The sequence below is a fragment of the Bombyx mandarina genome, chromosome 25, assembly GCF_030267445.1.
Source record: "Bombyx mandarina strain Sakado chromosome 25, ASM3026744v2".
Taxonomy (NCBI): domain Eukaryota; kingdom Metazoa; phylum Arthropoda; class Insecta; order Lepidoptera; family Bombycidae; genus Bombyx; species Bombyx mandarina.
In genome coordinates this window covers 8,125,716-8,369,508 of record NC_143231.1, presented here as the reverse complement: position 1 = coordinate 8,369,508, position 243,793 = coordinate 8,125,716, and the positions used below count along the sequence as shown (strand labels likewise).

General features: G+C 36.7%; 20 protein-coding genes across 24 annotated transcripts; 10 read left to right on the top strand and 10 right to left on the bottom strand.

Annotated features, from left to right (window-relative positions):
• Positions 1-1,155: 1,155 nt before the first annotated feature.
• On the top strand, positions 1,156-8,042 carry LOC114249331 (very long chain fatty acid elongase 2). Its single transcript, XM_028182856.2, has 6 exons — positions 1,156-1,827; positions 3,925-4,115; positions 4,939-5,076; positions 5,803-5,908; positions 7,188-7,324; positions 7,765-8,042. The coding sequence occupies exons 1-6, from the start codon at positions 1,767-1,769 to the stop codon at positions 7,927-7,929; spliced, it is 798 nt and encodes a 265-aa protein (XP_028038657.2). The 5' UTR covers positions 1,156-1,766; the 3' UTR covers positions 7,930-8,042.
• A 1,088-nt stretch (positions 8,043-9,130) lies between these two features.
• Positions 9,131-12,503, bottom strand: HSPBAP1 (HSPB1 associated protein 1). The gene is made up of 6 exons (XM_028182857.2): positions 11,960-12,503; positions 11,632-11,768; positions 10,848-10,972; positions 10,597-10,721; positions 10,404-10,514; positions 9,131-9,913 (listed from the first exon to the last, which is right to left on the bottom strand). The coding sequence occupies exons 1-6, from the start codon at positions 12,281-12,283 to the stop codon at positions 9,515-9,517; spliced, it is 1,221 nt and encodes a 406-aa protein (XP_028038658.2). The 5' UTR covers positions 12,284-12,503; the 3' UTR covers positions 9,131-9,514.
• An 80-nt stretch (positions 12,504-12,583) lies between these two features.
• On the top strand, positions 12,584-13,821 carry LOC149499870 (uncharacterized). The gene has a single exon (XM_089738561.1). It carries the CDS (start codon positions 12,697-12,699, stop codon positions 13,819-13,821), a length of 1,125 nt encoding a protein of 374 aa, XP_089594687.1. The 5' UTR covers positions 12,584-12,696.
• A 4,584-nt stretch (positions 13,822-18,405) lies between these two features.
• On the top strand, positions 18,406-24,344 carry Smug (Single-strand-selective monofunctional uracil-DNA glycosylase). 2 transcript variants are annotated; one of them, XM_028182846.2, is made up of 5 exons: positions 18,406-19,238; positions 19,893-20,012; positions 21,631-21,774; positions 22,457-22,612; positions 22,728-24,344. In XM_028182846.2, the coding sequence occupies exons 1-5, from the start codon at positions 18,969-18,971 to the stop codon at positions 22,842-22,844; spliced, it is 807 nt and encodes a 268-aa protein (XP_028038647.2). In that variant the 5' UTR covers positions 18,406-18,968; the 3' UTR covers positions 22,845-24,344. The 2 variants fall into 2 exon arrangements, with proteins under 2 accessions (XP_028038647.2, XP_028038648.2); XM_028182847.2 differs by lacking the exon at positions 22,457-22,612 and having other exon boundaries at positions 18,414-19,238.
• Positions 22,874-24,344, top strand: LOC114249324 (tRNA-specific adenosine-34 deaminase catalytic subunit ADAT2). Its single transcript, XM_028182848.2, has one exon. The coding sequence runs from the start codon at positions 22,874-22,876 to the stop codon at positions 23,363-23,365; it is 492 nt and encodes a 163-aa protein (XP_028038649.2). The 3' UTR covers positions 23,366-24,344.
• Positions 24,345-27,460: 3,116 nt separating this feature from the next.
• On the bottom strand, positions 27,461-29,611 carry Hexim (Hexamethylene bisacetamide inducible). The gene has a single exon (XM_028182837.2). It carries the CDS (start codon positions 29,437-29,439, stop codon positions 28,444-28,446), a length of 996 nt encoding a protein of 331 aa, XP_028038638.2. The 5' UTR covers positions 29,440-29,611; the 3' UTR covers positions 27,461-28,443.
• Positions 29,612-32,827: 3,216 nt separating this feature from the next.
• Trs33 (trafficking protein particle complex subunit Trs33) lies at positions 32,828-33,752 on the top strand. The gene is made up of 3 exons (XM_028182844.2): positions 32,828-33,049; positions 33,149-33,412; positions 33,519-33,752. Exons 1-3 carry the CDS (start codon positions 32,960-32,962, stop codon positions 33,642-33,644), a joined length of 480 nt encoding a protein of 159 aa, XP_028038645.1. The 5' UTR covers positions 32,828-32,959; the 3' UTR covers positions 33,645-33,752.
• Positions 33,753-36,583: 2,831 nt separating this feature from the next.
• DNApol-alpha73 (DNA polymerase alpha subunit B) lies at positions 36,584-48,167 on the top strand. 2 transcript variants are annotated; one of them, XM_028182839.2, is made up of 12 exons: positions 36,584-36,774; positions 36,913-37,138; positions 37,291-37,336; positions 40,473-40,543; positions 40,620-40,787; positions 41,332-41,455; positions 42,535-42,659; positions 44,819-44,955; positions 45,029-45,263; positions 46,055-46,258; positions 47,325-47,502; positions 47,962-48,167. In XM_028182839.2, exons 1-12 carry the CDS (start codon positions 36,699-36,701, stop codon positions 48,091-48,093), a joined length of 1,722 nt encoding a protein of 573 aa, XP_028038640.2. In that variant the 5' UTR covers positions 36,584-36,698; the 3' UTR covers positions 48,094-48,167. The 2 variants fall into 2 exon arrangements, with proteins under 2 accessions (XP_028038640.2, XP_028038639.2); XM_028182838.2 differs by having other exon boundaries at positions 36,641-36,774; positions 36,886-37,138.
• Positions 48,168-49,053: 886 nt separating this feature from the next.
• Marc (Mitochondrial amidoxime reducing component) lies at positions 49,054-59,317 on the bottom strand. The gene is made up of 8 exons (XM_028182861.2): positions 59,005-59,317; positions 54,818-55,052; positions 54,113-54,257; positions 53,822-53,916; positions 52,166-52,277; positions 51,119-51,327; positions 50,378-50,452; positions 49,054-49,413 (listed from the first exon to the last, which is right to left on the bottom strand). Exons 1-8 carry the CDS (start codon positions 59,012-59,014, stop codon positions 49,284-49,286), a joined length of 1,011 nt encoding a protein of 336 aa, XP_028038662.2. The 5' UTR covers positions 59,015-59,317; the 3' UTR covers positions 49,054-49,283.
• A 2,344-nt stretch (positions 59,318-61,661) lies between these two features.
• Positions 61,662-63,220, top strand: Srp14 (signal recognition particle 14). Its single transcript, XM_028182872.2, has 3 exons — positions 61,662-61,849; positions 61,920-61,992; positions 62,065-63,220. Exons 1-3 carry the CDS (start codon positions 61,826-61,828, stop codon positions 62,289-62,291), a joined length of 324 nt encoding a protein of 107 aa, XP_028038673.2. The 5' UTR covers positions 61,662-61,825; the 3' UTR covers positions 62,292-63,220.
• Positions 62,676-86,491, bottom strand: Sptz (zinc finger FYVE-type containing 26 spastizin). Its single transcript, XM_028182870.2, has 17 exons — positions 86,330-86,491; positions 84,482-84,566; positions 82,728-84,375; positions 82,538-82,659; positions 80,337-82,052; positions 79,807-79,905; positions 78,396-79,208; positions 72,645-72,919; positions 71,939-72,073; positions 70,011-70,144; positions 68,571-68,986; positions 67,695-68,165; positions 66,245-66,470; positions 65,412-65,709; positions 65,205-65,339; positions 64,501-64,627; positions 62,676-63,680 (listed from the first exon to the last, which is right to left on the bottom strand). The coding sequence occupies exons 2-17, from the start codon at positions 84,545-84,547 to the stop codon at positions 63,513-63,515; spliced, it is 6,849 nt and encodes a 2,282-aa protein (XP_028038671.2). The 5' UTR covers positions 84,548-84,566; positions 86,330-86,491; the 3' UTR covers positions 62,676-63,512.
• A 6,019-nt stretch (positions 86,492-92,510) lies between these two features.
• Positions 92,511-96,455, top strand: CLS (cardiolipin synthase). Its single transcript, XM_028182826.2, has 5 exons — positions 92,511-93,107; positions 93,633-93,770; positions 94,588-94,803; positions 95,420-95,515; positions 96,156-96,455. Exons 1-5 carry the CDS (start codon positions 92,691-92,693, stop codon positions 96,306-96,308), a joined length of 1,020 nt encoding a protein of 339 aa, XP_028038627.2. The 5' UTR covers positions 92,511-92,690; the 3' UTR covers positions 96,309-96,455.
• Positions 96,456-96,519: 64 nt separating this feature from the next.
• On the bottom strand, positions 96,520-99,582 carry LOC114249307 (transforming acidic coiled-coil-containing protein 3). The gene is made up of 2 exons (XM_028182827.2): positions 99,380-99,582; positions 96,520-99,159 (listed from the first exon to the last, which is right to left on the bottom strand). Exon 2 carries the CDS (start codon positions 99,087-99,089, stop codon positions 98,124-98,126), a length of 966 nt encoding a protein of 321 aa, XP_028038628.1. The 5' UTR covers positions 99,090-99,159; positions 99,380-99,582; the 3' UTR covers positions 96,520-98,123.
• Positions 99,583-101,956: 2,374 nt separating this feature from the next.
• Positions 101,957-112,729, bottom strand: CIA30 (complex I intermediate-associated protein 30). The gene is made up of 5 exons (XM_028182855.2): positions 112,253-112,729; positions 106,988-107,205; positions 105,645-105,830; positions 105,214-105,358; positions 101,957-102,084 (listed from the first exon to the last, which is right to left on the bottom strand). The coding sequence occupies exons 1-5, from the start codon at positions 112,545-112,547 to the stop codon at positions 102,005-102,007; spliced, it is 924 nt and encodes a 307-aa protein (XP_028038656.2). The 5' UTR covers positions 112,548-112,729; the 3' UTR covers positions 101,957-102,004.
• On the bottom strand, positions 108,594-110,820 carry LOC149499869 (uncharacterized). The gene has a single exon (XM_089738465.1). The coding sequence runs from the start codon at positions 110,569-110,571 to the stop codon at positions 109,123-109,125; it is 1,449 nt and encodes a 482-aa protein (XP_089594591.1). The 5' UTR covers positions 110,572-110,820; the 3' UTR covers positions 108,594-109,122.
• A 1,225-nt stretch (positions 112,730-113,954) lies between the features above and the next one.
• Gnpnat (glucosamine 6-phosphate N-acetyltransferase) lies at positions 113,955-125,208 on the top strand. Its single transcript, XM_028182868.2, has 6 exons — positions 113,955-114,343; positions 119,279-119,498; positions 121,476-121,603; positions 122,980-123,041; positions 123,588-123,728; positions 124,298-125,208. The coding sequence occupies exons 1-6, from the start codon at positions 114,317-114,319 to the stop codon at positions 124,314-124,316; spliced, it is 597 nt and encodes a 198-aa protein (XP_028038669.2). The 5' UTR covers positions 113,955-114,316; the 3' UTR covers positions 124,317-125,208.
• Positions 125,209-125,329: 121 nt separating this feature from the next.
• yata (N-terminal kinase-like protein yata) lies at positions 125,330-142,172 on the bottom strand. Its single transcript, XM_089738464.1, has 13 exons — positions 141,489-142,172; positions 140,953-141,182; positions 140,473-140,649; positions 139,751-139,979; positions 139,142-139,285; positions 138,689-138,870; positions 137,162-137,390; positions 135,958-136,045; positions 134,904-135,065; positions 133,395-133,535; positions 132,719-132,828; positions 132,185-132,392; positions 125,330-127,502 (listed from the first exon to the last, which is right to left on the bottom strand). Exons 1-13 carry the CDS (start codon positions 141,864-141,866, stop codon positions 127,351-127,353), a joined length of 2,430 nt encoding a protein of 809 aa, XP_089594590.1. The 5' UTR covers positions 141,867-142,172; the 3' UTR covers positions 125,330-127,350.
• A 4,134-nt stretch (positions 142,173-146,306) lies between these two features.
• mRpL11 (mitochondrial ribosomal protein L11) lies at positions 146,307-149,627 on the top strand. Its single transcript, XM_028182859.2, has 4 exons — positions 146,307-146,578; positions 146,645-146,834; positions 147,506-147,672; positions 148,316-149,627. The coding sequence occupies exons 1-4, from the start codon at positions 146,444-146,446 to the stop codon at positions 148,412-148,414; spliced, it is 591 nt and encodes a 196-aa protein (XP_028038660.2). The 5' UTR covers positions 146,307-146,443; the 3' UTR covers positions 148,415-149,627.
• LOC114249335 (neurochondrin homolog) lies at positions 148,503-158,526 on the bottom strand. 2 transcript variants are annotated; one of them, XM_089738463.1, is made up of 5 exons: positions 158,167-158,519; positions 153,845-154,019; positions 152,116-152,200; positions 150,645-150,867; positions 148,503-149,543 (listed from the first exon to the last, which is right to left on the bottom strand). In XM_089738463.1, exons 1-5 carry the CDS (start codon positions 158,275-158,277, stop codon positions 149,376-149,378), a joined length of 762 nt encoding a protein of 253 aa, XP_089594589.1. In that variant the 5' UTR covers positions 158,278-158,519; the 3' UTR covers positions 148,503-149,375. The 2 variants fall into 2 exon arrangements, with proteins under 2 accessions (XP_089594589.1, XP_028038659.2); XM_028182858.2 differs by lacking the exons at positions 148,503-149,543; positions 150,645-150,867; positions 152,116-152,200; positions 153,845-154,019 and adding an exon at positions 155,329-157,935 and having other exon boundaries at positions 158,167-158,526.
• A 39,578-nt stretch (positions 158,527-198,104) lies between these two features.
• sturkopf (lipid droplet associated hydrolase sturkopf) lies at positions 198,105-200,168 on the bottom strand. Of its 2 annotated transcripts, XM_089738359.1 has the most exons (3): positions 199,909-200,164; positions 198,643-198,903; positions 198,218-198,356 (listed from the first exon to the last, which is right to left on the bottom strand). In XM_089738359.1, the coding sequence occupies exons 1-3, from the start codon at positions 200,090-200,092 to the stop codon at positions 198,352-198,354; spliced, it is 450 nt and encodes a 149-aa protein (XP_089594485.1). In that variant the 5' UTR covers positions 200,093-200,164; the 3' UTR covers positions 198,218-198,351. The 2 variants fall into 2 exon arrangements, with proteins under 2 accessions (XP_028038624.2, XP_089594485.1); XM_028182823.2 differs by having other exon boundaries at positions 198,105-198,903; positions 199,909-200,168.
• Between the last annotated feature and the right edge of the window lie 43,625 nt (positions 200,169-243,793).

The window sequence follows — 243,793 nt, the reverse complement described above, 5'->3', positions numbered from 1 at the left end:
CACACAAGAATTTGAGGCCCTTTTGGAAAGTAAAAAAAGCGAATTATAATAACATTTTTTTACTGAGTATGACCATTTATTATAGGTAATCAAATACAGTATGATATAATAAGTCATTAATGATATTAGAATGCTGCTGGTTTTTTGGTTACGATTTCGATAACGGTTTCTTTCAGGATTTCTGTTGTATAGCATAGTATATGCCTATAATAGAAGATTTTGCTTCTATTATAGAATATATAGATATAAATTAATATATCAAAGGTTCTTGAAGAACCTTTTGATTATTTATTTGTGAAAAAAGTTTAATGTGCACGACAAAAATGTTTTGAGAATAAACGTGTGAGAGAAATTGTCGGTCTTTCGGGGCCCCCTGAGAATGGGAGCCCTGGGCACGGGCCCCGTGTGCCCTTATGGTAAAGACGGTATTGGTTACACTCTAATCGGCGCCTTGGATCGTTATTGGCTTCGAATGGCAGGGCCGGATTTAGAAGTCTGGAGGCCTCGGGGCAACAGAAAAACGGAGGCCCCCTGGCCCCAAATTATTTTCCAAATAAAATCAACAATTTTTTTCAATCGACTTTTCCAATAAATAATTGATTGTGAAACCACGTAGATTCTCTTAGTATTTAAGAAACAAACATAAATATAATCGGAGACAACAATTATTTTAAATTAAATGTAGTGTTAACATTAATGTTAAGTTAAACAGCGAAAAAAATTATATTGAAGGAGAAGGAAGATGTTTACTAGTGTTTACTTGTCGGAATTTGAAACATTTTTTTCCAAAGTCTCTGTTGTCTCCGTTTGTGGAGGCCCCGGTTGCCCTCCCCTAAATCTGGCCCTGTCGAATTACTTCGTTTTTATCGCTTGACGCTTTTTTGTTCAACTTCCGCATTGATTTTGTTTTTTTTTGCCTACCTATTAGGCAATAGCCTCGAGGGACTATTCTGATTTCACCGTGACCTGTGAGTGAGCTCACGGGGTCCAACATGAAATGATTTTCCAATATGTGCCCTAGCAAGAGCAGTGCTTCGCTACCACTAGATCGAAATCACGATCCACTAAGAAGATCAGGAGAGACACTCAGTAGCTGCGCCTGTGAGTTATGTTGCTGTTCGAAGTCCTTTGGACGTGCAAATTCGACGAGAACGGAGACTGATGCTTGATATGTCTAAGAGTACGGAGAGTGGATCGGAAAGATCCGTAGGGACTTAACTAAGACGAAGTGCGTCAGACGCTGTCTTCAGAAACTTACTAATCGGTTCTAATTCTAAATCGTCGTGAAGATCTACATTCCTCGCATACCATGGCACTCCGATGGGTATAAGCGTCGACACGCTCATTCCCGCTTATACGCTCCACCCTATGGTCTGGCTTACAGTTGAACCTTCCAGAACTTCGATACGATGCTTAGTACAGACGCGATCGTTCCATGAACGTTCATTTACTCCTCACCAGTGGCGCTAGTTGCCATTCCCATTGTGTTTGTTTACGCTATTTGTTGGTGATGCTGTTGTCCATAAGGGTGATCCTGCAGTCACTAGGCCCCGTCCGCGAGAAGCGGGAATTGCCCCTTAGACCACCACCGTATAGGTAGACGAAAAAAAAACAGTGGGCGCGATTGTAACAATATGTTAATTAATAAATTATAATTCATTAATGAATAATAATGAAAGCCACTGATTGCGCATTGTTATATAGAGCGTTGGGTGAGCGTATCGTATTTTTCGTCTTTAAGAATAAAAAAACAAAAATAAACACCGATGTCGGTTATATTACGTGGAGCAGTTAAATTATATTATTATCTCAATGAAGAAATTGCTGGTAAGAAACATATTAACACTACTTTCTAGTGAATTAAAATCTTGATTTTTTTTATTTATTATGTTGCTCGTAAGCGACCTCACGGCCCCGATGATGCTAACTGCCGGGGCCCATAGACATCACTCCATGAATGCCGCTATCCAACTTGAGACTTGCGGTCTAGGTCTCAACTCTAACAACTATCCTTCAAACGGCAACACATTACTACTCCGCTACCCGCCAGCTCACAAAACGTTCTATCACATTAGCCTTCACTTTCACAAAGAAAATGTATAATTTAATAACAACAAAAAATAGGCGTATGTACCTACAAAGGCGAGCTCAATTCAATCGTTAGTTTTATCTTCTGAATCTTAAGGAGATGTTCAGTTATTTTATCTCTGCTGTTCAAAGAAATGCATATTTATCTTGTGAGGTGTTGATAGATTATTTATCGAGTATTTGCGATTCGTGACATGTATTGAAAGAACGACAATGTTGTTGCTCCAAAGCACTCTCATTTCAGTATACTGATTTAAAGAGCTGTCAGTGACCATGCATATCTGTCGATAGGTAACCTAGTTTAAAATCTTATATTTAAAAAAAAACTCCGCATCTAACTAACTCCGGAGGTTACTATTAGTGGTTATAAATTTTGAACAAGTGGACTTTAAAATTCTCCAGAACCGTCCAACGCTTATTTTTTATATTCTACGAGCAGGAAGTCTGTAACTATACATAGACATTAACAAAAAACAAGTAGTTAAGGGACAATGACTGTTCATCATAATTATCATCAGTATAGCAGTCCACGGACATACGCCTCTTCAATTACACGCTTAAATTTATGGTACTAACGAGACCAAAGTTACAAAATGTTCCAATATTGAGTCGTGAACACCGCAGTTAAGCAGTAAAAATATGGTATCAGTACAAAAGTTGTAATTAAACTTAAAAATTTTTTTTTTTTTTTATTGCTTAATTGCGTGGACGAGCTCACAGCCCACCTGGTGTTAAGTGGTTACTGGAGCCCATAGACATCTACAGCGTAAATGCGCCACACACCTTGAGATATAAGTTCTAAGGTCTCAGTATAGTTACAACGGCTGCCCCACCCTTCAAACCGAAACGCATAACTGCTTCTCGGCAGAAATAGGCGGGGCGGTGGTACCTACCCGTGCGGACTCACAAGAGGTCCTACCACCAGTAATTACGCAAATTATAATTTTTGCGGGTTTGATTTTTATTACACGATGTTATTCCTTCACCGTGGAAGTTAATCGTGAACATTTGTTAAGTACGTATTTCATTAGAAAAATTGGTACCCGCCTGCGGGATTCGAACACCGTTGCATCGCTAGATACGAATGCACCGGACGTCTTATCCTTTAGGCCACGACGACTTCGAATTAAAATATTTTTTAACTTTTTTGTGCGACAATATGTACAAGGTAATTCTACCGAATACATTGATGTTAGATTAATCTATTATCGAGTTCGAGACGATTCCTCCGATTCTCGCGGACTGGCACTGAACGGTGAACCGTGATCTAAGACGTCTGACCTTCCGGCGACGCAAGTGCTCACGTGTCACGACTGCTTCGGCCATTATCTCTAACATGCCACCGTCGCGATAACGATGACAATACGGCAGAACATATGCTCATCGCCATTCCCGCCAATATGGAACAGTGTTATGTTGGTCCTACCAAACTTTTTACTGCTAATCGTCGCTTCATGGTTACGATTTATTGCACGCATGACTGGTTTATGGTTTATCGCGTTCCGAATCGGCTGTTCCATTATTACCCGTATCATGATTTCCTATGGGCGACGAAATCGTGGTATTAGCTTTATTTTAAGAGAAGCTACCAGGTACAAAAAATTTAACGGTAAATAGGTACGTCTTTTAGCAAATAAATCAACATAATAAATAATATTTTGATATAGTTCTTTTAGAGACATACTCTTTTTATAGGTTCTTGAACCTACTCCTTTTTTACAATAAATACGTAAATAACTGACAACCCTTATTCAAAGCCCTACAATTTAAGGACTAGAAATAGCATGATACCTGCTATATTCAATTTTAAGGTATTACCTACTTTCGATTTCTTAGATTCCAGAACACAAGATTGGTTTCTTATGAGATCACCATGGTTAGGTCTGGGCATACTAGCTATATACCTGATGGCAGTATTGAGATGGTTACCAGACTACATGAAGAATAAGCCTGCCTTCGAACTACGCGAAATTATTGTTGCATTTAATATCCTTCAGATAATTGGCTGCGGATATGTTTTTTATCAGGTATGTATAATCCTTCTAAAAACGTATTGACCCTTATTAAAAAAATCAAATATTTGTCCGATTATAATTATTTATGTTATGTAGTTTGAAAGTCAGGAAATCAAATGTTATTAATGTTTAGAGTTTAGACGCTGGACTAAAGAGTTGTCGTTTTCACAGCGCATTCCTGTAATAATATAGATAGTAATAGATAGATAGTAGATAAATAATAGACAGGTACAAGACGGGACAGATGAAACTGTTATGTAAAACCGGCGTTGTCGATCTAATACCACACCGCTTTGTCATCTATTCCTTCTGAACTCTTAATTCTCTCTCTAAGGTCCTTTTCCTCTCTAAGCCCTGTCCTAAATATAGGTAAAGAACATTGTGAATCTGCACCACTTAGTCCAATTTGTTCTACCGTCCTACTTAACGCCTTGAAGCAATCAGGCGTTCGTGTTGAGTAGGTATATAGTTTAATTAGAATTAATATTTCGATTATATTGAGATTCACACATGAGTCGTCTATTATCAAAGGTGGCAATCTGTGCATTTGGACAAAAAAATTTTATTGATATTTCAATACAGATTGATTTGAATATAATCGTCTCCTTCAAAGAATACGGTTCAAAACCTGCATTAAATAAAGGCTAATACTTAACCTGTTATTTATCTAAGATGTCGTTCAGAAGAGTTTTGTGACTGCCAATGGAATACAAAAACAATAATTCGTTTTTCTGATTTACCAATAATTATCCAAAAGTCACATTGCCGGCTTTGATAATAGTCGACTCACATAAGGTTGATAGTGACGAATACAAACTCAAAAGTTGATTTACAGAGTCTATCATTAGCTTGGCTTAATCACTACAAATTGATATGTCAATCGTCAATAGACGATGGACCATATGGAATCGACATCGCATGGAGAGTCTGCTATGGATATTTTATGTTAAAACTTTTAGATCTTCTCGATACGGTAAGTTACGTCGATAATAATACTGACGGATTTTTCTTTAGTTGCATAGAAGGGTAGTAGAGCTGTCGGTCCACTTGATGCTACGTGGTTTCTTGAACCCATAGATATCACAACGTGAATGCCGCCAGCCCCTTCGGGATGTGAGTTCGAAATCCCATACACAGTGCTTCGGCTATTCTACCTTCGAACCGAAACATGCGATTAGTCCGTGGTATAAAATTAGTGAAAAAATACTATCTGAAGGTTTAATGCTCAGGAATAATTAACAATAAAAGCTATTGTCATTTTCGAATTAGGCAATAAAATAACCAACTCTATTATCTACGAGTATTACTAATATCAACGAGGCCAAGTTTCAACACGCTACAAACAAGTCAGTAAGGTTCATCGAACCATTTTTTTATTGTTTGGATGGGTGGACGAGCTCACAGCCCACCTGGTGTTAAGTGGTTACTGGAGCCCATAGACATCTACGACGTAAATGCGCCACCCACCTTGTGATATAAGTTCTAAGGTCTCAGTATAGTTATAACGGCTGCCCCACCCTTCAAACCGAAACGCATTACTGCTTCACGGCAGAAGCTGTCAAGTACGTATTTCTTTAGAAAAATTGGTACCCACCTGCAAAACAAACATGTTTGTGTTCGAACTTAAGTATTAAGTCCGTATTTTAAAAAACTCGTGTTTTAGCACGCAATGTTAACTATTATAATAATTTCCAAACAGGTATTCTTTGTTTTACGAAAAAAACAAAATCAAGTAACCTTCCTACATGTATACCATCACTTTGGGATGGTAGCTGTATCTTGGGGAATTGTGAAATGGGTACCAGGTACGAAACCAACCAGAAATTCGTAAAATAGAAAAATATGCCTTAAACTTAGAACAACGTTGTCTCCTAACACAAATTGTACATTACAAAACAAACTGATAAATATTTATATCTCGAGCTGTCATTGAGGTGTTGGTATTTAGATATATTTAAGCTGCATTTATTGTGAACTATATTATGTAATTACTACCCCACTTCCCGCCACGGGAAAAGAAATTATCTACGGTGTGCTTAAAGAAATCATTTTTGCCACGCACCGTCGTATTCTGGAATAAGCTCCGGATGTTCCCTACTCCCTGATCACGTAGACGGGTGGACGAGCTCACATCCCACCTAGTGTCAAGTGGTTACTGAAGCCCATACACATCTACAATGTAAATGCGCCACTCACCTTGGGATATAAGTTCTAAGGTCTCAAGTATATTTACAACGGCTGCTCCACCTTTCAAACCGAAACGCATTACTGCTTCACGGCAGAAATAGGCAGGGTGGTGGTACGTCCGCGCGAACTCACAAGAGGTCCTACAACCAGTAATTACGCAAATTATATTTTGCGGGTTTGATTTTTATTACACGGTGTTATTCCGTTACCGTGGAAGTCAATCGTGGACATTTGTTGAATACGTATTCCATTAGAAAAATTGGTACCCGCCTGGGATTCGAACATCGATGCATCGCTCAACACGAATGCACCGGACGTCTTATTCTTTAGGCCACGACGACTTCTAAAAGCCACGACGACTTCTTGTATGTATCTATGTCTTCTTGTATTGTATGTCCGTATTACGAAATTGACAGTTGACAGCATTATTTGCACAATATTTGTCTTCTGCTAATTATCTGCGAAATAAGTGATAGCGCTGCCGATTCTAAACAATATGCAGCGGCTCATCTGTGCCCTTGGTACGGCTCACCAAGATACTGCTCTTTCTATGGGAATAAAAAATACACGCTAGACAATTCATGTTCGCTAACAATGTTAGTAAAACATTATATATAAATTTCTTTTATGCGTGTGTTTATCACTGAACTCCTAAACGGCTGGACCGATTTCAATGATTTTTTTGTATGCGTTTGGGTGGCACCCTGGATGGTTTAGATTCACAGCCCGGCAGATGGCGCTGCAGTCGGTATCTAGGTTATTTATCTATACTACAACTAAACGACTTGAGTGGATTTTTGCAGGACAAATCTGTCGGGTCCGCTAGTGTTTTTATAAATTCATAACATTTTAACAGCTACAGTACCTATTCGGTTAGTATTCATAATCTTTTTACAGGTGGCCATGGCATGATGTTGGTGACACTGAATAGTTTCGTCCATATAATTATGTACTCGTACTACCTACTAACAGTGTGGGATAGTTCTTATAAAAAATCGATGTGGTGGAAGAAGCATGTTACCCAAATACAAATTGTAAGTTCTTAGGTAAACTTTGAAATGAGAAAACAAACTTTTGCAATTTGAATATCGATAAATTCGTACAGAATTGCAAAAGTTCGATTAATCATAACTATTAGTGGTGATAAACCGGATAGCTGTTTCGCCGGATAGTCAACCTTGAAATGTGAATGGTGTGACATGTGAAATGTGAACATTTACAGGCTGCAAGTATGCGTCACATAAGCCGGATATTAGATAGTTTCCGGATATTTTGGTTACTCAAATGCGATATAGACTCAGTACCTGGTAGATACAACCAATTTAAAGTAAAAACACACCTTAAGGCCAAAGTCGCAACTGTATTATTTCGATTTCATAGAGCCCCTTGTATTTGATAAAAACATCGTGCCATTCTAAAACAAACGTACAAAATATTGTTGTGATATCTGTGTTTAATTTCTTTTTCTTTTTAGGCTCAATTCACATTGCTATTGGCATCTTTCCTAGCAACAGTTGTAACACAAGATTGCGCATTTCCACGACAGCCTGCCTACATCCTTATACCACAAAATCTCTTCATGGTTATTCTATTTTTAGATTTTTACTACCGTTCGTACATTAAGTCTAAACAGGAATAATGTTATATGTCTTTTTTATGTAACCACATAAAATTGTAAAATAGTATTTCTATTTTATATATTTAGACTGTTTAAGAAAACATACTTATCAATGTTGTTCGAAAATAAATTATTGGAATACAAAGTATTTCTTTTTTTTTTAACTGCACCGAGATGGGAAAACACTCATGGTTCAACTGATGTTCAGTGATCGCCGGCGTAAAGTAAATATTGATAGAGATCACTTTAAAATTAGATTAGATAACTTTATTCATTTGTCAGTTTCGGGTACCAATTTTTGGAACGAAGTTCCTTACGGCAGGCTTGGAGGGGATAGGGATTTTGCTGCGCGACCGAACTGAAAAAAATGTGATAGTAAAACCGTAAGAAAAAATCCGTGGAAAAAAGTGCGTGGAATAAAACCGTTAAATGAGACGTGCGCAGGCGCGACAGTCGCATACACAAGCGAGTAGTGTATAATACCTTTCTCTTTCTCCCTCTTTCTTTTACTTTTACATACTTTCCTGCACTTAAATAAAAATTAATCAGCAAAATTTAAGAGAAAAATCAAGAAAACCTACATAAAATTGAGCACGATTTTTTTTTTTGCTAATTATGTCGATTCTACATTAGCCGAAGGAACTTCGTTCCTACCTGGTGTCCCACGACACCACATCTTTCATTTTTTTCTAATGAAATACGTACTCAACAAATGTTCACGATTGACTTCCACGGTGAAGGAATAACATCGTGTAATAAAAACCAAACCCGCAAAATTATAATTTGCGTAATCACTGGTGGTAGGACCTCTTGTGAGTCCGCACGGGTAGGTACCACCACCCCACCTATTTCCGCGGTGAAGTAGTAATGCGTTTCGGTTCGAAGAGTGGGGTAGCCGTTGTAACTATACTGAGACCTTAGAATTTATACCTCGAGGTGGGTGGCGCATTTACGTTGTTCACGTCTATGGGGTCTGGTAACGAGATAGGCGTTAAGCTCATTCACCTGTGTCAAGAATAAAAAAGATGGAGTGTCAAAAATAAAAAAGATGGAGATAGCAAGAAGAAGAGAAGAAATGAAGAGAAAAGAGCAATGGTGATACCCACTGATGTACACTTGCAACCTTTTTTCCATGTTATATCGACCTTCGAAAAGGTTATAATGTTTATTAAATAATAGAAACCCGCGTGACTATTTATTTTAGGTAAATGATACGCCTGCAATTTATTAATTTTTTTATTTGATGTAATAATTGTAATGACTGCAAATGAAAATTAACATTTAGAATATTCCAATAAGGCATATTATTACTAGTAACATTCACTACGTCAAAAACTGATACCTATGCTATTTATTTAATCAGAATTGTCATTTTTATTGCAGAAATTTAAAAACTTATTTATACCTACTAATATTAAGTTATTTCTTAGATATTAATATAATTAATAATTTATACGAATAAAGATCTGTTTTAAGCAAATTTAGAATCAACATGATTTGCAGAGTTTAAATAATCAAAACGAATCGAGTAATTTTACTCATTTGAGATCCGTGCTTCTAGCACAACCAGTCTTCCAGACCCTGATATTTCCTAACCGAACCGAGCTTAGCTTAGTCTGGCAAATAGATTCTCTTTTACAATGTCTATGACATTGCTCTGTGTGAACGCGTCTATAAGAGCTTTAGTTAAACAAAGGCTTGAAGTCGATCCATCAATCTCGTCGTCGTGTAAAGGCCGTTCGAAATTAACATATTCGCGCAGATTTTGTCTGATCATGTCCACAAGTTGTTCGCCAGTTATCGGCGGCGGTACCTCCAGCTTATTACACTCGTTTTGTATGAGAGCCTCAATATTGAGTTCTCCGCTTTCGGTTGTCGATTGATTCTCTTCGCAGGTCTTTTGTCGCTTGGCGCGTCGCGTTTTACGTCGGTTATCCAAATAACTTTTGGCGACCATCTCTAGCTGCAGGAACAGCACGACCAAAGGCGTCACCGATATATCATCCTTGAATGAAATTAAAATTTCTATGAAGTGCATCTCATAAAATTAATCTAATTTAAACATTCAGTGAATTGTTTAATCCTTTAATGAGGAGGGGAAATTTTGAACAAGTGTCGCTAGCAAGTACAATCAAAAACTAATTTTATATATGATGATTTATTATTGGACTTTTTCCTGGAATAGGAGGAAACAGCCGGCTACGACATGAGAATTAAGCAGGGTGGTTATGTGGGAATTGAACTAAACTGACTCCCGGTCAATAAACCCGCGTCCGAGCCCTAGACGACATTAAACTCAATGGAGTAGGCAGGAGACAAAGTGACACGCTTTGCGTGGAACGTATCTCTCCCCACCACAAATCTGGGGTGGGGGAGAGCTGAAACGACAATCGTCAGCACTTCGACCACCGGGTCTCTCAATCAGACTTAATAATGAACTTAAGACAGTCATATCAATACGTTGATAAAAATGACTGTAGTATAATATTATTTACCTCGTTCGGATTTATCAACAATTTTGCTGTATCTTCAGGAAGATCCTTACATATCTGTGCTACAAATATTTTGATGAGAGCTTCCGACACCTGAGTTGATGTATCTTTTTCCTGATAAATAAATTGAGATAGTTAACAATAATTAAATCTATCTAAATTAATAAATAAATCTATTATTGATTACACGTCTTACATGAGGTAACCAGGTATTCAGAGATATGTTGAGAGGATCCATATTTTGAACGTAATGCCACCATGCCCTGGGTACCACAAGCGCATCACCTGCAGTCAGATCCACTACTCTAGCTCCAGTCAAGTCTAAAACACAATTAAAGTTTTTGCTGAAACAAAATTAACGAGTCATCTATTTCATAAGAATATTCTCATTATAAAATCTGAGTTAGTGTTATTGTTTACTGTATTAACATAACAATCTTGACTCACGCGTAAATTGCTCCAAATCGCTTGGACAATGGAAATTTAATTCACTGTAAATACTTGACTCTTCATAAGGCACCCTAGTCGGTTTTAATCCACCGGTTTCTGGGGGGAACAGTATCCAACGCTTCCTAAAAATGTGCATCACATAGTAACTAGCATGAATTTTCAGTTAACTTCATGTAAAAAAATTATTGTATTAATTCAGTTAAATGTTATTTTACTTGTATCTTAAGAAATTAAATATCACCCTATTTGTAGGTTGATATTTAATTTTTGGATATTTGTATCCACTGCTAGACAAAGACCTCTCCTAGGCTTGCCACAAAAACGTGTTATCCGTGGCCTGCATCCTGCAGATTTCTGAAATCTTCAACAAATCTTCAGTCAGTCAGAACATGTTTCGGTTATACTAATTTATTCAAAATAAATATTATGCTTCCCAATTTTAGTTTCCAGCAATTGCTACTAAAATTGTTGAACAAAAGGCCTAATCAACTTAATTGCATATTTATATAAGTTAACATAAGGGTATAAAAAGTTACATAAAATAAAATGTATCAGTTTTAATTTAGAATATCAAACGGACTTAGTCTACTTAGGTAAAAAATTTAGAGATTAATCCTAGAACTAGATATATCGATAATAAAAATAATTTAATTGAAATTTTAATAAATAGCTTGTCGGTATTTTTTGCAAAGTTGAAGTACGTTTTCTAAATATAATCATCAATTTATTTTTAATTTTGGCTTTTTTACTCCCTTCAATTATAGAACTGAAAACAACTCACTTTCCATATAATTGTGCCACAATATTAACTCCATATGTGTCTTGGTGTGCTGGTGTGTGAGAGCCCTTACTGCCAATCCACAAAGTAGTATCTGACGCTCCTTTATTTGGAAAACCAAAATCCTTCCATGATATGTCCTAGAAATTGGGATATGCAATTTTATTGAAACAACCTACTTACTGCTAGCTGCTTACAAAGCTCAACAATTCTACTTCCAACCAGAAAGCTGGGTTACAAAAAAATATATCTCCATTTTTTCGGTTCGTTTGAATTCGTCGTAAGACCAATGCTGAATAATGTATTTAGAAAATTAACATTCGATATTCACCTTATAAAGTTCATCCTCGCTTACAAACCATTTATGGACGTATTTGTAGTCGAAGTACATCCACTCTTCGCTGGTGTCCAAATTATCTATAAACTGCTTGAAAGTCATACTTTTGACCTCACATCTACGCTCCCAACAAGGTTCGTCCGATCTGAAGTCTTTTTTCATACAGCGAAACGGTATTTCCTTATTACCGAATATTGTGGTCCATTTCTCAACACTCCAACTGCTTAGTGGCCAAGTATTGACAAATCTTCTAAATACTATTGGTTTGTTGGCTGTTACAACTATGTTGCGAACAATGTCTTCGTTCAAAGTAGACATCTAAAGGCCTTGGTTTAGGTTAGTCACGTTTCACTGAAAGATTTTGTTGAATAGTATATCGCGAAATAGCACCAAGCACCAGTCACATCATAACCACATTGCTTTATGATATAAAGTAATATTAGCCTAATTTTTAATTGAATAATATTATTATTTTTTGTTTGAATATTACACAAGTCAGTCTCCGGTCTCCTTTTTGTTTTGAACTTTTGACACTGACACTTCTTAAGTGTATAATCTATGCTTCAGAGTATTAAAAGGGTGAAAAAAAGGGCGGGAACGTCAAACTAAATAGGCGCTTTTTTCAAGTTAATTTTAATTTATTTGGTTTTAGCCCTTTTTTACGACATTGTTTCCTAATTTTTCACTGTGTTTGAGTTTAAAATTATATTTCATAAGTGTGTTCCGTAATAATGGACGATGACGACGGGGGTGAGGGCTTCAGCTCCGCCCCTGTGTCCGCTCCCATAATAATGGGAAAAAGAAGAATGAAGTCATCTGAATACGACGAAAGCCGCAAAATAAAAATGACTTTCATTAAAAATAAGCGCGGTCTTTTTAAAGACCACCATGCTCTTTACGAAGACCTTACAAAAAAAGAATACCCAGTGCTTCTTCAATCAAGCATCTCACAACCAAATAACAGAGTCCCAATGGACCTGTTAAAAATAAATAAAGCATTAAAAAATATTCAAGGGGTCCAGTATGTCAAAGCTGCTGGGAACTTTTTTGCTAAAATTTACTTTGGCTGTGCTCGGGATGCCAACGCTTTTTTATTAAATGTAAGTTTTATGGAGTTAAACAATTGGACAGCAAAAATACCTTACGATAGCATTGAGAGTCAAGGAATTATTCGAGCTCCTGTGGAATTGAACGAAGAATCTCTTTTAGTAAATTTAAAAGCTTCATGCACAATACTCGGAGTAAAAAGATTTTTCAAAAAACAAGAGAATGGAAGTGACAAGCCACTGCAAACTGTGCTGGTTACATTTTTGGCGTCTAGCCATCCTGATCACGTCACATACGAGCATATTTGGATGCCTGTTTCGGATTATATTAGACCTGTGTTACAGTGCTTCAAATGCTACAAATTCGGACATGGAAGTGGTGCCTGTAAAGCCACTCAAGTTTGCTCTATTTGTTCAGGCAATCATTTTTATAAGGAGTGCAGCACTCCCAACATCTTCAAGTGCTCCAACTGCAGTGGGTCACATTCTGCAGTTTCTTACTCTTGCTCAGTAAAGGCAGCCAAGGTTGCTGAAGTAAAAAATAAGATCATCGGCAAGCAAACATCATATGCAGCCATACTAAAGACTCCTGTTATTAAGAACCCCGTGACCTCTTCTGACATACCTATATCTGCGAAGACCCCTCAAGGTAGGGCTTTAATTTCAGACATTATCAATTCAGAAATTGTCATCAGAACCATTACAAAAACTTTAATAGAATTGTTAAAGAAAAAGGATTCTAAATCCCCTTCTGGACCTATATCTACTCAATTAATTAAAGAAATGCTAGTAACAAATTTTACATCATAAATTATGGATAGTTCTACTCAATCTTATATGCATAATTCTGTTGGTCAGTTTAATATCATTCATTGGAACTCTAGAAGTTTATTTCCTAAATTAGATCAACTTAAAGATTTCCTCAGTAAACTGGACAAGTGTGTTGATATGATTTTATTCAATGAAACCTGGTTAACTTCACATAAAATCATCAAATTACCTGGATTTAATGTTATAAGAAGAGATTCCAACCAACCACATGGTGGGGTTGCTATTGCATTACGCTCTAAGTATAAATTTAAAATAATAGACACAATTTCTCAATATCATTTTCAAAATATTTTAATTACAGTTTACATTAATAATTTTTCTTTTGACATTCTATGTGTTTACATTCCTCCACCACCAAATGGTAAGTTCACTATTAATTTATTGAAAGATTCATGTTCTAAATTTGTTTCAAATAATTATTTAATAATTGGTGACTTCAATGCACATCATGCTTCCTGGAGTTCAAGAGTCAATGATAGAAGAGGTAAAGCCCTTCATGATTATGTGGAAAGTTCTGAGTTGGTTTGTTTAAATGATGACACAATCACGACCTTTGCTCCATTTGGTCAACAAGGTAATGTATTGGATCTAGTATTCGCATCCCCTGCTCTTAGCTCTAGTTGCACAGTTTCTGTCCTTGATGATTTGCTCAGTAGTAATCATTTCCCTCTATTTATTGAAGTCTTTAACGATGCTTTTATTTCTTCCTTTGGCCCGACCACCTTTTCAATAAATCAAGTTGATACACTAGATAATACCTCCTTAGCTAACATAAATTTTAATAAGATTGACTGGTCAAAATTTAATAAGTTATGTGAAAGTGAGTTTTCAAGTTTTAGCTTCGCTGATAACTCTCTTGAAAATTATAATAAGTTTTTGAGTATTTTACATGACATATTAATGACTTTTGACAAAAAGTGTTACTCGCACAAAAAACGGATTTATTCCAAAGCTGTTCCTTGGTGGAATGCTGATTGTGACCGCGTAGTTTTACAAGCCAAAGTTGCTTTATTATCGTACAAGCATTATCCAAATATGGAAAACTATATTATTTTTAAAAAGCTGGACGCTTTGAAGAAAAGAACTTTATATGAAATAAAACGTTCAAGCTGGATGAATCTTTGTTCATCATTCAATCGAATGACTTCGAGTAAAATTATTTGGGATCACATTCGTAGATTTAAGCACGCTAAACTCAATAATATTTCTACGTCTTCAAGTTTTTTTCAAAATTCCGCTAATGCATCTTTGTTTTTGGATTCGATAGCTGGTTCTGAGAATGAAATTTCCGAATCTAAGTTACAAGATTTTTTTAACAGCCACGGAAAACCGGAGGCTCAATGGCTGGTAGACCCATTCTCTATGGGCGAATTTGCGACTGCGTTAGAAAATAAAAAGGAAACCTCCCCTGGTCCTGATTTCATCCCTTATAAAGTAATCAAAAATCTTCCCCAGTATGCCAAGGAAATTTTATGTCAAATATTTAATGATCTTTGGCAAAACAACTGTATTCCTCCGATTTGGAAAACTCAACATGTAGTACCGATTTTAAAGCTTTACAAGGATCCCAACTGTATCAATTCTCACAGACCCATTTCTTTAACTTCTTGTTTTTCGAAAATTTTCGAAACTATGTTAAAAAACAGGTTAGAGTGGTTTACTGAAAATAACAACTTAATACCAAGTACTCAATACGGATTTCGTAAAGGTAAAAGTACAATAGATAACTTAAGCTGTTTGATTGGCGATATTAAAAATAACTTCCATAATAATCAATTTACATTAGCGGTATTTTTGGATATTAAAGGGGCTTTTGATAATATAGATCATTCCTACCTTATTGAAAGTCTACATTCTTTAGGCTTTCCAGGACATGTTCTGTTCTGGCTGTACAATTTCCTGAACAAGCGCTCTATGTTTTTGAAAATTAAATCTAGTTTATTTGGTCCTAAAATTTCTACAAAAGGTACTCCTCAAGGTTGCGTTTTATCACCTCTCATATTCATACTTAGTTTAGTATGTTTCATAAAGAAAATTCCAAATTCTGTTAAACATTTATTCTTTGCTGACGATCTTGTTCTCTATGTAAACTGTAATGATATTAAAAGTGGTGAATCGGTTATGAATAGTTGTTTGCGTAATATTTACGATTTACTTACAAATTCCCTAAAACTTGAGGTCAATATTTCCAAAAGTTCTGCAATTTTATTTTCCCAAAATGGATTGCATTACCCTAAAGTTTTATACAATTATGATATTATTCCTGCTCAATCTTTCGTAAAATATGTTGGTCTTTCTCTAGATTTTGATCTTTCGTGGAAAACTCATATTGATGTTATTTGTAAAAGAGCTGAATTAGGTTTGAATATATTAAAATCGCTAACTGGAATAAAATGGGGAGCTGATCCCAAAGTTTTAAAAACGATTTACATTGCAACAATCCGAAGCCATTTCGATTATGGCTGTATGTTCTTTTCGGACGCAAATTTTTCTATTCTTAAGAAATTAGATATTGTGCAAAATAGAGCATTACGAATAATTACTGGTGCTATGATGTCGTCTCCAATTAATTCCTTGGAAGTTGAGGCTGGTATTGTTCCTTTATTCATACGAAGAAGTTTTATATTAGATAATTATTGCCTTAAGCTTATTAGCCGTGATAATCAAGTAACTTACAGGTATTTGAAGTATGCAAATATTCCAAATTATAATTTAATTCCGCTTCCTAATTCTTCATCCATATCCAGTGCCTTAACGTACTTGAATTTTGAATTTCAGGATGTGGTATTTTGGTCTACTCTATTGCCTTGTTTCGAATATAACTTTTATGACATGTTGAGAGATGTGGCTGTTGATCTAATCAAGTTTAAATCTAAAAATGATTTTCTGGAGTTCCTTGAAGATAGGACTGATTTTGTTAAAGTGTATACAGATGGCTCTAAAACTAAAGATAGAACTAGTTTTGCATTTTTTGATTCGTCCATGAACATAGGATCAGTTTATAAATGTAGCAATTTTTTCTCTGTTTTTTCGGCTGAAGTACTAGGTATTATATATGCTTTAGAGCACATTCGAGTAAATTACTCTGCAGGGGACAAAATTCTAATTCTATCTGATTCAATGAGCGCCTTGCAAGCTCTTAAAAATAAATGTATTAGTGCATCTGTAAATTATTTAATTTATAAGTTAAGAAGTTGTTTGAGTTCTTTGTATTTCAGAAATATATTTATTGAATTTTGCTGGGTGCCAGGTCACTGTGGTATTGTGGGTAATGAATTTGTTGATAAATTAGCCAAATCTACAAAAGATATAAATATTTCCGATTTTAAAGTTCCGTACTCAGATTTAGTTTATTCAATTAAACAAAATATGATGAAACGTTGGTATAATTACTTGTCTAAGTCCAGAGAAACGAAAGGTAAATGGTTAGCTGAAATAGTCCCAGTACCTAGTACTAAATCTTGGTTTGATAGTTTTAGATTCTTCCCGGGAAGAGCCTTTATATCGATTATTTGTAGATTACGTATAGGCCACGGCCATTTTCCTGCGCATCTTTTTAGATTAAAGTTAAGTGAATCAACTGCATGTACTTATTGTAACTCTGGCATGTGTGATCTAGATCATATTTTTTTTAATTGTCCTGAATTCAATCAACAGAGATTATTGTTTAATGCATTATGTAAAGACACAGGCTTAAAATCTATTCCTAATTCCATTCAAGGTATTTTAAAGCTTCCACAACTATTCTCAATAGTGTATAATTTTGTACTTCACACTATAGAACGACTATGAATGTATAATTCATGAATGTATCATAGGTCTCCTGCTTATGTGCAAGTTTAATTATTTTTTATAACGACTCATGTTCTTTTTTTGTTGTTTGTTGAAAGAAAACTTGTAATTTTTTATTTTTTTTTATAGTAAGTTCTTGCAATTCATTTTGTCATTAATTTGTTGTTTTCAATGATTTGTAATTGTTTCTTGGTTTGGTTTGTTTCTTTTATTTGTGTTTTTATTGTAAGTTCTAGTTCATGTACTATTTTTTTGTAAAATTAGTTTAAGCTGATGGCCGTGTTGCCAATGCTTTCAATAAATTAAAAAAAAAAAAAAAAAAATATTAAAAGGGTTGAGAGGGACTTTTGGCGGGAACGCGAGGAGTGAAGTTGTGTGATTTGGTTTATTTTGTCTATTTAGTGATTCTTCAGGTTTAAATGTGTAATAATGGTGGTTTATTAACTGTTTAATATCTATGAAAGTGCACAAATGTGGGAAAATGAAGCAAAGCTGCTGTACGTAGTTTCTCGGGATCCTCCAAAAAGTCCACTGAAAAAATCTTAGTAACTGACCACCATTTTACTGAGATTATATTTCATCCCATATCATCTCATTTCATTTCATTTAATTTCATCCCAGTTGATTAATGTCTCAAATTGATCATCTTCATTTCATTTCACTCCATAATATCATTTTTCATAAACATATGAATATAAATTAAAATAAGACATGACTTAAAGGTCTCAGTTACCAGGTCATAAAATCCCTTAAAAAAAAAGGGTTGAGAGTGTTGAGACTTTTTGGCGGGAACGCGAGGAGTGAAGTTGTGTGATTTGTTTTATTTTGTCTATTTTGTGTTTCTTAAGGTTTAAATGTGTAATAATGGTGGTTTGTTAATTGTTTAGTATCTGTGAAAGTGCACAAATGTGGGAAAATGAAACTTCTCGGGATCCTCCAAAAAGTCCACTGAAAAAATCTTAGTAAATGACCACCATTTTACTGAGATTATATTTCATCTCATATCATCTCATCTCATTTCATTTAATTTCGTCCCAGTTGATTAATGTCTCAAATTAATCATCTTCATTTCATTTCAGTCCATATTATCATTTTTCATAAAAATAAGAATATATAAATTAAAATAAGACATGACCTAAAGGTCTTAGTGACCAGGTTATAAAATCCCTAAATAAAAAATTTAAATCTATAGGGTTGAATTGAAAATGTTAGTGTTTTTAAAAAACCACAGAATCTGTGCACTACTTTGTTATATTCATCATCTCAATATTTTTATGAATTACTTAGGTGAGAATTAAGTGAAATAAATACCGTACTGTTTAACAACACCAAACATGACGGAACCGTGTGTTGTTTCCTCATTCTTTTCGGAACCCAAAACTAACAAACATAGTACTATTGCCGAAGATTTTTTATTTTATATTGATGAATTAAATCAGCAACTAGATGACTTTAAAACACCAGCCTCCGTCCAATGTGTTTATAATCCTACTAAATATGCTCGAGAATGTTTCGAAACGTATGTAAAAAAATATTGCAATACAAAAAAGCGTATTATGTACTTTGGTATGAATCCAGGACCCTGGGGAATGTCACAAACTGGAGTAAGATAAGAATACTGCATTTTAGTAGTGCATGCATGTTTCACTATCTGTAAGTAGATTAAGTAATTTTACATGAGTGTACCAGGCTCATCACAAACCGGGAGTAGTGGCGATTGCTCGTGAGGCGCCTAACGTCTGCAATGGTACTGACTGACGACCACGACCACTGAAAAGGATAGTACAACAAAAAAGTAGATTAAAGTAGAGCTAGGGTAGCATCTGGTTCCTTGCAGGTAATTTGCTCCGCTTGTTGTATCAAGTCATATAAGTCCACACTGAAGCTTGAAATCTAGGCCAGGTACCAATTTTAATAACACATTACTTTTAATAGTTTCAAGGATCTTGATGACAAGTGTGTTTATTTTATTCATCCAGTAAATTTTAACAAAATATTAGCTGTTTTCAAGCTGTTAACAAGATATTAGCCATATATGATATCCACCACTAAAGGTATTTCTATCATTTTTAGTTTCAAACTTAGAAGAGACTTTTAGCCTTTATTAAGACTTACCTCAAATATGCCAAAATGTTCTGAAAACTATAATTTGTATACACTATAATTTAACAGGTTCTTAGCAACTGTTCAAATAATAAAGTAACAAAATAGGTGTAATGTAAAAAAAATTAATTCTAATTTTGATTACTTGTTTTCAGGTTCCATTTGGTGAAATTTCTTCAGTCAGAGATTGGCTGGGTATAAAAGGCTCTGTTGGCAAACCTCCACTAGAAATTAAGTCTAGACCAGTCAATGGATTTGATTGTAAAAGAACTGAAGTAAGTCTATGGCTATGCTCTGAATAATTCATTTCAAACTCAGTCTAAGTATAAGCACTCTTATCTTCACAATACAATTAGGTAAGCTGCTTTTTTTTCAGCTTAACTTCTCCCCAAAGTGAAGTTTTGTTGCTGTTTCTCTTGTTTGGATTACATTACAGTTAAAGAACTATATTTATTTTCATAAAGCATACTGTTGAATTCCTCCAAGTCTCACCATAACTGTATTTAAAATAATGTTCAGATATAGTATAGTAAGCGGCACGTAAGTTGGCAAGGTTTTGGTGTAGTGGGGGTAATGTCGCGCATAGTGCACATTGCAACAAAAAAATGGTCACTTTTATTGCCTGCATATAATTTTATTTTATTTTATTTCATTGTTTATTTGCCATAACTTATTTTTAAGCCTGTGTGTTTTGAAGAAAGTTAAAGAAAAGAGAGGAATTCGTGAAGTGTATTAGGTGTTATAAATAAAATACAATTAAAATTATTTTTTACTGGTGGTAGGACCTCTTGTGAGTCCGCGCGGGTGGGTACCACCACCCTGCCTATTTCTGCCGTGAAGCAGTAATGCGTTTCGGTTTGAAGGGTGGGGCAGCCGTTGTAACTATACTTGAGACCTTAGAACTTGTATCTCAAGGTGGGTGGCGCATTTACGTTGTGGATGTCTATGGGCTCCAGTAACCACTTAACGCCAGGTGGGCTGTGAGCTCGTCCACCCATCCAAGGAATAAAATAAAAAAAAGTTAAGTTTATTTTAAAAAATATACTTTCATTTTCTAATAGTGCTACCCCTTGGATTAAATTTATGGTAGCACCTGAGCTGGTGGAAGGAGTTGGCTCCTCATCGTCGACATAGCGAAGAGTCGCAGTCGTCACTGGCGTAAATAATAAAACGCTCCGTGACTGAATCTACTATATGGTCATTGGTATTTGGTCCTGGCATTGCAAACAAATTTAAAACAATAACACTCGTAGCAAAAACTAAATTTAAAAAATAATAACAACTCCTAACAATAATTTAATATAAATAAAGGGTTCCTACAACTTAGTAGGCGCATGTGTAGCCGGGAGCGAACGGAACGTGGACACAGTGCGGGAGAGGAGCGTCGACTGACTCACCAATCGCGCGCTCGGAACGGTGCTACGTCTTTCCCCGCGTCCCGCTTGACAACCAAAGAGACCTAAAAAACGACTTCTGCGCATCTAACGACTCTTGCCAAGTTACGTGCCGGAGACTATATTAGAGTCATTCAAATTTTATAAAATTTAAAACAAGGCAAATTTTATTAAATACATTATTTTAAACATGACATGCCACGCCACGCCAATCCTAGGTAGGGCGAATGGTTCAATTGTTTAGTTGATGCGATCAATTCAATATATAAATCGCTTCCATGTTTGACTATTTTAGTTCATTTGCTTAATCTTTATTTGGGGATCAGCTGTGGTCCTTGAGGTCTCTTGCACAAGAGCACTAAGAAATTACTACCATTCACTTTGAGAACTTAAGGCTCAATTGTATTTAAAATGAAAAGTTTTTAGATTTTATTTTATTATCATATAATAATACTCTTTATCATAAAGTTGTTAATGAATACTCATACATTTATTCCAGGTAAGTGGGAAACGATTCTGGGGATTGTTCAAGAATTTATGTGGAGAACCAAACAAATTTTTTGAATCTAGTTTTGTATATAATTATTTACCAGAACAATGGATGAAGAATAATGGATGCAATTTGACTCCTGGTGATTTCAAGGTATGTATTTTTTAATTAAAATAATTATTATGGTTTTGTAAAGAATTTTTTTTTTTTTTGAGACATTGGTTGGACGACCTCACATTCCACCTGGTGTTAAGTGGTTACTGGAGCCCATAGACATCTTCAACTTAAATGTGCCACCCACCTTGAGATATAAGTTCTAAGGTCTCAGTATATGTAGTTAGTTACAACGGCTGCCCCACCCTTCAAAACAAAACGTATTACTGCTTCACTGCAGAAATTGGCGGGGTGGTGCTACCTACCCGTGCGGACTCACAAGAGGTCCTACCACCATTAATTACGCTGTCAAAGTTACGCTAATTAATATAAGTATTGTTAAATATAAATTGAACATTATCTTAACGAAAATGATACTGCAGAATATAAATTTGTATAGGAACATAGCAGAACCCAGAGTTTGCTTGTAGTTAATGCAAACGGAAGCTATAAGTTTTATTAATACTAGTTTAAAGTCAGAAACTTGTACCACTATTACCGTGTATTATCTATGACGATAACTTATAGGCTTTCTGATTGACGAGAGCATTTATTCTTAATTTTACCGATATTACTTGATAGGCCGTAAAACAAAAAATTGAGTTGATAATGAAGAGGTGTATAATTTACCACAATTTAACTCATTAATTAACGTATTATTCATTTAAATCGTTTATTTTAGGCTGCAGAAATAGATTCATTATATCACATATGTGATCCAATATTCAAAAAAGTTCTCGAACTTTATGATGTACACATAATAGTGGCGATCGGAAAATTTTGCGAATTACGCGCACAAAAAATTCTGGACAAGTATTCATTTCGAAATAAAATACAGGTAAATAGTTAAATGTATTATATATCTCACTATTTTTATGAGCACCTTTACCACCATATCCTGTGTAAGAATAAAATATAAATTTAACAAGTTTAATTTTTTTGTATATTTACAGGTAATATACATGCCACATCCAAGTCCAAGAGCTGTAAACAATAATAACTGGGACGAAAAAGCACTTCACTGTTTAAAAGAAAACAATTTATTGCACTTTTATCAAGGATTTGCTTGAAATTGTATAGTTAAAAGATTAAGTCGAATATGGTTGATCATATGAGAAGGTGTCTTGAATTAGCAGCTGAAGCTCTGGCTCTTAAAGAGGTGCCTGTTGGTTGTGTATTCACAGTTAACGAACAAATTATTGCAGAATCAAAAAACAGTGTAAACGCCACACACAACCCAACTAGACATGCGGAAATCAACTGCATTGATCAAATTCTAGAATACTGTAGATTAAACAACATTGATTACAAGCTATATTTCAAGAACGTAATTGTGTATGTGACCGTTGAACCGTGCATAATGTGCGCGGCAGCGCTCAACAATCTAAACATCCGTGAGGTGGTATATGGTTGCCCCAATGACAGGTTTGGCGGAAATACTGTTTTAGATGTCAGTAACTTTTATGAACAAAATTATATTTTAAATGGAAACTTGTTGGCAGATGAAGCTATGATGTTGCTCAAAGAGTTTTATAAAGGGATAAACCCTAATGCCCCTGAATCAAAAGTGAAGAAAGATAAGAAAGTTTAATTTAATTAAAATATTGTCGAAGACTTCCTAAAGTGAAGAAAAGTGTAACTTAAACGTAGAGAATTATACAATATTAGTCTATTGAAGATTGTCCACATAAAACTTCAGTTTTATCAACAATATTTTTTTTAAATTGAAGTTGAGATTCCTGTAGTCACCAAACTGAATTTTTTTAGTGTATATGATCTGATTTTTTTAATGTACATGCACAATACAAGTAATTACTGTGAGTTCACTATTTATCAAAAGTATTAAAAAGGCTCATTTGATTTTTGTACGATAAATCCTTATCATGTTGATACATGTTTAAATCCCCATTATCAATTTATATACATAAACCACTGACAGCTTACCATAAGCATTACTATAAGTATGTATAATTAAGATAGGAAGTTTTCTGAGCTCACACAAATAGGCACCATTCTAACTGTTCCTGGCATTAGTCCATTCCAAGTAAATGATGGATAGATCCTCAGTCGAATGGCTCGGTAGTGCAGTAGTTAGCCTATGGTAGCAGCCTAACAGGGTAAAGCTCCGATCAAAAATTGTAACTAGATAAATGAACACTTACAAAATCAAAGCAAAAGCTGTCCGCGTGAATATACACATACATAGCTACATTGGTTTACAACAAACGGAGAAAAAAGTTTTGAAACAGTTTTAAGTTCAAAGTAATTACGACTATGGCACCTGGTAATAAAGTCACAAATCTCCAAAACATCTAATACTTACGATCATTCGTCACAAAGCAATAAATTACTCCTGTCACTTAAAAATTAAAAGACATAATAATATGTTAAATAACCTTTAGTGTTAAATCAACCTTAAGAGGCAACAAATAAAGTAATGTTTCCCGTTATTGCTTTGAAAACTAACATCATTTATTTTTGTTTCTTGAAATTTCGATTTCTATTTACTAAAGGAGGTAAGGGAATCGCGTTGAACACTAAAATAATTTATTAAATGAATAAAAGTAAAAGTTCAGTTGTTTACTTTTTATGTTTTGAGAAATTTGTTTGTTAGTATCTATACATTACTTATTTTATTAGCGTTACGTTTTGTGTAATACATATTTTTATAGTATATTTTTAAGTTTTCGCGACTAGTACAAATAATAAAAGTTTAAACGGTTTTAAGCGCGATATTGACGTGAATACGTCTTTAAAATTACTTCCATAGGGACGCAATCCAAAAAAACGAATGATAACAAAATCGGGGGATACAGTTTAGTGTTGTAGATACATATCTATCATCTCCATCCAAATTTCAGTTACACCATTGGATAGCTAAAGAATCAAAGAATTTATTACGCTAAGTAAGGACTGTAACACATCGCACGCGGGGGAGGGGGCAGCCCCGCCATTTGAAGGTAATTTTGCTGCGTATCGATATTTCCATTTAGTATAACTTTCGACTCTGTGAAGCTACGACTTTCATTCAAGTTTCAATCGTCAGCTCTCGTCAAAATCTATCGATATATATATATAACATTAGTGTAAAATTGTAACTGTGAATATAATGTGTTAAAATAATAAAAAAAACCAAAAAATATGTAATGTCGGCCTATGCGCGTCGAAAAGCCAAATCGAAATACAGAGATCGTATACGGTTGGAAAGGGCATCTCAACAGCAATCGAATGGTACCAATAAAACCATATGATCTAGTCAAGCAGTGCCGGCAACGTAAAGTAATGAATGCGGCCGAGCGGATCAACGACGGTGCCAGTACATCTGCAGCTGGGACGGTTGAAATTACGCAGATGGATGATGAAATCGCTTCTGTAACGACATCTTTTGAATAAACACTGCGGCATTGTGAGACACGTTGACATTGGCTGTCTACAGTGAACTAAACAAAATAAGAGCTCACATTTCAAGTGAGCTGTTATTTGACGAGACGGATTTTTGCGCTGACCCGAAATCTAGTTATAGTAACCGGCAAACTTCTTGAGCAAATGACCTTGACTGCGCAGAACCGAATTTTAGATCACTTTGGTGGTGAGGGTGAGGCGCGAAGGCAGGGGAAATCGTATCGAGCGCGTTATTGGTAGATCAGTCGAACCTTGCGCCCCGCACCGCGCCCTCTTTCCGCTTGCTCCCAAAAGTACGCTTGCGTACAGTGAAAAGTCTATCGTTATTAATCGTTAAGTTATTTGTTATAATTGCTTGTTGACTTTGTTGCCATTGCTATTTGTTGAGTGTTTGTTGATTTTTTATAAAAAATACACTATGCCGCGACAAACTGGTGTAGTATTCAAAAGAAAGGGTAGAAAAATGGTGTACGACGTACATTGCTTCATTATAAAACAGGGGAAGAATGATATGGGAAAAAGTAAAACAGACTTCGGAAGCAACAAAAACATCCGTGAGTACTGTTAGGTGCATTATTAACGAAGCTAAAGGCTCTGGCTTGCTCGCCGTGTTTCGGACTCCGGGTAAGAAAAGATCAGAGAAGAAAAAATTTACCGGAATGGATAGTTTCGCTCAATCTGTAATAAAAAGATGTAATCATAATAACTACATAACAAGCAGCGAAACTCCGTACCGTAGAAAGGCTTCGAAAAATTTAAAGAAGATATAAATTTTAATGGCTCGGTATGAAGTTTACGACGAATTATGAAAGAGCTAGGCTTCAGATGGAAAAAAACAGAAAATAATCGGAAGCTGATAATTGAAAAAAGTTACATTCGATTACTACGAATCGAATATCTTCAAAAAAATAATTAATTATAGACAAAAAAGTAGACCGAACCGACCGAGTTGTAAACTACACCGATGATCCCTATGTCGACTCATCACGATGATAGCAACTCGGGTGATAAAAACAGTGATGATGATGGTCAAGATTATGATAACGAAAAAAAAAATTACAAATACCAGCTTCGCTTCAACTGAACCAAGACCTGGCAACAGCTCTAGTTTTGACTTAATAGAAGGAATATCTATTTTACCCCAAGATTAAATTATTACAATTATTAACCTATATTTTTTGTTGATGTTCTCATAAATATATAAATAAATACATATCTTGATTTTAATAATTTAATTGCATTATGACGCAGAGTAAATAATGTTTTTGCACGTGAGTGTACCATGCGCAAACTTACCCCCACTAGGTCAACAAATGCTCAAGAAGTTTGCCGGCTATTATACTATTGTTGATCGAAGGGGTAAAGGGTCGTGTGTCCGATTCCCACTTTGGGCAAACACCCATGTTATGAACAGGTTTATTTGCTCTTTGTCTGACTTTCCAATATAGTTTGTTTACCATAGAAAAGACAATCTCAGTTTAGAGCCAAATTACTGTTTGATTTATTATTATTAGTTAGAATGTGGCATTTTCCAATTTTTCAACTCGCATGAAAAACTGTTCATAGCAGAATGATGATGTCTATGAGGAACAATATTGATATTATTGTATTTTGTAATGGCTTTCTCTTTTACACAAAAAGGCTCCCCGCGCACTAGGCAGCCAGGCTGCGGCAATTGACATATTTGAGCAGCCAATCGACGCCCATTTATGATCCTATCGTCGAGCTATTTTGACTTTATCACGTAAAAAAGGCAAAGCAAAGAAAAGATACTGGATACATCCTCTTTTTCTAGAACAGCTCTCAAAAGGCCTATTCTAGTAGTATTTTAAAGTTCATAAATACTCAGACCAGTCTTTTTAAATACAAGAGAATGTATACACACGCTGTGTCATATAACCAACATTTGGCAAAACAAATATGCATTGGCTGCTACAGTACTGGAGACTGACAGCAGCCACATACACTCGCTCTGGTTGCTCTGGCTGTGCAACAGGCACATTGTATTGGCTGCCACAGTCAAAATCCGGGCTGCTTATGTGCGCGTCCCCCATGCACCATATTATATTCGTCTGGCTGCCGTAGCCACGCTGCCCAGTGCACGGGGAGTCTAAACCTCTCTTATTCCATATCTGAAGATAGTTGTTGAAATTAATTAATGAAGTGGTTGTATATACAATTTTGTTTCACTTATAAACTATTATAACAATTTTGAAATCATATCTATTATGTCAATTGTAAATAGTTTAACACGGCATCAATATGTTTTGAAATAAGAAAACTATTATTTAGAGCAATAAAATATATTAGTAGCTTTAAAATATATTATTCCCTGTTGCAATAAACTTATCCAGATGTAAACATTCATTTTGGTTAATATTAACAAAAGAAAATATACAGGACTAAAAACTACAAAGTGAACTTCAGGCATAAAGTAATAATTTAATTTAAATATTAATTTAATTTAAATATTATTCTAAACATGGAAGCAAAATCATGGCAATATATTGTGGCATGTCATTTTGTCAATATTCTCTTTTCTTCAAAGCATAAAACATCTTCATCACTGAAACTAAAATGACACAGCAATATGTGCAAATTATTTACTTGTGTTTTCTTGCCTTTCCCCATTAAGCAAGTTTATAAGTATAACACGAATCCATGTTTTAGATCATTTAGCTTGATTCACACATCTGACTGCCTTACATCTCGAAACTGTAGGATGGATTGGCAGAGTAAGAATTAGTCCTAATATTCAATTAAAATTAAGTTTCAAATAATACTACAGGCAGAAATATAAAGCCTTTTATCTTAAATAAGTAAGTTTAAGTTTTTTTAAGTTTCTCAAATACATTTGTCCTAATGCATTGTGTTTCTTTACTTGGATTAATTTGTGTTCCAATTCTCTCAATGCCAAATATTTACTTATTTTTCTCAATATAAATTACATCCACAATCCCTACAATCACATAAAAGTGAGATCAAATAATTAAAAGACAAACATCTACAGAGTTATTGCACACTTGTGTGAAACTAATCTGTCTTGGAATTTAAGGTTTACATTTCCAGTGTTAATTGTGCACTTTTATGATTTGAAAATATAATTAAATGCAAAATTAGTACAAATTTTAAGCATAAAATAACACAATTAAAATTTCAATCAAGTTATAAAGAAATGAATAACATATGCTTATAACATAAAGAGTTTAATCACTTAATATTTACATTTTTAACACACACACACACACTCACACAAATGTGTGGAAACTAATCCTTAGTATGGAACCCATTCACAAGGGGAATTGGATTTTCTAGGATTTCAAATTCTTGGCATCCATTTGGTTGAGCGATATCATTGACAGGTTCATTTTGGACCACTGGTTCATCCACAACTTTTTCACTTCCACTTGAACTATTACTATCACTTGTAGATGAACTGTCACTTTCAGAATCCTCACTAGAGTTATGTTGCCTTTGTCTTAAATGTTCATTTTCCAATAAAAGCTTTTCATTTGAGATTTGCAACTCTCTTATTTGATCTTCTTGGTCTTTAAGGCGTTGCCAGATTTCGTTTGAAGGCGGATCCTCTGCGGTAAATGTTTCAATAGAAGTCTCAGATGTATCTCTGTCAGTCACCATACTATCTTTATCTGCAATCGACGCATCTCTGTCAGTGCTATTGTCTTTATCTTCATCCATTCGTTTCATCTTCGAGCGCTCAGTCCTTTTTACAAGGTTTTCAAACTTTGCCTCTAACAGAAGATATTCTTGTATAAGTTCGGTTTTTGTCATATTTGATAGACGCTCACATTGCGCATCCTCATACACGCTGGAAAATTCTTTTGTCAAATATTCTTCTTCGTCTTCAGGTAGAGCATAAAAATAGTTATCATCTGAATCTACACTAAAACTGGAATCACGAGTGCGTGCTGAAGGCGTCTGAAGTATATTGAACGCATTTTCGGGTTCAGGTTTGTGAATTTCCATCAAAAATTGATTATTGTTGAACGGGGCATGAGTTTTCGTCAAAACAATTTTACGAAAGCGATTATTTCTTTTAGGTTTTTCGTTTCTCCTCCTATCACGCCAAGGAGCTTTTACAAAAGGCGTCATAACTTTACGTTTGGTATTCGCGCGTCTCCTTTTCTTTTTGACGTTTCCGTCAACGCTAGCCGGTTTCTGTTTTTCAACGATGGATGGCGCCCCGACCACTGGTGATTGCGTCGGTTCGCCATCTTCTATGATAAGACTATCCGCGTCCATTAGGAAACAATAATTGATCAATAATACCTTCTTTTCTGTTAATTATAGAAGAACAATCAATACGAATAGTACACTGATTTATATGACCAAAAACTTCAGTTGAACCAACAGTATGAATTTTTTTTATCACGAAGTACTCTTTTCTCGACCGCTAGAACCACCATTTTATTTATTTGTATTTTTTTATTTTAGGGATGCTAGCGGTACCAAATTTCTACTAATTACTACTATTTCTATGCAACATTTTTGTTACAAGTACCGGTAAAAAGGGGCGACTAGGGACAAATTCCAACTTTATGACCAATTTTAAGGTAGTTGTTGATGTATATAATGCTATATTAGGATCAAATAGATTGAGTCTTGGAGGCATCTTTGTTGTCCAATTTAAAACTATGCAACTAGCATTCCAGTTTATGCAAAAAAAGCAAAAATAGGTGTAATCCCTATTTACCCGGAAATTGCGGTTAATGGGGAAGAAATGAGAAATTTGCTAGGGTTGGCACTACTTGGTTTTAATTTATTTATTTATTTAGTTGCACCAACAAAGTGATAATCAATAAAAAACATTAACAAACTGACAAAAGTACATGGCAGATGTCACCTCAATTATAGGTGCAATCGACAGTGCATTAACAACAACATATATATATAACTAAAACTTGATTACATTTATTTGCTTATGATTAATTTATATTTACTTGGGAAATGATCCGCGACAGATTTGTCCTGTAAGTTGTGAGACAATTAAAAAACATATATTTCATCACTTAAAATTAGTTCAGCGCAATCAGACAACTCCGAATGAACATTGACGGACACCACGCTACCGTAGTCATTATTGTAGTCCCAAAGGATTCTGTATATGGGAGAGTAAGCACCTAAATTAGAACGAGCGGGCTTTCTTATAAACGGTTTATATTTCTTCGTTCTTGGTAAGTACTTAGGGGCTGATATTTTTATCTGGGTTAAGAGATTATGTGTGTCGGTTATTCCATGGATTATTCAGATGAATACCCCCACTCTCAACAACTATTAAATATTTTATTATGTATTACTTAGACATTTTTGTCCACCTTGAGATTTCATTGTTCTTGTTACATGTCTGTGCAAAATCGACTTACTTATATTAAATTGCTTAGCTATTTCAACTAAAGACTTATTCCCAATTTCATAGGCTTCTATTGCTGTTTTTAATATTAAGGGATAATATATCTTATAAGGCTTTGCACTCTTTGATACGTACATGCGAGGCATATCTAAAAATAGAAAACAATACGTAACTGATAATATAAATATTTACCAAACAATAAAATAACACATTGATAATTTTGAATAAAAGTTCTAGACAAAAACATCATGAATCAACCAGATTTTTACCAACAAATTTAAAAAATATTGTTATAACCATATAGACAACCCTACAATCCTGGACCAATTTATACTAAGGTAGTTTCCATTTCACTTATTGTCATCCCAATTGACCCCTTTTTGGTTGTTATTTGTACCTAGGACGTCCCCAATATCCCAAAAAACAACAGATTTTTACATGTATTTTTATTTTATCAAATACATTAAAACCAATAACAACTGAGGCCTGACCTTTAATATATATGATGGTTCAAACACTAAATAACGTTTATAAATCACAGTCGTCTTCTATTGTTATCAAATAAATAAAAGAGAGCAAAGTTTCTAGCACTAAAATAATTACCACCACAGAAAGTTAATTTGAAACGCGATTTTCTTATAAGTTAGCAGCTATTATCATGCATATTCAGAGTTGTTTTGTGAACTTTGAACGTTCTACTATTACACCACAAAAAATAGAAAATTTTGGAACGAAAATAACACTAATATTGAGCGTCGAAAGTTTTTCCTGGTTTCTTCCCCAATCACCTCTCGATCCCTAATCGCCTCGTTTTACGGTACATAACCTTCAACAAGACCTTCCTATTAGATAGTAACAATGTATAGATAATAATGGTTGATATTTTGCTTTAATAAATTATTAAATAAAAAAAAAATGAAATTCAATTTTTTAGTACAATTCGGCAATTGGATACTTAAACCCTAATATTTATTGATTTTGTATTTAGTATGGACTAATTCCTTATGCCTGTCCACTTTATTAATCAACAAAATTAATGCTTTATTGTTATGTTTTTGTTTAGCTTGCTGCCTTTCACCTGTAAACTAATCTTTCTGTGCTACTAATTTGTGCATTTTACTGATTTGTGGTTAAGTTGGACTTTTTGGCGGGAACGAGAGGAGTGAGGTTGTGTCATTTGTTTTATTTTGTCTATCTGATGTTTCTTCGGGTTTAAATGTGTAATAACGGTGGTTTATTAACTGTTTAGTATCTGTGAAAGTGCACAAATGTAGGAAAATGAAACAAAGCCGCTGGACGTAACTTCTCGGGATCCTCCAAAAAGTTCACTGAAAAAATCTCAGAAGTAAATGACCACCATTTTACTGAGATTATGTTTCATCCCATATCATCGCATCTCATTTCATTTAATTTCACATTTTTCATAAAAGAATATTAATTAAAAGACATGACTTAAAGATCTTAGTTACCAGGTCATAAAATCCCATTATAAAAAATTGTGGTTAAGTTTGGACTTTTTGGCGGGAACGCGAGGAGTGAAGTTGTGTGAATTGTTTTATTTTGTCTATTTAGTGTTTCTTCAGGTTTAAATGTGTGATAACGTTGGTTTATTAACTGTTTAATATCTGAGAAAGTGCGCAAATGTGGGAAAATGAAACAAAGCCGTTGGACGTAACTTCTCGGGATCCTCCAAAAGTCCACTGAAAAAATCTCAGTAAATGACCATCATTTTACTGAGATTATGCTTCATCTCATCTCATCTCATCTCATTTCATTTAATTTCGTCCCATTTGATCTCAAATTAATCATCTTCATTTCATTTCATTCCATATTATCAGTTTTCATAAAAATAAGAATTTAAATTAAAATAAGATATGACTTAAAAGTCTTAGTTACCAGGTCATAAAGTTCCTTAAAAAATCTTTAAAAGCACAAAAATGTGGGAAAATAAAAAAAAGCCGCTGAACGTAACTTCTCGGGATCCTCTAAAAAGTCCAATGAAAAAGTTTTAGGAAATGGCTACCATTTTACTGAGATTATATTTCATCTCATATCATCGCATCTCGTTTCATTTAATTTCATCCTACTTGATTAATGTCTCAAATTAATCATCTTTATTTAATTTCACTTCATATTATCATTTTTCATAAAACTAAGAATAAAAATTAAAATAAGACATGACTTAAAGGTCTTAGTTACCAGGTCATAAAATCCCTAAAAAAAAGAATTAAACTAAAATTTTCAAAAAGAATTTACTCAATTTACAATACAAAAGTTCCTTTAGCCCCTTTTTTCTTTCCGTGTGTGTTTTCATTTGTAAAGACAGAATATATTACCTACGAAGCGTTATTATTATATATAAATATGCAATGAGTAATAAACCTTAATTAAAAATATCTGGACCCCTCAAGAATGGCCGACGACATCATATTTGAATTATTACATTCTGAAATTATAAATTATTCTATTGAAAAATTCAAGAATAACGATAATGGCGAAAAGGTTTGTTTAATCAATATGTATGTAATGTTAAATACTAAATAATCGTTTGAGATTAGGCAATATTATTACAATAAATACATTTTAATACATCGATTTCAGGAAACTGATTTGTCTGTTGTCGAATACATCGGGTTTGCGGCAGGCTATAAAATCATGGAAAGATTAACGAGGGAATGGCCGCGTTTTAAAGATGAATTAGATACTATGAAATTCATATGTACAGATTTTTGGACTTGTATTTACAAAAAACAGATAGATAATCTTCGTACAAACCACCAAGGAGTTTATGTACTTCAAGATAATGCATTCCGTTTTCTAACAAATTTTTCTAATGGTCATCAGTACCTGGAATATGCACCTAGAGTGAGTAAAAACTACTTTATTTACTATATTTCTTTCGATTGACCTTTGGAATTAATAAAATTTATTATCAAAGTATTGTTCTAAATGAGTTTTTTTACCATTTCAGTATGTTGCTTACACTTGTGGGCTCATTCGAGGTGGATTGGCTAATCTCTGTATTAACAGTATTGTCACAGCAGAAGTTCAGTCTATGCCTTCATGTAAATTTCATATACACGTTCAAAGAACATAATACAAATCTAGATTTGCTTTGTTTACATTGTTTTAATATGTTATAACATGTTATGTTATTGTTTAATGTATTATTTTTTTTTTAATAAAGGAGCAATAATATATTGCATATTCTATTATTTATTATGAACATTTGGGGTCCTGGACATGTCAAGGTCACTAGTGCCATGAGTGTATTAAGCACTTTATTGTTCACTTTGATTATAAGCCTTAAACAGGATTGTAATAACTGTTGTAACTATTATATGTATTCTGAAGTCGTCATGGCCTAAAAGATAAGTCGTCTCGTGCATTTGTATTGAGTGATGCACTGGAATTCAAATCCTGCATGACGGTACCAATTTTTCAAATTTTCAAAAAATGTTCACAATTGACTTTCATAGTGAAGGAATAACATTATGTATTAAAATCAGTGTGAGGGTTGGGCAGCTGTTTGTAACTACTGAGACCTTAGAAATCATATCTCAAGGTGGATGGCGGCTTTTACCTTGAGCCTATGGGCTCTGATAACCACTTAAGGCCACGTGGGCCGTGAGCTTGTCTACCCATCTAAGCAATAAAAAAAAAGTAATTGCTTAATATAAGGACTATTGGATCTCAAAAAACAAGCATAATAAATATCAATAGATTCTTAGATACTTTATAAATCTTGATATCTCAGTTGTAAACCACACAAATTAAATAATTACTAGATAAATAACTAAAGCACCACCAGTTTGATGTATAATTTCTTACCAATTAATTGTGAAAACAATTGTGTAAAATACAAGATGTTCTCACCTTAACCGTACATAATTAAAGGTAAAAAACAAAAGGGGTTTCACTGAGCACTTATTCAGCAATATTAGTGGTTAACAAAGGAACCGGGACACCACACTTCTCCAAATATAGATGGCTCAGCTGTTATTAATGAATATTTTCAATCTGGATGGGAATCGTTGAAAACGTTTTACAAATTTGAAAAACTTTTTCTCCATAAGTCAAGGTTTACCTCTTCACGTAAGTGGGACGTGGCCACCGCAATCTCACCTGTGAGTCATATAGCTATGCTTAGTCCCTGGGTATATACCTGAGCTTACACCTGCCTTTACGGTTCACACAGCTGATAACTCTTCAAACGTTAGGAAGATTTCAGTTTCGATCATTAAAAAAGTGGTAGGTTAGTGAAGGTCACCAGGCGATCTGAACGAGTTGATAAATATGGCGCACTACCAGCACTAGCGGGTCTCCTGGGAGTACATAAGAGCGATCGCACATCAGCGGCACCCCTTGGATGGCCTGACGGACTCGCGTAGTGAGATGGCCGACGTTTCAGAGCTGTCGATTCGCCTCGAAGGTTCCGTCATTCGGGTGTTCTTGGGGTGAGCTGAGCCTATTTGCAGTGTTGACTGCAGTCTAACTGCCTTACCCCACCCAGGTCCTGACCTCAGGGGGGTGAACTAACACTTTGGCGAAAGTGCAGGGGAGTCGTTTAGTGGGTAAATACCATCCTTGGGCCCTCGGTCTAATTTGTGGACCGTCGAAGCCCACATACCCCGCGTGCCCCCTAGACGCCGGGAACTCATACGAGGTTCCGCCATCAGCCAAAAAAAAAGCGCTTCTGATCTCCAGGGTTTAGCTGTTTTTCGTTTTGACTTACCAGTTTTTTACACAGTCCATTCGTATTTACAGTCATTAAGGTGTGTGTACTTAAAGAAGTGAAGAAACCCCATTACTACTGTGGGACCTGGAAAAACCGGCATAAATATGAGTATAAAATAAACAAACAACCCCTATGGTCACTACGGTGCCAAAGAACCGAGAATCGCGGTTTTCGAGGCGACAATGGTTTTTAATTTTTATTGCTTAGACGAATGACCGAGCTCACGGCCGACTTGGTGTTAAACGGTCACCAGAGTCTCTAGACATCAACAACGTAAATGCCGCCTACGTCGAGTTGTGATTTTCAAGTCGGTTCTACTACCTATATTATTGTGCACTATAGTACAATGACTGTCCTTGAAGTCGCTTGCTGCTGCATTGCTGCTTGTGAAGCAGCAGTAGATTGGTGGGGTATAGCAAAATCTTGGATTGTGTGAGGAACTAATGGACACGGTATTGGTCTCTGCGTAAACTCACCACACTTTATAGACACACAAATACGTCTGCCCCGTAAGTTCCAGAAACCACTGAAATACGTCACAAGCATTAAAAAAGGAAACCAGAAAGGGGCAGAAATTCGGCGACCAGATAGTGGAAAATAGACGTTTGATGGCAAACATAATCGGGAGGGTGCGCGCCAGCCAATCCTTTCAAGTCCTACTATCTACTGAATTTTTAACCCGATTTTACACTACGCAAGCTTCAATGATTAATGGCAGGATATTGGATGGAGCTGAAGTGTCGGGAATTGCGAAATGGGAAGCGAGAAGAACCCTTGAGGCGTGAAATCGCATCGAATGTACTTTAGGATGGTTGGAGCTCTTCGTTGACGGTTACCCCTGCACTATCATGACCATTAACTCTGGCGTTCCAGCATGTTATCTGCCCTATTGATGGCTTGCATTACTATACCGGTAAAATCAGAAGGGATTGGTGATGTATCGGCCATCAGTATTTCTCGGAACCTAATTCAGGCGAAATAATCAACAAGTGAGTGAAGAATATAACTCTTTGAAGCGGGTCTTCAACTGGGGTGAATTGAGTTTAATTCGGTTTATGGAAGAATTTTTTTCTAGTAAAAAACAAATAATATCCTAAAGTACTTAGGTACTGTTAAATTTAAACATTGACAACAACTGAACATTGTTTCTTGCTTTTTGATTTTGTTAAGTTAGTTGTTTATTAAACCATTATAAACAAAAACGTAAAACAAATCTTTGCGACGCAGCACTAAGTCACTGATTCGTAAATTAAAAATTTACTTTACAATGACAAGTTACGACTGATTTGACTGTTCTATGGCAGGTTTTAAATTTTTTCGTTTCTGGCAACCTCTTTTTTGACGCAAACTTTCGGATCGGCGTTGGCGCTCTTTTGCTTCCTTTTCTTTCATTTGCTCTTTCAATTACAGAAAATGGCCTCCGAAGAGTTGGTGACTGAGCAATTTAAATTTTTTGGCATAAACGTTGAACAAGATGTTTTAATAAAATGTAAGTAAGCTTGTTTAACGGTTAGAAACGGTTTGTCTTTTCTGTTACCTGTGCTCGATAAGTTCTATCAATGGTGATTGTAATTAAACATTGACAAATAACATGTTCAAGGTTGTTTCACGAACCATTTTTCCAAAGGTGTAAATTTGTGTGAAGAGAACAATATTGATGCTGAAACTTTTATCGAACAATGGATGGCATTCAGTTTGAATTATGTAAACGGTGCTTCACCAAACTTGGAAAACTTAGATTTATTCGTAAGAAAGGAATTTTCCAAGCGCCGAACTAACGCGTCCGCTAAAGAAACCACACGACCAGCTGCCGGTAAAAGTCTTACCGTTTATGGAGCAAAAGCCACTTCGCCGTATCCTTTGACACAAAGTACGTTGAAATTTGCAGTATATTAGAAAATAACTATGAAATGTGCTTCTTATATTCATTATGTTTCTAAAAACACTATTGTGTTAGTAGCGTTATTTCAAAAATTTTGTGCAATCATTTCCTATACTGATATAGTCCAGACAGTGAAGTACTGTCAAGTTATGTTGCCGTAACGCCCAAGGTATGTAACTGGATTTTAATAAACTTCGTGTTAGTTTTGAGTTAACGTTTCAAGGTTATGTACGTAGTTTTTTTTGTTTCTAAATCTCTAAGCGATGAATCTTAATTCTCAGTTAGTACCTTAGCACTGAATTTTGTGTATGTGTTAATAAATCTTTCAGTTGATGAAGAGTATTTGAAGAAAAACGGATCTTTCTCCATTTGTAGTTAATGGGTATAGGTCTAGTATCACCGGGCTGATTCTGTGACTAGATCTACACTCATTGAGTGCTTATGGATTCATCTTCAGAGCATCTGACTTGTATCAAGATTTTAAACATACATTTCACAATCTACCCTACAAATTAAATATACATAAATGCATTTTGAAATCATTATTGCAAACAAAGCATCAAGAAAGGAAGGTGATAAATAACAATAAATAACAACTAATTAAAATGGAATGTGCGTATTAAAAAATCAACCAGTGACTTGATGATATTTGTGGGCGAGTTTGCTTCTGGTTCATGTTTTATATTGATCATGACTAGATCCATACTCGTCTGCAGCCATCAACTCATTCTTCTTATGAGTAAGTTTTGTTAGTCTATTTGTATCACAGACATTTAACATAAAATATTGTTATTGTAAAATTGGAAATACATCACACAGAAGCATTAAAATAATACTACACTAAGTTAAAAAATTTACTTCATGTTAATAGTATATTCTGGTAACCATCAAACAGTCCAGCTATAAGTAAGGCTGAATGTTTGAATCAAACTACTGTAAAATGATGAGTATCTCACAAATGTGAAAATTTGTATTGCAACCAGTCCGGTACAAATATTGTTTATCTTGTTTATAATTTTTTGTAAGTCTTAGTTGCCACAAATATATATCTAATTTTTTATTAAAATTAACGGTGAATGTTTAATCTTTTTTTTTTTTTATAACAACGAGAGGCAAATGAGCAAGACGGGTCACCTGATGGTAAGTGATTCACCGCCGCCCACGGTCACCAGCGTTTACGCCAGTGCGTTGCCTAACCATCTAACCATTGATTTCTTATAAAGGTTATGTTTGAGTTCAGTTTTAAAATTAAAGACAATAACAGTGAAACAGTCTGCTCATTATGTACCAATTGAGACTACACGGTTGTGGTTATATGCTCTTGGTATGCAGTTGCTTCAGAGTACCTACACTTTTTTACTGCCTTTGAGGTAGCTGTGCATATATTCCACCTGATGTTGAGTGTTCATTGTTGCCCAAATATTAGAAAAGTACGGAAAAGTATGGTCTTGGGACTTTTCAAAACATTTTAATACAAAACTATGTCGCTAGCGCTCATAAGAATGCCAAGGAGGGGTACTCACTATAGAGCCAGATTTTAAGTGTCAATAATGATCACTGGAATCGCATTAGGGAGGAATGGAGTGGTTCTAGGTAGGTACATGACCAAACCGTTCCGACGGCGGGTGGTACAGTTAGGGAACGTACCCATACTACGTGACCTATTTTTTTTGTTTTTCGACCTCTACCTCTCCACGGTGATCACTCGTAGTATATGCCAAGACCCCCCCTCTCCCCCTTTAGTTTTCACGTAGTAATTCATTATTATGATTTTTAATCATTACATAGGCAAAAATTGAAAAAAAAAAAAATTGGTTCATACTCGTCTTTATTGCACAAGACTGCATGCACACTTAAATTACTAGTGAATTATGTAGTGTCAGTGTCAGTTTACAAAGCGCTAAGCACTGCGCGCTATATTCAAATATAGGTCGAAAAAATACGAGATTTCTCTCACTAAAATCGACTACGTGACAAAAACCTGAGCCACCCCCCCGCTCCTGTGACTGACCGTAGTATTTTAAAGACTCCGCTCCCCGCCCTAAACGGGACACGTAGTATGGGTACGTTCCCTTACTAAGGAGATGACAGAGCCATCTCAGAATATTCCTTAGACCACTCCACATGGTTCATACGCTACAAATACCGAAAGAATCAAAGTAAAATCATAGATGCAGGGGCTACAAAAGAACTGAGATAGAGCAAACGATCAAAACTGTTCTTTTCTGTATTGGGTTAAACGAAAAAAGTGGATACTTAAAAACCTCGGCACAGATATAGGAGCAAATTATCCGCGGGGCCCCTGTGCTTTTAAAAAAATAAGTATTAGTCCGGGCTTGAACTATCGTTTCTCTCTCTTAAAGACTACCAACATTTTAGAAGCCATCTTAGCTTAACTTTCCAAACTACTAATACTGTACGTCATTCGTAACAAGTATCCCGAGAATTCCAATACGGTCATAAGGTTAAATAAAATAATAAATGAACAATTCAGCATATATCGCAATCATCTAGCCCAAATGAGAGTCAAAGATTGAAATTCATAATTCTTTACGTTTAAATATATACATATTTTATGTATATGGGGAACCGCTAATAACCCTGCAATCTGCTTGGCCGTCGATATCATCGGCAAAAATAAGTGTTTTCGCCACCACGGTCGGTGACCCATTCGAAGAACCAGCCTGTGTCGCTGGTGATCCACGATACCCCGCTGTACCAGAGTCAGCCTGCTAGTTGTGAAGGTGGATCACCACGAACCGGGCGCTCTTTAAGTTAACTTTATGCTGTGCGCTAAAGTGCATAGTGCGTGGCCTTGAACTCCAGTTGTACCGAACCGGATTGTCGAGGGATCCTGGCTCCTACAGGACACCCCAGCCGTAACTTCTACTGGATTGGTGCAGTGAAAGTAGAGTGCTCTCTCGAACGAGTATACGCTTCCAGTTGCGAAATGTTGGTGGACTTCACAGAAGTCGAACATCGCCTTCCAAGAACAAGACTGCTACCAATAATTTTAGACACTATAGTCCTCAACGACAAATCCGGTCCTATTTGAGCGAGGCCACTACTCCCCTGAACCACCCTCCACTAATCCCCCCCTTGATTGATATTTATTAAAATAGTGTAGGAAAACTATGTACATACGAGTACTTGCATAATTTTTTCCTTAACTTCATTATTTGTGTTGAAAAAAAAAATGTTGAAATAATGAAAACCTCAGGCAAAAATATCGTAATACATATATCACAACTCTGTTGTTTTGAAATTAATTTAATGTGCAAATCCTTAAACTTAAATATTCACAGAGAGTCAAAATCGAAAAAGACGCGACGACAAATCCGAATGACATAGTTCCTGCAACTTATTCACCGACCGTGTAAGTTAACGAAGTTAAAATTCCGTGGCGCCATGTGAATATTGAAACAAAGTAAATACTTAACCGAATATTCCAGCGGTTCAGCGAAGTACGCGTCGAGAACAAACGCAGGCACGGTGGTCCATTCTTATGGAGATGAGAAATTACTACAAGAATTAGGTAAAGCGAACAGCTCGAATGATGTGCTCAGTTTGAAAATCACGCAAGTGCCTAATGACGATGACGAAGTTTACACAAAGGCGATGTAAGTTACGTTCATACGATTGTGACGTTGACGAATATTCTTGTAATATTGCATACTGGTTTTATTATGTTACTAGTTCTTCTAATTCTCATTATTTGCATAATGTACTGTCATCTATCACCGTCCCACACACTTGGCGTGGTCTCTTAACAATAGTTTTAATTAAATAATTTATACGGTTTTTAATCTATACGATTTTATTTTTTTTGACCTTTCGAATAATTAATAGTTTTCGTGTTTACGAACGAAGCTTTACTCCATATACGTTAAACCTTAATTCCTTGGAAATTATTAAACCGTATAAATAATTTTAATTGAGTATACGATTCGCGAAATCCGAGAAAAATACATTTTTTGTTGTTATATGGGAATAATTGGACAGTGACTCCAATTTTTGTTGTACGGAAAATGGTAAAAATCGATGTGAGTGATGTAAATCCTTATTACTTACACACATCCGTTATTAATTGACTATTATGAATGAAGGTGTTAATGAAAAAAAAAATACATTCGTAAATAAACTTAAGTCGCAGTTGACTTTTAGGTTGGGTTTTGAACTTCTCCACGAAAAAGCCAGTACGTTTGATAATCACATTCGATACATATCGCAGTACATAATGAAGAAGGCGGGTGTAAAGGAAAGTACCTCAGTTAGACACAAAACACAGGTGGGTTCTAGTAGTGATGTGTTCTGAACCTATTATAATTGATTCGAAGTGTAATTTGTATTATTTTAATTAACAAAAGTATCGCCGACAGATTTTCGGATAAAATACATTTTTATTCGGGCATTACGAAAATTGTGTCAGCCATGTGGGGGGGGGGGTGCCATAATCGCCGCGCTTGACATAAGGTAGACAGCGTGGGTAGTTTTACAAGATGGACTGACAACCTATTGAGATTCACAGGGTTCCGCTGGGTGCAAGCAGCGCAGGACTGATCGTTGTGGCGAAGCTTGGGGGAGGCCTATGTCCAGCAGTGGACGTCCGTGGGCTGATACATAGACAGATTACGAAATAAGAAATTATATATTGGTATCGATATATATTTAATTGCACTCGTATTTTTAACACATATTCTTAAAGAAACAGTATTGTTGCAGCTTTTGAAATTAAACAAAACAATAATACTAGAGTTCAAAAATGTGCATTGAAAGATTACAATACACAGTTATGATTTGTACAATTGAAATTTCGGCTTCATGTTTTAAAATAAGTGCTGTATTTACGTTGTTTCCTTCCATCTACATTGTTGTACCTTAGTTGGGTCTTGGGCTTGGTAACTACTTGACACCAAGTGGGCCGTGAGCTTGTTCACCTATCTAAGCTTGAAACTGTTATGGCATGAGGTATCTTTACGACGAAACTGGTTGCTCGTTTTAACCCTCCGACACTGCCTACTGAGTTTCTCGCCGGATCTTCTCCGCCGGTGGTAGATTCTGCGAAGCACGGCTCTTGCTATGGTTCGTGTTAGCAACGTCGTCAGGTTTGAGCCCCGTGAGCTCACCTGCTAGTTAAGGTTCCGCTGATATAGCCTCTCAAGGCTATCAGCTTAGGTAGGAAAAAAAAATACGGTTGCTCCTTTGAAGAAATTCGCGCGTTCCCTAAAGCTTACAAAGCAAATTAAGATTTCATTGCGAAACACAAATCTTCGTGAACTTCACATCGTTATACGTTCCACTGTAATCGTTGGGAGCTCTCCCGCGTGGTGTCGAAATTTCTGGACGTGACTTAATATTTCGTTGCAGACAAACGTATACGTTGCTGGACGTATAGAATGTGATGCAGATGCGAGGTTAAATGCAAAATGTGTGGTGCTTCAAGGTACGTGGGAGGAGTCACTCAGTCAGTCGGTACCGGTGGACTTTGACAAGTAAGGACTCTTAAAGATATTACACAATGTTTCTGTTAGACATTGAACATTATTTGCAAAGTTCGACGAATACATTTTCTAATACGCTAAAAATATATTATAATTATCGTTGGAAATGAATTGTAAACGATAATAATAGCTTTATGGAATTAATTTAATTACCACCGTTGCCACGGTTTTGATTTGAAATTCGATAAAGCGATATCTAAAACCAGACGTATCTACAGCAGAAAATATTTCCGAACGTTACATTTTTAGAGTGGTTCGTTATCATAAACGTCTTAATGACCTAATTTAAACATATTTTTATAACTGCATAATATAAGAAGACGTTCTGTGCATAATATTCCTTTAGTGAAATTCACTGAGATCAAGCACGACTTTCTATTAGTTCAGTTCCTTTCATGGCTGAACGTAACCCATTACGTGTGACGTCACTTGTGGCCTAAAAGAAACGACAATGCTATCCATGGATCGTATAATAAGAAACAACTATTACCCGCATGTAACATCGTGCACTGTCATTTGTGATTCTCAGATTTTATTTACCGCTTTCAAACTAATATTTGTGTGGTTAATTTATGTGTTAAGTTTGACGAAAAAAATAATATTAATTACAACTCTTCATTTAGCGACTTTAATAATATATTAGTGATTAATTTAATTATTTCCAAACCCAAACCTAACTTTGAGGCCATCAGCGTAAAAGTGGCCTAACCCACAATTTTCCAAAATTGGTGCTTCTAAATTGCAATTTATTTGAAACAAAATAAATTTTGGCGCAAAACCGGCCTATCCCAAGTTTCAGCGATAGATAACAGATGGCTTTGTAAACATGATTTTGCCGCATATTGTTTTTTTTTGTTTATTGTTTAGATAGGTGGACGAGCTCACAGCCCACCCGGTGCCAAGTGGTTACCAGAGCCCATAGACATCCACAACGTAAATGCGCCACCCACCTTGAGATATAAGTTCTAAGGTCTCGAGTATAGTTACAACGACTGCCCCACCCTTCAAACCGAAACGCATACTGCTTCACGGCAGAAATAGGCAGAAATGTTTTTACCTACGAAACAGTGTAAAAGTAAATTCAAACCTCGATATCTCCATACTAACTATGGTAAGCTTTTTTTTTTTTTTTTTACCACAGGAGAAAATCGCCGGATCCCCACCCGCACGGCAGGTGGGGTATGTGGGAGTCGAACCTCACTAAAAACTCCTGCCGCTCACAGCCGGCGCCCTACCCCGGACCGGGCGGAAACCCAGTCGGAGCTATTGAGACGGCGGGACAGGGTTTACGCAGAGCACATTACATCCATCCCGCCGTCCCCCAGACGCCGGACCGGCGGCCGCCAGCAACATGACCGCCGGTTCCCTCGGTCGACGGGCCAAGAGCCCGATTGATAGTGCCGCGCTACACCTTCCCCCGGAGCGGTCGGGGGAACGCAACCTACCACGCCCCCCCACGCCTAGGTTCCTCCCCGCACAAAGCGGGTGGAGCCCGAAGCTCTTAGGGGGCCGGGTTACGGATGGGACCCCGGTCCCGACCCCCTGCTCGGCGGCGGCGGGTTTCTGCATAGTGAGGAGAGCTTTGCCTCACTCGCCCCGCCGCCTCCTTCTGCGAGATGGTGCACTCGCAGAAGTCGAGCATAGCCTTCCAAGACTCGTCGCCGCCAAGCATCGACGCCACGACGCTAGGCAGCGACAAGTCTGGTCCTATCTTCGCGACAAGGACACGGCGTTGCACCTCCCAAGCGGGGCAGACAGCGAGCGTATGCTCCGCCGTGTCCACGCGTGTCCACAATGGTGGCACCTCGTCGTCGGCTCAGCTCCTATCCGGTGCAGGTACTTCCCGAAGCATCCGTGCCTAGTCAGCACCAGACGAAAGGTGAGGCGTCCTCGGCCACGATTCACCCACTCATAAAAGACTGGGTAAACCGCAACTATGTTAAGCTTAGGTCACTTTTGCGCTAACGGCCTCATTTATGTGTTTTGATTATGTTTTATTAATAATGAAAAAAGGGTTGAAACATTAAACTTAGATCAGATTAATACTAGAAATTTTATAAGTAAACACATTGTTAAACTTGCAAAGTTGTTTGCTTTTTTTTATTCAAGCTTTCCTCCTTTTATTTTTTTTATATTTACTTTTATTTCAGTGTAAGACAGTATTCCTTATTCCCTGGTCAAGTGGTGGTGCTGCGCGGAATAAATCCCCGCGGTGATAGGTTCATAGCACAAGAAGTTTATTGTGACGCAATCCAACCATTACCTGACCATAAGTTCGATATAGCCGGTACGTACGATCAATGGTATCATCAAAATCGGTTTTCTGCGGCTATGGTTCACATTAAGTTTGTATATTATAGGTAAATTGTCGATGGTCGCTGTGGCGGGCCCGTACACGACGTCGGACAACATGGCCTACGAACCTCTCAAGGACATGGTGACGTACATAAACACGCACAAACCGCACGTAGTCATAATGACGGGGCCGTTTATTGACAGTGAACACTCCAAAGTCAAAGACAATACGATGGCCGAGACTTTTAGCTCGTTGTTTGGGAAAATTCTCGATAGTCTGGGAGAATTGAGCAACACGAGGTTGGTACATAGCAAATATTTCTAATATAAATTTAATCCTTTTGTAATCACTTATTGTGTTTTTGTTTTGTTTAAAAGTTCTTTCAAACAATGTTATTATTAACTTGGCAACATTTTTCTTTTAAAACATCCAAGACTATCAAAAAGAAGTGTTTTAAAGTATACTTCCTGCTTTTTGCCACCAAAGGCAGACTGCTGCATGGTTCATCTAATGATAAGTGACTATCATTATTGTTAGTGGACATTGACAGGGTTATAACAATCAAATTGCTGCTTGTCGCTTTGAATTTGGCTAAGTTATTAGAATATTATAATAAACTAATAACTATATAATAACTAATAAATTCAATCTATACATATATATACATCTACAGTGGTTTTTACGGATGTTCCGTCATAACTACTGAACCGTGCATCCGATTGACTTGAAACTTGGTATCCATGTAGAAAATACTATATACTGAGACCTTAGAACTTATATCTCAAGGTGTGTGGCGCATTTACGTTGTAGATGTTCCAGTAACCACTTAACACCAGGTGGGCTGTGAGCTCGTCCACACATTTAGGCAATAAATAAAAAAAATACGTGTACTTAATGGATAGGCTAATATTTATATGAGTGTTGGACTCCCCACACCAGTTGCGGGGGCGTTAATGATGAGAATCTTTGTGGGGGTGAGAAATAATAATGTTAATTTTAAATGTCCAGCGAAGCGGACGGGTACAGCTAGTAAGTATGCTTATAAAACTAGTGGTTAGCCTTTATAAAATATTATTTTTTCATTTTTCAGTCCGATCACGAAAATCTATATCGTATCAAATTTGAAGGACGCTTTTCATGTCAATGTCTACCCCACGCCGCCGTACGTGAGCCGAAGGAAACACCCCAACATACATTTTATACCGGATCCCTGCACTCTTACCATTAATGGTATCCACGTGGGAGTCACTAGTACAGATATCCTCATGCACATTAGCCAGGAAGAAATATCACTGTAAGTGTCATGTTGATCTCAAACGGAATCTGATTTAAAAATGAGAGGATAATATGCGGTTCATGTCTCACACACACTTCACACTAGGCAATTGATACTACCTATGTGTGGATGTATCGACGGAAGTTATAAAATGTTAATAGAGCTGTCAGCTAGTGCAGTCGAGTCCAAATTAGAATGGTATGCTTGCTAATGTTCAGTTGGAAATTTTTGTGCATATGCAGGAAGAACACTAACTTCTGACTTTGTGAGCGGCAAGCTTACACGTTAATGCCGCCTTGGTATATCTAATGTGAAATTTTATTGTACAACAGCTGTACTATCCTTCCAAACCGGATGATGATTACTTCTATAATGATTACACCGCTGCGGAACTAGAAAATATGGTATTTTCGGTAGGCAGTGGCTTGGCCCTGCCCCTGGCATTGCTGAAGTTCATTGGCGACGGTAACCACTCATCATCAGGTGGGCCGTATGCTCGTCTATCTACAAGGGCAATAAAAAAAGATAGTTTTAGCTATTCACAGTATCTGCAGACAAGTCAAGTAACCACAAAACGACAGGCCTCATGTTCAATTTCTTATACCTTCTAGTAGAGTACTTAAATCCTTTTAAAGTGTTGATTTTTTTTAAAAGGGATTTTACGACCTGTTAACTAAGACCTTTAGGTCATATCTTATTATAATTTATATTATTTTTATGAAAAATGATAATATGGAGTAAAATGAAATGAAGATGATTAATTTGAGACATTAATCAACTGGGGATGAAATTAAATGAAATGAGATGAGATGATATGAGATGAAATCTTAGTAAAATGGTAATAATTTACTGAGATTTTTTCAGTGAACTTTTTTGGTAGGTCCCGAGAAGTTACTTCCAGCGGCTTTGTTTCATTTTCCCACATTTGTGCACTTTCACAGATATTAAACAGTTAACAAACCACCGTTATTACATATTTAAACCTGAAGAAACACTAAATAGACAAAATAAAACAAATCACTAACTTCACTCCTCGCGTTCCCGCCAAAAAGTCTTAAAGTGTTGAGAATATTTGTGAACACAGAGGCACCGGCGGCGACAAGCTGTCCCGCTTAGCGAGCCACGTGCTGTCGCAGCAGACGTACTACCCGCTGTGTCCGGCGCCCGTCCCGCTGGACACCGCGCTGTGGGACGCGCACACACAGCTTCAGTCATCTCCGCATCTGCTCGTACTGCCCTCCAATTTCAGATATTTTGTTAAGGTAAAAATCTATTACATTAGGAACGTTAAGATCTTCATATGAGCGTCAGTCACCATTGAGAAAATCCGGTCATCGTTTTCGAGTAAATCGAGTAAATTAACCCACAGACAGACACAGCCCACTGAGCTTCTCGGTGGTAGATTCTGTGAAGCACAGCTCTTGCTAGGGTTCGTGTTAGCAACATCGTCAGGTTTGAGCCCCGTGACCTCACCTACTAGCCCGGTGACGCTGATATGGTCTCTCTAAACCATCAGATTAGGTTTAAAAAAAAATAGAGGAAATAGTTCAATTTCGTGCTGATGGATCTTAAATCCATATATTTGGTTATGCTATTAATTATTTACCCTCAAAATATTCTTTTTTATCACTTCATTCTTGGATCAGTTATATTTGAGAATTTACTTTCTAAACGAATTAAATATACGTAGTATTTTCATGATTTTAGTTTTTTTTTTACAGGATGTCAACGGATGTGTAGTTGTCAATCCAGAACATTTAACAAAAGGCACCGGCGGAGGGACCTTCACTCGTGTATTAATCGATAGCGACAACGGCACGAAACGAATTGCAGCACAAATTGTCCGCATTTAATGTAAAAGCATTCCATTGTACCTAACGAACTGACCTAGTGAAATATATTAAAATAAGTTTTATTTTTCGAAAAAGTGTAGTTTGATTTTTATTCACAATTATTTGACACGGTTGTCAAGTAATTCTCTATTTATATATGAATCCACATATATACCATCCGTGTTTCAAGGTGCTGTTAAAATTGCACTAAAGTGGTCCATGGACTTGTAGTTTTTGTTTTTCGTGAGTGGTAGACATAATTAAAACTAATTTAACGGCTTAATGTTTTTGCATTTTTTATTGTCGTTATACATATTATTGCCGACGATAAGAATAATTTATTGTATTGGGGCTTGCTTACGACTAGTATTCGAAATTTCGACATATGAATAATATGTTAACGCAAAATATTGAAATGTGACATAAAACCGTAAAAAAATACTTTCAATTGAAATTTGAATTCACACGTGGTTAGGTAGCCATGTTGCCTATTTCTACTTTGAATCATACTAAAGTATTATTATTTATATTAGATATTAGATTTTAAAATAAAATGCTTTGCAATTGCATGACCAATATCGCTATTCAAACCTCAGTGTTCATCATTCATAATGATTTCGTTACATAAATTTTCAATAACCGAAACGACGCTACCTATATTTCCACGTTAAGACTTTTTTAGCGGCTTGGAGTCTAGTCCTTTTGTCAAATTTCCGTTACTTATGCGATACTTTTACATAAAAAGAGCGAGTTAGAACGGAATGAAATTATTTATCTAAATCTGTTTATTCGACGAAATGAAATAATGCCCCCCTAAAATAATGGGGATTTTTAAATCCATCGATATTATTTCCTTTTCCCAAACTTGTTTACCTACAATGAATAGGTCACCACTATTCACACAACTCCTGTCCTCGTTTACCCCCCGATAAAAAGACAAAAACCATTTGAAAGTTCTCAAAAATAAAAAGCTAGATTAAATTTTTAATCAAAATAATATGTATTTATTAAAAAATAAATATCAATTAATTAATGTAAAATAGATTGAAGAAAAACAGATTACAGAAAGATTCGAGAAAAATGTCAATGTAGGTGTAACGTAACTCGTTTCTTAACATAACAATTATATTTAATTAAGAAAACGAAAATTAATAGAATATTAAAAAGTAAAACACATAAATCGTTTTCAGTGAAATAATTAAATCTGCTATTCATGCTACATAAATAGGATCGTTCAAGGAAACTGTGCCGCCGGGTTTACTTCGCAGCGCCAGTTGTACGCCCATACGCGGAGAACTGCCGGACGACCTGCGCTCTTCTTCGTTCTCTATTTGACGATATCTGTAATGAAATAAATAATAGTTTAAAAAAAAACTAACAAAATACCCTTTTATAGACAATCCGACTAAAAAATAGAAAATAAATTTGAATTAAAAATAGTGTAAGAAAAAATGATTTTATAGTAAAAAAAAGTTGGGTGCTTTTCAGGATATTATCAAAATAACCCTTCTACTCATATCTGTTCATAAAATAAAAATTAAATGCTGTTCGTTAGTCTCGCTAAAACTCGAGAACGGGTGGACCGTATTGGCTAATTTTGGTCTTGAATTATTCGTGGAAGTCCTATTATTTATTTTCAATTTTTTAGTTGAATTTCATTTTTTTCAAATTATTTTCTTTTCAATTTTTTTTTAAATATTGAATTGACATCGGTCCTTCATAAGTATACCAAATTTCGAGTTAATTCGACGTTTTGAAGGGGGTCAAAATTATGTTCAAAGATTCCGTTACAAACATACATACATACGTCTGAAGCTAATAAAAGCGTATTAAAATTATTTGTATTAATTAAGTAATTAGAGATAGCCTATATTGACCCGGGGGTTCAATTTTCGGCGCGAAAAAATAGTGCCAGTTATTTTAGCGTTATTCATATTTGCATGTAAGTAATTTTTACTGACCGTATATAAAATTTAAGTTTGCAAACTTTTATCAACATTTGATTTTAATTAAACGGATTTTTTTATGATTTGCCCCAAATTGTTAGTATTAAGTTGGTTTTTAATTTTAATATGAGAAGAAAACAGATATAACAAATGCAAGCTATTGATATAAAATAAAACTGCTAATGCTCAAGCAAAAAAACGTGCTATAGCTATAGCAATATTAATCATTATGAGGAGTATAAAAATAACAGAACCGTTCATTAGTGTAAGCAATTAATCAAGCTGAAGCAAAAAATAAATTATGATTAATGGTGTACTTTTAGACATCTTGCCTATTTGCATTTGAAGACTTTACTCACTTTTTCAATGTATTCAATGGTTCAGAAGCAGAATTGCGAACGCCAGTTTCTGGGTCGACTGTGGTCATCACGCATCTGAAAAAGTTTAATTTAAAAAAAACGGCCTCAGGTTGAGCTGTCAAATTCAATATTGCCCTTGTAGGCAGACGAGCATACGGCCCACCTGATGGTGAGTGGTTACCGTCACCCATGGACTTAGCAATGCCAGGGGCAGAGCCAAGCCGTTGCCTACCGCTTAATATTCTCCACAAGCCTCGTTTGAAGAAGGACATGTCATAGCGCTCGGGAAACACCGTGGAGGGGAGCTCATTCCATAGCCGGATGGTACGAGGCAAAAAAAGACCTCTGGAAACGTACTGTGGATGACCGCAGTGGCTCCAGGTAGTATGAATGAGCTCTACTCCGGTGGCGGGCGGCGCGATGGTAAAAACGAGATGCCGGTATTATCTCGAACAATTCCTCAGAGCACTCCCCATGTAATATACGGTACAAAATACAGAGGGAACCGAAGTCCCTCCGCAGACCCAGAGGTTCCAAACGATCCGTGAGTGAATTTCTAATTAACTTAAGCGTCATTCCAATAACCATGCCAAATGCCAAAATATAATAACCACAAGGCCCAAAAAGAGTCGGTTCTGAATAGATCCAGCGAAAAAAACGAAAAAAAAATTGGAATATTTTATTTACATTTTCTTAATGATTATGGGCTTTATCGATTAAGTTTTACTACTCTCAAATTACCTCGTGCATGGCTTGATAACTTCGAACACGTTTTCGCCGATCTTCACGAACTTCCATCCGTCTTCAGCGTAAGGCTCAGCGCCTTCCACCACGAAATTCGGTCGGAAATTGCGTGTTGTTACACGACAGTTCTCATTCAAACGTGTGTTCAAGTCGTCTACCGATGCTTCGTTTATCATATTAAACGATAATTCATCCGGAAGAGCACCCTGTAGCACAGAAAAATGATTTTTTTTTTTTTGTTGCTTGGGTGGATGGACGAGCTCATCTACAACGTAAATGCGCCACCCACCTCGAGATATAAGTTCTAAGGTCTCAGTATAGTTACAACGGCTACCCCACCCTTCGAACCGAAACGCATTACTGCCTCACGGCGGAAATAGGCGGGGTGGTGGTACCTACCCGTGCGGACTCCCAAGAGGTCCTACCACCAGTGATTACGCAAATTATAATTTTTGCGGGTTTGGTTTTTATTACACGATGTTATTCCTTCACCGTGGAATGTTATTCTATAGTACAGGTCAACACCCTGTACTATAGAATAACAATAATCATCACGGCAAAGCAGTTAAAGGTTATCTGTGTGTACATTTCGACACAGAGACAGATGTGATTTTAATTTATATTGCTGTAATGCAAATAAGTCATGTTATTCCAATTTAATTTTTTTCTCCTGTCTGTGATATTTAATTATGCGCGACAAAGAATGATATTTAACACGCATTTATTAAACAGACTAATGCTAACTCATTACAGATAATAAGTTTAGGATAAGCCGACTCATTATGTGCAACAGTTCAAAATAAAAGGAGGTTATGGGCTCTGAAACTAGAGGAGTACTTACGTATTTTAAAATTAAAAAAAATACAACCACTCGCAACTTATTTCACTGCGAAACCAAAAAAAGAACAGGATTAGCACTGAGGTCTGACTCGGCGGTGTAGTAATTAACGCCCCTGATTGTGGCGTCACGGGTCGCGGGTTCGATTACCACATCACCACCACCAAAATTAATAAAGATAACGTGTTAATAATTCCAATACGCACCATATCCTTTGGAGTAAAGTTGTAGAATTTGTTTGCTGTAACTCTCTGTTCGCGGCAGGATTGCGAGGCATAGTAGACCAGCCGATAGTTCGCGGCCGAACTATCTAAGAACCTGTTATAGTTACCATTTATAAAAATAAATAAATCGTTTATTTAAAACGACATTTACGGATTACAATTTTCGTGGTCGAAGAGTACTTTTTTTTCAGAAACCATAGGTTCTACTGTTGGACACAGGCCTCCCCCAAGATTAGCCACAATAACCAGTAATAAAAAAGTATTTTAAATTACAAATAATATAATGACAATAAGCGAGATTAAACTGTAAAAGCATTTTCGATTATGTCTACGAATAACGAAATTATTTATATACTTTAATTTATAGTAAGTTTAATTTATAGAGTTTTGCGAGTCATGGTGATCTGATTTATAGCCGAAAAGATTATATCGAGGAGTGAAAGGCGAAAATTGTTTTTAGGCGAAATTTTTTAAATTTTACAAGAGTGCCATTTAAAGTTTAAAATGTTGGAAAAAATATCATAACAAAAAAGCTTCTTCAACTATTTGGATGGAGTAAACTTAATTGAAGTTCGATTAAAAACATCGAACTGTTGATGCTAATACCAAATAAAACGCGCCTTTAATTACAAAGATAAATGTCATTGTAAGTTATGTTTTTACTATTAAACCAATCGTCGCTTAAACCAAAGAACTTTTCACCCTTCGAAATTATTTTTATGATCCCGTGCTGATTCAATCAGCCTTCGCCATTGCAGCAGAGTTGATCTCTAAGTTCTTGTACTACGTTCAAAGTCTATACGCAACCAGAGATTTATTTTGGCCCCAGACGGTATTTCGTAAACGTATATGACATTTATTATTATCCTTAATCAGTGTGCTTAGTGTGAGTTTTTTAACGTTCTCGATAGCGTAAAAGTTAACTCAAATTTGTACGGTGTTGGAACGTTTGCCTACGTTTGCCGCTAGGGCGTTGTTCCAACTGCATACAAATATGAGTTAACTTTTACACTATCGAGAACGTTAAAAAACTCGCACTAAGCACACAGAAGTGATTTAAAAAGCCCTCGGTTGGCATCGGCTCGCCCGTAAAGTTTGGCAGTGAAAATCGAATTTAAGGAACAAATCAATAAATGATCTTCACACGAAAGACAATTCGTATTTTCGTTCGGTTTCGCGACTCTTAGAGATAATTAAAATGGATTTTACGGTGTCACAACAATACAACGCCTTAATTGACCGTGACCACGAAAATTCTATTGTATTCGAAACTTCTTAGATCATAGAATGAAAATAAAAAAGGCGTTATTAAACCGTAAAAGAAATATGATTTTTTTTTATTGCTAGATGGGTTGGCGAGCTCACAGCCCACCTGGTGTTAAGTGGTTACTGGAGCCCATAGACATCTACGACGTAAATGCGCCACCCACATTGAGATAAAAGTTCTAGGGTCTCAAGTGTAGTTACAACGGCTGCCCCACCCTTCAAACCGAAACGCATTACTGCTTCACGGCAGAAATAGGCGGGGTGGGGGTACCTACCCGTGCGGACTCACAAGAGGTCCTACCACCAGTAAAAAATAATTGATTATACAATATACATATATACAATGATTATAATACATGGCTTATGTTTTACCTAGAGAACCATTCGCTGGCCTCGAAGCCGCAGTCATAAACAGGAACTGGTACACCCCAAACGTAGGCCGTTTTACTTTTTTGTAGTGCTGCAACCTAAAATAGTTCGTATCACGCTTAATTTAGGGTTGATTTAGACAAAGAGTATTGGTTTGATTTGGATTAGTATTTCAACTCATAATCTTCTTGTTCACAACCGTTTTACAATTGTAATTTTTTTTTCTTCATTTTCGCTGGGTTGTGTTAAGTTCAAGGGAATTTTCTCGTTTAATGTATACTGTTTATTCATTACCTCGGCTAAATTAACATGCAAAGGTTCCATTTGCGCGTGTTTCACAGTAAGAATGGAACTCCTAATTGTCGGCTGCACAGTCAATAGCTCAGGAAAAGCCCGCGCTGTTACGAAGTTGTTTTTTTCATCTATAACCATTACGACTCTGTAAGAAATTACTGATGTTGTTAAACAATATATTTAGTGCTTGGAGAATGAGTGATATCGAAGAGAAAGCGAGATAGACAAACATCTTGACAAAAGGCTTTTCTCTCTCATTAACTGAATAGATGAAAGTATTGATTAATTGAGCCGTTAGAGATAGTCTACCGTTGCCGCCGTTTGGATAGGTATCCTTAAACTAATTGAATTGAGACTTTAATCTAACGTGAGACGTTGACTGGAATGTATTCATATTGTGATGGATGTCAAGCAATTCTTCAAGTCGACTGAAAAGTTAGTCTGCTGCAAAAAAATAAAAACTTAATAAAATAATTAAAAATAAGGCTGACAATCTAACGTAACCACAACCGTTTGTTTCAATTTACTCAAGCCGCTCTGTAAATGAGGCTTTTCTATTAATAAATTTTCGATTTGTTTTTTTTATCCCTAAATTTCCTACATTCATACATAGGAAGTCTTCTATTAGAGTCGTTCGGTGTCATTCTCTCCCATAGAAATACTCATAGACCTACCAATTCGGAATGACAAATACTTTTTTCTTACCTGTCCCTTAGCCAGCCGTCTTTGAGGCCTAATATTGAGCACTCTGCTTTCTCCAACATTACTGGCGCGCATGATTTAATTGGATAAGCGTTGATAGCTTTGAGCGTTCCGACTTTAGTCCAGTTTTCGGGTATTTTTATCTTCTTGTTTTCTTGACAGTACAGGCGATAAGCGTAGTAAGCACCGCCAATCACACCAACTGCCGTCACAGCGGCAGTTACGTACGGTACTGGACCTATTTTAAGAAGCTAATTTAAAACAAGCCTTTAAATCATATGAGCGATATATAGCAGTAGCGATATTTTCTTCCACAGGCCACGCGATTGTAGCTTCAGTACTTAGTTAATACTGGATTTCTTATGACTTTGTTTACCTAAATCAAGGTTAACGTTACAAGCAGTAACTGTTCCACAGCTTTGACAGATAAAATTGTAAAAAAAAATTTGGCTCGCAAACATTACAATACCTACGGATAAACATATTATTAAGTGGTTTGCATTCCCATGATTTTTAGCAAATGTAATTTGCGGCGTACTCGCCTTTACAACCAAATCTCGGTATTACTTTCAAGGATTGTATAAAACTGTGGATAACATTTCATCGGGTTATTTTATTTGACTTTGATTCTTCTTTTTATTGTGATAAAGGACGATTCCAGAAAAGTCTATTCTTAGTCGTTTGTGTTCATTGTATTGCTTTAAGTACAATACAATGAACACACTTTGCTTAACTGTGTTGTCTTATTTCAGCATTATTCCCAATTACAATGTCACGCTCTCGTTGTCATATGGACGTGGAAACTGCGACAAGGGGCGGTTGTTTTGCTTCAAGAGGGAAATCGCAAAGATCAGTTGCTATTCGCCTTGGTGTGTCACGGTGTGACAAATGTATAGAAACGATTCCAGGAGATAAGCAGTGTGGCTAGAAGACCTGGATCATGAAGAGTTCGAGCCATAATCGCATAAGAAGACCGCTACATCTGATTGACAGCTCGCCGGGACCGCACAATAACCGCCCGGACCTTACAATCTCGGCTGAGGCAATCCACTGGCACATACGTTAGTAATCAGACCATTCGAAATCGACTCCACGAGGACAGGCAACGATCCTGGACACGTGTTATCCGTTAAAAATTGACAGGTTCACCCGGCAGTACGTTTGAGGTCGTGAACATTTGGACTAGACCGTGGCTAATTTGAGGATAGTACTCTTCACAGACGGGTGCAAGGTCAAATTTTTTTAGCAATGACAGACGTGTACCTACGTGTGTATGGAGAAGAGAAGGAGAACGTTTTACTGAATCATGCATGCACGGAACTGATCGTTTTGGGGGCCCAAGTGTAATGATATGGGGCGGCATAAGCTTGTTAGGCGAAACAGATCTTGAACGAAGAGACTGCCACTGCAGCCAGTTACGCCGAGCACGTAATCCGACCTTACATCATCCCATATTCACAAAAGGTGGGTGATAAATTTGTGTTTGTGTAAGATAACGTTGGTGCGCATAAAGCTCGTGTCACTCTGAGGGCACTCTCTGATGCCAATATTTCAGTTTTATCTTGGCCAGTGATGACTCCCGATCTCAACCCGATTGAGCATCTAAGGGATCAATAGAAACGAAGTCTCAAATAAGCCCATAGACAAGTCAGTAGACGATAGGACCTCATTAACGCCCTGTAACTTTGTTGGCCACGAATACCCGACCAAAACACCACTCATCTGATCGAGAATGTTTCACATAAGCCCAGAGAGTGCATACGACGCAGAGGAGGTCCTACTCAATACTAAAGGAAAATTCCCGCCAAATTAGTGAAAAATCAGTGGTAATAAAAGTTTTTATCGACAATCTACTTAGTGCTCATTTCTCTTAAAGTGGGTATTTGTGTATAAAATTATCAAATTAAACAATATAAATGTTATTTTGCGTTTACATACTGTGTAAACCCTAATTTACCGTTGACTAATTGTAAAAACCTATTAAACTTCTATGCATATAATTATGGGACAAAAACATGGTGGGCCCTACGAATAAATAATAAGGGTGGGCCCTATTTTGTTTTGAGTGATTTATATCTGAAGGTTGTAAACAGTTACCGTTAAAAAAAGTAGAATGCGTAAGGACAAAAGACTTATTTAATTATTTACTGACTAACCAAAAGTATGATTGAGCATTCTATGCAGATTTCGGCAACAGTGGTAATTCTTCATCATTAGAACAAGAGTTTGTACTACACTGTTTATTTTATATAAAAGTGTGAATAGTGGAGAGAGCCTTATGGTATAATTGACTTTATAAGTATTAGACATGTTTCTTTACCTACTCTCTAGTCACTAATAGCTGGTAGCCTTAGAGGCTATTCCAGATAATCTTGGACCGGTAGTGAACTCAGTCTCAACATGAATTTTGTAACATTGACCTTAAGAAGAGAGGTGCTGCGCTGAATCTACCACCGGATCGGATTTGTGACCCACTAAAAAGAGCCAGCGAGAAACTCAGTGGGTGGACAACATGGTGATTGTTACACAGGGCTTAAAAACTGAGACCTAATCTCTTACTACAGGGGTATTAATTTGAGGGTCTCTAAGTCTGCTCCTACTGAGATGCAGGCGTCTAATAATACTTAGTGTTAGTGTTCGCGCCGAAATGTTATTCCTCCGAGCTTGTATTGTTTAAGCTTGTCTTGAAAATCTCGTTAGCGAGATTCAGACATCCGTCAAATATCTTGTGTTTTATTATGGCTACCGCCACAGATTATTGGTTCTGTACGATTATCACACAATGCTGGGTAGATTCGTCTGCCCAAGCAGAGATATCTTTTTGTTATAATATTGAGACGTTTCTCGTATGGTTGATGACGAAAACGGTGAAAATTCCCACTCCAGTGTGCTTAGTGCGAGTTTTTTAACATTCTCGACAGTGTATAAGTTAACTCAAATTTTTATGGAGTTGAAACGTTTGCCTACGTTTGCCAATAGGAGCGCTGTACCATCTGCATACAAATTTGAGTTAACTATTACGCTATCGAGAACGTTAAAAAAATGGCAATAAGCTACCCAATCGTTACTGGCTGACGAAAATGAGTTCATTGAGTATAGTAAGTAAACTAGCAAGGTGTGCAGTGGGGAGGTGCGATGTAAGCATTAGACCGGTACCACCATTGAGGCGAAGGCAAAAACGTAGGATACTAGTACTGTGCCGGCTGGTGGATTCGTTCAACTACAGACAGCCCATAGTGTAGAGATTATAAACATATTACATATATAACAAACTAACCAAAAACTCTAGATGTGACAGCCTATGTGTGCTGTGCTCTATAGCGTAATAATATATTGCGTCCAACACTATGTATCTACCTACCTTCTACCAAGATGTGTATAATCAACATCGACTTTGATTATTTTATTGAGAGAAGGGTTCTTCTTTAATCATAAGGATAGAGTTTATTGTTCGTTATGAGAGTCGATAAGGTTTATGCTAAATACGCAATGTACCTCCATAAAATTAGGAAAGTAATTAAAATTGCTCAAATATATAGGCAAGCTCAAACAACGGTATTACCTTTTTTTTTTTTCTTTTTTTCTTAGGTGGGTGGACGAGCTCACAGCCCACCTGGCGTTAAGTGGTAACTGGAGCCCATAGACATCCACAACGTAAATGCGCCACCCACCTTGAGATACAAGTTCTAAGGTCTCAAGTATAGTTACAACGGCTGCCCCACCCTTCAAACCGAAACGCATTACTGCTTTCACGGCAGAAATAGGCAGGGTGGTGGTACCCACCCGCGCGGACTCACAAGAGGTTCTACTACCAGTAAGACCAGTACCAATTATGAAATACCAAACAATTACACAGAGTTAGACCGTATGACAATTTTTAATTTTTAGAACATAAATTCAAAAACTACACCACAAAAGATACACCAGTGCTCCATGTGCAGTTAGTAAAACACTTACCATCATGCGATCTGAAAAACCTATTTATCATAAATAATGTATCGATTAAGTTAATTAAAAATTCGTTTCAGGTGATCTTCAATTATTTTTCAATGATACATGAATAACAGAATAATATTCATAGGCTTCAATGAAAAAAAAACTAAATAAATCCTCATCCATCCACCCGACACAATTACATCTCATCATTTGATGATAGTAAAAAGAAATGAATAAAAAGGATTAACACTTACCATTCGACATTTTAATACGAAGACACTGCTTTTATTCTAAGTCTTACACAAACACCATTGAATGAGAAAAGTAAGTACTGACTTCAACTTTGCTGTTATATTGGCGATCATAAAAACTTATACACTGATAAATGAGTACTTATTACCTACTATTAAAATTAATGTTTTCTAGCGTACAGTTGTAATGAAGAGATATCGTTCAATTAAACTGTTTTGTAAAATCCGGAATAATGTGTGGATCAAAGAGTAAATTAATTAATTATATAGATTGCAGGTAGTTCTGCTTCATATCGTTTTAGGTAATAAACTGGCTTTCGTGTTTCGCTTTCGTTCGTAGTTCACACATCATCCTTATAAGATATCTATGCTATTGTGACACGAAGATAGTAGAGATTATTATTAAATTAATTTTGCTCATGATCTGATATTATTATGATATCATAAAATTTTTGCTTTTTACTTAGCTAGGTTGTTTGAGACAAAAAAGAAACAGGAAATAAACATAATATTATATTATATTATAATTGTTATATTAAATTGACTACGTTTTTAATAAGTTTAAATATCTACATACATACTAGGCGCTAAACAATTTTGCAGTCTTAACATTTAATTAAAGTCTAGTCTAATCAAAGACCAAACAGTCAAATCTCAAAATTTGTTGTCTTTTGTTTGTCAAAAAATTCTTTTCTTTTCTTTTATGTTTTGACAATAAAAAAAAATGGGAATTGTTGTGTTTTCTTCAAAAAACAAAACAGTGAAATAAATACGGTACCAATATTTTTTTTGGTTTTGTGTGGAGAGTAGAGGTGAGCAGAACACTGTTTAGGAAAAAGCGTCTGTTGAGAAACGACCAATTAGGAAGGCGCCACCGAAACAGGTGGTATGGTAAAAGTTATTTTATTAAATTTTTCAACACAGCTTACACAGCAAGCACACTTCAGTTCGTTCAAAATTGTGCTAGTAGTACTATTGTCGATTATAGTACTATACCTAAAGTACTATAACTGTAACTTTCTGCTCACAGATGAGCACTTTTTCTAGTCGCCCAGAGATATTGACGAAACTTTGTGCTAATAACTTAGTGCTAAAACAAATAAAAAAAATCAGTAGTTTATATATTATTTTCTAAATGTTAATGGTGTACCTACTAAAATATTATAATATTAAGATATAAGTCTTCAGCTGTCAATGATTATGGACTAATTAATCATTCGGCCAACAAATATTATTAATTATTGATTTTGTGCCGAGTTTAAACATGTCCAGGGACAAAAGCTTATTTATTTCAATAACGCGTTGGCTAATTGGGCGAAGAAGGCGCAAGTGTAGTCAACATGCACCTATAGTATCTTGTAGTAGGTGCCTAGCTTATACTCAAAACTTTGCAAGATAAACAAAGTACCGTAAAATGGGGCGATTAGGGACAAATTCCAACTTTATGAGCAATTTTAAGGTAGTTGTTGATGTATATAATGCTATATCAGGATCAAAATGATTGAGTCTTGGGGGCATCTTTGTTATCTAATTTAAAATTATGCAACTAGCATTCCAGTTTAAGCAAAAAATGCAAAAATAGGTGTAATCCCTATTTACCCGAAAATTGCGGTTAATTGGGACGAAATGAGAAATTTCCTAGGGTTGGCACTACTTTTATTTTTATATATAGTTTTAATTTATTTATTTATTTAGTTGCACCAACAAAGTGATCAACAATAAAAAAAATTGAAAAACTGACAAAAGTACATGGCAGACATCACCTCAATTATAGGTGCAATCGACAGTGCTGATATTTCTATCTGGGTTAAGAGATTAGGTGTGTCGGTTATTCCATGGATTAATCAGATGAATACCCCCACTCTGAACAAATATTAAATATTTTATTATGTATTACTTACACATTTTTGTCCACCTTGAGATTTCATTGATCTTGTTACATGTCTCTGCAAAATCGACTTACTTATATTAAATTGCTTATCTATTTCAAATAAAGACTTATTCCCAATTTCGCTTCGAATAAACCAGATTTTTACCAACAAATTTAAAAAATATTGTTATAACTACATAGACAACCCTACAAACCTGTACCTATTTATACTTAGGTCGTTTCCATTTCACGTATTTTCATCCCAATTGACCCCTTTTTCGTTGTTATTTGTACCTAAGACGTCCCCAATATCCCCAAAAACAACAGATTTTTACATGTATTTTTATTTAATCAAATACATTAAAACCAATAACAACTGAGACTTACCTTTAATATATATGCTGGTTCAAACACTAAATAACGTTTATAAATCATAGTCGTCTTCTATTATTATCAAATAAATAAAAGAGAGCAAAGTTTCTAGCACTAAAATAATGACCACCACAGGAAGTTAATTTGAAACGCGATTTTTTATAAGTTAGCAGCTAATATCATGCATATTCAGAGTTGTTTTGTGAACTTTCAACATTCTACTATTAAACTACAAAAAATGGAAGATTTTGCAACGAATATAAAACTTATATTGAGCGTCGAAAGATTTTCCCGGTTTTTTCCCGATTCGCCTGTCAATCCCTAATCGCCCCATTTTACCGGTACCTATTTGTGATTGATTTCCTGTAGTTTTTAGATATAGTACTGACATGACTGACATTACAAATGTCAAAAATATTGAGTTGAAATGAGTTGTCAAAATTGTCAAGCAACGTGTCCTAAGTAATCGCATATTTTAGAAATTAGTAACAATTTTCCAAAAATGCTGAAATTTTAACAAATAATATCCACTTACTGCACTGCTTACATATAAATTCCAATTATTGTTGTTAAATTTTAACAATGGTTTTATTGAGCAACGATGAGGTATTATAACATTAAGCATGTTTCTTTGAAATTTTTATAATTTGTAATTACAATAGAAAATTATTTTCAGTTTCTAGCAGAGTTAACAAAACTTTTCCAAAAAGCACGATTAGCAGGATCAATCACAATGACTATGAAGAGATGTAAGTTCTGCACCAATGTTTAAATATTCAGTTTTTGTATTTTTCATTACTAATGAGATTATTACGTTATAGATGACGGCCGTAGCAAACCAGTGCCTCGAGACGGAACTCCTGCAGTTAAAAATCCCGAATACAAATGCCTATTACGGGCACAATCTAAAAGTAAAAAGATATCAACAGTTGTGGAACAGCGTGATGTTGAAAAGTTCTCAACTGCATATTCTAATCTGCTGAAAACGAGTGTTAATGGCTTGAAACGCTTGAAAAAGCCCAAGAAAAAAGCAATGGCGACTCAGTAGTGTGTAACAGTGACTGTGTCATAGACTGATTATGAAGTGCACAACTTAGTGTTAAGTATGTAAAGTGACAAGTGACTTTATGATACCACCATGAGATCCTGGCGTGTGGGATGAGGTCCATTGAACTGTGCTTTTCTCTCCAAGGGAGATTGAAGAGTTGGAGTCTTACCTGCTTTTGCTAGTAAGGCATAATGCAGTCATTGACCAGATGTACAACACTTTTTATACAAAAGATAATATATCTTGTGCTTCTATTAAATATAATATTCAAAACTTTATAAAGAAGTATCAATTTTAAAACAACATCCAAGTTATCAAGGAGTAACACATTATACTTGGTTTATTTTATTTTGAAGTTTTCCAGTTTTAAATAACACAAGTACAGAATAAAAGATTTCATTTATTTTTACCATAATAATGTGTAACAAAGATAGAAATGTCTTATGAAAATATAGATCATGATATTTATCACATTTTTTGAGACCAATTATAATAATAATAAAAAAACTTTCAACTTATAGAAAGCTGTTTAACATACAAAATGAAATTTTAATTACAGTAGGTATGGGCTAATCTAATTATTATTAATTTTGATTTGTGCATTGTGTTTTCGGATTTCGATAGTTTAAAAATAATACTGGGTTTTTATTGTCTATATATTTTTGTTTTTGGTTCCATTGTCACAGGTCAGATAATATGTTTCTAAATTAAAAAGTAGTATTTTTTAATTGGTTTCCACGCTGCATAAACTTAATTCAATTGCAAGAGTATTTGAAATTACATAATATTTACTGGCATCGTATCACACCTAGTCACTTATGTACAATATTAAAATAGTGAGTAAAGATATCACTAAATAGTATAAAATTTTTAACTGGCAAATTTTTATTAAATCAAATAAACAAACATATATAGCACCTATCTCTGTTGGATTTAAAAATGTTTTAATCACACTAACCATATTTATTTGCATAGTAAAGTTCTCTTAAGGCACTAATGACTTATTTTGAAAGCAATATTCCTACAGAAGCTAACACTGAATATTATGTAGAAAATAAAACAGCACTGAAAACTGTCATTGTTATCAGAGATCGATTATAAGCCTAACTTTTATTATAGAAATGATTACACTATACTGTTTAAAATTTTCTGAACACATTCATTCTAACTATACAAAAATCTCTCTTATAATCATCATCTTATTGCATTTTCACTTCTTAATTACAAGACATTCTTAGAAGTTAGACGTTTCAAACAAGCATTCCTGACTTGATCATTTCTTAAGCGCTCGGCTTCATGTAGTACACGTCGAAGGTCGTTCGTACGATCATTACGAGCAGCCAAAATATAAGCATTGCTCACGTTTCGGCACACCAAGTAACAAGATATCTAAAAAAGAAATTTAAGGACATTTTCAATATAATATGCACATTGGACTTTGAACATATTTTGTTTGTTAAGTTTGATTATGTATTTAAACATGCCAACACACCACATATCTTCGTGTATATATATAAATATAAAAATTCCTGTTTTTATTGCTACATGCTACCTGATAGTGAACGGTAAATGTGCTTATGGCCATTGACAATGCCAGAAGAAAACCACTGGCTGGTTCATGACTGATTATCATTGCCAAGATTTTATAACAATAAATTACAAAAAAAAAATAAGAAAATAAAAATATAATCAATATATAAAATTCTCGTGTCACAGTGTGAGTGATTGAACTCCTCCGAAATGGCTCGACCGATTTTCGTGAATCTTAGCGTCCATATCGGCCAGGTTAGAGAATCGGGCAACATCTATTTTTCATCACCCTAAATGTTAAGGGTTATCCACACCAAACATTTTTTATTTATTAATTTTTTTTTTGTTATAATGAGGTATTATGTTGTTGAATGAGGTTTTTTTTCTACACTAGAATTTCCCTAGATATCTTATTTAAGGCAACACAACGTTTGCCGGGTCAGCTAGTTTTAAATAAAATTGTATTTCATAGCATTTAATATTGACTGAATTCTGGGGTAATAAATTACGAGTCAATTATTATACTATTTACGTAAAGAGCTACGCACATGAAGAGATGTGATGGTCAAAAACTAGGTAGAGTAAATTGTCATGGAACTGAACCAAAATAATCATTAGAAAGTATTGCAATAAATACATATATGTTTTTACTACACTCATTTGAGGTATGAAATATTACCTTAATGGTAACACTATGTATATCGGCGATCAATATTTCTGCTTGTTCGTCATGTAACTGACCGCGGGATTCGCATTTCTTCACCACGGCACTAACTCCGGATTCCAAAACTTGATCGCTCATCAAACTAGAAAAGATTTCTTTTAACAATTTTCTAATCGTTTCAAACTTTTATTTATTTGATAGATGACTCTCAATTTCATCCAAACCATTCTAGAGTTTTAGCAGTAGTGCGTTTCGGTTTGAAGGGTGGGGCAGCCGTTGTAACTATACTTGAGACCTTAGAACTTATATCTCAAGGTGGGTGGCGCATTTACGTTGTGGATATCTATGTGCTCCAGTAACCACTTAAAACCAGGTGGACTGTGAGCTCGTCCACCCATCTAATCAAGAAATAAATAAAAATATTTTTCAAAATACAATATATGATTATGTTCATCCTTTTATTATATAGAGGGGTGAAAGACTATTTGGTTTAAGCGACATTTATCTTCGTAAAGTTCCGTTTTATTTGGCATTAGCATCAACATTTCAATGTTTTTAATTGAGCTTCAATTATGTTTACCCCATTCAAATAGCTGAGGAAGTTTTTTTATATATGATATTTTACCAAATTTAAAACTTTACATGGTTTAACTGTAAAGTTGCAAAAATGTCGCATAAATCAAATAGCCTCTATATGTATGTACTCTTTCATTAGTTACCTAGCTGCGGTTTCTTTGGATACTCGTATGCATTTGGCTAACGTTTTGACTTCTATAAATCGATCGACTTGCACCAGATATCTCGCTACATGCGTGTATATATTCATAGAGTCCAGTTTATGTTCGGTAATGATTCTGAAATTCCATTTTTTTCTTTTAATTCTGTAATACTCAAAAACAATGTAAGCATTAAATCGATGAACTCACTTAAAAGCCAGTTCAAATCCGTTTTCTATATTGGGACCAGTAGCGAGGACAGCGGCAACAAGTCTTATTTTATCTGTGGTCGAGCCGAACAGAGTGAGCGGACGGAAGTCAGCACCTCTGGATTCCTGTGCAGTTTGCACGGGGATCACTTCGTTTAACACTTTCTCTGTCAATCTTTCGCTGGCTTCTGCCGCGGCCAAATATTTGGCTAACTCCATTTGCCGAGTTATCGTCGTCATCAGATTATCTATAGTAGCCTTGTCTAAGTTGAAGTGAATTGATTTTGAATCTGTAGGTTCTGAAAATATAAAACAATAATGAAAAAAGAAAAAAAGTATGAGACCCCTCTCAACATCACAATTATGGTGTTGATTTGGCAATACCAATGTACAAAATGAACAGTACGAAGTGTACATACTAGATGGAATATTGACTGATTTCGTCATCAGCAATATGTCAGTTATCTATTATGATAATATAATTATTTGTGGCATTGTGTTTCTGTTTATCACATTTGTACAATTATAAATTGAATGCCCGATTGACTTGAAACTTAATACAACTGTTGTAAGCAGTTGTTTATTTCATGTGTTTTATAGTACTGTCAACGTTCGACAGATGGCGTGTGAATGAACTATACTATATTATTATAATACGCAAAGACAAAACGGTTCAGTATTTTTTCTGTTGTGTTTATCAATCGGCCTTTTTTGCTCTCGCTCTGTTTGTTTCTAGTATGGTAGCGTTAAACGTTTAACGCAACCTTGTTGGAAGTCGCATTAGAAGTTTCACTTAAATAGGACGTCTAGATCAATATGAGTCTTGGTACTGACTGTTCGACAGCGGAACGCATTGCGAGAGGTGATGCAGGGCGGCGGTGAGGTGGTGCTGCCTGGCGAGGAGCGCGGCGAACGCTTGGCGCGTGCGCACGGGACGCGCGTACAGCAGCGCGCACGACGCGGACGCGCGCGCGTGCTGCCCCGACCCGCACTGCACCGCGTATAGTGCCTCTAGCCGCTTGCTCACCTCCAGCGTCCGACATATGTGCATTATGTAATCCTAATAAATAAAACTCACATTTAGCTAACACTAGACCATATCCTTAAACGAAGTGGTTACCGTCGCTCATGGCCATTAGCAGGGCCGGATTTAAACTGAATGCCGCTCCTGGGCATCGGAAAAAAATCCGCCCTAATACTGAAATTTAACTTAAGCTTATAGTTTATATATTTTCTTGTTCAACTTTACTGAAAATTTTATTATTATATGTTATGTATTCCAAAAACATACATAAATATATGTATGTAGTTGTTTTTTTAACAATTATAAATTTGGCACTAAGGCTGACTTACAATTATTAATTATACATGAAAAAAAAATTAAATTTCTTTAATTCTAAATAAATAAAAAATAAATAAATCGATTCTTATTTAAAATCTCCAAGGAAATAAATTGATTAAATCATTTTGATTATAAATTTTACCAAAAGTGCCAAAATTATAATTCACAAATAATGGATGAATTGAATTTCTTGAATTATCAATTAAACAGAAAATGATTAATTATAGAATTAATTACATAGATCAATCTTAATAAGAAAAAAAAAACTTTTCACTTTCAAAATTTTGCACCCTGGGGTACTTGCCCCGACTGCCCTTACTGTAAATTCACCACTGGCCATTAGCAATACTGGAAATGACTCGTTTTAAATCTCGTTTGAAGACGAACATGTCATAGCGCTCAAGAGCACCGAGGGAGAAAGTTTATACCTGAGCCGAATAGTGCGTTGCAAAAACGGGTCGCGCGATGCTTAAAAAGTGTTATAATGTTTTTATAACATTGGCAAACTTTGTTAGTATTTTTTCCAATTATAGAAGTTTACACCGTAATATGACGTCACTGCTCTACTATACTCTGACCCTTCAAAAATCTGTGTCATTATTCTCATATATTATTCTTGATGTATGGCTGTATGGTCATATATTCATCTGATTTTAAAGGCATTAAAAATTATACGTATAAGTCCTAATATGGATAGCCTGCTTCATACCCATAATTTTTCTGTTTATGTTAATTTATATTAGTTGAGTCTCCAGAAGACACTTTATATCTATCACCAATCCAATATATTATGTAGTTCAAAATAGCTCAACCGTACAGCCTCAACACAAGGGTATATAATCAAGAGATTCAATCTCCCATATAGTCTTACAAAATTAGTCTTAACTAAATAAAACTCACATCTATCAATATCTTAAAAATTGTATAAAATACAATACTCACCGACCACATGTTCAAAGAGCTATCTAAGTCGGTCATAGTTTTTAAGAGGTCGTTGACTTTATCTTTTTTTAAGCACTCCATGTACACGGAATCCGTGAAAGTCTCCTTATCGACCATGTTATCGTAACAATATCTCAGTACCTCGGTCAGATCGCTGTGCTTCATGTAAAACGCTATGTTGGCTACTTGAGAGCCGTAATTAGCGAGATAGAACAGGCATTCCTTGTAGAAGAACGGATCTAGTCTTTTTAGGCTGTAGTCAATTTTCGGCTCTGTGCTGTGGTTGTTACGTCTCAAAAGCCCTTGAGCCAAGCTCTTCTTTGGTTGTGCAACAGCTGTTTGGAAATCGCTGTAGTCGCCTTGCTTGATCTTTTTGACGCTAGCTAATGTGTGCATGATATTAAGCGCCGGCTCAGTTAGCTGGATCTTCTTTTTGCTCGTGTTCATTGTGGTTAATTTCTCATTTGTCGCCTGAAATTTAAATATTTCACATCAGATTCAGACGAATTATTCGGTGCTTTTACACTAATCATACCAACACTTAATGGTACCTATTTCTACCGTAGCGGGTAGATAACGGTATACGACAAGTATTACTCAAAATAAAGAAAATAAAACAAAAAAAATGAATTTTTTTTCCCCTACCTATGCTGATAGCCTTGAGAGACTATTTCGGCTTCGCCCTAACGTGTGTAGGTGAGCTCACGGAGCTCTACACTCATATTAACTGTAGATTAATTTGTAAGAAAATGTCATGAAGTCAAATATGCAAAAGCAATAAAATGATACGTGCATTTTCAATGGAAAAGTTTAAAATGGGTCATTTGACCCGTTATGCTATGTTTAGTGTTAAGTGCACTGCTACACCATGCTGACCTTGATTGTTTCCGCTTTATTCAACAGCTGCTGGTTGACTGGATAGTTCATGTCTTCAAGCATACTGATTATCTCATTCAGCAGTGGTGGATTGGTGCGCGGGCGGCCGTCGGACTGTGCACTCGACACTGAGCTCGTTCGTTCTGTATATCTCCTACTCTGGAGTCTTCTATTCACATATTGCGGCTCTGACGCTTCCCGCCCGTATTCACAGTCGTCGGGTAGGTCGCTCGGAATGTTCATGGTGTTCTTGAAACAATGCGCGAACTTCTCTCGCGCCTGTTTGAAGCACCCGGCCTTAAGGCAAGCTTTGCCCCATGCCGCCAAAACGCTGTTCCTGGGTATCCCCGACTTCGTGGCTATCTCTAGGGCCAGTTCCCATTTTTCCGCTTCTAATAACGATCGCACTATTTGACCTGAATCAAAAGTGCGAATGTCATATTTAGAATAGTAGTTAATATAAAAATAAATTGCTGTTCGTTAGTCCCGCTAAAACTCGAGAACGGTTGGACCAATTTGACTAATTTTGGCCTTAAATTGTTTGTGGAAGTCCAGAGAAGGTTTGAAAGGTAAATAAATATGAAAATGCTCGAAATTAAATAAAAATAACAATTTTGTTTTCCCTTTGATGTGTCCCCCGTCGGACAGATTCCTTTTGTTTGTTTTAAGTATATTTTATACAAAAGTTTAGGTCTTGAGACTATCGATTGAGACACTAGGAAGTCTGCCGGGTCAGCTAGTTTAGAATAGTTATAAATTAACCTTTCAATTTGGTTGATTCATGGACTTTCGTAGAAATGCTAGTGAAATTTTTAAAAGTGTTGCGGGAAAATTGTTTAAAACAATCAGTGATTGGAACGATTGTTCCTGCTAAGTCTTCACTTTGTTTCAATTACAATCAAGAAGACCGGATATTCGTCATAAATTTTTTTTCTGTAGCCGGTCAGACTACTAGATCAGGGTTGACACGGTATTATAATTGTGTAACGAAACCATCAGCCACCTTCGAGTTTAAAATTAAGGTTAACCTTAATTATTTTGAAATCTTAACGCATGACCGCTTCAGCAGAAATAGGCAAAATAGTGGTAGTAGTATAAATATTTATCTATTCGTGAAATACATAAATAGTGCAGTTTTTTTTTTTGAATTTTTTTATTGCTTAAATTGGTGGACGAGCTCACAGCCCACCGGGTGTTTAGTGGTTACTGGAGCCCATAGACATCAACAACGTAAATGCACCACCCACCTTGAGATATAAGTTCTAGGTCTCAAATACAGTTACAACCGCTGCTCTACCCTTCAAAGCGAAACGCATTACTGCTACACGGTAGAAATAGGCAGGGTGGTGGTACCCACCCGCGCGAATTCACAAGTGGTCCTACTGCCGGTAAAAATAATGAAAATATTAATGAAAATATCGTTTTATTATAGTTATGTACTCGGATGAGCTCCCTGGTGCGGTATGAGATGGTGCGCCTGGTGCTTGACGAGCGTGGCCATGGCGTCGGCGTGCGCGAGGCAGCGCGCGGCATGCGCGGCGCCCGTCTCCGCCACGACAGAGCGCCCGCCGCCCCTGCATCGCGGGGGACACCATACATTAACACTAATAATACCAACACTTTTTTTTTAAAGTTATACTTCTTTAGGCGCATTATGAAAAATTGATGAGAGTGAAATTTTACGATGCGCGCGCACCGTGACACAAAATTAACAGAAATGAAGTTGCCCACTAAATCGCTCATTACAATACGACCGACGTAATTGGGCGAGTCTGAATATAGCCACAGGTAAACTTTCCGAAACGTACCGAGAATTACCGAATTTATAAGATGTCAAGAAAAGGGATGTCCGATATGCGTGTTTGAGGATGTTGTTTAATCGTTTTTTTTTCAAATTGATTAATTTAATATAAATAAAGTAGGTATAACTTCTTACGCGCGTACATAAGTAAACGCACCCTTTTCTTTTTATAGCTTAGATGGGTGGACGAACTTACAGCCTTGGCTCTTCAGAATTCTTTAGGCAGTGTCAGGTTAACATCACGAGAGGACTGCCAAAACAAATTGTCGCGGTATTTTGATCAGAAGCCCAAAAATTTCTATAGCAATGGGATCATATCCCTACCTACAAGATGACAAAAAGTTATCGAACAAAATGGTACCTAACAATGGTACATACTTTAGTTTAATGTAAATAAACTATATTAAAAAATGTTGTAAATTTTCTTAAAAAATGCGAAGAAACTTTTTCCCCAACCTATTTATTACGTCGTTTTAACAGCTTTACCACAGTATTAACAAAGCCTAATTGAACCGCTTTACAAATTAATAGCTTCTTATTGACATGGTGATGTTTAATTGTATTTTTTTTATTGCTTAGATGGGTGGACGAGGTTACAGCCCACCTGGTGTTAAGTGGTTACTGGATCCCAAAGACATCTAAGACGTAAATGCTCCACCCACCTTGAGATATAAGTTCTAAGGTCTCAGTTTAGTTACAACGGCTGCCCCGCGCTTCAAACCGAAACGCATTACTGCTTCACGGCAGAAATAGTAAGGGTGGTGGTACCTACCCGCGCGGACTTACAAGAGGTCCTACCACCAGTACTGGTACCTATTTCTACAATAGCGGGTAGATAACGGTATACGACAAGTGTTACTCAAAATAAACAAAACAAAAAAAGAGTATAATATCTGTAGATTAATTGGTAAGAAAATGCCATGAAGTCAAATGTGCAAAAGTAATAAGATGTTACGTGCATTTTCAATGCAAAAGTTCAAAATGAGGCATTTGACCCGTTATGGTATGGTTAGTGTTAAAAACCCTTTATTGTTCAGTGTTACCGTACCGAAAACTTGTATAACTAATTAGGAGCATTTGATTTGAATACAGAAACATTTTGGTGCGCTAGCAAATTGTTTGAGATTATCGCGTCATCTCATTTTTACCGTCACGTCGCCTAGATCAGAGTTCGTCCGAACATGTCTAAACTCACTGCGTTTTAAGGCACCATTTGGGTCATTCACTACACAGCTCTCAAATGAAATTCCCTCCATACTGTCCTCCTAGTACTATAACACGTCCTTCTTCATTAGAGAGGAATTCTTAACGGCTTGGTTGTGCCCTTGGCATTGCTTGCACAATTGTTTCGCACAATTTTCGGCGGTACCTTTAAAAGCCATATTTCGGTACAGTAACCCGGTCTCTATTTAATACTTTCAAGGACTTTCACCCATTTATTACCTTTAAAAGCTACATATCGATACAATAACCCCGTATCTATTTAATACTTTCAAGGACCTTTTATTTATCACCTTTCTTCTACTCTATCGTCTAGAAAATTAAGAGTATGATGCTCAGAACATACCCAATCTCGTTCGGTGTTCGCGAGTATATCTCAGCAGCGGCGAGCAGTAAGGATCGTCTCGCTCGCACCAACAAGCGCGAGTCCCCTCCGTTGGACAGTTCACGGGCTACCTCGTCGCTTCGGTCCAGTAGGAACCTGCAATAAACCGAAACAGATACATAGATAAAAATCATAAACAAAACGCACCACTCATCGAATTTTCAAGATAAATAGCATCCTTGGTAATACCATGGTTCCAGGTCGAAGTTTTTTTTTTAAGGGTTAGTTGGGTGCGCGAGCCCACAGCTCTGGTGTTAGGTGGTTAATGGAGCCCATAGATAACTGCAACGTAAATGCGCCAGCCACCTTGAGATATAAGTTCTAAGGTCTCAATATAATTACAGCGGCTGCTCCACCCTTCAAACCGAAACGCATTACTGCTTCACAGCAGAAATAGGCAGGGCGGTGGTACCGACCCGCGCGGACTCACAAGACGTCTTACCACCAGTAATTACGCAAATTATAATCTTGCGGGTTTGATTTTTACTGCACGATGTTTTTCCTTCACCGTGGAAGTCAAGTGAACATTTGTTTAGTACGTAATTCATTAGGAAAATTGGTACCCGCCTGCGGGATTCGAACACCGTTGCATCGCTAGATACGAATGCACCGGACGTCTTATCCTTTGGGCCACTTTTACTTTAGTATCGTTACCACAACTACTTGCCTCGGGTAGTCCAGATTAATTGTGTGCATTTTCATGATCGACAAGCACAAGGTGACGTTGGGCGTGAATTCATAGCTGAACTCAGTCCGGACCGCTTCGTTCTTTTTAGAGTTGACGGAGAGACACCAGTCCATGCAAGTGACTCCGCTGCCCGCCGAATCCGAGTTGCTGCTCATCATCAGGTTATCGTTGTCTGTTCCGCTTCTCTTGTTCATGGTTTGGACGTAGCAATCGTCGCAGACTCTGAACTTCACCCCGCCCGGGTATGTTGGTACCTTGGAATACCCAACAAACCATAATACCCTACTGCAACTCAGTCACTAACGTGAAATATAGAAATATATCATATAACTATTCGAACGCTACCTTTCATACGTTTATGGTTCAATGGCCGTCTGGTGTAGTGGTAAGTGACATGGTCACTACACAAGGAGGTCGCGGGTTCGAATCCCGCCAAGGGAAGATATTTGTATGATAAATATACAATGTCTTTTCCAGGGTTATGGACGTATATTAAATATATGTATGTGTATAATAAAAATCTTACATTTATTTTCATTATCTGATACCTGTAACACAAGTTCTTTACGAACTTAGCACGGGACCAGTTAACGTGGCGTGATTGATTATATAAAAAAATTGTATCTCACTAGAAACTCTCTGAATTGTCAACAGTAACTGCCTTAATATAGAAACGTGAACACAACACAAACAAAAAATACATACAATTATTAATAGAAACTAATATTAATAAAAAAAAACATTTTTGGTAACTTTAACAACAAAAGGTCATCGTTGGAAGGACATTTTTGAAAAACAAGGCTATAAAAATATATATGTTAAGAAGTCAGGTTTCGCGCGAACGTAAACAAGTGATCCGCGTATTTCAAATCATTAAAAATAGTTTTAATGAATAATAAGACACAATTTATAGTAAAATAGAATGTATTAGTGCTAATTCTCGTGGATAAGTGTTATCTCTTCAAAACAATAAGTGTGTGACTTTAAAAGCTATCAAAACCGAGTGCAAAACAGTGACTATAAAATATCATTTAACTATAAGATTTAAGTGATAAATACCAATATAATACCTGGTGAAAATAATCACAAACTAATAAGACGATAATTAGCAATGTTAAATTCTTATAGTGACTTTCATATTAAACATTTAATTTTAGAAAAAAAATTGTAAGCAGTGCGCGCGCAAGTCATTCAAATTCAAAAATTAGAAATACCTAAGCGTCCTAACGAACATTTAAGAGTTTTGCGTAATAGAACCATAATTTCGCTACTATTTTTGTAGTGAATGTAGCTTGTAGTGTATGGTGTCACGGGTTTGTATCCGAGTTTCGTGCATGCTAGTTTGTGACTTTTATGAATTATTACGAAGTTTTTATACAAATAAATACCTCATAAAGGAGAAACCCCATTTTGGGCCTAAGCGTTACACGAATGGGATATGTACCAAAAAATTCGTCTATTTTGCTTGATTAATCTATTGAAATCTTAGCTTCATTGACAATGGCCAAGTGTAGAAAATAAGTTAATTCTATTTTTTGTTTTAAACAATCTTTGTAAACATATGCAACACTTATTTCAATATACGTAACTAGCTCCACTAATGTGCGGTTTAGAATTAGAGCATCCCTAAAATAGGATCGTTTGAGTGGAAATCGAGTGTAAAAAATAATTAATACTCTTTTGTTTTAGGATAAATGATAGTTTTTATAGGTATTTTAATCAATGTAAATAGGGTATGGCCATCAAATCGTGACACAACTACTTGCAATGGCGGCAATTCAAAATATCTACAACTGACAACATTAAATATAGCATGAAAGGGTAGTTTTGCATTTTTATATTAATGTGACTATGCCACAGAAAAACACAAATGTATCAAATTGTGTTATGTTATCTTTAATGTTGCCAACTGAAGATATTTTGGATTGCCGCTATTTAGTTGTGCCATGATTCGCTGGCCAGACTATAAACTTAATCTCATTGAATAACGTAACGTAAAGCACCAAAATCTACTAACAAAAATCATTAAAAGAAATAAATAACTATGCCATTTAGTTATGACACGAAATCATGTCGGCAACTGCGGCAATTCAAAATATTTTTAACTGGCAATCTTAAATATAACATGAAAAACTCGATTTGGTACTTTTTCTATGGTGTAGTTACATTAATAGTTTTACTGGTGGTAGGACCCTCCCGTCCGCCTATTTCTGCCGTGAAGCCGTAATGCGTTTCGGTTTGAAGGGCGGGGTAGCCGTTGTAACTATACTGAGACCTTAGAACTTATATCTCAAGGTGGGTGGCGCATTTACGTCGTGGATGTCTATGGGCTCCAGTAACCACTTAACACCAGGTGGGCTGTGAGCTCGTCCACCCATCTAAGCAATAAAAATAAAATAAAAAAAGCCATGAAATAGAATGAAATGAAATGAGATGAGATAATATGGGAGCACGTAATGATTTATATTTTATATAAAAAAGTTATTAAAATAAGACTGACCTAAAGGTCTTAGTTACCAGGTCATAAAATCCCTTAAAAAAAACGTTTCGTGCGCAGCGCGTTTCGCATTACGATGTTTTTAATTTTTGGCTTTCGTTCGTTTTCGTAAACAACCTAATGCGCGATTTCTCGTAACAGGGACCATTTTTATTTTCAAGCAACCTGTTGCTGCAACAGGTTTCGTAAAAAATTACTCATCTTTAGTAGGAAACAGCCTCAAAAATATGGTTTTTATTAAAATATCTCGAACAATAAACATAACCTAAAATGTAAACCTTGTCTGATTTTACCAATTTGGCCATTGCTGGGAGACCTGAAAATTGGGCTCATGAAACCTTCTAAGGTATTGTAATCTATGCCCAAATTCTAGCACTGTAACGCCAGGCCCAAGTTTGTATGGATTTCGGGTTTCTCCTTTGTGCCGCTTATATTGCATGGCGCTTGTGACATTTTTTTTCGCTAATCTTCTAAGCGCTTTATTGAATTTTTGTTTTTCTTTGTTATTCATTGTTTTATTAATAAATTAACAATAACAATGCCTCTTCAAAGAACACCAACTGCATCTGCAAACGAATGTTACTCTTCGTCGTCACAGGACCCTTACTAATGATTCACTTGATCTTTCCTTTGGATCGACAACTTCGCAAATAGAAAGGCATAGCCCACTAGACCTGGATCTGCAACTGGACTTGTCTACTCGTTATCGATGTGACATAGAAGAGCTCAAGAAAGAAATATTGCAACTAAAAAACGAATTAGTAAATGCCTATGAAGAAATAAACAAATTGAAAGAAAATATGTAGCAAACAAATAACAACGACTCAAAAATATTACATTCAGAAAGAAACCGAAGAAGAAAAAGTCCCGATATATTAGAACGTCATCACCTGTCTCTGCAATAGGTAACTCCAGTTGTTTTGAGGCGTCGATCACAGATGACGACACTGTTATTGAATCTAATAAATCAGCGATTGAAATCGCGAACGAGCGAAATCCACCTGATACGCAAAATAAATTAAAAATCACGCGATCTATGGAAATGATGTGCAACGAACAACTTTTGAGCCTATTAAACAATAAACAAATAAATAAACATACTTTACAGCACTTCTGTAGCTCAGTTACAGGTGGGACCGCTATTTCAACTCAATGTAATATTAATAATAGAACAACCTCTAACGAAATTTGTATTATAAGTGATAATAATGTAAACAACATATTGAACACAGCTGAGTATACCTTCACAAACTCTAAAATAATACATTATTGTCTAAGAAATGCAGGAATAACTGAAGTTTTTGTAAATTTAGAATTAAAACTTGTCAACTATACTTTACAAGATTACTGTATCATTTTCTTAGGTACAAAAGACTTTGAAATGTTTTTCAACTATGAAAAATTAGTAGAATAGATAAAAAATAAATTAGAAAAAATAACTCATACTAATGTTATAATATGTTCCCCAAATTTCAAACTTGGTACCAATGTATATTTATTCAATAAGAAAATCGAGGCCTTTAATTACCATCTATACCTTAGTAACAAAACTTATGAATATGCCTACACCTTTGATACCAACAGATATTTAAAATATAATTATTCTATGTTTTCTAAGTATACGAAAAAAATTAACAATAAAGGCATACATACTGTTTTCAGTAAATTAAAAAACTACATAATAAGCCTAAATAACTGTTATGAACAATCTACCTTACAGCTAAGCTTCATCTCTGCACTCCCCTAAGGTAGACTGTTAGAGAATGCCTATGGCATTAAGTCCGCCTTTATACTTTCCAGTATAAGAAGTTATAAATAAATAAATAAATGAATCTGATTCATATGATAAAGCTGATATTTCCGATACACAGATTAGTTCTAGTAAACAAAAAGAGTTTTTTCGTTTACAATAAGATACGAGTAATGCATCAAAATATTAATGGATTGCTTAGTAAGTCTGACCTATTATGTGTAAATATCCAAGAACTTCATAAATGTGCAAAAAATGTAGATGTAATTTGCTTAACAGAGCACAACATGAACAAATTAGACTATGTGCATGTAACTTTACCAAACTTTAATTTAGGTGCACACTTTGCCAGAGAAAATAGAAATGGTGGATCCTGTATACTCATAAAGAAGTTTCATAAATATAAAGTATTGCAAGAGATATCTAATCTCAGCGTTTGTAATGATGTGGAGTGTTCAGCTATAGAGTTAATTGAACACAACTTGGTTATAATCTGTATATATATAGACCACCAAAATATACACAAGAAAAACTAAATATATTTTTTAACGTTTACAATTCTATAATGTGCTTAGTACGTAAATGGAAATTAACGAAATAACTTATAGCTTTAACATGAAAATAGGTACACGTGAAGTAACTCGCCCAAGTAGTAATACATGTATTGATAACATATTAAATAATGTACAAGGTAGCAAATGTGAAGTAATCGATCTTGGTATGTCAGACCACACGGCTCAGATGTTAACGTGCTTCTTTAACTTTAGACAATAACAAAAGTTTGACAATAAACAACTAGTATGCGTGCGTGCGTGTGTGTGTGTGTGTGTGTGAAATACATGCCAATGTGTGTAATGTGTTTTTTAGGTGATTTAATGTATTTTTATGCATAATTTAAAAAAAAATTAACATTCTGCACCCCTTCTCTATACTCTTTATAAGTGTGGGAAATTTCATAATTCCCAATCCGTGCAATTTTCGTAAAAAGGGGTACAAAGTTTTTGCTTCACGTATTCATATATCGATAATTAAAACATTTAAATGAATTAATTGGGGCAAGTGTCACCGGGAGCGCGGTTAGAATTGAACTGTGTGATCTATCGGCAACCTAACTAAGCTGCATTACGTTGTGCACCTAACGTTGCATTTTTAGGTACATTAAGTATATATATATATAACAGTTCGAGCTGGAAAGATAATTTTTTTATTGCTTAGATGCGTGGACGAGCTCATAGCCCACCTGGTGTTAAGTGGTTACTGAAGCCCATAGACATCCACAACGTAAATGCGCCACCCACCTTGAGATATAAGTTCTAAGGTCTCAAGTATAGTTACAACGGCTGCCCCACCCTTCAATCCGAAACGCATTACTGCTTCACGGCAGAAATAGGCAGGGCGGTGGTACCTACCCGCGCGGACTCACTAGAGGTCCTACCACCAGTAAAAAACTACTCCGCTGCAAAAAAACGCTTGTAAAACTTACCTGCATTCTGTGTCTGGAGCAAGCGTGACACACGAGCCGCCCGCACCGCCGACAGTGGTGCCGGCGTATTATCATCGAAAACATCGACGTACGACACAGCATGCATCGATCCGTCGAGTAGTCCTCGGTCCACTGGTCTCTCGTGGGCACTTGTTCGGGCATCACAAACGGTCTCGTGGCGGCTTCTATGTTTATCGAGTCTATTGATTGGAGTAACGAATCGTCGGACGGCTTCGGGAGTACGGGACAGTTGTTTCTAGGATTCTTTAGGTCGAGGGCCTTCTCGCCGTAAAACCTGAGCAGGGCGTCGACAGCGTTCCGAGATATAACCGTGCCTTCGATTAGTTTAATGTTGTAATACAGATTATCGCCGCTGGGATCCTTTTTCAAACTAGGCGCTATTTTGTTTAATATGTTGGCCAGAATATCGAGTTTCGCATTCATTAGAAACTGTTCGATCATCAGTAAAGGACGATCAATTAGATCCCAGAACATGTGACGCCAGTTCTTGTCGATTTCCAACATTATTTGCAGACCTATTTTGATATTCTCGAAGGCCTTCCAATCGAATGAGCGTTCGGATATGAACTCTACGCAGACTTGCAGGATTTCAACATTCCGGACTTTGGACATTTCTTCCTGAATTAAGTCGATGGCCTGGGAGGCCGAGAGTCTGGAGAGAAGTTCTTTGACTAACGAAGGCGTCGCTTGATTTGTATATTCAAATAATTGACGCAAAAGATTCATAACGATCAGGTTTTTCATATTATCTGATACGTTGTGGACGTCTGCCCATTCCAAACACAGTTTAAACTGAAAGCGATGTGTTATTTATTATTAATAGTTGTAGGTTTAAAAGAAAATAATATATTATAATATGTTCGTGGAGAGTGATATTATATTTGTACCGGAGCCCATAGACATCAACCACGTTAATGCCGCCACGCATCTTGAGACCCGATTTCTAAGTCTCAGTTTTTGCAGTACAACGGCTGCCTCACACTTCAAACCGAAACCCATTACTGCTTCGCGGCAAAAATAGGCAGGGTAGTTAGATTTATTTTTGAAACGATGTTATCCGTTCGCCTTAGGAAATCATTCGTGATCACGTGTCAAGTACGTGATTAATTACAAAAATTGATACCTGCCTGCGGGATTCGAACATCGGCACAGTCGCATCACTCGATACGAATGCACCGGGCAATTTATTCTTTAGGCCACGACGACTTTAAAATACGGGCGTTAAGAGCAGTTCCAAAATAGAATGTGACATTAAAGAGGTTAGCGATCATTAAAAATGATAGTCTCGTGACAGATTCGTATCGGTTTAAAAAAATACTTTCATAAACTATTAATCGTAGGGCGTTAAAAAAATCTTCAATAAATTAAATACAAATTCTTGATCACATACCTGCTGACTGTCCATTAGAGCGTCGATAACACATTCGGGAGTTTCACAGGATTGCTCGTAAATATCGTACCAGTGGTGTACACCCATTATGGGGGCGATCTAAGCAAATATAGAAAATTTCTTTTAAAGTTCTAAAAATATTTAAATATAGTAAAACCTCTTTCTTCGTACAGTATATCTTTCGTAGATATGCCGCGAATATAGAAAACGTGAATAGACATCGGGGCTACGTTTCTAGATGACAAAATAAAAACATACTTAGTTGTAATAAGGTCTACTTCACTTTTTTATTAGTCAATTTGAAAACGCGTTTACAAAGGATATTCTGTTGGATACATAAATATTGGAATCCTTTTTACTAATGTGTATGTACCTATGTACCGATCAGATCCGCGAATAAAGAAATCTTTAGCCACGAATATAGGAATTGGGTAGCACTTTTTTAAACCGCCAATGAAGGAGGCGCGAATAACAAGGTTTTACTGTATATGACAATCAAAATTTATATTTTACTTAAACAAAAAAATTACCTGATCATACAATGGAATTTTTATCATCCACTCAGTGCATCTGTCATAGAGGCTCTCCTCCAAAGATTCTTGATTCAACAAAAACCTTAGATAATCTAAAGCTTCCAAAGCTCCGTCCGCCGGCCAACAATTTATATTATTCAATACGAGATCCACTTTGAGTTCCGAACATCTTAAATATTGACAATAATTCCAGTTATCGGTAATCTTTGGATTTGTAGCGAGCTTAAACAGTATCAAGTCCCTCAAATTCGTCAAATTAGGACTACACATCAACTGGCGTTCTGATAAATTATCTATCAGGTTCAGGCATTTTAATATTTTGCCTGAATCTAACAATTCCGGCATGAATGCGAACAATTTATCGAGATCAACAGTTGTGTGTAGCGAAGCCAAATATTTGTTGGTCCCAAATAAATCTTTGGTGTAGTTAAACCTGTCCAATTCCATATAATTGTTAAGACATCTTGTGCGAACGTCCATGCTCTGTTGCAGGCAGTTTTCATCGGGCGATGTGTGAACCTTCTTGATTATATGAGCTAACACCCAGTTGTTCAAAACGATGTATGTCAAGCACTGCGTGTCAGGTCGACGCGGCAACGGCGCAAAATTAGCAACCGGGTCTAAGAATAAGTTCTCTTCGGGATTTTTAAAGTCATATACAACTTGCAGTAAATTATTAAATATAATTTCGCTGGCCTCTTTGTGTTGACCCGACAAAGTGATGGATGGACAAAAGTTTAGTATCAATTTGGGTATTAGATTCACATTTAGTTTCTTGCAAATCGGTTCTAAATAGGTTACAGGGATGTCTTTGCTATTTATCATTCTGCCAAATATGTCATGAAGTTGTTTTTCAAGCACGAAAAAGTAAGGCATATCCATCGAACCAGAGTCCTGTTTTTTATCGTCTTCTTGTTCTAAATGAGAGACGGTCTTGCAGTACATGTAACACATTCTCAAGTAAGGCGTTCGAGTCTTTTTATTGCTTTGACGAGACACTTCTGCTATATTGCACAAGTCTTTATCGGATGCGGCTACGACATTCATATAAATCTGATGGTACTTTTGTAACAAATTGAAATCAACTGGACTGGATTCATTTGGACTAACAATGCCCGCTAAATCTTCACATGATTGTTTTAGTTCTTTAGATATTTGGTTTAGCTTACAGAACTCTTTGTATTTAATAGGAACGCGGCAGTCACTTAGCAGACCACAAATATTGTCAATGAAGTCAAAGGATTTTTCTGTATACCCAAATATTTCAAACATAACACTAACAATGTCTTCAACGAAACGTATATAATTTGTTTTCTTTACTGCCGATATATCTGTGCAGTTTCTCACTTCGGCGAGTTTCCTTTCAACTACGTTTATGAGACCGTAAGTAATTTCTTTATTCAGCCCGCTACTGATTAATATGTCAACAGAATTAATAAAAGGTACGTTTTGATGGCTGTACAGTTGTAAGTGTGGATGTCTCGCGCCTAGCTCCATAATATCAAAAGAATTCGGAGCTCTATTCGAAGCTAAAAACCCTTCAACTAGACCCATTACTTCTGTGGAAACAACGGATAAAGCAGACAGTTCTTTAGTAGGATAACGCGTGTCATCTCTATAGTAAATGATGTTCTTTATTTTAGCCACTAAATTTCGTAATTGTTCAGTGAATGTGACTTCCGTTGCGATTTCGGAGTCAGCTAAATCGAACATCTGAAAATAATTAATCGTTCAATTTAATTACATCCGAATTACATTAAGGTCCTACGGTTCAATCCATTGCCAACGTATAATCACTAATGAACAAATAAAAAAAACATAACACAGTTTATCATGATTCACAATACATGTTTAATTTTAAAACAAACATGCCAATGACCCATGCGGTGTGCACAGTTGTTGCTAATAATCGAAACTGGATATTTTCGAGATTGTTTAAAAATAAAATCATTGTGAATCATGATTGCAAATAACATCTAAATAAACAAAACGAACAGTATCAAAAGGACGAAGTTGTTACAATGTTGTTCACGATCTGAATATATCTAGTATTTGCTTTAATAGCATTTTTTTATTGCTGTGCTGATTCGACGTACCTACTTACCTGTTCATAGATGATCACCGTCATTAACATCGACAGAACAGCACAGCAAAAGCCGCCGGCTTCTAAACCATAAAATATAATGGTTGAAACTCACCTCCAATATTTGATTGGCTTTGGGAAAATCGTTGTTATAAAGTGCCAAAGCCACCAAGCATGTTGGCTTGGCTAGCATTATTGAAACGAAATCTATAGCGTTCCCCGTAGTAGACATGTAAGCTATAAAAGAAATAAGACATCTATAACAAATGTTGTATATCGTTGAATGTACGCAAGATGCCACTTACATTCATCAGTCGATATTGTGGATGCGAGCATCACTTGCTCTACATCATGTTTACTGCTGTGTTTCCTTCTGACTTTTGGCCTCTTTCTTTGGGGTTTCAATTCTACAAGTCGTGATTCTTCATCACTGCTTTCGTCTACATCCACATAATCTAAACATAGTTTTAGTCTCAAGGGACTAGTGTCGGGCGATAACGTTGAAACAAGCTGCAACTTCCATACGGAATGATTGACAACCTTCACCAATTGCTTGAATCTCACGTTCAGACTTTGCTCTATTTCATCAATGTTATTGTTATCTTCCAAATTCTCTAAACATAATTTTAAAGTGTTCAAAATTATTTGAGTCGTATACGCATTGCACATAAAACCGGCTGCGCCACTATTGATGCTGGTGTTTTTGGCCTGCTTCTTTGAATAAAAGTATGAACATTCCGAATGAGCGCCACACGAGTAGTCCTGATTGTGCTCGGTATAACAAGAAAAGTATTCAAATCTCAAAAAAAGGCAGGCAAATATATTTTCTATGACTTCAATGCAGAACTGTAGTGGTTGGATAGCTAAAATTAGACGTCTTATTTCGTCAACAGATGTTGTGGTGTGCTCCACATTTTCAGATCCTTCCGAAGAATTCACGATTGTATCAATTATTTTGGTTATCGCACAGTAACTATTATAAGTGGAGAAATCCCAGTTGACATTAGATTCGTCTTGCGCCGTTAAGTTCTTCTTGTTGCTTAAAACCAGGAGTTCATTTATGAAGTCATTATTAGTGTTTAAGAGACGCGAAACTTTGTAGCGGTCGACCTTGGAAAGTCTACATACTTGGGATATCACAGCCAGAGCACTTTGTGTCAAAACTTGGGTGAATACGGATGTGCTCATAATTTTGCAATTATTTTCTAAGCAAAATTTTATTATAGTCAATTCTCTTTTTACTTCTGTTATATAGAATTGTAACTGATCATCCGTAGTAGTGTACGTATCCAATATCGAAAATATATTTGTTAATTGATGTACCAGTGATGGGAGATCATAAGTTTCTGGTCCATTTGTAAGGTCTATTAAAACCATGATAAGAATCTGTTTTGTAAAATTATTTATTTTAAATGTGACATTTTTTAAATCGTGCAGTTGATTTTTGTAAACCTGTGCTGCTTTTAAAAGCCAATGAGTTTTATCTTGGTAGCAAAGTTCGAGCATGTACTCCGGGGTCAATTTGAATTCTTTCTGGGGCTCATGTTTATGTATTGAATCAGCTGCGTCGTTCAGAATTTGTGGTACATCAAGTGGTATTAAGCTTAATAATATTTGTTTCCTGTATTGCCTGAAGGCATCTTCTGATATATATTTCAAAACATGATTGACAAACTCTGGTTGAAAATTTTGATTCCACTTTATTAATGACATTAATGTTATCAATCTTTCTATGGATTGAGCTTCTGTCACTTCATTTCTACATACTTGAAGGCAGAGAGTCTGAATTCTTTTGGCATTATTTTCAGAACAATACTGTTGTATAAAACTAAGGACAGTATTTGTTGTCACTGGATTATTCTTAAGATTTTTTGTGAAAAAATCAAATACTTCTTCACTTAACTCTTTCGGTGATTTTGATTCATCGACATCTTCATAGAACTGAAGAATTTCCTGTCAATTTAAAGCACACCTTATTTAGTCAGCTCCAAAATATGTTGCTTTATATGAAACAACTTGAATAATTGAAGTTGAACATTATTCTATTAAAAACCCTTACCTCAAATACTTTTTCACTTCCATTATCCAATAGTTGTAGTACATATTTAAGTTCCTCTTCATTCATGGCTCCAGATTATTGATACCTTAATTTAATTTTTTTAAATTAATTTAATGTACATACATAATGCAGACTTTTAATAGTTTACTATATTAGGATATTTATATTAAGATATTTTTTAAATCAACTTTTTTCTAAAGCTTTCATAATAATAAAACATCTATATTTTTTAGTTAAATTCACTCAAATTGATGTGTGAAACACAACCTGATATTGATGTTTATTTGATAATTGATAAATTAATATTAATTATTTTGTCAATTATAAACAAACTAAATCCTTCATTACATTAACAAACAAATATGTAGATGTTTGTTTACCTTTTAAATGTTACATTTAATAATGTCATGTTATCTATTGTGAACCTCCTGGGTCACAAGTCATTGACATGTGTTACAATTAAATATTCCTGAGAGATAAAATTACATAATACCATGCAAAGGCATTGAGCATCAATTGCTTTGTCTAATTGAAGAAGTGTGTGTGATAATTTGCCTAATATATTAACTATTTGAAATAAATTTTTCATACATAACTTATCTATGTGTTAACAACAATCTACATGATTGTGTTTTAATTTCATTACCTTAGGTAAACTGAAAGTTATTACTAATGAACATGTGGATGGACTGTCTTACATTAAACCTAATTTTATCTAGATTCATTTTATTCTAATCTTGTTATTTTTATACATAAATAAATTATTAGTACTGTTATTATTTAAAAATAGCCTTGTGCTAGCATAAGCCCTCTGCAAAATACTATTGGACCATCAAGTCAGTTACTATGAATCTGGAACCTTCTATTCATTTTATAAAGATAAATAACCCTCACATTACATATTGACTGACCCTGTGATTTGCCAGATTTCAGTATAATCTAATATATGCCACAAATAAGCTAGAGCAATAAAAATAAATAAAAAAAAAACTGTAGATTAAAAGAAAATATTTTTTTTTTTGGTTTATGATTATGTTCAAAATATAAATTAATTTGTATGTTTTATTTAGGATAAGACAAAACTAGATTTTTGTATATTATAATAAATAAAAAGACAACATGAATATATACATACCTTGTTTTACTTTAATAATCTTTAAGAGCTATTGATAAACTAATTAACTGTTTAGAACTTTTTATGAAGTACATTGTGTTAATCAATGATTTTGGTTGAGTGTTCAAATTATGCAATTGTCTATTGTTTATTCTATATTTTTAGTTAGTGATCAATAATAGTTAAGATGCGTAAATTTAAACTACGTCCTTATTCAGTAGGTTTGTATAAAGAAATAGCAACTGCTGTTTCAAAGTTGGTGTAGTAATTTATAGGAAAATAATTGAATAGTTTACGTTATTTAAGTTTCTTAGCTTATTCATACGTTACTCACGGTTTGTCTATATCTATACTAATATTATAAAGAGGAAAGATTTGTTTGTTTGTTTGTTTCGAATAGGCTCCGAAACTACTGGACCGATTTGAAAAATTCTTTTTCCATTAGAAGCCGACATTGTCCCTGATGAACATAGGCTACTTTTTTTTTTTTTTTTTTATTTTTTTTTTTTTGTTTCATGTGTGTTTTAATGTTTCCGAAGCGAAGCGAGGGCGGGTCGCTAGTATTTTATATGATGGGCAACTTCAATACACAATGAAGAAAATACAACAATACCGGACTAGAGTATCCAATAGTATCATTTGTTTTTCAAGAGCTATAATATAAGATTCTTAAATTTTCCAACATTTCTGTATGATTTTACACTAAGGCAACCTTTCCCTTTTTTACTACATACCTGGTCAAGACCTTCATAAATTAAAAGCTTTAATGGCTTTTAAAAACATCACGATCAACACCCACAATTCACGTTCGGAACTAAGTAAAAAATCAAAATATCTTTATTTTATTTATAAAATTATAAATTCTGACATTGAAGAGCTAAATTCTTTGTTTTGTTAAATGTATTGTCAATGTCATTTTCAGTAGCAGTTCTATTTTTCCAACAGGAAAGGCAAAGGTATCGTACCATACACGCTAATCTTTTACATTTTTATCAAGAAAAGTGACAATATCACGTGAAATGAAATGAAGTTGATTAATTTGGAACATTAATCAATTGGCATGAAATTAAATGAAGTGAAATGAGATCTCTCAAATATATTAAGTGTATAATCTATGATGAGATCATATGGGTTGTAATATAATCTCAGTAAAATGGTAGTTATTTACTGAGCCGTTTTCAGTTGACTTTTTAAAGGATCCCGAGAAGGTACGTCCAGTGGCTTTGTTTCTTTTTCCCACATTTGTTTTTTTTTCCTTGTAGGCAGACGAACATACGGCCCACCAGACGGTGAGTGGTTACCGTCGCCCATGGACTATAGCAATGCCATGGGTAGAGTCAAGCCGCTGCTTACCGTAAAGTACTCTCCACAAGCCTCATTTGAAGATGGAGGATATGTCATAACGCTCGGGAAACACCATGGAGGGGAGCTCATTCCAAAGTCGGATGGTACGTGGCAATAAAGATCTCTAGAATCGCACTGTGGATGAACGCAGCGGTTCCAGGTAATATGGATGAACTCTACTCTGATGGCGGGCGATGCGATGGTAAAAAGGAGGTGATGGTATCATCTCAAACAATTGCTCAGAGCACTCCCCATGGAACATACGGTACAAAATACAGAAGGAACCGAAGTCCCTTCGCAGACCCACAGGTTCCAAACGATCCATGAATGGGATTATCGACCATTTTTATTTGTGTTTTTTATGTATCTTTAGCTTGTGATGTGTATTGTGAGCCTAATAAAATAAATAAATCCGAATGGCCCTCTTCTGTAAGGAGTCAAATGGAAGAAGCTGGTATTTGGTAGCCCCGGTCCAGAGATGGGAGTAGTACTACACGCGAGGCTGGACTTATGCTTTAAAAAGCAAGTCTTTGTTCAGGCGTGAAGTAACGCTTTGCTCTGTTCAGGACTCCCAGCATTTGGACGCCAACTTGGCTTTGCCTTCCAAATGACTCCGTAATTGGACATCGCTCGAAATGTCAACCCCAAGTATCCCCAAACTCTTTTTTTTATTGCCTAGATGGTTGACGAGCTCACAGCCCACCTGGTGTTAAGTGGTCACCGGAGCCCATATACATCTACAACGTAAATGCGCCACCCACCTTGAGATTTAGGGGGTTGGTGCTTCCCGCTTTCGTATGTTTAACCCGCGATTCCCTACAAGTGACCCCTGGGTGGTGCTAAACGGGAGCCGAAAACATAACCGGTGGTAGGACTTAGTCCGACTGGCTGGCGACCACCCTCCAACTAGAGTCCGCCGCCAAATAGCCTAGCTGTGTTCCGGCGTGTGGGTTGGAGAGCCAGTTCTATCCCTTCCCTTTTCCCCTTCCTTGTTGGGGGTGAGTCTTGGTTGCGCCTGGAACTTGCGGAGCAGACGTGCGTGCAAACTCGCGGGGCGTGATTGTTTGACGGGGGTATAGGGAGACCCAGTGAAACGGTATCCGCTGCCGCCCGCCGGTCAGTAGGGGACCTGAACCCGGGTGTCTCTACTAAACTCCGCCCCGGGAAGCTGTCCCGCCAACCGGTGTAAAATTCTGTCGTGCGGTCGTCGTGCCGGAGTCGGAGACCGGAGTGGATCCCGGCGATCGCACGCAGAGTGGACTGGGGGCCCTTCCATGCCCTGCGTCAGTCTCTCACGCAACCCGTGGTCGAGCACGTACTATGTTCCGCGCTTCATTCAGGTGTTGCCTCGATCTCACCTCTAACATCCTACCTCTCCTAATCCTACTCTCCCGAAATATAACAACTTAATTAATGAAGTCGAAAAAAAAGAAAAGGGTTTTACAGGCGGCTCCCCATTCCACATTTAATGTGGATTTCAGCAATGTCAGGGGCCTACATAGCAACCTTGACGCCGTACACCACCACCTTGAGACGGCGCAGCCTGCCCTGCTTTTTTTAACGGAGACGCAGATATCTGCTCCGGATGATACCTCATACCTTGAATACCCCGGCTACGTATTGGAGCACAACTTCCTGCGTAAAGCCGGGGTGTGCGTATTCGTCCGGGCTGATGTCTGTTGTCGCCGTCTTCGGGGCCTCGAACAACGGGACCTGTCCCTCTTGTGGCTGCGCGTAGATCACGGGGGCCGTAGCCGAATCTACGCGTGCCTGTACAGGTCCCACAGCAGTGATGCAGGTTCAGCTCTGTTTGAGCATGTGCAAGAGGGGACTAACCGCGTGCTTGAGCAGTACCCATCTGCGGAGGTGGTGGTTCTTGGAGACTTTAACGCTCACCACCAAGAGTGGTTGGGGTCCAGAACCACTGACCTCCCGGGTCGGACTGCCTACGATTTCGCCTTGGCCTACGGCTTCTCCCAGCTGGTGACACAGCCCACCCGTGTCCCAGATATCGAGGGGCACGAGCCTTCTTTGTTGGACCTTCTGCTGACCACAGATCCGGCCGGATACAGTGTGGTGGTCGACGCTCCGCTTGGATCGTCTGATCACTGCCTTATTCGTGCTGCCGTTCCACTCTCTCGTCCTGATCGTCGAACGACGACCGGGTATCGAAGAGTTTGGCGGTATATGTCAGCAGATTGGGATGAATTGCGTGAATTTTACGCATCCTACCCATGGGGGCGGTTCTGCTTTTCCTCTGCTGATCCTGACGTCTGTGCGGACCGTCTTAAAGACGTGGTGCTCCAGGGGATGGAATTGTTTATTCCCTCCTCTGAAGTGCCCGTTGGGGGTCGCAGCAGACCCTGGTATAACAATGCCAGCAGGGATGCTGCACACCTCAAGCGGTCCGCATACGTGGCATGGGATAATGCCAGGAGACGTCAGGACCCTAACATCTCAGAGGAAAGGCGGAAATATAACGCCGCTTCCAGGTCCTACAAGAAGGTTATTGCCAAGGCGAAGTCGGAGCACGTTGCTAGAATTGGCGAGCGACTGAAGAGCTATCCCTCTGGGAGCCGTGCTTTTTGGTCGCTCGCCAAAGCTGCAGAAGGAAACTTTTGCAGGTCTAGTCTCCCACCACTACGCAAGTCCGATGACAGTCTGGCCCATAGTGCGAAAGAGAAGGCTGACCTTCTGGTCAAACTCCTCGCCTCGAACTCGACTGTGGACGACGGGGGTGCCACACCACCGAACATCCTCCGGTGTGATAGTTCCCTGCCAGAGATCTGCTTTACACAGTGTGCAGTCAGGCGGGAACTCAGACTCCTGGACGTCCATAAGTCGAGCGGGCCAGACGGCATCCCTGCAGTGGTTCTGAAAACGTGCGCCCCTGAGCTGACGCCTGCGCTAACGCGTTTGTATCGCCTCTCTTATTGCACTAACAGGGTTCCGTCTTCATGGAAGACTGCCCACGTCCACCCTATCCCCAAGAAGGGTGACCGGTCGGACCCATCGAGCTATAGGCCTATCGCGATAACTTCCTTGCTTTCCAAGGTGATGGAGCGAATAATTAATATACAACTCCTGAAGTATCTGGAGGATCGCCAGCTGATCAGTGACCGACAGTACGGTTTCCGTCACGGTCGCTCAGCTGGCGATCTTCTTGTATACCTCACAGGTGGGCTGAAGCCTTGGAAAGCAAGGGCGAGGCTCTTGCTGTGAGCCTTGATATCGCGAAGGCCTTCGACAGGGTCTGGCATAGGGCACTTCTATCGAAGTTACCATCTTACGGAATCCCCGAGGGTCTCTGCAAGTGGATCGCTAGCTTTTTGGATGGGCGGAGCATCACGGTCGTTGTAGACGGTGACTGTTCTGATACCATACCATTAACGCTGGCGTTCCACAAGGTTCGGTGCTCTCCCCCACGCTTTTCATCCTGTATATCAATGACATGCTGTCTATTGATGGCATGCATTGCTATGCAGATGACAGCACGGGGGATGCGCGATATATCGGCCATCAGAGTCTCTCTCAGAGCGTGGTGCAAGAGAGACGATCAAAACTTGTGTCTGAAGTGGAGAACTCTCTGGGGCGAGTCTCCGAATGGGGTGAATTGAACTTGGTTCAATTCAACCCGATAAAGACACAAGTTTGCGCGTTCACTGCGAAGAAGGACCCCTTTGTCATGGCGCCGCAATCCCAAGGAGTATCCCTGCAACCTTCCGAGAGTATCGGGATACTTGGGGTCGACATTTCGAGCGATGTCCAGTTTCGGAGTCATTTGGAAGGCAAAGCCAAGTTGGCGTCCAAAATGCTGGGAGTCCTCAACAGAGCGAAGCGGTACTTCACGCCTGGACAAAGACTTTTGCTTTATAAAGCACAAGTCCGGCCTCGCATGGCTCCCATCTCTGGGCTGGGGCTCCCAAATACCAGCTTCTTCCATTTGACTCCATACAGAGGAGGGCCGTTCGGATTGTCGATAATCCCATTCTCTCGGATCGTTTGGAGCCTCTGGGTCTGCGGAGGGACTTCGGTTCCCTCTGTATTTTGTACCGTATGTTCCATGGGGAGTGCTCTGAGGAATTGTTCGAGATGATACCAGCATCTCGTTTTTACCATCGCACCGCCCGCCACCGGAGTAGAGTTCATCCATACTACCTGGAGCCACTGCGGTCATCCACAGTGCGTTTCCAGAGATCTTTTTTGCCACGTACCATCCGGCTATGGAATGAGCTCCCCTCCACGGTGTTTCCCGAGCGCTATGACATGTCCTTCTTCAAACGAGGCTTGTGGAGAGTATTAAGCGGTAGGCAGCGGCTTGGCTCTGCCCCTGGCATTGCTGAAGTCCATGGGCGACGGTAACCACTCACCATCAGGTGGGCCGTATGCCCGTCTGCCTACAAAGGCAATAAAAAAAAAAATATATATATAAGTTCTAAGGTCTCAAGTATAGTTACAACGGCTGCCCCGCCCTTCAATCCGAAGCGCATTACTGCTTCACGGCAGAAATAGGCAGGGCGGTGGTACCTACCCATGCGTACTCACAAGAGATCCCACCACCAGTAATTACGCAAATTATAATTTTGCGGGTTTCATTTTTATTACGCGATGATATTCCTTCACTGTGGAAGTCAACCAAGAACATTTGTTAAATACGTATATTATTAGAAAAATTGGTACCCGCCTGCGGGATTCGAACACCGGTGCATCGCTACACAAGAATGCACCGGACGTCTTATCCTTTAGGCCACGACGACTTCTCAGAAGGTTGGAGGGATACTCCTTGGAATTGCGGCGCCATGACAAAGGGGTTTCGCAGTGAACGTGCAATCTTGTGTCTTTAACGGGTTGTGTCGATGCGCCACTTCGATGAAGCGGCACGACACGAGAACCCTCTCATTGTGGCCGCCGGTAACTACCACCGTTCTCGTCAAACCCGTCACTTGCGACGAAGGGCTCGACGAGTAAATTAACTCTCAGACACAGCCCACTGAGTTTCTCGCCGGATCTTCTCAGTGGGTCGCGTTTCCGATCCGGTGGTAGATTCTGCGAAGCACGGCTCTTGCTAGGGTTCGTGTTAGCATCGTCGTCAGGTTTGAGCCGCGTGAGCTCACCTACTAGTTACGGTTACGCTGGAATAGCCTCTCTAGACTACCAGCATAGGTAGGGATAAAAAAAAAAAAAACGTGTTGAATTGAACTTGGTCCAATTTGGCACCCTATTCGGAGACTCGCCCCAGAGATTTCTCCACTTCAGACACAAGCTTTGATCGTCTCTCTTGCACCACTCTCCAAGAGAAACTCTGATGGCCGATATATCATGAATCCCCCGTGCTGTCATCCGCATAGCAATGCATAAATGCATACCATCAATAGAAAGCATGTCATTGATATATACGATGACTTTTTACAGGATGTGCTCTTTCACAGATATTAAACAGTTAATAAACCACCGTTATTACACATTTAAACCTGAAGAAACACTAAATAGATAAAATAAAACAAATCACACAACTTCACTCCTCGCGCTCCCGCCAAAAAATACACAGATCAAGCTTACGCATTCAAAACCACAGATGATTATCAGGTTGCAATGCCACCCGGTCAAAAGCAAAACATCAAACTTCGAAAGTTGTGCGAAATGTTTTGGTTATTTTTATAGTTTGAAATACTTACAAAACATAAAATTATTAATTAAATTTAAACCCAATAACCATTTCAAGATCTATTCCACAGTAAACTGTGTTTCAAAATGGAGTTAACTAGGCCATGGCACAGTATCAAACAAATTTCCAGATTAAAGTTTTGTCTCATTAGTGCTAAAATTCGTGTGCCAGTCAGGCAATATGTAGTGTTATTAACAAACAAAAGATTGCTTCAATGTAGTTGTGCTATGAAGTTTCCCTTTACCTACAATTATTCCTCCGAGAACAAGAAACATTTCATAACCCTAGAAAAAAAAGCTTTGAAAAATGCCTTTGAACACAAAAAAGAGCAACTGAAACATACCGAACACAAATTAAGGCTAAAAGGGAAAGAAATTGTGAGAGACATAAGACACCAAGGCGAAGTAACAGGACAAAAGTTACGTGTTAAAAAGGAACATATCATTAAAGATATTTTAGAAACTAAAGCTAAAGTCAAGGAAAGATTTGAGGAAGTTGTAGAGGTTAGTAAATACAGTTTTGATTCTAAATACAATGATCACAAAAGTTTCTGCCTAATTCTAAACGTCCATTGGATTTAAATTGTTTTAATCTTTGGGACCATAAAAAATCAAGGTATTAAATAGTGATATATAAGAGTTATGAGAGATAAAATTTGTTAAATTGTATGTTGTAAAGTGAGCTGCAAAATTCAAAGTTACCACCGAGGAAGACATACTGTCAAAAGCATCAATGTTTTATATACTTGAACTCAGGACTTGAGACATCAAGCTTGGAATCAATATACTATTTCTATAGTAAACTGACTTCATTTGAAGACTAAAAAGGAAATTTTATGTTTTTTTGCTATGGATTCTTTAGTAGTTAAAGAAACCTATATATATAGACAAATTTTTAAGGAAACTAAAGAGTTAGGATCTAGTGCTATATATTTCTGGTTATACTATGATTTTATGCTATATACATATTTTATAAATGTGCTAGATGATTGCAGTTTTAAATTATATTGAAAGCTTTTTTTTTTTCAGAAAGAAAATGTCTTAACTATCCCAAACATCTTATGTATCACTAGAATAGCAATGTCGCCATATTTAGGTTATGTAATAATCCAGAATAATTACAACCTGGCACTGGGGCTATTAGTATTCGCTGGAATTACAGATTTGGTAAGATAAGACAAAATTAAGAAGTCATTAAATACACAGTGTAAAGGTATTCATTCCCGATGCTGAAGAGGGAATAACACATTATAATTTTAAATATTAACAGTAGATTTACATATGGCTGTCAACTTTTTTTTTAATGGCATAAATCGCTGGACGAACTTACAGCCCACTTGGTGTGAAAAGGTTGCCGGAGCCCATAGACATCTTCAACGTAAATGCCGCCACCCACCTTGAGATATGAAGTCTAAGGTCTCAGTATAGTTACAACAGCTGCCCCCCCTGCAAACCGAAACGCATTACTGCTTCACGGCAGAAATAGTCAGGGTGGTGGTACCTACCTGTGCAGACTCATAAGAGGTCCTACTACCTGTAATAGAGTGAACATAAAACTTTGTATTTGGTAGTGCTTAGTGGATTAAAAAAATGTCAGCCTTGGGTGGTTTATCTCCCTACTTCCACATATTAAAGATGCTGTTACTGAAAATTAAATCAGTTATTTGTCATATTTACCTGTGTATTTACCATTGCATTTCTTGTCAGTTTCTTGAATGAGTATGGACTGCTGGAGCCCACCTGGTATTAAGTGGTTATCGAAGCTCATAGACATCAACATTGTAACTACCGCCCCACCCACTTTGAGAGTTCTAAGTCTCGGTTTAATAATTCAAGTTCTCCCCCGCCCTTCAATTTGAAATGCACTGCATCACAGCAGAAAAAGGTGGCGTGATACCTATCTATGTGGGATAACAAAACACCATTACACAAGTAAAAGACACACTACTACCAGTCAACTATAATTATAACTTTTTTATTTCAGCTAGATGGCTGGATAGCTAGAAATTGGAAAGGTCAATCAACAAAGATGGGTTCTTTCTTGGATCCAATGGCAGATAAAGTTCTCGTAGCAACTCTCTTTATCTCTCTCACTTGGCAAGACCTCATACCTATTTCATTGACACTGCTAATAGTTGGGCGAGATATAGCATTGGTTGTGGCTGGATTTGTCATTCGATATATAAGCTTACCACCACCGGTACGGTCATTTGATTTAAAATTTTCATAGTGTATTAGGTTCCAATGTCATCAATATACAATCTATGTAACTATTTTTAGATTGGTTCAGAGATTAGAAATGCCAAGAAAAAAGTGTTCTTATTAATGTAGATTCTGTCCTTTAGATTTACGAGAGCCACTTAAATAACTACAGTGAAATATCGCTTAGAATAAGCAGAAACAGTTAATGTTTCAGCTACTTAATGTTCTTGAACACATCTTGTGTTTAGTTTTTGGTTGAGTAGTAATGACCCCACTACCTACCATGATATATGAGTTTGATTCTCAGTTACAGACACACTGGTGAAAGATATTTGATATATGGGTTCCGAGTTCATATTTAATGTCATGTTTCGACATAACAACGTAAAGTCCCATCTCGCATGACGAACATCCGTTGCGTTTGTGTAATCCATAACATCAACTCGCTAAGTTTGTCATGGTATGACTTCATATCTGGTCACGATCGACCTGGTCTGGTCACAGCTCACGCAGAAAACAGTCTCAGATCTAGGATCAACAAATTACAAATATATAGAACACAAACGAATTTAGCTTCCAAAATTGTTATTAATGATTAGTGAATTTTTTTACAGCGAACGTTGAGTAGGTATTTCGATGTAACACACGCAACCGCACAACTTGCACCGACTTTTATCAGTAAAGTGAACACAGCTGTTCAACTTCTATTGGTATGAATATATTTTGTTCTTTGATAATAAACAAAAATGTTAACTATTAAGGTTTTTATTGCACCAGATGAGCAGATGCCCTCCTGGGTAACAGCGCTGTGCTGATAGATGCCATATTGTAATTGTTGTTAACTATATAGAATAATAGCTTTTCAACCTTTAAATAAGAACACATGATTTCTATAACGATTATTTGCGTCCCCTGTTTATTCTGAACTACAGGTCTGATGGTTGTGTACTTAGTTATTTTCTCTTCTCTTTGTTCTTTTACCATCAAGTGGGTCGTATACTCGTCTGCCTAAAACGGCAATTAAAGAAAACGTGAATACCGTCATCCAACTTTGAGACTCGAGTTTATTCTTAATTGTATTGTATAACGGCCGTCTCACCCCGTAAAACAATTCGGATGACTGTTTCGCAGTTGAAATATGCAGGATAGTGGTACCCACTCGCACGGATCCCAGTATGCTCTATCACCAGTTAATACTAGTGAGATAGAGAATTGACTCAAACCCGAAAGTTTTAAGCCTTCGTATGACGTTTTGCGACCGTTATTTGAATGATTTTTTTTAACACATACCATAACATTTTCTTAGGGTCTGTTGCTGAATAAAAAAATCATATTCATTAAATTTTTTAGGTAGGCACTACGCTGGCGTCCCCAGTTTTTGGTTATGTTGATCATCCAGCATTGAAGGTCTTGTGTGGAATTACTGCAGCCTCAACTATAGTGTCAGCCGTCAGTTATCTAGTTAGTAAGGACACCTACAAATTACTAAAGAAAAAAATATGAATATTGCGAAATACTCTCTATTCCCATTTCGAGATTATTTTTTTATTGTTTTCAAAATTTTAATAACCATCAAAAGTACTGTTCATTTTATTAATTATACAAAATAATGTAAATAATTAAATTAATTAAAAAATTATGAGACTAAAACCATATTTTAATTTTAAATTTTAAGTCCTTGTTTACGACCAAAATTTTATGTGAAATGATAATGTTTATGTACAAATTGAAACAATTTATTGTTTTTAAATTTTATATATAAACTGCGGGTATGAATGCGAAACATTTAAATTATAAAAATATATTGTCACTAAACTATGCTTAGTAGTCTAGTCATAGTGAATGAAATGCTTACGTTTTCTATATTGAAGAACAGTAACATTTCTACCAGTTTTACATTTTAAACTAATTTTACGAAGATCATCAAAAGCGATAGTTGGAAGCTGATGCTGTAGTGGAATTTTGTGGAGGCCAATATAAAATTACAAAATAAAGATGTGGAATGTCGGTCACTTCTTGTTAGTTATTAGTCTTATTATTTCCGCAATTAGTAAAGTTAACTTCCTGGCAACATTATTGTAAAAGTGGTAAAGTTCTCAATTTACAGTGGACTATAACTGGATGGTGAAGATTAAATTTTGAAAGGCACTAATATAAGAGTCTTTAAACAATGTTATAACATTCAAATTAATCCAAACAATTACAAATACACTATTGATCTTCGTTATATTACACAATTTTATATTCAAATTGGAGTACTCATATAGTTTGAAATACAATAATTAACTCCAATACAATGCCATACTACATCATGGTTTTAAATCATATTGATTAATGCTGTTCACATAACAATATTATTCAAAAAGAGGTGAATCACTCTCACCTTTATTACACTTTTTCTGATTCACGAAAGGTTTATAATATTTTTAGTTAAACTACATAACACAGACCTTTCATAATTGAAAAAGATGTATATTTTCTGCAATTCAAAATAATGTAAACTGTGGGTGCATATTTTCAACTGAGGACTAGAAGTTTCAAAAACAGTTACTGATATTTTAAGATATTAATTTATACTTATGTTATTACTACAGGCTTCAAAATATTAGTATTAAATAATTATAAAAAAACTTCAAATTAAATATGGCAGCTAGCATTTTAACTGAAATACAAATAAAATAATTATGTGCCACATTCTAGAGAGCATCATAAGTGGCACTTACAATCTCATATTGAACGATCATATAACAACAAATAGAACTCTGCTTCGACATAATCTTTGGAAAATAAATATTATTAATATGGATTGCTAATTTTTATTTGGTTTAGTACTCACACGTTTTAGTTGTGAGTAGTTAAACCAGAATTTTTAGGCATACATATTATTTACAATTGTAATTGTATCATATTATCAAATAAGTCAGGCACCAATCTTGAATACTGAAGATTAAACAGTTCAAATTCACAACTTAAACACAACATCAAAACGTCACATTATAAAAATAATACTCTATACAAAAAAAATGTACAAAAGTAAAAAAAAATACATATATTATGATGATTGCACAAAATAATATAATTTATTATTTCTATGTTACTTATAAAAATATGTTCTAATAATTGGTATGTAAAAGGAATCTTCATATAGCTGTTACTGCAAATCTAAAGTAACTCTCAGAGTGAACTGCATAACTATATTATTTATTATAAATATATTAATACCTTATTACAAATATAACTTATTTGCATACAAGTATAAAATGCATGAGAATTCTAATGAAGTTTAGATGATGAGTACATAATTACTATACTATTGTTTTATCCTACTTTATTAATGAGCTCATCACAGATGGCTGTGAGTTCCTCATTGTCTTTTATTTTCTGTGCCAATGACTCCTGCAGTGATGAAGCATGTACCTCACTTTTCTTGAGCATTGCATTTAATTTCAGAATTTCTGCCTGATGAGTCTTTTTAACGGCATCCAATTCGGCATTTGCTTTGTTGAGTTGCTGCATAGCATGTTGCCTCAATGTTTCATACCTCGCTTCTAGTTTTTGTATGGCATCATTATTCTCCTCAACGGTATGTTTGAGTGTCTCTTCATTGCTTTTATAGCCTTGAATGATAACTTTACATCTTTCATATTTGGTATGAACATCATTGAATGCATGCTCCATAGATGCAAGATGTGCTGCCGCTTCATCTCTCTCTCTTACAAGTGTAGTTCTTTCCTCAGTCCATCTTTTACCCTCTATCTCACGCTCACCAATGAGTGAAGAGATTGTGCGCTCATATTCTTCCATTACTACACTCATCTGTTTATTGTTTCTTACTTTTTCTGCAACTCTCTGTGATAAGGCTTTTTCTTTCTCTGCATATTCTTCATTTTGTTCAGTCAATTTCTTTATTTTGTTTTCACATTCTTCAAGCCTCTCTCGTAATTCATGATTAAGATCTCTCAAGCTTTGAGCTTCTTCTTCTTGAGTAGTAAGAAGTTCTTTGACGGCTCGCAATTGTTCTACTGTATGGGGATCCATATCTGAAGTACGAGTAATAACAGGTGGAGGCGGAGGAATGTTAGCACCCAGACTAAGCAATCTATCAATAGTAGCTATAGCAGGTGAAACTGTACTAGCTTTTACTGGTGTTACTTTCGCGGAGGGTTGACTTCGGTTAACTGCAGGAGTAACCACTTGTGTAGGCTTTTCAGTAGAACCACTGCTAGTCTGTGTTACGGATAATTGTTGCATTGAGTTTACTATATTTTGCTCTGTACCTGACATGGTACTATACACAGCTGTATCTGTTCACAAGTTCTTACTGTTATTTGATAAATAATTTACATGGTCTCGTCTGAAAGCAAAGAAAATATTTCATTATGCCTTTGTTATGTATTTCGACATTGTAAGACAAATAAAAACCTAACTACATGAAGCAACCATAAAATTACGTATTATATTTTGTGTATACATTTCTAAAATGCCTCTATGACGAAGTACATAGTCCCACGCAGAGTGGAACTCATATTGAACACTATAAGCTGTTAGAGAATAATTGCGTTGGTTTAACTTACTGCAATGTCCTCGAACCACTTCGAACGCTAGAAACACAGTAAGAATTCACAACCACAAAAATGTTCAGGCTAATTATATTTAAAATCTTTAGTAATGTATGTTATTAACATTTATCATTTATTTAAACTTTTTAATAAATTTAGACGATGATGACGGAAGATTGCACGCACAGATTGAAATTGTTGAAAATGTTTCAGTGACTGAATTGATTGATGACATCAGTCTGACAGTTTTTTTTTAATTATAGGCCGACGGTTCCTACTCTTAGACCAACCTAAATTTGACATTGGAATGAAAATATTCGTAATGTACTGGAAACGTGATTGACCGATAGAAATTTTCGCTTTTATACGATCGATTACATGAGATTTTTTCTTTTTAAATGTATTACTTATATTCGTATAGACTGACATAAAATTATTTCAATTCTAAAAAGTTTTCGGCTTTCCTTATTCCGCATTAAATTCTGAATTTTAATTAATTTGAACGGTCAGCTTGTTACAATGTTATTTTTTATTTTATTTTTTTATTGCTTACATGGGTGGACGAGGTCACGGCTCACCTAGTGTTAAGTGTTTACTGGAGCCCATAGACAACTACAACGTAAATGCCGTCACTCACCTTGAAATAAAAGTTCTGAGTTCTCAGTTGTAACAGTACAACGGCCGCCCCACCCTTCAAACCGAAATGCAATTTACTGCTTCACGGCAGAAATAGGCAAGACAGTGGTATCAAACCGTGCCGACTCACTTGACATTTACGCTACAAACTATATTTTGGCTATACTTTTTTGATAAAATTTAGCCTTATTGATATATCTTTGCTACAGCGAATACTTTGTCAGAAATAACGAACGGCTGAAGAAGAAAACAACTATTTTGTGTTCGTTCTACTAGAAAAGTCCGAATAGAAGAATTTCGTTTTTGTTCAATTCTCATAATGTAATAAAGTTAATCTATAATAATTCTGATTCTGATTTAGGGCACTTTCTCTTTATTTTGTCGAACTGAAAATACTCGATGAACTAAGGGAATCGCTTACTTCCATAGCACGACATAATACTAATTTGAATATTGGAAAAGGCTCTGTATGTTGTTCCACGCTTTTTATTATTAAACATACCTACATAATAAATGTTGAGATGCATGTTATACCAGCTATTTATTTATTTATTTATTTAGACACACCAACAGCAATACACACAAAACATTCAAGCTTAAAATTAACATGTATAAAGTTAAGTACTGGTATGTAAGCCAGTTACAGGCATGTACAGCAATCTCTTATAATCATTAGCGTCTCAAATAAAAGTGCAACAACTCTTTCGGGAGGGACTTACAGGTTTATTCAAGTTTACAAAACTTTCCGTTTCATTTTTATTTTTGTAATGGCGGCAAGATTTTGCCATCTGATATGGGTGAAGATCACGACCCTGCATAAAGCATGAATTGTTGAGTATACGTTCGCTTTTTTATCGCTCTATATGGGCAGACTATCTGACGGCTCAACTGATGTTAAGTAGTTAGCAGGGCCTGCAGAAGTCACAACGTGAATACCATCAACCTCCTTGAGACACGAGGTTAAAGTCTCGACTGTTTTATATAACAGCTGTATTGTCCTTCTACGTTATTTCTTCATCGTAAAAGACGTTCGTGAACACATGCCATGCCATGAATTAAATTTAAAACTTATCTGTTGGCGCGAAAACGATTAGTTATATTATTTTAATGTTTAAAACATTAATGACTTTTTAAGCGCTAATGTCGAGCTGAGTTACACAAAACTAAATTTAAATGACAGAAGAGTTGACAGAAGACTAAGCCTATTAATAATGATTGCCTAGAAATAAGCAAAGCGAGAACACTTTAACGATTTTCAATATGTACATTCTCCGCATCTGCATATCGCACCGATAGAATTAATGTGGCATAACTAAATTTTTTATGAAAATGAGTTTTATATTTCAGACTTTTTTTTTCCTACCTAAGCTGATGGTCTAGAGAAATCATATCAGCGTTACCTTAATTAGTAGGTGAGCGACGGGGCTCAAACATGATGATGTTGCTAACACAACCCGAAGCAATAGCTGGGCTTCGCAGAATCTACCACCGGATCGGAAACGCAAACCACTGAGAAGATCCGACGAGAAACTCAGTGGGCTGTGTCTGTGGGTAAATTTACTCGACGAGCCCTTCGTCGCAAGCAAAAGGTTCGACGAGAACGATGACCGGTTACTTCGGACGATTTATAAATATTTATTCTATCAGTTTATGAAAAGTCTCTTTTACTTCAGAAAAGACAAACATACTCTTTTCATATTTTTTAAATCAAGCGACTACTTTAAAGTAAAACTAAAAACTATACTTAAATTACATTTTTGGTGTTTGCTAAAAACAAGGTTTTTGGATTAAGCCACTTCAATTTTAAGGTTGATGTTAAATACTATTGTTGTTGACATAAAGAGGTAGATGTGACCACCGCTCACAAAATCTAAAGCGGCACCACAACTGCCTCGTTTTCATGACTTGACAGATTTCCAATCATGCGTACTACTTGATCCCAATAAAAAAAAAAGATTTAAATCTTTATTAATTTATTTCAACTAATTATTACAGCGAGATTGTCTAGACAGCAACAATGTATTTATCCGTTTTGTACATTTCGTAGGCAAATTCTTCATCGTGTGTTGGATCGAATTCTAAACCTGAAAAAAAACGCCATAACATAATGAAAATGAGATGATTTAATTATATTTAAATGATTGAAATGATCTTAGTGTTTCAGTCAGCAGCCAGTCTTTGGCACGCTTCATAACCTTGATTTTGATGGGGTTCAATATACTTTAAGTATTGTTATATAGGTCTCAATCCTGAGGGGCGACATAGGGTATATTATTTCAATATATTATTATGGTGCCCTTGAAAAAAAAAACTGAAAATTAGACATAATTTATTGTTTTTTATTGCGTAAACGGAAAAGCGAGTTTCACGACCCACCTAGTTTTAAGAGTTTACTGGAGTTAGTAAACATCACAAAGTGATAGATTGCCGTCACCCCACTTAAGATTAGAGATATGTCTGAATTGTATAGTAATTACACAAACTATTATTAATTTTGTAGGTTTGATTATTTGTTACACGAAGTTAGGTATTCCTTCGTCGTGCAAGTCAATCGTGAACATGAGTTAAGTAGGTATTTCATTAGACAAATTGGTAGGTACTTGCGGAATTTAAATAGCGACATTGACGCATCGCTCGATACGACTATATAATGCCTCCTTTAGGCCATGACGAATTCAGACATTCTAACTGTTTGTTATAATATCTATGTATATAAAAATAAATTGCTGTTCGTTAGTCTCGCTAAAACTCGAGAACGGCTAGACCGATTTGGCTAATTTTGGTCTTGAATTATTTGTAGTTTGTAATTGTCCAGGGAAGGTTTTAAGGGTAGATAAATATGAAAATTCTCGGAATTAAATAAAAATAATAATTTTGTTTTTCCTTAGATGTGTCCTCCGTCGGACGGATTCCTTTTGTTTGTTTTAAGTTTATTTTATACAAAAGTTTAGGTCTTTTATTTATCGATTCAGGCACTGCGAAGTCTGCCGGGTCAGCAAGTTATTTTATACATTTATGGATGAAAAATAAACTATAAGTCATAAATAACAAATAATAATAAAAAAATTTGAAACATGACGATTCGTAAAAATAGGAGGCCGCCGCAGCAGAATTCGTTCCTACTACTTAAAACCACGTATCGAACGTCGTAACGTGGGTAGACAGCCAACGAGGTGGACCGATGACCTGGTCAAAGACAGAGACCGGATGAGAAAGGCAAGAGGCCGAAGAGAATGATGTGCATTCGAGGAGACCTACACTCAGCATTGAGTGGACACGGGTTGAAGAAGAAGAAGGCTTAAAACCACTGCGTTTTGATACAATGTTCTCCAGATATACATATTTCTTGCTAATTACTATTGGGAATGAACTCCCTTGTACCGTATTCTCCTAGCGCTGTGACTTCTTCAAACGAGATTTGAGAAATGATCCTCAGCGGTAGGTAGCTTCTAGGCTCTACTTCTCGGTTCGCTAATATGGGGCCATCCATAAAGTACGTCACACGTTAATGGGGAGGGGGGGGTATCACCGAAGTGTGACATCGTGTGACAAGGGGCATGGGGGGGTCAATACTTTTGTGACGTCACATGTTAAAATTTAAAATACTAAAACGCAAAGTTTGTATGTGAATTAAAAATTTTAAAAATTTACAAACTTGATCTATATTTATTAATAATTTTTTGATATATATTTATTGATCTATATTGCGGCTAGACGTGCCCGAGAAATTCTCTGTTTAATGATTGATGACGATGCTTTATGGATGGAAGAGAATGATGTCGACACTAAGGATATTCCTGACGTTCAAATTCAGAACGAAAATGAAGTGCCTGATTTACCAGTAATAGCTGATATAAAAGAGTGGATCCAAAGTCCATGGACACTCGATAATTAAGTTTTTTATCTTTAATTAATATAATTAATCGTTTATTATTTTCTAACTAGTCGTTTGTTTTTTCGGTTTTATGAAATGTTGGACTTTATGTTGATTTTATTAGATTATTATTTAATAAAAATAAGTAAAAAATGAAAATAGCTGTTTTCTCTCGATTATTTTTAAATACATACATAAATTTAAAAAATGTGTGACGTCACATCAGGAGGGGGGGTTATAAAAATGTGACAACCTGTGACAAGGAGGGGGGGAGGGGTTCAAAAGTCCTAAAATTGGTGTGACGTACTTTATGGATGGCCCCTATCCATGAGCGATGGTAATCGCTCACCATTATTAGGTCTTAAACTCGTTAGCCTTCAAAAGCAATGGAATTTTAATCTCGTATTTATTTGATTACTGTTCTCCTGTTCGTTATTCGCTCTAAGGGACAAATCTGTAGGAGACGTTTTTAAAACAGATAAACTAAATATAACTCAAAATTTCAAGCAGATGGGGAAACGGTGCATTGACCCAATTCGTTGATGATAGCGAGAGAGTAAAACTTTAAATGTGTGAGTGCTGTTTTTAGAATAGTTAAATGTGTATCAGACAAATTTGATATAGCGTGGTGAGCAGATCGCAATACCAACTGAGTGTTCAACCTAATATTTAGCATGTTTTAAATTTATGTGTATTTTGTCAATTGGCCGGTAGTTACGATTAGTTGCTGGAATCGGCGAGACTAGGTGCGTAATAGACGTGGCTAGTAGCCAATACTACCTTAGAAAAACTCACTTTCACACGATATCGTCAGTCCCACGTACCTATTCACCGCGGCAGTACTATTTCTCGTATGTTAAAACAATTTACAAAGAACTTAATTTTTGCAACCAACGAGCTTGGAAAATATTCGTTGCCCAAAGCAAACGTATCGTTACATTGATATTTTCAAAGACTCATCATCAAAGACCCGTCATCTCCATCGCACCGCCCGTCACCGGAGTAGAGTTCATCTATTCTACCTGGAACCACCGCGTTCATCCACAGTGCGTTTCCAGTGGTATTTTTTGCCACGTACCATCCGGCTATGGAATGAGCTCCCCTCCACGGTGTTTCCCGAGCGCTATGACATGTCCTTCTTCAAACGAGGCTTGTGGAGAGTATTAAGCGGTAGGCAGCGGCTTGGCTCTGCCCCTGTCATTGCTGAAGTCCATGGGCGACGGTAACTATTCACCGTCAAGTGGGCCGTGTGCTCGTCTGCCTACAAGGGCAATAAAAAAAAGACTCAAATAATTTGATTAAAAAAGAACCATGTAATTTTGATGACACAGACACGTACCTACATACTCTATTTCTAGATTAAATTTACCAACTATCTTGTCTCCGCAAGATATACCGAAGTGAGTTACTTTGTCGAAACGCATTCTCGTTTGTTTGTCTTGCAAACGGCCTTTTGATCCCAAAACGAACTTCGAGAATGGAATCTGTAAAGAAAATATCATTAATTAAGAAAGTTAATGATAGGGTTCAACTTTCAACTTCGACGATTTTTTTTTGAGTAGACGACCTTAAGGTTTGAATGGTAGGTTTTGAAGGGAAATGGCTTAAAGCGACAGCACGCTTTCTGATATGGTTTTAAAGTCTCATGTAATACCTTTAAATATGAATTCCTTTTGGTCTTGTGTTATGACATAATTCACGTGTTATGACGTAATCAGCGAATGATTCGGTGAATATCTTAACTTGCCAAGTTAGATACATGTTTAGTACCTTCGCAACTTGCCAGTACGGTCCGCCTCTCGTATACAGAATATAATGGTAAATATCGTTCCAAGTTATGTCGTAGTAGCCCTCCGTAGAGATGTTAAGTAAATAAGCTCTCCCGTCGCCTCTGACCTTTAAAACTAAAGTGTTATACAGATGCCAATCAAACGTGGACGCTCTTTTGAATGATTTCTGAAAAAAAAACGCAGAATTAATTAATTAATTACGCTATCTAGGCTCTGGCAAGAAAACAGTTCAATTCTAATTCTTCTTATGGTAGACGTTCACACTGTAGAAATGTTATTATATTTTTGTCGATGTTTTGAATGTCTAAAAGATATGTTTTTAAAGACCCAACTGCCAATGTAATCTTGTACTTTGATACCAGTTTATATGAATATTATGATATTATTATTTTTCGGTGTACAATAAATCATACGGCATAGACAGCGTTCGTGTAAGCCGCTTGTGGTTTGCCAATAAAAAGCATTTGACAAAGTATGTACTTTTTCAGCGTCTGACACAGTTAATATTTTGTTCATAAAATTTCAATGCTTGCTTGATTAACGTAGCTGTTCTGTGTGTAACATTAGAACCTCATCAAAAGAATATTAACGGGCTGCAATTGTAGGTATTGTAGGTACCTATAAGCTCTGTTGCAGCTCTCCTGTGTTGGAAATGTAAATGTGCTTTTAAAGCCGGTAGCGTTATCGAAACTTTTAAAGTATAGAAAAAAATATGGTCATCACTAATAATTGCGATGAGTACACAATTTGTTTATAAATATAATGTTTCTGGGCGTCGTTAGGTCTAATGTCGTTCGAACGTGTTACGCTCCGGCTAATAACGAAATCTGAACTTAGAACTGAATTAGACTTCTTAGAACAGCTTATGCCGTAGGTTCGATAAATATAACTTAGTTTGATAAGATAAAATTCACACAGAGAAATACATAAAACTGATACAAAATCTGAAAAATGTAGTACGTGCCCTGTCTCGAGCATCCTATGCGATTCCGAATCGGTAACAAATTCTGCGAAGCAATGCTCTTGATACGGCTCTTGTTAGCAAATTCTCTCAGGTTGAGCCCGTTAGCTCACATGCGACCGCGCGTTGTTGAAATAGCCTTTTAAGCTACCAGAGAATAGGTAGAGAACAAAAAAATCTTCCTACAAATTAACACAGAGGCAATTCGTCGAACTATCGTCGCTATGACATGTCCTTCTTCAAACGAGGTTTGTGGAGAGTATTAAACGTTAGGCAGCGGCTTGGATCTGGCTTGGTTCTGCTCTTGGCATTGCTGATGTGTAAAAAATACGAGTACATAAGTTTTTTTAATTAACAAATACCCTTTGCATTTTCGATCTCATAGCGCAGTATCCGGCTTTTTTGATGCGACCGTCCTTTGGTACTCTCGTGTCAAGATAACCGTGGAAGAGAGCTCGTCCAGCTGGACTCATTTCCAGGGCACAAGAACTGTAACCTTCGCCATGGTCACTATCGCATGTTGTGACGAATTTTTCTAGAACTGTAGGACTATTGAAACACCACAAAAGATCGATTTCACCTGAAACAATAATGTATTATAACCATTATTTACCCAGTTTAAACCAATTTAACAAAAGTTATCAAGGCGATGGTTTAAAATGTTCTATTTGTGTGTTACCAGAGTTCCAAAGTTACCAGGTTTCCTTGGGGATAAAGGGATGCAAATGGCCCGTAGGCCTTTCCAGCTTTTTCACCAGTACAGATGAGTGAACTCAAGGACTCATTCGGGTGGAAGGTGAGGAGCTGCTACCAGATATCTGAGCGCCTATTATCTCCAGGGTAACTGCTTATCAAGTGCGTATACTACCGGATCGTTAAAGCGACCAACGAGAAAGTGCGAAATAAGGTCAAGTGTCACGTCAAACTCTGAGAATGGTGATCTGTACTTTGGCTATTCCAACGATTTCGTCCAAATACATTGGCAGTGTATCAGGTGGATCCATCGTTTTCATTTTTGCACTCAAACAGCTCATCGCTGAAGAGTTTTAGATTTTTTTGAGCCCTGTTGGCGCTGTGAGTTTGTTGCCATAGAATTCTAAAGGCCCCGATCAAAGCGTTGGCCTTGCCTTGGCGTGCCCCGAGAGGTAACACAATGAAACCTATAGAGCAGTCGTTTCTTTTCCTACCTAAGCTGATAGCCTTGGGAGGCTATTTCAGAGTAACCTTAACTAGTAGGTAAGCTTACGGGGCCACCAGAGTGATGCTAACACTGAGCCTAGCAAGAGCAGTGCAGAATCTACCACCGGATCGGAAACGCGACCCACTGAGGAGATCCGGCGAGAAACTCAGTGGACTGTGTCTATGGGTTAATTCGCTCGTCGAGCCCTTCGTCGCAAGCGCCGGGTTCGACGAGGACGGTGACCGGAGCAGTCGTGCAGGAACAGAAATGTACTATCATAGAAATTTGTTGAAACCGCATTGATCTAGAGACACTCTATTCTATCCAGTGAACAAGAAGCTGGCTGTTTTGGCGTCAGCTGTAAGGTATGCTCGTTAGTGTTAATAATCTGGTGACAATGAGAAATCCAAATGACACGCTCTTGTAATATGACCCTACTTTATGAATAAAATGAAGGAGGAAAGTGGTAGAGTCATGATTCATGGCTAATCGTAAAACAGTATCTTAAGCCGAAGATAGAAATAAATGAATAGTGCAATGGGTGGTCAGAGAACTAGATAAGACCTTCAGAAATGAAGAAACAAAATCAGAACCAGAAGAATCTCATTTTTACTTCATTATTAATCCTGATAGGATGACAGTTATTTCACTTTTATTTTGACCACATTTTTATGAAATAAAACATAGCCTTTATTTTCTACATTTCTTGGAGCAATGTTTAGTGCAAAATAGGTAAACTCTGACATGATGTAATGAAAAATGCCACTCCATAAATAAAACACTTTAAATAATCTCTCAATAATTAATTTATTAAAACAAGAATAATGTTTACAAGTTACAGTGAAGAACATGTTAAATAATGTCTAAAGAGAAATAAGTATATTATAGTAACTAAACCATAGGCATAATCATATTAACAAATTATTTAGGTGGGAGTTAAATTATTACCAAAACCATAAAAAATAGTAATTAAAATAAGAGGTACGATTCATAAATGTTCATGGCACATTCACCACTTCTCTGTTTTCACAACTTCTGGTGACGTAGTTACATAATTTGTAAGTAAACAGTTATTTTATTTGCATCATACTCCATTGGAATTTAATAATTTGAAAAATATATTTTGCGGCTGCCAAACAAAGGGATATTAAATTTAATAAAATTATAAATGATGGAAAAAATCCAACCTTAGAAATTATGAACAAATAATAGTTGAGATTCATTACAGCATGAGTTTTTAGTCTTAGCACCCACAACCTTTTGTTTCATAAGCATACGATACATAGTAATGAAAATGCAAAAAATCTCATTATAGAATCAACGCACTTCATTGATCAACTGGTCACATATTCTTGTCAATTCCTCATTATCTCGATTCTTCTGAGCCAGAGATTCTTGTAAAGACGCAATTGTTATTTCATGCTTTTTAATAATGGCATTCAACTTAGTCACTTCTGCATTATGATTTTTTGTGATACTCTCTAATGTTTCATTTGCCTTGGTGAGGCTTTCAGAAGTAACCTTTTTTAAGTTACTGTACAACTCTTCATACTTCTTCACAGCATCTTCATATTCGTTCATCTTATTCTCATGTACTTTCTCTCTGTCCTTGAATTCCAATATCAAGCTTTTGCATTTTTCATATTTTGTTAGTAAGTCATTGAAGGAGCTTTCCATGCTTGTCAAATGTTCTAAAGCTTGATCTCTCTCGACTGTCAACTTTTCTATTGTTTCATTAGACATATTCTTTTCCCTCTGCTGTTCTCCAATTAATGCTGAAATAGTTTTCTCATATTCTTCCATGACAATACTCATCTGTTTGTTTGCCATATTTTTTTCATTCAACTGCTGAAGTAATTTGTTTTCTCTATCCAAAAACTTTTCTTTTTCTTCAGAGAGTTTTTTAACTTTGTATTCTAGTTCCTCTATGCTTCTCTGACTTTTATGTTCAACTTCCTGTAATTTAGACCTGAGTTCTCTATTTTCCTGCCTTAGTTGCAATACTTCTTCATCTTGCTTTTGTAAAATTATTCGTAGCGATTGAAGTCTGTCAACTTGCTGTGCACCATAGCTACGATTTCTAGGACTTCTCGGAGCAGCAGTAGGGGGAGTGTTGCCTGCAATACTAATGAGTCTTTCTGTGGCAACTTGAGTAGGAGTCAATATAGCAGATACACTACGAACAAGAGCAGGTGTTGAGCGAACTTGATTTATGATTACTTTCGATACTTCCGAATTAACAACAGGTGGCACTACTTGTGTCGGCTTTTCTTTGCAAAGCATTGACTGTACTGATCCAATAGACATTGTTTGTTTCGGTGAACTAATGTGACTGTCGGTAAAAGTCGACACACTGCTTCCAGTTTCGTAGCCAACATCTACCTCGTTGACATCAGATGGTGATTCTGTATGTGAAGATTCAGATTGTTGTCGTATTTGTTTAGCGTACAAAGGGTCAAACTTCACAAACAAGCTTTCTTTGCCTCTATCGATCTGACTATGATGTCGTGTTGATTCCGTACATTTAACTAGGTAGTCTAGACTCGTTGCGTCGATGAATACATTGTCATCGTACAGCGGCACTTCCTGCATTGTAACATCACATATGCTACCGAAATCAGAGCCAGTCAACAAGTCGCTGGTGTCGTTAGGATTAGTGGCGACTTCTTTTTTCGATGGCGACATTGCCATTAGGTCACCAACAGAAGACACAGGAGTCATAAAACACTCATCAGAAACAATCGAAGTACCTTTAGCAGATAACATAACTGTTATGTGTCGTGGTTAGTCTCAATTGAAACGAAAATTCGTCAAGAACTTATAGCGTTAGTTATTTTTAACTAAACAGAAACGGACATTTCCACAATTGGGGACAATCTCGGGAGCACAGTCAATCAAAACAGACGAATGAGAACGTTTATTTTGTTCGGAAATATAACGGGTATTTTTAAAACACAAAACCATAGAAACCGACAGAGTTGACAACTTGTCTAACTTGTGTTGAGCAGAAATTTCATTTTTCAAATTAACAAAAGGCAAAGGCTTGCGACCATACAGCCCAATCTCTAATTTATGAAATTTGCAAAATATTTCAACAAAATTGAATTTTTCAATAAAAAAATGTAATTTACCGAGATTTCAGTAGACTTGAGCACCCTAAGAAGCAACGTCCTGTGATTTTTTTTCATTTTACTGCACTTATTCACTTTCATCGAAGCTAATCAGTATATTCTGCAAAGCACTGCTCTTGCTAGGGCTAGTATTAGCAAATTCTCTCAGGTTGAGCCCGTGAGCTCACCTACCTGTCCGGGCGTAGCTGGAATAGCCTCTTAGGCTACCAGCAAATAGTTAGGGGAATAGAAGAATCAAAACACTCCAAAAAGTTGCATGCCTGGAATTGTGGAGACATGACACATAGTTCACCCTTGCTAGTCAATATGATAAACCTATTTCTTTGATGAACTGAAATGATGTAGCAAAATTTTTAAAAATATATACTCTCTTTTGCACAATGCTAATATAATGATCAGCATCATAAAATATTATATCCTACCTTTTTTTTTGAGAATTGCCTTACCATGAGGTAAGGAATTCTAACAGTTTTTTAATAAATACATAAATCATAAAATAAAAAAGATGAAATTTTTTAATGTTTGTTAATTGTAATCTAGAAGCAGTACTGGTACTGTAAGGCTATTTGTCTTGAATGAAATGCATTTATTTTCCAAGTGGATATATTTTATTATTACGTAGCGCAGATTCTGAAAAAGTTTGTACAACAATGTGCATTTAGGCTATAGCCAGCTTTCCCTCTGAGCACTACATATGCAATCATAATTAAAGCTAAATTGGAATTGGCACTGTCTGGTTTTTGATTTACAATCATGTAGGAGGCCCCAAAAGTAGCAGTCTTAGTCATGAAATTAAAAGGTTGATAACTTTGCAGTAAAGCTTTGAAAGAAAACATTTAGAACCTACATAGGTAAAATAAATAAAAATCAGCAGATGTATAGAATCCATGGCGTCTTCTTTTATGGCCTTCCATATAGGTTAGGAGTATTTTTTCCCAGAATAATAAAAATGTTTTTCTTAATTTACTTTAAGATAGGAGTTTACTGATATTACAATTACAGGAATTGTGCCATTGTACCCTGCATACTGTACATACATACATGTGAATCATTTAACATGTTTAAAATAATTCAATTATTCAGAACAGATACTTTTTTATTTCTTTGTACTTAAGGGTAAAAGGTTCATCGCCTAATAATTTTGTTTTATTCCAAAACATGAACATCTAAATTTCTTCCTAATGTATATATTTTATAAGAACTTGCCAAATGGTTAAAATTCTAAACTCAGGAATTGTTCTGTTTTGTTATATGTTCTACATTACATTTTAATTTATGTATTGTACAATCGTGCTTGTAATGTATTTTTTACTTACCGGGCCTCGCAATCAGAAGAGGATCCATATCATATAATTCTTTGAGTTCTTTAGCAAACAACTTCAATTCATGTTTCAGCTCTACCAAACCATTTTTTAAATGTTCCCAATTCGACGTTTTAATCGTTGTATCGTAGCCTCCTTTTCTATGTCTTTCCCAAAATAGCCATCGTTGGGTATTAAATAGTATAGGACACTTTTTAAGATGATGATCCTGATTACTTTTCCTACACAAAACTGAGAAACTTCTTAGATATTTAACACTGGTTATAACGTTCGTCTTAAGTAACGACATTTTCAATTTATATTATAGCACTAAAGTCATAAAATCATGTTTATTATACGAACTATAGAAAACTTAATCATAACCTATAATTTTATTTGTAGATATTTATTTTTAAGAATAAATAGGTAGGTACATAGGTACCAAGATTTAAATCAGCTGGTTACATCATAGATTAATCGTTGTTCCTCTTGTTGATCTGTGGCTGTGGTCCATAGATAATACATTTAATTATTATTGAGGGTGGTCCATTGATGGCTCACTGAATTTGGCCCCAAATTTTTGATTTTCGGTTTTTTTAAAATTTTTAATTATTTGTTCGTTGTTTGTTCGTTAATATTCGAATGTAAAAATTGTTTTTTCGTCTTTTATTGAAGTGAAAACTTCTTTAGAATCGTTGTGATTTCAAACCGGATGCAACGGAAAAAACGACAGGTAAGAGACACAAATGCAAAAATGTGTAGGATGAAGCCAGCAAAGAATGAGACAGAAATATACATACTATTTAATACAGCGCCATCTGTGAGATTTTTTAATACTAACGTGTGTATGAAAGCTCTTGTAGTGAATTTTAATTTAGGATTATACGTGAAATTAAAATATCAATTCACAGAGGACGCTATCTTACAATTATTTACTAATGACAAAATTTTACATATACTTAAGACGTTTAGGATAATTGTATTTTAATTTTGGAAGGGTTCACTTCTACCACGTGTGAATTGCACACATTTTGTTTTTTATTTATAATTAATTAAACAAATGATCACCCTTAAGTCGGCTCCTTTTACTAGATATCTTTATTTTTATCCCTCAGATTAATTCATTTTGATCAATTATCATTTGTTCGACGACTATTCGTGATTGTTCGATCATAAAAACAATTAAATTCCCAATTATGAATTATTTTATATCTAATAAATAAACCATCACCTCACGCCTACATTGCGCATGCGCCGGTTTTGTTAGTCAACTGGCAATGGCCGTATTTACTAGCGTTTTGTAAACAAGTGCGTTTATACTGTCTAATTATTTCTTATGTAGATCAAAAATTAAACTAATCTCAGTTTACTGAGATTATATTTAATATAAATTAATTTAATTTAATATAAAAATTCTCAAACTGAGATTATATTTATGTAATCATATATAATATTATATATAATCATATATAACTTAGCTTACTGAGATTACATTTGAATGGTGGTTATTTACTGAGATTTTTTCAGTGGACTTTTTGAAAGATCCCGAGAAGCTACGTCCATCGGCTTTGTTTCATTTTCAGACAAAATAAAACAAATCAAACAACTTCACCTTTCGCGTTCCCGCCAAAAAGTCCCGTACCCACTTGTTAGAAGTTTAATCATAGATAGTAAAAAACATAGATAATATTTATTAACCATAGACCTATTTAACACACTTAATGTCAAAAATCAATCAAATGTCAAAGTCTTACGACATTTGAAATGGAAAGTAAACAAGCCATAAATATAATTTTCATCCGAAAATGTCTTCTAGTTTACATGTAATTTCAAAACCTGAACTCATAGAATTACAGTTGAAATCTCTTTGCTCGTGAGGCGAATACATGTGTGACGGAAAGAACACAAGCTGCAAGGTCGTCACCGCTGCCGCTCGTCACTTTCACTTTGCCGAACGATTTATTTCTTCAAAGCCACGTCGTACAGCGACAATCCTGTAATTAAATAGAATCTGTATCGGCAAGTATAAAATAGAAATGTCTGTTTGAATACTCAAATAAATAAATAAAAAACCACAAAATGGGCATGGAAAAGAACCAAAATGCGGTATGTAATATTTTAATTTTTTATGTATTTTTTGAGTACATCTTGGCTATTATCGTAACTAGACCAGTAGTTACTTGGGCAAATAAAACGAGGCCGTCAAGTAATAAGACCAGTATCAAACAGGATAATCTGGGAATATTGTGTGGATTCTATGGTTATGATCTTTAACGGAGTAAAAAGCTATTTTCCACTTAGGAATGAATGGCTCCCCAATTAAGTAATTAATGATAATAAATTATATAATAACAAAAATAATAATAAAATACTTAATACATTTAAAAAAATCTTATTGAAATAGTTGTTACCATTAATAGGATTATAACACTGAATGTTAAATTTGAATTCAAATTTGTTAACAATACATGGGATATTTGTTATGTTTTTATGTAGATTAGTTCAATATTTATTATTTATTTAAAAAATGTATGTAATACATATTACACTGTGCCGCTTATTCCTTTTTTCCATTAAATACACTATTATATGCAAATAATGATCATACACACCATATAATAATTTTTCTTGTGAAGCCATTGTATTTGAAACAAGCTATGTGATTATGTAAAATTGAATACCGTTTCATTGATTTTCTTATGTAATATTTATGAAAATCTAACATCGTTATTGTGATTTTGTAAGGAGTAAGTAGTAGTAAGTATCTTAACCAGTCAATATTGCGAGGCCCTATGCAGTAAAATTGAAACAGTGCATATTCAGAATATGCTTTTTTGCTTAGGTGGATGGACGAGCCCACCTGCCCACCTGGTGTTTAGTGGTTACTGGAGCCCATAAACATCTGCAACGTAAATGCGCCAATCACCTTGAGACATAAGGTCTCAGTATAGTTACAACGGTTGCCCCACCCTTCAAACCGAAACACATTACTGCTTCACGGCAGAAATAGGCAGGGCGGTGGTACCTACCTGCGCGGACTCACAAGAGGTCCTATCACCAGTAAATACTTATAGAATATGTCTCATCAAACTGAAAAAAAAATAAGTTATAAAAAAAACCCTTGTATGTTGAATATCCTCACTGGGATACACCCCTGGGACTTGAAGGCGAAGTTGCTCCATCTTGGAGGCTTGTTCCTGCTGGCTGGTGGACTCATCCACCAGTCTGCAGACCGTTGTGGCTCACTCCTCGTGGACTATGTGTACCATAGCCAATAGCACCTCACCTTCTGACTGTCGGAAGTGCTAACTAAACGATTGTCTCGGTCGGTTTTCGTCCCGAAAAGCCATAAGGACAGATGATGGAGTGCCATTATTGTGGTTCTTACGAAGACACAGTGAAGTATACGCTCGTTGTGTGCAACATCTGGAAGGAGCAGAGTCATGTCTTTATGGGGCAATTGGGACAGTACTTGTTCCGTCGTGCCTATGGTGCTCAGCAACGACGAGTTTTGGAAGCCGATGTTCGACTTCTACAAGTCCATCTCCCACAAAGAGGTAGCTGAGCCCTCTTGAGAAAGAGAGCCTTCTCTCCGTACCTGATTCTGCAACTCAGGCGGCATTAGTGGGGCAGCGTATTTGGTAGATCGCAGTCGCTTCTCCTACCACTCTCAGGCATTGTCTCAGACAGGGATAGAAGGAGAGTTGCTTAGTGGGTGGCTTCAGAAGTCATATTTTAGGGTTTTAAGGCTGGGACAGCCATTAAATTGAGATTTTAACCTTAGATTATAACCACTTAATATTACCATCTATACATGTACTCCATAATTAAACATATATTCAAATGTTACAGTATTCATCTATACTAATATTATAAAGAGGAAAGATTTGTTTGTTTGTTTGTTTCGAATAGGCTCCGAAACTACTGGACCGATTTGAAAAATTCTTTTTCCATTAGAAGCCGACATTGTCCCTGATGAACATAGGCTACTTTTTTTTATTTTTTTATTTTTTTTTTTTGGTTACATGTGTGTTTTAATGTTTCCGAAGCGAAGCGAGGGCGGGTCGCTATATTTAATATTATTGATCAGTGTTGCTGGTAGAAGAAACCTATGGCACAGTAGTTACAGTAGTTACTGTGCCATAGATCAAAATATGGAAATTTCCATATTTTAGTATCTATTTAAAATATGTTTAGTAATTAATTTAATTTTATTAAATGTGTTGCTTAAACATGATAAGCATGTTCTTTAATCTATTATCAATATAAGAACAGGACGTTAATTTAGATTTTCTGTTTGTTCCTATATCAGAAAGAAATATCTATAGAGTTTCAAGATAAGCTATCATTGAATCTAATCGTTTTAATTGTGTCATTATAAATAAAATGAAAATGTTATTGATATTCTCACCGTAAAACTCGAATTGGCCTAAAGGTCATGGCGTCATGACATAGTGGATAATACGTAAGGTGTACTCATGTCAAGTGCAGCGAGTATTCCGATTTTTAAGTCTTGCAGACAGTTATTATTACTTATTCAACGATGCGATATAGCTTAATAAAAATCTGCTTGGGTACCTACAACCCATCTACGACTGGTTCGACGACCAGTGTGCTTAGTGCGAGTTTTTTAACGTTCTCGATAGCGTAAAAGTTAACTCCAATTTGTGTGCCGCTAGGGGCGCTGTTCCAACCGGGTATCGAAGAGTTTGGCGGTATATGTCAAAGATTGGGATGGATTGCGTGAATTTAGTTAAAAGTTGGCCCAACCACGTTGATCTATATTGATGACATTTCGTGTAGGTATGGTGTAGCGGCTTCAGTTGCTTCATCGGAAGTCACTAGTTGATAGCGAATGGCTTCTTCCACCGAAAGGATATTTTTGGGTAGACCAATGATCCGAAGTTGTAGTTTGGTATTTTTATGACTTACTAGCTGACCAGGCAGACTTCGTAGTGCCTCAATCGATAAATAAAAGACCTAAACTTTTGTATAAAATAAACTAAAACAAACAAAAGGAATCCGTCCGACGAGGGACACATCAAAAACAAAATTGTTATTTTTATTTAATTTTGAGCATTTTCATATTTATCTTTTTAAACCTTCTCTGGACTTCCACAAATAATTCAAGACCAAAATTAGCCAAATCGGTCCAGCCTTTCTCGAGTTTTAGCGAGACTAACGAATAGCAATTCATTTTTATATATACTTAGTCTGACCATAAATACTGTTACAATAAAAAAAAAAAAAAAACCATTGCAAATAACATTTATTACTTTTACAGCGTGTTAGTTTAATACATAAATATAAAACAATTTAAAGTCTAAAAAGCTTATCCGAAGTGGTCTCCATTGGCTGCAATACAGTCCTTTAAACATTGAGGCCTGTTATCAATAGAAGCACGCACTCTTTCCATGGGAAAAATTTTCACTGCCAATCGTACGGATTGTTTTAGGGGCTCCAAATTATCATGGCGCTTAGAGCAAGCCGTACTCTCTAAAACTGACCATAAATCATAATCCAGCGGATTAAGATCGGGACTAGACGACGGCCAGTCTTCAGCTCTGATGAAGTCCGAAACGTTCGTTTCCGACCAAGACTGCGTAGACCGAGCTTTGTGATCTGGCGCTGAGTCTTGTTGGAAGGACCATTCTTTATTATTGAACATGGTGTTGTTAAGGGGCTTTACTACCTTCTCAAAAATGGTATCTTGATACACTTGTGCCGATGTTTTGATACCTTTTTCACAAAAGTATGGCTCAGTCACTCCTTCATAGCTAATACCCCACCAAACCATCGCTGATGTATAGTGCCCACGTTGCACTCTGTCGACTAATTGGGAAGCTTCCTTAGAGCTTTGAGCATAAATGCGGTAATTTTTTTTGGTAAAATGTTGCTCAATTGTAAAATATTTCTCATGCGTAAACAAAATTTTTCTATGACCTCCCTTTGCGTACCGCTTCAGTAGTTGTTTCGATTTTACCACCCTATTCTCTTTTAAATGATCAGTTAAGAAATGATCAGTACGTCTCTTATAGGCTGCAAGTCCTAAGTCATCTTTTAAAATACGCGACATGGTTCTAGGTCTTCATCTCCCGAGATAAAATCTTTTGCTTTCGGACAGGATTTCTTCGAATTCTTTCCCTTACTGCTTTGACCACCTTTTTCGTACGAACACTACGTGGACGGGCAGATCTTTTTCTGTCACAAACAGAGGAGGTCTCATTGCACCTATTAATAGCCCGGTACACAAACATTTTACTAATACCAAGCGTATGGAGAGTTTTAAAAATTGCATTTGGCTCCATACCTACTTTGTGTAATGCAATCACAGCGATTCGGTTCTCTTTATCACCCCACTCCATTTTAATATCGTAAAATATTGTACAATGTATTGGCGCCAAAATGAGAAAACTCAATGAGCAATCATATAAAAATGACAGATTCCAAATTCAAATGTAATATTTTGTTAATTTTTAATTGTAACAGTATTTATGGCCAGACTAAGTATATAGATAGATAGAAGATGTAAATGTTGTTAGCGCTATTCAGGTTTTGCCGGATTCTTCCTATTTAATATTATGCTAATTCGATGATCGGAAATGATTGATGAACGGTCGTGTTAATAACGTTATTAAAAGTTGCGATTAGCATCTAGATGCTAGAATTTTGAGATTGTAGATACAAACTTAAAAATAATTTTGAGATTGTGCAAATTCACTATTTCTGTTCAATTCAATCTCATTTTAAAAACACATAGTGTTCAATTAAAACGGAAAAGAGCTTTTTAAGTCAAGATTATATTGTAAACTTCGACTAAAAAATAACTGCCGTAGTGAACGTCAATGGCAAGCATGGGATGTTTCTAACAAGTTTCACAATTTATTGGGATTTTTTTAAGGATCGGAAAGTTTCCGAATACCTTTACCCTACGGAGATATTAAAAAGATTGGATTTTAGTAAAAATCCGGCGAAATTTTATCCTAAGAATGGGATGTTTCTAACAAGTTTGACCATTTATTGGATTTTATTTTTTTCTAGGAAGGGAAACTCTCCGAATACCTTTACCCTCCGGAGATATTAAAAAGACTGGATTTCAGCAAGAGTCCAGCAAAGTTTCATCCTAAAATCAGTGCTGTTGACCCCGGCGAGGATTGGATGGTTGTGAGGCCTTTACAACGTTCTGATTACAATAAGGGTTTCCTGCAGCTCCTCAGTCAACTAACAAGCGTGGGAAATATTACGAGAAAACAGTATGATGGTAAACAAAAATATTACCATTATGTATTGATTTTATGCAAATTATTATACACAGATTCTGATATCATAATATGATAACGCTTGAAAGGCAAACGTGACTAAGCGACAATGCGTGAACTTTACAGTAGACTAATTTAAAGTTGAAATACCTGAAAACAAAATTTATTTTAACGAATCTAGATGTAGTAGAATCTAGCTAGTAGCTGTAGGATTGAAATTATTTTAATAGACCTAGAAATATATATTTTTTGCGCATCGAATATGGTTATTGCCTATCGTTTATATACAAAGCAGTTATTGTCGCTTAGTCACTTTTGCCTTTCAAGCGTCGATATCATGTATCAATAACTGTAAAATGTGATTATACATCTATTAACCGCAACCGCCGTTTTGTTCAATATTAAACGATCTATTATACATGATGAAGGGATATATTTGTCAGACCACTAATGGTTTTTCTTAATACTAAAACAAGAGAATACTCAGTAAATGCGTCTTTTGTTTATATGTATGTGTGTGTGGTAATTTACTCAGAATTTATTGGTTTTAAAAGTTGTTAATAATAATATCATGTCATCGTGGCATCCTTATGATGTGATGTGATCAAAGAGCCCATGGTTTTATGATAGGTTAAACATGGGCCGGCCACATAGCACGAAGAGAGGAGGTCGATGGGGCAGAAAGATCCTGGAGTGGCGACCACGTACTGGCAAGCGCAGTGTGGGACGGCCACCTACTAGATGGACCGACGACCTAGTAAAAAGCGCTGGGTCTCGTTGGATGCAGGTGGCAATGGACCGGTCGCACTGGAAATCTATTGGAGAGGCCTATGTTCAGCAGTGGACGGCGATAGGCTGAAATGATGATGATGATGAAACACGGCCACTTGTGTCTTAGATATTATCTCGCATGAATCGTCTTTGTTTGACATTCGGTTGATCAAATTCATACAGCGTTTGCATGGAAGTTTATGTTCGCACGCATTTTTCTTTTCATTCCTGAGTAACATGCAGTTTGACATTTCTAATTGATATAATCTTTATTAAAATAGTTGGATTCATCATTGTGCACTGAGCACGTACTTTCCATTTCATAAATAGACTCAACGCCAGAGATTCCTAAAAAGAGCAATCAAAGATGCGGACAGGTGGTCTGAAAGAAGTCATAGTAATATTTAGCAGGTTAAATCCGCAAAAAAAAAACAAACTAATTTAACATTCATTACGTGTGCAATACTCAATTTAAAAAAAAAAACTTGTATGAATCTAAATTTTTGCCGACATGATTCGAGACAAATGACAAAAGAAACTAGTTTTGTAATTTGTCTGATTTAACCTTGAAATACCGACAAGAATCCGTCTGATAAGTGACCTTTACGACTGACCGACATGGTGATACCACAGTTAGCTATTTATATAATATAAATGTCGAATTTCCGTGGTAATTATGGAAGTTTAAATGTAGTTTTTTTTTTGTCGAAGGGTATCAAAAGTACATTAAAGTATTTAATATCTGCGTAGTTTTGTCGCCTGTGTAATACAATCTTCTTGACTTTTATGACGTTTTGAATACTTCATAGTTTTCGTAATCGCAGACGACGGTCTATCGAACGCGATTTTAAACCGTAAAGATTGTTTTAATTATGTCTACGCTTCCCGAGAGAAATAAATTTTACTCAGTTAAAAGTATCAAGAATATATGACATTCCTCGTTTAATTGAAGAGAACGGCAAAAAACCTTGATTACTTTAGCAATAATTTCATGTAATTAACATAAAACGCGTATAGAAACTCGAACAGAAATATGTATGTACGAACAGAAATATGTATGTAGTATAAATATATATGTATGTATCCACATTTATCAAGCTAATTTATAATTAGGTGGTACTGTCGAATTTACTTTCTATATTACGCTTGGTGTACGATTTGTTCCCAACTTTCGCTTTTAATTGCATAATGTCATATTTGTCTTTCAGACCGTTTCACTAAGATGAAACACTCGGGCGGTTACTATGTGACCGTAATAGAGGACACGCGCATTAATAAACTCATAGGTGCAGCAACGCTGACCATCGAACAGAAATTCATCCACAACTGCTCTTTGGTGAGAATACCTAAGCAATGGTTTTTCTTTTTAGTTATTTACCCAAACGCTAGACGTTAGTCGTCGTGCCCTAAAAGTTAAGACAGAGTGACCGTATCGAGCGATGTGATGAGCAGTTGTTCGAATCCCGCAGACCAATACCATTTTTTTTTAAATATACTCTTTTAATTAGTGTTAACGAATGATTTCCACGACGCAGGAATTACATCGCGTAATAAAAATCAATTTTATTTTAATTTTTTTATTGCTTAGATTGATGGACGAACTCACGGCCTACCTGATCTTAAGGATGGTGGGGACTCACAAGACGTCTTACCACCTATAATTATGCTAATTATAGTTTTGCGGGTTTGAATTTTATTACACGATGTTATACCTTCACCGTGGAAGTCAATCGTGAACATTAATTAAGTAGGTACGTATTTTATTGGAAAAATTGCATGCGAATGCACCGGACGTCTTACCTTCGGGCCACGACGACTTCAAATTCGCAAAAAGTTGTGCTTTGTGTTGTGTTATTAAACAATTTAGATGTAGATTTCAAGTCTCAAAGTGTGTTGTGGCATTCACGTTGTGACGTGTATGCAAACCAAATATCAAGAGGTAATAAAAATTATCGATCATAATCGCTAGGTACCAGTGATTGTATTTTGTTGCGTTAAAACAATTCAGTTCCATCAGAGTTTAGAAGAAAAACTACCTCAAAATAAACGCGGGATTAAGTAAACAATATAATGATTTTATATTCTATACTTCGAATCTTACGTTTTGTTATTAGCTGGCAAGTATAAATTCCACTACCGTTAACTTCGAGCTCGTGTCTTAAGGAGATTGCGATTTCTCTGGGTTAAGGTTTTTAGGTGTATCGTCAGCTTTTGCTCATCCGTATACAGTAAAAAAAGTCGTCGTGGCCTAACGGATAAGACGTCCGATGCATTCGTGTTGAGCGATGCGCCGGTGTTCGAATCTCAGGCGGGTACCAATTTTTCTAATGAAATACGTAGTCAACAAATGTTCACGATTGACTTCCACGGTGAAGGAATAACATCGTGTAATACAAATGAAACCCGCAAAATTATAATTTGCGTAATTACTGGTGGTAGGACCTCTTGTGAGTTCGCGCGGGTAGGTACCACCACCCTGCCTATTTCTGCTTTGAAACAGTAATGCGTTTCGGTTTGAAGGGTGGGGCAGCCGTTATAACTATACTTGAGACCCTAGAACTTTCTCAAGGTGGGTGGCGCATTTACGTCGTAAATGTCTATGGGCTCCAGTAACCACTTCACACCAGGTGGGCTGTGAGCTCGTCCACTCATATAGCAATAAAAAAAAAACATGTATTCTTTAATTTTAGTGATTTATCTATATAATTTCAGCGCGGCCGTTTAGAAGACGTCGTAGTTAATGACACTTACAGAGGAAAACAACTTGGTAAATTGTAAGTCATTTCAATTTCTCTTTAGTATACACATATTTTTATTGTTATTGGAAAGGTTAACTTTGCTTTGTTTGCGGTAGGCAGCGGCTTGGCTCTGCCCCTGGCATTGCTGAAGTCCATGGGCGACGGTAACCACTCACCATCAGGTGGGCCGTATGCTCGTCTGCCTACAAGGGCAATAAAAAAAACCGTTACCTATATCTAAAAAGATGACATTATAAACTTAATGGGATTCAAAAAGGTGTTTTGTTCTTGATAAAACAAACAAAAATTGCATATTTAAAGTGTTAGTAAATGTTTTGTGGTGAAAAAGTTTTGTAATTTCACATCAAGACTTGCGATTAAATTTGAAAAATTTGCATACACATAAAGGACCGGTGAAAATACATTTTTTTTTTACTTTAGCCTAAATATCTTGACCGGTATAACGGTATAACGGGAATTTATAAAAGTGTTGCTTTAAGTGTTGTTTTTTTTTTTTTGAATTACATACATTACATTTTTAATTAATTCATAATAATTTAATTTTTTTTCTTTCTCCTCCAGAATTGTGGTAACCGTATCGCTTCTCGCTCAAGAGCTGGGATGCTATAAAATGTCTCTCGACTGTAAGGATAAACTAATTAAATTTTACGAGACGCTAGGATATAAGATGGAGCCTGGGAATTCTAACGCTATGAATATGAGGTACGTATTGTTGATATGTCTGCTGATGCTGTTTTTTAATTAATAGTCAAACCGCTTTGCTGATCGATATATGATTTGACTTCAATCCGATCACAATAATCATATTCTTCTAGTCCGCCGTTGGCGTTTATGCATTATTAATACACATTACTTAATGATTACGAGATTAATTTAATTTTTTAGAAAAATAGAGAGTAGTTCGCACAGTATTCAAATATCGACGAAGAACACGTTAATTGTTGGTGCCCCCATTAAAACTGTGAACAGTGTTGCCAGCATTCTGAATTCTCTGCCACTAAGACAGGCAATCCATTCCACTAAAAAACCACTAAATCGCTCTGGTGGATTATATTAAAAATATTATTTAAGAACAAAATTACCATCACTATTTATTATAAAATGAAAATTTTTTATTGCTATTAGTTTTCACAGTCTGTGAAGTATTTGAAACCTCTGAAACAATATAATGACAATAATTATCAATTCAGATTTAACCGTTAATTTTTTTTAATTATATTTACGTTTCGCGATGATACGAAGAAAGTACTAATTTTATCGTTTTGTTTCAGGTTCGATGAACCCTCTTGACAATTAGCCGCTGGGACATCCGACATGCGCTCCAAACTGTAAGTAAACATTAGTGGCCGGGCAGTCTTCACAACTCGTACATCATCATTCCAGCTCGAGAAATAATCAAATTGTATTTTCGGTTATGTAATAATTTTCAAATATAGAAACAGTTAAATAATGTGTTCTATTTTGAGTGTTCCTAGAAATCAAGTCTGGTTTTGAATTTAGAAAATTGGTTTTGATGTTTGTTGGTAGATTAGAAAAAGAAAAAAACACGCTTTTTATGTTAATTGTGTTGCCTGCTTGGTTGTTTGTGTTATTACGGTTGCAGGGTCGATCTTTCTATCCATCAAATCACTGATTCGTATTTTGTCGCAATACAATGCTCAAACAATTTTTGGTATTTTTTTGTATTTAATTTATTGATTTAATGCAATTCTGTAATTTTTTTAGGAATTCAATTATTCTCACAGACAATAATTGTTTTGAAGACTAAAAGCGATGATTTGTGAATTGTTTTTTGATGGGGTGTCCGATCGGCTTTGGATGTCCTAGCACGTAATAAATATTGTATCTAAGCTTTGCTATTTCTTTCAACTAATAAACGATATGGAGATCACAAATCTTTCATGTGTTCAAATTGTAAAAATATATGAAGACTAGTGAGGTACATAATAATAGATACGTACCTGTTAATAATATTACGTATTTTCTTAAAGATTTGTGTTCAGTTTATATGTAAACAATAATTAAATAAATAAATAATAAATAAATAATTTTCTTTTCGAAGCATAAAATGCTTTGTTTGTACTTAAATCGTAACTAACATAAAATACATTACGTAATGAATTATGTACTAATCCTTTTTTTATTAAATGAAATTTAATGCTTATTAAAACAATAAAATATGCTTTTGTAGTTTTGATTCCTTTGCCTTAAGTAAATTAGTAAGAACTTCAGACAGAATAACTAGATTTGGGAGTAAAAAAGTTTTGATATTAAGCAATCTGAATCATTCAAATAAATGAACATTTGTTTTTTGTAAATTTTTATTTACATAAGTGAAAATATTAGCAGACAATAAGTATAATCATCACACATTCAGTACAACATCAATCCATAATATAGCCAGAGCAGGCCCAGATTTGCTTTTTTAGCGAGACGTGGGCAATATTGAGAACGATCAGTTATTTTTTTTATTTCAGGTAATTCGTAACGCTTTTTTATGATTGCAACTTTTTCAGTGATAACCTTTTTAAAGATGGCGGCGAATTAGTTTCCATATTGGCCACGCTAAAATGGAGCCATGTCGGCCAAGGAGTCATATTTATTTTTTAGTACAATGTTCCCTTAATCCAACCAAAAACAATAGACATACTAAAACATTTTGTAACTAGTTCAGCTTGGATTTTGTTAAGATGATCTGTAAAAATTTTACTTGCAGAGCATCAAGGCACTCCGTACATCTGAGGGAAAAATAAACGGCTTTGATTTTTTAAAATACAATTTGCGAATTTACTAGCTCTTTCTAATGTAGACTTTTTCAATTCAACACTTATTCTAGCAGTTTTTTTTTGTAGCAATAATTAAAGAAATTAAGCTTATGTTTACTCTGTATCATAAAATATTGCCATTTCTTAAATATGAATGCGGTTTAAATTCCTGTTTGAAATTAATCACGTGGTTCGAACGTTTTTGGAAATGTTATCTCAGGTTTCTGTCAAATGCACTAAGAAAAAATATTTAACATTTGTAAATGTATGATATGAAACTTATTCTAAGAGCATAATACATCAAATTTCTCACTTGTTCCTTAAAACTAACACTTTAGCGATTGTAAATCTAAAACTGATAATGTTTAAAACACAATTAAAATAATATAACTCTGTTTAAATTTATTACATTACAATTTATATATAAATATATTTCTTGGAAATTTCATTTCTTTTTGTTAACAGTTTTCAATAATTTACGTAGATTATAGTTTGCCACAACTTTGTTAACATATATTTTGGTCGACTGTGTGAAGACTGATGGGTAATGTCTGTACCATATGCAGTGCACGTTTCAAGAATCATATTTGATAAAAACGGAAACTATTCTGTTTTTATCTACATGTATATTATTGTTTATATGTATATATTTTTTGTAAGGAATTTTTGTAAGGGTCTATTTTATATACATATATCCATATTGGAATTCTGTAGAATAAGTTTATTAAGCGAATTCGTACAAAGACCATTTAAAAAAAAAAGACGTACTTGTCTTGTCAAATTCCTTATCGGCTCGTTCATATATGAATTTCTTTAGGAAACAATGTTTAATTTATTAATAATGTATTAAATTTTTATATTGTTTCTCTGCAGCCTGTTTGAATAACTTCATGAAGTTGTTTGTTTTGGAAAATTTTTTTCTTCGAACCGATCACAACCACAAAATATATTCGACCATGGATGATACACTATATATTTATAGAAGCGGATATATATTGACGGTCTAGAACGGCCCAGCAGAACGTATTTAACACGGAGATCAGGGCTATCAACAGCGAGAAATCGATGCAAAAAATTTCGTCAATATTTTGGTATTGAATTGTAACGCTTTTATTAAGAATTGTATTGCTCTGATTGAAAATGTACGATACAGGAAAACCTATAACTTTAAATCTGATGGAAAAATTTATACGAATACAAATAGACGTTACGTGATAAAAAACACCAAATTTTATTATCGATTACGAATTTCAAATACAAATAGGTTTAAATAAAAAATTAATAATTTCACACGAATACAATAGACGTATCAGTCGTATAATATAAAGTATTTCCTTTTAATATAATTAAAAAGGGTTTTCACATTTCACATCATAAGAATCACACGACGCCATTTATATGTATCGATTTTTAACAAAGCTATAATTTCGTTTCCATCAAAAATACGTTCACGCGTTTTACTCGATTTCTCCAGGTATTCATGTTATAATCGAATAATCAAATATCGATTTTTTTAGTTACCGATTGAAATCCATTGTCCGTGTAAGTTCGAGTTCTTTCTAGAAGGGCGGCGGTGCTGTCGCGATCTTGGTGCCCAGTTTCATAGGTCCCTGGGCTCGAGCGGAACGACGCGCTTCCATCTCTCTCTGTCTTTGTAATTTCCTCTCTTCTCGTTTCCTTCGTAACTCGTCCATCTTTGAAGCATTGTTTTCTATAAAAAAAAACAATTTTATTTATATAATTGTCGTTGGGCGAACCTCTTGTAACAATACTGTTAATTTCTGAAACTTATAAGTTCACAGTGTCCCACACTTATAAGTATCACAATCTCATTATAAGGAGACAACCACATATGCCCGTATCTTTAGACGTTTCGTAAAATAGTCCTCCACTCTTAACTCATCCGATGATGCTTGAGAATTCCCTCCAAACTTACTCGAGTTTGGTATTTTTAGTCGACCATTACAATAATCCTCAACTGTCCTCGAGTGAGGTAATAATGATGAAAGAACAATGGCAATTTTTTACCTGAATGTTTTAAAAGGCGTCTTAGATTAAGACATAAACGAAACTTCATCATTTCATTTGCTCGTTTTTTATACGATGTTAGATTTACGTGGCAAAGCCACGAAAAAATGTTAATTTAATAAGCTTTTAATTCGATTTTTGTGTACTTCCGGTATAATACATTTGTAAAGGATGGCATTTATACTATTGGGACAAAAAAGCAATATTTTTTGATAATGAATAATATTCATAAAGTATTTAAAATGAAAATAATAATATTAATTATCCTTTGTTACAATTAGTACTTAATTAACTAAATATGTAATAGTAATGCCAGCACTGCAGATGACAATGATTTGAACAGTATAACAACTGACATAATGCGCATGACTATGCCCGTCCATAAGGCTCGTGAGTGGAAGAGAGAGCGAAATACTCGCTTCACCGCTCCGATTTTTTATGACCCAAACTGCACGGACAAAATAATTCTACAATAGTAAATTAGCTTTGCAAGCCTTCGTTTGTCGCAAATGTGTGACTAATTCGTTCAAAAGGTTAAAAGTACCTATCTCTGACACACATTTTTACACATTTACAAAGAAGAAAGAACAAACGATATAATAGGTATGTATATGTACCTAGGTAGCTCTGCAATTGCTAAGGGTACCTACTCGAGTACTATTATAAGTGTATCCTTGGTTCATCTATGATAAGGAAACTAAAAATGTTATTTAAACATATCATTAACCTATTTTTTCAATTTGTTATAGTACGTGCGTACAAAAATCAGAGACATCTATTTATTGATAGATAACCTCAAATTATAAAGTAAACACGTTGATATCTTTTTTTTGTGACTTTCTAATACCAAAAATATTTCTGATTAAGCTTAAGCTATGTTATTCCTATCGTTTTAGTATTTTTTTGTTTCAAGACGCCGCAAATAGATGTCAGGTAAAATGTTGTATAGAAAGCTGCCATTGTTCTTTGATCAAGCTTGCATCAAACCCATAGAGTTCTGTAGTTCGGTAGGCAGCGGCTTGGCTCTGCCCCTGGCATTGCTGAAGTCCATGGGCGACGGTAACCACTCACCATCAGGTGGGCCGTATGCTCGTCTGCCTACAAGGGCAATAAAAAAAAAAAAAAAAAAAAAAAAAAAAAAAGTCTATGGTCATTGTTTAATGTCAAAGTCAAGCTGCCGCTGTCTGTTTGACACTAGATGAACTTGTTTGATGTTTTGGTTGCTGAGTTATTCGTAAATATCTGTGCATGCGGTAAATCTGAAAGTGTATTATTTATTTTCTAACCTATTATTATTTTAGATTTCGGATCCGGCTTTGTATTTTTATTCGCCGCTTTTGTGTGATTTTGGTTGCATCGTGTTGTTGAAGTGCTTTTCCACAACCACCAGTTTATTATTATATAAATAAAACTTATAATCGCATTGACTTTATTTATCAGGTAGTAAGCAAAATATGAATCTTATGTAGGTAAATAAAATAAAGAGTTTCAAATGTCTAACTTCGAACTATTTACTTTATTAACAAATATTATCAAAATTAAATTATCAAAATATGCGGGAATCATGCACAGATCCAGGCCATTGCACAACAATATCATATATTTCCATTTGCGGTCCACATACTATTTGGACATTGATAGAAAACCAGCCTTGAGGAACGTTCAAGGTACGTCGCGACGTACCTTGACTTGACAGTTCGCTTACTTCACTCCGGTTAGGAAATTTTTCCAAGAACGTTTGAGTGGAGTTTATTTTTACGACTAATCATACCAAAACCCGCGTTGGAGGTTGAGTCGAGTCGAGTTAAGCTCGTGTAAACGACTAAAGATACGGGTGATAGTGTGTCTTTATAATGTATTATTGTTAGCCCTGTGTTAGTTGTGTTAGTAGTGTACAGCCCTACAAGTGAGACTACTGCCCGTATCTTTAGACGTTTCGTAAAATAGTCCTCCACTCTTAACTCATCCGATGATGCTCGAGAATTCCCTCCAAACTTACTCGAATTTGGTATTTTTAGTCGACCATTACAATATTCCTCAACTGTCCTCGAGTGAGGTAATAATGATGAAAATTTGATCAAGCTAGCATCAAACCCATAGAGTTCTGTAGTCTATGGTCATTGTTTAATGTCAAAGTCAAGCTGCCGCTGTCTGTTTGACACTAGATGAACTTGTTTGATGTTTTGGTTGCTGAGTTATTCGTAAATATGTGTGCGTGCGGTAAATCTGAAAGTGTATTATTTATTTTCTAACCTATCATTATTTTAGATTTCGGATCCGGCTTTGTATTTTTATTCGCCGCTTTTATGTGATTTTGGTTGCATCGTGTTGTTGAAGTGCTTTTCCACAACCACCAGTTTATTATTATATAAATAAAACTTATAATCGCATTGACTTTATTTATCAGGTAGTAAGCAAAATATGAATCTTATGTAGGTAAATAAAATAAAGAGTTTCAAATGTCTAACTTCGAACTATTTACTTTATTAACAAATATTATCAAAATTAAATTATCAAAATATGCGGGAATCATGCACAGATCCAGGCCATTGCACAACAATATCATATATTTCCATTTGCGGTCCACATACTATTTGGACATTGATAGAAAACCAGCCTTGAGGAACGTTCAAGGTACGTCGCGACGTACCTTGACTTGACAGTTCGCTTACTTCACTCCGGTTAGGAAATTTTTCCAAGAACGTTTGAGTGGAGTTTATTTTTACGACTAATCATACCAAAACCCGCGTTGGAGGTTGAGTCGAGTCGAGTTAAGCTCGTGTAAACGACTAAAGATACGGGTGATAGTGTGTCTTTATAATGTATTATTGTTAGCCCTGTGTTAGTTGTGTTAGTAGTGTACAGCCCTACAAGTGAGACTACTGCCCGTATCTTTAGACGTTTCGTAAAATAGTCCTCCACTCTTAACTCATCCGATGATGCTCGAGAATTCCCTCCAAACTTACTCGAATTTGGTATTTTTAGTCGACCATTACAATATTCCTCAACTGTCCTCGAGTGAGGTAATAATGATGAAAATTTGATCAAGCTAGCATCAAACCCATAGAGTTCTGTAGTCTATGGTCATTGTTTAATGTCAAAGTCAAGCTGCCGCTGTCTGTTTGACACTAGATGAACTTGTTTGATGTTTTGGTTGCTGAGTTATTCGTAAATATGTGTGCGTGCGGTAAATCTGAAAGTGTATTATTTATTTTCTAACCTATCATTATTTTAGATTTCGGATCCGGCTTTGTATTTTTATTCGCCGCTTTTATGTGATTTTGGTTGCATCGTGTTGTTGAAGTGCTTTTCCACAACCACCAGTTTATTATTATATAAATAAAACTTATAATCGCATTGACTTTATTTATCAGGTAGTAAGCAAAATATGACTCTTATGTAGGTAAATATAATAAAGAGTTTCAAATGTCTAAACTCGAACTATTTACTTTATTAATAAATATTATCAAAATTAAATTATCAAAATATGCGGGAATCATGCACAGATCCAGGCCATTGCACAACAATATCATATATTTCCATTTGCGGTCCACATACTATTTGGACATCGATAGAAAACCAGCCTTGAGGAACGTTCAAGGTACGTCGCGACGTACCTTAACTTGACAGTTCGGTCACTTCACTCCGGTTAGGAAATTTTTCCAAGGACGTTTGAGTGGAGTTTATTTTTACGACTAATCATACCAAAACGCGCGTTGGAGGTTGAGTCGAGTCGAGTTACGCTCGTGTGAACGACTAAAGATACGGGTGTACGAGTACACTTGAAACTTTATTATTTTTGTAAACCTTTTAATTATGACACAGCCTACAACATCCTACAAGTGATGTCGGATAATAGTCATATTAAGATTACAACAAACATTTATTGTACTAGATAATATACCAGTTTTTAACCCGGGAGGTGGGCCCACCAGTCTTTATGTGTGCGTGTCTTTGACAAAATTTTCATTTTAAAATTATTATTATTAAGTGAATAGATGTGCCTGATTGTTCTAAACGTTAAATTTTATGTAAACATTATCAAGGGTATTTCCATAGACCCGTAAACGAACTTTAACGAACGCACAAGGTGTATTACCAAAATATATGACGCTTGGTGCGAAAGGCCACGAGAAACATACGAGTCAATTGGACAAACTTATTATTCTCAAAGCTCGTATTAAAAAAATATTGTGGTCACATACGCGCCGTTTTTTTTCCTACCTAAATATGATATGACTAGATCTATGATATATGGTCTAGAGACCATATCAGCGTCACCTAGTAGGTGAGCTCACAGGGCCCAAACATGACGATTACTCGCTGTAGAACATCAAGCATGCCTTATAGAAACATCAAGCATACCATCAGCGTTTTCTTCTATCGGTTCGAATTCTCCGTCTTCCCAGCCTCCGAGCGAGTCGTTGCTGTTCTGGTGCGCGGCGGGGCGGTGCTCCAGCCTCGAGCTGGCCGTGCTGCGGACGAACGTCGCGTTCGCGCTGTTCACGATCGGATCCGTCCATTGAGAGTTATTCCACGTCTCCGAGGGACTGACCAGATCGGCTTTAGCGGACTGAAAAAAAAAATCACTACATAGTATAAAACAAAGTCGCTTTCTCTATCCCTATATCCCTATGTATACTTAAATCTTTAAAACTAGGTACGCAACGGATTTTGATGCGGTTTTTTTAATAGAGTGATTGAAGAGGAAGGTTTATATGTATAACAACATCCATTAAATAGTGGAGAAATCAATAATAAATCACAGTTTCTGAAGCGAAGCGAGGACGGGTCGCTAGTATTTTATAATGCAAGCGGTTATTGATTTTTATTTTGATGTAAGATGGGTATAGTTAGTTTGAATGTTGAGAGGCAGTGTTGTCCGTTCAGTCCACGCACCGGTTGTTCCTGCAGCGTGCCCCACTCCTCGTTGTCCCAGTCGTCCTCGTCGAGGGCCGCGAGCCCGGGCGCCGCCTGCGCACTGCTGCTGCCCGCACTGCCGCCCGTGCCTACATTCAAATATTACGGACTTTTTTTTATTGCTTACATGGGTAGACGACTTGCTTACTGGTGGTAGGACCTCATGTAAGTCCGCAAGGGTAGGTTCAATCGCCCCGCCTATTTCTGCCGTGAAGCATTAATGCGTTTCGGTTTGAAGGGTGGGGCAGCCGTTGTAACTATTCTGAGACCTTAGAACTTATATCTCAAAGTGTGAGGTGTATTTACGATGTAGATGTCTATGGGCTCCAGTAACCACTTAATACCAGGTGGGCTGTGAGCTTAACTTAGCCCATCTAGGCAATAAAAAAAAAGAGTATCGGGAAAAAAGATTCTAAGGTCTCAGTATAGTCACAACGGCTGCCCCCCCCTTCAAACCGAAACGCGTTACTGCTTCACGGCAGAAACAGGCAGGGTGGTGGTACCTAACCGCGCGGACTCGCAAGAGGTCCTACCACCAGTAAGAAATTTTGGTGAAGAATTATTGGTGTCGATTGGCGGAGGAAGTATAAATTGCAAAACGACAACAAGTATTATAGCAACAAAAATAATTGCTAGGCGACAGAATAATAATAACCTCCACTAGAATCGATTTCTCCCCAAGCCGCCATGTCCCAGTGCTCCGGATCGTAGTCAGAGGCCGACTCGCTGTGCTCCAGTGACGTCATGGAGGTCACCGATGACGTCGTCGTCGACATACTACTCGACGAAGGTTGCTCTGTAATAAATTGTAGAAATTAATATTTTACTATGTATTCTTCTTAAATTACTCAACTTATAAAAAATTGCGAAGGCTATTTTAAGCATATTGTTATAGGTTGATCCTGCAAAATAAATTACAGTACATATACGTAAAGTACAGTAACGTTTTATTTTTATATTATACTAGCTGTACCCGTCCGCTTCGCTGGGCATTTAAAATTAACATTATTATTTCTCACCCCCACAAAGATTCTCATCATTAACGCCCCTGCAACTGGTATAGGGAGTCCAACACTCATATAAATATTAGCCTATCCATTAAGTACATGTATTTTCTAAATGGATACCAAATTTCAAGTCAATCGGATGCATGGTTCAGTAGTTATAACGGAACATCCGTAAAAACCACTGTAGATTTATATATTAGTATAGTAAAACTTTCTTTACATAGAATCAACATTACTATAATAAAGCTAATAGATTGTTTTGTATATATAAAGCAGCAAGAATTGTAGTATAGACACAGCCCACTGAGTTTCTCGTTGGATCTTCTCAGTGGGTCGCGGTTCCGATCCGGTGGTAAATTCAGTGAGGCTTTGCTCTCGCTAGGGCCTGTGTTAGCTAACTTTCTCAGGTTGAGTCTCTCACCTACCAGTCCGAAGTAGCTGGAATAGTTTCTTAAGGTACGCGTCCATTTTATTTTGCTTTGTATGATTTCACATAGTCCTGCGTCCACTACCCACGACGCCGGTACCGAACGCCGGCATTTAAATGAGCAAAAAATACAAAGCAAAATTAAATCAGTTGCGTGTGGTGCGTCCGACGCGGACCAATGAACGCGTACCTTTAGGTTACCAGCGATTAGGTAGAGAAAAATAAATAATAGTTTAAAAAAACTAAAAAAATATGCCTTTATAGAAAATCCCACTAAAAAATAGAAATCTTAATAAATTTCAATTAAAAATAGTGTAAGAAAAAATAATTTTATTGTAAAAAAAAGCGTGGAGTGCTCTTCAGGATATTATCTAAATAACCCTTCTACTCATATCTGTTCATGAAATATTTATAGCTACTGATACCATGCACCCCACGCTTTTTACAATAGAATCAAAGACTTATTTTAAATTTTTTTATTGGATTTTCTAGAAAAGCGTATTTTCTTAGTTTTTTTAAAACTATTATTTATTTTTCATTTTTAGTTGAATTTCAATTTTTTCAATATTTTTTTTAAATATTCAATTGCCATCGGTCCTTAATAACTATACCAAATTTCGAGTTAATCCGACGTTTTGAAGGGGGTCAAAATCATGTTCAAAGATTCCGGTTACATACTAACATACATACGTCTGAAGCTAATAAAAGCGTATTTAAAAAAAGCTGTTACCCAAGGATCCGGGTTTAGAGAGTGCAGATTTAGTGGAGTGTTGCACCCGCGTGGTGTCCGAGTGCGAGCGGTAGAACTTGGCGGTGACGGCGGTGACGGCCCAGCCCGCCCACGTGGCCGCCGCGTTGCTTAGCGACGGAGTGGCCGTGTGGACGTCCGCCTCTGGAGATTTTTTTTAATTTTTTTTATTGGCTCGATGGGTGGACGACCTGGTGTTAAGTGGTTACTGGAGCCCATAGACATCTACAACGTAAATCCGCCACCCACCTTGAGATATAAGTTGTAAGGTCTCAGTATAGCTACAACGGCTGCCTCACCCTTCAAACCGAAACGCATTGCTGCTTCACGGCAGAAATAGGCGGGGTGGTGGTACCTACCCGTGCGGACTCACATGAGGTCCTACCACCAGTAATCATCAAACAAGGAAACTTCCTAACACATTTGTAGCCGCTCGGATCAACGAGCTCGCGGCCCATCTGGCATTAAGTGGTTGCCGCAGCCTACAGAGAAAGTAACGCGAATGCCGACACTCACATATAAGGGTCAACGTGTCAATCACACGGTAATGCATGAGTACTTATTAGCCGAAATAGGATTGTGGCACACACTCTATTGCCTACATAATAAAATTCTGATTCGCTTAAATGATTACAGTGTCATGTAGTTTGATATCGTAATTACTGCATAGTTAAATTCTGATAATACTTGAATGTGGATGTCTATTTAAAAATGCTTGTAAAATTGTTTTATTATTTAAATATGTTCGGATTTTACAACTCTTGTAATTATGTTCAACTTGATATAATTACAATTACAATTATGTTGTTATTGATATTCCCAAAATGGTAATATGCTGAAAGCTTATAAGTGCACTAGCCTTACTGTATACATTAAAATTATATAAAATTACACATAACTATTTGTACGTAAGATGCCTAGAATGTTCATTCGACTTTGAATCTTAATGTAAACTCAATTTATACTGGCAGCTATGAACTTCATTGTAATTATAAATATATTTTTACTTGAACATGTACTATTTGTGATTACATACCCATTCCTTCTTTTAAGCTCGGGTCTTCAGAAACTTTCTCTAGTTTACCGAGAAAGCCTCTAATCGTCCTAAAGGCAGCATCGCGAACCTATGAGATAGTTTATTTGTCTCTTAAATTGATATCAATTTATGTGTTATTGACCTATTATTAGCCGTGAGCGAATTTTAAATATTTAAAAGCGTTTTAAAATTAGTTCACACCAATTTTTTTTTGTCGGGAAACAGCGGTTTCTTATCAAACCAGTTGATATCGCGTTCATTTAAGCAATACGATACGATACAATTACGATAAACCAAAATATACAACTTTGTTTTTAAGGCCTTCGGAGATTTTGCTGCGTAACAGTCAAGATTTAGAAATTATGTGTACTATAGAAACTAGTGGTCCACCAGTAATCGAAATTAGATTTATAATTAATTGAAATTATAAGTTTGTACACTGTTATGCTTCTATTGTCAAAGAATATTTATTATGCTTCTACAATCACAGATTTCGCCGAGACTAACACTTTAGACAAATATTAATAAAGACAAAGAGTATTTAATCTATTCTCAATTTGACTACATACTTTAAGCAATAAGAAAAGTTTGACAATAAACAAATATTATGCATGCGTGTGTGTCAAATACATGCTGGTGTGTGTGTAATGTTTTTTTTATTGATTTATTGTATTTTTTATGCATAATAAAAAAAATATTAACATTCGGCACTCTATATTTTTTATTTATAAGTGTGGGAAATTTTTACTCCTTCGTTCGCGCAATTATAAGGCGCGCCAATAAAGAAACGAATCGAAAATGGCGGTAGCGATCAATCGCTCTCACTCTAAACTATTGCTGTCTTTAGTCGCACACGGGGCGTACTGCATCCAAAAAAAATATCAGTTCTGACTTTGTTCTCAGACGTGCTGTTTTCTCTCAAATTCTGTTGTTATTTGTTGCATTTGTTCGTTATTTCGTGGTTATTTTGTTATTTATTTGACACCTCCCCCTCTGCCAGGGAACCAAAGTACATTCTCATTTGTTTTTTTTATATTTTCTTACAATAAACAACTTTTTCTTCCTATCTTTTTTTTATTTGTTGACCCTACCATCTGTCAGTGCAGGTACATAGACGCCATTTTCGATTCGTTTCTTTTTTGCCGCGGCTTATACAAAGTTTTTGCTTCACGTATTAATATATAGATATACGTTGTTTGTTTACCTGTTTCTCTGGATCAATTGTCAACGGACATAGAGCCGGCAAGACTCTGTTGGCCACTTCTGATAGCAAGAAGTACTGTTGCGTGGCGGCCAGCGCTAGAACTCCGGCCTGTCGCGCCGGTGGGAAGGGATCCCTCGTGGAGCGAACGAACGCAGACACAAGCACCTTCTGCCGTATCTGCGGATGCAGGTGCGCCGCTATCTTACCGAGGCAGACTGTTGTGTTCGTTCTGTAATGAAAGTCATATCGGAGGTTGTAAAGCGATTTGGTTTATGCGACATTATTGAAACGCGCCGCCATTTTTACTAGTGGTAGGACCTCTTGTGAGTCCGCGCGGGTAGGTACCACTACCCTGCCTATTTCTGCCGTGAAGCAGTAATGCGTTTCGGTTTGAAGGATGGGGCAGCCGTTGTAACTATACTTGAGACCTTAGAACTTATATCTCAAGGTGGGTGGCGCATTTACGTTGTAGATGTCTATGGGCTCCAGTAACCACTTAACATCAGGTGGGCTGTGAGCTCGTCCACCCATCTAAGCAATAAAAATAAAAAAAATATTGTATTATTATAATTATGTACTGTCGTTGTTGTTTTTTTGTATTATAGTTTAAACCATGTTTTCGACAATTCGATGTTATTAATTTAACGTCAATTAAGCGTACTCCGTTCAGATAGTTGAAGAAGTTTTTTTTATTATGTAATTTTTTCCAAATTGTAAGCTTTAAATGGCTCTCCTGTAAAGTTTTTTTTATAGCACAGATACCCACGAGCGAACGAGCTCACGGTTCACCTGGTGTTAAGTGGTAACCGGAGCCCATAGACATCTACAATGTAAATGCTTGAGACATGAGTTGTACGGTCTCACTTTTAACAGTGCAACGGCTGCCCCACCCTTCAAACCGAAACGCATTACTACTACACGGCAGAAATAAGCAGGGTGGTGGTACCTATCCGTGCGGACTCAAAAAACGTCCTACCTGTAATTACGCAAATTATAATTTTACGGGTTCGATTTTTATTACAATATGTTATTCCTTCACCATGGAAGTGAATCGTGAACATTTGTTAAGTACGTAAAAAATTGGTACCTGCCAACGGGATTCGAACGCGGTGCATCACTACATACGAATAAACCGGGAGTCTTATTCTTTAGGCCACAACGACTCGACATGATATAAGTCTACGAATTGTTTCCACCATTAATGTATAACATCGTACTCATAATAATACAAACCCATTCCAACTGAAGACACTTCATAGTAAACTATAACATATTGATTAATGTCAAATTGATTACTTTCAATTGACGACGATTAAGCGGTCAGCGATTTTATTGGACTAACAATAATGAGTTGACGAATCAGGACAACTCATATTTCGGACTCATTAATGTCGACATGCAGATCTAAATTTTTATATTGATTTATTTTGGCGATCCGTCTAAAAATATATACCTACTATTTCATAGTCTGTCGAAAATCTTCGAATCCACAATATTTTGTAAAATTAATTGCATTTTATTTCTCACCTTATTCCTCCTTGATCATCTTTAGACTGTAACCTGGCAAAGTGTCGCAATACTTCAACGTTGAGATTGTTGTAATTTAGTTTAGATGCGAGATGAACAATCGATTTCACAGTTTGTTCCCTAATAATAGCATTTGTGTCCAAGAAGCCATTTACAACTTGCGGGAAAATTTGGTCATTAACCTAAATAAATAAACATAGATTAGTACACTCAGGCCTCTCTGATACATTCAATGATAAGGCGCTCTATTGTGGCGCTTTATTAAATAAAACATAATTAATTAACGTAGACCTATGGAGCATAAAACCTGTTCACAAGTTACATGCTCCATGATTACAAAAAAAAAACCTAGGAATAGCTAAGGTAATAGATTGTTTTCATTGATTTTATCAGTTAAGTACTGTATAATATTGCTTTAGGGGTTTACAAGAATTCTAAACTTTTTTAACTTACTGTCGAATTCTGCAGATGCATAATGAACTGGTCTAGTTGTTGCAGAAGCCTTGATCTTGTCGTTCTGTCATTAGAGGCGAATAGTTTAACAACACAGGGCACTATTTGTTTTTGGTAATCGGGATCTTCTAATAATTTGCCTAGCTGTAAACATATTAGGAGTGAACATACATTGAAATTATTATAAGCGAAAAACATTTCTTCATCAGTGGAAAAGTAACCAGTAGTTGATATAGTAATATGGTTTACATGAATTTGCTAATTTGGGAAATTCAAATATATTACAATATGTATGTATTCAAATAAATTCCTTTTTGGGTTGAGGTTTGCATATGCATATTCTGTTGAGATACAGTCTAAATATGTTACAGTAATCTGTTATTTAAAAGGTGGACATTAATTAATATTTCATAATTACCAAAACTACAGTACAACTACATAATATAATAATTATATTTTAATACAACAGTACATCTATTATTACTACAATCATAGTATATAATTATGAAACACAGCAGTTTCCAGAATTCAAATGTGAAGTAAATGTTAGAATTTCGGCTGCAGATAATGCATTATTTTGAATTTAAAATACTATTGTATCTAACGAACCTTAAACATAGGTACCAACACAGCAGAACCAGCGTCTCCATAATGAAAGGCAGTCAATAACTGCGGCAGGATCTTATGAACACATACATTTTCTGGGAAGTTATCTAAATGTGAACTAAGACTTGAGAAAAATTTTCCCTTCTCAGCTTTGTCTTTAATTTGAATTTCTTCTAAGAATAACATTGTATCTATCAAATCGTTTTTAAAATATCCACCAAGTTTACGACATCTAAAATGAAAAAGTAAAATTTTTAATTTTTATTATTGATATATAAAGAAATCAGTACAACTCAAATTCCTTAGCAGCATAAACCTGATTTAGAGAGAATAAGTTTGTATTGTATAAAGCAAATTTTAATTCATGTTTTCTTTTTGAACATCATGTTACATATGAGTCGTCTATTATCAAAGGTGGCAATCTGTGCATTTGGACAAAAAAATGTTATTGATATGTCAATACAGATTGATTTGAATATAATCGTCTCCTTCAAAGAATACGGTTCAAAACCTGCATTAAATAAAGGTTAATACTTAACCTGTTATTTATCTAAGATGTCGTTCAGAAGAGTTTTGTGACTGCCAATGGAATACAAAGTCAATAATTCGTTTTTCTGATTTACCAATAATTGTCCAAAAGTCACATTGCCGGCTTTGATAATAGTCGACTCATATATGTGTGTAAGTTCTTCATAAGAAAATCAGATATTATTTCAAACATTTACCTGGTAATAATATCAGCCGGGTTAGGTCTTGAAGCAGGGTTAGCACTGACCAGCTCACAGTACAGCGTACATAGCTGTTTTGGTATATTATCTACTGTTTTAAGAGCCGGTTGGTTTTTGAGCGGTCCATTAAATGCCTCCCATATGAGACATCCTAGTCCCCACATGTCTGATGAACTATTAAACAATACTTTAGTTTTTATATGTTAAGAATTATGAAAAACCTAGGCCATTAAGTAGTTCATAATTAAATTCCATAATCATATAATTACTATAAGTTTATTGTAAAAATACACTATGCCTCGATAAATTAATGACCAGATTTTTTTTACATAGTATGAAAATAAGTAACTTATGAATACAGTAATAAATGTAAAGTTTAAATCTAATATCATTCATTGTAATATCAATATCAACAGAGATATTAATCTCTTACTAATTAATTAAATTAGTAAATTAGTCATTCAAAATGAAACTTACCATTTAGTTGCACTTTTAAGTTTTACAGAGTCATTCTTCTCTGGTGGATCATATATTTCGAGGGCAGGTAATATCTTTATTGGTATGGGATTCATAGTTTCATGTCCTTGGGTTGTTAGAAATTCAAATCCCCCTAGTTTCCATTCACCAGCCAATGTTACAAATACAGAATAGAGGCATACATTGTTATGTCTCATATTTCCATCATTATTTAAAAATGATAAAGCTCTCTGTAGACAATTTTTAAAATTTAAATGAATAAAAAAAATGTCAATTTCCTCAATCAGTTTTTCATATATTTCAGACTATATCAATTGTAATAAGTTTGTAAACTTTAAATTAAATTTCTTTTGAACATAAAGATTTACTCGCACTCATAGACTATTGGATGCATAATTTCTATCTTTTATTTTATAGCACTCGATATACATAAAAGTATAATTTAGAAAGCTTATTAGAAACGTGTGCAATATTTTTTTTTATCATTATACTTTATTAAATTAATAACGAATTTAAATACTTAAATCAATACTTACAGTTATTTGGAATACGCCCCAGGCAAGAAATAGGTCTTTCTGCTGACCCTCAAGCTTCATACATTCTAAATGAGTTGATAAAGGCTCTACATATTCAGTAGCTATATACAAAAATTTATCAGTTTCACAGCTATCTAAATAATGTAAAAGGCTAGGGTGTCTCGTAGTCTTCAATCTTTTCAGAGAAGCTTTTGCTATGTCAAACAATGTCTCCGAATTCTTTTGAACGTCGAACAAAAATATTGATACTTCATCCTGAGTACCTCTTTTTTTCCCCTTGTGTAATGTCCAAACACTTCTGTCTTCCAGTTCTGGTACGGGTTCACCAACATCGTACGGAAAATCCTTTGTAGGATCTCGAGAGAAAAATGACCACATAATGCTTCGAATTAAATAAATAATTTACACTATATCCGTCTCCACTTGAACTCTTGAAGCATAATCACTAAGACTTTCAAGATATTTCATAATATTCTAAATAGGTTTTGAATACTAAAGCATAAAAAAACGCGTACAGTTTTCCAAAATAATAGATAAATAAAGTGAAATAAAATGATTGACCAATTGACCACACAACATAGATACATAGATTAAACACCTATTAATATTAGCATGCGTAAGCATCTCATAATAGTCTATGAAATTAGCCCTGCATACTTTTTCTGTGCAAATATTAGGTGTACTATCTATGATATTTTTTTCATCATAATGCCGGCCACTGACATGCGCGCAAATATTCGTACATTGTACGAATGTTTGCGCGCATGTGAAGGGCCGTCAAACATTCATTCGCAAACCTAGCGGCTGTGCAAATGGGTTCGCATACTCAATTTGCGATCCCGTTTGCGCTTCCTCCTAGACTTGTTTACGAATGTCTCACGAATTTCTCCTCCTTTTTAATTCGTCAATAGAACATTGAAGAGAAAAAGAGTTTTTAATTCTTTCCCAGACATCATTAACAGCCATGCTGTTTTTATGGGATTTCTTTTGATGAAGATACGCTACACAGTAGACGTCACGAACTATGAAAATGGCTTATAGTATACGTCCGTTACCTTCGCAATCGTCGGCGCAACTGGGCAAGCGAATATGTGGGAGACTACGCGAAGGTTCGAGGTTCGCGCGCTTTGATGTCTGTTAAAAAACCGACACAGCTTGGAAAACCACGAATGTAGCGAAATCTTTGCATAATCATTCGCAAATGTCGTCCTACACTTGTGAGTTTGCGTATTCGTGCGCATGTGAGTGACCGGTGTAACATGAAGTTCCACAGTGACGCAGATTACATTTTCATGAAAAAGATCCCCAGAAACAGAATTTTAAGAAAGACGAACGGTATTTTTGTTATTTCTTCGCGCGAACGTGAGAAACTTTGTTATGTAACTTATTTACTGTTCTCATTTTAGTGTTTCTTGAGGTTTAAATATGTACGGTAGTTATTAACCGCTTAGTGTCTATGAAAGCGCATAAGTGTGCGAAAATGAAACAAATTCACTGGACGTGGTTTTTTATATTACCCTTGTAGGTGTACGACTGTAGGGCCCTGTGAGTAGTTTTGGAAATAACTAGTCAGGTCATAAGTATTGTCACATAGTAAAAACTTTTCTTTTAGAATGCTGGCCACAAAAAAGTTTATTGAATTCGAATTTCGAATTGTTCATGAAAGTAAAAATGTATACATTTAGAATTTTACTCATTTTTAAATATGGAGTGGACGCTTAAAGAAGACTGTGTTGCTGTTATTGCGTTGCATTGTTGCGGTTACGCGCCAATTCAAATTTTTAACATACTGAAAAATTTGAATATAACCAAAACGATTCGTTTATCGTACCATCAAACGATACAATGAAGACTCTAGTGTAGATGACAGGTCAAGAAGTGGTCGCCCTCGGTCTGTTAGGACTCCAGCAGTGATAAAAGCTGTTCTCTACCCGATGATATGTAGGAGAAGTAAAATGTCCCTTAGAAATAAGGTGACACTCTACAAAACTTGCATACGCCCCGTCATGACCTATGCAAGTGTAGTGTTCGCTCACGCGGCCCACTTACACCTAAAATCATTTCAAATTATTCAATCCCGTTTTTGCAGGATAGCCGTCGGAGCCCCGTGGTTCGTCAGGAATGTCGACCTCCATGACGACCTGGACTTAGAGTCCATCAGTAAGTATCTGCAGTCGGCGTCCATGCGCCACTTCGATAAAGCGGCACGACACGAGAACCCTCTCATCGTTGCCGCCGGTAACTACATTCCCGATCCTGCGGACAGAATGGAAAGCAGTCGACGTCGCCCAAAACACGTCATCTCGGATCCTCCCGATCCACTAACGGTGCTTTTAGGTACTTCAAGCACCGGTCACCGTTCTCGTCGAACCCGTCGCTTGCGACGAAGGGCTCGACGAGTAAATTAACTCTCAGACACAGCCCACTGAGTTTCTCGCCGGATCTTCTCAGTGGGTCGCGTTTCCGATCCGGTGGTAGATTCTGCGAAGCACGGCTCTTGCTAGGGTTCGTGTTAGCAACATCGTCAGGTTGAGCCCCGTGAGCTCACCTACTAAAGTTAGGGTTACGCTGACATAGCCTCTCAAGGCTATCAGGTTAGGTAGGAAAAAAAAAAAAAAAAAGCTGTGAAGGCGCGAATTCAAAGAAATCCCAAACGTAAGTAGAAACTGTTGGCCCTTTAGATGGGATTAAGCAGAACCACGGTGAAAAGGGTATTAAATGAAGACTTAGGGCTTCGGGCATATCGAAGAAAAACAGGACATCGTTTGAATGCTCGTCTAATGGACCTGAGACTGAAGAGATGCCGCACTTTGTTGAAGCGGTACGCGGGAAAAAAATATCGGGAAATTCTTTTTTCGGATGAAAAAATTTTTACCGTAGAAGAGAGCTACAACAAACAAAATGATAAGGTGTACGCACACAGTAGTGAAGAAGCGAGCAACCGTATTCCGCGTGTCCAACGAGGTTATTTTCCATCCTCGCTCATGGTATGGTTGGGAGTTTCTTATTGGGGCTTAACAGAGGTACATTTTGTGAGAAAGGTGTAAAAACGAATGCAGTTGTGTATCAACCTACAGTCCTGACGAACCTTATGGAACCTGTTTCTCATACCATGATCAATAACAGGCACTGGGTATTCCAACTAGATTCGGCGCCAGTTCACAGAGCGAATAGCACACAAGACTGGCTGGCGGCGCGTGAAATCGACTTCATCCGGCACGAAGACTGGCCCTCCTCCAGTCCAGATTTGAATCCGTTAGATTACAAGATATGGCAACACTTGGAGGAAAAGGCGTGCTCAAAGCCTCATCCCAATTTGGAGTCACTCAAGACATCCTTGATTAAGGCAGCCGCCGATATTGACATGGACCTCGTTCGTGCTGCGATAGACGACTGGCCGCGCAGATTGAAGGCCTGTATTCAAAATCACGGAGGTCATTTTGAATAAACTTTAGTGTCATAAGAATCTATGTTTTGTTAAGTTCATTTTGGTATACGAATGGTTACATAATGAATAAACTTGTTTCAATTACTTTACATTAAACATGTGACAGAATTTATGACCTGACTAGGTAATTTGAAGCATGGGAAATAATTTAGACTATGTATATAGTTTTCATTACTGCTGAGCATAAAGATTGGTCTATGCAGACAAAGCCGCAGGTAGAAAACTAGTTTCTTAAAGGCATTACATAAATTACATTTAAACCAATAACAAGTACCTAAATTTCTTTTAGGAATATTCAAACAATTTTGAACTTTATCCTTTAATAAAAGTAAAAATAGGTATCATTTAGATCTGTTGCATGGCAGTGTATCCGTTTACAGCATCTCAAGCTTGCGAGAATTTTTAGTGAAACTGAGCTGTGGCTGATACAAAAGTATTTTTATAAACTAGATACTTATTACTCATTAAGTTGTCAGTTATATACATTAGGTACTAAAATATCATAAATATGTTGAAATGGATCGTCTGTGATATAGATGTTTTGGTTTTTGGCAAAACACTAGGTTTCAATTCATAATATGATATAGTCAATCTTCAGTTCATCAATCGGGAGATCGTTTTCGAACTCCGATTGAACCGATCTCCCGATCAAGGATCCGATATTGGGACCGGCCTTAAGAGTGGCTTAATGACAAACACATTGCTCGCAGGAGTTCTGACAGCCTCGAAGAGCTAAAGGTAGTAGGACTTGTAGACGTGTAGACGGGAAAAGACCATGAGATCGATCTTCCACCCTATGGTCAAAATTTATAGTATCACTTAACTGAATGCCTATACCATACCTAGCGGCAAACGTAGGGGCGCTGTTCCACCTCCATGCAAATTATAGTTATCTTTTACGCGATCCAGAAGATAAAAAAATCGCACTAAGCACACTGAAGCACTAAGGACTGCCGAAAATAGAGACACGTAGAGAGGAGTTATGCATTGGATGATAAAATAATAATTAATTAATTAATAATAAGCAAACTAGAGAGGATGATCAGAAATGAAGTTGTTGACTCATATGAAGAAGTATTAACTACCTATTGAGCATGTGTGAAAAAGTAAAACTTAGAAGGCTTATCGAGCTCTTCCCACTAATAATTTCCCACCGAGTAGTTATGTATTTCATCTCATCCAATAGGATATATCCAATGTAGTTTAAATAATATACTATTACATGGATTTTTTTCTCATCTCATTTAATTTTTATTAATTTGACTTCCGGACCTTTTTTATAAAATTTTAGCTATTTCGATTAGATTTCTTTTGCCTGCATAATGAAGGTGCGAAAAAAAAATACAATAACCTAAAAACTTTCAAGAGGAAATACAACAAATTATTGAATTTAATGCAAGTTGAAGAGAAGAACTATTTTTAAGAGAAAAATATTTAAATGACAGCCTAACTTAAATACTTTTGATTGGACAATTCGTCTCAAAACATTACTTGAAATTATAATAAAATGTCTAAATCGGTAGCTCGATTGAAATCCATGAGAAAGGTGGCTGAAAAAATCGATCATAGTTCAAAAATGAGGACCAATATTCCAGCTGGTATGGCTGCAGCTGGTCCGCCTCTAGGCCCTATGCTGGGTCAAGTAAGTAAGAATGTTTATATATCTTTCTGGTAAGTTCTGTATTAATTACTTAGACTTATGTTCTAGAGGAATATCAATATAGCCGCTTTCTGTAAAGATTTTAATGAGAAGACTGCTAACATTAAGCAAGGAATACCTTTACCAACAAGAGTGAAAGTTAATTCAGATCGTTCTTATCATCTTGTAATACATCAACCACCGGCTTCATATTTTTTAAAACAAGCTGCTGGAATAAGTAAAGGAGCCATGGAACCTGGTAAGTTAATACAGTAAAACTTCGATTAAACATGTCTGACAAATAGTAATTACATAAACTTAGAAATATTGATTTGATTTTGTTTTTTTTAATGCCCTTGTAGGCATAAATGGCCCACTTGATGGTGAGTGGTTAACATCGCTCACGGACGTCAGAAATTACAGGGGTAGACCCAACCCGCTGCCTACCGTTTGATGCTCTCCATATTGATTTTAATTTCTTCATTATGATGTCTGTGCATATATATAACTTTAAGAAGGCCTTTATAGGTCGGACAGGTCTCCTTTTTTAATACTGTCCACATATCTGTTAAAATACACTGAATGAATGGTTGGTTATCTATTAAGTAATAGGGAAAGTAATATTTTATGGTATGCAAATGGAAGTGCAAAAAGAGATCTGAAAACATGATAGCAGAGAATTTTAAAATTAACGGCCTATCATGTAATTGACATTATGCTTGTATGGGATTAATAAGAATTTGGGGTATATTATATTATTTAAAACATTTTGTTGAAACTAGGTAATTTTTTTATTATTATTTAAATTCTGATTTCTAGAAATCATTTAAAAATCAGGATGAATTTAGCTCTTTATTTTTTTCTCAAATAAAAGTGATAAATTATATGATACTAACAATTTTTAAAGGTTTAAAACACTTTGCGTTCCAGTTAGAGAAACCAGTGGGAAAATAACTTTGAAGCATTTGTATGAAATAGCAAAAATAAAACAGCAGGATCCTCCTTTAGAGTGGAAATCTCTGCAAGAAATTTGTACAATGTTGATAGCCACTGCAAGAACATGTGGTATTGAAATAGTCAAAGAATTAGATCCCAAGGTAAATATGCAATATAAGATTGAATTATTTTATGGGGTTAGGCTGGTGTGGGCCCCGGTGTGGTGGAGTTTGATGGGGTTTTATTCGGTAGTAAGTTCTGCAGGATGGGTCCTCGCGCACCTTTCTCAGAGGTAGTCTGGAGGAATTGGAGGCGGTCCTCCGTCTTCCTCCTCCCCATTTCCCTCTCAGGAGTTGTTGGAGTCCGACATAATCTGGTCAGTTACCCCCCTCGACTGGGTATCCGTAAATAGATTATCCAGCATTAAATAAAAAAAAGGCTGGTGTGGGCCCACACTTTTATTTATAATAGATATCCCACCTATTTTTGTTATAAAATACATTAGGTATGGTTGTAGTATGCAGAAGTAGGAGACCAGATTCCATACTAGTTATCAAGTGAATACTGGTCTAATAATAACAAATTCATCTTAAAATTACCTGCCAGATCGATTATTTCTCAGGCTAGACTAAGTAGTGGTATACTTTAAATAGTGTAATAAGCAGTTCATAAATTCATAGAGTGAAGTCAATAGAAAAACAAAGTATTTTTTTGAGCTCTTGTAAACCTCAAAATATAAATGAAACAACTGAAATTTGTTTCAAAAAACACATTAAAAGCTTTGAAATACTTAATTTATTTCAGGAATATGGTGAATTCCTTGAAGAAAGGAAGAAGATTGTCGAAGAACAAAAGAAAATATTACAAGAGAAGCGTGAAGCTAAAATGTTGAGAACTGCATAGTTTAGTTTGTTGTTAATAAAATTGAATTTAGCCTAAAAATGTATAGATAGACTTAGATAATATTATTGTAGAAAAAAAAAGAATGAAGTTTTAAAAAAATAGTTTTATTCGAATAAAATAGTTTGTGTGTTTTGTCCATATCATGAAAAAGATCAGTAACTATTTGGTGAAGACAACATAGAAAAGCTTGCTTGCTAATTGCTAGGAACAGTATACTTCCTGTGTACTACATTTTAAGATTATTCCAAATCAACAATACCAGATCACTCAATCTAATTATACGTCATAACAATTTAAAAATATATCTATCTATGTAACTAGATACAAATATTAATTATTAGCGAAACTAAATGTTTCGTTGTGTCTACTGTGAAACCCGTATGAAACACTTTTCAATTGGATACCCACAATGTATTATTTTGAAAATGGTATTAAAATATTAGATCTATTAGTGAAAGACTACAAAAATAAATTGAGCCCTTACATCGCTCTAGTCTAATAAAATAAAAGTTTGATGACCTTTACTCTATTAATCCACATGCATAAAATAGCATTTTAATAATTCTAATAAATTCAAACGAATAATTATTAGTACAGTATCACACAAGACAGTCTCATCGTAGGATGCCAAAGGGTACCACCAAGTTTAATAAAAATAGTTAATTTGTAAAAAAATATAGAATTACTTACTACGATAACATCATCTTAAAATAATAGCTTCTCTATTTCTAATTAGAAATCAGGCTTCTAGCACTTTTTAACAAACAACATTAAAAACACACAATAAATATAACAACTACTTATAAGACATTGTTGGGTGTGAAACGATACATATATTTACAAATACTTAATCTACATTTGTACTGCAAATAAAGTTTTGTACTTGAGATACTGTATAATGTCCGATAAGAGCGAATCAAGGCGCAATGCATATAGTGTGTAGAAAAAAAAGACTTCAGACCTAACAGTCATCAGACATATTTGTTGATCGTTTGAGTTTAGGAGAATTTGGCAAGACTTCTGGTAGTTCGGTTACATTGTCTATCGTAATGTCTGGTAGGTCTGATATTTCTTCATCCTTTTGCAATGGGATCCAAACGGTTGCTGCTAGTTCTGCTTCTTTTCCACCCTGTGATTTAATAAAATATTGTATTAACAAAAAAAAATGGTGCGTGTACTTATGTACGCGCGTAAGAAGTTATACTTTATTTTTATTAATTTCTTTTTTATTTATTTAAATTTTAATCAATTTGAAAACAAATCGATTAAACAACATCCTCAAACACGCATATTGGACATCCCTTTTCTTGACATCGTATAAATTCGGTAATTCTCGGTACGGTTCGGAAAGTTCACCTGCGGCTATATTCAGACACGCTAAGTTACGTCGGTCGTATTGTAATGAGCGATTTAGTGGGCAACTTCATTCTGTTAATTTTGTGTCACGATGTGCGCGCATCGTAAAATTTCACTCGCATAAATTTTTCATAACGCACCTAAAGAAGTATAACTTCAATTATTTTTAAAAGTTATTAATTGCGGCGTAGCAGTTCCACAACAGTAAGAATTGAAATCCCGATTGCAGCATCAGTTATCGGAACCGATACGACTATGATAATCTGCTGATTATAACCTCATAGGTTCTTGTATGTAGGAAGTTTAATGCTTCGTCGAACTCGGCAAAGAGTTCAACGTGCAACTTAACCCATACATCAGCCCGCTGAGTTTCTCGCTGGATTTTCTCAGCGGGTCGCGATTCCAAGCCGATAGTAGATGCATTCGCGAAGCAGCTGCCTTTGAGCTGTTAGGTCTCCTTGGGTGGCGCTCGGATTAGCAAATCCCACTCCTCTTGGCTGAGTTTCACTGAGTGAAACTGGAAAGGCCTCCGAGCCACCAGTAATCTTTCATTCATTCCACGCTTTTTTTACAATAAAATCATTTTTTCTTACACTATTTTTAATTCAAATTTATTAAGATTTATTTTCTGTTTGTTAGTGGGATTTTCTATAAAAGCGTATATTTTTTGTTTTTTTATACTCTTATTTATTTTTAATTTTTTAGTTGAATTTCAATTATTTAAATATTTTTTTAATGTTGAGTTGTCATCGGTCCTTAATAAGTATACCTTTCGAGTTAATCCGACGTTTTGAAGGGGGTTAAAATTATGTTCAAAGATTCCGTTACATACGTCTAAAGCTAATGAAAGCGTATTAAAAAGTTTAATGTATACCTTGATATCAGTTTCCAGTTTATCTCCAACCATAATGCAGTTACGGGGCTCAACGTTAAGAAGTTTGCATGCTTCGTGGAAGATGTGTTGATCAGGTTTCTCCCAGGGCAGGTCCCCGGATACGAGGACGCAGTCGAAGTATTTGCGAAGCCCGAGGCGTTCGATTTTCTGCCATTGAGCTCGCGATGGTCCGTTCGTGATCAGACCGAGAAGATAATCCTCCCTGTGCCACATTTATTGAGCAGCCATTTGTTATTACCTGCTCTGACTTATGCTGTAATTCAGCACATTACACAACAAAAGTCAAATCGTCCTGCACGATATGATCCTTTTCGATTTTTTCATTTTAATTCGACTAAATATAAAGGTAACTTTATCGTCTGTGAGTTATTTAAATTCTACAAATTATGTTAAAAGGGTTAAAATCGTGCAAGAGAATTGTGATTTGTTATTTGCATACAATTTATATGTATTATATTAATTGATATTCACATATAATTTGCATTCTTGTTACGTCCTTAAATATAATTTAGCACTATGTTGAGCTGAATTGTGAATTTCTTTAAAATGCTTTATTAATTCAACAATGCGCTATTTATAGGCTTTAATTAGAACAATGGAGACTCTTTTTACTTGAAACTGTGTTATAAAATGATTAAAACCATTTAACAAGAAAAAAAAACGCTCTAGTAAAGTTATCTCCATGGTTCGCCTTAATCAAGGTTTTGAGGTAACGGTATTACCTTCTCCATGTGGCACTTCCTCATATTACAAATATAATCAAACCTACGTGTTATGCACGCAGCGCCCCGAGTTTAGTCACTCGTTGAGCGACAACTGAACTGTTGAAAAACAAGTAATTTATTAGCAACATGCGCTCAAAGCTAGCACCACAGCTGCAAAGACACGAATCTACGATTGCCATAAAATATTTTCGTTTAATTTTTACATAGGGCAAGGTGCCTTCACAACCATTTGGCGCTAACTTTAAATTTGTCACATTCTATAAATCAATGTGGCGCTGGTCTTATGTGGCATGCATAGCCAATAACGATCTAGAAGAACAGAAAAAAAACATGAAATCATTAGGTTTGATGATGTGAGCAATAGATGTGTGAGAGTCATTGAATGTTCCAGATGAGAAATAAATAAAAAACGATATTTTGTTTTACCACATAACACCATGCACGATAATGATAATAGCAGACGGCGGTAGGTGAGCGCGAACTTCTTAAATTTTATTTACTCCATTATTGAAGATTAAATTGATGTAATTGTATAAACAGAACATTCTGCTATTATTAAACTTCTTTGTTTTTTTATAAAATTCTTTCAATTCTATATAAAAACAAAGTAACTGTCTTGTTCAAAATACCAATGTTCTCAATATTATATCATGTAGAAATATTATTTGTATTATTATTATTTCTGCATAATATAAATATTTTTAATTAAAACAATTCAAACTCACCGCAATGTTTCGAGTAAATGTATTACGTCATTTGTGAGAGCCAAATACCGAAATCTTAGCCTTAGCCATTCGGTAGACACACTTTCTGAGGAAGAAAATCATTTCGTAAGTGAATCTAAACCTTTTCAATACAACGTGATGGTAATAATAACTGTCAGTAGCACCAATTAGGTACGTTAACAAAATTGATTTCGCGTCTTAGCACAATAAATCGAGAATCTTAAAAAGAGGAGGCTATCAAATTTACTGGGTCGTGTTATTAATATATGGGCGACAGACGAGAAAAGGACGAGGAGAACCGAAGCTCAGTTGTTTAAATTAGGAGAGGCCTATCTCCAGCGGTGGAAGACCGGGTTGATGACGTTGATGACGTCATAATGTCCAGGTATATTGCACCACCCTGAATTTTATTTTATAGGACATCAACCTTTTTTTAATTCAGGTTGTCTTTGGACTCTTTCTTGTGAGTGCTCGTTGGTAAATTGAACTCTATCCTGACACTAGTATATATTTAAGATCATATTATGTACCTACCTATCATACCTATTCATTCAAACATGATTCGCTTTTGGAATGATTGTAAAAGTGATAATATATATTTTGAAAAACCTACGATGTTTATTCAAGAACGTTTGTAAGACGTTCTAAAAAATATAAATGTATATTCGATCCTGATTTAATATTACACGTCACTCCCATTCACGTATCGTTACATTTTTAAGATGAATGATTATAATCTCGGCTAGGGAAACGCCTCGTAATTCCTAATTTTCATAACTAACGTTTCAAAGGTTAATTATTGTTAATTATATTATTGAAGATTATTGAAATTGTGCTCAGCAACAGTACTATATACTTGTTTGGTCGGTGCTCAGTAATACTCATGTTTTCTTCCGGTTATAGTAATTTTAAATATTGATATAGAATATCTTGTTTTTTAGTAATGTAAACAATAATATTATTTCATTTGAATAACAGCAAGCACTGAGATTTTGATGATAAGTGGGAGAAAAAAGAAACTTTGGACTATCTTGATGCATGCTGCATATGTTGGCTCTCTGGCTAAAGATCTTGTAGAGGTTCATGACTACAGCACCTTTACTATCCTATCATTGTTCACCATTACCATTTTGCAAAGTAACCGGTAGTGATTGAGGCATTATAATGGAGTCCTTAATAATTATTTAGAATACAGGATTTTTATTTAATTTTTTATTGCTTAAATGGATTTAGAGCTCACAGTCCACCTGGTGTTAAGTGGTTATTAAATCCCATAGACAATTACATCATGCCGCCACCAACCTTGATATATGAGTTCTAAGGTCTCAGTATAGTTACAACGGCTGCCCCACCCTTCAACGCATTACTACGGCAGAAATAGGCAGGGTCGTGGTACCTACCCGTGCGGACTCACAATTTATTTACGTTGAATCCGATTAACTTTATGATTATTCTTTCGTATGTGACAAATAGAGCGGGCAGTACTCCGTAACGCGACAAGGAACTCGTGTGAAAATATCGATAAGTATCTAAATTAGATTTGCACCTACCTACTGTAGTTCGAACATTACGTGCAATTAGCACAACATGCACATTCTGGGCGATGCGCCAAGTACCAAACGCTAACGTTTTACCGACGTAGACTAATTCAGAGAAGACCTTATTTAGTGAAAGTCATTTAACCAAAACGAGGATGACAAACAGAAAGTCTTCAACTTTATATACTTACTGGCGATGTGTTTGTAGTTTTTTGGTAAGCAGTTACGCCATAGATGCGCTGGCCATTCGTGCAATGCGTACGATTCGTCATCAGGTCGAGCCCTGAAGGCGCGTAGGAATGTGGAACCGCTCTCCACAGCCATGTCTTTGGGAAGGCCATATTCATGTTGCAGTAGTTCCACGAGCTGCATATTTTTGTTACGAAAATTATGAGAAACATGTTAAAACACACTAGTCCTATAATTAAACACCATACGTTAAACATCTTTATCAGTATAATTGGGCCTTATCTATTCAGACTCGTCGTGGCCTAACGGATAAGACGTCCGGTGCATTCGTGTTGAAGCGATGCACCGGTGTTCGAATCCCGCAGGCGGGTACCAATTTTTCTAATGAAATACGTACTCAACAAATGTTCACGATTGACTTCCACGGTGAAGGAATAACATCGTGTAATAAAAATGAAACCCGCAAAATTATAATTTGCGTACTTATTGGTGGTAGGACCTCTTGTGAGTCCGCGCGGGTGGGTACCACCACCCTGCCTATTTCTGCCGTGAAGCAGTAATGCGTTTCGGTTTGAAGGGTGGGGCAGCCGTTGTAACTGTACTTGAGACCTTAGAACTTGTATCTCAAGGTGGGTGGCGCATTTACGTTGTGGATGTCTATGGGCTCCAGTAACCACTTAACACCAGGTGGGCTGTGAGCTCGTCCACGCATCTAGGCAATAAAATAAATAAATAAAAAGACTATTTATGGAATATTTTGGTATTTTAGTAGTCTTTTTCTAAACGTTAAAATATTTGCAAAACTTCTATTCAATACTGAATTACCTATTAGCTTGAACAACTTACGAGCTGTATGTACATATTGTATACGGATGGTGCTATGGAAGATATGCAAAAAACATGTTATCTTCCAACTGTACAAAGCTTCTATTTAATGGGATAATGAAAATGCGAACGCATTGAACACAAATAAACAACCAGACAAAAATATACATTTTCTTATGTCGGAAGCTATCAAATGTAGTTTTTAATTATTTGTTTTATAGGCCAAACCAGCATACGGCAAAATTTATGACCATGAAAATAAACAATACCAGGGTCGTAATTGAGCCCCCGCTTAGCCGTAATCGTGTCCTTCAGAAAATGTTAACATAATTTTCTTTTCATGCTAGAATAGTACAATTTTTTTTATTTATGTATTTTGGTTTTAATATTTTATTTTTATGTGACATAGAAGACGAATCTTTGTTATGAAGTATTATGTGGTTCGTGTAGTGTGTTTGCTTACACAGAAGTGTCTGTAGTCCTGAAATAGCATGGGGTTAACGACCGTTGTCTGGGTGTTCACTCACCTGAAGTTTGGTTGGCAAAGGTTCGCAGTTGAAAACTGATACTCTAGTGTTTACAGTGATTGTATATCTGTATATATTTTTTATATGTATTTTAAGGCGCGAACTTCATGAATGCAATGAAAACAAGCTTGGAATTGCGTTTAAAGTTTTTATTTCAAAAATACAAAACAATATTTTCAGTTAGTTATTAAATGTAATATGTTTCACACATAATGCACATTGACAAGTGACTCAAAACTGGATTATGTTGACTTATTGAAAATGAACTGTTTAGAAGTAAATACTGAATACAACATTGTTACCTTTCTACGAAAAGTAAAATTTTATTAAATAAATTGCTTAGTCACCAAATAATTTCTTGCCAAGATCCATTAGTCGATGATTCCGACACATTTTTAGGGCACCTGCTTTTTTGAGGACTGGTATAACACTTTCGTTTGAGTCAACTAATCTACAAAGAAAATCTTCAAAGGCTGACTTAACGTTTGGAGCCAGTGTACCAATCTTAACTTTGACAAGCATTTCAATTATTCCACCGGCCCAACCACTTTCAATCGCAAATTCTGATATCCAAGGAACTATAGTTAATACTCCACTCATTGTCTGCATTCCTAGGAACCATAAATCTGCAATTTCATTCCAGTGTTCCTTATAGCTCATGGACACAACTAAAGCAGTCGGATCATTTGATTCATCTACATTGTATGCATCCCAAAGGAACCTGATAGTTGATTGAATGTATCTACAAATTGAAAAATCATTCTTTTTCACTTTGTTTGCTTGTTGTTTGAACAAAAGTAATCCCAGTACTGCCAAGTGTCCATGTAAGACAAGATTTTCAGGGATATCCTTCAACTCTGGTAAATTGTTGAAAATGAATTTGAGTAGAGTGTTAAACAGCATGCTATTGTCAACAATTTTAGGGGCTAACACTGTCAGGTTCATGAAAATGTTGCACAGGCTAACCATGGCAGCTCTTGAATCCTTCATATCTTCCAATAACTTGGGATCCAGTTCTGGCTCTGGTTGAGTCCTAGCTTTGCCTCTTTCTGACTTAGGAATAGGAGGTTTCTTATAATGCACAATAGACCAGTGGAAATTCATAGCTTCATATAAGATGTCTTCCTGTTTTAGGTTAAACATGATATCTCGGGCTTTATCTTCAACAGCTAAGTGACAAAGTGCTGGTAGCATCAGACGAAGTAAATCTATTTGGCCCATGAGTCCTGAGTTATCATCTAAGGGTTCACCTTCAGATTTATTTTTCTCAGCGAGTTTTCTCGATCTGTATGCATGAAACGAATCATTGGCAAGGGAAAACATAAAAGGCAGTAAAGCGTAGATTTGTTCTCTCATTGCTGTTGTCTCTTGAGCTATCCAGGCAAACAGCACTCTAACCATTGCTCCAACAAATATTTTTTCAGATTCTGGAAGTTTATCCTTGTTTTTATCATTCGACACTTTTGTCAGTAATGAAACTACAGCATTGAATGCTCCTTTTAAGCTAGTGTAAACAGATTGTTTTTCTTTTTGCTCCAAGTCCAATTGATCAGTAGCCATGTAGTTGATAGACAATTCCAGGACAATGAAACAGGCAGTTACTAATTCTCCATTAGCAAATGCTTGCTTGAAGCTTCTATCTTCCAATTGCATTCTTACTTCAATGGCGCAAAGTTGTAAAAGAAGTAGGAAGAATTTCTTAGGATTTTCTTCATCATTAAAAGTCCATTCTATACCAAGCAGATCAACAATGTTGGCAGCTAACTTCAAAGCAGGATCTCTCTGATTTTTACCTATTTTACTTGTGAGAATATCATGAAGAGCTTTGTAGATACTTTGAGGCCATGTTTCATCTGATGATCCAGGCAAAACGGTAGATTTATTGCAACTGTACAAGAGTGCACTAAGTACTGTGGCTAATTCAAATTTCCTCTCCGACTGATCTGTTGCAAAATCTAAAGCAATTTTGTTTACCAATGCATGGAATGGTTTAGGATCGCTTCCCACGCAGCAGGCCCATAACGGCTAACCAATTTCACAAGAATATTTAGTGCTTCATCTGTCTGGAAACTTTGGTGAGAGTAGATTTCAGACATTTTCTTTATAGCACCAACATCAATAAGAGCTCTTTGGCCAGTTTCATGTTCAGCTATGCATTGTAGGCAGGTGTACGCTTCACTAATAATGATAAGGTTATCATCGTAGTCATCATTATCTGATGTTTGTACTATATCAAGGAATACTGGTATGTTTGCCAGCATTTCTGGATGGGTTGCAAGTTCAGGTTCATTACAGAAGTTGGTGAGTACAGATAATGCCACCGATTTATATACAGACGGAGGGCAATCATCTTCTACACTGTTGCTTGTCAACAACTTCTTGAGGAATTGAAATCCGATGGCTTCAAAAAGTGCTTTCTTCGCTGTAGAATTGCAGTCCTTGCTTTTTACCAGTTTTGTCACCATAAACAGGGCAGCAAATTTTTCGGTGTCGCTTCTTGCATTTTTTAAGATGAGTATGCATTTCTTGATTGGTTCTGATACATCACCCATTGTCACTAACACACGACACGCTCACAAAACGCAATAGGGCTCCACTGAGTGCGCGGAATCGCAGTCGGATCGTTCAAACAGCGACTCGATCCACATCACGTTTATAATTAGAGTGTGTTCTCTTCCAAAATAGCTAAATCTGGACGTCGAGCTCACGTTCTCTTACTATGTTATTCTAATTATAGCTCACTGGAACGTAAATGATCTACATTAATATCTACATGCTATGCATGCAGCAGTGGTTCTGAAGTGAGCTCTAAAGGTAAGCCTTTGGTATATTAAATGAATCAAAATCGTCAAATACTACTTAGCGCGTAAAATGAGACTGACAGTATTCATTTTGTCAATCACCTATACCCATGCTTCCATGACCGTGGCAATGTCAAAGTGAAAGAATACTAAATATCAAAATATACACACCTTATTACAAGCTTTAGTATCTCCTTTTCTTGTTTGTATTAAAGTGTTATCTAAATCGAATAGTATAGCAGAAACATCACTATTTTCGTCAAAATATCCACTATTTGCCATAATTTGTTACGCAGCAAAATGTAAAATCAACGAATAAAAGGAAAAACACTTGTCCTTGACGTCACAAACGTGACGTAATGTTGAGTACTTAGGCAAACGAAATTGTAATATTTATGACAAAAAACAACAGAAACATTTGAAATAAATTTACAAATTCTAAGATAATATTCTGTTATTTACATTATATTTGGTAAATAGGTAATTTGTTAAATTTTGTAAGCAAAAAAACTCGTGGATACGCCATCTAGTGATCACACTAAAACATATTAATAGCATTTTGCCGTCATTGTGTTTTCAACATTGCTTGCCAACAGATGGCAGTGACAGCAAATAAATCACACAATGTGACCTTGGAGAGTGTGACGTAGAAATCAGGGGCTCACTGAATTTGGCCCCTCTTTTTTAGATTTTCGGATTTTTTAAATTTTAAATTTTTTTCTTTTTTTTTATTGCCGTATAGGCAGACGAGCATACGGCCCACCTGATGGTAAGTGGTTACCGTCGCTCATGGACGTCAGCAATGCCAAGGGCAGAGCCAAGCCGCTGTCTACCGTTTAATACTCTCCACAAGCCTCGTTTGAAGAAGGACATGTCATAGCGCTCGGGAAACACCGTGGAGGGGAGCTCATTCCATAGCCGGATGGTACGTGGCAAAAAAGATTTCTAGATCGTGGATTTGTTCGTCGTTTGTTCGTTAATGTTCGAATGTAAAAATTGTTTGTTCGTCTTTTATTTAGTTATAATTAATCAAACAAATGATTACCCTTAAGTGGGCTCCCCTTACTAGATATCTTTATTTTTATCGCTCAGATTAGCTAATTTGGATCAATTATAGTTTGTTCGACGACTATTGGTGATTGTTCGATCATAAAAACAATTATATTTCCAATTTATTAACTAATCTGAGCGATAAAAATAAAGATATCTAGTAAAAGGGGGCCCACTTAATGGTGATCATTTGTTTAATTAATTATAAATAAATAAAAGACGAACAACCAATTTTTACATTCGAGCATTAACGAACAAACGACAAACAAATAATAAAAAATAAAAAAATCCGAAAATAAAAAAAGGGGGGCCAAATTCATTGAGCCGAAATCAGGGCGATACTTTAAAACAATTATTTTTTTTGTATGGAAACTATCGACATTTTGTAGCGGATGCTCCTAAGCTTATATGTTGTTAAAGTTAAGGCATTTAATTATTGTATAATTATAGACAAAAAATAATAAATTATACAAGTCTTTATTTGTTTTACACAAATTGATTAAATTTTATCAATATGTGGTATTTTAAAATTACAAAATCCTTTATTAAAATAAAATATAGGTTAATTAGTATGTTACTGCCATCAACAGGAGCAATGAGAAACTAATCGAAGCGAAGCCATCTAGTGGCTGACGCCCGTAAACATTTTGTTGAGTGCTTGAGCTGATTATCTAAGGTACAAATAGAATCATTCCAAAATTTAAGAGTACCTATGTAGTGTGAACATAGATAATATATACACTTAATATTTAACCTGTTAAATCGTAATTAAAAGAACAAGTTTAGTTTAGTTAGTGTTTAATCTATGGTATTAGTGAATAATTAGTGACTAAGCTAATACTTTAATTTTGCGTTCCAAGACGCTCAATGGCATTCACTTTTAAAAGAAAAGTATTTTCTGGATAATAAAGAAGTAATAGTGCGATCTACCTACTGAAAATCATGCGGATACCGACAGTGCTCCTTGTATTGCCATCACTAAATTCTCAAAGAATTAAGTAAATGCTTTTTACTGTCTTTGAAGTATGGAGGGTAGAACTAAGAGTACTACCATCTTAGTATATTAAAAATTGTCCGTTGAAACGGAGCCAATTACGGTGGCGTCATAGTAGCAAGTGGATAGATTAAAATAATAGCGGCATAAACTACCACTGTATCACACTTCAGTTATGTTCCTATATGCACTGCCAGCACTGTAAGATGTGACGTCAATTTAGTATTCTGCGAAGCCGTTTCTTTATGGTGGCTATACTGTTTGAAACGAAACGCAATTAGATACAGTATGCTATCATCGCGTTTTTCGCGTAATAAGAATATAAATTAAAATAAAACTTGACTTATAGGTCTTAGTTACCAGGTCATAAAATCCCTTAAAAAATCTATTTTAAACTGTTATGTACCGTATGTACCTATATTCATACATATCATTTCCACTTCCTACACTAGCGCTATTTGAGCTATTTCGGTGAGTCTTATATAACAATAGCTTACAGGTGGATTGCCCCGTCATGACGTAAGCAAGCGTAGTGTTCGCTCACGTAGCCCGCACCCACTTGAAATCCCTTCAGGTTATTCAATCCCAATTCTGCAGGATAGTCGTCGGAGCACCATGGTTCCTGAGGAACGTGGATTTCCACGATGACCTGGAGCTCGATTCAGTTAGTAAGTATCTGCAGTCGGCATCGCTGCGCCATTTTGAGAAGGCGGACACGACATGAGAACCCTCTCATCGTAGCCGCTGGAAACTATATACCCGACCTAGTAGACCGAATGGTAAACCGTCGACGTCGCCCAAAGCACGTCATTACGGATCCTCCTGATCCATTAACGGTGCTTGTAAGCACCACAAGCACCGGTCACCGTCCTCGTCGAACCCGTCGCTTGCGACGAAGGGCTCGACGAGCGAACTAACCCATAGACACAGCCCACTGAGTTTCTCGCCGGATCTTCTCAGTGGGTCGCGTTTCCGATCCGGTGGTAGATTCTGCGAAGCACTGCTCTTGCTAGGGTCAGTGTTAGCAACTCTCGGGTTTGAGCCCCGTGAGCTCACCTACAAACGTTAGGGCGAAGCTGAAATAGCCTCTCAAGGCTATCAGCATAGGTAGAAAAAAATAAAAATAAAAAAGCCGCAGATAAACTGTTACTGTTGAAAGTAATTAAATCTGTTTCCGCAAACCTATGATCATTAGGTTATGATGTACCTACTTATGCATGTGTATAATCAATATTAGAACCTTTACAAACCATACCTCCAAAATAAGCCAAGCAACTACCTGAGCATTACCTACATACATAATAGTAAACACCAACACCAAAAGATTCGTATGAAAAAATTCAGACTATGTATTCTTGAGTGCTGTCCGAGGCAATACATGAAACTCTAAAAGGGACAGGGCACGGCCATTCTGCCAAGAAATTTATACGTGAAACTCGTTCAAGGGTTATTAGATTTCCTGTCACACGCAGGGGCCTGCCGCAGGCCTTATTTGCCAAACATTGCCAAGCCAATGCCAATTTCTTACGTAAACATTTTGTACGGTCATTATCGTTTCTTGTTGGCCGTTTTGTGTTGGATTGTGTGTACACTAGTTTCATTGGAGAACTTTATTTTATTATTATTTTTGTTACGGAATGTTTTTTTTATTATTATATTAAAAATGTGCTAAGGTAAATTGGTTTTTATACCTCGTTTAAGTAGCATGTCAAATCAAATTATATAAAATCACCTCTAAACAAGATTTGTTGCTTTGTCTAATTGTTTGTTTTTTATTATTCTCAGAAATTTTAATAGCTGTAAAATAAAAAATAAAATAAATAAAAAATAAGGTATTTAGAAGGTAGCCCAGCTACATGTTTTTGTTTCCATTGCGCTCTTATCAGCATTCAGTTCAGACGTAACTGAAATAGTGTGAGGGGGTTCGCGGCAATTAACTTGCGATGCTCATTAGCAGGTCGTTTTCATTCGGTGGCCGTAATCTGCACGGCCTGGGCCGACTTTCTTTAGAGCACCTCGATTTACTGTATCACGTGCCGCTTAATGTGCTGACGCCTGGGGCATAGGTCGCAGATTGTGATTTTTGGAACTTGTAGTCGTCATATTAAGCAATAGTTATATAAGTAGATTTAGTTATTTTTTTTATTTTGGAACTAAGTTCCTTATGGGTCGATGCGGAGGGGTACCCTAACCGGGAAAAAAACGTCCGTAACGTTTTTTTCTCTTCCTATTCGCTGGTAGCCTAAGAGGCTATTCCAGTTACGCCCGGATGGGTAGGTGAGCTTACGGGCTCAATCTGAGAGAATTTGCTAACACTAGCCCTAGCATGAGCAGTGCTTCGCAGAATCTACCACCGGATCTGAAACGCGACCCTCTGAGAAGATCGACGAGAAATTCAGTGGGTTGTGTCTATGGGTGAGTTCGCCCGTCGAGCTCTTTGTCGTAATCCACGAGTTTGACAAGATGGTGACCTGTGCTTGAGAGGCCTAAAAGCACCAGATGTAGATATACTTACATACGTCTATAGGTTGCTTTGGTACTGGTACACATACACTTCTTTTGATGGTTTCTCATGCTAGCAAAATCATATTAATAAGTTTAAATTAAAAAAATAAGTTGAATTAAATATTTAGAAAATTTATATACTTAAGTATTCTTTGTCTTTTTAAGTGAATACTAGACGTTGAAGTTAATAACATTTGAAGTATTTTAGCCAAAGGTCCCGGTCTCTGTAAGTACCACTTGTCAATGGAACTAATACAGATCTGCATTTACACTAGATTTGCATCAAGTGTCAGCCAATATGCCATTGATAGAAGACTTGAGCAAACAAACCTGTCCTAAGTGTCGTACCGTTCTGTTAAGCGAGTAACAGGCTGATTTATGCCTGGAAAACATAGTTTACGTTATCGACACCTTGCACCTGCCTTATCCGACGGAGCCGATGCAGCTTGGGCTCTGCACATCATTCCGGGTAAGCCGATTTGTGATTTTGATATATGCGTCGCGTTTGGTTTATCGTGTAAACTGAATGATGGGTTCGTGGTTTCTGCGCGGTCTTAATCAAATGATTAGTTGGGTAGATAAACTGAGAGCATGGAGACGTACGCACAGCGAATTAATAATAGGTTGGGGAAAAGTTACTTCGCATTTTTAAGAAAATTCACCAATTTTTTTATTATAGTTTATTTACATTTAACTAAAGTATATAGGTACCATTTTGTTCGATAACTTTTTGCCATCTTGTAGGTAGTAGGGACATGCTCCCATTTCTATAGAAATTTTGGAATTATCTTCTTTAAAATTTAAACTTTTATTGATACCAAAACTAGCCAGATACAAATAGTATATATATAGCCAAAGAGATTTTATTACAAGTTCATACATACTATAATGCGTAAATACTTTTCTCCAACCTATTATCATAGTCTAATTAGTAACCGATATGGTACATTTACGTATTTGATTAATAAAAAGTATTTGAACATTTGCTTCTGTTTTGTGGGTTTCGGTTTGGCTATTTTTTTTATTTTATTTTTTTCCATAGGAGAAAATCGCCGGATCCCTATGTGGGAGTTGAACCTCACTAAAAACTCCTGCCGCTCACAGCCGGCGCCCTACCCCGGACCGGGTGGGAACCCAGTCGGAGCTATTGAGACGGCGGGACAGGGTTTACGCAGAGCATATTACATCCATCCCGCCGTCCCCCAGACGCCGGACCGGCGGCCACCAGCGACACGACCGCCGGTTCCCTCGGTCGACGGGCCAAGAGCCCGCATTGATGGCGCCGCGCTACACCTTCCCCCGGAGCGGTCGGGGGAACGCGGCTAACCACGCCGCCCCACGCCTAGGCTCCTTCCCGCATAAAACGGGTGGAGCCCGAAGCTCTTAGGGGGCCGGGTTACGGACGAGACCCCGGTCCCGACCCCCTGCTCGGCGGCGGCGGATTTCTGCGTAGTGAGGAGAGCTTTGCCTCACTCGCCCCGCCGCCTCCTTCTGCGAGATGGTGCACTCGCAGAAGTCGAGCATAGCCTTCCAGGACTCGTCACCGCCAAGCATCGACGCCACGACGCCAGGCAGCGACAAGTCCGTTCCTATCTTTGCGACCAGGACACGGCGCTGCACCTCCCAAGCGGGGCAGACAGCGAGCGTATGCTCCGCCGTGTCCAGGTCGTGTCCACAATGGTGGCACCTCGTCGTCGGCTCAGCTCCTATCCGGTGCAGATACTTTCCGAAGCATCCGTGCCCAGTCAGCACCTGCACCAGACGGAAGGTGAGGCGTCCTCGGCCACGATTCACCCAGTCATCAAAGACTGGGTAAACCGCCTCGACGGTCCGTAGACCCCACGTGGGGTTGGCCAACCGCCTCGACCACGATTCGAGCACGGACCGCCGAGAATGGGCTTTCCGCGCCCACAGCTCACTTTTGGAGGGACGCACCACGCCCAGAGAACGAAGCTCGCTGCGCCACCGATAGTCGGCAGCGAGTGACTCCGCCTCCAGCTCCCATGGCGGCGTCCCCGCCAACACACACGCCGCCTCGAAGGAGACGGTGCGATATCCACGGATGACCCTGGTAGCAACGGTGCGCTGCGGCCGGCGCAGGAACCGAGCCATAGCAGCCCGGTTGCGTGGCTCAGCCATACAGGCGCACCGTACAGGCCATCGATCGCACCACCCCCGCGTAGAGGCGGCGCACAGCCTGATCCGGCCCCCCGATATTCTCGAGCAGTCGGCTCAAAGCCGGTTGGCTGTCCTCATCAATCGGGGGACCAGCTCCGCAAAGTGAGCACGAAAAGCCCACCGGCTGTCCAACACGAGGCCGAGGTACCTCAACTGCACCCCGACCCCTATTCGGACGCCTCCAACCACGATGTGGGCGTCGACAGGTGGCGCTCTCCGTGGCCCGTGAAACCACAAGGCCTCGGATTTACTGAGCGCCACGTCGAGGCCCAGTCTCCTTATTCTCCCGACAACGAGGGCCACTCCCGCTGTGGCGAGACGGGCAGACTCTCTATAATCATCCCCCCGGGCCACGACCAACGTGTCGTCCGCGTAACAAATAACGCGGAGGCCCGGGAGGAGGGCACCCCTCAGCACCCAGTGGTACCCGATGTTCCACAAGAGGGGTCCGAGAACCGACCCCTGCGGAACACCCGCACGACCGGAAACGGTGAAGGGTCCCACCGTACCCGGTACATTCGACCGACCTGGCCTCCAAATAGGAGCCAACCAGCCGGCGGAGGTAGAGGGGCACTCCATGCCTCTCCAGTGCCCCCCCTATCACGGATCGGTTTGGCTATAGTACTTTTTTTTTTTTTTTTTTTGTTTATCTAGTGTTAATTAATGCTTTGACCTAATGTCTCAGTGTAAGGTGATTCCTAATTATAAAATTAATTAATCTACTTTGATTATTTATTAGCTAATAAATTATAATCAATTACAATTAAACAAATATTGTTTGAACTGTTCCCAGAAACACTGTAAACCACAATTAATTATTGATTTAATAATTATTCAGATTTGTATGTACCAAACCACAAACATACAAGTGCTCCTATTAAATTTAAATAAAATTAAATAATTACCATTTTAATTATTATTATCAGTCCAACTAAAATATTAAAATGAAATATTCACTAACCAATCGAATTCCAATTGACAGTACGTGCAGCCGCCAAGTGCAGGTGGCGTTTCATTAGTTAACCGATTGTTACCGTTGTCGGCCATTGGACGGCTCCGTCCAATTTATTTTCTAAACCAAACTCTATTTCGGCACATGGATACAAAGGTAGATCGCACAGAGTTGACGGCAATGTAATTTATTATGAGAAGAGCTTTACTGAACATCAGAATGTTGTCTTTGATTTGAACTAAGTCATAAATTGCCTTTTTTCCGATGAGTGAAATTTTCATTTCAAAGAAGGTAAAAAAGCTCGGAAATTTGAAGTCAAAATCAGAGTTCATAAAGTATTTTTTTCAGTAGGCCTTTACCGGTGCTTACGAATAGTCGGACTTAAAATGCTTTGGATAAAATATTATTGCATTTGATAATATTATACCTACAAATATTTTAGGGTTATATTTTGGATCATAAAAAATAGAAATGCCATGTATTATCTAAAGTCTGTCTCTAGTAATGAAGAGGCATTGTAAAAGGAAGAATGAGTAATATTCCCATTCTGTTAAGCGCTGATAGTTTCATAATCATTATTTATTTGTCACCAATCTAATCTTTAGATGTGAGCAAATCTATTTCTATTTGCGTATAACCTTAATTCGATTTCTTTTCCCTACTTATTGTAATTATGTAATCTATGTTCTCTATCTGATGTCTTCCGTAATTAATAAAACATTCACTAGGTAAGTACAGTATCGAATGCTATAAAAAGAAAATTAAAATCTCATCTAAAACAAGCAAATGTAAAATGTAGTCGGCCGTAATAATATGGGTGAATATCATATGATGCAGGAGGGTAATGAACGACATGCAAATGGCGTCTCTAATGAGATTCGCGGAGGTACCCAGTTCCTCCCTCGGTATTCAGGAGCTAGAAGCCACATATCTCGTTTTCATTTGTCCAACTGAAACACTGGCTGTCCCTGAAATATAGAATAGGAAGGTTGGTTGGCCTAATTCAACATTTAGGGACTATATAATTTATTAATATAAATTTGATACTTTATCAACGAATCACTGGCGTCTTGTAATGTAAAACTATTTAATTAATAAGGCTGATTAGAATTATTTTTAGCTTTGGGTCTGGAAGAAGTTGCCGGACTTTTGCCTACGCGTTTGGGGCTGAGTTGCAGCGACTGAACTTCTTAACAAAAGGGTAGGTGGAGGGCAAGGTGCCACCTACCCTTACGGAAAGCTTGAAGTGTTGTTCGGGAGTGTGCTTAACGGATGCGGCTGTAAGACTTGGGCAGATTAACTTAAACATCTTCTTGGGTCCTCCCGCTGATATAAGAAAATTAGTTAAACACTTAAGCGGCCTCGATGCGGGCTAAATCCCTATTGTACTGCCGAAGAGTGAATAGCCTGTCTCTCACGTTCAGTTTCTTGTTATTGGAAGATGGTGCGTTTGAAGAATTCAAGCATCGCTTGTGAACTCTACTGTGAGCTCCGATCCGGTGCAGATACTTCCCTAAGTAACAGCCCTTGCTTCACATTTGCACCAGCACGATGGTGAGCCACTCTTAGTCACGATTGACGCAGTTTCTGAGGACTTGGAAAATCGTCGCGTTGTTCTGTAAACTTGTCGAAACCCTGTGAGTTGGTCCGCCCGCCTCCAAAGAGGCTCGCGAAGGGTTACGTTCACGTCCGATTGTCATCCCATGGATGTCTCAGTAGCTCAGTCAACGGTCACCTGGAACGGATTATAGAACAGAAATAAGCAGGTTGATTGTTAAAAAACTATTGTGTTAGTAAACCAGAGTGTCTACAGTTATGTTGAAACCATACTACACATGTAAATCGGGCCGCAATTCAGTACAATTACTTCGAATCGTTTCAAGGCTTTGACAATTGAAATTATCTATCTTCTGTATGTTTAGTTAAAGAAATTATCAAATTATTAGTTCAATTATATAAATTTTAATTCGTGTTTGAAATATTTTCCACAATTTTATCTATAGTTGCTTTTATGGTAATAACATTTTCCTCTTGAGAAAACATCTGTAGAAATTTATTAGCAAATGAACGGCGTGGCAATTAGTTTTAGGTTTAAGCCTGTCCCGCTTCGAAGTCTCAAATTATTTTGTTCAGAAAAATAGCCTCCAGAACGTTCGTTTTATTGCTTAAGATAAAAGCTACCTACTGTGTTGTCTGCGCTGAACGCTGGAGATTTGCTGGAAAAAAAACGTAACTATAGCATTTTTGCGACAAATTAGAGGCATAACTTGGCAGTCTGTTTGTAAATGCGGTCGCTCTGCCAGTAGAGGCGCGTAAACAAAAGGCCCTCGTCGCACTTTTATAATTTACCAACGTACTACTTCCTTTTTCCCTTTGAATCTTGTTTTTTTAACATTTCCTTTTTGAAGAGCCGTTATCTTGGACGTTTCGCGCCTTCATTTTGCGTCCCATTCAAATCTGTTTGATGTGGGCTCGGGCTTCATATTTTAGACAGACGCGAATTATTCACCGAATTCAGATATTGAAGAAAACGGTCAGTACTATCTACGATGTAGGTTGTCTTAATTTTTTGAAAAAAAAAAACCGGCTTGTACGTCGACAATCAATTTAACACTAATCATACCAACACTTACTGATACCTATTTCTACCATAGCCGGTAGATAATGGTATACGACTAGTATTACTCAAATAAACATAAGAAAACCAACAAAAAATATATAAATAATGTAGATAAATTCGTAAGAAAAAGTCATGAAGTCAAATGTGCAAAAGCAATAAGATGATACGTGCATTTTCAATGCAAAAGTTCAAAATGGGTCATTTGACCCGTTATGGTATGTTTAGTGTTAAAATCTTACTTAAAATCTTATTCCTTTATACTAAGGTCTGAAATCGTTTACGCTAGTCAAGTAAAAATGGACACGAATTGACATTATAACGCGTCTATTGAATTACGCTTTCAGCTCGGTAAAAAATGTTCTTCGATTATATTTTTAGTGGGAAATGGATTTTAATAGGTCTCCGCCCGGCAGCTGTGCCCGAAAACTTCGAAAGTGCGAGCTCCGCGCGTCTGTTCTCGATCTCGTTATTAAAACATAAAATAAATTATCTACCTACCTATGAAAGTGGCGACTTTGTTTTAGAATATATATAATACTTTTAAGTATATTAGGAGATCTTCATTTCTGGACATCTGATTCTCGTAACATGTCATGGATTAGATAAAAGCTCAGTTGAAAGCTGGAAGTCGAACTGAGTCCGCACGAGTAGGTACCATAACCTTGCCTATTTCTGCCGTGAAGCAGTAATGCGTTTCGGTTTGAAGGGTGGGGCAGCCGTTGTAACTATACTTGAGAAATTAGAACTCATATCTGAAGGTGGGTGGCGCATTTACGTTGTGGATGTCTATGAGCTCCAGTAACCACTTAACACCAGGTGGGCTGTGAGCTCGTCCACCCATCTAAGCAATAAAAAAATAATTTAATAGTTGGATAAGATTTTGTAGCGAAATAAAGTTAATTAAAGTAAGTTGAAGTCGTCGTAGCATAAATGATAATACCTACGCCCGTTGCATTCGTATCAAGCGAAGCAAATATGCCTTTGAATCCAGCAGGCAGGTATAATTTTTCTAACGAAATACGTAGGTACATACCAATTGTTCACGATCGACTTCCACGATAATATCAAACCCATAAAAATATAATTTGTGTAATTAGTGGTGGTGGTAGGACGTCTTGTGAGTCCGCACGGGTAAATACTACCCTGTTTATTTCTTCTGCCGTAAAGCAGTAATGCGTTTCGGCATGGAGGGTGGGGCAGCCTTTGCACTGTAAAAACTAATACCATAGAACTGAAGGTGGGTGGCTCATTTACGTTGTTGATGTCTTTGGGATCCAGTAACCACTTAACACCAGGTATATCTTGACCTTGTCCATGTAAGCAATAAAAAGATAATTTAGTTAATTAATTTCAAATCATCATTGCCTAAAGGATAAGGCACCCGATAGATATACTTACTCATGTCAAGCGATATGACTATAATGATGTTCAAAGTCCGCAGGAAGGTACCAATTTTTTGAGAAGGTGCGTACTTAACAAGTGCTTACGAATCACCTGATTACTAACCGATTACGTGCCATCTCTGCAACGCCTTTATAGCCGATACCACATCCCTAGAATTATTGAGAATATTCCACACATCTCTAGTATTGTGTTTCCACTATCTGACAATAGATGGCGTTGTACTTCTCGAGCGTTCTAGGTACTATTAGATCCTTCGATATTCGTTCGACTATTCGGCTATAGATGGCGTTACTCTTACCGGCGTAACACAATCTATACATGTAGTTATTTAAAAAACAAAAAAGTATATATCTATGTTAGTCTCGGGTACCTATAACACAGGGACTCCTAAATAAGGGCCGGATGACTGTGAGTGATTTGCTTCCAGCTATTATTTATATATATTATATGTTATTTCCATGGTGAAGGACAATAGTTATTCACCTAATATTCATTTGGTCCGGTGAAAACTTAACGCTAGCCGTCTGTAGCTAGTGGACTTACCCGCATAGATAAATAAAAATCTTAATTTTATTCATTTCCATATTTTCGTAGAGCCCTACGAATTATCCGTTCATTAATACGGTAAATCAATGGTTTCAATTTAAAACAAATGTTATCAAGTTCGTGTTTGCACTGAGTATGCTTTGCACAGCATGTCATTGGCGAGAATAGATGAAACCTTTTGTTCCTCTGCCTACATCGGAGGCGATTTTTCTTATTTCTCATATACGATGCTTCGTTCGATGGCATAGCTTTTTCTTTTCGCCAATTACCGTGTTTCTTTCTGAGATATTTTTTGACTTTTGAGTTTTGGCTGCGGTATATTCTAGTTGTGATTTTCAATGTGAGATCGTTTATGAAGTGAGAAAGTGGATTTTGGTATTGTAATTAAATTATATCATTAATTGAGCGAGAATTTAAAATTTACGTTTTTTTCCACAGAAGAAAATCGCCGGATCCCTACCCGCGCGGCAGGTGGGGTATGTGGGAGTTGAAATTCACTAAAAACTCCAACCGCTCACAGCCGGCGCCCTACCCAGACCGGGCCGGAGCCCAGTCGGGGCTATTGAGATGGCGGGACAGGGTTGACGCAGAGCATATTACATCCAAGCCGAGAGCCCGCCTTGATGGCGCCGCGCTACACCTTCACCCGGAGCGGTTGGGGGAACGCGGTCTACCATCACCAGGCTTCCTATTGCGGGCGAGTGTGCAAAGCACGCCGCCTTACGCCTGTGCCCCTCCCCGCACAAAGCGTGTGGGACCCTAAGCTCTTAGGGGGCCGGGTCACGGATGCGACCCCGGTCCCGACCCCCTGCTCGGCGGCGGTGGATTTCAGCATAGTGAGAAGAGCTTTGCCTCACTCGCCCTGCCACCTCCTTCTGTGAGATAGTGTACTCGCAGAAGTCAAGCATAGCTTTCCAGGACTCATCGCTGCCAAGCGTCGACGCTACGATGCCAGGCAGTGACAATTCCGGTCCTATCTTTGCGACCAGGACACGGCCCTGATTTACCTAGTTAGTTTTTAATATACTTTCGATTAATAAAAAGAGGGGTATTTTTGTTCTCGTGGATTTTGACGCTCTCATCGAGTTACCGCCAATATGTTACTCATCATTCCATCTAATGTAGAATAATCTTCATTTATTTTATTCAATCGCTCTTAATTTATATCTTAGGTTTTAGTGGTGAGTCGGGCTATGAATTCAAATCTTGCCCATTTCCACCTTATGTCGGCAAGATAAATGCCGATATTTTTGTTCTATTACCTATGGGTTCCCGCAACCGTCTGACATTGGACGGAACGCGATCTAAACCTTCTTTACATTTGAAATATTGTCACACACGAGGAATTTCAAGAAACTGGGGGGTGAGTATAAAATATTTTACTGGGATGTCAGCATTCTGCTTATCGTGACACTTCAATATTAATAGATAAAAGAAAGGGCGCATAAGATGACTAACGAGAAGTAGAAGTGAGGGTGTATTCGGAGCCGTGGCTTCCTCGCTGTGGGGCAACTAATCAGTCAATCTTGCGGAGAACGTTATGGCCGGAGTGAATCTGCAAAATGACGGCCGCTCGCTATAATTAATTACCCAAACTTCAATAGGTACCGACAACAAAGGACGATTGTTTGCTTTCTGCACCGTTGAATCGATGTCGGCCCTAAAATCCGGATAATCTTGCCTTTTGTATCCGTTTTATGAAAGAAATAAAGTTTTTATTTCCTTTAGAATTAGTGTCACTAAAGCAATCTTTCTTATCTGTGTCTTTTTCAGTTCTCCGAAATAGAGCCAGAGGTTTTTCGGTGCAGTAATTAGCTACATAAGATCACGGCCTATTGGTTTTAAACGCATATGAGACGCAAACGTTTACAGAAACACAATGTGAATGCTTGTTATTGTTTCAAAGTCCCAATCGCATTGAAATCGTGTCATTTTTTTTGGCCAACTATTCTAATCATAACGCATGAATGATTCGGAGCAGAAATAGGAAATTAGGTATATTATTACCTATTATTACCTATATTACGTGTACTCATTAAAGAATTTAAGAAATTGTGATTGTATTTTCTTTGGTTCCTTTATTACCCAGTGGTCTACAATGGTCAATAAACTAAAACTTACATTTATATTTGACGATAGAAACATACCAAGTACCTACATATAAGTATTGGCAAAACAAAAGATAAAATATTTATTTATTGCTTATTCATAATCAAATTAATAAATAGTAACACACTTTATGTTTAAACATATGTAGCTTTTTATTATTAATGTAATATTTTATTAAGTACTAGCTGACCCGGCAGACTTCGTAGTGCCTCAATCGATAAATAAAAGACCTAAACTTTTGTATAAGATAAGCTTAAAACAAACAAAAGGAATCCGTCTGACGGGGGACACATCAAAGGAAAAACAAAATTGTTACTTTTATTTAATTCCGGGCATTTTCATATTTATCTAATCTTGCTTTCTATCCTTCCATCTTTATTCTATCCTTTTCAACCTTCTCTGGACTTTCACAAATAATTTAAGACCAAAATTAGCTAAATCGGTCCAGCCGTTCTCGAGTTTTAGCGAGACTAACGAACAGCATTTCATTTATATATATAATTATATAGATTAAGCGGTAGTATTAAGCGGTAGGCAGCGGATTGGCTCTGCCCCTGGCATTGCTGAAGTCCAAAAAAAGTTAAAACGCATCATCCTACTGACCGATATACCAGGGGGCACAGACCGAGCAGTTGTTTGTCGTTTTCAGGCGCGATGATTTGTTCAATTCCTTGCCTCCAATGCCCAAAAGTACTCGGGGTTACGGTCTTTAGTACAATGTGAAATCTCCAATTGGATATACATTAACATTGAGACTTCGAATTCATGTCTCAAGATCGGTGTTGCTATTAAAGTTTTGATGCTTATCCGGTAACCACATAATGCCGAGCGGGCAGTCAGGTCCTCTCCCCATCTACGAAATTAAACAAGTAATCATATTTTCTCGGAAACAGCAACAGCAAAACCCGCGAGAGGCAGTCACATTGTTGTGCCAAGTTAAAAGACTGGTCTGCAGATAACGGTTTGTGCACAAAAGCTGTATTCCGCCCACCGTCTAATATTATATGAACTCTCATTGTCTACTTAATTACAACGGGTGTCTTTGAGATATGGCTGGTACATACTCCGGTACAAAAGCCGTCACATACAAATAATGTTATATCGCAGGGGCTGTGTTTTCTCGTCTTGAAAGCCAATAATACCGTTTATATACGAAGTGCCCGACAGTCGATGTTGGCCAGGTTGGGGCGCTTATGAATCCAATCGTTTGTTTGACGTGTACTTTCATTCTACTGACGTAGGATATTAATATTGAAAATAACACACTTCAGAATAATATTGCTTTTTGCTATTAATATTTCGTTTGCTTGTATCGGCTTATTAAAATGTCAATATAATTTATGAGTCTTGTAATTTTGGTTCAAACACTTGATTCACCATTCAATGTTAGCGAGTATATATTTAGGCTTCTCCATATTTCTCAGGTATATTGGAATCATAAATCATAATACATAGTCTTCTCTAGATTAGCTAATATGTCTTCTGCCTAAAATATTGATCTAGATTACTCTTATAAGCAAGATTTTTTTGGTGAAAACCAACTGATAAAATATTATGATCCAGCCTAATAAAAATAAAGGTTTGCGATAACAATAATTTTAAATTAGATCAATTTAGGACGATAACGGCTTCAGTTATTATTTCCATGGCGCCGATAAACCTTGTAAATGGTTTTCCAAACGTCCCGGCTGTGCAGTGAGGCTTTTTATTAGGGTATTTGTCAAGATATTCGTTGGCTAAAAGGGACTATAATCGAAAATTTTACCGTTGGTTACCATACGCCTTATGATCTCAGCGGGTAGGTAATTTATTGGAAATATAAACTGCATACGGTATGTTTACTAGCCACTGACCAGTGACTAATGTCTAATGAATGTTCCTTTTTTTAATTTCGATTCGATGGGACGATACGTAATTTAATAAAAAAATCACTTCTCCTTTTTTAATTATGGAAATGAGCCATTATTACTGGACTGGACCTCTTGTGAATCCGCACAGGTAGGTACCGCCATCCTGTCTATTTCTGCCGTGAAGCAGTAAAGCGTTTCGGTTTGAAGGGTGGAGCAGCCGTTGTAAATATACTCGAGACCTTAGAACTTATATCTCAAGGTGGGTGGCGCATTTACGTTGTAGATGTCTATGGCCTCCAGTAACCACTTAACAACGGGTGGGCTGTGAGCTCGTCCACCCATCTAAACAATAAAAAAAGGTCCTTGAAATGCCACTGCTGCCGGGATCCAGTTTATAAAACTCTTCAATCTTGAATTGCATAGATATATTTTGTTATATGTAAAATGTTATGAACCATAATGAGAAGAAGTGGATATATTTGACAAGGTAATCAATTGGGATGAAAGTAACTGAAACGAAAAGAAATAAAGGCACAGTAAAATTATTATTAAATGTGGTTATTTACTGAGACTTTATTGGACTTTTTCGAGGAATTATCCACACTTGCGCACTTCCACAGATGCTAAACTGTTAAAAATCCACCATAGTTACACATTTAAACCAGCGAAACCCAAAATTAGCAAAATAATAAAATAATCACACAACTTCGCTCCTCGCATTCCCGCCAAAAAGCCCTATAGCAACAAGACTTTTATAAAAAAAATCGATTACGGTTTATTTAAGATACACAAGCTCTATCGAATTTAAATTTATATTGTTTATTGAAGCATTAAATGTAGATACGGCAACAGCTCGATTACAATTCTAAGCGTGAGCGTGGACGCAAATTTGCATGTTTAATGAAATCATTGTATGTACACGATCGACGTTAATTGGACTGCTAAATCCGTTTAGTTTATTTATGCAATCCAAACTAATTGCCAATGTCGAAATTACCGAAGAAACGGCAATACTGAGATTTGCCGATACATGGTAATAGTTTCAATTTTATTGTTACGCACTCTCGTGTGGGGATAACAGATAAAAATTACAATTGTGTTTATAGTCTCATTAAAATATACACAAGAAAAGAAAAAAAAACTTTTTATTTTATTTATTAAAACAATTTGACTCGTGTATTTTATTCAATTTAGGATTTTCTTTTGCCTGCATCTTCAGACCTTGGATATTAGCTAGGTCTTCAGACTTTGTCAATACAAATCTATTAAAACCAAACACGATGAGGCTATTTTACTGAGATATATCGATGGTCACCTTCAGGCTATATGATTAGACTATTAAATTTCAAACATTTTAGTCTCCGTTAAGTTGTGTTTTAAACGATTAGACACATACGTTTACGTTTGTATAAGTTGCCAAATTATGTGAAATTAATTGTATCGAATTATTCATAAACTAAAACCTAAACTAAACTTAAAAAAAAAACTAAAACCGAAAAAGAAAGTTTTATTCGTAATATAGTCTCTTAAGTGTGAGGCGATAAATGTTAGACATACGAATACAGCACGGACGTAGTATGCGGTCATCAGATAGGTCAACCAATTTCCGACCAGACCTCAGGAAGTTCTACTTGTCATATCTGGATATTCCGCTGGAACGAGAAATGCACTACGTTACTGCACCGGATTATACACCAACACTAATATACTACTAGGTGTTTTATGTCTTATTTAATGTAGAATAGAAGATATATTTGCATACATACATACATATATACTTCTAGCCATTACGATGCGTTGATCATAGTTACGGTTTAGAAAGAACGGAACTCTCTTCCACATTCTTGACGCATTAGCTGTTCTAAAAATATTGTTTGCAATTATGTTCTCGGTAGATGGCTGATGAACTGTATGTAGTGTTGATTTGTTATTGTATCCGTGAACAAATTGTGAAGCCGTGACCTAGTTCATCGACCTAATGACTTCAATGGTGAAATGTTTTTTTTTTCGGGCACTGGCCGAACCTAATGCTTGAGCTTTCGGCGCCTAGGTGGCACGCTGGGTATGAGGGTCGTAACAGTTCGCAGATCCAAGGATGTTGCATACGACTCCCCTCGCACTCTCTCACTCGACGTCCGATCTCCGCCTGGGTTCAGAACCCCTTCCCTACATTTCCTACTTTAAATACTATTGTAATGAATGTAAAATATACTCTAACCTTATTTTATTTCATAGCTCCCTTATTGCTTATTCATGCGTTAAGGCTTAAAATTAGTAAAGGTTTATCCATTCTATACGAAAAATCGAATATGTAGTATAGTAACAGTAAAATAACTCTTTTATGCCGTACTTTAGATGCACTAATGAGTTCACTTCATACGCACGATACCGAATACCGTTCGGATTATTGACAATCACGTTCTCACGGATCTCTTAGAACCTCTGGGTCTACGGAAAGACTTCGGTTTTCTCTGTGTTTTGTACGTACCATAAATTCCAATTTTTTTTTTCTACCTATGCTGATAGCCTTGAGAGGCTATTTTAGCTTCTCCTTGACGTGTAGGTCAGCTCACGGGGCTTATACCGGGATGTTGCTAACACTGGCCCTAGCACGAGCAGTGCTTCACAGAATCTACCACCGGATCGGAAACGCGACCCACTGAGAAGATCCGGCGAGAAACTCAGTGGGCTGTGTCTATGGGTTAATTTACTCATCAAGTCTTTCGTCGCAAGCGACGGGTTCGACGAAGACGGTAACCGGAGCTAAAGGTACCTAAAAGCACCGTTAATGGATCGGAAGGATCCGTAATGACGTGTTTAGGGCACGTTCCAAGGGGACTCCTCCGAGGAATTATTCGAGATGATCCTTCCATTTCCTTTTTACAATCACACCGGAGCAGAGTTCATTATTTCTATCTAGAACCGCTGCCTTCATCGACAGTGCGTTTCCAGAGATATTTTCTGCCACTTATTTTGCGGCTCTGGAATAAGTTCCTCTCCACGGTGTTTCCAGAGTGCTATGATATACCCTTCCTCCAACGAGGCTTGCGAAGAGTTCTCAACGGTAGGCAGTGACTTGGCTGTGTGTGTCCCAGGCGTTGCTGAAGTGAATGAGCAAGACTAGCCATTCATTATCAGGTGGGCTTTATGCTCATTTGCATATAAAGGCAATAAGAAGACAATGCATTCGAAATTCTGTTCACGTAAATAATGTAATATTCATTTATTAAAATATTTTAATTAGGGAGTTCAACTTAGCAATAAATGTAGCGACTGAATCAAGTGGAGGAATAATTAGACGTATTCAAAACCCGGGCGTTGTCAGTAATAAGCTGAAAGTTTTAATTGGCCGATCCAGGCTACACGTTGCGAAGTACTTTTTATAATTAATTTGTAATTTTAATCAAGTTTACCCTCATTTAAAGTAATTTTACAGGAAATGTTTTAGTTATTTTTATTGCCTTAACATTGGTGAACGAGCTCACTACGCACCTGATGCTAAGCGGTGACCCATTCCCATAGTTACAGAGGATGAATACGACCACACTTGAAAAATGAAGTCGAAATATCAATTGTATATCAACCAATGTCCCCATTTTTTAAACTGGAACGCGGTCGAAATAGGCTAAAGGGTGGAACCTACCTTACTTTTTCATCGTGGAAATGAGTTTATTAGCTACTTAAGATTAGGCAGACAATAAGCGATTAGATGCTTCAACGATAATAATAAAACTAACTGATAACAAAATACGTATTCATACAAGTTTCTTTTTGACTAATTTACTGTTTCATTTATTAGTCTAAAAGCACGTCTAACTTGAGATACGTCTTAAATTGAGCGAGAAATATATATGTATATAAACGCGGAGGAAGTTTTTTTGGCAGAAAATTCGCGAGGACGAGCTTTTCTTTGAATTAATAAGCAGACGCTAAATTTAAATTTAATGAAACAAGTTTTGAGGGGAGCGCCGAGCCATACCTATTCAGTTTATAACTGTCTCCATGCTTTCCTTCTTCGTTACATTTGTATCTGGTGTTATGCAAATTATTTACGATCGTGTTGAAATTTTTGGTCGCTTCATGCGAACAGAACTGTATTCTATAATTTTTTGAGAGCATGGATAAACTGCGCGGAAATGTTATTCTGGCTCCGTAATATTTTTCCGCCGTACAATCTTATTTTCGCACATCACTCTTGTTGAAGGTAAAGAAAGTACGAAAAATACAGCAAATTCTTATATACTTATTTACTGGTGATAGGACCTCTTGTGAATCCGTGCGAACTTAAATATCTCAAGGTGGGTGGCGCATTTACATTGTAGATGTCTATCGGCTCCAGTAACCACATAACACCAGGTGGACTGTGAGCTCGTCCAACCATCTAAGCAATAAAAAAAAATACAAAACGATTTTAATAATTCAACCGCTTAAAAGTGTGTTAGTTGAGATCGTGAGGAGCAACGCGTCTGCATGTCGGAGCTGAAATTGGCGTTTCACTAGGTGTGCGCAAATACTTCCGATCCGGGTCAGCGAATCGCACTGGGCGCACCGCAGAATGCTCAACGACATAAAATGATTCATGGAAATTGCACGGTAATTGAAAAAAACACGTTATTGCCGTTTGACGCATCGCGGCATCAGCGGGATCTACGTTCGCAACGAGAAAACTCGTATCCGATAAAATTGTAATCTATTCCGCTTCACGTGTTGTTGTTACAGTGGCGATGTGTGTTTTTGATGAATTTAAGATTAATCTTACAGATATTTTTACCTATGTCTGAAATGATTTAAGAGGCAAGGCAGATGCAAGCCATATTATCGGGAAATTTTGTATTAGTTTTAAAAATCAGCGAGAGAAGACTTGATAGTCACAGGAAGTATAAAGATTTTGAGCTAGATCACGTAGAGCTAGATATAATTATATAACATTAAACAGTACTACTCTCACATACACTAATATTAGGTCTTTACCTAAGAAGTTGCCGTTTTACAATACTGGCCGTTTGAAACTTTATTTATGGCTGGCAATAAATCCTAAATTGAAATGAATTTTATGAAAAAAAATATGGAATTCTATGAAATATGGATTTATAAGATAGATAGGATAAGATGCTCGGTGTATTCATATCAAGCGACGCAACGGTGTGCAAATCCCGCAGGTAGGTGCCAATTTTTCTAATGAAATACATACGTACCGGTAAGAGTAATGCCATCTGTGGTTGAATAGCAGAAACGAATATTAAAAGAATTACTAGTTATCGAGAACGCCCGGGAAGTGTAACGTCATCTATTATCAAATAGCGGAAACAAATATCGAAACAACTGGTCTTGCCGGGAATGTTCTTGATAGTAGTAGAGATGTCGTATCGAGTATAAAAGCGTTGCAGAGATGACCCGAAAGCAGTTAGTAATCGGATCTATTCAAAGTGAAACACGAAGGATCACCTGAAACGACGCGAGCGGAAGAAGTGAATTGCGAATTTTAAAGTGTTCGTTAAGTGTTTTAGAGTTTAATAGAGTTTTAATTTGTACTTCGGTGGAAGTTTTATTTTATCCCGAACCTCAGCACGTAACTATACTTAACAAATGTCCGCGATTGACTTCCATAGTGATATAATAGCATTGCGTAATTAAAATTCAGGCCGCAAATTTATAATTTGTAATTACTGATGGTACGATGCCTTGTGAGTCCGCACGGGCAGGTACCACCACCCTGCCGCGAAGTAGCAATGAAGAAATGAGACAAGAGTTCTAAGGTCTCAAAGATGATATTTACGTTGTATGTCTATGAGCTCCGGTAACCACTTAACAACAGGTGGGCAGTGACCTCGTTTACCCGTATAAACAATAAAAAAAACCGTGTTAAACGAATTAAAGGTGATAGTGGAAGTTGACGATACTCAATATACCGGTGAGTTAGCAACAGCTTTCAACGTTGGCATCAAAACATTATTGATCCATTCGCGCCAAATTGGCAAATTAAACGTAATATGCCTTGCGTTGCTTAACAACACAGAAGAGATTTTGAGCTTGACGCACTGTCACTTTGAAAAATGGGTTATTTTTGATCATAAGTAGTCATCATGTTGATTCAGCACCTAGGTAATGTACCAAACGAAAATTTTATTTAAAAAAAGTTATGCTCAGAATTTGGGGGTCCACTGCCGGCATAATTAATCACAGGTTCGTACCAAACGGCACCAGCATTACAGCGGATTTATACTTTCCGGAATCGGATTCAAAGATGGAGAAGCTCACGAATTCCTGGCCATCTTTCCTTGGTTAATCGCTCTTTGCTCCTCTGACACGACAATGCTCGACCTCATACGACACAACAGACGATCTCTACAAGAGCTAGGGTTCGAAGTTGTGCATCATAAACCATACTCACGCAGTCACTCTATTGATTGAGAGAAAAAACAAACTTAACTTTCTGTATACTAGACGATAATTTCGTAGGTAAAGACCTAATATTTACACTTTTTATTGTGCTAGTTGGGTAAATGAGCTCGCGGTTTGTCTGGTGGTTATCATAACCCCTAAGACAGTACGACGTTTTACAACGTGAATGCCGCCACCCACATTGAGATATGAGATCTTTTTATTTATTTTTTATTTCTTAGATCGGTGGACGAGCTCACAGCCCACCTGGTGTTAAGTGGTTACATGTGGCCCATAGACATCTACAACGTAAGTGCGCCACCCACCTTGAGATATAAGTTCTAAGGTCTCAGTATAAGGTTTCCCCACTCTTCAAACCGAAACGCATTAGTCCTTCACGGCAGAAATAGGCAGGGTGTTGGTACCTACCCGTGCGGACTCACAAGAGGTCTACCACCAGTAATTATGCAAATTATAATTTTTTCGGGTTTGATTTTTACTACACGATGTTATTCCTTCACCGTGAAAGTCGATCGTGAACATTTGTTAGGTACGTATTTCAATAGAAAAATTGGTACCCGCCTGCGGGATTCGGACACCGGTGCATCGTTTTAAACGAATGCACCGGACGTCTTATCCTTTAGGTCACGACGACTTCAATGTTGTTACTCATCTTGAGACACGAGGACGAAGTCTCTATCATAATATACGAGTTTAACGGCTATCCAACCTTTCAAACCGGAACGCAGACAGCTTTCGGCAGAAATAGGCGGGATAATCGAACTTATTCCTGCGGGCTTACTGACATAAAGCTTTAAGAAGGAGAAACCAATAGTTGCGAGTCAGACGTTTCGGCCAAATATTATAATCATTGTTTATTATTAAAACGTCTTAATGAAGTATTAAGCATTGATTAAAAAAGCAAAAAGCATCTCTAAAATATTAGCAATTTTTTTCCTACCCATTCTCTGATAGCCTAAGGGGCTATTCCAGCTATACCCGGCAGGGTAGGTGAGTTTACAGGCTCAACCTTAGAGAATTTGCGAACACTAGCCCTAACAAGTGCAGTGCTTCGCAGAATCTACTACTGGATCGGAATCTCAATCAACTGAGAGGGTCAGTCAAGAAACTCAAAGAGCTTTATCTATGGTTTAGTTCGTACGTCATAATCGATGAGTTTGACGAGGACGGTGATCAGACTTTAGCGTAACCGAACACGTATAATTTCGTAAACTAAACCTGCGTATCATAAACAGCTGTTAGTTAAATGATTCGAAATAAAGTTTCTTATTTCCGAATCCTTCACTTCCGACAGCACTAGTCTCGCTGATGGACGCAAGCCCTATTTTGGTTTGCTCACCTGCGAGTTAAGGTGCTTAATGTTGAAAGGATACTTATGCGATTTCGGACAAAAAAATACACTGTAAGAATCGGAGCAGTCTTTGACAAGCACTCCGACGGGACGAGGCCCGCTCTAGCGTGTTTACTTTGCTCGAAGTTCGCAAATGCTACTGATTGCTTGTTTGTACTGCGAAATTTTTATTTCCCTTCACGAGTTCCAGCGTTAAAGCATCGCTGAGTATTTGAAGTCGTTTTCCAACTACGAACACGGTACGTAAACAATGTTTACATCTGTTTAGTTTATTCATTAGCTATGTCTAGGATGTGTTTTGCGATGGAAATCATTGAATATTTGTGTTTCGCCCAAGCATTTTGAAGCTTTGGCATAATATTAGGACACATCTCTTTACTGTCAATTTTTTTGTAGTTGTAATTTTATTGTAGAGCAAGCACAGATGCCAAGGATTAAAAAAAAACAGTTTTTAAACACTGTTATAGTCTTCTTCCATTCCACTTTCCCTCTTCCAAAATTTCACCGATGTTCCTTTTTCAAATTTATTACTTTAAATATTAGGTAGTTGTTAGTCATGTAACGATATTGTATAAAATTTTAAATAAAATGAACTACTTTATTTTATTTTTGAGCATTAAAATAAATTGAAATATTTTAGTAGAGCAGGGCCGCAGAATATAAATCGTCTAGACAATGCATTTTTGCTCCAAAATATAAGGAAAAACAGGGGAATGCCTTGATATATTTTATATTTTGTACATTTATTTTAGTAGTAAGCGGGTGGTATGGCCATCGTGCCAGTTTCTTCCACGGAGCTGTCTCGTACTCCGTACTTAAAAGTTTGATACGCCGTGATAATAGTACGGTTTAGAATAAGATTTTCCAGTTAATTCTGTCCCCTCAGGATTTCTGTAAGAAAAATCATTCATTTGAACATCCTATCGGTAGTTAATGCATTATTTAAATGATGTTATTATTAAGCCATGTTTTAATATGCTCAAATAGTTTTAGAGCTTTATCCAGATTATCTATACTTCTATACTATAATATTATATAGAGGAAAGATTTGTTTGTTTGTTTGTATTGAATAGGCTCCGAAACTACTGAACCGATTTGAAAAATTCTTTCACTGTTTGGAAGCTACACTATTCCCGAGTGACTTAGGTTATAATCTTTTTTTGAAAAAACTAAAACTTAAATAATATAACCCAAGGTGTAAAAAAAATACCTAAAATATTCTTTACATCGCATGCCTTGCGAAAACGATTGACGATAGAATAAAATAATGTACTACGACTTTGTAGAACACATTATTATTTACAAAAAGTGTCGCGATTGCATATGTCTAACTAATATGGCTTCGCCGCAATAAGTGTTCTTTTATTTAAAAAAAAAACCAACGTCAAATATCGTTGAAATTTTTGTTAAAGACCCGAGCGGAGCCGGAGCGGGCCGCTTGTAATAATATAAAAAGATCGAAAAGATAATAAAATATATTTGATTATTTAGTGGTATTAGGTACTAGCTTGTCACTTAACGTGGGTGTCGTAAAAGCCGACTAAGGGATTCGTTGGATACTGGCCACCACTATAGCTCAACCTTTTTTGTATGACAAGGCTATTTTAGGCGCATGTGGATTAGATATAAACAAAATGTCAAATAGTAGCGGTCTTTTTTGTTTATTGGTTCGATGGGTGAACGAGCTCATGGCACATCTGATGTTAAGTGGTTACCGTAGCAAGTAGATGTCAACAATGCAAATACTCATGTCATGTCATAGGGTGAGAGGAAGTGCATTGATGTAATATTTTTTATAGGGGGTAGGACATTTTACTAGCCCAGACGAGCGGGTACTGCCATCCCACTTGTTTCTACTTTAGAGCAGCCATAGGGTTTAATTTGAAGAGTCGGATAGTGCAATACATTATAATTGAGAGTTTGACTTCAATATCTCAGGGTGGAAGGTGAAATTCATGTTGTAGTGTATGTTTGTATTTAATTAACACCAGATAACCTTACATAAGTTAGATGGGTAACTACGCATATCAATAAACAAAATACACTTGTTTACTGGTGGTAGGACCTCTTGTGAGTCCGCGCGGGTAGGTACCACCACCCTGCCTATTTCTGCCGTGAAGCAGTTATACGTTTCGGTTTGAGGGGTGGGGCAGCCGTTGTAACTATACTGAGACCTTAGAATTCTTATTTCAAGGTTGGTGGTGGCATTTACGTTGTAGATGTCTATGGGCTCCAGTAACCACTTAAGACCAAGTGGGCCGTGAACTCGTCCACCCATCTAAGCTATAAAAAAAAACAAATAAAATGAGTAAAAATGTTTACAGGCTGCCGTTAAATCTAATTCGAAATAAAATAACTCAGAGTAGTTTTGGTCTCGACATCGAAAACATTATTTTGTTATCGCGGGATCCAGTTGAAATCGGAAGATATACCGGAGCGCGTCCGTATCGACAAGCGGCTTAGTTTAAATTGAAACATATTTGCCGGGAAAGGAATCCTTACCTTACGCCGCGTGTACACTTCCATCTGTTCAAATAACAGCACTCGTAGAGCCGTCCCAGTTTCTGATAGATGCAATCCAATTGAACCGTGTTTTGTTTTTCGATTCGTTTGAAGCCGCATTCCTTGGTTTTGAATTCTGGGATGATGCGTTCGAACTCCGGGTGATTTCAAAATCGGAACAAGTAACAATATCGAATAGAATATTCTGGATATTTGTCACGATGTTTTATTTTCTTTATTTTGTAATCAATAAATCTATCTATATATATAAAAATGAATTGCTGTTAGTTAGACTCGCTAAAACTCGGGAACGGCTGGACCGATTTGGCTAATTTTGGTCTTGAATTATTCGTGGAAGTCCAGAGAAGGTTTAAACGGTGAATAAATATGAAAATGCTCGGAATTATATAAAAACAAACAATTTTGTTTTTCCTTTGATGTGTCCCCTGTCGGATGGATTTTTTTTTAAATAACCAAATTTATATTATTTTATTTTAAAATTTCGAATACTTTTATCGAGATATTATTATTATACTTCTAAAATAATCGCTTCGAGCAATCACAATTCCTTGCAATCCAAACACTAAAACAGAATTGCTTCGTCGTAAAAACAGTCTATTAATATCCCGGTGTTATAGAAATACCATAATATTGTGGTGGGGAAGGGGGGGGGGAGTGATTCCTCGACGATGCGAATTTTATGACCCATGCACTACTCTATTTCAGTTATATCATTTCAGTCAGAAATATTTTATTACACTTCCTATTTTGCTGAACGGCGTTCACGATTGCGCGTGTTGTGAATTTCAAATTACTTAGTACCATGAAGTTTCGTGTCGCACAATATTTTATGTTAAATTGCTTTATAGTTAGGTACAGGATCGCTATGAATGTCAATGCGGGACAGCGTAACGTTCCAAATATGAAATGTAAAAACGGCTGTGAATGCATCTCTTATATGTATATAAGAGAGAAAGCTGCAGAGAAATCGGACAAGTCCCTTTTACACATTGTTTACGGCTGATTTTTAGGAACTCATGCTATGGTTGTTGCTATTATTGTTGTGTATTTATAGTATTCAATAGTCTCGAGCTATTGGTAGCGGTAGTACACGCCCCATAGATACAACCCATTGAGTTTCACGCCGGATCTTTTCAGTGATAGATAGCGCTCTTGCTAAGTCTAGTATTAGCAAATTCTCTCAGGTTGAGCCCGTGAGCTCACCTATTTGTCCACAAGAAGCTGGAATAGCCCCTTAGGCTACCACCGAATGTATAGGGGAAAAATAAGACAAGAGTAATGAACAAAGTTCACTTTGATTTAAAATACCAAATACACAAGCGGGTTTTGAATCATAATGACTTTATTCCCGAAATGGAATGCAGTTCTGTCATTGTAAAAAAAAAGAAGTTTAGCCTAAGGTCTTTTCCAATAAATGTAAAAAATGCACAAAACATTACTATATCAATACATAGATCATAGTTAATTGAACTAGAAAAAAGGTCTGTAATCGTAGCCAAACGTCTGTTAGTTATTGTTCTATGTCTTGAGTACAAATTCAAAGCCACTCGGTTTTATCATTTACATAGTCGCGTGCGTCTGTATACTTCGTCTTCACTGTTAAGATAAAGGTCAAATCTGTATAGGATGGCGAATCGAACCTGTCGTTAACAATTGGACCAATGAGGCGATTCGATTCGCTTAATATACTTGACTTGTTCAGCATAGATCAAACCAAATCCAAATTATAGATAACACAATGCAACCCTCCGTATTGGTTACAAAAAAGGTTTCGTTTAAATTTCTCCGTCGTCTATAGTGAAGTGATGCGAAAGCGAAGATGCTGAATCAGTAATGCGAATCCGAAAGGTTCAAAAGCCCGAATTCGAACAATAGAGGATATTGTCGTTTCTTTCCGAGACGACGGACGAAAGAAGGACTCCCATGAAAATACGTACACACGGTAGATTTAGTGCGAAACACCAGCAATAAATAACTGACCCGGAAGGGATAAGGTACAAGAGTATCGTTCAAATGAATTGAAAAGGACTCATACATAAAACAACGCCTCGTTCTTCGTTTATAAGTTAGATGTCAGTCCCCATGATCAGGGTCTTGCCTCTGCATTTACATTATTTTGGGCACATACTAAACTATTATTAAGCTACTGTTATTTTATACACTATTATTTCGCAAGCCCTGATGTATCGAGAAATCAGGAATGCGAAAATCGTGGTAAGAACACATTAAATCATACTATTTATCTATATCTATACTAATCGATACTAATATATCTATACTAATATTATAAAGAAAAAAAGATTTGTTTGTTTGTTTGTTTCGAATAGGCTCCGAAACTACTGGACCGATTTGAAAAATTCTTTTTCCATTAGAAGCCGACATTGTCCCTGATGAACATAGGCTACTTTTTTTTATTTTTTTTTTATTTTTTTTTTTGGTTTCATGTGTGTTTTAATGTTTCCGAAGCGAAGCGAGGGCGGGTCGCTAGTAATCTATATAGCGGTGAAAGTTTAAAATATTTCGATAATACTGTCAGTTTTGAAGTGATCAATAGCGCGGAACATATTATATGTCGCAATTGGGAATACAATATACAAAATTGAATAGCTGTAGCCAATTACGTGGGAAAAAAGACAAGTCTTGACTTTATAATGTGCAAATAAAGTTTATTGTCAAAACAATGTATTTTATTTAGTTTCTGCAATGCAATGTTACGAAGCTTTTATTGTTTGTTCCACGTCAAGACGCAACTTTGTGATCACTAGTTGTTTATTGGTCTATACTACTTGATTTGTTCTCTAAAAGTCTTAAAATGTTGTTCGAGCAAAAGTTTCCTTCGTGTTTTGTACATTTCGAAGTATTGTGTGCGAAATTTGTTGGTTTATTGTTAGCTTACAAAGTTTCGGCGAATATTTTCAAGAAGCTGTTTACTTTAAAATTTAGTTATCGTGTCATTTGGCGAGTGCTAAATTAATGTTTGTAATTCAAATCTAAAACGTATTTGCCAACAGTGACAGGTTTGTTAATTGCGAAGTGGTTTATACATTGAAAAGCGTGAAGTCCTTTTTCAATTGAACGCGATTTAAAACAATTGAAAATCTGCCGATGTGCTAGGTCGCCGGTGTCGACTATTGGGTTAGGCCATCCCTCAACTGCATTAGGCGTAAATAGTTTAAGAAAACGAGCTATTTAAATTGCGTATACTTAGATTAGTGACTAGTTGTGACTATGACTATTTAGGAAATAGACAGGCTGTTCTCCGCAATTTCACGTCTTGGGCCGCACTTATTTACGTCAGTGTAAGGCTATTTATTGTTTTCCGTTTGTGTTGTCTTGAATAGTATAGTTTGATCATTTCATCTTTGAAGATTGCCCTCCCACATCCTGTGTCACACATACGATTGTATATATTTGCACTAGAAAAGTGTTTTGATTTTTCTAGATTCAAATGCATGTGAAGTGTCAATATTGTATGGAACTTCAATGTATGTTGTAGGACCGTGGTACTCATTAACCATAAGACATAAACCAGCTCTAAAAAATATGTTTTTTAAATACGAATTGTAAAAAAAATTAAAAAAATATTTCACTAAAGATCGAAATCGACTATTGAAAAAAGGTCAATTTGACTTTTGGACAATTAGATCACTGAATGATTATAACGGACTGCTAACATGTAATAATACTAACTAGTGGTAGTTGGCAGTAGTCGAAATTCGACTATAATTAATTGAATTTTTTAAGTCGTCGTGGCCTAAAGGTTAAGACGTCCGGTGCATTCATATCTAGCGATGGACCGATGTTCGAATCCCGCAGGCGGGTACCAATTTTTCTAATGAAATACGTACTTAGCAAATGTTCGCGATTGACTTCCACGGTGAAGAAATAACATCGTGTAATAAAAATCAAACCCGCAAAATTATAATTTGCGTAATTACTGGTGGTAGGACCTCTTGTGAGTCCGGACGGGTAGGTACCACCGCCTTTCCTATTTCTGCCGTGAAGCAGTAATGCGTTTCGATTTGAAAGGTGGGCAGCCGTTGTAAATATACTGAGACCTTAGAACTTATATCTCAAGGTGGGTGGCGGCATTTACGTTGTAGATGTCTATGGGTTCCAGTAACCACTTAACATCAGGTGGGCTGTGAGCTCGTCCACCCATCTAAGCAATAAAAAAAAAGAAATTATAGGTTTAAACATTATTATGGTTTTATTGTGAAACACTATTATACTTCTCTACTATAATCGTAGATTTCGCCAAAATTACATTAAAGATAAATAATGTTATAGACAAACAATATTAATCTATTCTCAATTTCACAATTTAAACAATAACAAAAGTTTGTCAATAAACAAAGAGCTTATTTATATATTATGTATGTTTGTTGACTAATTGGGAAGCTTCCTTAGAGCTTTGAGCATAAATACGGTCATTTTGTTTGTTAAAATGTTGCTCAGTTGTAAAAAATTTCTCATCCGTAAACAAAATTTTTCTATGACCTCCCTTTGCGTACTGCTTCAGTAGTTGTTTCGATTTTACCACCCTATTCTCTTTTAAATTATCAGATAAGAAATGACCAGTACGTCTCTTATAGACTGCAAGTCCGAAGTCATCTTTTAAAATACGCGACATGGCACCTAGAAGTGCTATCTTCATCTCCCGAGATAAAATCTTTTGCTTTCGGACAGGATTTCTTCGAATTCTTTCCCTTACTGCTTTGACCACCTTTTTCGTACGAACACTACGTGGAAGGCCAGATCTTTTTCTGTCACAAACAGAGGAGGTCTCATTGCACCTATTAATAGCCCGGTACACAAACATTTTACTAATACCAAGCGTATGGAGAGTTTTAAAAATTGCATTTGGCTCCATACCTACTTTGTGTAATGCAATCACAGCGATTCGGTTCTCTTTATCACCCCACTCCATTTTAATATCGCAAAATATTGTACAATGTATTGGCGCCAAAATGAGAAAACTCTATGAGCAATCATATAAAAATGACAGAATCCCAATTTCAAATGTAATATTTTGTTTATTTTTAATTGTAACAGTATTTATGGCCAGACTAAGTATAAATAAATGAATTTGTATTATTATATGTTAAATTTCCTTAGATAGGTTATAAGCTACAGATGTAACGCGCCGTCAGCAGCGTCAACACGCGTCAACATGTCATGGGAATAACTTTCTGGTCCCTGTCGCCTCGTCACGTCAGATGCGTTAACGCGTGCTTTGAAACATGAATACGGAGATAACTGGCAAAATTATGAGTGTCTATGCAAACGCTTACAGGACCATTTCAAAGAACGAAGACAAGTTGTGGTGCTGGTGATTCTTAGCTTTCATATTACTGGAAAATTACTATTGGTTTTGCACGCAACGCAATGTTTATCGTAAAAGTGACGCGCAAAGGCTTTCTCTTTTTTTAATACGCTTTTATTAGCTTCAGACGCATGTATGTTTGTAACGGAATATTTGAATACGATTTTGACCCCCTTCAAAACGTAGGATTAACTCGAAATTTGGTATACTTATTAAGGACCGATGATAATAATTCAATATTAAAAAAATAAATAAAAAAAACTTAAAAAAATTGAAATTCAACTAAAAAATTAAAAATATTTATATAATAACTACTGATACCATGCACCCCATGGTTTTTTACAATAAAATCATTTTTTCTTACACTACTTATAATTCAAATTTATTACAATTTATTATCTATTTTTTAGTTGGATTTTCTATAAAAGCGTATTTTGTTAGTTTTTTTAAACTATTATTTATTTCAAATATTTATCCAATTCTATTTGGATAATGTAAGATTGTTAGGTGGTATTTAGAACGAAGGGAACAAAAATCGGTAACCGATAACATTTAGTTGAAATACTTTTGATTTTACGTATGAGTTTAAGGGGCTGTTGTTCTGTGGTGACCTGATGTCTGAGGTCTATGCACGACGGTAGCTATTCCTTATTGGGTCCCATGCTCGTATGTCAACGTTCAACAACAAAAAAAAAACAGAAAATTTGAAATTGCTAGGGTTATTAAAATTTATTTAAATGAGTTTTTTTTTCTAATAGTCGTTATGAATTAAAATTAGGTATCTTTAGTACAGTGTATCCGTATTAAACGACGCGGCTATGCCAGCGTTTGAATTCCAGTGGATACTAATTTTCAAACGAAATACATAATTGAGGCTTGACTTATGACTTGGGGTTTTCGGTGGAATTCTTGTTCTGATCTATATGACTCCATATCAAATAAAAATCAGTAACTTAGTTCACTCATATACAGGTTTCAGTAAAAGCAATATACTTTTTTGATTAATTTTCAACGACGTATTGATAAGTCTGGGTTAATCCACAGTTTTGGGTGTCTGTTTTAAAATTTATTTTTGTAATGGTTAATTTATAAATCACCATTATTATCTTTAACTAAACTTTTTGGAGCATAATTTTTCATCAATTACAGTCGTAAAGACTTTCCGTCCGTGCATTGGAATGGATTCTTAAGCTGCCAACAATTAAGTAGAAAAAAGGCTTTATGGAATCTCTATATATAAAAATGAATTGCTGTTCGTTAGTCTCGCTAAAACTCGAGAACGGCTGGACCGATTTGGCTAATTTTGATCTTGAATTATTCGTGGAAGTCCAGGGAAGGTTTAAAGGTAGATAAATATAAAAAAAACTTGAAATTATATAAAAACAAACAATTTTGTTTTTCCTTTGATGTGTCCCCTTGATGTTTCTTTTATTTATCGATTGAGGCACTACGAAGTCTGCCGGGTCAGCTAGTACTGAATAAATTTAATTATGATTCCGTATTATTACGCAATTGCATACTGAGTTACTTCCTACACGTCTCCTACTCAAGTAGGCATAGGCGAGCAAATACTCGTGTTCCGTCTAAGTGAAATTCCCCGTAATGGCATATAATTTGAATAACATTGTCTCTGTCCAAAGTTTCTCGTACTACCTGGAATTATGACGACACATGTGAGTTTAACGATAAATTTAATTAATTAAATGACTAAGAGTGTAGCCGTCGATTGGATAGGGTTGTGGGATTAACACTAGTGTTTTTGTACGAGTAAAAGAAGTTTAGTATGAGTATGCTGAAGCCTCATTTTTATGTCAAATTTACATTTTGTGGACTATATAATATATATTTGGTTTTTTTTTATATTTTTGTCACAGCATGGTTCGTAGTGAGACGGTTTTCCGAAAAATACGTTTTCAAGACTCTTATTTCAGCAACATGTTTTTTTCAACAAGGCAATAAATAAAATTTAATAAGAAATTTTGAGAAATATAAAATACGTCAATTTTTCAAATGAAAAATCACAATTTTAATGTGTTTTTAATAGCCTAAATACAAGTATGAACGACTATTAAAGTAGCCGCACAAAATTTATCTTAGCTTTAAACTTACTTCACTAAATGTTACGTATATAATTAAAGTCAACAGAACGAACACATAGCGAGTAAGCAATGCTTTTAGCTGGTGTTGTTATGCAGCGGCGGCACCGGCGGCGGGCTTCGACGGCGGCGCCCCCATAAATTCCGATTTATCGCTGAACCTGCCGAACTTTCTGGACGCCTCACTCACCTCGCCCCGCGGAAACCTTATTTTATTTAACTTCTTTATTCCGTTTCATGGCTCCACGGTTTCCCTCCGCCGATAAAAGTTAATGCTATGTTTATTTTGGATAACTTTCAGGTTATGTTATGGCTTTGTCAGATTTGGGATGTCGGCGAATATCTTTTGGCGCGTTATTCAGTAAAATAACGCTGAGAAACGAAACGTTTTCGTAAATATATCCCGATTACGTTCGTATTATAAACTGTAACCGGCTAAGTTATTTTCACGGAATAAAATACTATGATTGTGAAAAATAACCCTGATTTATCGTGGAAAGGAAATTGTTTCACGTGTTTGAATAAAAAGCGAAGGCAGTTTATTTGCATTCGCGTCAGCTTAAGTCATTTTTATAAGGGGAAAGAAACACGAGAATAATGGCGCGGGGGAAAATGAAAAAGGCTTTAATGTAGGTAGTCAATGGTGTAAGTTGCTTAACTGTATTCACAGTGGCTATTGGTAGCTGAGTTGGCACTAAATTTACCAAAACAGAGCTATAAATGTCGATTCTGATCCATTTTCGGGGCAGAAAACAATCACGTTTATCTTTTATTTCGATTTATTAAAATAGTCATTAGTTTTATGTGTTCGTTTCTTTCATTCTTAGCCTTATTTTTTTTCTAAGTCGATTTTGTTTTGTGTTGATTTATGTTTCAGTTTTTCTGTATACCTTTTTGGATTTATTTTTTGTTAGCATAGTTGTGTTAGCATGATCTTTATGAATACTGTGTTTTCCTATAAAATAATTGAGGAAGTGCACAATTTTATTTAAAAGAAACATATTTAGTATCCTTTAATGAAAAACCGAAATAAATATTATAAGAAAAATAAAAATGATGATAATCAATTTTTATTAATATCTATTTATTAAAAACGAATATGCAAAGAATGTCATATAAATTAAGGTGTTATGTCTGAAAGGATTTATTTAATTGAGAAGCGATTCTAAAGGAAAGGATATTCAGAACTTGATCACAGTCCACGGGTCGAACCTCCTACGTGATCCCTGGGCTTGGGGATCGCTCAATCCAGACATGTGGCTTACCTCTAGAACGTCCGGCCGACGGAGGCTTTCAAGGCGAAGCAATGGTCCTGGAACGTCAGCCCGTCAGACCGGCCAGGCATTGCCGCTGGAGTCCCAGGACACCCTGGTGAGGCAGAATCAGCCTGCCAGATTGGGAGGCGATACACCATCAACTGGTCGCTCTTGCGATGTTTTTCCTTGAAGGCGCGTTAGAGTCCTAGTAGTGCGCCGTACGGCCTCAACCTCTTCAGGTCGCACTGTGACTTTCACCGGAGCGAGAACGGGACCTACAGGGAACCTCAGTTTTGCCTATTGGGGTTTTTAGTAGATTGAAGCTACTTAAAATTATTGAACCACTAGTCTAGATCTCTTGAAGGACAAATTGTTTGAATGTGCCCCTGGAATTGGCTGACGTCTCGGAGTGGCCGATCATCAGCTATCACCACTATGCTCTTGTGCTGTACTTTTGAGATTAATGGAGTATACGAACGCCGTTGATAACATCTTCATACTCGTATTTTTATTCTTAAATCTAAGAGATCTTTCAAAGGTAACTTTTACAGAAAAAAAATGTTGCCTGAACAAGGAAAACCTTTTGTTTATGTATTTTTATATCGTCTGTGTTATTCTATTGCTTCCTATTATTTAAAAAGGTCGAAGGTTTGATCGTTTTATTCAAAAAGTCAGGAGATCATTGAATTCATTTCCACAATAGAAAATATTGAAAAAAATTTTTTCTAGTAATTCATATAATGGAGAGACATGCATGAAATAATCTATGAAACTGTGTTTTTTTATTTGCTATCACGACGATGTGAGCTCAAAATTCACTAGTTAAGCAAGTAGGTGCTGGAGCCTAAGCACATAGACGCGCTAAGGACAAAGAGAGATGGGCAGGTTCTGAAATCCCTCTTCTTTGATTACTCTTAATAGGCGGTAAGATTTCTTGGGCGTTGGTTTTTATGTTTCTCCGCAGCCGAGACATTAAGCACGCGTGACCCATAATTAAGAATACTTAATAATCAGTCAGATTGAATCCAAAAGTAAACCTGAAAGAGACAAAACAAGAAGCGAATTGTTAGACTAGTTATTAATAACCGGCTCAAAGATTTAATTTAATTTGAGTGTAAGCGTATTTGATTTTGTAACTAAACTAATGCCAGTCTTAAAATAAACTTTTGTTTTTGGGTTGTTTATGTTGTTCTATTGTAAAATATGAGTGATACAACATATATTTTCGACTGGTGGTAGGACCTCATGTGAGTCCGCGCGGGTAGGTACCACAGCCTTTTTTATTTCTGCCGTGAAGCAGTAATGCGTTTCGGTCTGAAGGGTGGGGCAGCCGTTGTAACTATACTGAGATCTTAGAACTTATATCTCAAGGTGGGTGGGTGACGTTGTAGATGTCTATGGGCTCCAGTAACTACTTAACACCAGGTGGGCTGTGAGCTCGTCCACTCATCTAAGCAATAAAAAAAATTATTTCGATATTCACTTCAATGTGAATTTCTATGAAGTGGCAGTCGAGTAGCTTGGATGTAATAATTAATAAAAGAAAAAGAGGGCTTTTAATCTATATCTTGTAAGTTCCATTGTTTGTGGTAGATTTGTTGTTTTATGTAAATTTGTGAAGTCCATTACGGAAATAGTTGCATTTGTTCAGGCTGAGGTTACCAAATTAATTGCAGCCACGGTACTGTTATTTAGAAACAAAGTAGTTCGCCAGTGGGAGCGAATAGTGGCCGCAAATAAAATTTTAAACTTTCGTCCTGTTTTTTGTTGAAATTTAAAACAAAAACAACAACGTAGGTTTTTTGGCAAAGTTTTTACAATGTGTATATATTATGTTTTTTGCATATATACATATATTATTTTGTATTATATATTATGTGTTTTAAATATATTGTTAATGCTAACTGAACAAGCCACCCCAAGCACCGGTCATCATTCGAGTAAATTAGCCACAAAATTAACCCACAGACACAGCCCACTGAGTTTCTCGCCGGATCTTCTCAGTGGGTCGCGTTTCTGATCCGGTGATAGATTCTGCGAAGCACGGCTCTTGCTAGGGTTCGTGTTAGCAATGTCGTCAGGTTTAAGCCCCGCGAGTTCTCCTACTAGTTAAGGTTACGCTGAAATAGCCTCTCAAGACTATCAGCTTAGGTAGGAGAAAAAAAAAGAACAAGCCGTAAAATCGTTTTAAACAGTAACAATGATTTATGAAAACACGATGAAATATTATTTTTGATTATTTTACTACTTAACAAGCGAAAAATAACAAAAAATCTGTAAAGTGATAAAATAAAATAAAAACTTCAATTATCTATAACATACTGTATTTTCTAGTCATATTCGGACTTTAATTCCACGATTTGTCCTTATTTCGTGTCACTATCGGCTTTTTGTCAGCTATAACGGCAGAAGTACGTGTTATATTTAAAAAAATCAAAAACGCATTTTGGAACATATTTTTAGAAAACTTTTACGAGTAAATAATGTAGAGAATCTTAATAAATTAAGGTACAAAAGGAAACTTCACAGTAATACTTACTTTGTGGTTTCCAAGGGCAAAATAATATTTGTTTGGAAGGGTTTTTAGAATGCGAAGCCTTTTATTGCTTCCGACGTATCTGCATGACAAAGGAAGTCTTTTAATTAGGTGACTATTTTAAAGTCACCCCGCATACAAATGAATGAAGATTAAGCGCATTTTGAATTCCGTATTCCAATTTTGGGTTAGAGTTTTCTACAATTTTGATTTAATTCTTCAAATCGTAGTGTTCACGTCTCCGCCAGAGCAATATTGCTTGCGAAATAAACGATCAATAGAATGAATAGCATGCAATGACCTTTCCAGAACATCGAAGTAATTTTAATGATCATCGACAGACTTGAGAGACTGAATTGATTTTTGTAAATTTTCTACCATAATTTGCACTATACTATTAACGAAATTTTAATGTCATAAGACTATGATTTAGGACTTTTATCTCTTTAAATATGCTTTATTTAACAAGATATATGTCGTATATAGAATAATTTGTTTAAGGAAATATATTCAAAGCGTGCCAGAGCTTACGGTCAAAGCGCGGGTGTGGTCCGTGTATACAGCACCGCCCACTCCGGACTAATGAATAACATGCAAATGACGCTGTCTAATGAAAATCACTCTTTACTTTTACAGAATTAAGTTTCACTCGGAAATTTGCCAATCGTTTGGGTATGGTTAGCAAATTTTCGACTTTAAATCACGACAACATAAGGATGGTTTTATTTTAAGCAAAAAATCCTTGTTATATGTATGTACATTTTTGTCTTTGTTTTTAGGATTTGTTCTGAACTATACAACTGTTTGCAGAAAAGTTGTCCTATAATAGAAAATGAATAAATACAATTTACGAGTTTCCTTTTTTTATTATATTTTATTGCTTAGATGGTTGGACGAGCTCACAGCCCACCTGGTGTTAAGTGGTTAGTGGAGCCCATGGACGTCTACAACGTACATGCGCCCACCTTGAGATATAAGTTCTAAGATCTCAGTATAGTTACAACGGCTGCCCCGCCCTTCAAACCGAAATGCATTACTGTTTCACGGCAGAAATAGGCAGGGCGGTGGTACCTACCCGCGCGGACTCACAAGAGGTCCTACGACCAGAAATTACGCAAATTATAATTTTGCGGGTTTCACCATTATTACACGATGTTATTCCTTCACCGTGGAAGTCAATCGTGCCTTCACCGTGGAAGTCAATCGAAGCAAATCGTTCCTTAGCGCTATGAATTATTCCCTTATTCAAATGAGGTTTAAAGTGAGTTCTTTTCGGTAGGCAAACTGCCTGACTATACCCCTGGCCCACGACCCACGGCTCACCTCAACACATAATTGACATAAGAGCTTGAAATCTTAAACGTATTGCATAACGGCTGACCTCTTATTCCCATTACCCATGATCCATTATTCCCATTACCCATTATTCAAATCTACCGACGTGGATTACCAATATTTCATATCTCCAGTAAAAAAATGCACCCAACAAGAGTTTTAACTTCAGTACATCATGCTTTCGAGACAGATTCTATTCTCTTTGCGCGCTAACATAGCCTGGTTATATATATGTAGTAGTATTAAGGGGAATAAAATAAATAGTAGTGAGCTCTAACCCTTAGTTAGCATTAACTATAAATGATCCGCAGAATCCAGACATGTAATCGGCTCGGAACACACATGATTTGCATACATTGTTGCCGGAACTCTCATAGTATTCGGGCTTCGTGGATTACAGGAAACGAGATAAAACTTTTTCGTAAATTCCTTTCAAAGACTTTTAAAGCAAATTTTATTGCGTTTTCGTATTAAGCTGACTCGTTGAAAGGATTTTTTTAGGATTGAAAGAGTCAAAGAAATAGCTAAGAATGCAGAGGCAATTACATCATCAATCATGTCATTACATCATTAATGACGTCATTTGGCACTGGACATATATTTAGAAGGATTCGTATAAATTTTAAATCTAATTTCGTTAAACAAAATGATACAAGAATAAATTTAAATACTGCTTAGAAACAAAACGAACAAATACTAGTAAATTATTAAACAAGTTTGATTACCAGATCGCTGTTGATTCTACTCCAAATAGTTTATGACGTCCCTGCTCTGAATAGTTTTGTATGGGCTATACCGTTTTATACCAGGAATAAAGTCTTCGAAATCGGATCGCAGTCGACGGCTCCGGCTCAATTGTTGTTTCGAACTACACAATATGGGGAATTGACAGTGCTCTCGATCCGACCTGTTGATATTCGCCGTTATCAAATATCTTTTTATTGTTCTAAGTAAATGGTATTCGAGGAAGTTCTCAATGAAAATGTGGAGTGCTTAATAGGAGCGTAAATAAAATATTAATTTGTTCAAGAGCTGTATATTTCTCTTTCTGTGCTCATAAATTATTGGACAAATCTTTGCGGTCGGCGTCAATTGAATATTTATAACACGTACTATCTACATTAGGGATTTTAGAGTAATATAATAATAATCATAGAACGCTTTGATACGTTAATCTCGATTTAATGAATTCTGTTACATTTTGCGCTACGACCTTTGTAGATTTCAAAACGAACGCGTGATCCACATCGATGTTCTTCACGCTTAAATGTGGTTCAAACGCTTTCAGATCTTCAATGTGACTGGCTGGAGTCCAATTATCTTTTACACTGTAAACAACATTTGTCAAATGTTTGATCTTATCAATAGCAGTCCTATTTAACTCACTCGACGAGTCTATGATTTCGTAAGCTAATACCAACGAATATTTTTCAATGTCAGGATTGAGGTACATGTACAATATTCTATCTACAAAACGCAAGGGAAGTGAATTGATTATTAAATATAGTCTGACTAAAGCATGGCTTATAGTTTTCGGTAGCATTTGTATCAGCTGCAACAAAATTAATGTTAAATGATGAAATTTTCTAATAACGTTCACTAATTTTCCATTACGTGTCTCTGCGATCTTTTGTAGTGTTGGGAACAGCAGATTCACGGATACAGTGCGTTTTGTCAGTTGTTTGTTTCTGTCCAGTAGTTCGACCAGTAACCAGGAGCCACTCGAGTGTCCTATTAGATGTAATTTTCGTCTATGACTTATGAAATTTGTCAAGAGATCTAGCTTATGACAGAGTTGCCCTCTCACGTTGAACAAGTGCTTTTTGTTCTCCATATACATTAATTGTTTTGAAGGTAAGCCGTGACCTGCATGACCTAAAAAAAAATTAAAACATTGTTATTTAACGGGTCCTAAATACGATTTTTGCTCTAATAATAATTTTTTTTTTGGAACGACGTTCCTTATAGGACTATGCGGAGGGGTACCCTAACCGGGAAAAAACGTCCGTAACGTAAGATTTTTATTAGTAATGCTCACAGTGTACGACTTAACTTTGTAATAACGTACAAAAAATAACATATTTTATATCATTCATTGACCACGATCTCAGAGCGTTCGTTTGCGCAATACACTAACTCTTATGCAAACTACCGTGAATGAAGTGTACCACAATAAGTTCGCACGTTATCGAATAACCGTGGGTTGTTGCGAAACCTCCAGTTTTATTTTCTTTATACTTGGAATAGAACTTAAAATTAATATTTTTATAATAAGGAACTTCGTTCCTACCCGGTGTTCCACGACACCACACATATTTTTTTTATTGCTTTGGTGGGTGGAGGAGCTCACAACCCACCTGAAGTTAAGTGATTACTAGAGCCCATAGACATCTACAACGTAAATGCGCCACCCACCTTGAGATATAAGTTCGAAGGTCTCACTATAGTTATGACGGTAGGCCCACTCTTCATACCAAAACGCATTAGTGCTTCACGGCAGAAATAGGCAGAGCGGTGGTACCTACCCATGCGGACTCACAAGAGGACTCACAAGACTCACAAGACTCACCCGCAATTATAATTTGCGGGTTTGATTTTTATTACACGATGTTCCTTCACCGTGGAAGTCAATCGTGAACTTTTTTTTTAAGTGCGTAATTTCATTACAAAAATTGGTACCCGCCTGCGGGATTCGAACACCGTTGCATCGCTAGATACGAACGCACCGGACGCCTTATCCTTTAGGCCACGACGACTTCACGAGTTTTAATAAGTTCCCGAAATTTCTAAGTTCCCGAAAAAAAGATAATACCTCATTTTAATTTTTAATACAACTGTTACAAGAATTGTTAACACTATTTCGTAAAATTATTCGCTTACCCACAATGCAGACCGACAGCTTTGTGTTCTCGTATAATTCAGCACCGAATTCCCTGTAAAATTCTGGTATCCCTGGACAGCCGGGTATGATCACAATAACATCGGAGTCACTATCGTTGGCGAATGGATCACCCCATGCGATCAACTGAGTTGGAACATTATTAAGGGTTTCGTAAACGTCCATGTTTTTTTTTAATACATTCACTACACGTTCACTTTTAAATGCTGCCAAATTGCGAATAAAATTAAATTTTATAGAGCTACAAGATTGACTTAAATTTTAATGAAAACAAGTACGGACAAGTTGTTGTGGCTCGTTTTCTTTACAAGGGTTCTGTAGCTGGCAATGGCGTCGATGGTGTACTAGCTGATAATACATATTAAGGACTTCTATACTACGTATTCTAACTAAACTTCATAGTTTAGTTTTCTTGTACACTTAATACTTACTTTACTGGTAGTTTGGCGTCTTAACTGGTGGTGGGGCATCTTTAATGGTGTAAGGACGTTTTTACTGTTACTAGAGCATCTTACTGCTGGTATCTTGGAAGGTAGGGCATCTTGTGAATCCACAAGGTTCCGTTTGAAGGGTGGGGCAGTCGTACTATAGATTTAGAACCCATGTCTCAAGATAAGTGGCGGCATTTACTTTATTGATGCCTATGGACTCTGGTAGACCGTGAGCTCGTCCACTCAACTAAGAAACAAAAAGTAAACATACCACTTAAATAATTTGAAGTCGTACGTGGTTAAATACTAGTTAAGGTTTTAGCTATATAATGAATACTGGTGGTAGGACCTCTTGTGAGTCCGCACGGGTAGGTACCACCGCCCTGCCTATTTCTGCCGTGAAGCAGTAATGCGTTTCGGTTTGAAGGGTGGGGTAGCCGTTGTAACTATACTGAGACCTTAGAACTTATATCTCAAGGTGGGTGGCGCATTTACGTTGTAGATGTCTATGGGCTCCAGTAACCACTTAATACCAGGTGGGCTGTGAGCTCGTCCCCCATCTAAGCAATAAAAATATATATATATATATGGACCATCAAATTTAAATTCTGTCAACAAGACAGTCGTATATTTTGTAGCTACTAGTAAAACTTAATCGTGGATGAGTGTACCTAGGCTACCCTGAAGTCTTTTTTAATAATTGTTTAAAAAGTATACCCACTAATGAAATACCGAACTGATGATCTTGGTTAATAAGGAAATTTAATATAAATACTTTTAATTATGAACGTATTCTAATTTGAATTGAAAATAAATAATTAATAAAAGGTTTTTCTCGTTAGGAAATATAACTCCAAAAAACAAGTTATGGACCATTTTTGAGGCCAATGAAGTTCAAGAAATCTTTAAGGAAGATCGTCTGTGTCTCTCTTTGTCCTTGATTTTCAGAATTTACCAAAATCAAACTCTATGCTAGTGGATGTAAGGTTTGATTCTAAAAAATAGTTGGGATTAGGGTGAGCGACACCATCGTATGGTAATGGGGGCACGTGTGATTTGCGCTCATGAGATTCAATTTCACACACCTGTATGATTGACGGAGATATTATGCAGGTGTGCAGAATTTCTATTTTACTATTTCATCGTTTTCCCGACATATTTTTGTTTCATTGCTTTAAATGTTGATGATTGTATTTCAACAGTATGTTGTATTAAACTGGGACTCTATTTATAATGTTATAATAGTTAGTATATTGTAGCAGAAATAATATTTTTATATTCAAATTATAAGTAAATTTGACGTAGCTGCGTAGGACGGTGGCTTTTCTTGGACCCGACGGTAGAGTTTATTTTGACTTTCAATAATAATCTTCATTGTTATTTTAATTGAATTGAATGATTATAATACTTTCTTCGGTTTTCATGAGTCGTGGACATGATTGGAAATACTTTGGTCATGGACGACGGGACACGGAAACGGTAAAAAATTCAAAACATCGGAAATAACAAAATGACCGTAATTTTTTTACCGTAAAACTGTAAAAGATTAAACCTTGAATTGAAAGTACCTACATAGTTTTAAATGACGGATTTTAATATTTTTTTTATTGCATAGATCGGTGGACGAGCTCACAGCCCACCTGGTGTTAAGTGGTTATTGGAGCCCAGACATCTACATCGTCAATGCGCCACCCACCTTGAGATATAAGTTCTAAGGTCTCAGTATGGTTACAACGGCTGCCCCACCCTTTCCCCTGATTTTCTCCGAGTGACATACACAAAGTCGTGAGGACGAAAGTCATGGATGGAGGTGGTCACTACCCTGAAACAAACACGAAGAGAGAGAGATTAAGTAATTTTTAAAAACCAACCTTTGCAGCCGGCCAAGTAAACAAAAATTAAATCTTTTTTTTTATTTTTTTTATTGCTTACATGGGTGAACGAGCTCACAGCCCACCCGGTGCTAAGTGGTTACTGGAGCCCATAGACAGCTACAACGTAAATGCGCCACCCACCTTGAGATATAAGTTCTAAGGTCTCAGGTATAGTTATATACTCAGTACAGTTAATCGTCTAATTTCTTGCATGTAACGTTCATATTATTTATTATATAGTGAAAGTGAAAATTTTTGTTCATTGACTTGCATTTCGGCTGGTTGCGTGTAGTTTGCCTTGTAACATAAAAAGTGATCGGGTCCCATATCCAAATAGCTCTCAAGGCTAACGGCATATTTAATAAAACGTGAATTTATAATATGCTAATGTGATTTGGTTCAAAAGCCAATATGGAATATTTATCCAATCCATATGATTTTATTGTTGAAATATTTCTGGGTGCGAATTTTAAATGGCGATGTTATGATTTGTGAATGATATATTCCAAAAGTTCAGATTGTGTTTTAACGGGGTATCTTTAAAGATTAATATAAAATCAAATCTAAAGTAGCAAAGGACCTTGGCCCCTCGAATTAGCAGAGGCTTATTATGCAATAAATTTAAATGACACTACTCAACTAATCTAGTTCAAACCAATTTTATTTGGCCGTGAGCACGAGCACTTATCTATAATCTCCTAAATCTCATATAATCTTAATTAATTTTACTGGATTATTCAACAGAGAAATACACAGTGAGGGTCGGCACATTATATACATTGCATAATCGATTGATTTAAATTAAAAAAAAAAAAACTTACAACAAATCCTAATTTTTTTTTTAGAAATAGATGTTAAAGAAATTACACGCTTTTGCAAATTAATTTATGTGCATAGGTTATTATTTAATAATATACATATATTTAGGCTTCAGTCGCCTAAAAGATGAAAATGGTTTCTAATTGGATTTCATATTTCAATAAACAGTTGGCGAGAAATTTTCTTCTAAAATCATCAAAATTAAATTGCTCTCTTACTTTTCAATAATCTCGTAGAAAATAAAAAATTAAAATTGATTTTCACATTGTGTTCGTATAATTTTAAATACCTTTAAATGAAATTCGGTAATTCGTTTATAACTGGTGGTAGGACCTCTTGTGAGTCCGCATGGGTAGATACCACCACCTCGCTTATTTCTGCCGTAAAGCAGCATTGCGTTTCGGTTTGAAGGGTGGGGCAGCCGTTGTAACTATACTGAGATCTTAGAACTTATAATATCTCAAGGTGGGTGGCGCATTTGCGTTGTAGATGTCTATGGGCTCCAGTAACCACTTAACACCAGGTGGGCGGTGAGCTCGTTCACTCATCAAAGCAATAAAAAAATATGAAAAGGTTGAGTTTTCGGATATGAAATAATTTCGGTCTTTTCAAACATTTCAGACACACGATTTGAAACCATTGTAATTATATTAATATATAATTGATTGATTTCCATGTGAATTTAAATTAGCGCATACGAAGTTTTTCGACATATACCCGATTCATCATAATGCCGGCAGCGTGCAAACAACTATCGTTATTTACTAGCCGAGGTAGCAATGTGAACTCACCGAACCCCCATCGTGCCAGCTAAATGTACATAAGAAGATATATAAAAAATAAACTACGAAATATAACAAAAAGATAATCAACGGAACTTACAATTATCTGAATGATTATTGTAAAGTACTATTGAATTATTAGTTAGTTGTTAGTCGAACTTTACTGTTCTACACTGTACCGTTATACGATTTATAATATGCACATCACTAATTTAGGTATTATTTTTGTCACTAAAAGACAATGGGCTTTGAAAGTAATCTTTGTATTAATATTAACAACATTTAGAAGTCGTCGTGGCCTAAAAGATAAGACGTCCGGAGCATTCGTGTTGAAGCGATGCACCGGTGTTCGAATCCCGCAGGCGGGTACCAATTTTTCTAATGAAATACGTACTCAACAAATGTTCACGATTGACTTCCACGGTGAAGGAATAACATCGTGTAATAAAAGTGAAACCCGCAAAATTATAATTTGCGTAATTACTGGTGGTAGGACCTGTTGTGGGTCCGCGCGGGTAGGTACCACCGCCCTGCCTATTTCTGCCGTGAAGCAGTAATGCGTTTCGGTTTGAAGGGTGGGGCAGCCGTTGTAACTATACTGAGACCTTACAACTTATATCTCAAGGTGGGTGGCGCATTTACGTTGTAGATGTCTATGGGCTCCAGTAACCACTTAACACCAGGTGGGCTGTGAGCTCGTCCAGCCATCTAAGCAAAAAAAAAAAAAAAATTAACAACATCCATATCTGTTGGATAACATGTTACGTGTGAACTGCAAATGGGTTCGTCTCGGAAAATTGTCGAACAAAAAACACGTGAGCACTTAACGGAAAGCCAGCGCGTGGACAGGTCGCAAGAATTTTTGGCTGGTCCCTATCGGATTTGGGATTTTTTTTCTAAACAATGGCACCGTCCCGACAAACTGCGCTGGATTATGTGAAAATTTCACGAAGAATTTCCGTGAGATACCCTTGAATGGTTCAATGTGAGTGAAATTCTCCCGAGTTCAATACATTCGAATATCCTTTTGAGATTGAACTGACACAAAGCGTATTGTTACAGACGAGAGGTTTCTATCTCGTGCCGTTTTGTCACGAGGACTTTCAAACTTATTGTCTTTGTTTTATTCTACACGTTGAATAATATAACTTTTAAATTCAAAGTTCCAATTTTACATGTCAAGTGTATTTTGACCGCTAGAAAAAAAAAATCAGGTCCTTTCAATACAATGCTAAGCGAGGAATCTATTTATTGGAAGCGTTTTGGGACGTACTAAATCATTCTTTCGAAGAAAGAGAAGGACCATTATCGAAGTGTGTAATAGGAATTGTGTATGAGTGTGTGTGTCGTTTTCCTTGATGTTTCCGTCAACGGGTATTTTTTTATTGCTTAGATGGGTGGACGAGCTCACAGCCTACCTGGTGTTAAGTAGTTACTGAAGCCCATAGACATCTACATCTAACTCTAAGGTCTCAAGTAGAGTTACAGCGGCTGCCCCACCATTCAAACCGAAACGCATTACTGCTTCACGGCAGAAATAGGCAGGGCGGTGGTACCTACCCGCGCGGACTCACAAGAGGTCCTAACACCAGTAAGGGTATTATCGATTATCTGCTCCAATATGACTAGCGAAGCCAAATATTTTTTTTAAGAATTGGTTTAATGTAGAATGAACCGACTAAATCACACAGTAGAAGAATTGCATATTTTGTCTTAACGGGGCTCCGGATAATATCTTCGCCCGAGGATGAGACCGGTCCGATCGTCTGTATTGGTTTTTTTTTATTGCCTTTGTAGGCAGACGAGCATATGGCCCACCTGATGGTGAGTGGTTACCGTCGCCCATGGACTTCAGCAATGCCAAGGGCAGAGCCAAGCCGCTGCCTACCGCTTAATACTCTCCACAAGCCTCGTTTGAAGAAGGACATGTCATAGCGCTCGGGAAACACCGTGGAGGGGAGCTCATTCCATAGCCGGATGGTACGTGGCAAAAAAGATCTCTGGAAACGCACTGTGGATGACCGCAGTGGCTCCAGGTAGTATGGATGAACTCTACTCCGGTGGCGGGCGGTACGATGGTAAAAACGAGACGTTGGTATCATCTCGAACAATATATTAGTGCGGTGCGGTTGTAACAATATATTAGTACTAGTATAGTATTAGTAATTCTTCAGATGAGGCAAAGTGACTATGAGTCAGCGTCGTAATTTTGTTTTAAAAAGTACCAGACAACCTCCTCTGGGAGTGCTGCTACAATGCTCATATTATGAGATCAATTAATTATTGACTAGCGTGTCTAGAATTACTGTACACTACATTTCATTTATATATTATATTATTATACTATTCATTTTCACCAGTGATTTCTTTTGTCGCCCTTTTGACAACCTGTATCTCCAAATCATGACTTGTATGTTATGCAAACTTTGCGAAAATATATATTCACAAATTTAAATGTCACAGTTGAATTTTTCAATTTAGTCCGACATCCCTATATATGCTACTTCTTAAAACTATAGGGCACGAACTTAACATATATTGTGAGAAAGAGTAGAACTCTTGGTTCAGTAGCGATTGTCGTAAAACTATATTTCGCACAAGGAAGGGTAGAGAGCAGAGGACGCTGTACTCGTTAAAACTCGAACCATTCAGTAAATCTTACGGCTTTACGGTTGTACAAAAATTGGAGAAGCTCTCCAATGGCGCGGAGTTTGGGTCGCGTTTACACTTGTCCACTTCGTTCGTTCCAATAATTGATCTTCAAAGTGTAGATATACATATTATTTCTTCTATTCACATTTTAAATATATTGAAAACAGTTGGAGTCGTTGGAGAACTAACAGCAATGTATTTTTAGTCATGCAGTAAGTATATCGAGGTTCGGGTAGGTAAGGCCCAAATGGCCTAAACAGATAATTTTATGTATAATGCGTTCACAAATTAGGTACTTTTACGATTGTGGTGTAATAAAACCAAATTCGCTGATTACACAATTTTGAGTAATTACTGATTGTAACGCATGTATTACTTCGTAGTTTGGCACAGCACTTTTGCGAAATGATTGTTTCATGAATTTTGAATCTATTTACGAAACACAAGTGGAACTCCATACACAAAGCTTTTCAAATATGCGACGAATTTGTTGATTAGTTTTGAGAAACATAAAATTCGTTCTCCTCAGCATGAACGCTTCACAATATACACTAGGCCCATGATCTGTAAGCGGAATAAAATGTCTCTTCGGAGCAAGGTGACGCTTTAAAAAACTTGCATAAGGCCCGTCATAACTTACGCGAGTGTGGTGTTCGCTCACACGACCTGCACACACATAGACACCCTCCAGTCCCTACAATGCTTTTGCAGGCTAGCCATCGGAGCTCCGTGGTTGAGGAACGTTGACCTACACGACGACCTCGGCCTCGAATCATTCCGAAAATACATCAGTCAATCCGTAAATACAATAGTCAGCGTCGGAACGGTACTTTGATAAGGCTGCTTTTGTGTTGTTAGGTCTTTTTCGGAGGCGCTCGGGCGGCTGTTAGCAAATTCCACCCCTCCTGGCTGGGCCTTTGCTCACCCGCCTGTCCTGGTGAAACCGCAAAGGCCTCCGGGCCACCAGTAATTTTTCAATATTAAAAAAATGCACATTAGCGCGGGGACCTCGTAGGAGGTTCGGCCCTCTACCCGAAAAAAAAAAAAGAGTCTCATGGTGACCTGCCAAATCTTAACCATTCACTATGTGTTGTCCAAGATACATGTCTTCCTTTTTTAAATTTAATACGTCGACTGCCATGTAGGTCACCGGTGCTCTACGTGGGCCACTAAAGTAATTACGTCGATTTCTCTCTTCGATCTTCTTACTAAGACGCCGGAATATCTAGTAGACTCTGGCAAAGACGAATCCGAAGACAGTGAGACTGAATTTATTTCTAGAGATCTAACAAACTAAAACATACATTAAAAACAAAAGTAAGCAAAGTCAGTCAATCCAGGCGTTCGTAGTAATAGAAATCGACATAATTACTTCAGTGCACCGCGTAGGGCACCGGTGACCTACACGACAGTCAATGTGTTAAATGAGAACTTCACTGTAAACGTCTGTTTGGTACAAACAGGTTGTCCTACAACTTGGCAAAGTGCGGTACAAGGTTAAATTAAGGTATCTCGATGATACTGTAAATGAAATTCTATTCAAAGAACAATTCCTGTCATGTGTAAACACTACATTATACTAGTTACTTCTGCGGCAGTTGCTCAGTAGTAATGTATTGGATTCGAATAGTTTTGTGGCAGTAAATACTTATTTGTAATAAATTGGCTGAACTTAAATTTGGTGGGTGCTCAGGCTGTTCCACTAAGCTGTTTGTTAAGTCGATGTTTCCGATAAAGAAAAAAACTACATTTTTACTGTTTTACTTATTTTATTTTAAGAATGGCCAATCACCTAAATCACTTGATGGTGATTGATTTTTAATTTGTTCGTCTAGAGACCATGGCTTGCATGAATTTAGTTCATTACCGGAGCTAATTGATGTTGGAACGTGAATGCCAACCATAATGTGATTTGAGACATGAGGGCTTGTCTGTATCGGAAAAACGGCACTGAAAATAGTTACTTATTATTCGAGAATTCACATTCGAGTCTCTCTGTCTTTGCTAGCCTTCGTTTGCCCATTGTTTACATCTAAATTGTAGACAAATGGTAGACATTGGGGAATCGGTCAACTTATCCGGTTTTTTTTTTTGTTTTAAAGGGCGTCTGGAAATTTACTATAATTTTGATTTTGTTAAGCTTGGTCTTCCATTATTTTTTTCAGGTGCAAATTATAAATAGCATGTAGTAATAGCAGTAGTAGTAATAGCATGTAAATAGCTTATTATTTTTGAAACATCGGCGACATAGCTCCATAGTAAAATAGGTACGTATTGGGGACATGTGAAAATACCAAGCATGTTGTGTCTTCGTTAGTATACGTTCGGTTTTATACCGCATTCGCTGACATGACTTGAATACATTGGACCTAACTGTGTCTAGCAATTGTTATGCCGAGAAATACACTCGAATCTACAAGATCTGGTGATTCTTCACTTCCATTTACATAATTGCCAGGCAGTCTAATATCATATGTAGATAATTTTATACAAAATCTACATTAACAGTTCAAGAAGATTTTTTTTATTGCCTTTGTAGACGGACAAGCATACGGCCCACCTGATGGTGAGTGGTTACTGTCGCCCATGGACTTCAGCAATGCCAGGGGCAGAGCCAAGCCGCTGCCTACCGTTAATATTTAATAAGTTAAGTTAAATAATATCATTAACGTCATCATATGCTCTTACTTCTCGTTTAGTTTTAATATGTATCAGCAATCTCATGTTGAGTGTAAGTAAGCATGGTATGATCTGGTATTGGTATGGTAAATCACCTAAATGTGTAGAAATAAGAAAGGACCCAAATTGAAATTTTATTGCCCTTATAAATTATTTTCTATTCTTTCCGAAGAATAAGATAATGGTGTAATTTCTTCGATCGTGGTTTATACTAAGAAAAGGTAAATTCTCTAAATTGAATACGGCGAAAATCCCACGTTATTCTGGTTACAAATCGAAAATTCCAGAAAGTGAAAACCATTTAAAGCGTAAACAATGAAATTATTAATAAGCCGTCTTTTAACGTTAATTTTCGAGGATAAATAGAAGTCAAAACGCAATCGTTCTAAAATACAATGTGATTTATTTCAATTAAGGAGTAGCGTCGGGATGCAGGGGCGCTGAGTTGAAATGAAACTTTAACTAATGGTGCTTGGGTTGAATATCGTACAATTAATGTCTACGTGAAATGCAATACAATATGGGGTAGTAACGACGTATCATGTGTCGATGCGTTTGGTTCGACGATGTCTAAGAATATTAATTGCAATAATGTTGTTAGTGGTAAAAGTTATTGTATGTTATGTGTTCCAGAAATTTAATTTTTTTTACTTACTATGAAAGACTGAATTGCACACAGTCATTATAATAATTTAAAACTGTTCATCATGTCAACAATTTAAGAAAATTCCTTGTGAAAATGTTTCATAAACATATCCGATCCGATCGGCAATCTGTATTCTATCTTTTTGTTGTTTTTTTTATGATTGAAGGATTACTGGTGGCCCGGAGGCCTTTCCAGTTTCACCAGGACAGGTGGGCGAGCAAAGGCTCAGCCATCTTTTTGTATAAAGTATAGTGTAGTTTATTTCGGCAACAGACACACATCTTATTTGTGCATATTTTGTAAAGTATTTTTGCGATATTTACATTACATTTCTTCTTTGACAATTATACACATAAAAATACATATATGACATACATATATAAATATATAGTTTACAATTTTGTATAGGAAATAGTTTAATAAAAATTTAATAAATTCATGACGATTCATAATTGTGTGACGTAATCGCGGAATTTTCTTTACTTAAGTTAGCAGGTCAACGTCATACAACGATTTAATTCCCATTACAGCAAAAGCCGTCCCCTTTTGTTGTAAAATACTGTGTTTAAATAACTATTCAAAAATTAATTCCCTTCGAATTGTCTTTGACTAACAATCCTTAAATGGCCTAAATACCACCGAAAGGCGGATGAATTCTGTCGGTAACATCCCTATTCCACGGTACTCAGTATTCAGACGACGCGTGCACCTGTCGCTCGGCAATCAGCCACCACTCGCATTATTTTGTCATTACTTTAGACAATATTGCTTTATGTTGGATTATAACATTTTGCATGAAGTTCGTAGGTACGTTGTGTAAGAATTTGTTATTTGGAATATGTGAAACACGTATGCTATCATTGTTGGAACGAAGTTCCTTATGTGACGATGCGGAGGGGTACCCTAACCGGGAAAAAACGTCCGTAACGTAAGATTTTTATTAGTAATGCACACAGTGTACGACTTATCTTTGTAATAACGTACAAATTAATAATGCACACAGTGTACGACTTAACTTTATAATAAAGTACAAAAAAAAATATTTTTTTTTTATCATTCATTGACCACGATCTCAGAGCGTTCGTATGCGCAATACACTAACTCTTATGCAAACAACCGTGAATGAAGTGTACCACAATAAGTTCGCACGTTACCGAATGATCGTGGGCTGTTGCGAAACCTCCAGTTTTTTTTCTTTATACCTCGAAAAGAACTAAAAATTAATATTTTTATAATAAGGAACTTCGTACCTATCCGGTGTCCCGCGACACCACACATCTTTTTTCGGATGTATTTCTTTAAAAAGCTTTCAAATATCACCGTTGATTAAGTTTTATTTTAAACATCTCAATTAATACCCAAGTCTTTATTTATTCGCTTAGCTTATAATCTCGCGAGTGACGATAGCATTTGTCTATGCTTTGTGTTGTTTGATTAATAGTAATGTAACACCCTTGGTACATAATATATTTTCGTCGATCTTCGGTCCGTTGTTAGTCTTCCGATGATTCAGCTTGAATGTTAATGCATTTCGATTCGTATGTATCGCGTTACGTCAAATATACACGTAATCGAAGCCGCGACGGAACATCCATCACGTTATATTTTCATATCGTACCTTTTAAACAGAAACATCTATCAATGCAAATATATATTTGTTCGCGGCTTCGTTATTTATTAGATCGAACGGAAACGGTTTCGGTTAAATGATTATGTTTTGGAGTCTCGTTCGGATAACTTTATGTTATCATTCAGTGGAGCGAACGCCCGCAGTCGGCCGCTACGGAATTATTCACGTCAAAAACATGCCGTTTAAATGGGAATTGATTTATCGACAAGCAGCCCCCGGCGCGGATTGTACGTTCGAGTGGCTCTTAGTTCTTCTGAGGCGCCGTTTCTTTTCGCTTTTTATAAAGGAGAGCTCGATTTTATAACATTGTGCATGTTGGCTATAATCTCCTTCGCTTTGATGAGCCCTATTTACGACTGGCGGAAGCGTACCGTTTAAGCGCTAAATAAATCGATGACGACGCTGAATTTATCGGAGTTAATACATTTTTATGCGTAGGGGGAAGCGATGTTCCGGAAAATGTTTGAATTTCATTACGAATGTCTAGATGGATATTGATTTCGAATTAAGAATTTGTACATAAGACGGTTACTGTTCAATTTTATGAGCCCGTTATCGATTTAAATATGTTTAATGTCAATTTAAAATCACGATATGGTTGTCTTTCTTTGTTAGCTGGACTGTTTTAATTACTCGTCGGTACAATACTAGTGCCGTGTAAGGAATCTCACGCGAGAGTAGCGTTACACACATTAAGTTGTTAGACACTTGCGAGTAGTCTGCTAAATGGGTCACAATGCAAACACTTCACCGCCGCTAATATGATACGTTAAGACACATTATATTTATGAGAGGGGACGGCAACGAGGGCGAGTGAAGTTGAGGAGCCTGGGGACCTCATTATAAAGCGCTAAGCTGGGATCATTGCAGACTACCCACTTAACACAAACGAGCAAAGATTATAACGGAAATGCAAGGAATATACGCTTGGTTTTCAGGTGTTTCATTATGTCAGTCGCGAACTAGGAAATGTCTGTTACGGATTATCGAATAAAGGCCGCACCACACCATGAAAACTGTGTGTATTCGAGACATCAGAAAAAAATAAAACGTAATTAATAAACGCGTGATAAAGCCGTAAATGTAGTTTTGAATGAATTCGATATTATTACTTGCTCAATTAGAGGAGAGGTAAGAGAATTTGTACAATTTTACAAAAACTCATATAAGTGAATTGTTTTGCGATCAGGTTTTGTTTTCATTTATTTTAGCATATTTGTAATTAAAAGCACATGTGCTTTCAGTTGGTCTGACGGAAAGAATTAGTTTGTAGTAAACCTTTTTTATTTTGCTGTTAGTAGGTACTTTTTGTGAATCCATACTAACAACTTAAGTCAACATAGTAACTTCTATCCGTTATTTGGGTGTCATAGTGGATGGCACCTAGAGTTACAAAGCCCAAATTCTTAAATAATTTCCTTAAAGATGAAAATGTAAGTCTTATTCACCGACCGAAAAGTCTTCTAATTTTTTAAAATTTTTTTAAGCGGGCCAAGACGAAAATTCTCTAAAAAAAAAAAAACATAACTCGAAAACTATAAAAAATCGCGGAGCATACATTGGGGTGATTGGGATACTTCAAGACACGAGGGACCTACATTTTTTTTTTGGATGTCAATATTCTGGCCACCCTCTATATGAAGATCAAAGTGGTCAAACCAGGCTGGCTTTGCTGGCCGATGTTTGAATTGAGTTTGATCCGATCACTACCAAACTTTGTCCTCTTCGTTCACCCTTGAGACCAATCTGAAGATTCAATCTGAAAATTTCATCAAAATCGGTCTAGCCGGTTCGAAGTCTATAGGGAGCATACATACGCACGTCAACTTCTATTATAGTCTAAGTCATCGCTAAGTCATAACTAAGTCAATCACTTGGTTGTTCATCTTTTTAGTATAACAATGTCTTCATCAATTAGGGTTCAACTGTTGCGTGTCTACGACTTGATTGTATCGTAATCATAATACATTTTTGTCTTCTTAATTTCACCAGTTATGTGGACAAATAAAAAGGGTATTAGCTTGATCGAAAGACACATTCGTTTTAATTATGACGCATTTTATGGGACAGTGAAATTACAGAGGTTCATGTACCTTTTTTTTTTTTCGGGCCGGTGGCCGAACCTCCTAAGAGGTCCCCGCGCCTAGGGGGCGCGCGGGGCATGTGAGACTCAACGATCTGCAGGTGTTGAGAGCAGATCGCGGGCCCAAGGATTTTAGGGCCCACCCACTAAACGACTCCCCTACACTCTTACACCCGACGTCCGATCTCCGTCCGGGGGGAGGTTCATGTACCTATATTAACTTCTACAACGTATCGCTTCAACCTCTGCGTTTGAAATGACTCGCGTGACCTATCTTTTGTTGATAGTACGGTGTCAAAAACTTTTCCTATAACCAACAAATTAAAAAAAAAAACCTGCAAATAATTTTATACAGATATAACGTAGTAGGCATGGCATTAATATGATTTAGAGATAACGCAGTCCGTAGCTTAACGTAGTGTCAACGGAATTATCTCCGAACTTCATTGATGGCTTGTCTTGTAGCATCGTCTTCATGGTACCACGGGCAATACGCGTGCTGACACATGCACAATTTCATTACGCCCTGCTGCACATTGTGACAGCTGCAAGAAGCAACAATGTACGTCTATATTTTATAACGATTTTGACAGTGGTAGTAGTATTGTACTATATATAGCTGTCTCGTCCTCCAACTGCGTGACTATTTCGCGGCAGAAATAGGTAGTGTATATGCCTATACTCAGTCAATAGAGTTCATCATGGTTTTAAAAATTCTACGACTATTCGAGTGAGAAAGAACGTTTTACAAATAAGAAGAATTGTCAATACTGCTCCATTCAAAACCTAGTATGTGGTTTAAGTGTTTGGCAATTCATTAAAAACTGTTATAGATATTTATCAAACATGCTTCAGCTCCAACGAAAGAGTTTTAACTCAAACGAAATCTATGAATCGAAATGACCGTCGGCCATCTTGTTTTACTTCTCTAAATCATTGATTTTAATGATAACGTGCAATAAAAAAACCCAAGCAAATTAAAAATACAGTTCTATGAATTATTAAATTTATTTGCTTATATTTATTTATATTATTTCATTACTGGTGGTAGGACCTCTTGTGACTCCGCGCGGGTGGGTACTACCACCCTGCCTATTTCTGCCCTGAAGCAGTAATGCGTTTCGGTTTGAAGGGTGGGGCAGCCGTTGTAACTATACGTGAGACCCTAGAACTTATATCTCAAGGTGGGTGGCGCATTTATGTTGTGGATGTCTATGGGCTCCAGTAACCACTTAACACCAGGTGGGCTGTGAGCTCGTCCAACCATCTAAACAATAAAAAATAAAAATACTACTCACATAGCTGAGGAGTCCAAAGTAGATCGGGACTCCCGAAATAAGTTTTCTTTAGTTCTCCCGATTTAACTTATGCATCATTTAAATCCACCGTCAATCAAGAAACAAGATATCACATTCTAATTACCAAATTTTTATGTGATTAATATAGAAAATTTACGTGAGGCTGGCTAGCTTCTTAAAGTTTATTAAATGTTTTAATTATAAATAATATGTCTAGCCAGCTATTAATTTTCGCAATGAAAAGGTAACTGAATTTTCTTAGTTTCTTTCACGGTCCAAGTATATTACGTTCAATAAAGTTATTTGAAAATTTATTTAATAAGATGGAACATCTGGCGGTGCTTCGGTCATTGATCTTTCAAGTCGTTAAGAGGAAATCATTTTATAAGTATTTCAGCTCTTAAATATAAATCAGAATTGAATGTTATATTCTGTTATCATTAAAAGCTTTTTTCATTTGAACGAGGTAGAATTTTATACATAACGATACGTTATACATTATATATATACTATAACTAGCTGACCCGGCAGACTTCGTAGTGCCTCAATCGATAAATAAAAGACCTAAACTTTTATATAGAATAAACTTAAAACAAACAAAAGGAATCCGTCCGACGTGGGACACGTCAAAGGGAAAACAAAATTGTTATTTTTATTTAATTCCGAGAATTTTCATATTTTTATACCTTTTAAACCTTCTCTGGACTTCCACAAATAATTCAAGACCAAAATTAGCCAAATCGGTCAAGCCGTTTTCATGTTATGTCCTGACAACGGAAAACGGGTTTCATTTTTATATATATAGATGACATAAACCAATTTGACTCACTCGGTAGAGCAGTAGTTAATGCCTCTGACTGTTATGCCCAGGGTTGTGGGTTCGATTCCCACATATATTTAAACGTGTATCAGAATATATATATATCAGTCTCTGATTCTCACGCAGGAAACCCTAACATGGGGTCGGATGACAGTGTGTGAAAAAAAACCCCAATTTTTAATCGATTTTAAATAAAAAAGAGGTTCTCTATTCTGCGTATCGTTTATAGAATTATCAATATTATACTAAATTACTACTAAAATTTGAATAGTAAACGATTAAATATAGCACGATTTCTTAGTAGACATTTATAGTAATCGAGTTAGCTAAAATATAATACAATAATGCCGTATTTCGATTGAAAATATTTATTAGAACGAATGGATAAATTCGGACAATATGTATGTACATGTGTGAAACTGATTCCTTTTGATAAGGTAAACAAAACAAAGCCCCAGAGGGCGCCCTGGGCATCAACCACCGTCGGCCCTACGCGCCGATGCCTCCGCACCTAACCGGGAAAAATAAATATAAAACGCCTTTCAGGGATAAACTGAAAATAAAAAGAATATGACGCGAATTACGTCTCACTACACCTTTGATTTCAAATGTTTGTGTAGAATTTCTATAAATCTTTCGTTGTTTTGAACCTTAATTGTTATAGATGTTATCAATAAGCGCGGTATGATGTATCTTAACTTACTTTTATGTGTATAATTTTGAGATGAGATAACGATCGTAAATAAGTTCTTTACCGTGCATTTGTACAGACACCACTCAGCTACAACCTTTTTTTGAGCCGGGTGTCAAACCTGATGGTAAAGGCAAGATGGTAAAGGTAAACATAATTACCATCTATGCATTAATTATTTCAGTGCTAGAGGCAACTTTGTCGTGAATCTAATAAAGGCCATTGACATTTCAGGAACCGGAAAGACTTAGTGAAACATACCCGAATTCAGGTCTACGATAATTTGATTGATAGGTTCCCATGACACCACAGCGCTGGATGGCCGACAGCGCCTTAAGAGATTTCCGCTATTACCATAATTAAATCATCTATCTTACCGTCACATACCTTCTGTATCTTTATCTTGTCCAAACATTTTATAAATTGGTCGGCTGGAGCCCTTGGAGTGATAAGACTGCCAATTGTACAAACATATCTGCCTGTTGGCTGTTTTTTAATGTTAATTGTATTTTTGTGTGCAATGAAGTATATTCTCTCTCTCGTCTTCTCTATCTTACAGAGTAATGAATATGATTATAGTTGTTTTGTTTGTCAGTCCACGCGCATTGCGCAAAATGCCGCGTTGACATATTTACTCATCGATTTCACATGCAATTAACTTAAATTGCGCTAGTGGAATATATTATGTGCATGTGGATCACATGTGCAGGTTGCATACTGAATAACGTTTTCTGTCTTCACAGGCTTATCAATGGTTATTTTAAATGACTTTTCCAAAAAGGATTAGCTTTTCTGTAATTTTCAAACAAATGTCACTAATGCACATTGTGTTCTTTTTTTTTGGTATGGTAGAGTAGTCCGTGGACGTCACTACGTGAATGCCGAAGCCGAAGTCTCAATTATATTGCATAACGGTAGGCAAGATAAGAAGGATGGTGATTCCTTTGCAACTAACATTTATGTGGATGAAACGTTATTCTCTCCATCCGCTTAGCGTCGAATGCGTGTGTTGGCAAGCTATTGATAAGTATAATGATTTTTTTTGGAAATTTGCTAACACTAGCCCTAGTAAGAGCAGTGCTTCGCAGAATCCACCACCGTATCGAAATCGCGACCCACTGAGAAGATCCGACGAAAAACTCAGTGGGTTGTGTCAACGGGTTAATCACCGTCCTCGTCGAACTCATCGTCGTGATTGATGAGTTCGACGAGGACGGTGACCGGTGCTTGAGGGTCCTAAAAGCATTAGAAGCAGTGGAGGAAAAATGCAGAAGGAATCATTTTCGCAAGAAAATTATTTTATTTAAGGAAACGAATGCGATATCTAAAGCCATTACGCGTGTTTTTAAACATGGTTTTGAACTTGTAGCATATAATAAATAGACTTACTTGATTTTGATAATTTGAAAAAGAATGGAGTTAAAATTGATACAGCTTTTTAGGTGGTAGGGTAAAGGTTGTTACAGAAAAAAAAACTAAATTAATTGTGAGAAAATTGTACTATTCAGCAATGTTTAAGTAATGTTTATGTTCGAATCCTCTCAATGTACATTACAATACAACGTGGGTATTATCTCGTTTCAGTAATGCTTTAGTGAAGTGTAGCTATCTAAGATTAATTGAGCAATATTTTACTGAGGAAATGGTAGTATTGCTAACTGTAAAAAGTACACACACAGTCACAGTACAGATTTTTTGTTCTTTGTTTGAATGTTCGATAGCTATTAAACATTCAAACAAAGAACAATTTTTTTTATTGCTTATATAGGTGGATGAGCTCACAGCCTACCAGGTGTTAAGTGGTTACAGGTGCCCCTAGACATCTACAACATCTGTAAAACTATAAATCTGTTCGTCACATAGATGTTGGTCCGATTGGAATCAAACGCACGGGCTTCAATCTAGCAGTCCGCGACACAAGCATCACCGAATCAATCAATGAATATGCAAATAATTTGGCATTTGAATTAAAATGACGGTAGTCTTTTTTTTAATGCTTAGATGGGTGGAAGAGCTCACAGCCCACCTGGTGTTGAGTGGTTACTGAAGCCCATAGACATATATAACGTAAATGCGCCACCCACCTTGAGATATAAGTTCTAAGGTCTCAAGTAATATTTACAACGGCTGCCCCACCCTTCAAACCGAAACGCATTACTGCTTCACGGCAGAAACAGGCGGGGCGGTGGTACCTACCCGTGCGGACTCGCAAGAGGTCCTAACACCAGTAATTACGCAAATTATAATTTTGCGAGTTTCATTTTTATTGCACGATGCTATTTCTTCACCGTGGAAGTCAACCGTGAACATTTTTTGAGTACGTATTTGAGTAGTACGTTGAGTCTAACACCACCACAATTTCAATTAAAAAATTCAACTAGTTGGAATTCAAATTCCATTCCCTTTGTACAAAGCACGTTTAGTTTTGTACGACGTACCTGCAACGTACAGCCGAACAGACAAGGGTAATTAATCGAAGTCCACCGCTGTGTGCCGAACAAGAACATAAGCCCAGCGTTCAATTATGCCCTATATGTGTATGCAAATTACTTGACCTGATTATATGACCGTTAATAGATTGTTTACAAGTATTACCCGCTATGATATGTGTGTTGTACTAATCCTACTAATATATGTTTCGCAAGTATTCCCAGATTGCTTGCTACCTTGGCTTGATTGAAATGTTCTAATTAACGCTGTAATCGCATGTAGATGTAAATATGTATATACGGATTATATATAACGTGTAGGGAATTGAGTGCTTGTGTTTTATGATATGATAAAATTATAAAAATTGTGATCGATTAATTGAATTTTGATAAAGTATTTTTGCACTACATTTTATTATTATTATTATTCTATAGTTTAGATGGGTGGACGAGCTCACAGCCTATCTGGTGTTAGGTGGTTACCGGAGCCCATAGACATCCACAACGTAAATGCGCCACCCACCTTGAGATATAAGTTCTAAGGTCTCAAGTAATATTTACAACGGCTACCCCACCCTTCAAACCGAAACGCATTACTGCACCACGGCAAAAATAGGCAGGGTGGTGGTACCTACCCGTGCGGACTCACACAAGAGGTCCTACCACGTCATGATAATCGCCTTATCGTTGCCGCCGCTGACTACTCTCCGACTCCTGACCACGCAGGAGCCAGTCACCGTCGACGCCCTAGACACGTCCTTACGGATCCATCAGATCCAATAACCTTTGCATTAGACGCCTTCAGCTCTAACACTAGGAGCAGGCTTAGGGACTCCGGTAACCGTACTCGTCGAACTCGACAAAGAGTTCGCCGTGCAACCTAACCCATGAATCAGCTCGCTGAGTTTCTCGCCGGATCTTCTCAGCGGGTCGCAATTCCGATCCGGTAGTAGATTCATTCGCGAAGCAGCTGCTCTTGAGCTGTTAGGTCTCCTTCGGAGGCGCTCGGGTAGCTGTTAGCAAATCCCATCCCTCCTGGCTGAGCCTTTGCTCGCCCACCTGTCCTGGTGAAACTGGAAAGGCCTCCGGGCCACCAGTAATCCTTCAATCATAAAAAAAGGTCCTACCAACAGTAATTACGCAAATTAGAATTTTTCGGGTTTGATTTTTATTACACGATGTTATTCCTTCACCGTGGAAATCGTTAACATTTGTTAAGTACGTATTTCATTAGAAAAATTGGTACCTGTCTGAGATTCGAACACCGTTGCATCGCTCAACACGAATGCACCGGACGTCTTATCCGTTAGGCCACGACGACTTCTCAACTAAGTTGACGGGCAAGATCAATGGTTTCGTGTGACGCGGGCGATGCATTCGTCTGTTATTTTTACATACATTACGGGCTCACTTACAAACTTTAAAGCGATAAGTAAACTTGCTTGATTTACTCAATAAATGCGATACGTATATATATATACAAATGTGGCATTTTCGTTTTGGTTTAGACAGTGGTTTGGTTGCAAACCTTAAAATAGATTCAATTTGTTATTTAAAAGTATCTTTGATACTTAACAGATATGTGCTTCTAAGCTCACATGTATTGATGCATAAGATATAGCATTCCGAGAGTAATAATACTTAATTTTTTAAACCCTAAAAGCTGACTCAACATGTCAGGCTAACAGGGACCCATGCTTCTTGTATATCTATACAGAAATACTACTCTTTCAAGAATGGAAGAAGAAGAGAAGAGAGAGAAGAAGAAGAGTCAAGAATTTTACTGGTGATAGTACCTCTTGTGAGTCCGAACGGGTAGGTACCACCATCCTGCCTATTTCTGCCGTGAAGCGGTAATGCGTTTCGGTTTGAAGGGTGGGGCAGCTGTTGTAACTATACTGAGACCTTAGAACTCATATCTCAAGGTGGTTGGTAGCATTTACGTTGTAGATGGCTCCGATAACCACTTAACCATCCATCTATCCAATAAATAAAATAAAATTGTATAACATTGTCGATTGTTTTGTGTATACGTGTGTCCCAGTGTTCGTCAATCACAGCATTACTTCCTCAACGTAAAAAAGAGCGCGCGTTGAACGTTCACTCGCCGACAATTCAATCAGGCGCCTTCCACTCAAACTTGGCTCTCAGTGCCAACTTTCTTTGACTGCTTCCTTAATCGAGTTGCTGTTAACTTTATAAAATGCGTTCGCGTGCCGGTTTATGTTTTCCACGCTGCTCGAGAGCTTTCTAAAGTTTTCGTCCCCTAACAAGGTCTCATTGTAGACGTCATTAACACACCTTTCTTCTTCGTTCGTCTTGAACTTTACACGAATAAAAACGTAAAGTGACAGTTAATGTAACAATAGATGGAAACGCGGAGAGGGAAATAATTTTTTTGTTGTTGTTTATTTTTATATTTGGAATTAGGATCTTCTGAAAATAGAGTTATTTATTTACGTAAACAAATCACGCAACATCCTCCGGCCCCAATTCGGATTCACCGTGTTATGGGTACCAGAGACTGACATACATACTTATATACGTTTAAATAAATACATATGTAGATAATAAGCAGACAAAGAGGAAACAAACCTGTTCAACGCACTAATATTTGCCAGATATGGGACCGAAACCACGAACCTTTGGCGCAACACTCAGGGGCTCTAACCACCTAACTGCACCACCGTGTCAGGCGGAAACCAAATTAAGATAAAATTCAGGTTATAGAACCAAAAACAGATTAAGTAAAAGAAAAACGAAAAGAAGAAACAGAATAAATCCTTTTCTATGGCAATGGATATACAAACTAGTGGAAATATAGCACAAGCGGTCGTAAAACTCATGCCAAATCACTATGCAGTATAATAAGATGCCACATAATGTGGGATAAGGAGAAGAAAGCAAAAAGAAGAAGAAGAAAAATACAATTGTGTGTTAAAGTTCGTACTTTAAAGTGTGTTGAGAATTATTATTTTATTTTCTTGAATTTTTTTTAAGGTAATATTTTATTATGGATGAATCTATAGAAGCATAAGTTTTTTTTTTTTTTTTTTTATTGCTTAGATGGGTGGACGAGCTCACAGTCCACCTGGTGTTAAGTGGTTACTGGAGCCCATAGACATCTACAACGTAAATGCGCCACTCATCTTGAGATAAGTTCTAAGGTCTCAGTATAGTTCAACAGCTGCCCCACCCTTCAAACCGAAACGCATTACTGCTTCACGGCAGAATTAAGCAGGGTGGTGATACCTACACGTGCGGACTCAGAAGAGGTCTTACCACCAGTAAACCAACTTACTATGATGAACTTGTAGTTCTAGTTAGGCTATACTTTGTTTTTTTTTAAGTCATCCTCTAAAAACTTAGTCCAATCCTAAACCACAAAAATTCTACCTAGGTACACAATAATGTGGCCGTAATACGAGAGAATATTTAGTTGAAATTGTGTTACCTGACAGAATAATTTATGGAATTATTGCAGCATGCAGGGAATTTTAAATGTCATTAAATTAAGTTGGCTACAATAATATTAAACCCTATTAGAGTCACGAAACGCATTGGCATAAACTCCCTCATTACAAGAACGAAATGAACTGTAATTTGGTTGCAAATGGATTGAATGCAGCGGTTTGCATCACCGTTGGGAATTTCTTTATTTGCATTTCTTTGTCACGATAGCATACAAATTATTTAGCGTCGGGAAAACCGATGAAAAAATATTTTCTTATTTGAAACTCAGTTGCATTGTAACAACAGATTTTTTCGTCAAATCCCTTACTTATCGCGTCAGTTTTGTGGAATATATAATTGGTATTATTAGTTCAGCTACCTCTTTTTATTTATTGTGTGGAGGACAGAATTTTGTTATTATTGAGATACGTAAAAAAATGTAGAAAAAAGAGAGGACATAGTCGATACCGGGCGTTTTATATCAGTCTATTGATGCTTAATGGTCAATAAGAAATCATCGTTTCTCAAATGTTTGTCGTTGTGGAAACAATATTTGATACGAACAAAAAAATTGCTATGTAAGAATCTCTGTTGGATCAGTGGTTTTGCTGCTAACCCAAGACAGTGGGAAACTCGAGGGCTTAGCCAAGAAAAAATGGAGCGCTCTGAGTTATTTAATGAAAAACTAATGGAAAGTCATAATATTAGACGTTGCTTAATTTGGTTTGGACATACAGATATTCAAATGTAATAATCTATCTATGTATTTATTATTACAAAATCGGAGTTATCTATATATTAATACGTGAAGCAAAAACTTTGTATACCTTTTTACGAAAATTGCGTGGACGGAGGAGTGTGAAATTTCCCACACTTAATATACAGAAGGAGTGCAGAATGCAATTTTTTTTTTTAATTATGCATTAATAATATATTGAATCAATTAAAATAACATTACACACACTACACTACCATTTATTTGACACACATCTATTTGACACACTCTTTGTTTACTGTCAAGCTTTTGTTATTGCTTAAAGTCTGTGGTCAAATTGAGAATAGGTTAATATTGTTTATCTTTAATATTATTTGTCTATAGAGTAGTCTTGGCGAAATCTGTGATATAGGAGTATATTAGTCTTTGACAATAGAATCTTATTAATTTTAATTTCATTTCATCGTATTTCAATTAAAATTATAGTCGAATTTCGACTACTGCGGAACTACTTGTCTTACTTGTCTTAAGAGCTCATAGCAGATATTGGCTTGATAATGACGACTTGTCCTAAATCGAATGAGCGTTTTTTTTATCAATAGACGTTGACTGGACTGAGCCACCAGAGCATTGGATAGCATTGCTAACCATTACAAATAAATTAATAATAACGTTTTATGATTTAAACATTTGTTTTATTAGAAGCAAATGAGTTATAATTCTGAGCAAAGCAAAAAATATTCGTGAAAATAAACATGATTAGAATTTGTAAGCGTAATTTTCAGCGTCCTTTTGTTACATAACGAGTTGAAGGGAAAATTCCAGATGCCCACAATTTCATCAAAGAGACGTCGGATTGCTCGACTTACCCGAAATTTAACCAAATAGCTGTATACTCTTGTCAATGCATTCTTATTTTTCGCGAGCGGTTTTATTTAAGTCCCCATTCAATTAACTAAACACCTGATAAATATGCTATTTGATATTACGTTATAGTTCAAATATTTACATCCTAGCGTGAGGAACTGAAAAGCAATAATTAATGGTGACAAGTTTAATTTGTTCTACGAATCGTGGAATAGCTTGCAGTCTAGTCTTTTCAGTTTCAGCAGGATGTGTGGGGTCAACTCGAGGGCTATGTTACGAAGGGACAATAGTTGGCGCCGGGGGGTGGTTGCCCCCGGACAGCACTCCGCCCAGGACTCAATCCCCACATTATTATATATCGACATGTACATCGACATATGTATATACATATTATGTATACGTGGCTGTGACCGATGTACGCATTTTGCAATCTCTCACCCCCCAAAAAACTTACCCCCCTTTCATCTTATCCCTGCCCAGCGTGGCAGGGAGATCACGCCCGGGCAGAGGGGTTCGGCCCGAGGCGCGTATCCTACCCCCGTAACGGGGTACGGCGATCCGCAGACCTTGCGAAGGGAGCGGGAAAGTAGCTAATAGCTGCCTCCAAGTGAAGCCTAAAAACTCTACAAACAGCACGAGGACCTCTGCTGTGGTTGCTGTTAGCATTAGACTTAGAGGTATCGAGAATGGGTCAGGATTTAATTTAAATTTAAATTTTAATGTTTTAGTAACAATTAGTTGGGTTCTTCAATAAAATACTGATGACATATTAGGCATTTATTGGACACCTTGCTTAGCTGGCGGTAGGCGAACGACTGCCCTCGCAGGAGCGTCGCCCAACATCGCACATACATACACGTTATATTGCAATATGCAGCATTGCTTATTATCTACACTACAATGTTTTTTAACATTTATTAATAGCTTCATATTTAAATTATTTTTGTGATGTATCGATAGTTCTAAATACGTAAATTTTTTATAGGTGAAAAAATTCATACGTAAACTGCAGCTATATTTTATATTCAATTAAAATTCGCGTGCTTCCTGTTTCACTGTATCGCAGAAATTTTATACGATAAACATTTTCTGAGCAATTGTTCGGTGTTCCCTAGTTCTGTATTGAGCGACCGCGAAGCCGTTTGCGGGCACAGCCGTATCTCAGTTGGCTTTCCGAGACAAAAACAAATGGAAGTATTACCGGAGACAATCTACATTTAAATGGATCTTTTTCCTCAATTCGTGAGCGAGTTTGGTGATAGGTATCGCTGTCGTCGATTTATTTCGTCGAATTTACATTTAGGCGCCCATCGCAGTATTGACGGAGTCGGCTGTATTGTGCGAACGTATTGTACCTTTGTAATCGAACTTCATTTGAAATTAAAAGAAAGAAGCCCTCAAACCGCGCTCGTAACTTTTTTGAATGATCAGTAAATTTCGGAGTTATTTGGAGGGCAAAGCCAAGTTGGCGTCAAAAATGCTGGGAGTCCTCAACAGAGCGAAGCGGTACTTCACGCCTGGACAAAGACTTTTGCTTGACAAAGCACAGGTCCGGCCTCGCGTGGAGTACTGCTCCCACCTCTAGGCTGGGGCTCCCTAATACCAGCTACTTCCATTTGACTCCGTACAGAAAAAAACTGTTCGGATTGTCGATAATCCCATTCTTACGGATCGTTTGGAACTTCTGGGTCTGCGGAGGGAGTTCAGTTCCCTCTCGTTTTTACCATCGCACCGCCCGCCACCGGAGTAGAGTTCATCCATACTACCTGGAGCCACTACGTTCATCCACAGTGCGTTTTCAGAGATCTTTTTTGTCACGTACCATCCGGCTATGGAATGAGCTCCCCCCTCCACGGTGTTTCCCGAGCGCTATGACATGTCCTTCTTCAAACGAGGCTTGTGGAGAGTATTAAACGGTAGGCAGCGGCTTGGTTCTGCCCCTGGCATTGCTCACGTCCATGAGCGACGGTAACCACTCACCATCCGGTGGGCCGTATGCTCGTCTATATACGGCAATAAAAAAAAAGTTCTTTGAATAACATGCTATGTAATTCCATTTTTAGAGACATCTAAGAATTAGAGTGTAACTAGGAACTAAGATCGCTTAAGTGTTATAAGCTATGTGATGTTGACATAGCGCCATCATTCTCTTCCCGTTAGTTTCGGGAAATGCGACTAAGAGATTCGAATTATTTTAAACTTTCGCGGCTATCTACATAACGGATTTCTATTCCCCGGAATATCGGCAGCGGCATTTTACAAGTTTTATACCAGCATACTGCTATCGTAGACTACTGTTGGCAAAACGCATTGTGAGCTCGCACAGATAACATCAACATCATACGAGTTTCTGGGATGACGTAATGATTAGATTTTGAGAAATGTGTATTATATAATTATTTAATAGTGTATGATTATGCTTCAATAATGTCTTTGGATTTCGGTGAGTGGGTCATTAACCTAAAAAATAAGAGTACACATGAATAGCACAAGCTAAATTATATCTGATTGAAGGTAATTGTTTTTGATATCCAATTCGTATAAAGAAACAGAAATGAAGTATGCTGAGGCAAATGAGTCTTATGTCTAGATATCATTGGAAACAAGAAATTTTGAATTTGTATACGAATAAATAAGAAGCTAGTACCTAATTCAAAGATTAAGCTAGAAATGGAAGGCTGTTAAGTGCAGCATACACTGAGACTATAGCGACGCGTCTTGCGTCTTACTTCCACCGAGAATACGGTCGTTATTAATTATTCCACTGTGACTGGCGTCCTGACAAAAGACGTGATAGTTGAACACATAATGGGAGCGCGCCGCTAACCGCTAACTTCCGTATCCTAGATAATATGATCACTGGGGCATAGAGCTAGCGTGTTAGTCATTATTGGAAGAACACATTAATAACATCACAAGATCTAAGCTTTGCTATTTCATAGTTAACATTATATCTTAAATTTATTTATTTTTAAATTATAATGATATATTATTATGTTGTCTTTGATTTCTATACGTTGTCAGGGCTCAAAGAAAAGCGTTTGTTCTTGTTAACAATTATTATTGACTTGCTGCTGCATGTCGAATGTATTGTTTAATTGGCTGTGTTTATTATTGTTTATAAACCGCCGGACCTTAGTATTCCGGTAGTATTAAAAAGGTTTTTGTAAGAAAAAGCGGCGGCGATACAACGAAATTTGATAAAACATGCTCAGCTAAGATTTCCCCGCGGAGTGTTTGCGTAAGTTTAACATTGGATTTTATAATTGAGAATAATGACGAATTTTCTTTTTAATGCATTGATAAATCTATTTTTTATGATCACGTAAAACACTTTAGTAGGTACCTACTGTTAGGCTGGTAAGAGTAACGCCATCTATCCCTGAATAGTCGAACGAATATCGAAGGATCTGGTAACATCTAGAACGCTCGAGGTGTACAACGCCATCTATTGTCAGATAGCGGAAACACACATCGAAGGTACTCGACTTGTGAGAAATGTTCTCGACGATTCTAGGGGTGTTGTATCAACTGTAAAAGCGTTGCAGAGATGGCACGCAGTTAGTCAGTAATCGGAACTACTCGAAGCGAAACAGCGAGCGTATCACCTGAAGCGAAGCGGAAGAAGTGAATCAAGAATTTTAAAGCGTTCTGTGAGCGTTCTAAGTGATAAATACAGTTTTAATTTGTACGTCGGTAAAATTTTTATTTGTCCCGAACCCCAGTGCGTAACAGTACGTAGGTACGAAACGTAATATAAAGGCGTGACGGCCACTGGAACGAGTGAAGGCTGAGTTGTACCTCATCTCACCTCACTTCAGCTCATCCAGCTCACCTCATCTAGCTTGGAAACAACCAAATTTAGAAGCATACACATAATTGTATTTCTCTATGTACGCCATTTAATCAAAAGTTGTTTATGAAAGAAGCAGTCTAATATTGATTCACCAATTCGCCTTTGATTATTCACTTCCTTGTACTAAGTAATGTAATATTGAGCATCTTCCTGAATAAACAAATTGTTTTCATCTCTAACGAGGCCTCAGAAAACGAAGACCCGTAACAGTCAACAACTTTACGTAAATTCACCTGGAACGAAAGAATTACGTAGCTACAAATGGTATTATGAGACATCCTAATTTCATTCGCGGATCGTCCGAATGGAATTTCTTGTGCAAACAGAATAAAGGCGATTTAACAAATCTTTGCACTTCGAAATATAAATACGAAACGTTTACCGACGAATGTTTTCGGATCTCCACTGTAAATAATGTCCCCGCAATGATTATTTGAACGAACAATTAACATTCGAACCTCGTCAGACCGTTCGCAGTGATAACTCGATTTGTGCCCGCGTCAGGGTCCGTAAACAAGTACCCTACGTACGCCTTTCCCTGTATCCACCCTCATTAGTCGTGTGGAAATGGATCATCGATTTTAAAACATTTTGAAGCATTTCGTATACTAGAAATTTAATTAGTTAGGTTTTTAGCTCTAAATGACGTCTCAAGGTGAACAGCGGTCTTCAGGTTGTCGTATCGTGTCGTGACGTGAAATACTAAAATAATGTGAGGGAAAAGAGAACTGTCTCAGTGCGTTTTTTGGTAGACTTATCTGATATAGCAACAACTGATAATCGACTCCGAGCCGATTTCTTATTATTATTTGGCAGTTCGTTTTTTTCTATCGTGTACATATTTTTCGTAACATACAATAAAATCGGTAGGGCACAAAAGTACTGGAGTGGAGATCTCGTACTGGATGTCGTATGGTGGGTAGACAACCAATGAGCTGGACCAACGATCTGGTCAAAATTGCTGGCAGGGGTTGGATGCGAAACAAAAGACAACGAAAAGAATTGTGTGCTTTTTTTTTCCTCCCTATGCTGATAGCCTTGAGAGGCTATTTCAGCTTCACCTTAACATGTAGGTGAGCTCACGGGGATCAAACCGGAAGTGTTGCTAACACTAGTCCTAGCCAGAGCAGTGCTTCGCAGAATCTACCACCGGATGGGAAACGTCACCCACTGAGAAGATACGGCGACAAACTCAGTGGGCTATTTCTATGGGTTAATTCACCCGTCAAGCTCTTCATCGCAAGCGACGGGTTCGAGAAGGACGGTGATCGGGTTGAGTGCATTTGAAGAGACCTACTCTCAGCATTGGGTGGACACGGGTTGAAGAAGAAGAAGAAGAATACATATATTATATTTTTCTTGACAAATTCAAGTGGTATAATGAACAGCTTCTAAATTGTGATATTAAATATTTCTTTAATGAATATATGAAATTTTTTCAATTGAACACACAGCACAGTAAGAATTATTGTTTTCAGAAAAAAAATTGCAAGTCGTTAAATGGTAGCCAGCCTTACTTTTTTGACGTTGCTTATATCTATGACCGTCAGTAGCGACTGATCAGGTCGGGCGTAAGCACTTCGTATACCATCTCAGGTAATAAAAATAAGGAAACAGTAGATATACACTCTGATCTGTTCTCACAAAAGCGTCATTTGGATAATTATTATTATAAAAAAAAACACATTCACATTAGTCAATGAACTTTTTGTTGTTATATTATTATTAAAATGAAATTAATGAAAGCTAACTTTAAGTTTAAGATACAAACGTGAATAATCAATAGATGAATACTATTTTATTGCACAGTGTACCTACTGTGCAATAAAATAGTATTTCATCTATTGATTGCCTTTGTTATAAACTATAATATTTCCGAACTAAAACAAAGAGCTTAGATTAAAAATATCCGTTTATAAGGTGGCGCCAAATAAAGAGGCGCGTAAAGCTGAAAATAGCGTCCAATAGTATGTGACACTGGCCCAGAAAATAATAAACTGTCACAGCGCGGGCAACGCTTTTCTCCTCCCGTTTTATTTTCTAAGACGCTAAAAGAATTTGTTGGCTTAAGGTTCATAGCGGTTGCTTTGTTTTGTTTGAGAATATAATATAATGCTGCTATTGTTTTATCGCTGGACGAGTGCAGCGTGCTCTTTGTTTTAAGGCAATTATGTTTGATATTGAGCGTAGAAGGATGTTCCTAGTGCACTAAAATAGTCCGTCGACGTTTGACTGTGAGTTTATCGTTTCCATGAGAAATAATTTTGGTATACGACTCTAAATATTTTTTAAACCAAAACACCGCAACACCCCTGCTGTATCAGTTCGTTAGTAATCCACTTTTTATATAGTCTTATAGCAGTTATAGCTGTATCCGTCCGCTTCGCTGGGCATTTAAAATTAACATTATTATTTCTCGCCCCCACAAAGATTCTCATTATTAACAACTCCGCAACTGGTGTAGGGAGTCCAACACTCATATAAATATTAGTCTATCCATTAAGTATTTTCTACATGGATACCAAGTTTCAAGTCAATCGGATGCATGGTTCAGTAGTTATAACGGAACATCCGTAAAAACCACTGTAGATTTATATTTTAGTATAGATCTGATTTGTTTGATTCCTTCTAAGCTTTGTTGATTTATTCATAGCACTTCGAGGACGATTTTTGTCATATTACCATCAACATACTGTTCCGAGCTGGGGCTCAGGACAAATAAAAAAAATTCACCGAAAGACTAATTATAACTCAATTATTACGACAATTAAGGTAAACCTCACTATCACAATTCACTTCTTCGCGTGTTAGAGGCGATCTGTTAGTCTCACCATGTCGTACGCCACGTTTTTATAGTCATTTCGATTATGTCTACAACGTTCCAGAACATTCAATAGATGTTCCAGTTATTTCGATATCCGTTTCGGCTATTTTACGACAGATGGTGTTACCTGTACCGGCATAACAATACGATAGGTAGCGCGTCAGTAGCTTTAATAGATTGGTGTTTTTCTTGTACTTGGTACCGATTGACGCATATAGACAAGTCGACGTGAATACCCTGAGAAATATAGTTAAAACCTCAATTGTATTATGCAGTGCTCTGAAGACGTAGTTTGGGTCCAGAGAAGACGTTGCTTGGCCACGAGCAAGATTGATATTGATGATAACTAGTTTTACTTTACATAGCAGAACACTACTATCATTTTTTACAAAGTTGGTGCGGCGGTTAGCTTTTTTTAAACAAATATCGATATTTACTAAGGAGAAAAGCTAAAAACTGTACACAAATTCACATTAAAGCAATGTTGGCAAAAAGATAATCCGAATATAAATGATTCTGATGCTGGAATTCTAGGTTTGCACGTATTTTGTACTCAGACAGGGGAAAAAAGCTTCGAGCTTTTTAAGTTATCGGAATTAGGCAGAAATGTCGTAGAGTCAAAGCTATTTTATTCGAATCCCGAGACAGATTATTCGCAGCTATCGGGTTTTTCACAGAACATGTGAAATTACCGTAAACATCTGCACGTATTCCCGACAAGTTTATTCCAATACGAACGTCTGTATGCCTGAAGGCTGGCCCTGAATAGGTATGATCCCATTTTATCCAGGATTTATTTCCAATAAGCAGAATTCCGATGAAATATCCCACGTAACGGGAGATAGAATTCTGTAACTATAAAGAGCTGTCAATAAAACCTTTTATCTACTTGTTAACATAATGTAATAAATTGTTCTTTTCCAGTTACTTTTTTTAATTCACGGTATCTAATGAGAGTTTTGAGTGATACCTTTAAGTAGAGATTTCGTTCTTGCTGGTGAAATAGTCCATGTCTGCAAGAGCCACTTTGATGTATTTTTTTTTTATTGCCCTTGTAGACAGACGAGCATACGGCCCACCTGATGGTGAGTGGTTACCGTCGCCCATGGACTTCAGCAATGCCAGGAGCAGAGACAAGCCGCTGCCTACTTATTGTCTACTGTCTCCCTTGCACGGCTCTATTGACCTCTTTTTTCGTCTACTGTGGAGATGGTAGCAGATAATCAATTCGGATCGAATGTTCGATTGATATTAATAGGAGACATAGCTATTATTATTCCACATCGTTAACGTTTCCGTTAGAAAATAATTTCCACTGAGCGTTTTGTTCAATGCCAAGTAGACTGACGGTCTAAATTTTGTTGTATTTTTATATGTAAAGTACTTTGAAATTATCATAAGTGCTATTTAGGTTAGTTTTAAAAAATTGTATCCAATTTTTTAGAATGAAAATCCAATGTGCTTTGTATACATGTTTTGTCCAAACGTCGTATGTTCAAGCTTCGTTCTCATGGGGGTTCTAAGCGTTTTAGAAGCTAATATGTTTTTACCTTCCAAATAACGGATACTTTTAAATTTCAAATACTCTTTCAGCCTCTCGAAATAACAAGCCCAAGAATCTTAATATTCTCGCAAGGTTACAGGGATACTACTTGGAAATGCGGCGCTATGACAAAGGGGTCCTTCTTTGCAGTGAACGCTCAAATCTGTGTCTTCAAAGGGTTCAATTGAACTAAATCCAATTCACCCCATTGGGGAGCCGTCCCAAACAGCTCTCCGCTTCAGACACAAGTTTCGATCGTCACTCCTAAACCATGTTTCGAGGAAAGCTCAAATAGCCAGAATAACGAGCATCCCCTGTGCTATTATCTGCACAGCAATGCATGTTATCGATGTACAGCATGCCTATTTTACCTTTCTAAAAAAATGTAATAAAATTAAATACAATAAAAGCTCCTTATTCGCACTTCCTTCATTCGCGTTTTCATTATTCGCGATTTAAAAAAATACGAATCAATTCCTATATTCACGGCTAAATATGTCTGTATTCGCGGATCTAATCTGTGCATCGGTACATACAGATTCCAATATGTAGGTATCCAACCGAAACGCGCCGTCAAATGGTTAATCCATAAAGAAGTAAAATATACCTTATTACAACTATGCCTAAAGTATATATATGTACTTGCTTTTTATTTTGTCACCTAGGAACATATCCCATATATGTAAATTACCATTCCATATTCACTATTTCTGTATTCGCGGCATGTTTTCGGAAAATATACCTCGCGAATAACGCGTACTTTTACTGTTCATTAAGAAAGGTACTGACTGCGCAACACTCGAACCTAAATAATGTTTTCCACTCAATACACAGAATTCAAACACTCATTAACAAAGAAAAGCAGGTGAGTTAATCAAGCTGAAACACACAGCAGCAGCACAATCTATATCCGTAAAACCGATATTTTTTCTCGCAACGAGCTAAAACAACCGATCTATTTTAGATAAACTCATCGTTCTTACTTCGAACGAGATATAACACTAAAACGAATGATAAAAGTCCGGCTTAACGTGAAAGAAGGTTCTAGTATCCGACTAAGACTCTGTTGTATTTATGTGTGCGGTCTCTATTTTAGCTTGTACAGAGTAACGGCGATTTGTGGCAGCAGTAAACTTAACGAGGCTCTTACGCCGGCCCGCTCTATGAAAAGCCAATCAAAGTTTAATGTGTTGTTGTCCGCTAGAACTTTTAACTGCTCACTCATTAGAGTTTCAAAATGATTAAGTGGTCAGTCTGGTCATCAGCGAGCAGATAATCTCATGACGTAGCCGATTTAAATATTTTGGGGCACGGATTTGTAGTATCAGAGACATAATTTAGCTGGTGTTTGGTATAGAAACTGAAGTAGGTGAGGACACTTTTATTATGGATAGATACGAAACAAGTAAATGTCGTGGGGGCCTAAATAAAATGGCAGTTGTACTTTTGAGCGATGCGATCATGCTGGGTTCCGCAGTGGAGTACCAATTATTCTAATCAAAAAAATAGTGAACAAAAAACAAATCCGTAAATATTATGGTTTGCGTAATTACTAGTGCCTTACATTATGCCTAAGCAAAGCAGTCTTACGTTCCGGCTTGAAGGATATGGCACACCTTAGACTTCTTGTAACAAGATGATTGGTTCGGCATTCACGTTGTGATGTCTTTCTCAGATAACGTCCAAAAACTAGCTGGGTCGTCATATTATTGACCTTTAACGTCTGACAAAATAAAACGGGTGAGAAAATCATACGCAACTATGGGTCTTTACTGGTGGTAGGACCTTTAGTGAGCTCGCGCGGGTAGCTACCACCACCCTGCCTATTTCCCCGTGAAGCAGTAATGCGTTTCGGTTTCAAGGGTGGGGCAGCCGTTGTAGCTATTCTTGAGACATTAGAACTTATATCTCAAGGCGGGTGGCGCATTTACGTTGTAGATGTCTACAACGTAAATGCTCCAGTAACCACTTAAAACCAGGTTCGCTGTGAGCTGACTGTAAGAGACTTTAAAAGAATATCTGTTACTGGAAAACTGTAAGTAGATGTTTCGAATAATGTCAAAAGTAATAAAATTGGAATAATAAATCCGGGATTAAACCGTAAAAGTAATTTTAATTGTGTCTGCGACGCGAATAAAGCTAAGAATACACTAAAGCTTGTCAATAGATATTGAACAGAAAATGGGTTTTCTTTCTCTATTTATTATACATATATGTTTAGATTGTCTGTACCAAATATTGAAAAGACTTACCAGACAATGTGAAAAGAATTTCTCAACTAGGAAAATGCAATTCACTGTTACTTGTTTTATAATTTATTTATTTATTCTGATCTACCAACAACTAGAGAAAGGATGACAGCAGCTTGGAAAAGCTAATGGTCACTGGAAAGGTGGACGGATGAAGACCACGAGGTAGAGACCTGACACGTTGGATTGACCAGATCCGCACTACTCTCCACAGCACAATTCACGATGCTCTATACTCGGCGGCAGATAGAAGCTAATGGTGCAGAATGATCCAGAATAAAGTCTTGTTGCTGGAAAGTGGTCACGACCCTCAGTATTGAAGAAACCGAAGCGAGATGAAGAAACCAAGAGCTATTGCACCGCTAAAATTACAAAAAAAATAGAGCATAGATATTACAATAAGCTTGCAACAATTTAAATATGTATAAATAGAACATGCGCCTTAAGAAATATATTTCTAACATTATCAGATGATTAATTAATTTCTTTTTCAAAAGTGAACTAAGTATAAATGTTCTTTATTACAACCAGACATTGGAAATTACCAATCCATTTATTGTCTCGGGTCAAGAATGAATTTTACTCGTAAGGTCGCCTGTTACAAGTTATATACCATTACTTCCAAGCATATTTATACGCACATTAATCAAATTGAAAGTTATTAGAACAATAATAAGATGCAACACAGCTGAGTTTGCTTCTGCTTCGCATTTCTTGTGAGGACAAAGCCGGTTCATCTGGCATCGTCCACAATGAATGCACCCCTATTAATTACAACTGACAAAGGGCGCTTGTGGGGGCGTGAGATGTGTTCTTGAATCCTTGAATCATCCACCGCCGAATGAGCAAGTAAATAATATATCGTAATGAGTTATGAATTATTCTCCCTGTTTCGGCACGTACCGGTGTTCAAGTGTTAATGAGAAATTTCATGCACAAAATTTCAAGCACATGACTGCAAATTGTTATAATGACGAATGCTATGTCACCGCATGAATGATTGCGGAGATGTAGAATTTATAAATCATTTAGGCTATGTATCTATTTTAATTCAAAGCAAAGCCCTCGTGTTGCAGTTAGTGCAAATAAAACAGTTAACTATATCCAGGAAGAAGTATAAAGTAGAAAAGCTTTTAAAATAATTTCTTCTCGGAGGGGCTCTCAGTATTTCGACATCATTTTACAGGGCGAGCAGGTTGAATCCATGCAATATTCATTTAAAGAGTTGGGTACAGTTAGCAGCACTATCGACACGACGAGAAATCTATGAAATTCAGTAAATTTTTTGTTAAATCTAATAAATAAAAGTTCTTATTAGGTTATATTGTATTTTTACTGATGGTAGAATTTCTTGTGAGTCCGCGCGGGTAGGTACCACCACCCTGCCTATTTCTGCCGCGAAGCAGTAATGCGTTTCGGTTTGAAGGGCGGGGCAGCCGTTGTAACTATACTGAGACTTTAGAACTCATATCTCAAGGTGGGTGGCGCATTTGTAGATGTCTATGGGCTTCAGTAACCACTTAATACCAGGTGGGCTGTGAGCTCGTCCACTTACCTAAGCAATAAAAAAAATATTAGGTTAATAAATGGCGGAAAAATACGAAATCGTGTCAGATTTGTTTAATTCGAATACCTGAGTGGGTTTATTAGCTGGCAAGTTTGTTGAGACTGACAAAAATTTATCTGCACGCTCGAATTAGTCGGGCTATCACGCTCGAGCGTGTCTCGTAACGAGCTGGTTGGAAATGCGAGATAAACGCCCATCCCGTCGAGTCAGCACGATTTTCTTTCCAATAACCCGCGACTCGACGAACGACCTCCGGTGACAAACTCTCTCGACTTGCGGAGTGGCACGTGTAAACGCGGCACCGAATCGAACGTCTAATGATGTGGAACTGATGCGAAGCTAACGATTGCTTTTCAACGTCTCACCTAAAATAATTATTTATGCGTAGTGCAGAGGTTCGGTAACCCGAAAATATTTTCTCTTTTTGTGGATAAGTGCTAATAAAAACTATTATAGTTCCGGTGTGTTAGATGTTAATTCCGAACCCTAATGAATAGTCATTTTTTTGTAAAAATATTCTACTTTGACCGATTTTATACAAACTTTATCAACGCTTTAGAATTCATGCTTCATCGTATGAACTCAATACACAAACAACAAAAAAATCGGTTGTCTGTAAAGTCGGCTTACTGACGATAGTTGAACGTGACAACGTCATAAGAAAATAATGCGATGGAATGGTTTCATTTTTGTATAGCAGCTGTCCACGCGGATGCATCGCTCACTCAAGTAGGAGAGAGACAGGTGTCGAACGCTGCCGAACGCGGAGGCCGATTGTGCCTCTTTGTCGCTCGTTGCGCGCTCTCGCCTGCACTTCAAGCCTTAAATGGAACGCCTCAGAGCGAGGTAGCGTCGCATGACTCATGTTCTTTCGTGCGTGCAGCCGGCTCCATCGAATTAGAAGACGTTGTCACGTAAAAAAACTTTCTAACATTTACGCCCTATACTAAAATCATGAGAGATTAAAACTAATTCACTGCGAAAATTTGCGAATTAGGTAATAATAATAACATGTCGATAAGAAAAGGCGTTGGTGGCAAAAATTGGTGCTGAGTCTCCATTGAGGCGCGAACACATTAACGGTCGCGTGATGACACGGGAGCGTTTTCTTATCCGGAAGAGCCAGAGACTCGGGCGGCCCGACCCGCGACAAATGACGCGGAAACTTTGCGGAATGACGCCCTCTTGATCACAGAATAGCGCCTCTACTCATATCCCTTGTTTCTTGAACGCTACGCCATTTGCAAAACAATTATTTTGACTTACCGATCCGTTCTCTACCATTAACTTAAGGATTCAAATAACAGTCGAGTTTACATTGGTGTTTATTTAACTATCATATTCATTAGTTATGTATGTTCCTTTAATCAACATGCTAGAGACCTTGACGTCAAACGCAATTACCGAAATCGAATGCTTATGAATGGGTTATATTATGGGTTACTTTTTTACCTTCCTAATCGCTGGTTACCTAAGGGGCTATTCCAACTTCTCGCGGACAGGTAGTTGAGCTCACGGGTTCAACCTGAAAGAATTAGTTATCATTAGCCCTAAGCTATATCAGTACTGCTGAATTTATCACCGAATCAGAATAGCAACTCACTGAGAAGATCCGGCGAGTGAGTTTTAGCTATGGGTAGTATGGGTGGGTTGACAATACCTTACCTGGATCGTCTTTAGGCCCGATCTATACGTACGCTTTGTACATCTATACATAATGATGCACATCCATTCTCACTCCAGTCGCTCTACTAATCGATTCTACACATTAAAAAGAAAATTATATACTAAAAGATAAATTACAATACATTATGAAGTAAAGATATGTAGTTTTCTTTTAAAATTCTTATCTTAAATACGTTAAACACCTTCCTTCGTAAAATTACTAATTTTAAAATTCAAGTTTAGGTAGATTTCACAGCTTAGTAGTCTGAATAGTTATTAATTACAAATTGCGGATACAGAAACCTTGGAATATTTTCACCTATGGCATCTATTTTCAAATCATTGGCTCATAGTACTCGTATAGTATCTTTACCCTAATGCCTATTTTCAGTCCTAGTGACATGCTAGAGGCTCATGCGATCGCTCTATTAATTTTTGCTGCTAAGCAATTTTCACTACCGATTTGAAGGATAATATAGCCGTTAATCTGTAGCTATTAGGCCGTTATATCCTTATGAACCTCATCGATGACTTCATCTCGATAGGTACGTAATGTCTACGAGTTCCTGTAACCGAATTGTTCGAATTATATAGTGTAAAACAACAAATGAACAAAACACTCACCGAAATTAATAAATAGCATACATTTAATTAAACACCGCGACTCGCATTACGCTAACGTATTTATTTAAATGGAATCATTACCGTTCAATACATTGGTAGATTTAAAACGAGCCATATTTTCCATTCCCTAATGACATCGTATTAAATTATTAAGTCGTTTGGCGAGCGAGCTCCGAAGAAGCGGTATCTTTGTGAAAACAGACTTCCTATTGGCCACCGGTATTCGTGGCTCCCTTGTTATTACGCTACGCTTATGTTTAGAGGATTAGCGAACGGAAAGAAGGTCGAGTACAGCGGTCTTTGGTTCTAAATCATTTGTATTGCTCCTGAAAATGAAATAATATAAATAATAGTTAAAAAAAATACGCTTTTATAGAAAATTCAACTAAAAAATTGAAAAAATTTTTTAATAAATTTAAATAAATAAAAAATCGGTTGTCTGTAAGTCTGTTTACTGACGACAGTTGAACGTGACAACGTCATAAGACCATACTGATGGAATGGTTTCATTTTTCAAAAGAAAATTTTAATTTTATTTGTTTGATAGATATTTTGTATGGATATAGAGAAGGAGGTAAATGGAAATTATTAATAAATAAATATTGGACCTATAAATATTGGACGAAAACTTTAAATGTATTATTGTATAGCAGCTGTCCACGCGGGTGCATCGCTCACTCAAGTAGGAGAGAGACAGATGTCGAACGCTGCCGAACGCGGAGGCCGATTGTGCCTCTTTGTCGCTTGTTACGCGCTCTCGCTTGCACTTCAAGCCTTAAATGGAACGCCTCAGAGCGAGGTAACGCCGCATGAATCATTTTTTATCGTGCGTGCAGTCGGCTCCATCGAATTAAAGGACGCTGTCACGTCAAAATAGGGTAAGAAAAAAAAAATTATTGTAAAAAAACACCCCACGCTTTTACAATAAAATCATTTTTTCTTACACTACTTTTAATTCAAATTTATTAAAATTTATTTGATTTTATCGTTGGATTTTTTATAAAAGCGTATTTTTTTTAGTTTTTTTATACTATTATGTCATTAACTCATTACTAGTCGTGGGTTCATTACTAAATTACTTAAGTCGTCATGGCCTAAAAGATAACACGCCCGGTACATTCGTAAAAAGCGATTCACTGGTGATCGAAAACCGCAGGCAAGTACAATTTTTTCTAATGTAATACGTACATATAAAATGTTCACGATTGATTTCCATACTAAAAGACACAACATATATATATATATAAATGAATTGCTGTTCGTTAGTATCGCTAAAACTCGAGCACGGCTGGACCGATTTGGCTAGTTTTGGTCTCGCATTATTTGTGAAAATCCAGAGAAGATTTAAAAGATAGACAAATTTGAAAATGCTCGGAATTAAATAAAAATAACAATTTTGTTTTTCCTTTAATGTGTCCCCCGTCGGATCGCCCCCGACAGATTCCTTTTGTTTGTTTTAAGTTTATTTTATACAAAAGTTTAGGTCTTTTATTTATCGATTGAGGCACTACGAAGTCTGCCGGGTCAGCTAGTCGTATAATAAAAATCAAACACGCCCAATTCTTATTTGCACAATTACTGATTGTAGAGCGTCGAGTGAGTCCGAAATGGGTAGATACCACTACCCTGCCTATTTCTGCCGTGAAGCAGTAATGCGTTTCGGCTTGAAAGGGAGCAGCCGTTGTACTTCAAAAATATTTATGTTGTAGATGTATGTGGGCCCCAGTGAACACTCAACACTAGATGGGCTAGATAGCTGTTACAACCATAGCACTAGATAGCTCTTACAACCATCTAAGCATTAAAAGAATACCAGCGACACGTGGCACGACATAAGGAACGTGCTTTATGACGTATATTGGGAATATATTGTCCTACATTGTATGCCCATAAAAAAATCTCTGAAACACACGGTGTTTTGAAAATGCGTCCATCTTCTATTAAATATCTATTGCTTAATTAATCTAGCTATATATTCAATTATAATGTAGGGGATAACGATCTCTGTACTCAATTACGGAATTCAATTACTACTAATTAATAACGTACTGAATTGGATTTCAATGCCATTACCATCTGGATAAAAAAAAAGAATTTTTCTTCCATTACCAAGATAATTAGATTAAGTATTATCTTTCATTAGTTCAACGGCAGTCTGTTTTAAGGCTACTTCGGTATAATACTGGCTTTAATAAATTTAATCTAAAGTGAATAAATCTATATCTATACTAATATTATAAAGAGGAAAGATTTGTTTGTTTGTTTGTTTCGAATAGGCTCCGAAACTACTGGACCGATTTGAAAAATTATTTTTCCATTAGAAGCCGACATTGTCCCTGATGAACATAGGCTACTTTTTTAATTTTTTTTTTAATTTTTTTTTTTTTGGTTTCATTTGTGTTTTAATGTTTCCGAAGCGAAGCGAGGGCGGGTCGCTAGTGTAGATATAATTGTGTAGGGTTAGCGCAATCAAACGTATGTGATTGAGGTTACTTAGCATTGTACTGTCAATAAAAAAAACCTCGGATAGGGTTACAATTTCGTAACCTAGACAATTTAAGATTTTCGGTGGATTTAAATTTTGAAATCATAGTGAAAGTAGAAAGTAAAAAAAATAATCAAGTATGATGTATTTTTGTTGGGCTCTATTCTAATCGTTTTAAGAAATGAAACAATTTGGTTCTGTTCAAATAGTATTTTTCATTTATTTTGTCTTCACTAAAACCTGTAACGTACGAGAATGAAGACAGAGGATATATTAGTATTTGTTGCGAGGAGGACAACATTAAGTGCACGACTTAAATAAAAACTTTACGAACACTTTTGGTATGGCTCTAATTATATCATGAAAATTACAAATCATCCGACACGACGTACATAATATACAATGGCTTCAAAGGAATTCGGGTCCTTTGCCAGTTGCTTTGGCCATACTTGATAATTACTAGAAAATATTAAAAACTCATGAAAGCCACTCACTCACAAATTTTTTTGTTCACTTACTTAAAAATAACACATACAGGTTTCGGTTTAAAAAAAATTTACACGTGGCATGTCTATTTTAGGTCATGGACCACAACACAATACGTTGAATCTATTTACCAAACACGAGTAAAACCACGATTCAACGCTCCATTACATAGTATAGATAATAATTACATTCAGAATTTGGCAAGAGTATCCTTCAACCCCTGTACGGAGAGAGAGGCACGCGGTATCCGGACGCTCGAGGCGTCGGTGTTATTAAATAACGAATTTCATTTATTAGCAATAACAACGCGTCTCCCCCTTTTGTTCATCATTCCCCTTCATCGACTGGTAGACCGGCTGACACATCATTTTTGTCTTATCTCTTATATTATGGTTCTTGTGGTTCAATAAACAGGGTTGCCTCGGAATCGTTTCGATCTGGTTTTTTTTTGTTTCATTGAATTGAATTGGACGGATATTGGAGTTGTGAAAACAGATTCGACAGTAGACACGGATGGGAGAGTGTGGCGAGAAGAGATGACCTGTACGATATTCTTCTATTGTGCGTGAATTTGTATGCACAATTTTTGCGTCGTATGGACATGTGATGCGTAGAGAGAAGATGCATGTGTCTAGGAGATGTATGGAAATGGTAGGGCAAGGTAGAGGGGAAGAGGTCGACCGAGGAAGACATGGATGGTGTGTGTGAATGACGATATGAGAGAGAGAAGAGTGAGTGTTGAGATTACGGCTGATAGAGGAGAATGGAAGAGAAAAATTAGCTGGGCCGACCCCACCTAGTGGGACAAGGTGGAGAAAAAGAAGAATATATATTTTTTCATTAGGTTCTGTGGACGACACAGATCATAGAAACATATGATCTGTGGTGGACGACCACGGCCTCAGCCAGAAATTTACATACTTCTCATCTGTTCAAGCACTTAAACAAAACTTCTTTTTTCTCAAAGTCATCTATTCATATTACTTACTGTTTTAATTAATATTTCTCTGAAATTATCGGTTAGAGCGAAGTTTTGATCGAAATTATTGTAGTTATCAGCCGGCGAATCTCTTGTAATAATAAATTCCTAATTTTAATGTTTTTTTTTCGGTGTTATCAGCGTGAATAAAGATAATGTTTATCTTGTAACTTCGATAGAGTCTACCTTATTTGTGCTCCGTAAGGGGAGGTTAGATCATATTATGACGGGGTTGTGGGCGTATAATATTCAAGTCTAAGTTGTTTTACGACTGCGTATTGTTTGCTGATACACATCATTTTAACATTTCATCTTGTTTGTAAAAATATAGATGAATTTTCATGATTTTTCTGTTAAACTTTATTAATACATATTTGATAGAAATGAAATCAGAAGTTTTCTGCTTGAGTAATTCAGTGATTTAATAGAATGTAATAATTGCTTTCTCCTAAGATAATGGCTTAAAATATTTTTTTTTAAACTAATCTTATTTTATAATTCTATAATTTCAAATTTATATGTTTATGTTAAAATATAGTATTTAAATACAATTCTAGTTTAAATAAATTTATTTTCGGTATTTTGTAAAATCACTGGAATTATTCGAAACAACTTCAGAACAATACATGGAGGAATTCGGGGCAATTATTTCCTAAAGCGCTGCTTCCGCAGATACGTGTCTTTACTGTGCTTTTCTATTACATGCATCAGAGACTACGAATAGGAAATATAAAAGGAATAATGTAGGCACGGAGCGAGGCTATTACCGTTATCGTTTCCTAATCACAGTAAAGTTATCGCTCTAAGCCTTGTCGAAACGACATTCCCCTGCGGACGCAAACAAATAGCTCTCACGCAAATTGAATACAAGATATAAATCTAGCGTTCTCCTAATAACATGCGGTGGATTTCTCAGCGGGCCGTTTTATTTCGGTCCCACAAAGCCTTCGACCCAGTAAATCCGACGATATCTCGGGATATGCGACAGAGTGCCACTGGCGTTCGTTTTGTGGGACGCACTTTAAATATTCCTTCGGCGAAACGACTGAAATTTAACTCGCCGACTCCCTGATGGGAACAAGAGTACGGAGCTGCGGGAGGAGCCTTTCTGTGACGTCACCGCTTTCGTTAACCGAGTCGATTCCGGGGCGCTTGCAAGGATAGTGCGCTCCGAGCTTTGCATAATGTTGCCACTTAACGTATTCTGCACTCCGGTTCTGTAATAAAACGACGTGTGGAATTGATTATCAAACGTTCCTTCCGTGAACGGTTATATGTAATAAATGTAGAATTTGCGTCTCTGGGGTGAGCACAGGGAAGCATAAATTTTAGGAATGTTTGAAATATTTAATACCTTTAATGGAATACTTAATACATTCATTTTCTATGTACATATGAATAGATAAACAGTTCATTACCTTTTTCTTGCCTATTATCAGTTTATTTATATGTATTTGGAAATGTTTAGTTTATTCCATCTATAAAAAGAAAATGACGGTCGAATTTTGATCACTGGTTTTTGGACTTTTTTTATCTCAAATATTATGCTAACAATAGTACGTCTGAATTTGGTATGTTATATTTACATCTTTACATAGTTAGAATTATGTTAAAATACCTCTTTTGGATTGCCTTTAGATGGTAAAGGCATTATCTATATCATGTCCAAGTCAGTAGGAAGTGGGTGTTCATGTATCTCGGCTATGTTCGCTGGTTATT

Excerpts from the sequence above, each read along its gene's own strand:
- LOC114249331 (XM_028182856.2), top strand. The coding sequence starts at position 1,767 with ATGTCGGTTATATTACGTGGAGCAGTTAAATTATATTATTATCTCAAT. Across the intron at positions 4,116-4,938 it reads GCGGATATGTTTTTTATCAG|AGTCTATCATTAGCTTGGCT; the intron begins GTATGTATAATC and ends GTTGATTTACAG. Across the intron at positions 5,077-5,802 it reads TTTTAGATCTTCTCGATACG|GTATTCTTTGTTTTACGAAA; the intron begins GTAAGTTACGTC and ends ATTTCCAAACAG.
- HSPBAP1 (XM_028182857.2), bottom strand. The coding sequence starts at position 12,283 with ATGTCTACTTTGAACGAAGACATTGTTCGCAACATAGTTGTAACAGCC. Across the intron at positions 10,973-11,631 it reads GTGGCACAATTATATGGAAA|GAAGCGTTGGATACTGTTCC; the intron begins GTGAGTTGTTTT and ends GCACATTTTTAG. Across the intron at positions 10,515-10,596 it reads TGAATACCTGGTTACCTCAT|GAAAAAGATACATCAACTCA; the intron begins GTAAGACGTGTA and ends TTTATTTATCAG.
- LOC149499870 (XM_089738561.1), top strand. The coding sequence starts at position 12,697 with ATGGACGATGACGACGGGGGTGAGGGCTTCAGCTCCGCCCCTGTGTCC.
- Smug (XM_028182846.2), top strand. The coding sequence starts at position 18,969 with ATGACGGAACCGTGTGTTGTTTCCTCATTCTTTTCGGAACCCAAAACT. Across the intron at positions 19,239-19,892 it reads GGGGAATGTCACAAACTGGA|GTTCCATTTGGTGAAATTTC; the intron begins GTAAGATAAGAA and ends ACTTGTTTTCAG. Across the intron at positions 21,775-22,456 it reads TGACTCCTGGTGATTTCAAG|GCTGCAGAAATAGATTCATT; the intron begins GTATGTATTTTT and ends CGTTTATTTTAG.
- LOC114249324 (XM_028182848.2), top strand. The coding sequence starts at position 22,874 with ATGGTTGATCATATGAGAAGGTGTCTTGAATTAGCAGCTGAAGCTCTG.
- Hexim (XM_028182837.2), bottom strand. The coding sequence starts at position 29,439 with ATGGACGCGGATAGTCTTATCATAGAAGATGGCGAACCGACGCAATCA.
- Trs33 (XM_028182844.2), top strand. The coding sequence starts at position 32,960 with ATGGCCGACGACATCATATTTGAATTATTACATTCTGAAATTATAAAT. Across the intron at positions 33,050-33,148 it reads ATAACGATAATGGCGAAAAG|GAAACTGATTTGTCTGTTGT; the intron begins GTTTGTTTAATC and ends CATCGATTTCAG. Across the intron at positions 33,413-33,518 it reads ACCTGGAATATGCACCTAGA|TATGTTGCTTACACTTGTGG; the intron begins GTGAGTAAAAAC and ends TTACCATTTCAG.
- DNApol-alpha73 (XM_028182838.2), top strand. The coding sequence starts at position 36,699 with ATGGCCTCCGAAGAGTTGGTGACTGAGCAATTTAAATTTTTTGGCATA. Across the intron at positions 37,139-37,290 it reads GGAGCAAAAGCCACTTCGCC|TCCAGACAGTGAAGTACTGT; the intron begins GTATCCTTTGAC and ends ATACTGATATAG. Across the intron at positions 40,544-40,619 it reads GCAACTTATTCACCGACCGT|CGGTTCAGCGAAGTACGCGT; the intron begins GTAAGTTAACGA and ends CGAATATTCCAG.
- Marc (XM_028182861.2), bottom strand. Across the intron at positions 53,917-54,112 it reads TGCATGTTAATTTAGCCGAG|GTTGCAGCACTACAAAAAAG; the intron begins GTAATGAATAAA and ends GAACTATTTTAG. Across the intron at positions 52,278-53,821 it reads GCCAGCGAATGGTTCTCTAG|GTTCTTAGATAGTTCGGCCG; the intron begins GTAAAACATAAG and ends TAACTATAACAG.
- Srp14 (XM_028182872.2), top strand. The coding sequence starts at position 61,826 with ATGGTTTTATTGAGCAACGATGAG. Across the intron at positions 61,850-61,919 it reads TTTTATTGAGCAACGATGAG|TTTCTAGCAGAGTTAACAAA; the intron begins GTATTATAACAT and ends AATTATTTTCAG. Across the intron at positions 61,993-62,064 it reads CACAATGACTATGAAGAGAT|ATGACGGCCGTAGCAAACCA; the intron begins GTAAGTTCTGCA and ends ATTACGTTATAG.
- Sptz (XM_028182870.2), bottom strand. The coding sequence starts at position 84,547 with ATGAATGAAGAGGAACTTAAATATGTACTACAACTATTGGATAATGGA. Across the intron at positions 84,376-84,481 it reads GAAGTGAAAAAGTATTTGAG|GAAATTCTTCAGTTCTATGA; the intron begins GTAAGGGTTTTT and ends TTAAATTGACAG. Across the intron at positions 68,987-70,010 it reads GCACCAGGGAGCTCATCCGA|GTCAAATAGTGCGATCGTTA; the intron begins GTACATAACTAT and ends CTTTTGATTCAG.
- CLS (XM_028182826.2), top strand. The coding sequence starts at position 92,691 with ATGGAGTTAACTAGGCCATGGCACAGTATCAAACAAATTTCCAGATTA. Across the intron at positions 93,108-93,632 it reads GATTTGAGGAAGTTGTAGAG|AAAGAAAATGTCTTAACTAT; the intron begins GTTAGTAAATAC and ends TTTTTTTTTCAG. Across the intron at positions 93,771-94,587 it reads TCGCTGGAATTACAGATTTG|CTAGATGGCTGGATAGCTAG; the intron begins GTAAGATAAGAC and ends TTTTTATTTCAG.
- LOC114249307 (XM_028182827.2), bottom strand. The coding sequence starts at position 99,089 with ATGTCAGGTACAGAGCAAAATATAGTAAACTCAATGCAACAATTATCC.
- LOC149499869 (XM_089738465.1), bottom strand. The coding sequence starts at position 110,571 with ATGTTATCTGCTAAAGGTACTTCGATTGTTTCTGATGAGTGTTTTATG.
- CIA30 (XM_028182855.2), bottom strand. The coding sequence starts at position 112,547 with ATGTCGTTACTTAAGACGAACGTTATAACCAGTGTTAAATATCTAAGA. Across the intron at positions 107,206-112,252 it reads TCTTCTGATTGCGAGGCCCG|GTGAAATCGATCTTTTGTGG; the intron begins GTAAGTAAAAAA and ends TTATTGTTTCAG. Across the intron at positions 105,359-105,644 it reads CGTACTGGCAAGTTGCGAAG|ATTCCATTCTCGAAGTTCGT; the intron begins GTACTAAACATG and ends TTTTCTTTACAG.
- Gnpnat (XM_028182868.2), top strand. The coding sequence starts at position 114,317 with ATGGGCATGGAAAAGAACCAAAATGCG. Across the intron at positions 121,604-122,979 it reads TCATCCACAACTGCTCTTTG|CGCGGCCGTTTAGAAGACGT; the intron begins GTGAGAATACCT and ends ATATAATTTCAG. Across the intron at positions 123,042-123,587 it reads GGAAAACAACTTGGTAAATT|AATTGTGGTAACCGTATCGC; the intron begins GTAAGTCATTTC and ends TTTCTCCTCCAG.
- yata (XM_089738464.1), bottom strand. The coding sequence starts at position 141,866 with ATGTGGTCATTTTTCTCTCGAGATCCTACAAAGGATTTTCCGTACGAT. Across the intron at positions 139,286-139,750 it reads TGTTGGTACCTATGTTTAAG|CTAGGCAAATTATTAGAAGA; the intron begins GTTCGTTAGATA and ends ATATGTTTACAG. Across the intron at positions 133,536-134,903 it reads CTCTAAACCCGGATCCTTGG|AGCAACCTTCGTCGAGTAGT; the intron begins GTAACAGCTTTT and ends AATTTATTACAG.
- mRpL11 (XM_028182859.2), top strand. The coding sequence starts at position 146,444 with ATGTCTAAATCGGTAGCTCGATTGAAATCCATGAGAAAGGTGGCTGAA. Across the intron at positions 146,579-146,644 it reads TAGGCCCTATGCTGGGTCAA|AGGAATATCAATATAGCCGC; the intron begins GTAAGTAAGAAT and ends CTTATGTTCTAG. Across the intron at positions 146,835-147,505 it reads TAAAGGAGCCATGGAACCTG|TTAGAGAAACCAGTGGGAAA; the intron begins GTAAGTTAATAC and ends TTTGCGTTCCAG.
- LOC114249335 (XM_028182858.2), bottom strand. The coding sequence starts at position 156,847 with ATGCAATTGGAAGATAGAAGCTTCAAGCAAGCATTTGCTAATGGAGAA.
- sturkopf (XM_028182823.2), bottom strand. The coding sequence starts at position 200,092 with ATGGACGTTTACGAAACCCTTAATAATGTTCCAACTCAGTTGATCGCA. Across the intron at positions 198,904-199,908 it reads GCTGTCGGTCTGCATTGTGG|GTCATGCAGGTCACGGCTTA; the intron begins GTAAGCGAATAA and ends ATTTTTTTTTAG.